Here is a 288,358-nt window from a genome sequence, read left to right as displayed (position 1 = left end):
ATGCTGAAAAAAAGGGCATATATACTTAACACCGTAAATTTGCAGTAGTGTTGAACAAACCTCCCATGTTTTGTGAAGAAACCAAACAAAATCCCTGTGTGTCATCCACTGATGGTAATCCTGCTTTCTTCTCAGTGGAATCCTAAATAATGCTTTAAAACAGTTAACTTACAAAGTGGTTGCAATAGATATACGGGGAAGACTACTTCTCTTTGCTCTCTATTGGCCTAATTATTGGTTTCAACAAGTAAAGGATAACTTTCCATTTTAATTCCCTCTAAGGGTATAAATCTCATTAATTCACACTTTTATTTCTCTTTTAACTTTACATATATTTCCTACCAACATCACTCCCAGTGACAATAGCCCAAGCCATCCCTGTCTGCTTACAGTTTCGTGTGGGTTAAAAGAGGGTCTGGGTAAGACTATGAATAGTTTCATGAGCTCATTCTCACTCCTAGGAAACTCAAATGTCATGGTTTGCTGAGGGCAGGTCAGTCATATAACTGTGGTATAAAAATGATAGCATATTTTAATGTGTAAATAAAGAATGCCATATGGATTTCTAGATGACTTGATTCATTTGCTTTAATGAAGAGCTAATCTATAAATATATATATATATTAATATATCTATTTAACTCTCTATTTTTTACAGTATCCTAAACTGTCCTAGATTTTGATTTGAGCAGTTTTTCTATAAATCCATCCCACCACCAACAAAAAGTCTCTCAATGTTCAGTTTCCCTTAGGCTTTGCAACTGGGAACATAATTCTCTTGAAGTATAACCACTGCATCCTATCCTAATGTCAACAGGAAGAAGAGCTTACTCTTAGAGAAATGGTAAATATAGTCCCTTGTTCGTAATACCCACTTCAAAACAGGGACCAGGAGGTCAAAACATTACAGCATGTTTGTTTAAATGTCTTCAGTTCCAATAGCTAAGCCACTTCTCTTCCCAAGAGTCCACAGTCCAAAATTTCAGGGAGCAAGGAAGAAAATGCGCTGAAAAACCCAGTCACCTCTTGCAATGAAAATCTTTCCCTAGACTAATGAAAAACCTATTTTAGAATGGGAAGTGTGAAAGTGAGAATCTGAGAAGAAAACTGAACCAGTTGCTCAAGTCCATCTGGAAGGTAAATTTTATTGGTCATATGTACACAACAAAAGTGAAGACAGAAAAATTCCATGCTGTGTACGAAAGAGGAGACTTTTGTGAGAATTAAAAGTCAATATTCAGGGAGTGACCTATGGTTGCAATTTGTAGCCTTCTTTTTACTTCCATTCAATCAGGAGAGAAGTGGCCTACCTACATCTGACAGGTACATTACGTGTAGAAATCTGGGCTTCAAAATAAATGATAAAGAGATAAAATAATTCTACAGAGCATAGCAGATATGGACTAAAAGGGGGTAGATAGAGAAATGTAGGGTTAGAATCAACAGTAACAAAATTATGAGGCAAAAAAAACAATAAGGATGGACTGTGCCTTGGGAACATGATATAAATAACGGGGAGGAACAAAACAGTAGTTGAAAGGTAGACTGGAGGTACATGCTTCACTGGTTCTTTAGGACAGAAAGAAATGCTTCTAAGGCTGCCTGAAGGGGAAAGAAGATGGGAAAATAGAATGACCCCTTGAAACAAAATAAACAAACACTGTAGAATACTAGGATTTAAGATGAGCAACTTTTACCTAGTCCTTGTGACTTGGGTAAGTTTAACACACGTGTGTCTCATTTTCCTCATTTATTAAATAAAGATGATACTAACGACTTTGACTAATCTCAAATGGCTTTTTTAATTGTTAACTGAATTATGTCTTACAATGCATGTTGGAAAAGACTAGCCAGTGTTGACTACTGAAGTCTATCCCTTTACCATGATGTATGTATGCGTGTTGCTAGGTTGTAGGTTATTTAACTTGTACTAGTTTACAACACGTTGATTGGTAAGCTGTGCTATAATAGTATGTTGTTGTTCTTGCATCTTAGAAAGCTTATTAATGTGAAATGCTCAAATGGAAAGGCTGAAACATTGATAAGTAGAGTGCTGGACAGTAATAAACGTATGAACTTCCTGATTTTAGACAACCAGATCAGACCATTTTTTTCAGGAATTTACAATTTGCATTGAGAAAATAACACTGTCCTATGGCATGGAATTCTGGAATGGACCAGTTGAACTGACAGTGCTTTCCTTCTAAGCAGGGGTCCGCAAGCAGCCAAATTTCAAGCCAAAATGTAGTGACCATGGAAGGGTGGGCATTGCCTGATTCCAATGCACGAGGGCTGACCTGGATGGCTGCAACACATCAGCTTGACTGAACTTTTGACAGATTTCTTCCTGGCAATAGGCCCCTGACCTCCCTTTTCTTGGAACACTTATTTTAGAAAACTTGCAATCATAAAATCCTTCTCTGCTCAATTGAGATGTAAATCTTCTGCAACCTAGGAATATCTTTTTCAAGAACCTGGGAGCCACTTCTATGAAATATAATCATCAATAAAGACGGGGCCCCTATCTCTTAGCCACCATGGAAGGGTAGAAGCCTAACAAGTGCCATTTAGCAAACACAGGTGACCTAATCACATGGACCAATCTCCCCACTAATGTCTTTCAGTACTTTTCCACTAGCTCATCCCAGCACTTAAAACCACTCTCACATTTTGTTTCAGCAGAGTTGAATTTAGTCTCTCTTCTGTACTGCAGTTGTTTTGAATAAAGTCTTCCTTGCTTATTTAACTCATCCAAGTGCAATTTTTCTTTTACGGAGCTGAGAGTTTGATTTATGCAACTTCACATGTTGAGGCCCTCCTTCCCTTGGTTAGTATTTTGATTCAATACTGCCAGCCTCTGACTCTTTATTATTTTCACCTCTCATCAGTGCTGCTCAGCCCTGGTTATACATTTGAATCTTCTGAGGAGTATCTAAGCATAATGATGACTGGGCCCAACCAGAGAGTCAAACTCAATTGATCCAAGGTGAGGCTGGGGTATTGTTCTTGTTAAAAATTGCCCCAGATTATAGTAATTGGTAAGACTGAGAAGTCCTTTACCAGGGGGTAAAACTTTTTCCTTTCACACAATGCTTCTCCAAACATGTAAAATAAAATCAATCAGATTCTCATCTACCAAATTAGAATTGCCTGCCATTTCTGCCTCCTGGGCTATTTCTAGGTTATCTTGATTGTAGATTGGGGGTTTTCTAAACTCTTTGATCACATATTTATCGACATCTTCTAGATGTTTCTCCTGTGAAGACAGAGGTCATTTCATTATGCCCAGATTTTACTAGTTTATTTATAAAAAAATCTTTAAATTCAGAAATGAGGATGGTGAAAGACTTATTTGAGCCCCCTTTTTTATTTGGCTCATTCTGTTTCTTCAAATCTCATCAGAAGTGTTATATTCTCTAGAACTGCTTACCTTTACCCTAATGCTCCTCATAAATGACAGAATGGTATCACCTGTGAGTTTGATGGAACTGCAGACTCAGAGCACACACCCACGTGTACTGAATCAGGATGATTCAGAGCCGTTAACAAGATACCCAGGTGATTCTGATCCACATTAACAGTTGTGACGTACTACTTAATTCCTAACGTAGCTTTCTGACCACGCCTGTGGGCTTCCAGCACAAACTGGGTTTGCTGCAACCTAGTTCTTATCAGAAGGAAAAGGAACCCTGGCTTACTTGTTTGCCCCTTTCACTGGAAGGTAAGTTATTTGACAGAAGATTTTGCTTGATTTTTGTATTACTAGTATCTAGCACATTCCCTGGTGTTTAGTAGGCATTCAATATATATGTTGAAGAAATGACTTCTTAGTTATTCTTAGTCTTCCTAGTTTTTTTCCTGTTTCCTTTTCTTTTTCAGTCCCATATTTTAGAATCATATACTATATTGTTACAGTATTAGGTGATGTTAGTGACATGGAATATGTATAAAATAGAGAAATGAAAAATAAGATTGTAATATCATCCCAACACAATATTTTTCTCAAAAACCACTCATGTGTTTACTTTATATGTTTGAGTAGTTGCCTTCATGATATAGATAAAATGTTGAATGTTATTTTTTTCATGTAACATTATGCAATAAACATTTCCATGCAGATACTTACTTTTCAAAACCACTACTTTTTTTAAAATTGAAGTATAGTTGATTTACAATATTGTATTTCAGGTACACAGCAAAGTGATTCAGTTATAGTATGTATATATTTTTCCAGATTATTTTCCATTGTAAGTTATTACAGCATATGGAATATTGTTCCCTGTGTTATACAGTAAATCCTTGTTGCTTATCTATTTTATATATAGGGTGTATCTGTTAATCCTAAACTCCTAATTTATCCCCTCCACTCCCTCTCCCCTTTGGTAACCGTGTTTGTTTTCTATGCCTGAGTCTGTTTCTGTTTTGCAAATAGACTCAGCTGTATCATTTTTTTTAGATTTCACATATAAGCAATATCATATGATATTTATCTTTGACTTATTTCACTTAGCATGATATCCTCTGGGTCCATCCATGTTCCTGCAAATGGCAACATTTCATTCATTTTTATGGCAGAGTAATATACTCAAAAGCATTTTTTTTTCTTTTTTTTTTTTTTTTTTGCGGTACGCGGGTCTCTCACTGTTGTGGCCTCTCCCGTTGCGGAGCACGGGCTCCGGACGCGCAGGCTCAGCGGCTATGGCTCACGGGCCCAGCCGCTCCGCGGCATGTGGGATCTTCCCGGACCGGGGCACGAACCCATGTCCCCTGCATCGGCAGGTGGACTCTCAACCACTGCGCCACCAGGGAAGCCCCTCAAAAGCATATTTTCAATGTCTACTTAATAATTTCAATGAGCATTGTAGGTTATTTACATTATGACCTCCGTCCATCTCTCTAGAGGTATCAGTCAATACATGCATGCCCTTTGCTCTAAACAGACTGGACTTACTGCTGCCTTTGCTTCTCTTACAGTCCTGATTTTTTTCTGAAACAATTACTTCCTCCTAATGCTTTCTCTAAATAACTCGGCCAATTAAAATCCCATCCCATTGTATATGACTAAATGCAAACTCCTCTATAACACTTGCTCTTGTAAATCTCAAAAGATGTCTCTCCATTCTCAAAATTCCTATCACTCCCTGTTTCTTTTTCCTATTATGGCATTTATCACACCCACCCTGGAATTGTCTTTTAGTTTATCAGTCCACCCACAAGCAAATTTAAGAACCCTGCCCAAGTATTATTGTAATTATATTACAATTATGTTAAAACATTATTGTTTTTATATTTATAATAATTAAAGAGACTTGCTCATAGGAGATACAAATTTTCAGCTTTACTGAAATATGCTTAATATAAAAACATTGCACATATTTAATGTATTTTGATGAGTTTTGACATATGCATATTCCTGTGATGCCATCATCAAAGTAATAAACACATCAATTACCTCCAAAAGGTTTCTTCCCTTGCTCTTTTTTTTTTTTTTAAGCTTTGGTGGTGACACCAAAGGCACAGGCAACAAAAATAAAAATAGATAAGTGGGACAATGTTAACCTAAAAACCTTATGCACAGCACAGGTGATAGTCAACAGAGTGAAAAGAGAACCTCTTTGCAAACCAGATATCTGATAAAGGGTTAATTTGAAAAATGTATAGGGAACTCCTGCAACTTAATAGCAAAAAACAAACAAAAAAACAGTTACAAAATGGGTAAAGGACTTGAATAGACATTTCTCCAAAGAAGACATTCAAATGGAGAACAGGTGTATTAAAAGTTGTTCAACATCACTAATTAACAGATAAATGCAAATCAAAACTTGAATCACCTGAAACCTGTTAGGATGGCCATTATCTAAAAAACAAAAAGATAGCAAGTGTTGGTGAGGATATGGAGAAATTGGAACGCTTGTTCACTTTTGGTGGGAATATAAAAAGTGTGCAGCCACTATGGAAAACAATATGGAGGTTCTTACAAAATTAAACATAAAACTGTCATATGATCCAGCAATTCCACTCTCAGGATACTCAGAAGCTTCTTTTTGATTCAGAGTCCTTTAATTTGCTCTTTTAAATGGAATGTTCTTCCTTCAGATACTTACATGGCTTCAGGTCTCCTTCAAATCGTGGCTTTTTAACCTTGCATCCTTTTAGCATCCCCCTTACTCTTTCTCCTTTCATTATCCTTTTTAAAGCTTTGACAGCACTATTATTTGAAATTTTATGATATGTGTTTGTTTATTGTCTTCTCCACTAGAATGTAATCACTTTGAGGGCAGGAACTGGAAGAGTTTTTGGCACATAGCTTATCAAGAAATATTTGTGGAATGAATGATAGAATGAATTCATATATATATTTTAAACTATGTTAATCTAGCTTTTTCTGACACACAGTACTATAATTTTAAGTTAGAATTTGTGCATGAATCATAATCTTGTTTCCAAGACTGGACATATAAAAAACTTTTAGTAAATTCTTCTTCCTCAATTTAATTTGACTGAATAAGCACAAAGCCACTATGATAATGAGAACCAGAGAGAAATCAAGGAGTTAAATTTCCATGAAATATCTAAGGGTCATAAGAGCTAAGGAAATAATCTCCTTCTCACTTTCTCACTTTCTCCAATATCTCCTTTGAGAATATGCACCATTTATTAAGGCAAAATACAGGGTAGATGTACCATCAAAGGGATTCATCATAATAAGACCAAGCTTTTGTTTTTTAAAAGATGAGCATCTGGGGCTTCCCTGGTGGCGCAGTGGTTGGGAGTCCACCTGCCGATTCAGGGGACACGGGTTCGTGCCCCAGTCCGGGAAGATCCCACATGCCACAGAGCGGCTGGGCCCGTGAGCCATGGCCGCTGAGCCTGCACGTCCGGAGCCTGTGCTCCACAACGGGAGAGGCCACAACGGTGAGAGGCCCGCGTACCGCTAAAAAAAAAAAGATGAGCATCTGGGAATAGAGCACCTGGAAAAATGTTAGAGATTTTCAGGCTGAGCTGTCTACTCTAAATACATTTCTATGGTTCATTATTTTCATAACTTTTTTTAGTTTACCATGTCAGAATATAAAACTTCAGTGCCCAAATCTGCAGAAGCTTCTGCTTTATAAAGGAACTACATATCCCCATCAGAATGCTTTTTGAAGTTTAAAAAAAAATAAGGTTAAACTGATTCATGTGAATTATAATAGCATGACAGAGCATCACTTATGTGTCTCTAGCAATATTTCTGTAATGTAACCTGAAAGGACTAAGATGGCTAATATGATTTGTATCAGAGATTTTAAGAAAGAAAAAGAATACACTGTTTGATAGATGTTTAGTGAAGTAAACTACTTTCAAGCGAATATGACACACACACACATATGCACACACACAGTAGGAACTTATTACAGTCTAAAGCACATATTTTTAGGGTTTCTAAAACATGGGTTTAAAATAAATAAATCATAAATAAATCTGTAGCTAGCTGTAATATGTGCATTATATGTCTAATTCTACTTAGTGTAAAACCACTGGAACATTTTGAAGGTAATTCTTGACTGCATTTTCCCAGCAGTTATAATAGATATCATGAAAGCGTAACTTTGTAGGTAACAGGTGAGGTCATCCCTAAGTCTAAATTTTGATGAACTGTGGCTTTTGGACTGAGATATAAAGGCAGTGTCTATGAGCTGAAACTCAAATAATCCATAGTTTTGTCTCATTTTAGGATCCAACAGTGAAGAAGTAATCAAATGCTAACTTGCGTACTCAATCACCCCAATTGTACCGGTGATTGTAGTCCATTATATGTACATACTGAAGTATAAAGAATAAAGAATTTTCTGTATTGAATTAACAGTTTAAAAATATACTAGGATTAATAGTCTCCTTGTTATGTCAATATACATGATTGATCTTAATTTCCGGAAATTTAGTTATTGTAACTCTCTCTTCCCACTATGGGATTCTAAGATTTTTAAAAGCAGGTTAAAAAATAAATGAGAGATTTTCTGATCCAGGAAGAGAAAAATGAAGACATAAAACTAAAAAAGACTCGAAAATTTGATATCCTCAGACATTAAAGTATAATAATAAATACTATAGCTTCAAGGTATAAATTCACATGACCCCCTGCAGAGGGCTATGAGAAAGAATTCTTTTGGCACTGTGTCTGTCTTTAGAACCTCACACCTCAAGACAAACACAGACATGAAATTAAATATGGAAAAGACATAGCAGCTGCAGAATAAAAATGTTAAATAATTACATAAATAAACAGACATCTGATACCTTCGGGTCAGAAGAGAAAAGAAAATTGAGGAAGAGTAGAAAATTAATAAAGTTTCATCATTTTTGACTTTTAAAAATAATTTTTCCACTCGTGATTAGATTTGTTTAGCTGAATAACCCCAAAATAATGAGTGATGAATAAAAAATCATACCCATGAGGAAAAGGAGCATGCTTTATTTAACAGAATTGTATAAATATGTGTAGATTTTAGACATAATTGACCAGGTTAATGCCTTGAGAATCTAATCACTGAATGATAGGAGGAAATATAAAAATGTTTATAAACTGTAACTTTATTTCCAAATGCATTCTCCATTCATTCCAGATACTATAGTACACAGAGTTTACAAAATTTTTATTTAAAATCGTCATGGAAGTTTTTTCCTGGCCTCCTCACTGAGGACTCCAAGAGGCAGACTTGTCATATATTTGATCTTAACTAATTGGGAGACATAGTTTCTTAAATAAAATTTAAAAAAAATACACATAGCCCTTAAGATCTTGTCATACTTCCGTTAGTTAACCAAATGTTTTCTGTCACCAATAGGCTCAGTGTTCACTGTTTATTAGCAAGCATGAGTTCTGGTGCCTTTTCAGTGGTATAATGGATGGTTGGTGAACATATGAATAAGCAGAGTATCATCAGATATTTCCAGAAGCTTATTGCCCTGTGCAGCTGTGACTGACACTCTCTACTTTCTTTTGTCAAGTGGCTACACGGAACCTAGGCTAAAAGATTTCCAGCACTATCAAAAGCATATTACAGTGGCTTCCATCTTAGAAGGTAAGTTCCCAATGAGGGAAGATTAAGTTGTCTATGTGTGTGGTTCTGGGGTTAGGCATCAGGAGACTCAAAGAGAACTCTAGGATTATCTTTTTTATCTTCTTTGTTATTTTCTATATTTTCCTGAATTTCTACATATTTGACTTCACTTAAAATCCAGTGATTTTGCTGGTTGTTGAGAGTTACAGAAATTAACTTAAAAATCTGTTTCATATACTGTGTATTTTTCTGGTAGAAACATATTCAAAATATTCAATGACATTTACTAAAAAGGAATATATTTTTGTACATTATTATTTATTGAAGTGTCTTAGGTTTTTGACAATGAAAAACTCTGGCCCATTGAATTGTGGATGTCTTTCTCTTTTTCTTCTTTTCATTATTATTATTATTATTAAACGTATAACACATTGGAAATGTCTGTCACGTCTAGCAGATAACAAAGTCAAAAAAAAAAAGGAAAGTGTTTCCAATCTGCTTCTGGCCTCTACCTGCAATTTCTATTCTGTTTCCATGGAAATGGAAATCAGATAAATAATAAAGTAAAAAGAAATTCTTTTATTTGTGAATTTTTTAAGCTTGTAATTTTTTTCAATAAAAGTATAGTGATTTTTTCAAGTTAAGAGATCAAATTTTTTTTTACTGTTTTTTTAAAAAATTTATTTATGTTTGGTTGTGTTGGGTCATTGTTTCTGTGTGAGGGCTTTCTCTAGTTGAGGCAAGCGGGGGCCACTCTTCATCGCGGTGCACGGGCCTCTCACTGTCACAGCCTCTCTTGTTGCGGAGCACAGGCTCCAGATGCGCAGGCTCAGTAGTTGTGGCTCACAGACCCAGTTGCTCCGCAGGATGTGGGATCTTTCCAGACCAGAGCTTGAATCCGTGTGTCCTGCATTGGCAGGCAGATTTTCAACCACTGCGCCACCAGGGAAGACCTTTTTTACTGTTGATCAATATTTTTATTGAAGTATAGTTGACTTACAATGTTGTGTTAATTCCTGCTGTAAAGTGATTCAGTTATACATATATACACATTCTTTTCTATATTTTCCATTATTATTATAGGATATTGAATATATTTCTCTTTGATGTACAGTAGGACCTTGTTGTTTATCCATTCTATATATAAAAGCATACATCTTCTAACCCCAACCTCCCACTGCCATCATCCCTCCCCCAACTCCCTCCACCTTGGCAACCACCAGTCTGTCCTCTATGTCCTGATTCTGCTTCTGTTTCATAGATAGGTTCATTTGTATCATTTTAGATTCCACATATAAGTGATATCATACGATATTTGTACTTCTCTGACTTAACTTCACTCCGTATGACAATCTCTAGGTCCATACATGCTGCTGCAAATGGCATTATTTCATTCTTCTTTATGACTGAGTAATATTCCATTGTATATATATATATACCACATCTTCTTTATCCATTCCTCTGTTGTTTCCATGTCTTGGCTATTGTGAATAGTGCTGCTATAAGGGTGCCTGCATCTTTTTGAATTATAGTTTTGTCTGAATATATGCCCAGGAGTGGTATTGCTGGATCATATGGTAATTCTATTTTTAGATTTCTGAGGAACCTCCATACTGTTTTCCACAGCGGCTGCACCAACTTACATTCCCACCAACAGTGTAGGAGTGTTCCCTTTTCTCCATACCCTCTCCAGCATTTGTTATTTATAGACTTTTTAAAAAATTGTATGATGGCCATTCTGACCAGCGTGGGGTGGTACTTCATTGTAGTTTTGATTTGTATTTCTCTAATAATTAACGACATTGAGCATCTTTTCATGTGGCTATTGGCCATCTGTATTTCTACTTTGGAGAAATGTCTATTTTGATCTTCTGCCCATTTTCAATTGGGTTGTTTGTTTTTTTGTGGTTGAGTTGTATGAGCTGCTTATATATTTTGGAAATTAAGCCCTTGTCAGTCTCATCGTTTGCATATTTTCTCCCATTCTGTAGGTTGTCTTTGTTTTGTTTATGGTTTCCTTTGCTGTGCAAAAGCTTGTAAATTTGGTTAGGTCCCATTTGTTTAGTTTTGTATTTATTTCTATTGCCTTGGAATACTGACCTAAGAAAACATTGGTACAATTTATGTCAGAGAATGTTTTGCTTATGAAGAGAAATCAAATATTTAGTAGTTATTTCTTGAAACTATTTTCATTCCAGAAACCAATTACTTAGGCAGGAATATATAACTTTTGTAAGAAAAAATAATTGCTGGCCTTGATGTGACTCAGTCTTTAATCTGTGTTAGTCTTATGATATCCAGAACAACCTGATAGACCAAACAGTACCCCACTGGGAACCAGTGGGGCCTTGACCCCCGGAAAAAGACATCACCTGCCTTGCTTTGGGTTGGTAGGAGGTGGAGTGATGCTTCTGGAACCAGTGGAGCTGTTGAGGAGGACAAGAGGAAGGACTGATCTCCAGTTCAATATGTGCCTGACGTATAACGTGGCACCTTAAGCATTGCAGTGATAATTTGGAAGCAGCTTGGTCTCTAGAGCTGCTCATGTTATCTCCTCCCATTATTTAGAGTCTGTCTGTCCTGTGCTGCTATGCTTTTATCACATCTAAGCTCCAAAAGAGGGATACTATATTAAGTTCATGCTCTTTTTTTTAACCATTATTACTGAGAATTAATTACTTCATTTCGTTTTCTTCATGTTATGCTATATCAAACATCTTCTATTCTTCCAAAATAATTTCTTTACTACTTTTGGCAAGTAGACAGAGATACTTTAAGATCGATTCTGGATTCTTTTGAACAGTACCATTGTCTCACAAAAACCTGTGATGGGAGTCACAGTCTGATATGGGACCATAGCTCTATACATAAGATGATGGCTGTAGTTATCCTTTTGTGTTCTCCCCTGAGGGAAAAACACCCACTCTTTACGTTTTTACAGAACAGAGCTATAGTGTATGTTTCATTACTTACATGGTTTATTTGAAGTATTCTCTAACCAGATATGTTTTATTGATTTTACATTTATTATGGTCTTATATTTATTATACTACACCCACCCCCCACCCCCCCATCCCCACACGTAGACACTGCTCTAAAGCATAAGAGAACCAGGAATACATCATGTAATAGGTATACACTCTGCCCTGGCTCCCATGGTCTGATCAACATTAAAGAAACTTATGTATTTTGCATTGCGAAACTCATGCCTAAGTTCAATTCATGCCTTTTGCAGTATGCTTTTATTTACACATGTTCTGAGACTTCCTGGAGCTTAGAGATCTCATGACTGCACAGAGAAATTCATGCGTGAGAATAGAGTGGTTTAGAGCATGAGACATGAACTTCTCAAAGTCAAATTCTAACCCTCTTCTTTGCTATAAAAAAAAAATGCAGAATTGCTATTAAATCTCTCTAAGCCTCAGTTTGCTAATCTGTTAAACAGAAATAATTATAGTTCTACTTGATGGGATCAATGTGAAGATTAAATATACCTGGCATATAATTAATGTGTTTTATAACATGTTTTATAAGTATATAAATTGGACAGATAACAAAGATGAGAAAGTAAGTGGAGTCACCATTTAAGTATTGTCCAACTGCAGTCACTGTAGAGAGTAAAAAAGGGGTGCTAAGATAATTAAAAATATGTAATTTTTAAAATATTTATATACTGATGGAAAAATGGTTATTTAGGTACACATAAGATACTTCAAAAATTATTTTCAAAATAAATTATTAAAAATAAAAATAATGTATAATCATATACATTAGACTATAAAATTTGTATTGATTTAGCAATAACAAATAGTGATTTTTGGCACATTTTCACATACTTTGATCAGCCTAGTCTTCTTGTTTCTGTCTGTAGCAGGGTCTCTGCAGCCAGTTCACTGCTCCGGCCTGAGCACCACTGGCCAATACAATGAGAACAACCCAAGACCAGAAGGAGTTCACTGTCCCTAGTAACTTGGGTCCTAGTGCACTTTCTTTCAGCACCAAGTACTGTGCATGGCATTCATAAAAGTTACTTGTAAAGGGACAGTAAGTTATACTGTAACTAGAAGGATTTGGGTAAGAGAGCCAATTATATTGCTAGTTGTCTTTCAAATTTAACTGCATGTGTCTCATACCTGCTAGCTGAGACCATGTGGAACTTCAAAGCAACTACTCCTTTGCCACTCTTAAGTATGTTACTTTATCAAGAAATGAACAATTTGGGCAAATGCTAAACCAGTCAAGACATTGGGAGAAGAATTTTAATTTGGTCTGCCCCAAGAGAGTCCTGTGGTCACCTGAAAAGTATGCCCCTGAAAATCCGTCAGTAGTTCTGTTTGAAATGTGGGGATTTATTTAGACATAAATTACTGCAGAATTAATAATATGGAAAGTTTTTTAAGTAAACTATTATCAAGTTAAAAATTCTCTGAAAGTCAAATTGAACCTAAATTTCTGGAGTGGGATAATAGGCAATCCATTCTAGTTTTTTTTTTTCCTTTAATTTATTACTTACAGGATTCCACACACGTTCTATAGGAAAACAATTGTAAAAATAAGTATAGACCGTTGAAATATATAATTTTTTCCAACAGAAAGAACGTTCTGGTATATTGATAATAACCTAAGAAGTGGCGTTGAGATGTTAAGTAGAATAATTAACTGAATCTAGGAAGACCCTAAGGGCATTTGACATAATTTTGCCCTTAAGAGTGCTGCTGTCCACAATCTTGTCCAAGTCTTTAGGACACACCTGCAAGAGCGTCTCTATGTTATATCCTATGTAATGGATTACTAAGTTTAGGATCTGAGCATTTCAACTCTGCTATATAACGCCAAGCCATTTTTTTCTTTTCTTTTTCCTTTTTTTTTTTTTCCGGTATGCGGGCCTCTCACTGCTGTGGCCTCTCCCGCTGCGGAGCACAGGCTCCGGACTTGCAGGCTGGCCATGGCTCAGTGGCCCAGCCGCTCCGCGGCATGTGGGATCCTCCCGGACCGGGGCATGAGCCCGTGTCCCCTGCATCGGCAGGCGGACTCCCAACCACTGTGCCACCAGGGAAGCCCCCAAGCCATTTTTAAAGTAATAGATAACCATTCATGAAAGTTTGGTTGCTTCATATCTAATTTATAGGTAATACTATCAGACCCTATTCTGGCAGGGTAAAAATATAAATCATTGAGGTTTTAATTTGTATTTCGTAATTACTAATGAGGCTGAACACATTTTTAACCTTACTGGCCACTCTTATTTCCATTAGATTGCTTGTTTTCTTTGTTTAGCTTTACAGGAATTCTTTATACTTTCTGAATGCCAATCCATTGTCAACAGTGTGGAAGTAACAAATCTCTTTTTCCAATGTATGTTCCAAATATGACTTGTCAAGTTCCAAGTGTGAGTTGTCTTTTCAATCCATTTAGAAAAGAAAGAATTATGAATAGTATTTATATTCTTATGTTCAATGTAGTAAAGTGTATTATTCTTTTTCTTTTATACTTTCTGCTTTGTATGTTTTGCTTAAATCCTTTCCTCAGCCTACTAACTAATCAAATAATTTTAAAGAACATAAAAGCCTGCTGTGTTCCAATTCCTCCCATTTTCTTTTTACATATTTCATTGATTTGTTTGACCAGCATAAATAATGTCCCATACTGAGAATAGAATGTTCTTTCTACATGCTTATGACATGAATATGTCACAAATTATCAGGGTTCTCAGGGGAAATTAGTGCTACTTGCTAACTATTATCAGAAAAGATTGCTTAAAATCATTTACTTAAAGTTAACCCAAATGTTTTTGTTATCTTTCAAAAAAAAGAAAAAAATAAATCCTTTCCTACCCTGAGGCCATCAAGGTAATTTTCAATATTTTTCTTCTAACCGTTTGTAAGTTTGGCTTTTACACCAAATCTTTTAAGTTTATGAAATTGATTGTTGTGTATGGTGTTAGGTAGAGATTTATATATATTTCCTCATGGAAAAAATCCACTTCCCTTTTACCTGAAACTATAATTCTGTCATATATCAGGCTACCAATGCTTTTACTTAAAAATAATATAATTCTGAATAAAGCACTTAAAGAGTTCATATTCATTTTTGATTGTACCTTTCAAGTCTCTTTCAAATCAATATTACTGGAATATATTTCACATCATACTAAGCAAAATCTTTGTCTTTTTCATTTAACATATCTTTTAAACATTTTCCCACATTTCTACCCAATCTTTCTAAACATTACTTTAATGAAGTCATAAGAGTCTTCTGTGGAGTGAATGTTTGTGACCCCTGTCAAATTTATATATTAAAGCCTTAACCTCCATTGTGGCTGTATTTGGAGATGGGGCCTCTAAGGAATTACTTAATGTTAAATGAGGTTATAAGGGATGGCTCTGATCTTGATCAGCCTAGTGTTTTCATGAGAAGTGGCACCAGAGAGGAGCTCGTTCTCTCTCTCTCTCTTCCCGCCCCTCTCTGTCTGCCACGTAAGGACGCAGTGAGAACACAACCAGTCACAAGCACAAAAGACAGTTCTCATCAGGAGCCAAATTGGCTGGCACCTTGATCTTGGACTACTCAGCCTCCAGAACTGTGGGAAACTAATTTCTGTTGTTTAAGCCTCACAGTCTGTGACATTTTGTTATGGCAGCCCAAGGAGACTAATCTACAATGTTTTAGGATTCTCTTAAGTGTTATTAAGTCCTTTGATACAATAGATAATGCTACATTGACTGTGCCAGAGTAAGGATACATTAAGATCTTTGAGTTTCTTTATATGATAAATTCCCAGGAATAGATTTAGTAAGTGAAAGGACCTAGCATATTTACAGCTTTTTAAAATATTTTGCCATACTGTTTTCTCAAATGATTATATCATTATAAATATATCAGTAGTATTAGAATATACCAATTGCACTTTAAATCGAGGCTTTGTTATAACTGTTTTAATATGATAATGAGATTAGTATGATAGTACTTATTGCTTTGATTTTCAATTTACAACCCGTATTCTTAATGTTCAGTTTCTCCTTTACATAGAGGCTAAGTCTCTGGCTGTTAGCAAAAGATCTCTCCTTCGATTCACAAAGCTAATTCTGTATATATACATTTTGTTCAGTCATAGGACATGTTTACAATTTGCTTACAAACAAATAATATACTCTAACAATAAGAAAATAAATTCAAAGAAAAATTTATCCCAAAACTCAAATGCCATTAAGTCAGGGGAAAAAAAAACCAGGATTTTTCCCTCCCTGCTTTATTTTAACACACACAAACACATGAAAATAAAATACTCATAGATATAATATAAAAATACTTAAAGGCCATATAAATACATATATACATACATATAAATTAACCATTAAACTAAAAATCTATAGAAAGCAATGGTTTCAGTGTGTTATTTTAGAAGACAAACTTGTACTAAACACCTTACATACAACCACACAATAACTGAAACTAAAAACCCGTTGGTTACTTTAATAGACATTTGGTCTCTTTTCATTATTTAAGAAAAGAGACATTGTGTGAAAAACAGCTTTTAAGCTTTCAATTTGTAGGTTTCAGAAATAGGCCAGCATGAATCGCAAAGAGCCAATTACTACAAAGCAGTGATATTCACATTTCTTTAATATTTCCGCTAACCTTATTTTTCCTGTGAGCAAAATAGCTACCGCTATTTGCTCAGAATTGGCGGCCACGATCTAACTGGCTGTCAAAGAGTCCCTGTGTCTCTCGCTAATTTCAAGCTCTATTGAACAGTGCTGCGGGGCAGGACCAGTGTGCAACATTAGTAGCAGTCCTGGCACTATTGGGGATAATCTTAAAGTAACTTGTGGATGTTGCTAATTAAGGTTCCTCCTCACCCCTTTTTCCTCTTTTGTTTAGTTTGCCTTTGTTTAATAAACTAGTTATCCATGGTACAATTCATTGCTACAAATACCTGGCCAGCAGGTATTATAAAAATACAAGTGGAGTGCTATTCCATAGCTAGAAAAAATAAACTAACAGAAATCATGCACCACTAAACTTGTCTAAGAGATAACAAATGTACTTTTCCAAGCTATTTTCACAATCTCCCTTAGAGGTCTCTCTTTCATGTACCCTCTCTTCCACTAAAGAAAGGCAATCTAAATGTAACTTTGCACTTCTTCACCTGAAATCCTTTCTAGTTTCCTGTAATTATCTGCTGTATGACCCCTACCTCCGCTGACACAGTATTTATTTTACCAGTGAACACCTAGGGACTCAGTTCAAATGAAAACATTTCAATCCCTTTTTTCTTCAACTTTTTTCAAGATGTGTATTTTTTAACTCATTTCTGAAATACATGTATACTCAGCCTATTATCAGGTTTTTGATCATTTCCTTTTAACTGTGACTTCCCCTTTTTTAGATTCTGTGAGTTCCTCTTCCCTCACTCTCTTGGTTTATTAAGATTTTCCTAGATTTCTTCCTTGTAGCTTTCTCTACTTGGCCTTCATTTGTTATCCTCCTAGTAATCTCATTCCCTCTTAATGGTTTTAAGTACCACCTGGATGATGATAACTAACACGTGTATACCCCTCCTATATTGTTCTCCTAAGAGCCTAAGCTGTATTTTTACTTGCTATTTAACCTCTCACCTAAATACTAACAGGCATCTCAAACTCAATATGTTTTAGAAATCTGTTTGGTAGTGTGTATTAAACCTGAACAAAGGTATGCTCTCTGACCCAGCATTCCACAACCTGGTCTAGACTCCACAGAAATATATGCAAATGGACACTGTAAGATATGTACAGGAATGTTCATAGTATCATTATTTACAATAGCCCTAACTGAAAAACCCAGACAACAGTAGAATAGGTATATTAATTAGAATAAATTATAAAGTGGAATACTGCATAACACTGTGAACAAGTGAAATGTTAGAAGTCTGGGTACTGTTTCTCTCTGAGGAGGAATACAGGTAGCTAGGAGAAGTTACAAGTAGCTTTCTGTGGGACTGACAGTGTTCAATGTTCTCTGTATTCATCTGTATTCTGGTTATATGTATGGCCCCTTGGGGAAAATTGAGCAAGCTGTATAATTATAAATTGTACACTTTTTAAAATTGAAGTGTAGTTTCAGATGTACAGCAAAGTGATTCAGTTATACATATATATATGAAATTCTTTTCAGATTCTTTTCCCTTATAGGTTATTACAAAATATTGACTATAGTTCCCTGTGCTATATATGGTAGGTCCTTGTCGTTTATCTGTTTTATACATAGTAGTGTGTATATGTTAATCCCAAACTCATAGTTTATCCCTCCCTCACCCCCTTTCCCCATTGGTAACCATAAGTTTGTTTTCTATGTCTGTGGGTCTGTTTCTGCTTTGTATATAGGTTCATTTGTGCCATTTTTTTAGATTCCACATATAAGCGATATCATATATTTGTCTTTCTCTGTCTGGCTTACTGCACTTAATATGCAGTAATGATAATAATCTCTAGTTCCATCCATTTTGCTGAAAATGGCATTATTTTGTTCTTTTCTATAGCTGAGTAATATTCCATTGTATATATATAGCACATCTATTTTATCCATTCATCTGTCGATGGACATTTAGGTTGCTTCCATGTCTTTTCTATTGTAGATAGTGCTGCAGTGAACATTGGGGTGCATGTATCTTTTTGAATTATGGTTTTCTCTGGATATAAGCCCAGGAGTGGGATGGCTGTATCGTATAGTAGCTCTATTGTGCACTCATCTATGTATGATTTATATTTCATAAATTATTTATTAACATCACTTTACAAATGATAAAATTCTCCCTCACACTATCACAAGAATAACTTTTAAAATATATCTAATTATGACATGGTCCTGCATAAAATTGTTCAACGTTTTCCTATTGACTTTATTATTTTTTTAATAAATTTATTTATTATTTTCGGCTGTGCTGGGTCTTTGTTGCTGCGCACGGGGTTTCTCTAGTTGCAGAGAGCAGGGACTACTCTTCCATGTGGTGCGTGGGCTTTTCATTGTGGTGGCTTCTTTTGTTGCGGAGCACAGGCTCTAGGCATGTGGGCTTCAGCAGTTGTGGTTCGCGAGCTCTAGAGCACAGGCTCAGTAGTTGTGGCGCATGGGCTTGGTTGCTCCGCGGCATGTGGGATCTTCCCAGATAGGGATCGAACCCGTGTCCCCTGCATTGGCAGGCAGATTCTTAACCACTGTGCCACCAGGGAAGTCCCCTTTCTATTGACTTTAGATTGAAAACCCAAATATCTGAGCATGGAATAAAAAATTGTTTATGATCTAGCTTCTGCCTAGATCTAGCCTTATCTTTAACCATGTTTTGACCATACCAAACCACTTTTCTTATGTCCCTTCATCTTTAAAATTTTTCTTAAATTATTGTTACTGATTCATTTTTAATGTTTTTATTTAAAAGCTCAAATATTACTTGATTCATGCGGCACTAAAACATTTTATCCTTTGCATTGCTATACTATTCTCTGTGTACCTCTTTTGTAGCACCTACTTAATTATTACTCCTTTTATAATAGGAATAATAAAAAATTGCATAGAAGCTGGGCAATGGAGGGGAAAGTCTTCATGTATTAATGATTATACATTAAAAATTAAGAAACATAACATTTTGCAAGATTTTGCAGACTACATTATTTATGACTTATTTTACAATTGAAAAAAAAGGAACAGTAAGCATTCCCAAGAAATTGGTATAGGTATGAATTTAAAGTTTTCTGAAACTGAATTTCCATCTATAAATTAAGGTTTTTATCTACGGCCTGAAGTTTAAGTTGAGTAACACAAAACAGAACAAAAGGTTCTGTAAAATGTACCCAAAAGACTATGAACAAGGGCATGGAACATATTGCTATGCATATATTTTGAAATATAACTGTGTATGTTGTAAAAAATTAATAAACAGAAACCACTTAAATTGAGTTGGGAGACCAGAAAGAGGAGCTCTTATGCCCTCTTTCTGCAAAGTAGCAGAGCCAACAAGAATGAGAAAGACTCTTCTTTCCTGGCAAGGCCTCAGCTAATGAAAAGGTGAGGAATTAAAAAAATATCTGTAGGGCTTCCCTGGTGGCGCAGTGGTTGAGAGTCCGCCTGCTGATGCAGGGGACGCGGGTTCGTGCCCCGGTCGGGAAGATCCCACATGCCTCGGAGCGGCTGGGCCCGTGAGCCATGGCCACTGAGCCTGCGCGTCCGGAGCCTGTGCTCTGCAACGGGAGAGGCCACAGCAGTGAGAGGCCCGCGTACCGAAAAAAAAAAAAAAAAAAAATCTGTAAATGTTAGCTACTATAATTTTTAGTAATATAAGTGAAGTTATTAGCTTGAGTATAAAATTTAATGAAACTTCTCAATTTACAACTCAACTAAAATGATTATTTAGCTCCTGATAATTGTCAGTATTCATACAGTAGCCTCTAGTCCTCTTGATTGACAGACTAACCTCTGTCTTTTCTCAGTTACTAAATTTTTTGTTTACAGTTTTACACGTTTCCAGAATTTTGCCTCGGAATATGGATGGCAGATGTATAATAAAGAAAGTGGCTGGTCTTTGTCCCTAGTTCCTAGTGGCAACTACTAAACCTTAGAATTTCCTGAGTGTTAGGAGAGTCTTTGTTCATGTGGGACCCTAGGGCCATACCTGAGTTTATGCTAATGAGGTAATTTACAACTGGCTCCTAAATCATCTCTGTTAATGAGATGACTCATGATCGGAACAGACTGCCCCAGAAAGACCAATGTGACTAGAGGATTGGGACTTTGAGCCATGTAATATCAGCCTGTCCTATGCGGATGGAGGGTTGCTGGATATTGAATTCAACCACATGGCCAAAATTCAATAAATCATGACTGCATAATAATAATACATAATAAAATCCCAATAAAATCTCTGGTCACCATAGATCAGGTGAGCTTCCTGGTAGGTGATATACATGGATATGAAAGTGACATGTTCTGAGGACATGGAAGCTTTTCACTTGGGACCCTCCCAGAGCTTTCTCTTTGGGTCTCTTCTTCTTTTGAATGGCTGTTATTTGTATTCTTGATAAAAAAGAAACAAAAAAAACCAAAATTGTAGTCATAAGCATAGTACTTTCCTGAGTTCTGTGAGTCATTCTAGCAAATTTTTGAACGTAGGATGTTAGAGGGAAACCCCAAATTTGTAACCTGTTGGTCAGAGCACAGGTGACCTAGGAACCTAGAGCTTGTGGCTGATGTCTGAAGTAATGGCAGTCTTGTTGAAAACTGTTCCATTAACCTGTGAAATGTGACCTAGTTCCAGGTAGTCGGGATCAGAATTGCATTTCACTGGTAAACCACAATGTGTGGCTGGGAGAAGTTTACGTAAATAAAAGATATGTATTTTTTCAGTGTGGAAAATTCAATACCACATACCTTGTCATTTAAAGGAGACATCTGCAACTGAACCCAACATTTTCCGTGAGCGATTATGAACTTTGCACTGCCAGTGCTTTGAATTTTTAAGGAAAGGAGCAAACATTTACTTTTATGTGAAATCTCATGTGTTTTAAAATGTTGTCGTGTAATTAAAAATATATTTTGAGCCAAAGAAATCAAAATTGGCTCGATATAGTGCTTCTACAAATATTGTATATCCTCAGTCCTAAAAACTTTGCAGACTATGAAGTTTAGGGTGGGGAGCGAAGAGTTAGAGGGAAGGAAGCAAGAAATAAAGGAGCAAAGAAAGGGAAGGAAAGTGTGCTCACTTGGAAGGAAAATGTCTGGCCCTTGAAAAGTTGATAAATTAATTTAAAAAAATATATCCTGCAAATTCCAGTTTTAGCTTTGACATATAAAGAACCTGGAAGTTATCATACTTGTTATTGCAGCAAGAAGCTGAACAAACTGAAAATCTACTTCTTCTGGATGTATCTGAGGACTTGGGGGAGAACTGTCACCTGGAAATCTTGAGAGACAGGTGAATACACAGAGTAACAGGCAAGATCTACCTTGCTAGATTGAAATTGCTGGAGCAATAAACTTACAGGAATACTTTAATAATTCTGATGAATTACTGGACACTGAGTGTGGATTAGCATGAGACTAAGACATTCCTGGGGCCACGTTACATAAACGCCCCACACTTGCATGTAACTTACTTCTAGGAAGCTCACTTCTTCTAGAACAAAGAAGTTCTAACCCTGGCAGGTGGAGATGAAAAGTAATCATTGTGAAGTATGCCCAGAACATTCTCCATAAAAGCCTACTCTCCAAGGGCAAAGACTTACCAGAGCTTTATCTCAGCTTAAAGAGGGCCATTTGTCCCACTCCAGCCTCCTCTACCCTTTCTGTCTCACCTAAGGGAATAAAAAGCTATATCACTGGAGCAAAACTTGTGAAGTTCACAGACCTATGGCACAGGACCACTAAAAGACTGAGATTAAATCATAAGATTATAGACAGTTTATCCTTCCCCAGTTCTTACCACCAAAACAACAGGGCTCTAGCGTAATAAAAATCGATACAACAGAAAGAGTGACAAGACTTAGACTCTATTTAAGGAGGAGACAAAACCAAGGTCACTACAGGAATTTGAAGCCTCTGTAACCTACAACTACAGAAAATAGACACAGCCCAATTCCTAACAAGATTAACATAAAACTTACTACCCAATGTGATTTGTCTGTCTTTCAATGAAATTTGCAAAGGATGCCAAAAAGCAAGAGGAAACAGTCTGAAGAGAAAAAGGAAACATCAGAACCAGACTCATATATGATACTTATACGGGAATTAACAGATAGGGAAATTAAAATAACTATGACAAATATGTTAAGGGATCTCATGCAAAAAAGTAGACAACATGCAAGAACAGATGGTTAATGTAAGCAAAGAGCTGTAAGCTCTAAGAAAGAATCAAAAGGAAATGCTAAATCAAAAACACTGTAATGGAAATAAAGAATTCCTTTGATGAACTCATCAGCAAACTGGCTATGCTTGAGAAAAGAATTAGTGAATTTGAAGATATGCCAATAGAAGCTTCCTGAACTGAAATGTAAAGAAAAAAAAATTATGAAGAAAACTGAGAACACCTAAGAACTGTGAGGCAATTTCAAAGGGTACATCTCACACATAATACCAATAAGAGAAGAATAAGTACCAATAAGTACCATAAGTACCAATAAGAGAGGAAAGAATGAAGCAGAAGAAATATTTGAAGTTAAAATGGCTGATAGATTTCCAGATTGATGAGAGACACCAAACCACACATCCAGGGGGCTCAGAGAACACCAAATAGGTTAAATACTTAACAAAGTAAACAAAAGTGACAGGTAGGCATGTCATATTCAAACTGCAGAAAGACAAAGACAAAGAGAATCTTGAAAGAAACCAGAGGGAGAAAAACACCATACCTATAGAGGAACAAAGATGAGAATTAATAGGGTCAGACATCACAATAGAAAAGAGAGTAAAGTGAAATATTTAAAGAAGTAAAAGAAAAAAAAACAAACATCAACCTGGAATTCTATATTCAGTGAAATCATCCTTAAGAGAGGTAGAAGTAAAGACTTTCTCAGGTAAACAAAATCTGAGGAATTAATTGAGCTGAGAACTGCCTGAAAGAACTGTTAAAATACAGTATTAAGGAGAAAGAAAATGATATAGGTCAGAAACTAGCATTTACATAAAGAACATAGGAAAAGAATAAGTGAAGTAAAATAAAATCTTTTACTTATTCTTTAATGATCTAAATGTAACTATTTAAGCTAATAATAGTAACAATATACTCATGTATTCAGTAACCATAATATCTAAGTGAAATAAATAATAGTGATACCTTAAGGGACAAGAAGTAGGAATTGGGGATGCTCTATTATAAATGCAGCCTACATGTAAAATGGTATAGTGTTATTTGAACATTGACTTGGATTAATTAAAAATATATATTAGAAACTGTAGAGCAACCACTAAAAGTTTTGAAAAGTATAACTGATATGCTAAGAGAGGAGATAACTGGAATATGAAATTCTCAATTAAAACCAGAAGAGACAAAGAGAAGGAAAAATATAAATACAACAGGCAGAAAACTGTTACAAACATGATAGATATTAATCCAACTATATAAAGGATCACTTAAAATATGAAAGATCTAAATACACTAATTCAAAGACAGAGATTGTCAGAATGGATAAAAAATAGAGCCAACTCTATGTTGTATACAAGAAAGCCATTTTAAATATAAAGACTCAGATTAAAAGGGGATATAAAAATATATATGATGCGAATACTTACCAGAAAAAGCTGGAGTTAGGTATATTAATTTCAGACAAAGCAGACTTCAGAAGAAAAGCAATTCAAGCATAAAGAAGAACATTATGTAATGAAAAAGAGTCAATTCTCCAAGAAGATCTAATAATTCAAACATGTATGAATCAAAACAGTGTCAAGATATGTGTGGCAAACACAGATACAACAGCAAAGGGAAATGGGCAACTCCACTATTACAGTTAGACACTTCAACACTACTCTTACAGTAATTGATAGTTTAATGAGGCAGAAAATCATTGAAGATATACTTAACCTGAATAATATATTCTCTGTATTTAATTACTTGTACATGTATTTCCACCATCATTTGTCCTATATCTACGTGAGTATTACATAAAAGTTTAAGTGGAGTGAAAGCTATTCTAGCCAGGCAAAAGACCTATTTTATTCTTGCTTTGATTACCAAAACAGTGGTTTGTAAAGGTGATTAGAGTTTGAAGAAGTGGTCATAATGATAATGCTGAAGATTATGTATCAAAAACAAAGCAGAGTACTGTCCAAAAATCTAGAGGTAATCAGTGCTGGATATTCTCAGTGACACTTAGATTTTATAGACGTACACTTAATGCTATTAAAACACCATTATTATTTAAATAAGAAAAATAAATTGTAATTTTTAAAAGCTATAATTTTTAACCCATTATTAACCCAATGAAACACCTGATTTTTAAAGCAATTTCTGGTTTTTGGAGTCTTAGAGAAATTATTAGTGTATTATATTGCACTGTATTTTTCAGAGTAAGTAATAGTAGCTGCGATATTTGATGGTTTCAGTGGTTTAACACAATAGAAATTTAATTATCATTTTTACCATATTCTAAGGCAGGTCAGACAACTGTCCTAGGCAGCCCTCCTCTAAATGCTAACCAGGGATCTATTGCTGCTAGATAGATGCATGAATTGGGATAGAGAAGAAATGGAAGATTGTGGGAGATGACAAGCAGTAAGCATCACTTGTGCCCACATTCCTATGATTAAAACTCAAATATGTTGTCTCTCTTAAATGCTCAAGTTTTGTGGACACATAGTGTTATCTCTGCCACATAAATATATCAGAAACTTATTCTAATAAATTGCAGTCTACAAAGGAGAAAGGTAATACAATGGAGAAAAGATAGGCTTCAAAACATGGTGCTGGAATAACTGGGCTTCCACATGCAAAATAATGAATACAGGCATAAACCTTACACCCTTCACAAAAATTAACTCAAGATGAATAAATAAAACACAGAGTACAAAAATTATATAGCTTCCAGAAGATAACATAGGAGATAATCTAGATGACCTTGGATTTGGTCATTACTTTTTAGATGGAATACCAAAGGCACAATCCATGAAAGAAAGAATTAATAAGCAGGACTTCAGTAAAATTAGAAATTTCTGTTCTGCATAAGACAATGTCAAGAGAATGAAAAAGACAAGCCACAGACTTGGAGAAAATACTGCAAAAGTTATCTTTGATAAAGGAGGTATCCAAAATATACAAAGAACTCTGAAAACTCAGCAAGATCACAAAAAACCCATTTAAAAAATGGGCCAAAGACCTTAACAGATTCCTCATCGAAGAAGATATAGATATCCCAAATAAGTATATATAAAAAATGTCGCAAGTCGTCTATATTAAGAAAATGCATATTATAATAAAGCAATGAAATACCACTGTATACCTTTAGAATGGCCAAAATCCATAACATTGACAGCACCAAATACTGACAAGGATATGGGGGCAACACGAATTCTCATATATTGCCGGTGGGAATGGAAGTGGTACAGCCGCTTTGAAAGACAGTTTGGTGGTATCCTAAAAAACTAAACATACTCTTACAACACGGTCCAGCAGTTTCACTCCTTGATATTTACTCAGAGGAGGTGAAACAGTATTATCAATACAAAAACCTGTACACAGATATTTGTAGCAGCTTTATTATTTTTTAACAGGTTTAAAAATGTTTATTGTGATAAAATATACATGACATAATATTCACCACGTTAACCATTTTCATATGTATAGCCACTGACATGAGGACATTCACACCAATGTGATGATCACTACCATCAATCTCCAGAACTTTTTTCTTCTTCCCAAACTGAAAATCTGTACCCACTGAACAAATAGCTCCCCATTCCTCCCCCCCGCCCCCCGTCTTATGGAAACCACCATTCCACTTTCTAAGCACGTAAGTCTGTGAGTTTGATTACTCTAGAAACGTCATATAAATGGAATCATACAGTGTATGTCTTTTCTGACTGGTTTATTTTACTTGGCATGATGTCCTCAAAGTTGTGTCAGAATTTCATTCCTTTTTAAGGCTAAATAATATTCCATTGTATGTGTACACAACATTTTGTTGATCCATTCATCTACTGATGGAAACTTGGGTTGCATCCATATTTGGCTTTTGTGAATAGCTTGTAGCAGCTTTATTCATGATTGACAAAACTTGGAAGTATCCAAGATGCCATTCAGTAGTAAATGGATAATAAACTGTGCTATATCCAGTCAATAGAACATTATCTGGCACTAAAAAGAAATGAATTATCAACCCATGAAAAGACATGGATGAAACTTACATGCATATAACTAAATGAGAGAAGTCAATCTAAAAAGGCTACATACTGTATGATTCCAACTATATGACATTCTGGAAAAGGCAAAACTGTGGAGATAGTAAAAAAAAAAAAAAAAAAAAAATCAGTGGTTGCCAGGGATTGGGGGAAGGGATGAATAGGCAGAGCACAGAGGATTTTTAAGCAGTGAAATACTCTGTATGCTTCTATAATGGTGGATACACATCTTTATGCATTTGTCCAAGCCCAAAGAATATATAACACAAAGAGTGAACCGTAATGTAAACTATGGCCTCTGGGTGATAATGATGTGTCAGTGCAGGTTCATCAGTTGTAACAAATGGACCACTCTGGTGGGGGATGTTGATAATGAGGAAGGCTATGCATATGATGGGGCAGGGGCTATACTATATAAGAAATCTCTGTACTTTCTCAATTTTGCTGTGTACTTAAAACTGCTCCAAAAAATAGTCCATTAGAAAAAAAATTTTTCAGTCTTTAAAGTAACATTGTTTTGTGAATAGAACCAGAATTTGTAATTCATATTAGTTCAAAGCTATCAAAAATTCCAGTCACTTACAAATCACCTAAGATTAGATTAAAAGATAGAAGCCATAATTTGAAGAAATTGTAGTTTAATCTTGTAAAACCACCTTAAAAATAACTGCCAAACTTAAATTTTATTACATAAATTTTGTGATGTGTTGCATGTTTACCAGCTTTCTATACAATGCAGTAGACTAGAATCAAAGATGGTAGTAACTTTTCCAATGTTCCCCCTAAAATTGATGTGTAAGCCATAGGAATTGGCCATTTTCAAACTTGTAACAATTTATCAGTGGTGTTATTTAATTTTTTTTCTGGCAGGATATATTTTTAAATTTTCTTTATTTTCTCTGCAGCACTAGTTTACAAGTATTTTTTAAAATAATCTTTGACTCCAAAACATTTATAAATTGATATGCACTGAGTTTGCAGTCAGAGATTAGGATGATGCTGTTTTATAAAATTTTAGAAAGTTTTTTATTTCTCTAGCTCATGTAATAGTTTCCTTCTTGAAAACTAAAATCTGTTTTCACAATCTGTTTATTTCCAAATTAAGTACTAGATTTCCTGCAATTTTTTTTCTTTTTCCAAATTATGATAGCCATTGAACAAGAAGACAATGTGCCATCTCACCACTTACTGTATATTCCCAGCATATTTACATATAATTCCCCAAATTATATTTAGGTATTGAAATAACATATTATTGAAGAAAAAAGTGGTGTCTTAATGTAACTGGTTTTAAATTTGTGCAAACTGATAGTTTTTTTGCCCAGCTTAAATGACTGACAAACCTCTTTAAAATGAGCTTTCCATTATAAAAAATGTGATCATTATTTGAGCACTGCAGCAGGGTAATAGATAATAATAAGGGGTCAGAATAAGCTTTCTTCAAAATAATTTGTATGTCTTAATGAGAATGACTAACTTACTAGCAATGATATTTAATATAATTTGGAGCATATAATCATCACATTTACATTTAATAAATATGTATAGTTTTACTGTTGAGCATACAATTTTTATATAAATATTTTAAAAATTATGTTAATGTCTGTGCTGAAGTTCATATTATAGAACTAATGCAAGAGAAAGGCCAAAAAACAAAGGAAAGAAAAAGAAGTTTTACAGAGATTAGAATTGGCATGCCCTTCAACTGTTGGAGTTTATTTTTCCTTTAGTTAAAAAGAATCATTTGAGTAAAATACATAAATATTAAAAAGGCAATTATGCTTTGTTACCAGGATGACAGAAACGAAACTCATGATAAAATAATGGAAATAATTTACAGCTCAGTGGGACAACCATAGAGAAAATAATCTAATGGAAAAGACACAGTTATTTAAAAAGAAAATAAGATCTCTTATCTAAGCCTATCTTTGAAAATAAGATCTCTTATCTAAGCCTATCTTTCATTTCAACGTAGTGAACCAGGTGATAGTAAAGAACCCCACATTTCAAATCTTTCAAAGATGTTTTCAGTAATTCATGGGTGATTATGAAGTAACATAACTACTTTAATGCAAAGAGATTCCCCTGAATAGACCAGCAATTCAATTCTACTTAGGAAGAAAATGCTTTTGCTTCCTCAGAAACCCTTTGATGTTCTCTAATAAGTGATGGGTCCATGCAAAATCCCTTAGACTGCAGGTAGGTCTGACCCAACTGTTAAAATTCCACAGCTATAGTTACAAGTGTGTGATATGAACAGCAAAACATAAAACCTCTCCAGCTGAGCCTCAGAAGTTAGAAAATACTTTCAGCCTACGTTAAAAAAAAAAAAAAAGTACATTTAAAATTAGCTTAATCTGCCATCTCTTCTGATGATAGCTGATAAATATTTTGAATAAGAATTTAGTAGTCTGGGAAATGTGATTCATTTGTAATTCAAGACCAGATGAATAAAACTAAAATCAAGAATAGAATTGCAAAAACAGGACTGGAACTAATAATAGGTCTGCTATAATGGACGCTTATCACTTTAGTCAATAATGCAAATCTACATTGAGCTGCAGTACTTCTGATAAGTTTTGTCCACATTTATATGACAAAGACTGGCATCCTCACATATCTTAAGTAGCCATAATAATGTAAGGCGAACCCATAATTTGCACCTTGGAGAATTTATCCAAATCTGAAAATGTGTTGGGGGAGAAGGACATGGATTGTGAAGGAGACCAGTGAGCATTCTTCTATTTATGAGATCATTGACTGTATTTTGATTGGAGATTACTGCTGCCCAATTTTCAAGACATTATTAACCCATAAAGAAGGAAGTTAGCCAGAGGACAAATAGAGTTGGGCTTCACAAGTATGAACAGTAGATGAGGGCTGGCACAAAGAGGAATGTTTATTTTAGTAATGATGCACATCAGGTTTTTTTTTTTTTTATTTATCTCTGGGGTCCTACAGAGAAAAAGAGCTGTAACAGAAGTAGGTGAAATAAAAGAACTTTGTCACTTTATGTCAGTTTAAGAAAATAAGAAAAAAATTCAGTTCTATTTTGTGGACTAGTAATGGACTACAGCATAATTCTTTGGGGTGGGGTTGGATGTAGGGAGGATATATTCTACTACTTGAGCTCAGTATCTATCTACATAAAATCCCAACATTATTAGAAACAATGGAAGTTCACCTGGATGGCCTGATTGTTTGAGAGTCTGGAGGTCAACCTCAGGAGTGACAGAGGCTATCATGATGGTGATGAAATGTCACCCAGAAGTGGCAGACAAGACATGGCTGTGATAGAAGAAAATGTAAATTGTGACCTTTGCAGAGGCCATGAAATACTCTGCTGCCCTACCTGAACCAGAATGGAAAGATGTAAATGGCTCAGGTTTCAGAGACTCAGAGAGTGGGGTATTTTGTTATGATGACTTTGCTCTATTGTCAGGCTGGTTTGGCCGGGAGTGAGAATAATGTGAGATAATTTAGACACTTTAAGAGTACTTCCCTTCTTGAATATTCTGGGGCTTTGTAAATTTTGGATAAGTTAGTTTAAATAGCCACTGACAAGTATAAATGCAAATCTTATCAGGAATAACCACTAATTTCATTGAGGAGCTGCAATGTACATTATCACATTTGATCTTCATGGCAACACTTGTCAGATAGGTATGAATGTCCCGGTCTCTCAGATGAAACTAAGAGAGGTTAGGTAGTTTGTCGAGGTAGGAGTATATCCACTAGACAAATCTATGGCTGATTCTGGTGTCTTTGTTCTGTTACACCATGGACCCACAGAGAAGCCTAGAAAAAAAATTCCATCACTGTTTTCAAAAATCAATATTTCCAATTCCACATGAATACATAGGTGGTACATAAAGAAAAAGACTCTTTCTGCTTAAGAAATAGTTGTATTTCCTTCTTTTTATGTTTTCTCGTCAAAAACTTGAAATGTGAGAAAAGCTAATAAAATCCTCGCTGACCTCAAGATCCTATAGGATTAGTTTGTGATATGACTTTCATGAACAAAGAACCAGTGAAAAAATACAAACAAATCAAGGAATGTGTAATGGTGTTGACAAGCATCGTGCCTGGTTTCCTACCCTTAGGAGACTGTCATCGCACTTCATTGTCAGTTTATGAACATCATTGCTAAGTGGAGAGCAGAGGTAATTCATTCAGTTCACTTAGGAAAACCTTGAACTTCAGGTCATCTAAACTAAATCTGTTTGAACCTCAAAAGTAATGAGAGAGCAAACATAAAATTATAGAAAATACTAATGCTATTTTCATATCAGGGAGTTCAGAATTACATTATGCAGGGAATATGATTAACTTCACTGAATTCCATCCTAAATATCATGTTAGAAGTGTAAGATTCCTCATTAACATAAACGGAACAAGAACACTGAGCTAAAGTATCTGCAACATTGCCGTCAACGGCCAATGGGAAAGAAAGAATCTTGCAAAGGAATGACAGGTGGTTAAAAAGTCAAAGGAAGTGATGAAAGCTATAATTAAAACCATAAACTGTAAGTAAAAGAGCATGTAAACTACAGAGCCATTTAGTCCATGGGTGAAAGAACTCAGAATAATTATATCAAGCTAAATAAAGAGCTCTTGCTTTCTTGCAAGCTCAAGCTAGAACAGATAAGGAAACTTCCAGACAGGAGCCAGGAAACCATTTTCTGTCGAGTCTGGCCTAATCACTGCCTGATTTCTAGTAACTTAAATTTCCTAAATTTCTCTTTCCAACGAGGCAAATCATGTCTCCTTTACAGATATCTGGGAAAAACCAGTGAAATAAAAAAGCTGAAAAAAATATTTCTAAGAAAGACAGTATAATACAACTACATTTCCACTACAGTCACAAGGCATGTTTGAAAACATCCAGAGTCTAAAGTAGAAAAAACTCATATTTGTGTTTTCTTCCTACTCTTGATCAGATGGCTGAATTTAAGGAAATCAGTTAACTTCCTAAGAACCTCAGTTTCCTCATACATAAAGTGCAAGTAATGATAAGATACGGTTGAGTAGCTCAAATGAGAAAACATATTAAAGTGCAATGTGGAAAATGTAACGATCTGTAGAAATAAGACGGATCATTTTAAAACTCGCTTCCAATGATATACAATAGGAATAGCAATGGTAGGAAGGTGACTATGAAACCTGTACATCCAAATTTGTCAGAAAACCAAGCAATGTTAGCTATGATAAGTGTTTCAGTATCTCACCATCTATTAACATAGGTTTAAACAGTTTTCCCACTTTATTCTAGTCGACCCTCCAGCTTAATATCATCACTAATTTCATAGAGTGAGAATCACATTTTAAAAAATTAATAATTCCTGCTTTATAACAGTCTAGTGCTATTGACTTTTTTGAAAAGATAAATGGAGGACTGTAAGGAAAGTGTTGCAGACTCTCAAAGTGGGGAGGCGGAGCACGAAAGTATTTTTTTTTAATAATAATGAAATTAATAGATTTGGAATTTCCTTCTTAAAATTTCATGTCTAGATATTATAATTTATAAAACACTCCAATTATTTCATAATTCATTTGCAAATTCTTCCAAATCATTTTCAAGATGTATGGTGGCTTTGACAATGACCTGAAAGTCACCAGTGTTACCTGCAGACATGTTTTGTTTGGCATGAATAGTGAATCTTTTCACAGAACAAAAAGTACATTTCCAGTGCCCATGAACTCCTGTGGGATTAAAATTAGGTCCTATTCACATTTAAGTCACTTGTCTGGATCCTGAAGGTATTTGAGTCTGTATCTATGGATGCAACTTGGAACCTAAAAGTGAACAGTCCTAAATCTCTCCTAACTAAAAAGACCCTGAGTTATAAAGCCCATTAAATCCACATAATATATTTTAAACAGATACTTTCCTAATTTTCTTAATCTTGAATGTGTCCCATCTTCTCTTTAATTCTCAGATTTATTTCCAGTCTTTGTAGTAGGCATCAGGATAATCTATTTTCCTTCCTGAATAATCAGAAGTCATTCTATGGAGTATAAGTCTGAGCATGACAAACTGAACCATCCCCACCCCACTCATCCAGAGCAGACTGCCACCACCAACATCTACTAAGTCTTAGGCTAATTTCAAAGTAACTCTATAGTAATGTTTTTAATTTTTTTTACATTTTGGAATAAGAATCATTCAAACCTTTTTTCTATGACCTTGGATTTATAGATTTTTAAGTCCATAGTTGTAGTACTGTTTTACTGCTAAAGCATTCTCTACATAGTTTTTATAGATTACTAAATAATGGGAATGAATTCCTTCTAAAAGTGAAGGTTAGAGCTGTTGAGATATTTTGCTTCTCAGAATAACGCTTCTTTTCTCACTACTGTGCAATCCTCAGACTAACTCAAATATTTAGGCCAGTTGGTAGTTTGTGCTTTTCCTGGCTTGGATTTACAAAAACCTTAGTTTTTAGAGATGCAGAGATCTGCTGGCTTAGACAAAGCATATCATAAAACATCAAAAGAGAGCTAGATTGTGTTTTCCTGACAAAGATCATCACAAAAAGAAAACGTGCGTACAGACGTACACACACACAAACATACACACGCTTTCCTCAATCTAGGCAGAAACAAGAAAAGTAACGGGAAATATTAGCACATAAGTGTTGGCAGGTCCAGTGTCCTGATTCATTGACAGATAACTCAGGATGCAGGGCAGGAATGAAAGATTTCCACGCCCAAAAGTGCCATGGGAGAATCAGGATTTCCGTATCCTTTAGGGTGGTAGACATAACGTAGAACTCCACTAGAACCAAAGGGACATGGAAACAGGAACAAGAAATCTCTCAGCAGCAAACTTTGTGGACAGAAGACCAAGCAGCAGATAGTGGCTCTCTTCCTGGATGCCAGATGCAGAAGGATAAATAGCACCTCCCACGAAACCTTGGCACTATAAGCTCCCTCACCCCCAAATATTTGACCCAGCCCTGGGAAAAAGGGGGTTGCCTTGGCTGAAAATGAATTTCCACTGAGTAGTTAATAGGGATTAAAATTTGAAATATATTTGGATATAGAAAATTGTTAAATGCTGTATACAACTGAGTTTTCACAGAGTTTCATATCTAGAATACGATTTATAAAAAAACAAAGTAAAAAATATTATTATATGTTGTTAATCATACTCTAGATATTAAATGCTCTGCAAAATGACTCAGGTGTGCACAGTGGGGTTAAATAGTTCCTTGTGCTTTCTAGTTACATCTATATCACTGACTTCCAATGCACCATAAAAGCAATTTCACATACTAAAATAATCCAGTATTGAGCAAGAATGTAATACCGTTTTCAATATCTTCATATGTGGATGGTAAGTACTTGAGGTTAGTAGTAGGCTATACATATCACTTAGGTTAATGAAGTTAGTATGATCCAAGACATGTAGATATTAAATGTAGAGTATAGTAATATTAGGCTTGAATATTTAACCAAGCACTAAATTTACCTCAGTGAGTTTCAGTCCAAAACTTCATTCTAACCTCTAGAGAATGCAACTCTTGCTATCATCGTTCGTATAGTTGGAACATTTGGGTCCACTTTTTGCAAATGAGGTGACTTGCTTCTTGACTTCCAAAACCTTTAAGCAATCTATTTCTTATAACATGAATCAAAGGTTTATTGGATATCTTCTGAACCACCTGGGTGAGTTAAGGGTAAAGGAATCTAAAATGTATGTATTCCTTTCATTTAAAATACATATGGGCTTATAAACCAATTGAAAATTACCTGGCATGAGCATAGAGGAACTTGGCAGAAAACATTTCTCTGAACCCAACACTTTGACGAAGTCCAAATGCAATAAAAAAAATTGCCCACATTTTTAGCCATGATTTGGCAAAATAGTCAAATAATAATTAAAGAAAAGAAAATACACTGAAATTAATCTGAAATAGCGATCTTTATTTTCAAATGAAATGCAGCTTATGAAAGGCTTATGTGTCTTTTTCTACAATAATGGATCTTAACCTTTTCAAGCAATAATCTTTTAGCATCTGATTATATCTGGGTCATATTCATGTGCCTCTGTGAATGAGTCATTGCTTCCTATTGCCATTCTATGTGCTGTACAACCTGAAAGTAGAGCTAGGTGCCCTTCTTCCTCTGCACACAGGCACATGCTCATATGCAGGTGTGTGCACACATACACATACACCCAAGTGCATACACACACACTATAAAAGAAAAACAGTCCCTCCCTCCAAAAAATAAACCCTACTCCATGTATTTGTGCTTTTGAATATTATGACTATATCTATATAATGTGCTTCTAATCTACTGACAGAAGCATCTAACACAAGTGTAAAATTTTCTTCCAGTGAAGTTTGCCAGATAAAATACAGTTTGCACAGCTAAATTTGAATTTAAGATAAACAAATAATTTCTAGTAGTAAAAGTATGCCTTGTGCAATATTTGGGACATGCTTATATGCAAAAAAAATTCATTCTTTATCTGAAATTCAAATTTAACTGAATGTTCTGTTTTTCTTTCTAAATGTGAAAACTCTACTCCCAACACCTCTTTATAAATGTATTTAGAAAAGCAAATACTTCAATGAATAAGTAGTTCTCAAGCTCCTACTATGTATTGCATTCTCTTCAGTACTATAAGAACACAAAATCTTCTCTCCTGGTCATCACATCCAGTCAGGGGACATAAAACTAACATGCGAAGAATGCAATATAGGTTAACTGCTAAATTATGTCAACCATCTATAAATGATCTGTTTATCGATGCAAAATTTAATGTGGCCTCCTGAATTTAAAGACGTTTTCATGATTGAGATGCACGTTGAAGGAAATGAAGGATTCTTCTATCTGGAAAAGGTATAAAGGTACATTCCAGAGAAGAGCAAGGTTGAAAGCTTAGAGGAGAGAATGAGTACAATATGTTTGAAACACATTGCAGGTGCTCAACATATATATTTCATCTATATATATATCAAAAATTCATTTCAGTCATTTGTAAAATGTGTTCCTTTACCTCAGAAACACAGAATCACAGACCTCCAAGCCTTGTAGTCTTTGACTCTCAGCAATACTTAGCCAGAATTGGATTTGAGATAAGCAAGAGCATGGAGTATGCTGATTCTCTTTTTATTCCCAGCTCTTAGCACAATGTCTGGGCACAGTGTTCAGTAAATGTTTACAAAACAAATTAGAAAAAATGAAGAGAAGGGAGGGTTAGAGGAAGGAAAGAAGGGAGGAAGGAAGGAAAAAGGGAAAGAGCAATTGTTCAAGGCAGGGAGTTTTGGATATTCTAAAATTGAATTGTTATTTTAATTGATATTTTTTTTTCCTCCTCCACCCAGCCCAGCCAGCACACACACTAACTTGTTCCCCTAAATGATAATTTTGTTTCAGGAATGAAAGATAGGAAGAGAATTTCAAAGATGCCAATGACACACAAGCAGGAATTCTGCTACCCTTTTCATTCATTTATTTTGGAGAATGTTACTTTAAATAGAAACAATATTTCAGGCATTTAGAAAATATCCAGTAAGATTCCAGGAAGGCAATTGTCTTAAAATCACTTTTCAGAAATCACTCTTCTACCAAAAACAAAAAGCAAAATTTAAGTAAATATGTTTAGAGAGTAGTTATTATGAAGTTTTTAGAAGTACAACTTCTAGACGTTCTAAAGATAAGGATCGTGGGGTAAATGAGTTCATGCAATATTCACTGAAGATTCTTGAAGGGCAGATGGATGTGTGTTTGCCTTCTGACAGAGAGCTTGTTGTGGTGTATTGATTTCAGCATCAAGTCTAAAGGTTACTGCTGCAGCTGACAAGATACAACAGCTCACTGTCAGGCAGTGGATTTGTCCATTAGGATGAAGGAGATTTGAATATTTGCCCTACTTTTCGGGTTTTCAATCTCAAAATCATTACTTTACCTTACACATATATATTAAAGATGAATATTGCTTTCCTTCTCTGTCCTCTTAATTTCCATCAGGTTATTAGTGGCTCTCTTCGGTACTGGTACTAGTTAGATAAAGCCAAGCAATAAAGCAAGATGACCCTTGCTACTGATCTACCATGTGGATATTTATTACATATAATAAGTAAGATGCAAAGACTCTGGAAATCTTGGCAGAATCAAAATGGTCCTGGTTATGGCATCTAAACACAGAGATTGACTGCTTTTGCTCAACCTTAAAAAATCTGAAAAAACCACTTACCAGACATTTTCACGAGGTGAGACTAAGGTAAAATATAAAATAGCACATGCCATGATATCTGAACCTAAAAATTCTGTGAAAAAAAATATCCTCCATGTTTTATTACCCAGACCAATGTCTACCAGTTTTACCACCTAGAGGCATGTTACACAGACAGAAGTATTATATAGACCTCTTTTCATTTTGGGTGATGATTTTATAGGATTTATATAAAATCACAAGGCTTAATTTTTAGTTAATCAATACAAACTATATAAATATTTTTTTTAAAATCCAAGTGTCACATCCTCAAGAAAGAAAATGAAACAGAGCATCATTCCAGTTTTTTTCTAAGCATGTGTACTGAAAAATTAAGTAATTTATAGATCAATAAATTTTATTTAAAAATGAGGTCATATCTATGTATTTCATTGAAAGACATTACATTTAATATTTCTTGAATTGTTAGGATAAAAAGGAATTGAAAAGAAACTGAAGTTTCAGATAAATGTTTCCTTGTTTAAAAAACAAAAAAGACTGTAATGCCTAAAATATTCCTTTTAGATTAAGAAGAAGAGATTGTGATAGACAATTTAGAGCTGGAGCTGTTATTTTCCCTCCAAGTTTAAATTTTATGTTATCAAAATGACTCCCCCCTACAAAAGATGAGAAATCAGCACTTACATGTTTTTTTTCTTTCCTTCCACCACTATCTGCTTTAAGATGGTCTATCTTTATTTTTGATTTATCAAGTTTATAACACTTGCATTCTTTTCTGTAGGAATAAAGCCTTCCGTTGATTAAGCTGAGTAAGGGATTGTTGATTGCTCTCAGTCCATTTTTCCATTACTATACTCTATTCCTGATTTCTAAATTTTGACTCATCATCTGGTTTGCTGAATTGGGACAGCAAGGTGCTTTCCAAGAGGAATATAAGGGATTTCCCTGTGCTCTTTTGTGCCTGATAATAACTGTCTACTGCCTTTATAAATATAAATTACCTTTGAACTTGAATTATAAATTGACTATAGTTTTGGATATTTCTCCTTGGAACTTTGTAGATATTGCTCTCTTTTCTTATGATACTAAATCTCACTTTGGAAAGTCTGAGGCAAACTTGATTTTTCATCTTTTATTAACTTGTTATCTTGCTGTGTGCATGAAAATTTCTTGTTATTTTTGAAATTCAGTAACTAAACTAGAACATGTCTCAGTGTATACCACTTTGTATCAATTTTTGTAGAGCCTGTATGACTTTTTATAATATCAAAATTAGTTTTTCATTTCATAGAAAGATTTTGACTACTGTCTCTGTGAACATATTTTGACTGTTCTATTTGTTGAACATTCAAGAGCAGCAACAGCACTCGTACTTATGACGCAATGTATTCTTTCTGTCCTTTCTATCTTCCTAATGCTTTACTGTCTTTATCTTTTTTATTTCCCTCTGCATTCAGAATAATCTCATGACTTTCTTCTGTGGCAGTTATTTGAGTTTCATCCTCAACTTTTCTGATCCTGTTTTTTCCAATTCTTTTATTTGTTCAATTAATGGTATTGATTTGTTCCTCAATATGTTTCCATAGCTCAAAAATCTATTCTCTATTTTCTTAATGTGCTTTTGAACCCTTACTCTACTGAACTAGGTCCTTGTGAAATTCTTCTAACGTAGGAGGTACTCTTAGGGAGTTTATAAACAAACATGATTCTTTCTCTTTTGCTGGATTTTCTCCCTCCCTCCCTCCCTCCCTTCCTCCCTTCCTCCCTCCCTCCCTCCCTTCCTTCCCTCCTTCCCTCTTTCTTTTCTCTCATAATATGTTTTCATATGGTTATGGATACAACTAGGGCTGGGAACCATTTTTGTTAGAGAACTTGAAATGCTTACTGGTTAGGTAGATTTTTTAAAAAACTATATAAAGATTTCACTTCATTAGTAGGTGACTGTGTCCTATTCCCAAGTGGTAGTGCAACCCTCAAGTTCTACATCACTTCTGATTTTACCACGGATCTATCGAAACCTTGAAGCCATGGTAGTATTTCCCACCCCTAATAGGCTCTTCAGATATTTTTGTATGTTAAAGGACTTCTGTATGTATTCGTATTCTCTCTCTCTCCCTCTCTTCCTCCTTTTCCTTCCCTTCTCTTCCCCCACCTTCCCTCTCCTTCTCTTTCTTTCTCTCCCTCTACCTCCCCACGTCCTCTTTCACACACCCCCTGCAGTCTATCTACATATTCATTCTCCCTAAACCATGGGGTATCATTGATAATTTATGGAATTTTTCTTTTTTTGATTCATCATGTTCCCCTCTATTATTTTGGATTTGGATGGCAGGGTTAGGCACTCCATAATGCCTTCCAGAATGGTATGAGATTTTCTTTGATGTGTGTGTGTGTGTGTGTGTGTGTGTGTGTGTGTGTGTGTGTGTGTCAATTTCACTGGATAATAGCTTCAGGACTTTGGTAGTCCAGTTTCACTCTGCCATATTTTATCAAATTATATTTGTTGTGTTTCCTAAATAGTATATAATTATTACATGAATAATTTTTGTCTTCAAAATCTATAAATTAACTTTAAAAAATCTATAAACCCAACAAAATTAAAATAATTTAATGCTTTAGATGATGTTTTATTCTGAAATTACATTGCTGTTCAGAGGTGAATATTATGCTCACTGCTTCATCAGAGGTCGTTTTTGGTGAATTGATACTGTCTAGGTCCAGGAGATGGCTCAATTCCCCCACTCTTTTTTTCTATTTAAACTAGGCCTTTCTTTGATGTGAACATGTGTATTATTTGTTCATTATTTTACAAGTTTGATGTCACAGCAGCTGTGAACACTAAACCCACTTGGCAGTATTTGATGTAATGTGGTCTAAGATATGAGTTAAGGGAATTATTTTAAAATTTCATTGAAATGGAAACACAACATTCCAAAAAGTAACTGAATAGACTTCTCAAGTACTACAGAAAGAATGGGTGCCAGCAATTTAGTGTAAGTCTTTGTATCTAGAGCTATGTAAGTGAAAGTACCAAGGCAGGTTGATCAGGAAACAGTTCATCTGAATTGGGGACACACAACAGTGCTCCGGCAACTTTATAGCTTTCATTTGCAAGTATGTGCTATCCAGGTCAAGTACTGATGGAAAAAAAGAAGAGAAAATTAGCTATAAATTGAAACTCAGCCCCACACAGGAGCTTAAGACTTGCATATCCTGAAACATATTCTAAGGCATTTCAATTTACAACTTGTACACTTCCCTTCTAAAGTCCTGGATCCTTAAAATTTGTTATCTTGGAGTTTTCATTTTCAGATCTGTATAATCAGCAACAACTTTGCTCTGTAAGGGGAAAGTAAAAATCCCATTGCACTAGTGCCATTTTTGGTGTAGTTCTTTAACTAACTAACTAACTGAATAAATAAATAAATAAGAACACACATCAAGGATGAAATTATGCTGTTGTGGAGCCTCTAATTTTTCCATGAATGAATTGTAAAGTAAGCACAGGGTGAGGGGAAAGTGCTATATGCTCTTTTTCCAGAGGAGTGTGTCTTAACAACAAATCAGAAGTCACCTTTAAATGCTGACTACAAAGAAACCTCCAGTTGCTTATTCTGTGGAGGCAATTTTTGCTTTCTTTTTGCTGAGCTGCCAAAAGGAGAGTATCTAAAAATAATTATTTCTGCCAGTTGAGTAATTAATGATGGCCTTACCAAATGACAGTTGTACTGAATGGCATTAGGCAAGATGAATTAGATTTTTATTAAATAGTATTTCAGTGTTTCAAGGACTCCATGAATGCCTCATGAAGAGTGTTCTTGCTAAATTAGGGGGAATTGTATTTTTACTTTTCGTGTCAACAACAAAGTTATGATAAATACAATTATTTTTCTATCAAAACCAACAAGTTAATATATATTACCTTACTTTGCTATTATTTAATTCAGGCCTAAAATTATTACCGAATGCAAATTAATGGTTGTTTATTCTTGCTGATAGACCTAAACCAGTTGTTCTTAAATGTTTTATGTCTTATTCTTCTAGGGATCCCTGTCCTTACCCTTTCCAACCCATTCCTTTGCTTCCATCACGCTTGCACTAACACTAAAGAATATGTGTTTTATTTCTCAGTAAAACTGATTGACCTGGCTCCCTGCTTCTACTACTCTTCCTTTTTCACTGCTGAACACACACAAAGAAGAATGAACCCTGGAATCAATGATGTCCTTAAAGGGACCTAAGAGACTGTAGTTAAGTAGATCCATTACATTAGCAAACTGCTGCTATTTTAGCAAACCATGTGCCAAGTTTTAGAAATCAGCATCTGCCGTTTTCTTTCTCTGATGCCATATAGCCTAAATCAAGAAGTGGGTCCCTAACAGTCTTAGAATAGTCCTCTCTTAATGCTGGAGTGCTTCAGGGCTCAGTCTTGTTCTCTTAGGGAACTCACTAAGTCCCATGTCTTTAAAATATCATCAGTATGCTGACAGCCTCAAATTGTATATCTACAGCCCAGAGCTCTGTCCAAACTCTGGTCTATTTATACACTCCACAGGCTATTTAACAGCTCTACCTGGATGTCTAATAGACCTTCAAAACCTTAAAATCTCTAAAAAAGGAGTCCTGACTTTCCTTGACAATTCTGTGCCACTTACTGATTTTCAAACCTCAGTTAGTGGCAAATGATAATAATAATGATCTTTTAAAAAATGAACTTCTGGGGCTTCCCTGGTGGCGCAGTGGTTGAGAGTCCACCTGCCGATGTAGGGGACACGGGTTCGTGCCCCGGTCTGGGAAGATCCCACATGCCGCGGAGCGGCTGGGCCGCTGAGCCTGCGCGTCCGGAGCCTGTGCTCCGCAATGGGAGAGGCCACGGCAGTGAGAGGCCCGCGTACCACAAAAAAAAAAAAAAAAAAAAAAAAACTTTTTAACGTCTTTTTTCTCTTATACCATACATTTAGTCTGTGAGGAAGGCCTGCCAGCTGTATCTTCCAAATGTATATTCAATCCAATCATTTTTCACCACATCTGTTAATACCACTCTGGTTTCAGCCACCATCGTATTTCATCTGGAATACTGGAATTATTTCATGGTGGATTTTTTTCTCTTTCAGCCTATGCCTTCCTTACCACGATCTATACTCAGTACAGTGGCCAGAATGAGCCACTGGAAATGTAAACCAGATAATGTCAGTCCTCTACTTAACTCTCTGTGATAGCCCAACACTTTACTCAGAATAAGTCATTAAAGTCCAAATTAACTGAGTCTCTTCTGTGACCATGTTTCTTATATCTCAGAATCTGACTCACCCTACATCAGTCACCCAGAATGTATACTTTCTTTTAGAATGAATGTTAGAAGAATGTTCCCATCTTACTCTGTTTCCTCTATCTGGAACACTCATCTCCCAAATATCCTCTACACTATTCCCTCCCTCATGTCCTTTACACCTTTTGTCGTCTTTTCCATGAAGCCTACCATGACCTCCCAATATAATACTGCATTCTCTTGCCATTTCCGCCCCCCAGCACCCCTCTTCTCTTTCTCTCTGCCTTACTTTTAAAAAATTTTTATCCACCTTCCAGCATACAACACATTTTACTTCTTATTTTTGGTATTTATTTTCTACATATCCTGCTAGAATGTAAGCTCCTTGAAAGCAATGAAATGCATCTGTTTTGGTTACTGAGCAGTGATAGTATTTTTCAGCTATCAGCATATTCTCTAGATAGGGCATTCTGACTAGTTTGATATTCTGCTTTCACCTGAAAGTAAGTTTGCCTCCAGGTACAGATTCATTTGACCCAATTTATAGAGCTCATTATCACATGGGAGCCCTTACTGGACTGAAATTGTCACAAGCCCCATTACTGCTAAATTTCCATCTGACACAATACATCTTAGTGTCATAAAAGAGTAGTGAGGAAGCTTGGCTATCTAATATTATTAATTATATCATTACATTTCTTAATGTTGGAACACCCTTTTGGTAATGGTGTAGCCTTCTAGTATGCAGTTTTATGTTATATTAATTTCTCATTTAGAATTTTACAGTGATATTCTTGTGCACAACCCATACACAAAAAGGTATGGTTTTATTTTAACTTTAATCACTGTATTTTTACTACCATAAGTGTGTTTCCTTTTTTGACAAATTGTTTTAAAAAATTAATGGTGACCTCAGGCTGCTGATACAAAGAGATAGATCATGAGATAAGTAGCAGCTAAACATCATATCTTATTCAAAACTACCCTAATGCACTTAAGAAAAAGGTTTTCTTGAAAACTTCGGATTTCAAAGCACAGTTCACAGTATTGCATAATGCTACTTGGCAGGTTGTGTTTCCACAGAATTGGAAAGTTCAGAAACTCTAAGGATGTAAAGTACTAACTTTGGCTTTTGAGTACTAACATTTATGCTCACTCTTTACTAGGAAATAGCCTTCATCTTTCAGGAAATAGAAGTCTGTAGAATTGTGTCATCATACTGTAGGAACTAAATAAGGAATTGTGTTTGAAATCAATCTGTGGCCCATCTTCACGGGCCCTAAATATATGAAAAATATATGAAAGTTCTAGCTTCTTTCCAGCTTACACAGTCATTGGTTGTCAGTCACAAGCATAACAAATCCCACCAGTAATAGTAGCTGGGTTAGGTTAGGTTAGGAGTAGTTAGGTTTTCTAAGTAACTCCAACCCTCCCAGAACTCTTGTCCTCTGCAACAACATACTGGTTGAGAACTAGTGCTATAGAATTTCGAGGAGAAAAATCATGAAAGTTGGCTGATGAAAGTGATTAGAAAAAATGTTGTCCAGTGAGGTATAAGATAGATATTAATCCTATTCTAGAAGAGGTAATATGTTCAGAAAGAGTGGATGGCACATTGTTGCCAAGCTGGTAATAAGTGGAGCCATAGAACTAATGTCAGGTTCTTTTGACTTACAGCCTAATACTCTCTATACTCTGCCATAAAATAAAACGTTGGACTCGATTTCTCAACTCTCCTTGTGCTAAAAAATCATGCTTTTCTTATTCTAGTCATGATAAATGCAGGAGGAAGTGGTTTGAAAGGATAGGTAAATACTGATAGCGGCAAAAACAGGAGGGATTGTCACATGTTCATATGATCCAAATTGGGTCAAAGAGGATTATTTGGAGCTCTGTATCTATCACACATATCATTCAATCATAATTCCTTTGCATCTACTGACAAACAACCAGATATAAATCTTATACTAATTTTGCTTTTTTCCCCCTAGAGATATTAAATCTAAAGGATAGAGACCTTCTAAGGAAGGAGAGTGAAATTACCATTAACAGTTCCTAAATGAAAACCCAATTGTTTATAGAAAGATTTTCAGTCAAGATTGGGCTACATACCACCCTTTCTATTTCAAGATTTTCATGTTTCACTGATACTTTTTTCTCCAGCTGACTGTCATAAACGTGCATTCCTAACTAATAGGAAGCTAAGCAAACAAACAAAAACATCAAGGTCAGGGTGAATCCATTGCCTCTGCTCCCCCAAAATGCTAATATTTTCCCATTGGTGCATTATAGAAAAAAATACACATCAATCTTTAAAGATCATATTTTACAGATTATATGGTTGAGGTCACCATATTATAGATAAATGAAATGATCAATGAGCTTAAACACCAGTTTTAGCTCTGGAATCCAGGTTTTCTGAATCCCAGGTGAATTGCTTTCTAGATGAAAATTGTGATTGCTTTCCTTAACAAATGAAGAGAAATATTTAATTCACACAATGATTAATTTGCCAAGTAATTACAGTATCCTCATTTATGAGAAAGCTTATTGACATTAGAGATATTATACCTTCTTTGTATTAATTAAGAAATCTACACAACTTAGTCAATTAACTTACAACTGAAGGGATACAAAAAAAGAGGACAACAACAAGGCCCTATTAATTTTTCCTCTTTCTTCTCTGGGAACAGCTCACTTAAGGAAAATATTTAAGTTCAGTTAAAAAGCAAAACAAAATAAAATCTTTCATAGCAGTAAGTTAAATAAGCATGTGCTTTCTTTGAACCCAAGCAGAATGTTTTATTCATTGTATCAGAGCTCTAAGTACATGCCAGTTGTGTTAGGGTAGAACTAGTCTATTTCATGGATATTAGCCAAAATCTGTGAAACTTCATACACACAGAGCTTTCTTTTTATTTCAAAGGTTGAGTTCAAATGAGGTTTTACTTGGATTAGAAATTTTCATATCTTGATTTCTGTCAATATTAAATAGACAATCTTTCTATTCCATATTTTAAATTCTTATGTGCTTTTAGCAACACCCCATGTGAAGAGAAAGTTAACATGTATCGCCACTGTATTTCTTTTTATTTTTGAATTCTATTTATTTTTTTATACAGCAAGTACTTACTAGTTATCTGTTTTATACATATCATTGTATATATGTCAATCCCAATCTCCCAACTCATCCCACCACCACCAGATAGCCCCAGCCCCTGCTTTCCCCCCTTAGTCTCCATACATTTGTTCTCTGCATTAGTTTTTATTTCTGCCTTGCAAACCAGTTCATCTGTACCATTTTTTTAGATTCCACATATATGCATTAATATATGATCTTTGTTTTTCTCTTTCTGACTTACTACACTCTGTATGACAATCTCTAGGTCCATCCACATCTCTACAAATGACCCAATTTCGTTCCTTTTTATGGCTGAGTAATATTCCATTGTATACATGTACCACATCTTCTTTATACATTCGCCTGTCAATGGGCGGGTAGGTTGCTTCCATGACCTGGCTATTGTAAACAGTGCTGCAATGAATATTGGGGTGCATGTGCCATTTTGAATTATGGTTTTCTCCGGGTATATGCCCAGTAGTGGAATTGCTAGGTTGTATGGTAGTTCTATTTGTAGTTTTTTAAGGAACCTCCATACTGTTCTCCATAGTGGCTGTATCAATTTACATTTCCACCAACAGTGCAAGAGGGTTCCCTTTTCACCACACCCTCTCCAGCATTTCTTGTTTGTAGATTTTCTGATGATTCCCATTCTGACTGATGTGAGGTGATAGCTCATGGTAGTTTTGGTTTGCATTTCTCTAATGATTAGTGATGTTGAGCATCCTTTCGTGTGTTTGTTGTCAATCTATATATCTTCTTTGAAGAAATGTCTGTTTAGGTCTCCTGCCCATTTTTGGATTGGCTTGTTTGTTATTTTGATATTGAGCTGCATGAGCCTGTGGCGGCAGAGGCGGGCATGATGTTGCAACAGCCTGAGGTGCGCTGTGTGTTCTCACAGTGAAATTGTCCCTGGATCACAGGTTCCTGGCAGTGGCAGGCTGCACATGCTCCCGGGATGGGAGGTGTGGATAGTGACCTGTGCTTGCACACAGGCTTCTTGGCTGCTGTACCAGCAGCCTTAGCTTTTCATACCCATCTCTGTTGTTTGCACTGATAGCCATGACTCGCTCTCGTCTCTGGAGCTTGTTTAGGTGGTACTCTTAATCCCCTCTCCTTGTGCACCCCGAAACAATGGTGTCTTGCCTCTTAAGCAGTTCCAGAGTTTTCCCCAGACACCCTCCCAGCTAGCTTTGGCGCACTGACCCCTTCAGGCTGTGTTCACGCAGCCAACCCCAGTCCTCTCCCTGGGATCTGACCACCAACCCCCAAGCCTCAGGTCCCAGTGCCCACCTGACCTGGCAGGTGAGCAGACAAGCCTCTCAGGCTGGTGAGTGCTGGTTGGCACCAGTCCTCTGAGGGAATCTCTCCACTTTGCCCTCTGCACCCCTGTTGCTGCACTCTCCTCTGCGGCTCCGAAGCTTCCCCCCACCATCCAGACCCCATCTCCACCAGTGAAGGGGCTTCCTAGTGTGTGGAAACTTTTCCTCCTTCACAGCTCCCTCCCAGAGGTACAGGTCCTGTCCCTATTGCTTTGTCTCTCTTTTTCCTTTTTGTTTTTGCCTTACCCAGGTACATTGGGAGTTTCTTGCTTTTGGGGAAGTCTGAGGTCTTCTTCCAGTGTTCGGTAGGTGTTCTGTAGGAATTGTTCCACGTGTAGATTTATTTTTGATGTATTTGTGGGGAAGAAGGTGATCTCCACATCTTACTCCTCTGCCATCTTGAAGGTCCCCCCCATAATGTCTTGAATACTGTAGTTTGTATTATAGTCTGAAGTCAGAGAGTCTGATTCCTCCAGCTCCATTTTTTTCCCTCAAGATTGCTTTGGCTATTCGGGGTCTTTTCTGTCTCCACACAAATTTTAAGATTTTTTGTTCTAGTTCTGTAAAATATGCATTTGGTAATTTGATAGAGATTGCATTGAATCTGTAGATTGGTTTGAGTAATATAGTCATTTTCACAATATTAATTCTTCCAATCCAAGAACATGGTATATCTCTCCATCTGTTTGTATCATCTTTAATTTCTTTCATCAGTGTCTTATAGTCTTCTGAGTACTGGTCTTTGACCTCCTTAGGTAGGTTTATTCCTAGGTATTTTATTCTTTTTGTTGCAATGCTGAATGGGATTGTTTCCATAATTTCTCTTTCTGATCATTCCTTGTTAGTGTATAGGAATGCAAGAGATTTCTGTGCATTAATTTTGTATCCTGCTACTTTGCCAAATTCATTGATTAGCTCTAGTAGTTTTCTGGTGACATCTTTAGGAGTCTCTATGTATAGTATCATATCTGCAAACAAGGACAGTTTTACTTCTTTTCCAGTTTGTATTCCTTTTATTTCTTTTTCTTCTCTGATTGCCATGGCTAGGACTTCCAAAACTGTTGGATTATAGTTGTGAGAGTGGACATCCTTGTCTTCTTCCTGATCTTTGAGGAAATGCTTTCATTTGTTCACCATTGAGAATGATGTTTGTTGTGGGTTTGTTGTATATGGCCTTTATTATGTTGAGGTATGTTCCCTCTATGTCCACTTTCTGGAGAGTTTTTATGATAAATGTGTATTGAATTTTGACAAAAGCTTCTTCTGCATCTATTGAGATTATCATGTGGTTTTTATCCTTCATTTTGTTAATATGGTGTATCACATTGATTGATTTGCATATATTGAAGAATCCTTGCATCTCTAGGATAAATCCCACTTGATCATGGTGTATGATCCCTTTAATGTGTTGTTGGATTCTGTTTCCCAGTATTTTGTTGAGGATTTTTGCATTTATATTCATGAATGATTTTGGTCTGTAATTTTCTTTCTTTTTGTAGTATCTTTGTCTGCTTTGGTATAAGGGTGGCCTCATAGAATGAGTTTGGGATTATTCCTTTGCAATTTTTTGGAAGAGTTTGAGAAGGATGGGTGTTAGCTCTTCTCAAAATGTTTTTAGAATTTACCTGTGAAGTCATCTGGTCCTGGACTTTCGTTTGTGGAAAGATTGTCAGTCACAACTCCAATATCTTTACTTGTGATTGGTCTCTTCATATTTTCTATTTCTTCCTGGTTCAGTCTTGGAAGGTTATACTTTTCTAAGAATTTGTCCATTTCTTCCAGGTTGTCCATTTTACTGACATAGAGTTGCTTGTAGTAGTCTCTTAATGATGCTATGTATTTCTGCAGTGTTCATTGTAACTTCTCCTTTTTCATTTCTAAGTTTATTGATTTGAGTCCTCTCCCTCTTTTCCTTGATGAGTCTGGCTGAAGTTTTATCAGTTTTGTTTATCTTCTCAAAGAACCAGCTTTTAGTTTTATTGATCTTTGCCATTGTTTTCTTGATTTCATTTAGTTCTGCTCTGATCTTTATGATTTCTTTCCTTCTACTAACTTTGGGTTTTCTTTGTTTTTCTTTCTCTAGTTCCTTTAGGTGTAAGGTTAGGTTGTTTAAGATGTTTCTTGTTTCTTGAGATAGGATTGTATTGCTATAAACTTCCCTCTTAGAACTGCTTTTGCTGCATCCCATAGGTTTTGTATCGTCATGTTTTCGTTGTCATTTGTCTCTAGGTATTTTTTGATTTCCTCTTTGATTTCTTCAGTGATCTCTTGGTTACTTAATAACATATTGTTTAGACTCCATGTGTTTGTGTTTCTTACGTTGTTTTCACCATAATTCATTTCTAATCTCATAGCATTGTGGTCAGAAAAGATGCTTGATATGATTTCAATTTTCTTAAATTTACTGAGGCTTGATTGTGACCCAAGATGTGATCTATCCTGGAGAATGTTCCATGTGCACTTGAGAAGAAAGTGTAGTCTGCTGTTTTTGGATGGATATAAATATCAATTAAATCTATCTGGTCCGTTGTGTCATTTAAAGCTTGTGTTTCCTTATTAATTTTCTGTCTGGATCATCTGTCCATTGGTGTAAGTGAGGTGTTATAGTTCCCCACTATTATTGTGTTACTGTCGATTTCATCTTTCAGAGCTGTTAGCAGTTGCCTTATGTATTGAGGTGCTCCTATGTTGGGTTCATATATATTTATAATTGTTATATCGTCTTCTTGGATTGATCACTTGATCATTATGTAGTGTCCTTCCTTGTCTCTTATAACATTCTTTATTTTATAGTCTATTTTATCTGATATGTGTGTTGCTACTCCATCTTTCTTTTGATTTCCATTTGCATGGAATATCTTTTTCCAGCCCCTCACTTTCAGTCTGTATGTGTCCCTAGATCTGAAGTGTGTCTCTTGTGGACAGCATATATATGGGTCTTTTTTTTTGTATCCATTCAGCAAGCCTGTGTCTTTTTGTTGGAGCATTTATTCCATTCACATTTAAGGTAATTATCAATATGTATGTACCTATTAACATTTTCTGAATTGTTTTGGGTTTGTTTTTGTAGGTCCTTTTCTTCTCTTGTGTTTCCCACTTAGAGAAGATCCTTTTGCATTTGTTGTAGAGTTGGTTTGGTGGTGCTGAATTCTGTTTGTTTTGCTTGACTGTAAAGCTTTTGATTTCTCTGGCTAATCTGAATGAGTTCCTTGCTGGTTAGAGTAATCTTGGTTGTAGGTTCTTCCCTTTCATCACTTTAAATATATCTTGCCACTCCCTTCTGGCTTTTAGAGTTCCTGTTGATAAATTAGCTGTTAACCTTATGGGAGTTCCCTTGTATATTATTTGTCATTTTTCCCTTGTTGCTTTTAATAATTTTTCTTTGTCTTTAATTTTTGTCAATTTGATTACTGTGTTTCTCCTTGGTTTCATCCTGCCTGGGACTCTCTGTGCTTCCTGGACTTGGGTGGCTATTTCCTTTCCCATGTTAGGGAAGTTTTCGACTATAATCTCTTCAAATATTTTCTCAGGTCCTTTCTCTCTCTCTTCTCCTTCTGGGACCCCTACAATGTGAATGTTGTTGAGTTTAATGTTGTCCCAGAGGTCTCTTAGGCTGTCTTCATTTCTTTTCATTCTTTTTTCTTTACTCTGTTCCACAGCAGTGAATTCCACCATTCTGTCTTCCAGGTCACTTATCCGCTCTTCTGCCTCAGTTATTCTCCTGTAGATTCCTTGTAGTGTATTTTTCATTTCAGTCACTGTACTGTTCATCTCTGATTGTTTGTTTTTTAATTCTTCTAGGTCCTTGTTAAACATTTCTTGCATCTTCTCAATCTTTGCCTCCTTTCTTTTTCCGGTGTCCTGGATCATCTTCACTATCATTATTCTGAATTGTTTTTCTGGAAGGTTGCCTATCTCCACTTCATTTAGTTGTTTTTCTGGGGTTTTCTCTTGTTCCTTCATCTGGTACATAGCCCTCTGCCTTTTCATCTTGCTATCTTTCTGTGAATGTGGTTTTTGTTCTACAGGCTGCAGGATTGTAGTTTTCTTGCTTCTGCTGTCTGCCCTCTGGTGGATGAGGCTCTCTAAGAGGCTTGTGCAAGCTTCCTGACGGGAGGGACTGGTGGTGGGTAGAGCTGGGTGTTGCTCTGTTGGGCAGAGTTCAGTCAAACTTTAATCCTCTTTTCTGCTGATGGGTGGCACTGAATTCCCTCCCTGTTCATTGTGTGGCCTGAGGTGACCCAGCACTGGAGCCTACAGGTCCTTTGGTGGGGCTAATGGTGGACTCTGGGAGGGTGCTTGCCATAGAGTACTTCCTAGAACTTCTGCTGCCAGTGTCCTTGTCCCTGCAGTGAGCCACAGCTCCCCCCCAACTCTGCACAAGATCCTCCAACCCCAGCAGGTAGGTCTGGTTCAGTCTCCTATGGGGTCACTGCTCCTTCCCCCGGGTCCTGATGTGCACACTACTTTGTGTGTGCCCTCCAAGAGTGGAGTTTCTATTTCCCCCAGACCTGTCGAAGTCCTGCAATCTAATGTCCCAGTAGCCTTCAAAGTCTGATTCTCTGGGGATTCCTCCTCTCGTTGCCAGACCCCCAGGTTTGGAAGCCTGATGTGGAGCTCAGAACCTTCGCTCCAGCGGTTGGACTTCTGTGGTATAATTATTCTCCAATTTGTAAATCACCCACCTAGCGGTTATGGGGTTTGATTTTATTGTGATTGCACCCCTCTTCCTGTCTCATTGTGGCTTCTCCTTTGTCCTTGGTTGTGGGGTAGTGTTTTTGGTGAGTTCCAGTGTCTGCCTGTCAGTGATTATTCAGCAGTTAGTTGTGATTCCAGTGCTCGCAAGAGGGCATGAGTGCACATCCTTCTACTCCACCATCTTGAACCAATCTCCTGACACTGTATTTCTAGGGTCCTTTTATCTATTAAAACTCAATGAAAATTTCTTTGGTTAAATAATTGGTAATCATATTTATGAGAAAATAGATGGAAAGATATATCTATATTTATAAATAGAAAAAATAGAGTTGCATGTATTTCATAGCACAGTATAGCAAATAGATAGCTTATTTAAAATGCACTAATTCAAAAATATGATTTTTAGGGAACTACGTCTCATATAGTTAAAGACTCAGCAAAATGTTAACTATTCTGATTGTGTGTTTGTATTCCTAACCAGCCAACTTTCCACACCCATTAATATCTAAAGAATTACACTAGACATATTTCACTTTCATTTTCCTCATTTCCTGTGATCACTATAATAGCAAGGGTTAAGGAGATCCAAAAATCATGGGGTCATGAAACGGCTTAGAAATTTCATTTTTGACCACTGCTCGATCTGATTGATAGTTTCAGATTTGTACTTCAGTTTCTTTCACCTTATAGCTAGTAGTGTGGCTGGTGTGCTTGGGTCTGTTTCCTTGATATGATTTAAACTTCAGGAGACCAGTGTGTCTATGTTGTATTTTTGCATACCCCCAATTTCTGGACAACTCCTGATAGATTTTTGGCAAGCAAAATAATGTGTGCATTGAACTAAATGGCTTTTAAATGAATTATAGAACTAATTATTTTCTAAATAGCAAATTTGTATAGAATAGTTTACTTTAGTTTTGTGTTTCTTTCCTGCAGAGTGGCAAAATACCCAGTAGCACACACAAACATTAGCAAGCAAAGTGTTGGTTGTTCTGGGCCTTTGGAACAAATAGGCCATTCTTTTATCTTTGAGAGTTTTTATTTCAGTAACACCAACTGCCATTTCATATGTGCCTTCAATGTACAGCATCTTTTTTCATATAGTGGACTAAGCTGGTAAGAATATGCCTCACCATTTCCTACCATTTGTAATACCAAATATAAATCTCAGATAAAATTATAAAAATATAAGCAGTTAACAGAAGTTTAAAAAAACACAAGAAGAAAGTGAAATCTCCAAGTAACAAAACAGAGGAGACATCAAGGTAGAGCAGAGGCCATCAATCAGGAACCGTGAATGAAGGGTGTCAAATGAAAATCTAGTAATTGGAATGAGGTCTTTAGTGTATGTGGGAACAAAAGGCAGAGCCTTGGACCAAATGAGAGTTAACATACTGTAATTGAGCTTCTGAACAAAATACAGCTACTTGAAAAACTGCCAGTAAATGAAACTATGTTTAGAAAATCTCCATCATTCTGCCTTCAGAAGCCATCAGGTGGGTTGCTGTCTACTCAGAGCCCATACTTACAGGGGATGGTGAGGGTGAGGATTAGAAATCATACAACTGTATCATGAGCTGAGGTCATTTCCAAATTCATAATCTTCACAAAATGCAGGAACCCAACCAAAAAGATAATATTAAGTTAAAATACTAATTAATATTAAATAATACTATTAAAAAAGAGATCACTATGGTCCATTGGAAGCAAACAATCCAAGATCAAAGGAATCTCTCTCTTTCCTTCTGATAGACAACACATAAAACCAGCTGTAAAAAGAAAAAAGCCCACAGTGAAAAATTCTGTGCCACTTGAGGAAGCACAGCTTGACTATTCAATTGTATGTTTCACCTTTTGAAAGTTAACCACTTATTTTGCTTCTCATAATCAGAACACTCCAAAGATTTTCCTAAATGGTAGACAAATTTGAATATCTACTTTGCTGAATGGAGTTAAAAAACAGAATTTATAAAGTATATCTCTGCTAAACCACAACTGCTAAATTTTGCTTTATAGTAACAAAGACATCATTAATTTAATTAATTATGTCTCACCTCAAAGACATGAGGTAACTGTAGTGATCTCTAGAACATTACTTTTACCTTTTATCAGAGACTTTAAACATTTTATAAGGATATTTACAATCAGCACATGACTGTATTTAAAACACTATAGTTTTTTAACCAAATAAAACATACTTTGAAATTGATCTTCTCTATTGAATTGATCACATTAAAAATATGTGTATTTATATTCACATATATTCACATGTAAGTGAATTTCACGTAGCATAGTATCCTCCAGTTTCATGCATGTTGTCTGGAATGACAAGACTTTCTTTTTTTAAAGCTGAATAATATTCCATTGAGTGTGTGTGTGTGTGATATGTGTGTGTGTATATATATATATATATATATATATGTGTGTTACATTTTCTTTACCGGTTCATCTATCAACAGACACTTAGGTTGTTTCCATACCTTGGTTATTCTGAATAGTGCTGCAATAATCATGGGGGTACAGATATCTCTTCAAGACAGTGGTTTTGTTTCCCTTGGATTTATACCCAGAAGTGGGATTTCTAGATCATATGGAAGTTCTATTTTTAGTTTCTCCAGGAACCTCCATACCGTTTTCCATAATGGCTGTACTAGTTTACGTTTCCACCAATAGTGCACAAAGTTTCACTTTTTTCAACATCTTCACCAGCATCTGTGTATCTCTTGTCTTTATGAGAATAGACTTCCTAACAGATATGAATTGATACCTCGCTGTGGTTTTGATTTGCATTTGCCTGATGACTAGAGATGTGGAGCACCTTTTTATGTACCTGTTGGATATTGGTATGTATTTTTTGGAAAAAAAAAAAAAGCTGTTTAAGCCCTTTGCTCATTTTTTAATTGGGTTATTTGGCATTTTTGCATTTAGGCTGTATAAGTTCCTGTATCTGTTATTTTTTCTAGCAGTGCTACCATTGTTTCTTGTATTTTTTTGGAGTCACTTTTTACAATTGACTTCAGAAAATGTATCACCTTACTTTAGAAAAATCCGTTATGTAATGATGGGTTAAATGACAAGATTTCCTGTTCAATGCCTTCCCATTTTATTGAGCTTAGGGTTTTTGCTTTTGCTCTTGTTGTTTGTTTGTTCACATCTGTATCTGCTTAGTCATTATTTGTGCCTAATTTAGAGTTGGTTATTTTGAGTAAGGCATGGCTCTGTGTATCACAAAAATAAATTATTTGCTATGATTTACATTAGGAATATACTCCAAATCCATCATAAATCTGCCTCAGTTTCATTTGTATGATTCCAGCCTTGTCAAGGGCAATAGCAAAGCAAGTCAACATCATGCATGTAATTGACTGACTGCTGTTAATTTGAAATATGTGGATTTGAGAACGGCCTTTATATATATATTCATTAAGATGCCATCCTTCACTCGCAATGATCAAGCTCTTGCCACATCACTAATAGGATATTTGCTTTGTGTTGTTTTTTAGTGGTCATGATGAATTTGGGCTGATCCATTCCACACACTTCTTTCTATTTTTTCCTGTGGCTAATGGGCCACATCCGGCGTGGCAGGCCTACAGATAGTATCCTCCGTCTTAATGGAAGATTTTTAAAAAAGGCAACAAAATGTATAATGTTGGCTTTATTTACTAGAGCCAAAGAAACATGAATTTGTTATGAAACTATTACCTAGTCAAAAAGTTAGGAATGCTCTAGATAACTTGTTAACCAAAACAAAGACTAAATTCACATAAACATTACTGGCATTCTGTGTATACTAACAGTATTACACAAAGTAACATGTAATTAACAATATCAAATTAAAATGCCACTAAAGTAAGGCCTAATGTAGAAAACATAGCAGTTTCACAACATGTGATGATATGTGTACTGGTTATGAAGCTACTGTCTCTCAGCTTTAACACTCTCATCTCTCACTCTGCTACCCTCTTTTTGTAAGCTGGGGCTTCAGTTTTCTTTCATCAAGAGAGACATATGAGGGAGAATGTATAGTAAGGAAACAAGAGACTTTCCCTTGTCCTTTTGCTCGTTGGCCCTCCCAGCACAGTAATGTCCCTTCACCCTTGCTTCATCGGGTGCGCCCAGAACCAGCTTCAGTCAACTCTCACAGCCAGGTAGAACCTGCCTCCAATCTGAGTCTAGAAGGCCACCCTCCTCTAAGATTCTGGATTCTAACCTCCCCTTTGTTTCTCCAACTGAATGGGTAATGTCCCCTTCCTGCAGTTATTACTACTTTGTTATTTCAATAATTCTTTTTTGTTTTTAATCTTCCAAACATATTTGTAACCAATCTTTTATAATACCAAATTCTGTCTGTTGAAATAGAAATAGTTTCTATTTTTTGATTCTTCTGGTAGACTGTTATAAGAGAAAGATAACTTTCCTGGAGATTAGCTAATTTTAATTGAAAAATGAGTAAAAGTCTTCAATGCATAGTCTACCTTTGAAATATCAATCCAACAATTAACTCTATGGACTATTTATACCAATTGCTTTCTTCTTTTGCTACAGGATTGAAAAAAAAAGACATATACAAAGTGTAAGAGTTTAAATGAATATGGTGGGTATAGTCTGGTTTTGGTTTTGACTCTTTTTTTGTGTTTGGTCTGGTCTGTGAACTTTGGGGAAATTATTCCTTCTCCCCAGCAAACATACACAGCAAGCCACTTGATTTTGGTTTGCCAATCACAAAACCACATTTCTCCTAACTTCAGAGGTAGACTAGTCAGATTTCCTTTCCCAAGAATGTTAATCATGAGTACAGACCCAGAGGTAATTTGGATTGAATCATCCAGTGTCAATGTCTAAGAGAGATGATGCATGTATTTCAGCTTTTATGGTTACTGTCCATAAGCTTGATCCTTTAGTTCTTCCTTCTGTCCTGGTAGCTACAAAGAATTTTTTCTGTTTGTTGAAGTAAATAGTGATTAATTCCTTAATGTATACAACAGTTCTGCTTATATGTTGCTTTTTAGATGTCTGCTTTTCCATGTGTATTTCTCAGCTATATTCTTTGATTAAGTAGACAATGATGTCTTTTTCTCCATTTTAAAATTATGGAATGAGAGAATCAGATCTGCTCTAACATTTTCAGGCATTGACATATTTTTATGAAATATTTTAAATATAAACTTTAGGAATATAATTGTCACTCTATAATTGTTTAAGGATAGTGTTTATTCTACTTAGGAAGTTCAAAATAATATTTTTGAAGCTTATTTAATAACAACAAAATATATGGAACCAAAATTAAAATGATGGCTTTAGTTCTCTTTCTTTATTGATACACAGGGCATTTATTGGTGTCTAACTTTATTTACACAGTCACTCAACAAATATTTACTGAGTTTGTACCATATGCTAGGCCCTGTAGGATGTGTTAGGGATGAAGAGTTTAACAGAATTCTATCATCAAGCAGCTTCCATTTTAGTGGGAAAACCACAGTAGTACTGTGCAGCATGATAAAATCTATTATAATGGAAGGCACTGGATGCTATAGAGATATATATGAATGGCACCTAATCAGCCTAGGAAGGAGGAAAAGTTTATAAGAAGATGCGATAAGAGAGTAAGAAAAAAAAAAAAAGAAAGGAAAATTAACCCAAAGAAAAAAAGCAATTCTGAAACTTTGCTTTTTTAGAACAAAGAATTTGTGAGGGGCTTCCCTGGTGGCACAGTGGTTGAGAGTCCGCCTGCCGATGCAGGGGACACGGGTTCGTGTCCCGGTCCGGGAAGATCCCACATGCTGCGGAGCGGCTGGGCCCGTGAGCCATGGCTGCTGAGCCTGTGCGTCTGGAGCCTGTGCTCCACAACAGGAGAGGCCACAACAGTGAGAGGCCCGCGTACCGCAAAAAAAAAAAAAAAAAAAAAAGAATTTGTGAGGGAAATATGTGAGATCAGGCAATAGGCAGGATCCATTGAGCCTTGTATGACAAGCTAAACTTCATTTTTTGCTTGATATTCTGTTGAAGAATGAAACTATGATTAAATTATGACTAAATTGATCAAAGTCCATTTAGATCTATTTTTTGCCCATTGTGGTACCAGGTAAATGACTTATAATACTTCTTCCTTTGATTAAAACGTATTCAACCATTCAATTTAGCAGTAATTTACACATTGTAAATGCAGTACTCAATAACCTTTGCCCTAAAATTTCACTAAGTTTGTGATCCTTTAATATAAATTTGTTCTGCAACCAATAGTAATTTTAGATGTATGGAAATCAACTGATAAATAACTGAGGGTACATATCATTAGAAATATGAATAATGATTTATATTTGAAATTGTTACAAGATGTGGTAAGTAATCACAACTCAGTTATGTATAATATGGGATATTTATTTCATTTTATTTTATTGTAGTAACTGCTACCAATGTTGTTTTATTGAGTCTCAAAAGCATTGAATAGCGAGAGACTTACCAATAATAATATCCCAGTTTAACCCAATAGTCATTCAAACACTTTTAGTTTAAAATTCAATCTTAATGTCTAAAGTTTGTAATGGATTTATTCCCATTACAAGGAATTAAATGTTCCTTCCACAGGGACCCATGCCCCTCTCACTAAGCATTCTGTGTCAGGGTAGAGACTATCCCCTAACCCAATGGATCATCCTAATCATCATTTACTATGTTTAGCCTTTATTGAGTGACTTTTAAGTGCCAGTTCTAAGCTAGCTCTCTCTCTGTCTCTCTCATCTCTATCGCTACATCTATATTTGTATTTCAATCTCTTATATATTTCCTTTGCTAGACAAGTGTTGACTTCACCCAGTGTTAGTTTTTAGCAATAAAGAGGGAAGTATCTTTGTTTTAATGGAGTAGGAGTGAGAGCTACTTGTTTATTTTTACCAAAATCCTGGAGAATTTTTTTTTCCTTAGTCTCTTATTGGCCCTAATAGTTTAAATTCTATCAAACTGGAAATCAATCACTGGTAAAGATGATGGATTTAAGCTACCATAACTGATGTAGGCTAATCATCGAAGGGCACATTAAAAGTGGGTATCTATCATAGTATCTACTATAAACAAATAACATTTTATTTAAATGAAGCACAAGTGCTCAGATTTATTTATTTTTATTTATTTGTATTTATTTGTATTTATTTATTTATATTGATTTATTTATATTGATTGATTGCCACGCCACACCGGCTGTGGGAGCTTAGTTCCCTGACCAGGGATTGAACCCAGGCCCACGGCAGTGAAAGCACTGAGTGCAAACCACTAGACTGCCAGGGAATTCCCTCAGGCACTCAGATTTAGAGTAAGCATAACTTTTGATTGTTTTGCATACATTCTTCATGAGTCCATGAATTACTCACTTAGGATGTATATATGGATGGATGGATGGCTGAATAGTTAGATAAGGATAGAAAAAGAGAGACATAGAGGATGGAAGAGAAGAGAGAAAATATGTTAGTCTAAAAATAAAAGGAATGGATGTTTCATGAATCTAGAATAACTTAGAACTTAAAAGTTTAGGCTCTAGCTTTGAGTCCTAGGGCAAGGTACTTACATACTAATAATAGAAGCTAATTCAAAGAGTTCTGGTGAGAATTGAATGAGATAATTCATTTAAAACCATAATCCATTATCTCACTACCCCGACTTAATCATGGTGTCTTATTTGTGATCTGCTTTCTCTACTCCCAGACACATATTGTGAAAATGAAGTTCCCTCTTGTTGTGCTAGTTCTCAGAGCACACTGCAGAAAAGGTACAAAATGTCATCAGTGATGTGGGGCAAATGTGATATTCCAATGTCCTTCTCAGTTCTTGGCTAAAATAGCTTCCCCAAATCTAATTTTTATTGTTGTTCACTATTGTCCTCTACCTGTCTCTTCTATGTTCGTCTTTGCTCCCTTCCTGTGTTTCTCTTCTTTCAGACTTCAGCAACTCTTTAGCTACTCAAGACCCCACTCATCCAGAGTACTGTAATGAAATCCAAAGTATGTAATGAAAGTGTCCTAATCTTATTCCATTACTTTATTCCTATTAGCTTTGTGGAGATAGACAGATAGATAGATAGACAGACAGACAGACCGACAAAGAATGTGTATGTGTTTGGGGGCGGAGAGGAACCAAAGAATGTGTATGTGTTTGGGGGCGGAGAGGTACCAAATGTTGGTTAAGGCACAACTGAAAGGGCACCTTCAAACATTGATAGAGTTAACTGAATCAAACTTTCAGATAGCTAGTTGCTCATATGCATAAAAACTTTATTCTTTATTAACTCAATTAACATTTAGAGAACACCAATGATATTCCAGGAAGTGTCCTAACCATGGTGAAACAGGTGGGAACATAAGTGACAAAACCTCTACCCTCAGCAACTGACATTGCATTGAGTGTGGACAAAAATAAACAACTGCAGTAAAAAAAAAAAAAAAAAAAAAAAAATCTTGAATAGCCTAGGTGGTAATAAGGGCTATAAGTATACCTCCCTCCATGGATAACTCTAGATATTTTCATGGTATAAACTCTTGAATTTTAAACAGTGGTAAGTTATTCTGAAATTGAGACTAGTTAAGTATTCACATAGGTGGATGATTTTTCAAACACCTCAATCTGTTTTGCCAGATATCATCAGGGAACAGGGGCTCTTATGAGGAAGAGTCTATTAATAATATGTAACCTGAATATAAAGGTGAAGCATATATTTTTCTGGTCTGTTACTTGTGAAAACTTAAATATAAAGTTAGGCATAAAAATCATCATAGAAGGGGTACAGTAAGCTTGGAGAATAGTGTTGGATATTTGGTAACAATGTTACACGTACTAATGAAGATCTGATTTTCTCTATTTCTAGTTGATGGGCCAAATTATGATCTCAAATGTAAGTTAGACATATTTTGTCTACTCAAAACTGAGGGAAATAATGACTGGGGGTGATTCCTACAAAAAAATTATCTAACATGAATGCCATATTAATTCTAAAAGAATTTATAACTTATGTTAGCAAGTATCTTACTTTGATACTACACTTCTCTTTCAGAGCTCAGGGTGTTAAAATTTAGCTATGATAGCAATAATAAATGACTCTTGTGAATAAAATGTGAAGCCCACATGGATTAAGTGACTAAAGCTTTGTTATCCAGACCTACACATTTATTTTACCTTTTCCTCCCCTCATTCGGAGGTGGTGATAAATAGATTTTTGTCTTTAACAAAGCCTATGAACAATTCAGAATCTAGAGTATTAGTGCCTTAAGATTAGGAGCCACTTTGGGACTCAAATTCTATATTTTATAGCTTAGGAAAGTGAGACATTTTAAAAGTTTACAGTTTATTTCTTATTACCTTAAAATAAATATATATAATATTTATTTATAATATTTTATTTAAATATTTATAATATTTAAATAAATATTTTAATATTTATTTATAAAGATATGGAAAAAATTCTCTTCTACCCATGTACAAATGCTTTCTATAATCTGACAGTTTGGAAAACAGCTTTATAAAATGATTTTTTACAATATGCTACTTTCTTTGATAACTTTATGTCATTCTCCAAATGTGTTTAGTCTTGCACTCATATTCTAAAGAAACTGTCACACAATGATATCCCATGTATAAATCTAAATAATGAACAATGATTCATATGAGCAACTTCATAAAACTTTCTTGTTAAACTTGCAGGATTTCTCTGCATAATCCTCCCAAATCAGTCCAGCAATGTTGTCAGCTAAGTTATTCTGCAATTAAGAAGAAAATATTTTTTAAGTACACTAATGAAATAATTGATAATACATAATAATAAACAGTGGAAATTGATAAGCATGCTCAATCTTCCACTCTTTAGTAAATATTATTTCCTCTGCTAATATTTGATCAGAAAGAGGTAACAAAGTTGATTGATTTAATTTGTAACTACTTATTTATTCTGCAACACTTGAAGTGATAGCATTTATCAACATGCTCACAAAACCAATAAATAAAAGAACTAGTGTAGTAAGACTCTAGAATATATCAACTTCTGTCTTTATATCAATCAGTCAGGATAAAAAAACTGACCAAGTTAAATAAACAGAATAAATTATCTTGATTGTCTCCACCGAGTCAATTGCCTTCACACTCTGATCCACTGAACTTAAAATTAGCAAGTGGAATACTGAAGAAACTCCCCAGGAAAACGTTGGTATAAAAACATCAAATTGTATACTTTAATTAGACTATAATTTTTCTTTGAGGGGGAATACTGTCATCTTTGCCAAAGAAGGAAACATTTTTATGCCAAAGTTAATATAACAATCCTGAAATTTGAACTTATCCATTTAGTGGAAAGCTTGCAGGCAGTGACAGACTCAAACATCTTGCTGCTTAACTTTGATATGTCTGTAATATTGGGGCAAAATTCTTATTATTTCTTTTATGAATTTGAAAAAGCACTTATTTATTTTTTATGTTTTGGAAGCTGAAATGTGTTCTTGAATGTGAGAAATCCCTTTTACTGCACCATATGCCATCTTGTCTTTTTGACACGCTGAGCCTGGAAATATCTCGAATGTGCAGACTTCTGATTTCCAAATTATATACTGCCAAGAAGGGAAGTGGGTATCTGAAACTCAGCCACAGACCTTGGCAAATTTCAAATTCAGAATAAAACTTTCATTTTAAAATTGTGCTCAAAAGTTGAAAGGGATTTTTTTATGTCTAATTTGCGTTCTTTTCCTATTGCAGGATTGAGTGAAAATTATTATAGCCTACTTTAAAAGGCTTTTTTTCCTCCTGGGCAGTTTTGATGGATTAAGAAACTGATGAAAGTTTCTATTCTTTTGCTTTTTTTTAAATGCATTTATTTATTTATTTTTGGCAGCGTCGGGTCTTTGTTGCTGCATGTGGGCTTTCTCTAGTTGCAGCGAGCGGGGGCTACTCTTCGTTGTGGTGTGCAGGCTTCTCACTGCGGTGGCTTCTCTTGTTGTGGAGCATGGGCTCTAGGCACGTGGGCTTCAGTAGTTGTGGCTCGTGGGCTCCAGAGCGCAGGCTCAGTAGTTGTGGCTCGTGGGCTTAGTTGCTCCGCGACATGTGAGATCTGCCAGGACCAGGGCTCAAACCCATGTCCCCTGCACTGGCAGGCAGATTCTTAACCACTGCACCACCAGGAAAGTCCCAATTCTTTTGCTTTTAAAATTGTTAATGTAAAGAGTGAAAAATTCCTGTTAACTGACTAGAAGTATTGTTGAAGAAAACAAATCTTTGGGGACTTTTAAACAGTGGCTATCACTAGATTCTCAAAAGTATCTGAGCAAATATCTAGTTCATAAAGCATGGCTTGTCCATCAGTAGCATCAAATATCTATGATACAGCATTTTGTAGCTCTAAACTCTTTTGTTTTGACTAAAAGAGTGCTCTAATCAAAACTTAAATAAAGTCACATCAAATATTTCTCTACTAGCAAATCTAGTTTTTGATCATCTTATAAATAATATTGTACCACAGAATCAGGGAGTTTATAATTGAATGGAAGCAATGAGATACCTAGACTGCAGATAGAAAAATACAAGTTTAGATAGTTTCATTCATTCAGGAGATAATTTATGTCATGTATTGTATACATTTTGACTTTAAAAAGTATTATAAAGCAAAAACAAAAGAAGCTTCAGATTCTAGGAATGACAGTTCATGATACTCTAAATCCCTTTTGCTAAAATAACTTAAAACATAGCTGAATTTACAGAAAAGAAAGAGAAATCTTCATGTGTCAAAAGGCAATGATAATTCATAGCTGCTTGGGGTGTGAGAGGGTGCTTGTCTCAGCAATTTGTGGATTGAAAAGATGTAATTCCCACAGGGAGACAAGAGTACAGCCTTTGTATACAGTAACATGGGAGCTGGAATTGAGACCTTTGACATAAAGCTACGCCCTGAAAGGAGTACAATTTCGGTAGAAAGGTAGAAAAGGCAGTGTCTGTCTTTAAGGACCCAAGTATTCATATGTCTCTGGCTAATTACCAGGGGTAATTAGCGTAGGGGCGTAGGGGGAGGTTTCCTTGAGAATTCATTTTATCTCCTAAACATCAGAGTTTAGAATTGATAATACCTAAGCTTAGGGAAATGCCTTAAGAAAAGGTTACCCCTCCTAATATATTTGGACCAGTAATATACCTGGACTTCTTGGCAAAAAACATAAAACCACTTTGGAAGCATATCCATACAAAATATCATGGATGAAATGAAATTAAATGTATCAATAATGAATGTAAATGGAGAATACACTTGCCAGTTGAAAGGAGACGATTCTGAGATGGATAGCAAAGCAATATCTGCAGATACTCTAAGTCACAAAAAAGGTGTAGGCAGAGTTTTAGGTAATAACAAGATACAGGTATATAGAGAGAAAGAGTTAGTATGCCTATAATAAAATCCTACAAAGTAAACTTTAAGTGAGAATGTAAATATTATTAGGGATAAAAATGGTTTCTCTCTAATAATAAAAAAAATTAACCAGATGATGTAGATATTCAGAATGTGTGTAGGCTGAAGAGCATAAATCTCAGAAATATATAAATATAATTCAGTCCGAACTAAAAACACTGCCAAGAGTTTTTTAAAGGTGAAATGCTTAATATGGATCAAGAGAATTTTGAAAAAATAAGGAAAAAACAAATTTGTACTACGAGATACCAAGGCACACAACAATTCTATAGTAAGACAGTGAGGTACTGACTTAGAATCAAAAGGGAAAAATAAGATCAAGAAAAAAGTTCCAGTATATACAAGTATTTAATCCACAGTAGCAATGACATTTCAAATCAGTGAGGAAAAGGCATTCCAATTTAAAATTGGCACTGAGATAATTTGGAAGTATATTGTTAAAATTGATCTTTTAATCACACCATTTTATTTAAAATACCACAAATATGGTATATGTGGTATATATATCATATATCTAAATGGGAGATAATCTAGATAACTATTAGAAAAAATAAAAATTCCCTTATTATTATCTTAAAAAGGAAAAGGTCTCCTAAGCATAAAAGCAAAATAGCAAAGCCATAGAAGCTTACATAAAAATTAAAATAGAAAAATTCTTAGTGATGTCATAAATAATATTTAGTTGTAAGAGACTATGAAATAGAAAACTATATAATACAAATGTAATCACTTAAATTTATAGTGTTCCTAAATACCAGCTAAAGAAAAACAATAGATAAAATGACATCTCTTTGTCATTATATTCACTTATAATAAATATATAATTATAATGTAAATAATATATAGTCATATAAATAAGACAAGGAGATAACCATTTTATCCAATGGTATTGGCAAATAATTAAAAATGAACTTTTTTCCTTGTTTGTAGGGTATGAAGATAGGTAATTTCAAATGGTCTCAGTGAAAGTGTATCCAGGAGTTGAATTTTGGGGACAATTTCATAAAAATTAAAATATCCCCATTAATTGACTCACCCATCTACCTAAATGATGACATGGAGGAGCATCATTAGTAAAAATGAAAAGGTGAAAGTGACCTAAACATCTATATCAGAACTTGTCAGTGCCCTCTAAATGGCACATATTCAAATTTGTAAATAAGGTACACGTGTCTTATTTAAGAATGCTTATTTACTTTATGGCAGAAATCGTTTTACAGTGTGTACATATATCAAATCATTGTGTTGTATACTTTAAATATCTTCCATTTTATTTGTCAATTATATCTCAACAAAACTGATAAAAATAAATAAATACATGAATCAAATAAAAAATAGAAAGAACTTTTATTTACACATGATAGGAACTAATTTTTAGCCAACTTAGATAAACAAAGGGGAATATTTCAAAGAAAACAAGCCAGGAGTCCATTGACAGAAGTGCAACATAGGCTCATCAAGCATAGGACCAAAAAAATGAAAAGATACTGAAAACAACTTACTTTTGAATTTCTATCTCCCTGATTTTCTATACATGCTGGATTGCAAATCAGTTTTTTTCTATTCCTTAGTCCATATAAAAGAATATAGTTTCTGGATATACTTGTTATAATTTTAAACACCTACATAGATTGAATTGCTATCCCAATTGCAAATTCCCAGAAGACAGAATTGGGTTGACCCAGTTTAGGCTAGATGTCTACTGCTGGTTCTTATAAAGATTCAGTGCTTTTAGGTTTGACTCCTGGAAACAGAAGGAGACATTCCAAAAAAGGGGGGATCATTATGATTTTTGCCTCAACCTCAAAAAATGCTTAAAAGAATGTGTGTGTGAGTACGTGTGTGCGTGTGCGTGTAAAACTGAAAAAGTTTATTCCTGAGCCAGTGCCTATGATAAATCAGGGGGCTTAAGGAGAAAAGTAAAATTTTGGAGTAGCCATTGAAAAATTGGAAAAAGAATCAAATATGTGAAAAGTTAGCTCAGTGACATTTATGGTCCAGTTTGAGAGAGCATTGAGAGAAGAGTTTACATGGCAGACATGCCATGTTTTACTGTTTTTACCAGCAAACCTGTTGTAGAAGTAAGGAATGCCAGTGAAGATGGTAGGGCTGATGCAAAGTGGAGGTTTGGCTGAATAATTGGCAAAGGCAAGTGAATGTGGAGTAAAAGGAATCTAAGATATAATGTATCAAAGAAACACAGTTCAGTAGGAAAAATAAATACGGCTCAGGTTATGCAACAAGTGAAAAAGGTAGGGTCAAGGGACTGGACATTTTAATGAGGTCAAAGTGCAAGTGTTGAGAGTATAGGGGATTGAAAATTCTGGAAGGACAAGAGGTGATAGAGTGTTGGCCACATAATGTAAGATTTCAAAGTGGAATTTTCCCATTGTTGTCAAGGTTCATAGTAGCCTTGGCAGACGTTACTGAAATGCACTGATTTAAAAATTCATAGGAATCAAGAAAGTCAGTGAAATTTGTTGCCAAGCTTCAGGTTTTTTGTTTTTTTGTTTTTGTCACTTTGGACATTAAGCTTGCTCACAATAGGACTTTGTATGTCTGTATTCTAAATGACTGTAAAGGTAACACTGATAGTAAAAGGTCTGATTCTGGAAACTCATTCTTTAGACTTCAACTCTCTGTAACCTTTCACTTACATCATTTGACCAGACTAATATAATCAAGCTGAACAACTGACAGCTGGACCACTGGATCAATAATTTTTCTAATAATTAAATAGCCTGAAAGTCTGAAACTGATGAAGTTTAGGAAGCCTGGTTGAGAGAGAAGAGATTTAGAATAGCATAAAGCATCCATTATTCAGGAACATCCCTAATAAACTTTATCAACTACTTTAAAATTTCTAAAAAAGACTTAGGCTCCATTTCTACCTATAAAATCTGAAATCTTTAGTACACATACCAATTCATACATATCATTTACTTTCACTGTGGTCAAACCAAGGACATTACTTTTAACTCTCATTTATAATCTTATATTACGCAAGTTAAAAATAGCTGTATGTTTAAAAAAATAAAAAATACTTAGTAAAGTCATAAAGTAAGCTCAGCTCTGTGCTTATCCATTAGTGCAAAGGGAACACGCTGAAGCTTTGCTGTAAGTGGTCCCCTGGCATCCATTCCGAGTTACTCTGTTGTACAGGAAAAAAGGAATAGTTTTTTCTGTGTTTCTAGTTATAACCCTTCTTAGGCAGCCTCAGAAGATCTACCAGATTCTCAAACAGCCAGTGTTTTAATGATAGCTGGTGTATTGGAATATTCTGGTAAACTTTTCAACCAGCGTTTGGATAACCTTCAAATCCCTGTGAAATAATCTTATGTTCTTTATATATACTGAAAAAAAAGTATACTACTAAACTGTAGCTTGTTGTAATGTAATTGCTTATCAACTTCCTTTTTACCCTAAGATAATGAAACCAGTCTGCCTGACTATGCCCTTTCCCCTTTATTTAACATGAGCCATCTTACTGCTGGTCATCTTGACAGAATATTCATTCTGCTTCTTTCTTCTCTCACAAGTGTCCCACTTTGCACCCTAAAATTATATGGGTACCCTAGTTATTCATATATATTTATTCTTACTTTCTTACCCTGTGAGAGACTATCTTCCCTTTATACACGCAATCTCTTCCTACGTACTTTTGCCTATGTTTTGGTTACACCAGCCAGGTATCGAAGCACTCAAAATAGCATCAACAACTGCCTTAAACTGTCAACTGTTTCTTTAAAAAAAAAAAAAAAATTCTGTAGATTGGCCCTCCACGCTTTTGCTTCATGTCACATTGGTTGAGGCATTGGGATAACTGGAAGGTCCAAAATAACTGTATTTACATGGTTGGCATTTGGTGCTGGCTTCTAGGTGGGAGCTCAGCCGGGGCTGCTGTTGGGGCCCTCAGTTTTCATCAGATTCAAAAGCAAGAGGAAAAGACTTTAGTTCTGTGAATGGAAGTCATATTGAGAAAGAGCTCGTGGGATGGGAGGGAGATGGTTGTGTTACTCTTTGGGGATATACTTTACCAAGACCTGCTTCATCAGGGTGGCAGACAGCATTCCAAGATCACCCTACAAATTCTGGCCCCCAGTGTCCATGCCCTTTATAATCTCCTCTCCTTGACTGTGGGTGGGACTTGTGAATAAGACGGCACTGTCACTTCCCTGATCAGGTTGTGTTATAAGGAAAAGCTAATATGATAGTTCCTCCTGTGATTATGTTGTGTTGTATAATCTGCCTGGAGATTCTTCTGCTGACTCGAAGAAGTAAGCTGCTGTGCTGGGAGAAGCCACACAGCTAGCACTTGTGGGCAGCAGCTAGTAGCTGAAAGTGACTCCAAGTTGAGACTCAGTGACAAAATAGGGACCTTAGTCCTACAAGAGAAAGAATTGAGTTCTGCCTACAACCTGGATTACCTTGGAAAAGTAACTGAGCCTCAGATGAGATTGTAACGTTGACCAGCACCTTGACTTCAGCCAGGTAGGACCTCGAGTACAGGACCCATGCCAACCCTTGACCATTGCAACTGTGAGATAGAATATTTGTGTTGTTTTTCTACTGCTAAATTTGTGGTTATTTGTTACACAACCATAGAAAATTTATACAAAAATGTCTTAGTCTGCTTGTGCTTCCATAGCAAAATATCGTAGACTAGGTGGCTTAAACAACAGAAATTTCTTTCTCACAGTTCTGGTGGCTGGAAGTCCAAGTGATTCAATCTGGCAGCACAATCGGTTTCTAGGTCTCTCTTCCTGGCTTGTAGATGACCACCATCTTGCTGTGTCCTGACATGGTAGGGAAAGAAATGTGCTCTCTGGTGTCTCTTCTTATAAGAGCAATATTCCCATCATGAGGCCCCTACCCTCATGACCTCATCTAAACCTAATTGTGTCCCAAAGATCTCATTTCCAAATATCACATTGGGAGTTAGGCCTTCAACATAGGAATTTTGGGGGACACAATTCAATCCACAGCGGTAGGGAAGAATAAATTGTTGATTTTCTTAATCTGCACATTCAGGCGTACATTGTCACATAACAACCTTTAGTCTTTTATAAATGTTCATCCTGAACTTCAGCGTTATCTTTTTCTAAGAGTCGTTACCATTTACTTCTGGCTCACCAGAGCGTATTTCCGTAATTCTAAGCACATTCCACTCCTCACTCATCTTCTTTCTCACTCTCTCATCTTTCACAATTACATTAAATCGTATCTTCAGCAAACTGTCCTGGCTTGATATACTTGCAATTTGACCTCCTTCCTCATCAAGGGGAGGTAGTTATTTTCAACAGCATACATTTAACAATGTTGGGAGATGGAATGACCTTTTTAAGTTCTTCACTGCCACTTTGAAATTGCTGTACAATATAGCCAATCTTTAGTAAAAACGCTTGCTCCTAAGAGATGATTACATTCTTACCCAAATAATTTTCTGTTCCATCCACATTAATATCTTAAATGTGGTTCTCACTTCTTTCTAAATCAATCAATGTCAAGTGTTCTATGTAATGATTGCATCTCTACAACACTTTCAATTAACAGTTTCTCTGTACACTCAACTCTAGATACCTCTACCCTTTTGGAAGTTCACTTTCATGGTCAGCCCCTAGATCTGCACACTTCTGAATTCATTCAGAATTCCCAATATACTTGCCTTTTATTTGATACCCATTCCATTTTCCACACAGCAAGGTACTGATGTTGTAGGAACATTGCTAAAGTATTGTCTAGGTCTATGTAGTCAAAATGGCTCACTCTAATTGCATCCCAGCCGGTGAGAAAGGGAAATTGAACAGGACCAGTCTACTTCTTGAATGAGCACCACATAGAAATTGAACTTATCCTGTTTTACCACATCTCATTGGCTGGACATGGCCTTACCAGATCTAGGGGAGTAAATTGTGTCTGTATATTCATCCAGCAAAAATGTTGGGATACTCGTACCAAGAGAGAAAGGATGTTGGGGGACATTTTTCGCCTGACACAGTTGGTAATCAAAGGAGTGTTCTTAGGTCTTCTGGGATCCTGGAACATTATTATCTGTTGAGATGCAATGTAATTCAGTAGGTAGTAAAGAAACTGAATTGGTAGCATTCGATATACATTATATTGTAAACCTAAAATCGAGACTCATGATTTAACAAATATATATGGAACTAATGGAGGAATGTGATAAGTTAATATGGTTTCAGTAATCTCAGGAGGTATAGCCATGATTGTGAGTGGATAGAGACATAAACTGCTGCTCTTTTCAGCCTGGGCAGGTGTCTGTAATTCTCCAGCTTGCTCTCATCAAAGGATAAAATTATTTAGAGTCAGATAGACCTAAATGCTAATAGTCATCACAGCTCTACCACGTGGTCAGTTATTTAGCTTCTTTACATTTATGTCCCCCATCTGTAAAATAGAGCTAATTGTCATTTCAAGGTTGTTAAGAAGATTCGAGGCAGCATGAAAAGTGCTGACACACACAAGACACTCAATAAGTAGTGAATATTATCATCAGTATTCTATGTGTCACCCTACTCTTTGAGCATAAATTGTTACAGTCTTTTCCACTGCTGTAGATACTTACTCTTTACTAAGACCTCCAAAAGTTCAGACAATCTCATTTTGACTAATACAAAATTATTTATGAAAACACTAGACTTTCTTCCTATATCATGCTCTGGCAAAGAACTGAACTCGCTTAAGTAGTAGAAATTGTGTCAAATTTGTTTTTCTTGATACCCTGATAGCTTTCTTCAGTTCATCTACTACCCAATGTCTCTCTCAAACCAATCCTTTGATTTTACTCCTCTGTCCATTTCGCATCCACAGTCCTGTCCATCACAGTAGACAACATTACCTCCTCCTTCAGAAAGGGCAATAACCAAGTCAAATATGATTTTCCACATAAATGTACACAATAACAACAAATAATTATATAATAACCTTCTCTCCTTTACAAGAGGAAATAACATAACTCCTCTGAGGAACATGAAGTATTCTGAGGTTTGATCTTATTTAAAGGTATATCCCATTGTGAGAGAAATAAGTAGCAGTACCCAATGCCTAAGTAAGTTTTTCCTCTTATTTAATAGAGCTTACCTTTAAGAAAAATCAACCTTTAAATTTTGGTGAAAATGTGTCCTTCTATGAAGAAACCCAGACATACCAAATACATGAAGGTTAGCTTCAATAAGCTTCTTATTCACAATAAGATCTTTTAAAATTAAAAGAAAATAAATAAATGAGTAACCATTATTACATAAAAATACAAGACAACAAGTATGACCCAGATTAAAAATAACCGACAAGTCAGCTTTCCTTTAACAATAAATTTTCTATGATTTAATTGCATAAAGTAACTATACCCAGAAGAAAGAGGCAAATTAATTTTTAAAGGCCATAATATTCTTTTGCAGCTTTATCTCACAGATACTAGAAAGCATATAAGATTGATGATGTCTGCTAAATATTCTATTAATCATAGAGAAATAAAAAATATACATTGTTATTTGTCAAATGAGATTAAATCTGAGCAGGTTTATTGGAGCTCTTTTTGAGAGAGAAGTTAAGATCTATGAAATCTGAAACACAACTTTAAAGATCTTTTCTGACTATGAGAAAGACCAGTGAAAATGGAAAACTTTGGCTAAACTTCATTAAGGTTTTAAACTGTAAAATACTAGCAAATACAGTAAGTTCAGCAAATTAAAGTCATCTGCATCTGAAGATTTATTTCTCTACCAAGTTTATTAACATGCAGTCCTTTGTGTGTACCGAAAAATAGCTGCATCTGATTTCTCTGGTGTAGAAACTGAATATCCATGAATATTCTCTCACCTGTTTTCAGATTTAAGCACATGTGTTTCAGAGAAGGAGGAGAAAGGAGGGAGAAACTGATCGGTTTCCTATATGAATAACTTCTGCTGAGTTAAATTATTATAAACAAATGATATTATTAACAAGTATTCTCTATCAATTCTACAAAAGTATGAATACACTAATTTACATGGAATGTTTTTACTGTGAATTCGGGTGCCACAATGTGAACAGAATAATTGAAATGATTAATCATTTTAAGAGCATACACATTTTTTTTTTACGGTATATTAATTAGACTTGAGATCAGAGTTTGAGATTTTTGTATCAAATGATGCAATTAGTGAAAGTATTATTTTGGTAAACATTTATATTCTGTATCATCATGAAATCTGTTAAAAGACATACAATCTCTTTATATCAAACCTCAAACCCATTCATACTTCTAGAATTGTGCAATGGACTGGAAGCCTTGTTTTGTCAGAGCCCAGCCACTCATCAGAAAATTGTTCTGGCTTTTCTATAAATATCTTACATTTGAATTTTCTCTTTTTTAAAGGTATCTTATCTATACAGATTAATTAGGGAAATAATATACAGTTGAATTAGAGCAAAATTTTGTCATCTAAAATCTTCAGAAAAAAAAAGAAAGCCTGATATGTTTATCAAATATCCCATTTTCTTCACTCAGAATTTTATTTGTAAAGCATTAAGGAAAGCTCCACAAATGCAGTGATCAATGTTCCATTAGGTGAATGGTGACTAATTTATCTCTGAAAGGAGGGATAGATGAGAGAGAAAGAAAAAATAGATATATAGGTAATTAAACAATCTGTCCAAACTAATTTTTCATACTTATAATCCTAAACTTTCCATTTCCTTCTGTATGTTGGTTAAGAGATAGTGGCAGTTATGAAATAAATTGCACCTAGACATTTTCCAGGCTTATGATTTCATTAAAAATGAATACACACACCCCTTATATGCAATATATGTACATAATAGATATACTATATATATATACACAAATGCATGTATATGCACATATACATATGTATATTTTTATAACCAGAAGTTTGGGTAACTGGGCCAAGTGCTTTCCATCTTACTGGACACATCTTTTATTTCAAATTGGGAAAAGTCTGAGAAGCAATCATACAGAAAATAGAGTTGAAGAAAGTCATGTACTAAAATTACAGTACAGCAGATGTAATGAACAAGAAACAAGCATGAAAACAAACATTGTAATATTGTTCCTGCTAGAAAAGTATCCACAGACTACATCTTAAGGCAGTAGAGAGCATAGGTCTCTTCCGTGCAAAAACTTTTCCACTTGGAAAATTTATTATTCTTGCAATTTTATACCAGATTAAGAGAAATGAGGCAGTCCAACATGGGTTAGTCAGTGCATACATATCATCAAAATCGTAAAAACAACTCAAAGCACAGTTTTTACAGAGTGACTGACATGTGACTCTGAACTGTACAAAATTTGCTTGGATGTATAAACTTGAAATAAGACCCTGTCTGGCATGTATAAGGAAGATGTCAGAATTTACAATAAAAAAACATACCAGAGGATTTTCACTGCAGAATACATGGCCAAATATGTCTCCAGCCTTGTCTTCAGGCCAAAGTTTTGATGCCAGAGAAATTCTGAGATGAAAGGAAAGTTTCGCCACTGTTTGGGTTGAATCTTTTTGGATTAATCTAATATGTGTGAACTAATTGTATTTAGAAATACAGTCATTTCTCTGATCTCACTTTGCAACTGATCTAGAAGATCCTCACTAATAAAAATTATGCTCCACTTATCTATGATCATCTACAAGCAGAGATTTTTAAGCATGACCCTACTATCTTTACAAAACTCTTTACCTTCTCACCATGTCTGATCTCTGGAATACTGCAGTGAGAACTACTCAGAGCAGGGACTGCTGAGGATAGGCAAGATAGAACTCTCACCAGAGTAATCAGCATGTAACAATTTTTGTATAGTCAGGATGGTTTAGGTCATGCTGAGGTAATGATTAACTCCAAAAACCAGTATGGCATAAAATAATAAAGGTTTATTTGTCCACACGTCCCTCCTAGCTTGCCTGGTACTCTTCAGGCTGATAACGTATCAGGCATCTAGAGCTTTGTTGGATACTGTGGTAGGGAAATGTATATGGTGAATTGCACACTGACTCTTAAAGACTTCTGTCTAGAAGTGAAATCTATCACTTACATTAACATTTATTGGCCAAAGCCTGTTACGTGATCATGCCTATCTTCAAGGGGAAGGAGAAGATGCAATCCTACCAGGTGCTGGAACAAAGAATGGGAATGTCTGTAAACTGTCCTAAAGTTATCACAGTTTAAAATGGAAAGTAACATCTTTTCTGTTCTCTTTTCTGTTTTAGTGAACTGAAAAGCAACTGAAATGTTACTTAAAAGTTGAGGAACAGTGGTTTTCCATGCTCTACTTTATTGAGCAGAGACCATAAGATCTCACCTAATTGTGAGAACATAAATTATCCTACTATTGATGATACATTTATGAAACGATGATGCTATTGATTCACTCCTGAAATAAAATTTAAAAATCTCTTAAAGATTGGCTTTTGAAAACTATGATTGTGGATTAAATGATTAACTAAATATTAGAAAACTATTTTTAAAAAATAAATGACTTTTCATCTTGAATATCATTTCATCTTAAGATCCTTTTATTTATATAAAAATTAGTTAAGGGCACAACCAGTGTTAAAATCGTTTTAAAACGGTAGTTTTTCTTCCAGTCAGACTACTGGTGTTCTTCTTGCCAAATCCAGTTGTTTAAGTCTTTATTCCATTGTCTGTAAATGACCCTTCTGACCATTATTTTTTTTAACTCTTCCTACTTTTAGCTTTCATTACCATGGTTACTTGTGTTTCTTCTTGTGCCTCTGGGTTGCTTCTTCCTAGGCTCCCGCATTAGTGCCTTATTTTTGGCTCTGTTTCTCAACATTGGCATCAACCGTGTACCACCCACTGTCCTCTTCCTTCTCACCTGTCTTACTATTGTTAGGCACCTCCTTGATGCTAATCTCATGGAGTCACCCAACATCTGATGATGGGTCCCAAACCTAGTTCTCTAGTTCTGAGGCATCTCCTAAACTTCAGATTCACATTGCCAATTTTTTTTTGCTGGATATCTTTCTATAAACAAAACTCAAGTATTTAACACTAAATGATTCAAAAGTTGGATTCATTTTTGCCTTCTACATTACAGATCTTCTTCTGATTTTTATATACAAAAATATTGATAGCTTTCTGCATCAGATATCTAGAAGCTTCCAAGTTATTATTGGCTCCTCTCTATCTCCCTACTCTCAAATATACACACATTTGTTCGCTAGGTTCTCTAAATACTTAAATTTGAAATACTCATTGATCCTCATCAATCCTGTTATCAGTTTTTCCCATTAGTCTCTTGGTTCCTGATCTAGATTAAGCTTTCATCACATCTAGCATCTTGGAAAGATCTCCTTGTCTTTACACACTGTCCCATCTATTACATCTTTCACACTGTGACAATGTTTATTTTCCTAAATATGAATCTGACCATTTCACTACCCTGCAGAACATGTTCAGAGGTTTCCCTTCCCAAATTCCTCAGAATGGCGCATGAGATCCTCCACAGTCAGACCATGTGCATGTTTACCACTGCATCTCTTTCCAACACCGTGAATCCATGACACTGGACAATTCCTTCTACCATGAAGCAGAGGTTTCCAAATCTTTACATGCATAATAATCACCAAGGAAGCTTGATGCAAGTGTAGTTTCTCTGTCACCATCTAGAGGTACTGTTTTAGATGTTTGGGGAGAAATCCAGGAATTAGTAGTTTCCACTGTATAAGTGATATAGTGCAGGTGATCTATGGATAGTAATTTGAAAAAGTTTGCATAACGTATTATGCTGTAACATTTTTGCCCTCGTTGGCTATTTCTGCCTGGCAATTATTTTCTTCCCTTTTGGTCTACGTGAGTTACTTACTCATCCTTCCAGAACCATCCCTGTGAACACTCACTTCTGACTTCAGCTTAATCAGCTGTTCTTTGCTCCTGTACATAGTTTTATTTTTAAATTCAGTACATTTTTAAGTCATTGTTTGTATCTCTGACTAACCAACTCTATTGACAATCCTTGATGGCAGACATCTCCATTTCAGTTCTAGTCTAAAGCATTTAATTGAACACATTCTACTTCTCTGTGGATATCATTTCTAAAGGGGAACATTAGGCACCAGAGAAAACCAATGTCATAAACACCAACAAGATGTTCTTTGTTACATTTAAATAAGTCATTTTATCAGATTGGCAGATGACACAGTTTATTCAACAGATGACAGAAGAGGATTCAAATTTATCTCAGCTGGCTGGAGCCACTGGAATAAAATTTGTATGGATAAATAACAAGGAACATATTTAGGTTAAAAATCAGTTGCTCAAAAACTAGATGTGGGAATTCTATCAAGTTAATAGTTCATGTGAAAAAGAACAAGCTTTTACCTGATGACAAATGCAGTATGACTCAAGAATGTTATTTGACTGGTAATAAAGCTAAAGCCATTTCAGCCTGCATTCATAAAATCTGGTCCCCCTATCACAGGTTAGAATGGTCTCTCTGTAAGCTGCACTAAAGGGTTCAAATATTAAGTGTTACGTTCGTTCCGTGCCACCAGATGGGGTATTAATAAACTAGGACTGGCCTAGAGCATGGGTAAGAGAACATGCAAACGGTCTGGGAATGATCACTTGAAACATTGTTGAAAGGACTGCTTGGAAAGAAGAGAAGAATAAGTGGAGAGTGGCATCTGTCCTCAAATGGGCGAAACAGTGTCATGGAGAAGAGATTCCAGATAACTGGAATCAGACTCATGTTCTGAGGAGGCAAAATTTAGTCCAGAATAAACAGTTTTCAGTTGGATTTGTACATTGGAATAAAGCATACCACGGAGTAACGAATTCCTTATTCCTGAAGATTTTCAGCACGCCTGTCATGGAAGGTTACCTCTCCTTACCTGGGTGAGCATTGCACTAGATGATCTGTAAGTTACCGTTCACCCTAAGTTTCCTGTTTTATGAATGCAAACATGTCTGCTGTCATTTGTTATATATTTTCCTAAAACTTTCAAAGTTCTTTCTCAAATTTAATGAGTATTGATTTCAAATAAAACACCCCATTATAAACTGTCCATGCATATGTAAAAAAGACTGCAGCTCTCAAGCTAAATGAACTCACACGGGCAGAGCTAATCTTATCCCAGCCTAATACAAACTCACAACACACACATTTCACACATTGTTCACATCTAGAAGTACTGCTGCCACTGCGATCTTCAGATGTGGGATTTTCCTCACTGTCTTTTCTCAGGTGTCCTTTTTTGGTTTGATACACAGTGAGATGCAGAGGATGCTGGGTACCAGGGACAGGATGCCTGTCTTTTCCCTCTCCCACTGACCTAGCCATGCTGGTGAATTAGGTCATTTCTCAGAGCAGACCTGTTTTCATTGGAGTCACCATCACTCAGTCATCTTCATTTTTTTTTAACTTTATTTTGCACCCCTGGCTGAATTTTGCCTAATAAAAATACATATTAGGTTAAAAAAATTCCTTGGATGATTAAGTTACAGTCATTATATTAATGGACAGAATTATTATCAGAATGGAAGATATATAATTTTGGAAAATAGGGCATTTTATGGAAGGGCAGGTGTGGGATGCCTGGTAACTTAAAAGAAAAGGAGGGTTCTTGGGATGGCTTGGGGGAACAATATCAATAAACAAGTAACAATCATTGTTAAAGGTCTTTTTGTTTTATGGAATACTTCGCAAATATTATGTTACTGAATCCTTACAGCAACCTATAAAGTGAGCATTAGTAAGCCTTTCTGCAGTTGGAGAAAGAGCACTTAAGTAACTTGCTTGAAATCACATCACTAACCCGTGGCAGAGCTAGACCCGAAATCAGAGTTTTTGATTCTAGATTATTCATTCATTTCATTTATTCAGCAGATATACGGTTATGTAATTTCCACAATAATTTTAGAAGCTTTGTTTGAAGGATAAGGAGACCAAGGCTCTGAGAGGCCAATGAACTTTCCTAGGGGCAAATAATTAAGAAATGTTAGAGGTGGAGTTTTACCCCCTGTATAATGATCTCAGAGTCTGTTCTCCCGTCACGCTTCAGTAGGTAGACAGTGGCACTCTAGATTTTGTCTATTACATTTAATTTACCTTTCTATCACTGTCTGAATTTGAAGATAATCCATAAAATAAGAGGGTAATCAAGATTCCTGGCACCACTTTGGAAAGTTGGAGTCATCTCCTTGGATTTGTTTCTTCTGCCATTCTTTATTGTTGGCTTAATCGTGTTCTGTCCCTTACTTTCCTAGGCTGGAGTGATTTTCTCTTTCTGTTCTAGCAGTTTTTCTGGTTGTGATGTAAAAACTTGGTAAAATATCGACATAACATGTAAAGTCAAGACTAATGGGAGAGTGATATATAGAACCTCCTGGCTAAAGGACCTGGTGTCAGCCAATGCTTAGTTTGCTTACTGTTCTGATCGCTCTTAGCCAGCTGGGAAACCCAGAGCAAATTTCTAATTTCCTAACCCGCTGACTCTCATCTGGATACTCAAGATTAATTAAAACTTCCCTGTAGCGGGGAGCGTCGTTTTTAAGGCTACACGAAACAATGCATGTAAAAGTGTTTCCTGTGGTGCCAGACACGTAGTGTGTATGCTCAATAAATGCAAAATACAGTAAAAATTTCCTAGGTGATTCCGTTAGACTGTTGTGTTACAGCCAATCATGCCTGAACATATCAAGGAAAAAAAAAAAGACATAAGAGAAATATTTTGAAAGTAATTTCTATTTCTTTTAGAAAAGGAAGTGCAAAAATTATGGTGACAAAAATCTCACAATGACATGATGTCAGATCTGGGCATTCAATTCAGAATCCTGAGCCTTTGTTTTGCTTCCAAAATGTAGACATCCAAGAGAAACACAGAAGAGACAGAAATGTAGCCCTGTAACCTAATAATGCACGGCTGAACCCTTCTGGTACTACTAATATAATTTCAGTTTCAGATGGCTTTAAAGCAAATTTCTCAAATGTACTTCAGTCTGGTTAGATACACAGCATGACAATAGCTATGTAGAAAAATCAGAGTTTATGGTTCATCAGAAGCCTGTTTTAGTTATATGCAGAATGTCTGCTGTACTCACTCATGGCTCTGCTTTAAAGACTTGGCTGTTAGACATTTATACATCCATTAATTAGCAGCTAGGCATGATTTAAAGGATAACATTCCTGGCGTTCAGTGTATATGAAGCAGTAAACAGTTTCTGTGGAAGCTTAAACGCTGTAGCAAATCAGAGACATTTGGTGACCCCCCAGCAGCCATTTGTTGCCAGAAAACTGCAATGCTACAATTATTGTGCTAGGGGAAAAAACATATTCAACTGATAGCACAACAAACAGAAGAATGCATTTGAATTTGCCTCTTGCGTGTTTAGAAATATGGCTCCTTTCTTGTTTTTTTTTCTTTAAATTGAATTTCATTTGAAGAAAAGTTCATATGTCATTACATACAATGTATTTAAACATATCATGGATTGAAAGGAGTTAACATTTCTAGAGATCAATGTATATTTATAACTGAGAAGTTAGGATTATGCAACTAACATGAAAAATTATGAAAATTATTTTTATTTGTCTTTTTAAAATTGAATTTAAATCCAAAAGAGGTTTTTCCTATTCCTATTTATAGGCTGTCAGTAAACATATGGATAGTATACTACACATGTACTTCTAAATATAGTATTTTTACAGGACATTATCAAAATATATTTTAGCTTGATATAATAAAAATAAGAGAAATTCTAATTACGGTTTGAAAAAAATCTATTAAAGTTTTATAAATTAGCAAATTGATTTGGACTAATACAGTATATGGATAAAGACCCTGAAAAACAAACTAATCGAAATTAGAGCAATAACATTTTTCGAATGCATTTTATAGACCACTGAATTTCCAAGTTCTTCTCTCATTAATTTTGCAATTTCTTGATCCATCTAAAAATATTCTGAATGACATATAATTGAATGTTTTAAAACAACAAGTAAATAGCAAGAATGAAAAAAATGATAACATGTAGTTGTCAATGCATGGAGAAAAGACTTTTATTACATATACATGTTTATGTCCTAGGCTTACTGGAAAAAAATTACATGGTTTAGTAAGCTGGTTTAGCTCTCAATAAGAAGAGAATTTCCACCCTTCTTTCTCCGTAATTGGATTTGGTATGCATCGTAAAAGAAACAGCGCCTTACACCAACCAAGCGGTGTTAGTAACCCACTTTATGGTAATACAAAAGGCTTCTCACACCACGTGTTGATCACCATAAGTGCTTGTCTAACCCACTTCTCTCTCTTCCTTCCCGAGGCCTTTTTCGCCAGGCCCATATGGTTGCGGATGAGGGTGGTGGCAGTAAAAACCTTTAACAGGAACCTGGGATCCCCATTTTCAGTGTTCCTGTTAGCTTTTTTCTAAAGCGCACCTTTAGAAAGTGTCATCAGAAATTTCCAAGTCTCAAAATTGCTTTATGCTAAAGGTGCATTTTGTTTGGAGAAGGAGGATGCTGCAGTCCGTGAAATCTATATCTTTCTTGAATGGCTGTTAGGGAAGAGACATTCCAATAGTTTGAAGCACTGCTTTAATACTTACAGAAAAGGCTGCGGACGCACGGAGGCATCTGCTGTCACTGTGACTAAAATGTTTACTTTAGCAAACACTGCTCTATTAAATTTCAAAGTGGTCCTCTTTGAATTTTAAATTGTAAAGGAAACCTGGCCTCCATTCTTGAAAGCTTTGGTTTAAACATAAAAAGGAGAAAGTAGCTTTGAAGTTTGAATGAGATGCATGAACTCTCCTTTTTTCAGAGTTTGAAGAACTTATAGGGCGAGCCTGTGTGCTATTTATTATTCTAACTTTATGACTTGAGTGATATTCTTCTTTCTTTCACCCTTGACCATTTCTCCTTTAAAAAAAAAATAGGGCTTGGATATTAATGTGAGACTTCATTTATTACTCTCCGATCAGGGAATGTACCTAACAAGATAATTTAATGCATTTTTCTAAACAAACCTATTTTATTGCTCTTTAATGGGCATCTAATTTTTTCAAATTATATCTAGATTCCAGAGGTTTTATTGGTGCTGTCCATCTTTTCTCTGGAGTTTACTGTGTTCATACATAGTAAAACTACAGAAAATGTGTATTTTTGGCACAGATGCACACCTTAATGAGTATTTATTAGGGCAGATGAGTGCTTGCATAATTGAACAATTCATGGACCAGAGATAATTGAACACTACAATAAGTTATGTCACCTATTTACAAATGGGACCTATTAACTCCCTACTTTGCTTACTGGAATGAACTTTTTAAACCAAATAATTACAAATGTACATTCGTAAAATAAGCCTTTTCAGGGTCAGTACCTTTATGTTTACTTTGATGAATAATAATCTTGCTAGTATTCAGTTTCTATTTTAAAATGAAATAAGCGTTTTATCATAAAATCTGTTAAAGCATTACTCTTAGCAAGTAAATACTTTAAATAAACTAATTGTAAGGATCGTATAATATTGAGTAAAACCTATTTAGCTCACTTCATATTTTCTTGCTAGAAATTCCACATAAAATTTTTAAAAAGTTAAAAAAATGCATGGCATTATCCTCATTATATAGTTTACATTTTTGTCTTAATTCAACAACAGCTCTCACCAGTAAGACCTTTTCAAACAATATATTCTTATCAACACAGAAAAAGAGATGGCTAATTTGTTTCTGAATGTGGCAAGAGAAGAGAGCCATTAGGAGTATGTTTTTTCTTCCTCCAAATATCTCTTTTATACTCCTTCCTTACTTGTCTTGCATATTTGGGTTAAGACACTAAGGATATTCATAAAAAGTATTGAAAATATATAAGAACCAGTAAGGCATCACAGTGCCTTCTTAAAACAGCCAATCAGAATGGGCATCTGGCAACTGGGACGATGCTGGCTGATAGCCTACACAGCCACCCACCCCAGACATACTGGTACTGGCCTAAATGCATCTCCAGTCTTGAGGGAAACAAGTGGACAGGAACAAGGGGCTCCGGGAACTGAGCAACCCTCTTTCCTAGTATTCCCCCAACTGCTATTTTGTGGAAGAAGGTCTACTAACGGTGACTTTGGGTCAGACAAATTCTAATAAATGCCACATTCCATTTTCCACTTTGGGAGATTTCACGTGCACATTAGAACTTTAGGCCGTGCAGTAAAGAAAAATCTCAAGGGCCCGTACCCATCAAAGATCCATGATTATTTGACCTGGTACCTGGCACTTAACTGTAATAATATCAAGAAGAAGTAATGCAACTGTAATTTTTATAGCCACGTCATCTCTGCATGAAAATATCTTTGCAATTTCATTTAACATAAGATTAATTAACATAATATTAACATAAGATTAATATTTCTAATCTTAAAGCTATGCAGTAATGAAGTAGAATATTTTGTCAGGTAGTGAGCTCCCTATCACTTGCTGGTATCCCAGCAACGATTGGTATTTGTCTAGCAGTCTGATGTGTTAAAAAGATCTCTGGATTACTTTGTTTTGTACTAATAACCCCCTAAAGAAAGTTAAAAAATCCATGATTTTTCAATGCCTTGTTTAAAATTTCGTGTTTCATACTCTTTACTTTGAATATTAATAAATTAATTTGTCAGATGAAGGAGCCATATCAAACACTTAAAATCATAATTATATGTAGATACAAATAACTATGTACCATCAATATATATTTAAGTCAATGTAAACTATTTTTGTTCAGTGCTAGTGATTGCAAATTAATTCAAATTATTTAACTTAAATTATGTATAAAATACATAAACTACAGATTACACATCTTTTGAGATAACTGACATGAATGAATACCAAACTGCTAGAAAGACTGTCTTGATTTAATGCCACATAGTTTTAAAATACTAACAGGTTTTTAAACGCTTTTGTTCTACCATGCTTTTTAAATGGCGTGTCAACTATAATGTTTAAAATAGTAAACACTTGTTTCATATAAATGGTAATCTTTATGTCAATTTTTACCAGATATTTAGGAAAGCCTTTAGATGTGAATCACATGTTGGCCTTCTCTGAGGATTCTCGACACGTGAATTAAGTTACCTAAAAGACATCTGCTTATGACCAGATGCCTCTCAATGTTATCAATATTGTTTTTTGGAATATTTAAGAACTATTGTAATAATGTCATGTGAATAATGAAGTGCCTTAAAAACCTCTGAACTTCAGAGAGAGAGAGAGAGAGAGAGACATTTGCAAAAAGGCACCTAAGGGCTTCTAATCTCTCTGATTATAATAAATATATGAACTCTTGAATGTACTGATGTTTGTGACATCAAATGAATAGTAAAGTTTAACATTCCTGAGCTACAATGTATTATAAAGTTTCCATAAAAAGATAGTATGTTTTTTAACTACACTAAGTATTTTTAAATCCCCAGATTTCATTGAAAATTTCCCAAACAAATATACTAACCATTAAGGTTCATTGGAACAAAGGGATCTATTTGAAAGACTAGAAGAAATTTTGAATTAATACTGTGGAATATCTATAGTGCCAAACTTTAAATTATTTTAGACTTTTAGATGTATGTTTGCCTTTGCTTAGGGCATGGATAATTTGTCTGATTTACTTGATTTAAATGAGACTAGATTACTACATAATGCTGTAACTCAATCATTATGCAGTCATCCAGGGTGAAAGTGAAATACTCAGAAACATTTTCACATATGTAACCTGTATAAACCATAAGGTTATGATTAAGAAATCTTAGGAATATGTATGACTATGGCAGAAGCAGTACGATCAGCCCCTTTATCTTCTTGCTAGAGACAAAAATCCTCAAGGATAGAAGATTGCCTGTTTATTATTTTAAGAGTCAAAAAAGTTAATATTTCTACTTTAAAGGTACTGAATTTTTAAAAAATGACTTACAAGGCATAAGTAAATGTAACGATATGCTACTTCACTCCAAACTCCCATCACCAAAAGTACCTAAATTAGGAGGATTTCACACTGGTTCTAGCGTGTTGTTTTGCCTTAAGAGCTGTCGGTATGTCATGTAGAGTCATTTTTCACTCATTCCATTTTTTTTTAATGGAATGAACATATCACAGGAATATTTCTATTCTCTGTAGATTCTGCAGTACAAATGAAGTCACCCAACTTCCACAAAATGTCACACCTCACATCACCCACTGCACAAGTTAAATGTAAATTTTCCATCTGGCCTTTAATAAGGACTTAAATTCAAGTCCTTAAAGACTTTTTCATGGGTTCTTATTGTAACTGTTTAACTTATATTCCCACAAACTTCTTTCAGTTTAGATACTGATCTATTTGCATAGATTGTTAGAGAACTTAGTAAAACATTTCTTACTAGATTTTTGGTAGTTCCTTTATGTTTTGCTATGTTTGTTTCATCCAAAGTCTCACATTAGTTTCCTTTCTTAGAGATGTTCAAAATCATAGTGACCTATTTTATTAAATGAACAAATACATGTTAAGCACTACAATATGAAAGTCAGTTTGTTAGCTGTTATGGAAAACAAGAGATAAATCAATCCTGGTCTTGGACTTTACAATCTAGGGGAAGCATGTATATGAATAATTCTTAATTCCTGTAAAAGGAGATAAAAATCTCCATGATGAAAGAATCCAGTGGGAAATGTAGAGATTATTTCCAATAGTAGAATTCTAGAGGAAAGTTAATGTTTCCACAGGTGACAAAAATATTCTATGGAGAGGGAATTCCCATTATTGGCAAGCAGTGTCAGTTTCACTGGGATTTCTGGGAGCTATGGCCTAGTAAAGTATCTGGTGCAGTGTCTTCAATCCAAAATCAAAACAACACATTTCTAAGAGTACTCCATTTATTTTGGAAAAACATTCTTCACTGAGTTTTCAATTTCTTTCTCTGTAAAGTACATCTTTTCTAATCTATATTCATGAGAAGTTCTATAACTCTTAGTAACAAATGGAATAATGTACAAAAAAGCACTTTGAAAATTACTATTCAAAGTAGCAGGCTTTTTTTGTCAAGCTCTTCATGTATATTTAAGATATTGTTATGGATTTTTGAGTGAAAATTCTTGAGAAATATAAAATGTAAATGTATTACTGATGCATCACTACACTTTATAAGAAGAACGCCCCTATTCTAAGGAGATGCTAGAAAATGGACCGACTGTGAAAGTCAGAGAAATGGTTACCCTCAGATTTCAGGCCCTAACTAGTTACAAAGAGGCAAGGGGTGACCTTTAGATTATTCTTTTTTTCTTCAGAAACCATTAAGTACTCCAAAAGAAAAAGTAAAAATAAAGAAAGACTTATAAGTCAAGCGTCATCTATTTCCTCCCCAGCCTATGTATGAGGTAAGGGATGAAGAGAAAAAATTTTGCCATTTGATACTAAAAAAATAGTCAACTTATTTTTAACAGCAAAATATGAAGCATGATTGAAAAGAACCTCAACATAAACAAATCAGAGTCCAAGGAGATTCATGCTTTCTGATGCTCAGATCATTCTTATGAACCATATGACTACACTCTTAGCTATATAAATAGAGTTCTCTCTCCTTGGGCTGCTTAACCGCTCTAAATCACAATGTTCCACCTTTTCAATGGAAAACAATTTAAATTTCTCTTGCATTTTCCTGTTAAAATCATAATTCTTCCTTAAAAATCATGGACTATTCTAATGAGTTACTGATAAATTACCACCTTAATAATTAAATAATTGGAATCCATATAAAGCAAAATATAAAATTATCTTTTATATTTTATTGGTAATCTCAGAAGAAGTAGTTTCCTACTATTAAAAAAATGCAGGCTGACAATAAATTGAAGCCTCTAAAAGATAATCACAATATAATAAAAATCACATTAAAAAGGAAAATGTGAAGACTGTAAACACACTCAGATTCACATCAGTCATGTTTGTGAACTCCTGAAAAATCTAAAGTCCTGAACGTAGCAAAGTGCAGCTGGCCAAAGAGAAAATCATTTGAGGTTTTCTCTTTATTCACTCAAAGATGATCACATGATATACTCCCATTTTCTGTAGAAACTACTTCATTAAGCAAACTATTTACATATTAACAAGTTTTCATCAGATATTAACTTTGAACATATTAGAGACCATTTAAATCTAAGGAATACAATAAAACATGAAATAATACAGTTATGGTGACATAATTAGTGACACTTTGTACAAAGCAATTTCACTTCACATTACATATTCCAGAGGAAACAGGTTTAGAAAGGAATTTAAAAGGGACACATTTTACCTGAAAACTATAAACTGATTGACTTTTTAGAAATTTCCTCACACTTCACAGAATGATATATTCTCATTTAGGCAACACTAAATGCACTGAGAAATTCAAATACTATTTTTATAATTTTCAAGAAAGAACAATAAAGGAAAGGTCAGCAATAATAATGCCTTGCAGTTTAGGTTAAAAGAGTTATATACTTGTCAATGTTCTTTCTATGTAATCCTGAAGGAGACAAATGTGGGCATATTCACTGAAAATAAGTGAGCAGTGGTAATTGCTCTTCCACTTTACACTATTGCAAAGTTCATTTGCGAGCTGTTTGACAAAAACATAGGACTTTCAAGTCAACTAGTGTAGGAAGAAATAAAGCCATATTTCTAATCCTTTAGGATACAAACATAGTAGACAGGACCCCTATTGCAATCTCAAAGAAATTTAACTTCATGTTAACAAAATCAAATTTGACCAAATTCATATACTTTGTGTAGCCTTACTTTTAAAAGGCTTTACCTTTAATAATAAAGGACCCCACCTCACTGCTGGAGCTTTGGTTCTGCCTTAAGTTAACACTTATTTCCTTTTTTATTCTTAACTTCATTTCTAACCTAGAGCATTAGCTTCATATTTTTCCTTCTGTGAGCTTTAAACTAATACTGTTAATTATAATAGCTGACTATGTCTATTAAGTTATCCAAACTAATCTAAAACATTTGAGATCCACCTGATCTTGTCTCCATAAAGGCAGAAAATGGGTCAATGCAAAAATTTCTTTGGAGACATACAAGCATTTTGTTCCTAATTTCACTGACACTGAGTTTCTATGCAGTAGGACTTTTCCTTTCCTCATAATTGTCTGGGGAGATGGGTATGACTCTTGTGCTTTATGTTACCACAGTAAAAGGAATTCTGGTTCACTGGTCTTTTTGCTCTGAGGTACCTGCAAAGCCAAGTCATTGTAGTATTACAAGGGTGAGCTTACTTCCAAACTAGACATTGTAAATATTTCAAACACAGTACTTGAATTTTCAGCTTATTTAATGGAAATGCAACATTATCATGATGCAAGGAGATTCATAATTAACAAAAATATAAGATATGTTTTAACATTCCAAGTTCATTTTCATTAGCATATGAAAATATATATTAGTCAACAGAATAGATACCAATTCAAGATCCTGCAGGACTTATTGTCCCCACTGATCGTGAATGAAAGGCATTAGAATGAGTGGCCACCTTGCGTCCACAAGGATGAGCAGCTTTGCTCTTCATTTCTGCATCTAGACTTAGGCTGTTTTATTTATTTTGTCTCCATTTTTATAACTCAGATGTCTCAATGGCTTCTTCACATTTGTAAATCAATAAAGTACCTCAAATAATACTGTACTTTTTTTTTTAATTTGATTCCTGATACCCTTCGTTGGTTGGCAGTTATATGTACTCTTCTTATTTGAAATGTTTATAATATAGATAAGGTACACAAGTAATAAAAGGCATAGACCCATATCAGTGATCCACTAGAAATATTTACCTTGGCATTTAAGTCAATGTTAATTTTGACATCTATTATCCCCAGCCCATAATAGCAACTTTCTTTTTCTCTGTGCTCCTAGATAGTGTATTTTCTACTCCATGGCCATTTAAAGTCTCTGCATAAGCACTTAAGTATCTTCTAGACTACACAGCTGATTTTAAGACCTTTGGTGACAAATGGTGCCAGTCCTGAGCCCACTTGCCCCCAATCTGTTTTCTCTTCCCCTGCTCCATTCTTCATGGAGCCTCTTCCGGGGCCTCTCCCAGGATCCCTTGTCAGTTGGCTCTGGCTTCGTTGAACAATGAAGACACTGGTGGGATTTGGGAGGGCAGTGGGAAGGGAAAAACAGTTATTCTCACCTTCCTCTGTGCTGGGCAGTGTATTCAACTGTGGCCTCTCTGTGGTTCAATCTTGTTTCTGATCGGTCCGTTGTGGTTCCAGCTTTGAAAGGATGACTTCTGTTCTCTAGCAGTACCATCTTTCATCCCTCCAATCTAAGGGTGCAGTAGCTTCCTGATATTGCTAATCTCTGGGTTATTTCATCCTCCCTTTATGACTTCCCCAAATCCATATCACCCTTGTAACTAATTCCCAGAATTAAGTGCCCTGTTACAAATGTTTTAAGTGTTGTTTTTTTTTTTCCTGGTTAGACTCTGATATACCAAACTTACAAATTATTACAGTCATATAAAATGGTATGGATGGCATTGTTTTGATCACATTTTACATATCAAAATATTAATATTTGGAAATATTAATCAAATTTCTTAAATCATAGTTGATAATAATTGGTAGAAATTGAATATGAATTCAGAAAGGTCAGCTGCCTTAGCCAGTGTTTATAAACACAGAGCCTGGGTTTTGTATGGTAATTTGTATATATATTAGATAAATAGCTAAACTTTTCCTTACTGGAGCAAAGCCTTGAATGATTGTAGTATACAGCTAAAAGGACCTAGTATTCCTTTACTTGTGAGAAGGCCTTCTGAGTGACAAAATGTAACATGTTTTTGAACGTGAGAGGGTGCTGTGCTGTGGATAGACTCTGAGGGCAAGGGTGAGAACAGGGAGACCTGCTAGGAAGATATGTAATAACCCAGGCAAAATCTCCTGGTGGCCTGGCTCAGGATAACGGTATTGGGGTGATGATTAAGTATGCAGATTCTGTATGTATTTTGAAAGCAGAGCCAACAGAATTTTTGGATGAATTAAATGTGATATTGGAGAGAAAGAACTATTGCCGTCAGCTGAGATGAAGAAGACTGTGGGAGAAACGTTATTTGTAGGGGGGCCATAAGTCGAGTTCTACATATTTTACGTTATATTTTTACCAAGTACATTATGCTATCATGAAAACTAGTTTCCAGGTGATGGAAATGTGGCTATCACGTAAACACTCACATGTATGATTGTAACCTAAGGAATTCAGAGAGAATTTAACCCAATTTAGTGAACCATCAGGAAAAATGATGTTATTTGAAAAAGTCAAATTCAGGAAAGCAGCAAAATGATCAAGGATGCATGGCAAGTCTTGGGTAATGTCACCGTGAAAGTTTTCAAAGGAAAAGGAAGTCCTGGGGTGTAGGGCTTCCCCAGCACTGGACACGCACAGCATCCCTCTTGCTTCACAGACGTGAAAGCTCAACCAAACCTATGGTTCAATGCAAATTAGAGATTTACATAGTTTATAATTAAGCATAACTTATTTTAGATGCTCAGCCTAACTTGTGTGTACATGTCTATTTTCTGCTCATTGGCTGTTAATCTAGAAAGCAGATTTTTGCCGTCTTCCTACCATTTGCCCCATTGTTGTTCTAAGCCAAGTTCTCAAATAGACAGGCAATCCCTTAAATACTGAGGTGAGTTTGCCAAGGGGTTTAGTGTAAAAATGAGTTCATATATAGTATATGACAGTCCATAAAAATGAAACCGGAGCAAAAAGAAAAAAATGGTGTATAAGGAATACATTGCACATGGCAATCATAAATCCAAGTTCAGGGCTTGTATTCCAGACACACAGAATTGCAGTTCTATGTATAATTGAAGCTGAAGTTTCATTATAGGTTCTTTCTCAAAGACTGCACTTTCTAAATTAACTATAGATTTCACGTTTGTTGTCAGTCCAAAGGAAACTCTTTTTACAAGTTGCCTCCTTTTACTTTGATGCTTATGAGTGTTTGTAATAGTAATATTTTAAAATTGGATTAGTATTTTGATATTTAAATGTAAACTCATACTTAGAAACAAATAGTATCAACATTTTAAAGCAAACTAGGTAAGTTTTTTCATTTGATGAATGATTGTATTTGGAATAAGGAACAGTTCATTCACTTGCTAATATAATGAAGGACTTGCTTTGCTTTTACAAGTTTGAGAACACAAAGTTATAAAATAAGCAGAATATATTTCTCTTTAATCATCTTTATCTACATTTCTAGAACAAATAACTGTCACAAAAGCTAGAAATTATTTCCAGCTGTTTTTCCAATGTGGGAAATGGAATTCATGTAGAGGGTGTTAATTTCCACTAGAAGACCAGATGATCGGTGGAAAATTTCCCTACATTGCTGTTTGGAGAAGAGAACCCAGGTGTACTTCATTTTATACATGGGCATTTAATTCCCTAAAGAAAACACCAAATAGGGACTTGTATCTGCAAGTTTATGACCATTCATATATCACTCATTGATTGACATATATAGCAATGATTTGATAGTTTACTATTCAGACACTATTCTAATATTGCTTATACCACAAAGGCAAATAAGTTAACAGTATCAACTCATAGTCTAGAAATAACAGAAAAAAATAATAAAAATAATTTTAAGAACTCAGTAAAAATTAATTACAAAAATAAACAAGTGGGACCTAAAGAAACTTAAAAGCTTTTGCACAGCAAAGGAAACCATAAACCAGATGAAAAGACAACCCTCAGAATGGGAGAAAATATTTCCAAATGAAGCAACTGACACAGGATTAATCTCCAAAATTTACAAGCAGCTCATGCAGCTCAATATCTAAAAAACAAACAACCCAATCTAAAAATGGGCAGAAGACCTAAATAGATATTTCTCCAAAGAAGATATACAGACTGTCAACAAACACATGAAAGAATGCTCATCATCATTAATCATTAGAGAAATGCAAATCAAAACTACAATGAGATATCATCTCACACCAGTCAGAATGGCCATCATCAAAAAATCTACAAAGAATAAATGCTGGAGAGGGTGTGGAGAAAAAGGAACCCTCTCGCAGTGTTGGTGGGAATGTAAATTGATACAGCCACTATGGAGAACAGTATGGAGGTTCCTTAAAAAACTACAAATAGAACTACCATACAACCCAGCAATCCCACTACTGGGCATATACCCTGAGAAAATCATACCTCAAAAAGAGCCATGTACCACAATGTTCACTGCAGCTCTATTTACAATAGCCAGGACATGGAAGCAACTGAAGTGTCCATCAACAGATGAATGGATAAAGAAGATGTGGCACATATATACAGTGGAATATTACTCAGCCATAATAGGAGGAAAACTGAGTTATTTGTAGTGAGGTGGATGGACATAGAGACTGTCATACAGAGTGAAGTAAGCCAGAAAGAGAAAAACAAATACCATATGCTAACACATACATATGGAATGGTCAGAACAACCTAGGGGGCAAGATGGGAATAAAGATGCAGACCTACTAGAGAATGGACTTGAGGATACAGGGAGGGGGAAGAGTAAGCTGGGACGAAGTGAGAGTGGCATGGACATATATCCACTACCAAATGTAAAATAGCTAGTGGGAAGCAGCCACATAGCACAGGGAGATCAGCTTGGTGCTCTGTGACCACCTAGAGGGGTGGGATAGGGAGGGTGGGAGGGAGATGCAAGAGGGAGGAGATATGGGGATATATGCATAGCTGATTCACTTTGTTATACAGCAGAAACTAACACACCATTGTAAAGCAATTATACTCCAATAAAGATGTTAAAAAAAATTAATTACACTAGTACTTGTAAAGATCATGGCAGTTTATGAAAGCCTAATAAGTATTATTCTTCTTCCATGAAATCAACATATAATAAACAATTAAAAATATATTTGCAGTTATCAAACAACGAAAGGGAACAATCAGATGCCATGAACCTCAAAAGATGGTGAAAAATGGATAAAAAAGGTAAAATTTAGAGATTATGTTATTGCTTCTAACTTACTCTCCATGCTTCCCTGCTTAAAATACGGTGGTTAAGAAGTACAGTTAGAATATAATATACGTGGTCCACAAGAGTTAGTTCAGATGAGAAGTCAAACAGTCTTTGAAGAAAGTCAAGCAACAGCTAAACAAAATACATGAGTACAAAGACAAAATCTGGGCAAAATTCTCTATATCATCCAAAGAAAATGAAATGACATAGGAAATATGCAAATGTACTGAAGAATTTTAAAATATATATATATATAATAACAATTCAATCTAGAAAAATGTAAGAAGGAATAGAAGTTGTGATTGAAACTCTGTACTACTGTTGGAATGTATTCCTACTCTCGTTCTCAAGGGAAGCTCTCTGGCCCTGTATATTTGAAACAGAAACAGAGGAACAGTAAACCAAGAGGAAATAATGAAATGGAAATTCTGATGCAGACATAAGTCCAGAGATAAACACAGTGAAAGCAGGTAATAGTTGTACAATTCAGATAATCCAACATCCGGATAGTTTATCTCCCTGAAGTAGAGAACTCAACAAATAGAATGAGAAATTATACGAAAAAAATGTCTGAAATGAAGGAAGACAGCATCTGTGGACGGGGTGGTGTGCCGTTTTCCAGGAAAAGCTTGATCTAGTACAGCTAACAATGAGGCATACCCAAATTATATTACTGAAAATCAGGATAAAGAAAGGATTTTAGTCATCCTGGAAGATAAATAAACACACTTACAAGAAGAAAAGAAATAAGGCTTATTTGAGACTTCCCTTCATAGCATTCAATACCAGAAGATAATAAATCCATGTCTACAAAGTTCTGAGAGAAATAAAAAGGGGCCCAAGACTTTCTGGACACTGCCCAGATACTACTCAATTATAAAAGCAAGAGAGAGATTTTATCAAATATGAAATTACTCAGGTAACACAATACCTGTGATTCTCCTGTGAAAAATAAATCCCCAAATGTCAGACCCAGGCAACAAATGAACCAAAATATAAAATCGGGGGCTTCCCTGGTGGCGCAGTGGTTGAGAGTCCGCCTGCCGATGCAGGGCACACGGGTTCATGCCCCGGTCCGGGAAGATCCCACATGCCGCGGAGCGGCTGGGCCCGTGAGCCATGGCCGCTGAGCCTGCGCGTCCGGAGCCTGTGCTCCGCAACGGGAGAGGCCACAACAGTGAGAGGGCCGCGTACAGCAAAAAAAAGAAAAAAAAGAAAAACAGTGAAATCGGCGATGAAGATGCTGACAAGGGGAATCAAAAGTAAGCATTCTTATGCTTACAGAACTGAAATAAATGCCTTAAACCAGAACAATGAAATATAGTAATATGATTTGTACAACTTCACGAGAAAAGGAGAAAGTGTGAAAATTACAATGTATTTCCATTGTATTATCCTGTGTCAAAAGTAGGAACAAAATTATGGAAAGACCAAGCACACGAACCACTAGATCAATCATACAGGGTTTACTCACCTATAGAATACTGAAGATAGTCAGCAAAATGGGAGTACACAAAGGAGAGATCAACATGTTCTAGAGTCAATGGAAAAACAAAAATCTACACCTCAAAATCTTCACAAGGTTTTGTCAATAGTAATTTCTGGTTAAGTGTGAGGCACTTCAGATGTTTTCCATCCCCCTCTTAGCGCTGCCCATGTACATAGTCTTAAATACCTAAGCCTCAAATAATATTAACTTAAGCTAGTTGATATGCACTAGGGACTATCTCTTTTGGGCCAAGTGTTCCACATCAATCTTAGAACTTACATAATATAAAATACAATAATAAGGTGAGATCCCATGTACACAGTATCAGCCCTGATGTAGGTACATTTCTTAACTCAGGGCTGTGGAGCAGGAATGAGGATCAGTTACCCAGATGTCTCAGGCAGCAGTGTTTATAGGTCTGTTAATAAGCTCTATCCTGCATCTAATCACCTCATCATTTACAGCCAGAGTAAATCGATGCTGTGAAAAACTGAACCATGTAGAATTTTTTTTAAAGAACGTGACTCAACCTTATAGTGTGTTTCATAAATCCTTAACCTTTGCCTGATCTTTTGCAAATAACATGGTGAAGAAACATCTATCTGAAGAACAACAATCCGTTTGATTGTCCTGTTTCTGTTTCTTTTGTTTAATTCAAATGAAGTTGAATGTTTACTAATAGAGTTTATGTACTATCACCCCATTTTAATAAAACAATCTATGGGTAGACTGTATGTGCAGTTTACCCATATTTAATCCGTATTTCTGCATGAAGTAGAGAGGATGTGGAATGGCATTACCTAATGTTAAGTGACTACTATTTCTGGGTGTTTTGGTTATGATGGCCAAATGCTACACCGTAAGTTAGAGAGTTTATTAGAGTGTGACTCAGATTCATATACTTTTACGTCTGTGTAATTGGTCATCATGCCTCCTTAAGGCTCTTCTTGGCTGTAACTTTTTCTCAGGCTTTTCTTATTTTTAACCGTATTGAGAGTTTTGGGAAGTACTTATCAGAAGTTTTGTAAACTGTCCCTCAGTTAGTATTTGGCAGACGTTTTATCTTCTGATTAGACTGGAGTTATGTGTTTTGGGAGGAAGACCACAGAAGGGAGGTGCCATTTCATCATATCACATTAAGCATTCTTACTGTCAGAATGACATCACTGTTGCTGTTGACCTTGATCACCTGGATGGGATAGTGTGGGTTAGGTTTCTCCACTGTAGAATGACTCTGTTCCCCTCTCCTCATTTTTCCATACTCTACTCTTTGGAAGCAATGAATTAGTTTTTAAACATTTTGTCCCTTTCATATATATGTGACAGAAAATAATTAGTAAAGTTTAATAATTAAGTATTTTGAAGATATTTGAAGAGATTTTTAAAAAATGATACATTTGCTGGAAAATAAACTATAATAATTAGCTAATTCTTATTGAGCATTTACTATTGGTAAACACTGTAAATGAATTATCTCATATAATCATCCATCTGACTATTAGAGAAGTTTTGTCCCCGTTTTATAGATATATAAGGAACTGACTCCAAAAGAGGCTTTTTGCTCAGGGCCACACAATAGTAAGTGGTATAGCTATTTTGCGAATCCAGGCTCCCATGTGATTCGAAGACATAATTTATATCACTACACAATAATGCCACCTAAGAGTTGATTAATATCCATGCCATAGTGTCTAGACATTAAGCTTTAGGGAAATATCAGAGGTTATGGGACCTCCTTTCAGCATTTTAAACCTAGTTAGTTACTATCTATTAAACATTTTTATTATTAGGATTTTGTTGCTAAATGAACTAACTTGGCTCCTTTGTCCTAACTGACTTTAATTCTGCTGGCATAAACTTCTTTTCAAGGTTATGTTAATGATATTTCTGAACTCCATAGAACAAATAACACCATGTAATATAATATCATCAATAAATGAGTCTACTATTTATTCTATCAGTAAAGCTGAGTATGAAGCATTATTTAGTCTCTTTTATGCCAAAATAAGTGAATAGTGCAGTTCTTTCCTCCCTGTTATTTGAATATACAAGTCAGCTTTTAGTAAAGAAAATGCATAAAAATAAAAAGAAAAGAAATTAACATTAATGCTGACATTTAAATAACTGATATGTCAGGGTAAAAGACTGAGTGAAAAATATCAGTAAAGGATATAATTACATTTCACAAATCCTCAACAGAGGTTTTGAGTTAATTTTTCTTTTTAGTAGCCAAAACCCCTAATAAGGTAAATAGAATGAAATATAAAGAAACACCTGATAAAATTGTTATAGCTGTCAATCATTTTTGGAAAAATCTGCCACGGATATCAACATGCATGAAACAACCAAATTTCTCTACAGTACCAATTTTCAGTAAACAAACATGTCTGTGATTTTAAAAAAACCCTCTCAATTTGTTTTACAAACACTACAAATACCCCAAGAACTACTGTGAAAATGTTCCTATTAAGCATCTTTTAAAATGAGATTAAAAATTAGACTTAGGAAGGCTACTTAATTTGACTGATGTCACACAGAAAATCTGACATTGAAATAGGACCCCAAATTCTCATTTATATTCTCCATGCAAGGTAATAATAAGTTCAGAGACAGACTGATATTTTTTTAAAAGCCTCACTTTTTGTAGTACCTAAATTCATATTGTAAGTTGGCAATGGTGGTTAGCATTTGAGTAGATAGAAGGCTTGTAGCCTTAGGTCTTCATTAATGTTATAGGTCAGTAGATTTAAAATTAAAAGTTGAGCTTAGATTTTCATTTATGTAACCAGTAAAAAGTTGTTTGTCAGTATAGAGAGTCAATAAGAACTAGAAATAAACCTTAACTTTCACTCATTTTTCATAAAGAACACATTTTTATTCCCTTAAGTCCAGGGCCTTTGCAGCCACTACAAAGATTACAGGCCACAGAATGCTGTAAATTACTAAAAAATGAACATTTCATCCTTGGTTGAATATTGTTATTGCCTCTGTATTTACATTGTGCAGCGTATATAGATATAAATTATCTATTTTTCCATTAAACAAAATCATAACTAGTGTGTAGAGATATGGAATTGGCCTCTTCTCTATTCTTACTCTCTTTATAAGATATGATGTCTTCATTCTAGCTTTGCTAGCTTTGGGTAACAGCAGGTTTTGTTTGTAAAATGAAACAGCACCACCTTGTATCCTGAAGTAAAGCTACAGCTTCTCTAAAATCTCAGAACTTTCAGATCTGTGTTTCAAATATAAGTACTGATGACTATATTATGAAGCAATGAAATTTAATCACAGGCCTGCTCTGTGCTAGGTTCTACTGTATTATTACTAAATCATTAAATTAATGCTACCATATTCACCCTCCCAAAATTACTTTTTCTCTTACTATCAAAATTTACTCTGATATAATCAAATGTAGAAAATGTTATACATTTGTGAGATATATATCAAATGGCAAATAGCCTACGATACCTCACAAAATGATGATTGGACTGAATGTAAGATCCCTTCTAACCTTGTTATTTTATGACTTCATCAGTCTTTATGTACATACAAAATAGGACACGGTTCCTAACCTATCCTGTAATGCTTTAGGTAGCTTTTAGTCTCACAAAAGTACATAGACAAATGCTCTGATGTGATACAAAAATATTGATATAAACTAATTTACCTAATTATAATCACTGGAATTTCCCCAGCACAAATCTATGGCATTTCTTTTTGCTGTTGTTGTTCTTACTGGTTTCTTTTTCAAAGTTTTATTTTTCAAAATATACAGTTTATATGCCCCTTTATTCCACTCTCCAGAAAAGATCTTTGGCATTTCTTTAGCATACTTTTAAATAGATTTGACTGAGCATAAAAATGATTCTAGACAAATATGGGCATGGATGTTGAAAGTCTTCACCAGGATCATAAAATGGTATTTAGTCAGTTCCTTGTACAGGTGGAAAATAAAAGTTCATAATTGTTTGTGACTTAGTAAAATTGTGATGTACATCACAATCCACATTAGTCTTTTAAAATATTCCTTTAAATTTGCATATATTATGAAACAAATCTTACTTAACAAGATTTTCTGCTGTCTACACCACTGCGTATTTCAAACAAATCTAATTCATAATTCATTGCAAATATGAAGAATATTTAATACATATTTGCACAACCTCTAAACTTTCTGAAAGCTGGTATATGAATTTGTGATTGCCAGAGTAATGTTTGCATTATGATTTCTAGCTCAATAGCTCCATAACCTCTTTAAATTGTTGGCCAGAAATACAGTAATGTTAAAGGTGGAATGAGATATCTTATTTTTCTCCTTGCCAACACAATATTACACTCACAGATGTACAGTTATCAAGGCTGACCTGTATTTGGGGTTTTAAGAGCCAATTCCATGCTGTAAAATCAAATTATATTATAGGAATATAATATATAATATAATATAGGAATATATATATAATATATATAATATAATATATAATAATATAATATAATATAATATATAATATAATGTAGGAATATATTATATTATATTATAGGAATACTTAAGGCCAGCCAGGTGCCTGGAATTTTACTTCCTATCCCTTTGATTGTTTCATAATCAAATCTTCTATAAGAAAGGTTCACTTGTCACATTCCTTTCTGCATTAGGAGGGTCTGTTTGCATTTCTCTTCTACTAGACTATAAACTATCAGAAGGCTTGCATTTTATCTGTCTTATTGTTTTCATACAAGTGCCTATACCAGTCAATCGTACATAAGAGGTGCATGATAAAAATATCTCTATAATTTCTTACATAACTGATAGAATGAAGGGTATATGGTATATAAAAGTTTACAAAGATGAAGTTCCAATGTGCACTCATACTCATGACTAGCAACAGTGATAATATGAAATACTTAATGAAAGGGGCAGGTAAGAATATCTTTCCTTATAGTTCCAAGTAGCCAACAGGTAAACTATTTGCATTTCATGCATTTATTATCTGTTTTATCAATTTTAAGGACGATATGAATGCGACTTAAATTTATCAGAATTTGAAAGAGTGGGGATTAGGTTATGGAAACCCACTTTCTGTAGCATATGGTGTAGTTGTAACCCATTCAGAGGTTACACACATTGTGTTTCAAACTCATGGGTATTTTCAAACTCTGTTGCTCTTGTTTTGATCTTCTGAGTTAGTTTAAGCTATAAGTTAATGCCTACTTTATCAAAAAGGAGTTCAATAACTATTTGTTAAATGAATCTTTTGTATCTAAAGTATATAATAAAATAAAATATACATGTATACAGGTATTTAAGCAAATATGGAGTTAAAGGTTATGTAATTACAATACCCTTGATATAAGAAAAATTTTGCAAGTGTTTTCTATTGCTTACATGTATGAAATTATTAGTAATACTGTGCAGATAAGTTATCCAGGATTTCAGCTGGACAGGAGTTTTTAAAATATGTCTGGAAACTGGGAAAACGTTTTAGGAGTAGTAAATGCCTTTTAGAATCCATGCGGCCTTCAAGTTCCCAGCATGTTCATTCTTCCATAATGCTAGACAACTGCTCAGTTCCCATCTGTTGTGAATCTTCTTTTGACCAGGTTTTGAGCTCTATTTCCTTGACATAATTGATAGAAATAATCAACCCCTAGATTATACAACTAATTCCAAATCTTCTGGAAGTTGAAAAATAAGATGGGGATAAAATATTAAATTAACAAATTCATTTAACCATTTCATTTCATTAAATATGAAACTAAAATTAGATAATATATTCAGTAATTATGATTTAAAGTTGAACATATGGTATATTCAGGAAATAATATTTTGAAATATTCCAAACTTATGATTTCTAGGAAATGAAGGAAAGAAAATTGGAGAATATTTAGGGGATGGGGTTGATTCAAAATTGAGGTTAAATCAAATGTGAATAACATTATCAAACTCTAAAGAGAATAGGGGATGGAATATGCTTGCTTTGACCTTTAAGTTATTAACTGTGAATTAAGCTGAATTACTTCAAATCAGGTGTTGGGGAAGAGAGAGAACAGGAGGAAGCAGAATTTAGTGACTAATTTCATCATAATTATTACTTGTAGTAAGGAACCAATAGATTATAACTAAAACAGGAGGATTAGGATGCCATGGAAAGGTAATGAGTATAAAGGCAACCACAAGAACAAAAGCGCCAAAATACTGAAAAAGAGACATCTGCTTATGTTAAAAACAGAAAAATAAATACACAGTGGAAGAATAAGTCAAACATTAAGGGGGGAAAAGTGGTTGCCCCTCAGAGGAGAGAGGAAATAGCACGGAGGGTCAAGCCCAGATCCTAGACTTCTTTAAATATGCCTTGTATGTAGATGTGACTTTGGAAATCTGTAAACATTTTACATTAACCTTTAGAATTACATTTTAAAATAAATTTTTGAAAATAAAAAAACAAATGAACCTAGATGTGTATTCAGTTGGTGATATAAAGAGAGGAAATATTAAGTGACATTAAAGCATAGTAATTTGACTATATATCCCAGAGGAATATATTTTAAGGACAAAAAGAGCTGCAGAAGAAAATCTTAAACATTTAAGCAAGGATATTTTTGTTTTAGTGTTCATATTTTATACTGATATATTTGTATGTGCGATGTGGGATAAAGCAAATGAATACTAATTTTTAATTTTAATTCTAACAGTCTAAGAGTTATTGAGAACTGAAATTCTCAGCACAAATATGAGAGAAACATATATACTGTGAAAGAGATTAAGTAAAAACCCTGGAGGCCCTGAATTTGAATGGAATGCATGCATATGAGCTCATGAGAAATTTTAATAAAAATATCTTTAAGAAAATATCTTTGAGAAAAAATAAATATGTTTCCTGTATGTTTCCAAGGAAAGAAAGCTTAGAAACAATAATCATTAGCAATGAATCTAAATTGGCCTTAAATATATATATATACCTTATAAATATAAATATATATTTCATATGTATACATGTAGATATATACATGCGCATGTATATATTTTTTCTCTCATTGGAAGGAACCAGGGCTTCTTGTAGAAAACACTGGGGCAAGAGACATTCAAGATGAAATGGACTATATTGCCATATCAGAGAGTACAGAATCTTTCCAAGATGTTGAGTGATGTGTCACATGACTCAGGAGGCATCTTAAAAAGGAATCCTCTTGGCCAAAATTTGGAAATGTTGAGTGTGAGTATTAACTGCAATAGACTGAAATATACAAAATGTGTTTAAAGCCATGAGTTCATAATAAGACTAAAAAACAAAACGAGGGCTTCCCTGGTGGCGCAGTGGTTGAGAGTCCTCCTGCCGATGCAGGGGACACAGGTTCGTGCCCCGGTGCTGGAAGATCCCACATGCTGCGGAGCGGCTGGGCCCAGGAGCCATGGCCGCTGAGCCTGCGCGTCCAGAGCCTGTGCTCCGCAACAGGACAAGCCACAACAGTGAGAGGCCTGCGTACCGCAAAAAAAAAAAAAAAAAGAAAAGAACTACCATACACCAGTTGCTTACAGTTAAAGGATGCTTTTCATTATTTTGAAGCTGATAAAAAAGGAAAGAATTAAGCATTTATCCCATCGTTCCCATAGTATCTATTCCCCTGAGTAACCAAATACTAGATGACTAGACAAAGGAATCTTCTATTTAGAGAAATATTCCATCTAGTAGACAAGTTAGTGATGATTTAATTAGAATGGCTTTTTTTTTTTGGTCTGAATTAGTGGATCTATTCAGTTATCATACACAACTGCTATTGCCATAAATACAGACATCCAGATATTAGGTGCATCCTGAGGGAAAAATAGAACACCACGTGTATAGTAGCCATGCCAAATAAAACAAAATAAATAACAACAAAAACACACACAAACACACAGATATGGAGCATAAATTTAACCAAACCTCTAAATCCTACTTCCTATTTATAGGAAATACAACGGACAGAAAAACATATTAAACAATGCCATTAAAATGTACTCAACAAAATCCAAAATGTGGAAAACCAGTAGGCAAAGAGCCAGATTGCTTCAATTACCAATTGTAACAAAACAAAATGGTGTAGAGATAGAAAGCGAGAGAACCTGCAGCATAAAAGAGACTTGATTATATCCTATTCAATAAGCAATCTACAAAAAGAAAAAATGTAAATTATATGAGACAAGTGAATATTTGAACACTGACTAGATACTTCACAATATTAAGGAATCATTATTCATGTATTTAGGTGTGTTAATGATTTTGTTTATTTTTGATTTTTATACTAGACTTTATTTTTTTAGAGAACTTTTAGGCTCTGGAAATTGCAGTGTTCCCATATACCCTGTGCTTCTCAGACACAGCCTACCCAACTATCAACATACCTTAACAGTGATACATTTTTTACAGTTGGTGTAAAAACATTGACCCATCATTATTATAAGTCTATAATTTACATTGGGATTCACTCTTGGTATTGTATATTCCATGGGTTTTGGCAAATGTAGAATGACATCTATGCACCATTAGAGTATTGTACAGAGCATGTGTATGGGAGGGGGTCTATTTCTGGGCTGTCTATTCTGTTTCATTGATCTCTTTGTCTGTTGTCTTTGCCAATACCACACTGTCTGTACACTGTCCTAAAAGTCCTCTGTGTTCTGCCTGTTTATCCCGCCACCTCCCAACCCCTGGCAACCACTGATATTCTTACTGTCTCCATAATTTTGCTTTTTCCACAATTTCAAATAGTTGGAATCATACAGTATGCAGCCTTTTCAGGTTGGCTTTTTTCACTTTGTAAAATGCATTTTAACTTTCTCCATGTCTTTTTATGACCTGATAACTCATTTCTTTTTAGTGCTGAATAGTAGTTCATCATCTGAAAGTAACACAGTTTATTTGTCCATTTACTTAGTGAAAGACATCTTGGTTGCTTCCAAGTTTTGGCAGCAATTATGAATAATTGCGTCTGTAAATAATTGTGAATAAAGCTGGCAATTATGAATAAAGCTGCTGCAAATAACTGTGTGCAGGTTTTTGCATGGACATAAGTTTTCAACTTATTTGAGTAAATACCAAAACACAGGATTGCTTGATCTTATGGTAAGAGTATGTTTAGTTTTATAAGAAACCGCCAAACTGTCTTCACACATGGCTGTACCATTGTGCATTCTCACCAGCAATGGATGAGAGTTCCTGTTCCTCCAAATCCTTGCCAACAATTGCTGTTATCAGTGTTTTGGATTTTTGCCATTCTAATAGGTATATAGTGGAATCTCTGTTTTGTTTTAATTTGCAATTTTCTCATGACGTGATATTGAGAAGCTTTTCATAAGCTTATTTGCTATCTGTTTAGCTTCCTCGGTGAGGTATCTGTTCGGGTTTTTTGGTTCACTTATTAATCGGATTATTTGTTGTTGTTTAAGTGTTCTTTTTATATTTGGATAGCAGCCCTTTATTATTTGTGTCTTTTGCAAATATTATGTTTCAGCATGTGGCTTATCTTCTCTGTTGACAGTGTCTTTCCTGAGCAGAAGTTTTAAATTTTAATGAAGTCTTGCTTATCAGTTATTTCATAGACCTGAACTTTGGTGTTGTGTCTGTTAAGTCATTGCCATGTCCAAGGTCATCTAGATTTTCTTCTACAAGTTTTATAGTTTTGTGTTTTACATTTAGGTCTAGTGTCCATTTTGAGTTAATTTTTATAAAGGGTGTCAGTTCTTTGTCTAGATTAATTTTTTTTTTGCATGTGCCATGCAGTTGTTTCAGTACCATTTGTTGACAAGACTATCTTTGCTCTATTGTATTGTCTTTGCTCCTTTGTCAAAGATCAGTTGAGCATGTGTATGGGAGGGGGTCTATTTCTGGGCTGTCTATTCTGTTTCATTGATCTCTTTGTCTATTGTCTTTGCCAATACCACACTGTCTTGATTACTGGAGCTTTATAGTATATATTAAAGTCAGATGATGCCAGTCCTCTGACTGTTCTGGTTTTGGTTTTTAAAAAGGAGTGCTGATACTATGTATTAGATTCTCTAACTTTGTTCTGGTTTTGTTTTTTTAAAAAAGAGTAATGATCGTAAGTATGGAGAAGGTATGGACAGACAAAAACACATATACATTGCTGGTTAGAATACAAAGTGTTAAAACAGTTTCTAAGAGCAATTTGGTAAACATCTAGTAAAGTTCATATCTTCTAAACCAGATTCCGAAGTGTTTATAGGTACAAAACTTGGCATACATGACATGATGTTTATTGTAACCCTATTACAGCAAAACAGTTGTAAATAAAACCAGTGCCTCTAGCAGGGGATAAATAAGGTATGAAAGAGTTATCCATCACAAAAATGAATTTTACCTAAATTTATTAATGTAGATAAATATTAAAAACAAAAGTGTATAAAAAGAAGTTGTGATAGGATTATTACATAATAAACATTAATACAAAATTTAAAGAATCATAAACAATACTACACTAATGAAGATACATAGTTAGTTAGTTTAGTTTTCTACTAAAATGTCTTTTAAAACATTGACAGCATGTCTCCCCTACTGTATCCCATCGTGGTGAGGCTGGGTGTCTATGTGTCTCTGATGAATATTGTTCTCCACATATCCTCCCTCTCTCAACTTCATATTTCTTTTATTCTTCTTCATCTTTGCCTCCTTCTTTAAAATGTACTCTTTTCCTATAACAAATCCTATGCATTTGAAGAAAAAGATCAAATTCAGTCTCCTCCATGAAACCTCTATTCATCTAAACTCATCTCTAATGTAACTGCTAAAATCTTAAAATCCATATTTTAGCACTTAGAATACATCCTATATCACAGTGTTTGTTTCCTGATTGTTTCATGAGATGTTTAAAGAAGAGACTTAGGAATGTTTATACAGTCAGTGAGCATTTTCTCTGAGAATATATAAATATGTAAAGACAACCTACCAGTAGCATCAAATTCACCAAGTGGTGACTACTGCTACTCAATCTGGGGTTTCTAGTGAGTGTGAAGTTCTAAGAACTAAACACTTTATGTCTCCAGTAAAATGTTGTTCTCTTCCTCTGTTTGAATTTTGTGTTATATGCCAAAGGAAAGATGACACGAAAAGTCAACCTTTGACTCACACGAGTGTTCAGATTTTTGGAATCTGAAAAAGGAATTTTAGGTAGAAGTTATATCTAAAAAGAAGTAGTTAAGGGCAAGAGGGATACCACATAAGAGGAGGTTAGATACTATTCTAATTTTCACAGAAGTTAAAAATGCATTTCAAAAACAATAAAATGGTAAACTTTGTGTATTAGGGCTAACTGTGTAAATTAAGAATAGAAATTAGTCAATGCTACCAGAGGGAATAAGAACACAAAGAAAATATTCTCCCAAGATATTTAATTTATTTGTTGATAGGAAATACTTCCGTTATGAAGTTTTATTTGATGAATCCCCAGAGTGCAAAAATATTGCCTATGTCTAAACTTTATTTTCACTTACAGTATTTATTAAAAATGGCACCTGAAATAACTATCTATTGTTTACATTTATCTCCTTTAATAGAATGAAAACTTTTATCTTAGTATCTTGTAAAATGTTTAAACATCTTGCACAAAATAGGTGTACAAATAAGAAGTATTGAATAAGTAAAGAAATCAAAATGAAAGAATGAATGAATAAAATACTTAGTAGCCTATTATGTTGAGAAAATCACACAGATACAGGGACTGTAAATTTAGTAAACAACTTGACTATATTTTTCAAAATATTCTCTTAAAAAGATAGACTTTAGGGTTTCCCTGGTGGCGCAGTGGTTGAGAGTCCGCCTGCCAATGCAGGGGACACGGGTTCGTGCCCCGGTCCGGGAAGATCCCACATGCCGCCGAGCGGCTGGGCCCGTGAGCCATGGCCCTTGAGCCTGCGCGTCCGGAGCCTGTGCTCCGCAACGGGAGAGGCCACAACAGTGAGAGGCCCGCGTACTGACAAAAAAAAAAAAAAAAAAAAAAAAAAAAAGAAAAAGATAGACTTTACTTTAAAAAAAAAATAGACTCAACATTTACTTTTATCTAGGAATCTTTTTAAAATGCAAATGTTAATTCAGGAAGTTTGAGTGGGGCCTGAGATTCTACTTTCTAATAAGTAACCCATTTCATCTTACAGCAAGATTTAAGAAACATATTTTCATGTTGGTTGCCTCTGCTATCATCATCCTCCCAACCCCTTTTATGATTCTGACCACTTGGAACTTAGTAGATCAAGCAATTCAGTGATTAAAACTCACACTTAAATGTCAGGCAGACTTAGTTAGGTTGGTGTCTCAGCTCTAAATATGGTGGAAAAGTTACTTCTTTAAGTTACTATATCTGAAATATACATACAATGAAAATGCCCACCTTTATAATATGTGTGAGGAATAAATAAGAAAAAAACCTGTATGGAAAATATTTAGACTCATGACTTGCTTATAATGATTAAAATAACATTAAAATTATAGTTATTAACTTAATAGTAGTAGGAATCATACTGATGGTAGAGATGGGAGCGGTGGTAGTGGTATTCATCAGTATAATGTAGGAAATACAAAATAAGCATATTTTGCCAAATCTGGGACACTTTATTGACCTCAGGATGCCTGCAAGTATCTTTTAACTTTCTATCCAGTGTCTCAGTCCAGCTCAGATAAAGTGTTTTATAACATTTTATATAAGGTTGGCAGCTCTCCCATACTCACAAATACATTTCAAAATTCAACTTTGATTTTCTCTCCCGCCATCACCAAAACACTTATGACTACTTAATAAAAAGCTAATGGAGGCATTTGCACTTTTACAGCACTTTCCCTTAAGAAAAGCTTCCAGAAACCAACTCTGGAGATTTGTAAAATTTAAAAATATGTTGGAAGTTGTTTCCTTCAGAATTCTTTAGTTAGCTTTGAAACAAAAAAGAGAAAAATGACAACTTTAAAGTTTCTCAACTCCTCAAGCTGGCTCCTAATCACTCACCCTCCAACCCTCCTTCAAGTCGTTATAAATGGAAGAAATTCATGGCAGATAAAATATATCATTTCCTACTGCCAAATATCAAGTTTATAGAGATATTTGCGTTGGGCATATGCATATGTGACTCAAAGATCAATCTGTGATAACCAAAACAAACATTTAGATTCCAAAAGAAAAATATAAGTGTTTTTAAAACAACCCAAATATATGGGCACTGTGTGCTTGTTTCACCAACTCTATCAATAGGCTGACTCTTACAGTGGGAGGAAAAATGCCTCATTATTAATGGCCAGGGCATTTGGTTGGGGATGAACCTTAAAACACCACTGGAAGTCTCTTAGTAGGCCAAGTAACATTTCTAATACCTGTTAAATAATTGACATCATTTTGCCAAACCATAACCAAATCTGTGACGATGGAGGAAATATTTTTTCTCGGCTGAACATTAAAATCCATAAAAATAGACTGAAATTAGAAGGAGACATATCATGAAGATCTTCAACCACTCCTGTAATTGATGGACATAGCTCTTTAGTTGGTAACATTTTCTCTCTTGGTCCCTTTTTTGCTTGTTAGAGAATAAACTGCAGAAACCCAATAAGGAAAGAGTAGGAAACATGAAAGGTAATATACTTCTAAATTACACAGGATGTACTCTATATTCTTCTGAGATATGAAGACAAATGTCATTAACAGGCTCTTACAGATTCTTAACCTTTAACTTGGCTTTCTAATGTCACACCTTCCAGATAGCTAGCGTTCCAAATTTCTGAACTTTATGTTTAGCAGAGGACTTGTTTAGTACCAGAGAGCTAACAGAAAATCTCAGAAAAGCTCCTTGCCACCAGGCTTCTTGTTATCTACAGAAAACTGTAAACAAACAAACAAAAAACAAAGTAAAGCCTCACAAGTACTTGCTTGGCCTTTTTTGACAGAGAAAACTAAGATTGATGTTGTAAGCTTGATAACATATGAAGGGTAAAGTATAAAGTCCAGAAAATTCCTCAGGATGTTTAACTAGAGTTCAGGATTTAAGTAGATGGCTTTAGCAGTCCTTATAAAAAATAAGGCAGAATGGTTTAGCGGACCAAAGTATGTGAATTGGAATCAGATGCCCGTGAAAGCCAACCTTGAACCTGCCACCTTGAAAAATCCTTTTAATCATCTTGTCCTTAGAGAATTGTCTCTTACCAGGTAGGGTGCACCACCTTACACAGATGCCAGGATGAAAATTTATAAGTTATATTAAGCAGAAGTCACGATGTCATTAAATAGATCCTGACTCTATTACACCATATCCTGGGCTGAGATGGAAAAATGAGAGCAATTAGACTCAACATATTTTTTTAGTATCTAATACACTCACTCCAACACATAAGTAGAATCAACCATCTACACCTTCGTACACAAAGCAAAAGCACATATTGCCATTTAGTCATCTTGCTAAAAATTGAAAATAAATGCCTTTGCAAATGTCAGTGTTCTCATTCAAAATGTTCTTTACTAAAATTGGAATCATTTTTCAGTGCTTTTGTTTTTCACATTTGTAGCATTATTTTGTAAATGGATAGCTCCAAGCAATTTATAAAGAGGTTACATTAATTTGCTCCAACAAATTTAAATGTTGTATATTATTTGGCTTTATATCATGCAACACATGTCATAGATGCATCATCATATGACATTTTTGAGATGTTGAAAGAAGGAAGTAAAGTTTATCTTAGTTGTTTATTCATTTAATCTGTTTATCCAACAAATAGTAATTATTTAAAACCTTTTTTTTCCAGGATCTATGACAAATGCTAGGTATACAAGTTAAAAAAAAAAATACACAGAGGCTATATTCTTAAGAAACTTAGACTTTAGTGGGAAAGAAAAAATATATATAAATAAATAATAGATTGACTTAATTGTATATGACATATGTATTCATTAAATTATAAATAAATACATATATAAAAAAACGATAAAAGCACAAAAGTAACTTGAAAAACCACCTATTTTAAATAAGTATGGTTTTGTAAATTTAAATAAGAGAATTGAGGTGTGAGTCCAAGGAAGTGGAATTTAAGCTGCAATCTGCACTTGGGTGAAAAATTAGGCAGGTCAAGGACATTCCAGAGAATTCATGGCATGTGTGAATGGCTGGAGTAGGAAGTCATTTGGTAAATTCAAGGAACTGGAAGAAGGACAACGTTATTGGCACAGTAAGTCAGGGAGAGAATGTCTGGAGATGAAGTTGGGAAATTATTCAAGCCTAGTTCCTACAGTCATAGTTAGTTCCTTGAAAGAAGTCAGTTGATTGATATTAAATTTTGTTTGATTACATGATTAAATGTCCAGCTCTAAAATATCATTTTAAAATTTATGAATAATGACATATTTGAGGCAAGAATAAATCAGGGAGGGCTTTCCTGGTGGCACAGTGGTTGAGAGTCCGCCTGCCGATGCAGGGGACACGGGTTCGTGCCACGGTCTGGGAGGATCCCACATGCCGCGGAGCGGCTGGGCCCGTGAACCATGGCCGCTGAGCCTGCACGTCCGGAGCCTGTGCTCCACAACGGGAGAGGCCACAACAGTGAGAGGCCTGCGTACAGAAAAAAAAAAAAAAGAAGAATAAATCAGGGAGACCAAATGGGAGTCTCTTACAGTAGTCCAGACAAAAATGACAGTGACTTGAGTTAGAGTGATACCAACAAAAATGAAAACAACTATACCAAGTCAAGAAATCCTGGGGCCATAAAATTGTCACAGGTATGTCATGGATTAGATGTAGAGAATGTGAAAGGAATGAGAGAGAATAGACTATGAAAGAAGTGACAAGAATGATTCAAAAATATCTCTTTTGAGTATCTGCATGATAGAGGTGCCATTTATTTAGATACGAAAAAGCAAAGCAGAAAAAAAATGAGAAGGTAAATCTGATAGAAAAGAGGAAAAGTTTGGTAACTTTTTGAACATAATTTTTTTATCATTGAGAAGCATTCTAGTGAAATATCAAATGGGTAGGCAGGCACATAAATTTGCATGTCATTAGCAGGTTTACGGCTGGAGATGAAAACGCGGGGTTATTTAAATCCATCAGTCATTAAGGACTGATGAGGAAGCAGTTTTCTTGCAGCAATTTGAGTAGAAACCAGATTACAGTCCATTTTACAGTGAAAGGAAAATAAATAAGTGAAAGTCATTCTAAACTGCTTTTTTAAGAAACTTACATGAGGAAAGAAAAAAGGGTTTATATGTTAGGAGATGTCAGCTTTGTCAAAGGGGAATTTTTGCTGGTTTTTGCCTTTATTTTTTTTTGTAATAACGGAGAATACCAGGGTATATTTGAATGCTGGAATGGTTCAATTGGAAAGGAAAATTGAAATCACAGGAGAAAAGTAAATATTGAAAGAAATATGTTTAAAAAGAGGGATCAAGATCTTGAGCAATTGTGGAAGGACTCATCTGTTGTGCAGGCAGGTAGGGGGCACATTGTATACAGGAGGGAAGGAATGGTGACCTTCCCGATTTCAGAGTATAGGTATGACAAATCTTCTGTTGCAGTTTTACACCAATTTGTTGATACCATGTCCTTTAAATTTTGAGACTAGGAGTCAGTATTGAGCCTGTGTTTAAGTAGGTATTTGCACACATACAAACAAGGCACAAAGTATGAAGTGGCCACTGAAGCCACATAATCTGAAGCATTCTACTTCCTCCCTTAAGAATCTGTATAATAACAAATCCGCACAAAACCTGCTATAGATAATAGGGGAAAATGAAAATGTGTAGCAAGAAAGGAAAGGAATATACACTTTATAATTAGTGTGCATAGTCTCTGTGCCCTCTCTTTGGAAGACTATGCTTCAAGAAAAACAATCTCAATTCTTTCACTGCTTTCTCCTAGGCTTTATGCTTCTCATTTCTTATTTTTGAAAAATAGATTGGTCTAGACAGAACTTAGTACAAATGAATGATCAAGGTAAAGGATATGGGCATTTGGAGTTAAAATCATGTCCAGTTCATCTCGTTCTTAGTATGATTTTTGACAAAATAAGTGTACATGGAGGTTGCAAATGAGCCAGTTTCAACAAGGGACACTAGAATAATGAGGATGCATAATTTCACTAGTGTGTGCTATAGAGTCTACAAAGTAGAATACATTTTGTATAAAGTCTAGAGCAAGAATATTTTGGGGAGTAGGTCTCAAAATTTAGGACAGATAAGAATCATATGAAGAACTTTCAAAAACATAGATCTGGGGCCATCCCCAGAGATTTGGAATCAATAAGTGTGAGGTTGGGTCCAGGGAATCTTCATTTAAGCAAGTTTTCCAAGCAATTGACTTGCAAAGTGACCATACTATCGCAATTTTAAAAACAGTGTCTTAAAGAGTATGGTCAGAACTGCTCTTTTACACAAAATCCAACATCTAGCAGTTAAACTAAGTGGAAAATACAGGATGGAGAAATGATCATACTTGGATGAATTTATAAATTATTTTGACCTAAGATAAGTGATAACTCTTTAGGGTAGAGAAGGTGGGGGAAAATAGTTTTTAGAATCTTGTAGATCTAGAATTTTATTCATTAGGGTGGACATTTGCAAATGTCACCCAGACAATAATTTATAAAACCAAACTTGAATGTTCATGCAATAAAACTTTTCACATTTTTCATTATAACCTCAAATTAATATGGCCAATAAATTTCAATTTTATCTTAAAATTAAATTTTAAAAGTATATTCTATAATTTTTTACAGTTAAAATTGCATCAGAGGGGCTTCCCTGGTGGCGCTGTGGTTGAGAGTCCGCCTGCCGATGCAGGGGACGCAGGTTCGTGCCCCGGTCTGGGAAGATCCCACATGCCGTGGAGCGGCTGGGCCCGTGAGCCATGGCCGCTGAGCCTGCGCGTCCGGAGCCTGTTCTCTGCAACGGGAGAGGCCACAACAGTGAGAGGCCCGCGTACCACAAAAAAAAAAAAAAAATTGCATCAGTGGTGAAAAACAAAGTTAGCAATAATTACAGTCAGGTAGCAAAGTACTGCCATATCGAAATAATCACTTGAATATTTAACATAGTGAAAAAAAAAGGGAAGACTACCAAATAATATAATTGGTCCTAACAGCTAAACATTTTCATACGCACAATACTACCTGACCAAGCTGATTGCAAATGCCTAAACAAAGCTGTTCAAAGAAACAAGACATCCTCACCTTGGTTGCAGAACGAAAAATAAATCAGGAAAAAAATCTATATATCCCTCCAAAAATACCAATGTCTAAATTAAGCTTACTACATAGCAAATACTAAAATTGGGTAGAGAGTTTCCTCCCACTTTATTCTTTTTCAAATTGTTTTTAGTTTCCTTGTTTCCACACCCCTGGATATATATATCAGAAAAAGCTTATCTGTGTCTACTAAAATCCATAATCCAATCTTGACAGAAATTGCAGTAAATCAATATCAGTTTGGGGAGAACTGAAGTCTTTACCTTGTTGAGTCTTTCAATCCATTAACTTGGTACATCTCTCAGAGTTTTCAGGTATCAGGACTTACTGTACTCACAGCAAAGCACAGCACATTATCAACTGGGTAAAACTGAACATGGTGTATTTCGTCAAATTGAAATCATTGTAACATTAGATAGAATTGTATTTTGTTCATTCTTACTTTACAAAATGATTATTTTATCTTCTGCTCAAAACCAGATGGAATAGTAGACAAATGAGTTGACCTATATTATGTTCATGTGTGAAATATTTTAAATATTATAGAATTTATCCTGAGAAAGATAACAGTTTCTGTTTATTGTCATCTCTGGATTAGGACAAACTAAAGAAATTGGCTTGTCTTTTGAGGGGCCCAGAGAGGCAGTGGGTGAAGGAAAGTGGGGTAGCACACAGTCAGCTCAAGAGTTGGACCATTTCATTCATGAAACTGCAGAGCTTCTTATTTGCCTTCAGCATTATTTGCTCCCTTTTCTCCCCAGCTACAAAGTATGTGTCTTGAGGGTGTGGACAGGGCAAAGTGAGAAACAGTGACCCAGAGTGATTCAAACCAGCCTGCAAACCTCTGCTCATTAGTTTTCCAGAATGAGCCAGGGTTCTGAAAGTTAATTTTCACACCCTGTTCCTCATTTTACCTTCAGACTGGATAGAGAAACTTCTCAATTTCGCTATGCATTAGATTCATCGGTGATACAATTTACAAACAGATTTGCCCACATCCATCCCCCACTTCCCTAGAACAACAGAATGAAAAGCTCTTGACCACATGTACACTTTCTAAAACTCCGCGGGTGATTCTGAGGCAAAGCCTAGGTGAAGAACACTGATGTGGAGACCTAGGTAGGAATGCCAGATATTAAAACCAACACATGCAGAGGGCTTAAGGAAAAGCCATTGTTACTTCCTACTGATCTCTGCCTTTTCTATTAGCTTAAGTTAGACTTTCATGGGAATTCATGTTTGTTACTGAAGGTTGAATTTATCTGGCCATGGGTAGAAACCAGTGGTCCCATGGCCTTGTGATTTAGAAAGTGGCAGGAGAGGTAAACATCGCTGAGAAGGGATAAAGGGGAATTTTGTTTTGGGAGGAAACTGTAAACCTTTCTGTGAGGTTAAGCTATACACCACATATAGCCAATTAGTGAGAACAACATCGATAGGGCGGCCTTGCAAAGATGGTCATGAGCCTCCCACACTAAACAAAACAACAAAATTCTGAAAATTTATAGCAAATTATGTAGAGTTACGGTGCAGTCAAATGCAGTCAATTAATGCTATCGTAAATCAAGATTACAACCTGCCATGTAAATAACAGTTGATAATAAACATAAATAACAGCACAAGTGATTCAATTTAGCAAATCACATAGGCTGCAGTACATGGTCAGTCTACTGAACTGTTGAAGAGAAAATGAGCCAATTTAGTACCGGCGAAAGATTGCTGGAATGCTAATTCAGTATTAAACAGACATCAAAAGAGCTGATGGAACTGAAGGCAAAGAGATTAAAGACAGGTAGCAGACAAACACAATAGATTTGACAAAAGAGTTTGAAATTAATAGCCAAGGGAACTTCGCTGACCACTAAAATTGTAGCTCCTCAGATAGTGTTTCTGAGACAGAATGAGGAGAGATAGCGGGTTATGCAAGCAGTGATGGGTCAGACTGCCTAGTTTCAAAGGCTGCCATCAAAACTGATGAGGCAAGTCACTTAACCACTCATATGTAAACATGGAAGGACATAAATTGTATCTAACTCACACAGTTGTAACAGCAATACAGGTTAGTGAAAGTAGCATGATATGCAGCACATAGTAAAAACTCAATAGACATCAACTATTTTAAAAAAAGTTAAACTCTCATGTCTTAGCTGCTATAGTTAAAACTGATAATTCATCATGTTATTCAAGATGTGCTTTTTTGCCCACAATTTTGCTTAAGGGAAGAAATCTATTTGCAGTTGTTTAAAAAAAAAAAAAAAGGCACTCTGAAAGTAGTGGAGCAGTGACGTTTACCTTCTGTATTACTAAGAGTCCAGGAATTTACCTTCTCCACTGGAACTAAAACACAGAGCACACAGACCAGAATGTGCAGTAGTTTCAGTTCCCTAGGACTGTTGTAGCCAAGTGCCACAAACTAGGTGGCTGAACAAAACAGAAATGTATTGTCTCATAGTTCATGAGGATAAAAGTCTGAAATCAAGGTGCTGACAGGGCCATGCTCCCTCTGAAATTCTGGGTAGAACCCTTCCTTGCTTCCTCCCCCTTACCCTGCAGCTCTGGCCACATCACACTGGCCTCCTTGGTGCTCCACAAACAAGCTGAGCTGATCCTTCTCCAGGGACATGAGCACTCTGCTCTCTTTGCCAGAAGCGTTCCTCCCTTATATTGCTTGCTGTTTACTCTGCATTTCTGTCAGATCTCTCCACAAATATCACTTTCTGGGAGACAGCTTCTCTTGAGCAGCCTGTATGAAAGAGATTCCAATAAACCTTCCATCTGGCCTGCTTTGTTGTTCTACGTATCATTAATACATTAAAAGTTTAACTATCTATTAATGTTCTGTTTAGTCCAGTAGAAAAGAAATATCACTGTAGGTTGTGTTTTTGTCACAGCTTTCTGTACATAGCACCAAGAACAGAATTTGCACAAATTAGGCACTCAAATCTCTGTCGAATGAATAAAAAAATTAAATATGATAATCCTTGCAACATACTTGGAAAGGTATCTCACATATTGTCAGTACTCAATATATGTAAATTATTATTTTACTATTATTATTGGTAGATACTGCTCCTTGAGAAAATTGATAATAATCATTATCATTATTGACTTATTGAGGATTTACTGTGTTTCGGAAAAGGTACTGTGTACTTTCTGTATGTTAGCTCACTGAATCAGCACTTCTATGAGGCAGGTATTGTTATTAGTAATATCACCATTTTACAAATGGGAAAAGAGAGGTATTCAGAAGTAAAATAACTTGTTCAAGCCCAATTATTTTATAGAGTCTGAATTCTAACCCAAGACATCTGGTTTCAGATCCCATCTTCTTCAACAACTATACTATATGATAGTCTTGGTATGTCTACTTTTTAAATTTTTACTGGAGTATAGTTGATTTAAAATGTTGTGTTAGTTTCAGGTGTACAGCAAAGTGAATCAGCTATACATAAACATATATCCACTCTTTTTTAGATTCTTTTCCCATATAGGCCATTACAGAATATTGAGTAGAGTTCCCTGTGCTATACAGTAGGTCCTTGTTAGTTATCTATTTTATATATAGTAGTGTGTGTATGTCAATCCCAATCTCCCAATTTATCCATCCTCTCCCTTACTCCTGGTAACCATAAGTTTGCTTTCTACATCTGTAACTCTATTTCTGTTTTGTAGATAAGTTCATTTGTACCCTTTTTTTAGATTCCACATATAAGCGATGTCATATGATATTCGTCTTTCTCTATCTGACTTATTTCACTCAGTATGGCAATCTCTAGGTCCATCCATGTTGCTGCAAATGGCATTATTTCGTTCTTCATTATGGTTGAGTAATATTCCATTGTATATATATATATACCACATCTTCTTTATCCATTCTTTTGTTGATGGACATTGTCTTGGTACTTCTTACCTTGGCAGATTACAGTAAGAATTTTGGAAAATAGTTGAAGGAAAACCAAGGGTAATTAATAAAACCTCAATATAAAATAATATGTATTAGTGTATAGGTTAAACTGCTGTAACTAAGAATGCCCGTAACTCAATGATGCCATAAGATAGGACTTTCTCCTGTGACACTTTGGCCAGGTGAGTTTCAGGGGGCAGATCTGTTCTCCGTGCCCATTCAGAACACAGGCTTGGTCCACCTAAATGCTCTACCCTTTCCTAGGATGTTATCTTTATCTGCATCTTTATGTCCAAAGTGGGTCACAGCCACGCCTCAGTTATAGCCCATAGGAAGGGGCACATCCAGATCACTCACCATCTACGAGCCCATGTGCAACATTCTCACGATGGAAAAAGGAGAGAAAGAGTTTTCAGGAACAACAAATCTAATGCCAAAAGGATCAAAAAATGCTAATGGAAATAGAGTTCAACTAATTATTATGCAAGACATATGCTTTGAGAAAACTTTTAATATAAGTGTAGAGTTCAGGTCAATTAAGGAGTCCTTTAGCAGTGTGGAAAACCTTTCACAACACCATGTTAAAAACTGGAAGGAAAGATGTATTCAAATTACTATTACTAGTGCAGAGATCTTCAGTCCAAGATTGTTGATCAAGGAGTGCTCCGGGTTCTTACAGGTACAGGAAGAAAATCAGCAGTTTACTAGGTATTAGGCAGTGGTACATTTCAAGTTGGAGAGAATAAGAAATTTGCACTTAGAAGTCTGGAGTAGTTCTTTTCAGTTTGATCTGTGCTCAGACATGATAGTAAATGGTCTTGTTTTTGCTTCACTATATGGTGGTCAACCTTATCTAATTATTCATGTTCTATAGAAGAATACCATAGCATAGGTGATTAGGAAGGCCAGTGCCCTAAAGGTTGTCAGAAGCTGTTTTTGTTTTTCTTTTCCTTAGTCCCTAACCGCTTATGGTTGCCAAATAAAACAGAAGGGTCCCAGTTAACTTTGAATTTCAGAAATATGTTGGATAATTTTTTTAGTATACGTATGTCCCAAATTTTTCATGGGTCAAATTTATACTAAAAAAATCACTTATTTCTTAATTGAAATTCAAAGTTAATTGGATGTCCTCTACTTATTTCCTAAATCTAATAACTCTTCCTCCCAACCCCCTTGTCAGTTTCACTTTAGGATTAAGGGACTGAGTTTAAGGCCCCTTCTACTCCCCAATCCCCTCCTGTGAAATTGGAATTTACACCAGGTTTGGGACTCACTTGTTAACCCATTCATTTAGCCCAGTTCTTCCCAGATCCTTTATCACTAGCTGGATGGTGTTTCCAATAGAGATACTTTGCTTTTTGGACATGAATAATTTTCATATATTTAGAAATGACTTCACTTTAGACCTAGCTCTGGGGACCACTTAATATCATCCCCACACCCCCAGCCCCACATAACCACGTACAACTGGAAAACCAGGGTGAGAAGACTGAGGTATGGTGGCATGGAGATCGAGCGATCTATCTATCTATCTATCTATAATGTATATATACACACAAAACTATCATATATATATTATATATATATTATATATTATATATATATATATATACACAAAATAGGTTACATTTCATTTTAGGCAATAGAGTACATTCATAGGAAGTTGGGGTAGATCTTTTAAAAATTTAATAAAATTTTAAATGCACAACGGTTTTGATTTCATTTGCAAATAGAACTGTTTTTAAAAGTAAAGAATATTACTATTTTTGGTAATAAATATCAGTCAAACCATTTGACTTTTTTATAATGGGTTTGATGAAAATAAATTTCATTTAAAGATAAAATAAAATCTAAAAACTGAAGTCTTTTATAATATTTTATGCTTTTCAAAGGCATAGTGGTTCTAAGTGTTTCAACTCAGGCTCTCAAGCTAGGGTCCATATGCCCCTAATATGGAAAGAGCAGCATTCTGACACATACTTTGTATTTTCCACCAATCATTAAGGACAGTCGAAAGATTTAACGGGATTAATGATTAATACTCTCACTAATCTGTACATAGCCATCCAATGGTTGTACTCTGAAAGGTGCTCTGGTTTCTGCGGTACCTTCTGTAGCTGGGAGAGAGCTGTGTCACTCAAGAGGAGTCTATTTCCTTGTGTGAGAGCAAATGGTCCTTAACTAGTGTTAGAAGACTCTGAATTCTGAAATTCCTCTATTCCCAAAGAAGCTCATTTGTTAAGGACATTCTGAAGGATTCATCATCCATGAAAGTTAGAAGGAAAGCACCCTATCCACTTAGTGTTCTTTGAATTGGGAACAAGTCATCCTCATCTACAACAGAGAATCCCCGCCAAATGTCACAGGACGCTTTGTGAGTGACAGAGGTCAGACAAGTTCTAATCCATGCCCCATGAGTAAGGTCAAAATAAAAACTTCTCAGAAACATTTGAAATTATGGAAAATTTTTCCTTCCTAAATAGCATTTCCCTTAAAACTTCTCAGGAGTGAGGTCCCCAACTGTGGAATATCTGTACAAACCACGTATGGGTTAGACACTCTGTATATGTAAAGCCAAAATCGTTATTCCCCTTTTACAGACCTTCTGAAATTTAACTGAAGGAATTGATTTTTAAATTTTTATTAGAGCAGCTGATTTCACATCTACAGCTACTATTTAAAAGTTATAGGGCTTCCCTGGTGGCGCAGTGGTTGAGAGTCCGCCTGCCGATGCAGGGGACACGGGTTCGTGCCCCGGTCCGCGAGGATCCCACATGTGGCAGAGCGGCTGGGCCCGTGAGCCATGGCCGCTGAGCCTGCGCGTCTGGAGCCTGTGCTCCACAACGGGAGAGGCCACAACAGTGAGAGGCCCGCGTACTGCAAAAAAAAAAAAAAAAGTTATATAAATTTTAAAAAGTCTGAAAATGAACAACAGCAATACTAATATATACAGTATTTATAAATATATATATGAAACAACAGTATAATATGTAGCATTAATATAATACATAGCTTAAGGTATACCAGGTCCTGTTCTAAGTTATTTAGATGTTATAAGTAAACAGTGAACTGCTTTGGGATTTTGATGCAATTATTATTAGTTTTATAATTAGAATAAGTACTTTTCAGAATGTTTAAAAGTACACTTAAACAACAGTATACGTTATTAAATCATCCCACTCAGAGATGTATGTATTTTGTACAATCATATTAAAATTGTGTGGTTGTGAAGTTAATTTTGCCATATTACTATCATTAATATACATCTAATATGTCCAGTTGTAACTAAATAGTAAATATTCTCATTATTTAGTACTTCTTAGATCTCTCTCTCACCATTCTTTTACCAGATATTCTGGTCTTTACCAGCTCACAGATGAACAACACAGATAAATTCTTTACTTTTTTGCTCCTTAAACTAGCCTCTATATATTCCCCATAATCTCACTTTCAATAAATTCTACAAAATAAAATCATCCTTCTACTCAGTATTATGACTATGTTAATAGTTTTCAGTATGATCAGTTTTGAACATTTTTATTGCAAATGTAGTCTATTTTCCACATTGCCAAGTATGACGTTATATGATTAAATTATTACTTGTTAACGCTTTTAAAATTATTTCTACATGTGCAGTATTTTATATGAATCATTTATCTATGAATTTAAAATAAAACAATTTCACTATTTCATTTGGCCAGGGGCATACCCTTTCTTTCCCCTTCATTAATCTTGTATTTAAATACTAACTCACTGTATTTCTTCTGTTTTCAGTTCGTATGTTCTAGATTGAGTTTCAGTCTGATATCTGTTAAAAGAATGTTTATGAAAAGTAAGATCCCTAAAGAGAATAACTTTAGAGAACTTGTCTACTGTTCTGGTAGATTCTGCATACTTTAAATACAATATTACTTTAAAAGCTGCAAAATAACATATGAGAATCCAATGACCATTTGAAAGAAAGGAAGCCACTTCTAGAAATTAATCTAAGGAAAAATTAACATAATATTACCCTTAGACTAAAGCAGGTTCATAATCAAAAGTATAGAAAATAAGATTTCAATCTGCAATAGTAAAACATTAAAGAATATGTCTATTGATTATGGAAAAATGGATTTCAGTGACCTAAAAGGCAAACAGAATATATCAAGTTTAACAACATTTTAATTTTCTTTGGAAATAAGTTAAAATACCTGATATGTTAGTAAAATAAAAATTCATGTCACAATTTGCATTTTGAGAATCATGGACAAAACAGTTTTTCAATTCATTCTAGTAGCTTCTCCTAGAGCTATAATTATAGATTTGTTATCAGTCTACTCTCTATTGGAATGCTGAGATTTTAATCCTGATTGGTATTGTAGGTACAGTTTCTGGATGCTAAAAGACAAAAATAGATAATATTATTTAAACTTCTATTCAGATTCATGAAATCCCAGAATAGCTTCTCAATTAGGTTTATAAAAGAATCAAGATCTTTAGGAAAGTAGCTTTTGTAGAAAATCGTTACTGAATACACCACCAGCTGTAATAGGCAGAACATGGTAATATAAGTCAATGAGACAATAAACAAAACAAATTTTCATCAAAGGCAGGAAAATTGATAACCTTAGTAGCATTTGGATCCCCAACACTGATCATTTTCTACCAGACATGAAATTTGCCCCAGAAATGTCATGGCTAATTCTCTCAATTTATCATCATAAACAGTAATTCCTGAGTGGAATTAACAGTGCTGAATTATAGATTGACAATAGATTTAATAAAAGTGTTTAATTTTACCACAAATCAAGAAACATCATTCATGCACACATGGAATGGAATTTACAATATAAAAAAGTCATCATAATGAATAACTGAAATGGAATTTACCATGTGACTCATTGATCCTGAGAATAAAACCTTTCAAATCTGGTAATGTTAAAAATGCTAATATTACATTTCAGTTCTACAGACATTCTCTAATAACGTCCTTAAGCATCATGTCAATAAAAAGATAATTTTAGAAGTGGAAAAATTGAAACAAAGATATTAGACCATCATGTTAAACTCAAGCTACTTAAAAACTCAAAAAACATTCATATTTCTATATTTTCAACACAACAGCTAACATAATTTTCTTCCAATAGTTTATATTTTTCCTTAAAATGTAAATGCTTAGGATATGTAAGGGAAGAAAATATGAAATTTATCAATGGAAAATATAGCTTATTTCTTCTTGTCGAATGATAACTCAATTTTCTGGAAATTTAGTTGGCCATGATCCAAAAAAACCGATTTCGCTGCTAAGATATTAGTTTCCAGCATTATCAAGCATATGTCCAAATTTGTGTCTACAATCAGTGAGGTGTCCTGCCATGTACTGCTGATCAGAAAACTTAAAATTATATTGATCTCTTCTCAAATAGGGGGTTAAAACATCTTTTTAATAAAAAAGCAAATGGGTGCATTGAGGTCATAAAATTCTGTGCAAACAATAATCTAAATCCTATTAACCTCCATGCTATCATGGTTAAGAACAGTTTTCAAACATCACATAATAAAATGATTACACTAAGGCAAATTTCTAAGTGGAAGAAGAGATGCTTTAAACACTGAGAGTTTACCAGAGCTGTAAGAAGGGAAGTGTTGAGTGGGTCAGTAGACATATTTACTGTTATAAAAATCTACATAAATGAGCCTAGACAGAGAAGGCATCTGTGAATTTGTTAAATTTGAAAACTCTGAGGAGAATAATAAATAGAGAGCAGGCAGCATGAAAAAAAAAAAAAGTCAGTGAAGTTTGGCAGTCTACTGTGCTAAAAGTAGTTGTATGTACAAAAATGGAACCGTATACAGCTGGCTTAAGTATAAAGAACCAAAACGTAGAGCCAAAAACTCTAGTGCATTAAGAGCCCTTATAGAATATTCAATAAAAATGTGTTTCTATTAATATTAAGGAATGTATTTTGGGCATATAGTTAAGAAAAAGAAAATAAAGGGTTTCAGAAAAATATGTTAGAATAGACAAAATGATTGATGTGAAACTTATATCAGTTTAATTTTAACCATACACTGGACCATATCTATTTGATCACTCTCCAATACCTACTTATCTAGTTATCTTTTAGAAGGTGTATTAGCGTTAGTTTAAAAGCAGATGCCACAGATAACAGAAATAACTATTTTCCTGTTCACCATAGAAGACATATCTCAGGACCATTATAGAGGCAGTTATGTTTCTAATATTTGTTTTAAACCTACACATTTATTAACATGTTTATTATTTTTAAATCATTTATTGTTTAATGTATATTGAAAGAAGGTTACAAACAGCATTGCAATGAGTTACAGTGTTTTACATCCCATCAGGTAGACAAGTCAATGTTGAATTATAAACATTTCAAAAGAGAACTATACTCCTTGCATCTGTAACTGTCAGAGACTCACTTTCTACCACATTGGTAGAAGTTGACTTAATCAGGGGTGGTTTATTTCCTACTTTGACACTATTATGAAGACAAGATGTTCATTAGGATCCACTTGGAGTAAGAAATTCTCTTACCTGATTTCTGTTCCACAGTGAATTTGAAACTAAATTCAGTCATGCACTCACCCACTCACTCACTAATTGAAAAATATTTATTGTCTACTGTAGTCCAAGCTTTTGCCAGGTGCCGGGGTACAGTGGTTACTAGACAATATAGGGCCCTGTAATCATCCGAGAATAACTAAAAATGAAATTATTTTTTATTATTTAAAATGACCAAATTTCATAAATCACTAAATTACAGACACACAATGAATCACAGATGTCTTCAAGAAAGGAATAAATTATTTATTGGAGTTTTAGAATTATTCCTCCTCTCTTGAAGGTTCATAATAATTTACAAGCCTAGAAGGTTACAACCCTGTTTGTTCCATTTATTACCTGTTCTCTTGCTCTTGGTCTTCCATCTTCTGACGTTGGTTAGCCCTTTGCTGATACCATGACCTGCGTTGATCATTGTCTCTGAGGGCCTCCATCCTCATTTCAAGAGGGACTGCCAACTCCCTCAATAACTGTCCCAGCACTACGTTGTCATTTCTAGAGTTTGCAACCCTTGTCTCATAGAGCCTATAATTTCTGTGTTTCCTCTTATTCTCTCCCACACTCTCTGTATACCTCCTGCACTATGAGGGATGCACAGGGATGCTTCCATTGCTGCCTTTCTCCCATCCCAAGGTGCTCCCTTCCCTGTATCCCTTCATTACCCTTACCCCATATAGTCTATCTGTTGTTATCTGTTCAGACTCATTCTTTCTCTATTTGTCAATTTTGTCTTTCTGACTTCTACCATGGAAAGAGAAGTTATTTAACCATCTCAGTACATTCCATTATTTCAAGGGAAAATATCACCATCCATGCCCTGCTGAAAGAAAAAAAAAGTGCTCTAGGAAACTGTTAAACATTTTTTGAAAGTACTCTTCTTTTACTTTTAAAAAGATCCTTTAGCTGGACAACTGTACTGTGAATCTTATCACAAGCTGTAAATATATTAACCCACTTAGCACAATGACATTTTGACCCTTGCATAATAGCTCACTTTTTTGTATGTGGCCCAAATATTATGTTAGTGCTCATACTAAGCTCTCTCATAAGACATAGTTGGAAACTTTGGCATCATTTCTTTAGAATTAACATTTCCAAAACCAAAGTTAACTGTAGAATTTCCAAAACACTCAAGGCTTCCTCTACCTCCTGACCTTTCTGTTTCTAGCGTCATCAACTCCAGTAGGCTAAAAACTTTGAGACCCGTCCCTTCAGCAATGCTCATCTGCCCCCAACTCTTAAAATCTTTGGGGTTTTTGGTTCTACCTACCCAACCATTCCTTCTTATTTATTATAAATGCAGCTTCTCTAGTAGATTTGTTCATTAACTTTGAGATTATTTTGCTCTGGCAGCATGCTTTCCCATCTCCATCAATTTAATCTTTGCAGTCAAATTATGAGACATTTTGCTTTGATAGGTCATTCTGATTCCAAAAAGCCTGGAATATCTCCGTAATGCCTAGAGAATAAAGCCCGTATTCCATTCTTACTCTTTTTTTCTTCTTGCTCATGTACCCTAATCCTCAGAGTATATCCTTTTCCCTGAATATACTTTTCTTATCTGTGCCTTCTAATAAAGTATAACTCTGCCCATAGAATGTTTTCCCAGTCTCCTCCATTGCCATGCCTCCCCTCTAATCTTTATGTCTAAATATTGCCCATTGTTCAATTTACAATGAGAAAAGCACTCTGTTTATGGTCCTATAAGCAAGATCCAAAGTTTTCCTCTATGTACATTATCAGCAACTCTCCATGACTGTCTTTCTCAGTTTCGTTTGTTTTGTTTTGCCTTGCTTTGCTTTGCTTTGCTTTGCTTTGCTTTGCTTTTTCCTCATGGCTTGAATCATGTGTATTGTAGAAAATATCTTTTTCTCCTGTAATTCACTTGAACCTTGAGAGCAATGCCTATGTTACCTATTTAATAGAAAATAAGTTTTGGAGTCAGAAAGCCCTAGCCTGTCCGCGGTCAAGGAACTCTGAGCGATTTGGGGGAAGGTATAGCCTAGAGCCCTAAAAGTCTAAGCACTCCCAACCTCAAGATGAGGATGTTGATTTAATTATCAGTAACAAAAAAATCAAACACAGTCAGTTGAGATGAGAATTGTACAATGTCTATCTGTCTTCCACGAGCACAAGCCGAGAAACTGAAGAGGTAGGATATTCTCATCCTGGGAGCCCTGAGGTCTCTGCATTGTTCTTGCTTTGTGCCTCATCCTGCCCTATCTCTGTGAGTAGATCACCCACATCTTGCTAATAGTAGGGTTGCTTTGAAGTCTTTTCCAGGTCATAGACTTTCACCAGCCATTTTTACCTGGAGCTGTTCATGAGCACCTCTCTGATTTGGTTCAGGAAAGACCATGTATCCAACTATCTGACTGTAGCATTTCTCACTTGGTCATTTCAATAAAGCTGCCCAAAATTGGAGCAAAAATAATCTGACACCATCCTTTATTGTTTAAAATATTGACAGTGACACCTAAGTGCTACACAAAATACTGTTTTCAGCAGTAGGCTCGAAGGACACACAAGGAGAAGAGGCTGAGTGATGGGTCCTTGTTCATGGTCTTTCTCCTCTGGCAGTTGCCACATGGTGGATATACTCAGCCTGTGGAAACAGCTACTAGCCTATCTACAGTGAGGTTCTGCCTTGTAGTAGACAGCCAAGAGAGAGGTTTTCCAAACCCTTCAAACCCTCTGCTGCACCACCCAGAAACACCAGCATAAATAATTTGTGTAGTGAGAAACAAAATTCATGAGCTTTTGGGAAATTATGACACCTAGAATGAATATCCTAGAGATAGTTCCTAGAATTGTTCATTAATATAACATTATGCATAGTTTTCATTGCCATGACTATGCATTGCAAGATCACACCCACACAAAGGTGTGAACACCAGGAGGCAGGGATCATCAGGGCCACCTTAGTGACTGTCCACCACAATGTTTGACCTAAAAGATGTAATTGGTTAGAGGTGGAGTTAAGCACAGAGCAACAGCGTAACTTGTGGGAGTTCGCTCCACAAGTGATTATCAAAGTAATGCCAGTAGTTCAACTCTATAAGGAGCACAGAAAAAGACAGAATAAGAGATTTCAAGAGTTACCTATAAATGAGGAGGAAAAAAATGGAACCAGTGAAAAATGCTGGGGGAAGAATGTCCAGAGGGTATAGAAAGAAACCTGGCAGAGACAAAAATGGCTTTGGAAGCAGACAGGCATGATTCCAGTCAGAGCCCCTCTCTTTTTCCCTAGCTGCAGTGTCATTTTTGAGCAAGTTATTTATCAGTTCTAAGATACTAGTCTTTTATAAGAATAGGGTAACTAAATTTGCTTGGAATTAATGTGGGGAAGATTAAATGATTAGATAGATAGATAGTCAGAGCTTGGCATAGTGAATATGCAAAAAATGATAGCTGTTAGAAACTGAAACCAGATACAGTATCATGAAGGCTATAATCGTTAAATATAAAGTAAGGTTAAAATGTAATAGTAGATCAGTGGGGCTTATTTATGAAAACTCTATTTCTAGCATCTCATCTAATCTGGGATGGAAAGGCATAGAACAGAATCGGGTAACTTTAGTCTTTCTAACCTCCTAGGCCCACAAACTGCTTTTACTAAAGAAACAACAACAAAAAGCAGGCCATAAACAGTTACTATATTTAAGCTAACGTTATTGCTGAATTAAGTATGTAGCAGAAGCTTAGACTATTCTTGCTTTACTACCACAAATGGCTAGAAGAGCTCCTGCCTGGGTAAATTCAAGTGCAGGAGTCCAGGGGTGGATACGTCAAGACAAGGTTAACTTGCTGCAGCACGCTCATATCTGTGTTCATGACTCACCCCAGAAGCTCAAGGTAGACAGAGAAGTGGTACCACAGTTAACATTTACCAGGCCATGGGTGTGTGAGCTCCTATGTGAGGCTTCAACTACATTAAATGATCCAGGCTTCCGCAATATTTGTAAGCAAATTTTTAAACTGAAGTACAGAGGGACTTTCGATACATCATACAGTGTATTTTTTAAACACACTTTATTTTAGTGATTTCTTATGGCACAAAATTTAGAAAAAAAATTTTAAAAGAAACTAAAACTAAAAACTTGCCCATAACCCAGAAATAATCCATTTAAATAATTTGGTTTATAGACAGCCTTCAAATCTTATTGATGTATACATACTTCCGTGTGTATGTACTCATGTATCAATACATATGCATGCTTAAAATATAAGTTTTAAACATGAATCATACTTTATATAATGCTTAAAACACTCTTTTATCCATTGCATAATATCTCATAGACATGAGATGTGCCAGTAATATTCTTGAAAACATGATTTTAATTATTACATAATTTTTATAAATCTACCAATTTTCTATTATTGGTAATTTAGACCCCAATTTATATCTTTTTTAACATCTTTATTGGAGTATAATTGCTTTACAATGGTGTGTTAGTTTCTGCTGTATAACAAAGTGAATCACTTATACGTATACATATGTCCCCATATCTCTCCCCTCTGCATCTCCCTCCCTCCCACCCTCCTTATGCCACCCCTCTAGGTGGTCACAAAGCACCGAGATGATCTCCCTGTGCTATGTGGCTGCTTCCCACTAGCTATCTATTTTATATTTGGTAGTGTATATATGTCCATGCCACTCTCTCACTTTGTCCCAGCTTACCCTTCCCACTCCCCGTATCCTCAAGTCCATTCTCTAGTAGGTCTGTGTCTTTATTCCTGTCTTGCCCCTCGATTCTTCATGACCATTTTGGGGTTTTTTTTAGATTCCATATATATGTATTAGCATACGGTATTTGTTTTTCTCTTTCTGACTTACTTCACTCTGTATGACAGACTCTAGGTCCATCCACCTCACGACAAATACCTCAATTTTGTTTCTTTTTATGGCTGAGCAATATTTCATTGTATATATGTGCCCCATCTTCTTTATCCATTCATCCGATGATGGACACTTAGGTTGCTTCCATGTCCTGACTATTGTAAATAAAGCTTCAATGAACATTGTGGTACATGACTCTTTTTGAGGTATGATTTTCTCAGGGTATATGCCCAGTAGTGGGATTGCTGGGTCATATGGTAGTTCTATTTGTAGTTTTTTAAGGAACCTCCATACTGTCCTCCATAGTAGCTGTATCAATTTACATTCCCACCAACAGTGTGAGAGGGTTCCCTTTTCTCCACACCCTCTCCAGCATTTACTGTTTGTAGATTTTTTGATGATGGCCATTCTGACTGGTGCGAGATGATACCTCATTGTAGTTTTGATTTGCAGTTCTCTAATGATTAATGATGTTGAGCATTCTTTCATGTGTTTGTTGGCAATCTGTATATCTTCTTTGGAGAAATGTCTATTTAGGTCTTCTGCACATTTTTGGATTGGGTAGTTTGTTTTTTCGATGTTGAACTGCATGAGCTGCTTGTAAATTTTGGAGATTAATCCTTTGTCAGTTGCTTCATTTGCAAATATATTCTCCCATTCTGAGGGGTTGTCTTTTCTTCTTGTTTAGGGTTTCCTTTGCTGTGCAAAAGCTTTTAAGTTTCATTAGGTCCCATTTGTTTATTTTGGGGTTTTTTTCCATTTCTCTAGGAGGTGGGTCAAAAAGGATCTTGCTGTGATTTATGTCATAGAGTGTTCCACCTATGTTTTCCTCTAAGAGTTTCATAGTGTCTGGCCTTACATTTAGTTCTTTAATCCATTTTGAGTTTATTTTTGTGTATGGTGTTAGGGAGTGTTCTAATTTCATTCTTTTACATGTAGCTGTCCAGTTTTCCCAGCACCACTTATTGAAGAGGCTGTCTTTTCTCCACTGTACATTCTTGTCTCCCTTATCAAAGGTAAAGTGACCATATGTGCGTGGGTTTATCTCTGGGCTTTCTATCCTGTTCCATTGATCTATCTTTCTGTTTTTGTGCCAGTACCATACTGTCTTGATTACTGTAGCTTTGTAGTATAGTCTGAGGTCAGGGAGGCTGATTCCTCCAGCTCCGTTTTTCTTTCTCAAGATTGCTTCGGCTATTCGGGGTCTTTTGTGTTTCCATATAAATTGTGAAATATTTTGTTCTAGTTCTGTGACAATTGCAGTCGTAGTTTGATAAGGATTGCATTGAATCTGTAGATTGCTTTGGGTAGTATAGTCATTTTCACAGTGTGGATTCTTCCAATCCAAGAACATGGTATATCTCTCTACCTGTTTCATCTTTTATTTCTTTCTTCAGTGTCTTATAATTTTGTGCACACAGGTCTTTTGTCTCCTTAGGTAGGTTTATTCCTAGATATTTCAGTCTTTTTGTTGCAATGGTAAATGGGAGTGTTTTCTTGATTTCACTTTCAGATTTTTCATCATTGGTGTATAGGAATGCCAGAGATTTCTGTGCATTAATTTTGTATCCTGCTACTTTACCAAATTCATTGATTAGCTCTAGTAGTTTTATGGTAGCATCTTTAGGATTCTCTATGTATAGTATCATGTCATCTGCAAACAGTGACAGTTTTACTTCTTCTTTTCTGATTTGGATTCCTTTTATTTCTTTTTCTTCTCTGATTGCTGTGCCTAAAACTTCCAAAACTATGTTGAATAATAGTGGTGAGAGTGGGCAACCTTGTCTTGTTACTGATCTTAGTGGAAACAGTTTCAGTTTTTCACCATTGAGGACGATGTTGGCTGTGGGTTTGTCATATATGGCCTTTATGATGTTGAGGTAAGTTCCCTCTATGCCTACTTTCTGGAGGGTTTTTATCATAAATGGGTGTTGAATTTTCCCAAATTACATCTTGTTTTTACACTAAAGTAGTATTGAGGACAGGTATCAAATACATGTTGCATACACACATACACACACGGAGTTGTGGTTATTACTGATATTTATGATAAATTCCTAAGAAAAATTGCCAGATCAAAGAACATTAATTTATTCATCTATCTATTATATCTATCTGTGTGTGTTTGATGACCAACACAAGATCCAAGTACAGATATATTTCTACTCAGATGCTAGTTATTTGTTTGTTTCAGGAAATGTGCTTTGGGGGTAGAAATTTGTATTTGTTTAAAATTTTATTTTTATTATTTCTTACTTATTGCTGTTAAAGGGCTTTATTTTCGTAGCCCTCTGGAATTCTGTCTGGCGTTTAGTCTGTAATCCCTCTTACTAAAAGACCCAGGCTGCGTTCCCATGCTAGTTAATGGCGAGCTCCATCCTGTGGCCACTCCTTAAGCAATTCAGTCCTCCACAGCCAGACCCAGCACAGCTCTAACATCTAATTAGTTTTGAAAGCCTATTGATTATTCCTTGCAAAACTCCCTCACATGTGCTGCCTCATTTCCAGAGCCAGTAGCTCCATACTAATTCTGTCCTTTTCAGCCCACCTCTAAACCACCATAATAATTTCCTAACTCTTTAACTCTCCAACACAGCCCCATAAAATAAATTGCAAAGATGAACACTGAATATCTCTCAACGTACTGCCCTCCAAATTCAGGTACACTCAGTAACCCTGAAATCACCTTGAGCTTTGTGATTTCTACAACTTCCTGAGATACTTCTTCAGGCTAGAATGCACTCCTCCTCACCTCTCTCCTTTCCCTCCTCCACCCCTTTCAGAAACCTACCTGCACTTTGAGCCCCAGATCAAACTTTCTTCCACCTCTCCCCAAACTGAAAGGGTTCTCTCCACTGCGAATTCCTTAATTCCTTAATAGTTACACTTATTATTGTTGGTTCTGCAATTTCCTTGGTCTTTCTATTTCCCTATTTCCTTTCTTGTAAAATGGATATAATGACAGCAGTGAACCTCTTGGAATTCAAGAGGTGACAGGGTCTGTGCTTAGAAATACTTAGAAGCATATCTGAACATTGTAAGTGCTCAATAAACTTCTTTGTTATTCTTATAAAGTAGATGATAATTATAATGATGTTGGCTCATGTTGTTAATTATATTTTCTGTTGGCCTGTATCACTTCTCCCCAAGTAGAAGATAATTTCCTGCATAATAGGGACTGTGTCATTCTGTTTCACTTCTAATAGAATGTCTTGCATAGAGTAGATGCCTAATTACTGCTTATTGATAGGTATATTACTTTAAGTACAAGTGGGCTGAGTAGTGGTACGGTGTCACAATTCCCTTTATAGGACCTGCAACCCTTCAGGAATATTGAGCAACTTAGGAAAAAAAATACCATTCTGTCTGAATGATTCTGAATAGATTTTTATTGCAAGAACACTTGTCAGCCTCACTATAAAATAATTTTGATTAACACATGTAAAATAGAAAAAAACCTTGTCTTAGTTCAGCCTGCTATAACAAATTACCATAGGCGGGGTGGCTTAATCAACAAATATCTGTTTCTCACAGCTCTGTAAATGAAGTCTGAGATCATGGTGTCAGAGTAGTCAGGTTCTGGTGAGAGCCCTCTTCCCCGTTGCAGAGGGCTGTCTTCTTGTATTTTCAAGTGGCAGAAAGAGAGCTAGCTAGCTCTCTGACCTCTTTTAATAAAAGCGCTACTCCCACTTATGAGGACTCCACCCTCATGACCTAATCACTTCTGAAAGGCCTCATCTCAAAATACCATCACAACAGGATTAGGGTTTAAACATAGGAATTTTGAGAGGAGACAAACATTCAATCCATTGCAAGGTTTTTTTTCTCCACAGTAACTCTTCACAATTTGCCTCAGGTTCAAGCTCTCCTAACACTGCAACAGGAAGTGGGGAGAAGATGATCAAAGGAGGCATGGGGAGTATGTGTAGCATTGGGTTACCCTTCTCTCTCATATATTCACCCTACAAAGTACACTTATCTTTGTGAGGGCTGGTAACAACTCATAACTCTCTGCCTTTAAGGCTGAAATAACCTTGTTTACTAGATCCTATAGCCCCAAAGGCATCCCTAGGACTCTCCCCAAAACCCTAGTTGTTGTGACCTTGTTAAATTAACATTTGTTTAGTAGACCTCCAGGGTGTGAATGGTGAGCCGTATAGTATAGTTCAACGAAAGATCAGATTGCAAGGGAAGGTAAAATAGAGACGTTTATTACTTGCAGGTCCTGAAGGAGGTACTTAGCACCTCCAGGGGCCATAAGGGGAGGACAAGGTAGGGTACAGGTAGAACAGGGAAGGACCTGTGGCACACGCCTTTATTAGGGTCCAACGGGGTGAAGTCCTCTGTAAACTTCAAGCAGGGAGGGTCTTTTCTAAGGTTTGCACTGGGGAAGCCTCTGGGCAGCTGAGGAGAGTGCTTTTCACAGGGTTGTGGGGGAAGTCACATCAGGAATTTACCTTACTTGTGACTCTGCAGACTGTGAACTAAGGCATGAGTTCCAAGCAGGAGGCTAGTGACAGTTCAAGGCCTCTGCAGCCTGTCTGGCTACACAGAATGGATGTCAAAGCAGCAATGTTATAGAGTCCCTTAGCTAAGCTCTCAGCATCGTAGTAAACAGCCATAATAAACCAACCACTTTGAACGTATCTTCTAATATTCCTGGTCTCAGTTACCTGACCAGCCTCTACTCTGTTTCTTAAACATTCAAGTCTTTTTTTCCAGGGTCCATTTGCCTTAGTTCATCTGTGTGGAGCACACATCTCACACACCTTCCCTTGGTTATTTATCACCATACAGTTCTTAGCTTAACTGGTATGTCCTTAGTGGGACCTTTCCAGACACCACTCTAAAATAGCTTCCACCATTCTTCTACTGCATATTTTATTTTGTACGTATCCTCTGCTTTAACTTTTTTTTTTTGTCTCAAAGGAGCAGGGACTTTGCTTCCCTTATGTATTAATACCTAGAAAAATACTTGACATACAGAAGGCACTCAAAATATTTTGAAAGACATACATAATTGAAAATAAATTATAGTTATATATTATTATTTAATGATGAAAATGAGGATATTAAAATGTCAAAAATATTTTCTGATTTTAAATAATTAAAATGTTGACCAATGTAAATTCTTTTTATGAAGGCAGTACACATTCTTAAAAAGTGTCTCCTAAATTTTTACTGATATTCTTTCCAATGGAAAAGTGGTTCTACTGAAATAATGTTAAAATAATATCCATTTTTAAATAACTGAAAATTGACTGTGGTAAATTCTTATAAAAGAGATACTATACAAAACTCAAAAAATGTCTCTTGAATTTTTACTGACATTCTTTCCAAGTGTTACATAGAAATTCATGCCAAAATTTGTAAAGTGTTTAACATTTCCAATGGATTTTTTCCTTTGTTTTATATATGCACCTGTTTTCAGCTCCTACATATGTAATCCCCCCTCCCAAAAAGCTCTGTGAAGAACTGGCATCTGCAAAAGTCTGGTGTTTTCAGAATTACATTTTTTCAAATGCAATGGGTCTAATATGTTCTAAAGAACAGATATAAAAAGATAAGAAAAAAAGAATAGCTTATAAAAATGTTTAATATCAGATCATATTCTCTTTTTTCCTAATATAAAAGAAAGACAGGATTTTTATTTTGCTACTTGTCTCTGTAAATACCACCATTTTATTAAAATTTTATCAGATGTCCTAATCATATTAACTAACCTTCCACTAATGTCCTCCGGGACCCTTCCATCAACTTGCCCCAGCATTTCAAAATCATTCTGCCTCTGTTTTAAGCAGAGTTGAGTTCATTCTCTCTACCGTATTTCAATCATTGGTCCTCAATCTCCACTAGCTATAACCAAGATACCCAATATCAGGATCTTCTTGGTCCCTTTGATCTAGGGATCTGTTGCAATTGTCTTATCTTTAGCATATAAAAATGTCTGTAGTAGCTAGAACACTCAGTACCCAACACTTAGCATGCATCTTTATAAAGCCATTTCCCTTGCGCTTGGCTATACCCCTTGAGGCACTGCCAGGGAGCAGGGCATATGTGCCTGTCTCTTTGTGGCCCATAAGCTTTTGTCCCCTTCCCAGGCTCTAGGAATGGGTCTCTGTCTCCTTTTCTTCAAAAACCTTCATCCACTCTCCTTTCACTCTGTGACACCAAAATTCTCTGTTTTTAGAGCAAGAGCTGATACAAATAGGATTACACCTCTTAAGAGTTAAAAAAATTATTCATTATAAATTATTTGATGTGACTGGATACTAAAGTTGCAATACAGATTATTCTTATGAATTATATTTTTATTATATTTTATATTTATATATTTATATTTATATAAATATATTTATATATTATATTTTAGACTGCCCAAAATAAAAATTAATATTTGGTTAACCTCATTGTCCTGTCACAAATGTTTACACAAAAGCCTATTTCATAGCATTTATGGATGTTATTTATATTTTCATATGTATATATATGTAAAAATGCACACATTCACACATACCGATATGAATATATATACACACATATATATCTTAAATCAATATATATTAAATTATATACATATTTATATTTCTCATGTAAGAGTATAGTTACAGTTATCTTTCACAGATTATTTAGACATTTGCTTCAAGTCCCTAGGTAATGAATTCTTCCAGGTGTTGCTATATTAAGAAAACTGCAGTATCTGTATATTTCTAGTGCCAAGTGTGGGAGAAAAGTTACACAGGTCTTACCTCTCCCTGAATACTGGCTCAATAAGGTTTGCTTCTCTCTGTTTTTATTGTTCACTCTGCTTTCATGACACATGGTGGGATGACTCAGAAAAATATTCTGATTACGGTGCACAGCAGTCTATCAATTTTAAATTGTGTTCCACGAATGTACATTGTAGAGGATCCCCTCTTAAAACTGAACCAAGTTAAACAGACAATTAAATAATTAATGTATGTGACAGTGCCTAGGTTAGAACCTCTTTTACATAGAGACTTTCAGTCCATCTTTACTTAATTTAGGAAATGTAAGGAGGGGAGATTATAGCAAGGATGGTTCTAGATCTTAAGCATTTTTCTACTCTAAGATGAGTTTTGTAACTAAGATTGAAATTCAGAGGGCTTGATGACTGTTCAAGTTCATACACTTGGGGTGAGAATCAGAGGCTGGGATACATCATGTCCAGCGTGGCAGGCGTTCCACATGCCACACTACTTCCCTAGACACTGGTGTTGTAACAGGATCATACCACAGGAATTTGTAGATCCTGATTTGCCATGAAATAGATCCAGAAAACGTTTTGGCCCTAAAATATAACAGAAAGATTGAATAAGCAATCCAAAACATTTCGCAAGTTAAAATCCTATAGAGGCAAATGTATGTTCTCTCACTTTCTCCCAGTGAAAACAGACAGGTGGTATCAGTAGACTAGAGAGCCGAGAACTTGGCTTATTTCTGATTTGTGAGCTCTCATTGCCAATCCCAATTCTGACAGTAGCTCATTAAAGATATTGGGCAAGCTATTGTTCTCTGTATGAGAACGTTCTCATTATACAAAGAGAATCCTGAACGCAAACCTGGCGAAGAGCAGCAGGGCAGCTGCAACTATTGGTGCTGATGACGTCTTCCTTCAGGAAACAGTCTCCTCAGACACAACAGTCTCCTTCTGTGTTTCTGTGGCTCTGTACCATTCTCATTTGGATTATCCTCATCTTACCCTCACCTCTGCACTCCCGAAAAAATCTGGTCACTTCTCTGAATGCCTGCTCACCCTTCCACTCTAAGCACTTCCAAAAGCTCTACACACAGCATTCTTCTCTTTTCTCTCTACCCTGAAGGCTTCTTTGGTGAAATCAATCCATCATATCCATTCAGGTCATTCCAAGTCTGTGTGTTTAGTACTTCAGGTATCTCTTTGTATGTGTTATGGGTTGAATTATGTCTCTCTCCAAATTTGTAGGTTGAAGTCCTAGCCTCTAGTGACTCAGGATGTGAATTTGGGAATAAGAGCGTTACAGACATAATTAGTTAAAATGGGGTCACACTGAAGTAAGTAGGATGGGCTACTAATTCAGTATGACTGTTGTCCCTATAAAAAGAAATTTGGGCACAGACAAGGGAGAATGCCATGTGAGGGTGAAGACAGAGATTAGGGTGATGATCCTGCAAGTCGAGGAATGCCATAGAGTGCCAGGACACCACTGGGAGTTAAGCAAGAGGCATGGGACAGATTCTCCCTCACAGCCCTCGGATGGAACCCACCCTACCGAGACATTGGTCTTGAAATTCCAGCTTCCAGAACTATGAGACAATTCATTTCTGTTGTTTAAGTCACTCAGTTTTCAGTACATCGTTATAGCAGCCTTAGGAAACTAATACGATATCTCAAACAGTAGTATGTGGTCAGCAAATGTGGTTTCCTTTTCTTCTTGGGTACATATCTAGATGAGGTTTCCAGCCACTCTCATAATTAAGTAACTGTTTTGGTCACTTAATTTCAGGCGTGGTCCATAAAAGTGTCCACATGTGATCTGCCTTGTTCTTTTTCCTTTCTTACTGGTTGGAATGGAGAACACCTCCAGGACAACAAAACCATATGTTGAAGATGCAGGAGCCACAAGATGAAAGAAGACTTAGTACTTAGATTGCTGTTCTCTGAAGAAGGGCAGCCTGATCAGAATGCCACTGTAGACTGTGACATAAGTAAGAAATAAGCTTTAATGTATTAAGTCACGGAAATTGAAGAGTTTCATTTAGGTTAGAATCTAGCATTTTTCCTTTTTTTCTAACACATTTTCCCTTGCATTTCTGCTTTTTTAAAAAATTTAATCTAAGTGACCAGAAAATATTTTAGATCAAGTATCCAACAGAAAATTCAATGTCTAAGCACTTACATGGTCATGTACTTCCCATATTTATTATCTCATTCAATTGGCTATTCTCCCTGAACTTGCTAACCACCCATCTTTGAAATTTTGGGATTATTTCCTCTATCTTCATTTTCCTTATCTTCACAAATCTCCTTCACATGCAAGACTCATGGATACTCCATCCCAAATATCTCTGGGTATTTGTATGCATTCTTTGATTTTACCACTAATGCTTAGATCAGTTCATTGTTTGGAAGTAATGCAGTTATGTCCTATATAGGCGTCCTATCTAAAAACTTACCCATTCTAATATTTATATGCCTCCAAGCCAGTAGCTTTCAAACTACTAGTTATCACCTAATTCTAGACCTTACAGTGAAATGAGTGGATCACAAACATCATTTAAAAATGAGATTAAATAGAGCAGAAGAAAATATACAAAGAATAAAATATCTTAGCACAAGTAAACACACATCTTTTATAAGTATGTATATATAATTCTATGAAATGGTTTTATGAGGTGAGTGTATATATATGTGTGTGTGTGTGTATATATATATATATATATATATATGGCACGTGGTGGGGTAAATATATTTCTTGCTGTGATTTTCAGTCAAATAAAAGTAAGTGTGGCCTTATATGCTATTGGCATACTAACATCTAAAAGGTACAGATATATTGTGTCAATTCTAGGCTAAAAAGAAATATAAGTGACTTCCTAGAGCACTTGCACTTAGAAGATGAACTCTGATATTTTCTACCATACACAGATTCTGTCCTTCAGTATAGCTGGATTGTTTGCTGTTTCCTTTATAAATCTTCATGTTTTCACTTCCAAACATTTACTAGACTCTTCTTTGGGATGAAATTCATCTGTATAACTGCATTTCTATAGCACCATCCAGCAAAGCTTATTTATTTCTATGGCATCATCCAGCAAAGCTTATTCAAAAGCCTGCATGTGACACTACCTTCATATAGTTTTCCCTGATATACTGAAACAAATGATGTTCCTTGTGTCTCTTAACATCATGAGAACATTTCAGATCCCTAGCCCAGCATTTCTCACGTTCTCTCTAGTATTCTGCCTTCTGTGTACTTGCACTGTCATGAATACTTTAATACAGGAGAAAGATCTTAGCCCAACATTAAAAAATGTCACTGAAGTGATTTCTCAGTTACAGTCTTATGCATGAATATCAACAAATAATATAGTTTGCTAAATATTTGTGTGTGGGTGGGTGAATATCTCTCAGGTTTATTAAATGTACACAATTACTGTGAAGTTGCCCTGATTCTGGATTCATTGAGAAATACAGATAATAAATATATTTATATAATAAAAAGGCAGAAAATAAAAAGCAATATTTCAATAGATATTATTTCACAAATTACAAAAAATTCTGCTAATACACAGATCTGACCTAAAGAATATAGGCAAATGGTGGACCAACTCAGGTTCTGAGTGACTGCTGCTTGAGAACCCCAGATACCCTAAGTGATGACAGAACCATCTTGAACGTCCTAGAAGACACCCAATAATGAACTCACTCCCTCGATGCTCCTACCTCTCCATAGGAGAGCATATGGCATATCTTTGAAATATTTCTTCCCCCGGTTTAGTGCCCTGGTAAATGCCTACCATATTACAAGAGATTCTATGAGTTTTTGGGGGCAATTGCACATATGAATAAGATTAGTGTCCTCAGAGAAAATTTGTAGAAAACAAATATAAACACACATAAAATAATTGAGTAAATAAATTTCAGGGACAGGTAATGAATGTAAACGTGAGTAATATATGGTAATGGATAGCCCCAGGTTTAAAAATTGGATAAGGACCTTATTTAAAATTAGACAAGTATGACCATCAGTGAAGAGTAAAATAGAGACGGTGAAGAGTAGACATGGACAGAGATCAAGTGCCTCAAAACAAGAAAACTGCTTTTACACCTCATTCAAACTTTGATGTACAGAGTTGCTCCCACATCTGAAAGGTGATGGCATTTCTGTTTGACTTTTCTGTTTGACTTCCATACTATGGAATGTCTAAGACCATATTAAATCTCCAGTGGTAAAATCAAAATCTAAAGCATCTCCTGACTTCATTTTTGAGAGCTGAATCAAAACTTTATGTCCTTGAAACATTAGAATTACTTTTGCTTTGGCAATACTTTTCTATGTTATAGTCATGGCTGACAAGAAATTCAGAGTCATTCTCTGTTACAGAAGCTAATTATTTTTGGCATACATTCTAAAATCAAGTGCAAATGGTGTTCCTCATTTCCAATTCGGGAAGTTAAGAGTCTTTGTGCTAATTGGATAGGTGAGTACTTAAACTAATAAAGGTAATGAAGTTTAAGATATTCACCTCAGAATCCAAAGAAAAATTATATTATTCGTGTCTCTTCAGTATTCAAGGGTCTGATGATATTAAGTCTCAACAGCATAAAGAGTGTGCTATAATGGCAGAAATTAGAATGGTTTAAAATATATCACTGTGAGTCAACCAAGAAAAATAAAGTTTTAGGCAAATCTAATGCAAATATATATTTTATATCCAGTGACCTGCATCTAATAGCTTAAAGAATAACAAAACATACTAAACCAATTTTTATAGAACATTAAAAAAATTAGATAAGGGAAAACAAAGATGTGAACTATAGTAATATTCAAAGTTAAAGGAATGACTAGTCTATATTATGATCAAGCAGAAAACATAGAACTATATATTAAATAACAGAGATAAAACCACCCACAATATTGTAATTTAAATGAAAATTAAGGTTTTCTGGGATTGATATCTGAGGTTTGGTCATTGAGGCAATAATTGACTGTTTCTAAGGCGCTACCTATTTTTTAAGATGTATATTAAATACTCTGAATGTTTTCACATTTCACTGAATGTTATACAAGCAGCTACTATTTATAAACATTTACAGATAAGCCAATTGTTGCATATGAAAATTACTATTATTATTTTTATCAGAAGAAAGATTTGTTCTATATGAAATTAACTCAGCAGTTTATTGCATTATAAAAACAACTAATATTTTTGAGGTTGTACCGTGTGCCAAGCTCCTTACAAGTATTCATATACTTAATTTTTATGGCAATCTTATGAAATAGATAACATGCTCTTATAAGATGCAGGCTGCAGGCTCTGATTTGGGGGATGATTCTATTATCATCAATCCCAAACACCCAAGGCTTTTCTGCCCACTCTTAGTTAATACATGATGCTTCTATCCCTTTAGCTGACAAGCACAAACTTGACTAAGACATTTGAATGTCTGGTACAAAATATGCTCAATGCAAATTTGGTTTAAACATTTTTATTTCTTTTGCCTTATTTTGAGCCTACTTTCACCTGAATGCTTACCAAAAAAGGGGCAAGTCTGACTTCTCTAATTGTGTGTTTGTTTGTTTAACCCATTTCTGCTTGAGACCAAGGGTAGACGTGAGAGCATGGTGAGAAGTGTAAGAAGCAAGATGAGTAGAGGTTAAGGTAGGGAAGATCTTACTTGAACTTGTTGCATTATAAGCTGACTTTACACTCTTGTGTGTGCCTGATGACTCTTGTGTGTTCTTTAGAGAATCATTTGCTGGAAACTTCATCCTACAGATCCTTTGACCTGGGAGTATGAATCCCTTGCCGTTGTAGCTCTTCCACTCTTCTAGGTGATGTTATTAAGTAGGACTTAATAGGAATCATGCTTGTCCTCTCCCACGCACACCCCATACCTGCTACACAGAAAAGATTTTACACACCCTCTGCCTTGAAAAAGGCTGAGTCTAGGATTACAAACCCCAGTCACTAAAACAGCCATCTCACTTGATCCCCAAAAGGCTGTTCTCTCCACTTTCAGAGCAGTAAGTTAGTCCATCGTTTATTCTCCAGATCTCTGTGGAAGTCAAGTGTTTGGCTTCTGTGTTTCACAACTTCAGGAAGCATGTTTCAGAAATCTGAGTGGTCCCTTTGCCCTGCTAACCTGAGCAAAAGAGGATGGAGCCCCTTCTTCTCCTTAGGAATTCATATCCCGAGACAGCTGTCTCCAAAAGTCCTTCCCAGATTTTCTCTACTCATCACTCATATCTATTTTTGTAACTTAGATCTTGTATAAATGGCCTACAAATAATGAAACCCATTTTTGTCATTTCCTTTGTACATTCTATATGTAAAGACTTTCCCATACACACTTTGCTGTCAGATATCTATTATATTTGTATTTTAGCCAGCATTGAAGTAGGAAGGTCCTGTCTAGCTTCCTGTTAACACTTATATATCAATATATGTTATCAAATTATAATTTATTACATGTTACACATATACAGATGATTGTATATATATATTATACATACTTTTTCAGAGTAATGTTTTCTTACTAATGATGGCATTAGTAATAAGTTAGGGTAAGAATCACTCTTAAAAGAGTGCAGTGTAGATTGTCTGGTTTCTAGCTTGCATCTGTTGCTTTCTTAGTAAACCAGTGCAGCATAACAACTTAGGTGAGGATCTTATTTGTTATATGGATGTTCCTGCTGGAGAACATATCTTAGTTTTTTGTTGAAGGTACATTTTTGCATATGTTTCAGTATTTGCTTTTGTGTGATTTTGAGAGCTTTGTTCCAGTGAGTTCATATCATCATTACCACATAAAAAGAATAATATGTGGTTCTATTTTTCTCAGTTAATAGATAGTAATTAATTATTTAATAATAATTTTTTTCTTTAAAATGTAATATTTCAAGAATTCATGGGCTTATATTGAGTGATAACTCTAGGTTTGTGAAGATCAGATGGGCAATTCCTGGCACAATCAATTAGTTAGGTTATCAACTCAGTTTAGTTTCACTAATCAATGTCATAGTCATAATCAGTAAATAGTTTTAAAGGTTTTTTTTTTTCATTCTTACACTTTAGTTACTTTATGCCCATATTGGACTACTAGTAAAAGCAGGAGGCCTAAAAACACCCTGATGTAGAAATGTGACAAGATAATGAAGAACATTGAAACTGATAATTATGGAAAACCACTTAGATTTTGATCAGATGTGTAAATTATATTCTTCTGATAAAATTTTTTGACACTACATTAAAACGTCCCTAATAAATGAAAACTAAAGAAAAGTGATAAAATGTTTTATAATATTTATTTCCAGTTTAGATTTTTATTAGTAGGAATCTAAATTCTCCTTTCACCAAAGTTGTATTTAGGCAAATACTTATAAACAGCAACAAGGAATCTTCTTGCCTAGGTCATTATTTAGAGTAGAAACATCTTAAGCTAAAACACAAGTGTTAAGTATTTTCAAAGTATGGTACATAAGAATTCTAAAATCTAATGTCTAACTCTATCACTTATGGTTTATTTAGATGAAAAAGAAACTTCTCATTTTAAGATTCAGATTGAGGTTTGTTTTTCTGCTTCAATCTCTGTGACAAGCCAAACTCCCATCTAATCCTGTTGACTTCAGTATTGGTTTCTGAACAGAAGTCAGGCAGAGCTAATGAGAAGAGTTTATCATTTTCATTTGTGATTATTACCTACTTAGTAGGAGGAATGGGTTGACCAGATATACTTTATTTCTTAGCCTAATATAATCAAATATCATCCCAAATCCAATACCTATTACTTTTGATAATTGATGTACACATCATGCCCTCAAGATTCTAAGATATAAATATAAAATTAGAGAAAAATATAGATTTATAATATTAAATATTCCAAAGTTAGATTTTAAGTAATAAAAATGTAAATGCATTAGTGATTAGAAACATAGTACCAAAATCAGTAAACAGATTTTTATAGAAATGGGCAGATATAATTTACGAGTAGAAAGTTGCCTCCACTTTGTATTTCAAGAACATAGTACATATAAAGAAAGAATTAAGTCATATAATTTTATCTCATCTTTCAAAATAAAATTCTATGATTAAATTCAGCTCGAAAAACAAATTGTGCTTTGCACTCCTGAGTTAAGAAAACTTTTCCATTAACTTCAGGTATATTGCAACAGAAGACTAAGGCATAAACATTATAACTACAAATGTAAAGTTTCACCTTATTTTCTTTTATGTTATAACTTAATAAAGAAGAGCAATGTATTTCAAAAGTGTTTCATTGTTTTGGAAATATTTACATTTGTTTTAGCTAATGTATATTAACTTAATGGACCTTTCATTTTATTTCCATTTGTGTATAAAACAATAGAAGAAAATGTTTTTTTAGAATATACTTTAGACGTAGATTGGAATAGTTTATATGTAATGTCTCATTTAAATAACATCGTAATTTCACATTTTGATCTATTTCTCTAGCCTTTTTGTGACAGAAGCCACATGGGTAGTTCAAAATATTAATAGAAGGTATCTCTATGTAATAAGTCTAATATCTGAAGAAACATTAAAGTCAAATCCCATGTGGGACAGAGAGAATAGTTTGTATTATACAAATCATAATTCCATCTTTAAATGATAAATAATATGGATTTAAAAAAAATCATTTAGTTATTCAGCTAAGAGTAAATACTAGTTTCTTGTTGTGGAATAGAAACATTCATCTATGAATTAATTAGAATAAACTTTAAAAATTTTCAGATTTTGTGCTTTTATTTTCCTGCCTTAAAGGATTAATCAAAATTTTCTGAATAAAAATATTTCATTAATTGATTTTGTTTTTCGCTTACTTATTAATCCTCTCCCTATGCCAGGCATTGTAGAGGCTTAGTATTTTCATTCAAGTGGCTTATAATGCAGAAGAAATAGATGTGTGAAACAACGAAATATTATCAGTCTCTAATAAAATGCAAAGCATATTTGAAAAACAGAATAAATATTATGAGAGTTTACCATAGTAGATTAAGACATGGGATGGAAGAAAATTTGGAAAGGAGAATTTGAATGGTGACTTCAAAGATTAGCAAGAATTTTCTCTGTTATCAAGAGATTGTAAGGAGGAGAAGGAAAAGAAGAGGGAGATGGACATAAACGATGGGCAAAAGGCCAACTGTAGGGGGAAATGTGCATGGGTTGGAGGTGAGGTTAACTTATGCTATGCTAAGGAATTCAGATTTTGGTAAAGTAGTAATAGAAACCCATCAACACATTTTGACTGAGAATAGTTACATAATTCAAATGGGATTGTATTTGACATGTGTGAAATCTGAACTGAAAAGCCAACAAAAGGGCAACTAGTAGTCCATAGAAGAATTTATGAACATCTGAACTAGGACTATGGTGGGGAGGCTAAAGTGGAGAGAAAGGTGAGAAGTTGTTTCGGGCAAGAGAAAGCTCATAGATAAGAAACATAACTGGTTTTGAATAACCAGCTATGAGCCATGTCTTTTAGCCTAGACAAATTATTAATTCAGTCTCTCTCTCTCTCTCTCTCTCTCTCTCTCTCTCTCTCTCTCTCTCTCTCTCTCTCTCATCTTTCTCATCTCTCTCATCTCTCTCATCTCTCTCATCTCTCTCATCTCTTAATGTACCATTAGGTTGTTGTAAGAATTAGTATCTTATCACCGTTTTGTAGGTTTTAGTGTTGAATTCTTACACATCTTTCATCAGATTTATACCTAGCTTCCATTATACAACAAAGTGAATCCGCTTTATGCTTGCATACATCCCCACATCCCCTCCCTCCTACGTTCCCCTCCCACCCCTCCAGGTGGTCACAAAGCACCAAGCTGATCTCCCTCTGCGACACAGTTGCTTCCCACTAGCTATCTGTTTTACATTTGGTAGTGTATATATGTCCATGCCACTCTCTCACTTCATCCCATTTTACCCTTCCCCCTCCCCGTGTCCTCAAGTCCATTCTCTACTTCTGCGTCTTTATTCCTGTCCTGCCCCTAGGTTCTTCAGAACCATTTTTTTGTTGTTTAAATTCCATATATATGTGTTAGCATATGGTATTTATTTTTCTCTTTCTGACTTACTTCACTCTGTATGACAGACTCTATCTAGGTCTATCCACTTCATTACAAATAGCTCAATTGCGTTTCTTTTTATGGTGGAGTAATATTCCATTGTATATATGTGCCACATCTTCTTTATCCATTCATCTGTCGATGGACACTTAGGTTGTTTCCATGTCCTGGCTATGGTAAATAAAGATGCAAAGAACATTGTGGTACATGACTCTTTTTGAATTATGGTTTTCTCAGGGTATATGCCCAGTAGTGGGATTGCTGGGTTGTATGGTAGTTCTATTTTTAGCTTTTTAAGGAACCTTCATACTGTTCTCCATAGTGGCTGTATCAGTTTACATTCCCACCAACAGTGCGAGAGGGTTCCCTTTTCTCCACACCCTCTCCAGCATTTATTGTCTCTAGATTGTTTGATGATGGCCATTCTGACTGGTGTGAGGTGATACCTCATTGTAGTTTTGATTTACATTTCTCTAATGATTAATGATGTTGAGCATCCTTTCATGTGTTTGATGGCAATCTGTATATCTTCTTTGGAGAAATGTCTGTTAAGGTCTTCCACCCATGTTTGGATTGGGTTGTTTGTTTTATTGATATTGAGCTTCATGAGCTGCTTGTATATTTTGGAGATTAATCCTTTGTCAGCTGCTTCATTTGCAAATATTTTCTCCCATTCTGAGGGTTTTCTTTTCGTCTTGTTTATGGTTTCCTTTGCTGTGCAAAAGCTTTTAAGTTTCATTAGGTGTTCATATCCCCCTTGCTTTGTATTTTACAGCTTCTCTCAGCAAGACATGGAGTCTGTTTCTCAATGCCTTCCATCTGGATTTGGCCCAGTGACCTGCTTTTCCTAATGCAACGTTAGTGAATAGAACTTAAGCAGAAGCTTGATAAATGCTTACACAGCAGGGCTTTCTCTTTTACCACCACTGATCAAGGTCCACATTATGGTCAGTTTTTGTGAGATAGTAAACTTAAATGCTTGTATAAACAGAAGGGTCCCTGAAGTAATTTTTACCTAATTCTTCCTCTTTGCAATTGGGTAATGCCAAAGGTCAGGCACAGACCTAAGTTTAACAAATAATCTTTCTCTAAGAATTATGCATTTGAACCAGGTGACTCAAGGGATAAAGAAATGGATATAATCCATTTTTTTTAAATGTTGCAGCCTAGGTGTCATACTTGAGCTCTCCTCTTAAGAGCTTCCTATGCTACCTGATCCCCGAGGTTGGTTCTTTAGTTCCTTGATAGTACAGTTAACAATTTTGTATCATTTTCCTGATTTGGGATTGCCATGCACTCCTGATCTCCTGTGAACATAAGGTATGTGCCTGAAAGACAGAGCCTGCTTCAGGACTTTTTAGGTCCTGTTCAGTACCTCCTTGGAAGTGAGAAGCCCCCAGCATAAACAGGCTGAAGTCACCTTTGTGAGCCCCAAAGTTGAGGAAGGAGTCACAGGGTGCTTGGGAGTAGCAAAGTACTTGCCCAGGTCAGGGCTAATGGAGGAGATACGGATTTATAAGGGAAACTGAATAGTTGACAAAAGAGAAGAAACAGATTTCAGGATCTGTAGAACTTAGAGACATGAAACGACCCAGCTAAATCAAAACTGACCAGGTTCATTCTCTGTCTTCTTCCGACTACCTTCCCTCTATATTTTGAAGGAGTGAAAAATCGCTAGCTGGTGGGAGTGGAAATGAACCAGGGGAAGGTAATGAGCAGAAGAGCGAAGCCCCAGGGAACTTCCCAGCCTGAAGCCGGTCTCAGCTGGTAGAGGATAGAAGAATTCATTCTAGGCCATTGAAGTTTTGATTACTTCATAGGATTGGGTATTTAAATGCCTGAATTGAGGCATGAGGATGTTTATTTAAAGTAAGTGCAGAACCTTCAGTTAACCACTGAGAAGCAAAGCATGAAATCTATCTTAGGTCTTATATGGGTATAAGTTGAATAATGTCTAAAAGAAGGACAGGGGATAAATGTGTTAAGATTATGCTACAAATCTTGCTTGTTCAGCACAACACACCATTCTGATTTCTTACATATAATGTTTTCCTCCAAAATGGAATAATTTTGTTTTTTTCCCATAAGAATGCTTAGCGATGTTATGTTTTCAATCATTTTGTTTAATAATAAAAACATTTGCGTTAGCCATTTATCTCTGAGTACAATAGAGAGAAAATGAAAGTAAGCCTATAAGCATCTCCAATAAATGGTAACATTATATGTGTATCACTTGCCTGTTTACAAGATCCATTCCCTGCACCCCCTTACCCTGCTCCATATCACAGGGGACTAACCCAGAAAACTAGGTGTCCCAGGTTCATTCACTGGTTAGATGCTGGCTAGAGCCAATGAGATGCTGCTGGAAGACTAAAGAGTGAGAAGGAGAGAGTAACCAGGTTTTTTCTCCCCCTCTTTACCTGACTGGTGCGGCAGTGTAAGGAGCAGTGGCCACATCTCCTCCTTGGCTCCAGCTTCTACTGGGCAGACTCCTCTCTGTGGTCCCAGTACCTACTGTCCCAGCCCCTTCCATGGTGCCAAACCCTGATAACATCAAATCTTCCATTTGAATTGCCTCACCATATTCTATTTGACTTTTTAAAGTTTCAATTTGTAAGTAGCTCCCCATACAAATACCTCTTCACCAAGCTACTTAGTGTGAATTTTGTTTCACTGACTGGAGTCAGACTCCTAACACCATTGTCAATATTCTGGGAACTTAATTTAGGAAATCTGTATCTGTTTTGTTTTAGTAATATATACAGTCGAAATAGTAGCTCATTCCCTGCTTTTTGCAGGTTTGGATAAAGGTGGCCCTGAACTCTAAAGCCAGATCTTCCCCCATAAATTCTGCAGATTCTGAAAGCCTACTTCTCTATTGGTTCTCACTATTATAAATTTCTAAATTATCTAATTCTTTTAAATCTAATCTTTGAAGAAAATTGAAGATATCTCTGATTCAGAACCTTCAGTGTGTGCTCCCTCTCTCTCCATATAGTTTTATATATACACATTTTATATATATATACATATGTATATATATATATTTCTGTCTCTCCATCTCTCTCTCTTTCTCTCTGTCTCATTAACTATGTACATAAAATAAATCTTACTACTTATCATTTATATATTTTCTCTATGTCCTAATTTATAGCATTGCCAGTATAGTTGTCAAATTCTAAAGAAAGTGTGATTGACCTCCATCTCAATGTGGTTTTGTCTAGTTGATATATTTGTAATGATTCTTGCTGTATATAATTCAATGTTATGGTGCTTGATGAGTCAAAAATCAGAACTGTTATATATTTTGATGAATTGTAGCTTCTGTCATTGCAAAAATGTCTCTTTGTTGCATTCAGGAACTTATCTTGAAAGTTAGAAATTTATTTTGGCTCAAGTATTGGCAAACTGGACTTATTTTATGTGCACTTGCATGATATACTTTTACTCAAACATTTATTTTAAATAATTTTGGGTCTGTCTTTAACTTCTTTATGTATAGCATTCAGATTAAGCTGCTTTTTCACTCTATCTTAGAATTTTTTCTCTTAGTAGGGAAATTAACATATTTACATTTATTATGACTACCAATAATATTGTGTATTGTTTCTACTATCAGATCTAATTATTTTTATCTTTTCAATGCTTTTGACTTGACTGATTTTTGCTAGATTAAATGTTTCTTTTTTTTTTTTGAGAGAACATATTCTATTCTCAGGAGATTTAAACATATCATAAAAGTTTAATATATACAAATCAAGATAAGAATAATTACTTAATTACATCTAGTATGGATGACACAGGGAAGAATATATTTTGAGAGACCAACTGTGAAAGGAAAATGTTATATAAATTTTCCACAAAGGTTTGTAAATAGTTTAGCAGTCTATTCTGTGAAGTTCTTGAAAAATTCTTAACTAGGTAAAGATATGAAGTAATTCTTTAGCAAATGAGTGGCATTCTGGGAAAATATTTGAGTTATGCTGTGGATAAAAGTGAACCAGTCTTCTTTTTTTTTTTTTAACATCTTTATCAGAGTACAGTTGCTCCACAATGCTGTTAGCTTCTGTTGTACAACAAAGTGAATCAGCTATATGCATGCATACATCCCTACATCCCCTCCCTTCTGCATTCCCCTCCCACCCCTCCAGGTGGTCACAAAGCACCAAGGTGATCTCCCTGTGTGATGCAGCTGCCTCCCACTAGCTATCTATTTTACATTTGGTAGTGTATATGTGTCCATGCCACTCTCTCACTTCATCCCAGCTTACCCTTCCCCCTCCTTGTGTCCTCAAGTCCATTCTCTACATCTGCGTCTTTATTCCTGTCCTGCCCCTAGATTCATTAGAACCTTTTTTTTTTTTTTAGATTCCATATATATGTGTTAGCATACAGTATTTGTTTTTCTCTTTCTGACTTACTACACTCTGTATGACAGACTCTAGGTCCACCCCCCTCACTACAAATTTTCTTTCTTTTTTTGTAAATTCTTATGGTTTAGAAATCTTATATACTCATACATCATTTAATCTTCTATAATTAAGCAAATTAAAAGTATACCTTTAGATCTAATTTCATAAACTCTTCCCTCCTCTACTACTCAACATTTTCATATACATTCAAGAGAGCAGAATGTAGTCACCTTAAATATTACTTTGTTTATGCTTAATAGCTTCACTTCATTTGAACAGGTGGCACAATCTAGAACTATAAGGAGGACAGAAAATTATTCTCTAGAGAAGATTCATTAACACAAAAGTTAAAAAATAACCTATGCACACAAAAGAAGCATCACCATTTTAACATTAGAAATACAAGAAACAACTAGACACACTTTGAAAGACATACAGATATTCAGTATAGTCATAAACATTGCTTTTGAAAGGAAGGAAACTATTCTACCAAATGACTTTTTAATCCAATAGAAGCTTAGTATAACAGATATATTGATCGGAAACTCAAAAGAAGTATTACATCCTGATAAATCTCCATATAGAGACTTTATTTTAAAAATATTTTTATTAAAAAAAAAACACAAGGGAGACAATATTATTTTCTGAAGGTGATGTGAAAGTGCCTTGTTTCCAGTAAGATCATAGGTAATTTCAAGGGAGGCAGACATGATACCACCATAACCAGCAAATTAAAAAATCTGGTTATATTCCCAGATGTCTATAATAGGTCATTAAATACACAGATACGCAAAATCCAAATACCCCAAAACAAATAACTTTGTTTTCTAAATTCCACAAGCTGCTATGCTTCCACATTCATTTAATTTCCTATGATGAGTGAATTTAGTAAATTACATTGAAATTTAGGTTAATTGAGCTCTTTTAGGCCAGGGGTACTCTGTCCTAAGACTTTTAAAACTCAGTACTTGGCACAATGTTTGCAGAGAAGTTTCAGTTTATTAACTGATAATTAAACCCTAATTTTTGAATATCAAATTTATAGATTTTATAATAGACATTTTAATATAGCCTTTTATATTTGAACTAAGTAAAAAAATACAACTGAAGATAAAAGAATTGGATCTACTTAGAAGCAGAAAACTGAAGCTAAGTTTAAATACTAAGAAAGAGAAACTTGAGTCACTTTGATCTTCCTTTTAAAAAAAATTTTATTGAAGTATAGTTGATATACAATATTATATGTTACAGGTATACAATATAGTGATTCACAATTTTAAATGTTATATTCCATTTATAGTTGTTATAAAATATTGACTATATTCCCCATGTTGCACAATATGTCCTTGTATCTTATTTTATACATAATAGTTTGTACCTCTTAATCCCCTACCCCTATGTTGCCCCTTCCCTCTTCTCTCTTCCCACTGGTAGCCATGCCTTTGTTCTGTATATCTGTGAGTCTGCTGCTTTTTTTTTGTATTCTCTAGTTTGTTGTATTTTTTAGATTCCACATATAAGTGATATCATATGGTATTTGTCTTTTCTCTGTCTTATTCCACTTAGCACAACACACCCCAAGTCTATCCATATTGCTGCAAATGGCAGAATTTCATTCTTTTTTATGGCTGAGTAGTGTTCCTTGTGTGTGTGTGTATCTCACATCTTCTTTATCCATTCATCTGTTGATGGCCACTTAGGTTGCTTCCATATCTTGGCCATTGTAAATAATCCTGCTATGAATATTGGGGTGCATGTATCTTTTCCAATTAGTGTTTTTGTGTATTTTGGATATATACCCAGGAGTGGAATTGCTGGATCACATGGTAGAACATTCTTTTTCTAACACCATATACAAAAATAAACTCAAAATGGATTAAAGACCTAAATGTAAGACTGGGAACCATAACACTCCTGGAGGAAAACATAAGCAGAACACTCTTTGACAGAAATCATAGTGATATTTTTTGGAATCTGTCTCCTAAAGCAAAGGAAATAAAAGCAAAAATAAACAAATGGGACCTAGTTAAACTTAACAACTTTTGCACAGCAAAGGAAACCATCAACAAAATGAAAAGACAACCTACTGAATGGGAGAAAATATTTGCAAATGATATGACCGATAAGGGGTTAATATCCAATATATATAAATAGCTCATACAATTCAACATCAAAAAAGCAAACAGGGCTTCCCTGGTGGCGCAGTGGTTGAAAGTCCACCTGCCGATGCAGGGGACACGGGTTCCTGCCCCGGTCCGGGAAGATCCCACATGCCGCGGAGTGGCTGGGCCCGTGAGCCATGGCCGCTGAGCCTGCATGTCCAGAACCGGTGCTCCGCAACGGGAGAGGCCACAACAGTGAGAGGCCCGCGTACCGCAAAAAAAAAAAAAAAAAAAAAAAAAAAAAAGCAAACAACCTGATTTAAAAATGGGCAGAAGAACTGAATAGACATTTTTCCAAGATGAAATGTAGTTGGCCAACAGGCACATGAAAAGATGTTCGACATCACTAATCATCAGGGAAATGCAAATCAAAACCACAATGAGATATCACTTCACACCTGTCAGAATGGCTATCGTCAAAAAGAACACATTGGCTAGGATGTGGAGAAAAGGGAATCCTCGTACACTGTTGGTGGGAATGTAAATTGGTGCAGTCACTGTGGAAAACAGAATAGAGGTTTCTCAAAAAACTAAAAATAGAATTACCATATGACCCAGCAATTTCACTTTGATATTCTGTGTAACTATTACTACATAAATTTATCCATTACAGTTGCACATTTACAAATTACAATGCTTTATGCTAGGCTGAGTTTCCTTTAATTTTAAGAATTATGGTGCCCCAACATACTAGACTCTGACTTCTCTTGTACTGTTTAAACCAGTTGAATTGTAATAATGCGTTTACACATCTGTCTTCCCCACTAGAACATAAGAGCAGGGACACATGTTCATGTTTGTATACATAATGCCTGTGATGGATTAAACACTAATGTATGTTGGCTAAATGAGGCATCCTCATTTCCAGTAAGGGAGAAACATTTCATTATAGAATAACTTAGTTGTAGAAGCAAATAAAAAGCAGGAACATAAGATCAGCACCCCCTTGCTTTTTCTTTTTACATTTTCCATTTTCCTCTTAATGTGATATTAGAATTCACATCTCATGGCCCTTAGCACAAGCCGGTGAGGAGGTGCTATGATTCTGCAAATTCTTACTTTAAAATTAGTATTAAAATAGATATTGATGAATATTATTAGGTTACTACTTTTACTTTATTTCTAATGAATAAAAAATATTTATATCTTGGCTATTTACTTGGGTATAAGAAAACAATATTTATGGGAGCTTTTAGTTAAAAAGGCTTTGCACCAAATTTAAACTTAAACATTTACCATCGAGTTTCTCCATCGCTCTTGAAAGCTCCAGTCTCTATTTAATTTAGATGTTACTCTTGTGACCTAATAAGGGTAAGGGGAAAAAAGACATTTAATGCAAGCTTCTCTATTTTTTCACCAGTGTGGTGTGTAGGGCCACTTTAAAACAACTCCCTAAAGTGCTTTAGCATCTTATGATCCTTACACAGTAATGAAGTTCAGTTGTGGTAATTGAACCTTCCCTAAAGTAAAACCAAAATCCTTGAGAAACAATATATTTAGATGCCGTGCAACCATAAGTGTGGCCGTTATTTAGGCTACATAGACATAGAAAGCAAATTCCAGACATTCCATAAGCTTCTGATTATACTGCTTAGCAAAACCAATGACAGGGACTATCTAGCACAGGTACACCTTAGAATGAGTGCCTAAAGATTTGCTTTCAATCAGGTTCTTTACTAAGTAAACTGGAGCAAGGTTTTCATGTAAGTTTTACTCAAAGCTTTTCAGCCACTGTCACTACATTTCTGTGACTTGCATATGAGTCCTAGGAACAGAAGTCATGGATAAATCAATCTGAAATCTATCAATTTAAAAATCAAATAGCCCCAGATGGAAAATCAACTTTAGTTTTTTAAATGGACAGTATTTTCACTCTAATTAGGATGACTGAAATGGGTTGCTCTTTACAGGACATTAATGCTATTTCAAGAAATTACTTATAGCTCAAGAGAGCAGTTGCTGCATTATACTTGATAATCCTAGGCTAATTGTGCACATAATTATTTATTTTGTAGAAAAATAAGGGAAGAATAGAGGTAGAAAAGAATAAATGAAAAGACCCAGTTCTAGATAATCTTATATATATTTTGCAAACATTATGTTACACAACTTTCAACAACCTTGCAAGGTAGGTCTTATAATTCACAATTTTAAGAGAAAATAAATTTTAGTCAAAGTGTTAATACTTACTTAATGTCATGCAAGTAATAAGTGACAAAACCTGGATTTGAACTTGAAGCTGTATGCTTCTAAAAGGCTTTTTTCCATAAATATTCCATTTACTATATACTGTGGAGCATAATTAAAAAATACAAAAATAACGCCTTCAAGATTTAGTTTTTAACAAAAAATTGGGATGTAGTAATTGTGCCCTAAGTATCCACCAAGTTGTGATTGCTCAGGGCAGAGTATTAACCTCTTGTAAAGGAAAATAGGGTTTCTCCAGATGTGGATTTTAACTGTGAGAACAACAAGAGTGCTGGGAAATGGAATTCTAGCCAGAGAGAAGACATGTAAGCAAGGACAATAAGCTGGAAACAGCAGAGTGCTAATGTGATGAAAGTAGCCAATAATGACCATGCAAAAGATAATGCTGAAAAGCATGTTGGAGTCAAAGGACAGAGAATAAGCTTGGACATCACTTTCAGTGGACCCCAACCTGGTCAGTTTTGAGCTATGAGAGGTCTAATTTAGCACATAGATCCCAGAGTAGCCCCTTCTGAATGCTTGCATTGCTTCCTTGCTCTGGGTGTAGGAATCAAGCTTTTGGACTCAAGCTTGATTCCTACTTTGCTTTCAGACCCCACCTCTGTTTTCTGATGTCCTGAAGTACCTGCATCTTTTCTTTGAAGGAAGAGCTGCGGCCTAGCATTATCGTGTATCTGTTGGCCTGAGCAAGACCATCCCTGAACAGGACAGCCAGCTGCCCACCAGCCTGCGGTGACATCATCCTGCCAGCCTGGAAGACCTAGCCCACCATGTCTCCTACACACCAGGTATGTCACAGCTAGTTCTTAGTCTTCCTACCTTTGAAGAATTAGGAAGATGTGTATGGAAGCAATTTGAAACTGTGAAGCACTATACAAAGGAAAAGAGCTGTAATCTTCCCCTGGACATAAATGAGAGGTAAGTGAGGCATCTTTGAGAATTTTCTCTTTAGACCCTTGAACTACATTTCGATGAAGAGGTTAGACTGAAACTTTTGAACTGTATTTTGAGCACCATATTCTTTAATCACTGATTTAATTATGTGTTGATTATTCTTATTCAAAGCTTTAAATAACAAAAGCTCAGTGATCTGAAGGACCTGTAGAAGAGAAGAGGTGTAGTATTGAACAAAACTTAATAATGTGTAAATAACTAGGAACTTCTAGGAAAAATACAATTATTTGGTTGTAAGGTATAAAAATAATCTGACTTTATCCCAAGACAGTAAGGGAAAATTTTTGATTATTACAGGTCAGATATGCTCATTTTAATAAAGAAATTTGAATATGGGACATGTACTTTATCCATTAATTGTACCTTGTGATGAAGTTAAAGATTCCGTTCTTTACTCCTGATTCTTTTAGAAGTTTTGTGAATTATCAAGAGGAAAATAGGTTCATCATCAGTGGAGTCTAGGGATTTAGATCTAATCCAAGAGTGATTTGATGCTCCGTATCCGGAAGAAAATAGTCCTAGATTATTTCCACCAAGAACTGCTTTCTACTACGTAAAACTTTACTCTGGTTTGCTCTAAATAGAAAGCATCCTGAGCACAATTTTATAAATGTGCAATGATCCTTTATAAAGAGGAAGTAAGCATGAATAGTTGTGAGTGATCATATTCTGGGGAGAAGCTATCCTGCAAATAATCATTTTTACTTTGTTATTGTGCACCTCATGCCCCTTAATTTGGTAGATTATAGACAGAGGTCATACAGGCAATGCATATCTGTTCACAAACTCCATTTAAAATTAAAAAGTTTATAACAATACAGATAGCAACGTATTCAGATTATTATACAACAGCTCTGAACAATTGACTTTTCATCCCAAACTATGTTAAATATTAGTGTATATTTCTTTAAAAGTTTATTTGTACATTTCTAAATATTACATTAAATTTTGCCATTCTATTTGTCATTTCACTGCATGTCCCTTCCATTTGAATAATTACTGATTCTAGAAAGTTGGAGTACTAGGCTTAAATTCATGCGATTCTACCCTTAAACATCTTACTTTGAACCCTCTTAGGAAAATATTGCATGTCTACTCTGTGTAATCTGTGACTACATACTTTTGTTTTTTATAATCACACTCTTTCGAAATTTCTACTTCTGTGTACAAAGTTATATAAATCTGTTAAATCTACAGCAGCTAGGACCCTTTAACAATGTATTCCAACCATTTTGTATCAATACCAGTTTAATGTTACAAATACAACTTGTGATAATAATTATATCCTAGGTGACGAACTTACCCTGTGCTAAGCACTAAGTACTTTATGTGAACTATTCATTTAATCTTTAAAACAACCTGTGAGGTAGGTACCATTTAATCACCATTTTTAGATGAGGAAACTGAGGCACAGAGTGGTTAAACAGTACAATTAATAAGGTAACTTGTTGAGCCAGGATTGGAATCCAGGTAGTTTAGCACTAGTTTGAACTCTCAACCACCACATAATGCTGTTCATGATTATATTTGTATGAAAATCAAGAAACTCTTTTAAAAATTTATTGTTGAAAATAAAGTGTAAATTGTTAAAATGCCCCCTTCCCATTTTTTTTCCATCCCCTGCCGATGCTAAGCTCTCATAATAATGGGCATACATGTTGCCTGCACAGAACTCTGGAGGCTAAATTCAGCCAAGCTTTCAAGCCTGGTTCCCCCACCTTTTGGCTGTGTGAATTAGGTAGATTATTTATACATCTCTAAGCCTCAATTTCCACATCTGTAAAGTGGGAATGCCAATCACTGAACATACTTCTCAGGGTGGCTGTGAGGAGTTCCTGAGATAAACTATTTGTCAGTGTGCCTGGCATGTTATTATCCATTATCGTAGGTTGAAAATTGTAGCCAGACTTTAGAAAACAGCAGGTGAATGTTAGATTTATGTGGCTGTGTTTAGTGATTTACCTAATAATGTTAGTTTACCCTAATTACCATAATGAAATAAATAATCGAGGACATTGTTAAGTTGAGAAAATGGAATACTCACCAATTTCTGTTAAAAATCAGTTTAAATCCCAGTATTTACCGTATGGATGCCTCCAACTTAACTCTAGTAAATATACTAGTCACTGTAGTTAGGAGCCGTCTGTAAACAGTGGCAAGGTCATCAAAACATGGACATGGTGGTGGTGGTGATTGCAGTGGTGACCAGAGCAGGACAACACTGTTTGATTAGTTCATCTCCTACATATTGCATAAGGACATTATAAAAGCAAATGCAATTATTATAAATGCATTTATAAATCTGAAGTGTTTAGTGAATAATGAATATAAACTTTATGCATAAATGTATCTTACACATAAAAATCATATCTATAAAGGGAATGCTTAAGCTTGCAAGTATTAAATGAAAGATAAAATTCTTACATAAATAATTCCTCTAACGAAACGCGGGTCTTTAAATATGATTTGGTTAGTTCTAATAGAGATTTTCCTCATTTTCAAAGTAAACCCGAGGGAAAAAAATCATCCTGCAATCTTGAATCTTCTTTTTCTTTTTCTTTTTGCTAATCATCTTGTGCTTTAATCATCAGAGATAGCCTCTGGAATCTGATAAAGTAGCCATTCATTCTTTTTCCCCAAGCTACCCAATTGTGATGATATCCTGGATTTTCTTCTATCAATTATATATTTTTGTTATCTATTCATAATACAACTTTCTTTTATACTTCCAATCCCTTTGGTAAATAGTAATTCCAGCCCTTTTCTGGACTTGCCTATAGGCTTCATTTTTTATTATTTTCCTTTTTAGTATCATACTCAACTTTGGCTCTATAGGAAAGCGGATTATCTTCAGAAAAAAATTCTATAGAAAGTTACTACATGACTAAATTAAGTTTAGTTAATCTAATTTAGGTTAAAAATATAGTGCTTATTCAGGTAACATTTGGTTAGAATCACGTATTTCCAAGTCTGCTTATCCTAGAATCAGAATCTTGACTTTTATATTGAGTAGACCCAAGCAAGATATTCCATCCATAGCAATACCTAGAAGGGTGTTCTAATTTGAGACTTTATGAAGACAATGAAAACATTCATTGAAAATGATTGAACTCACAATATACAACAAGAATTATTTATACTTTATAATTCAGTTAACTTGGGCATATTTATATTCAACAAAATATATATAGTCCATTAATGCTTCTTCACTAAGGGTGGAAACCCTAATCTGAGAAGGCTGTGTAACATAGCTGAAGTTCTTTATTACATAGATAAAGAACAGAAGCTTGGAAATAAAAAGGAATAGAGATTTGTCCTGTCTCTGTTAAGAATTATCATTGAGTTCCTTAGGTGTGTTATTTACCATCTCAAACTCTCAGTTTCCTAATTTATACGATGTGGATAAAAACAACCTGTTCATAGAAAGGCAGTGAGGAATTGATCAGATAATAAAAAAGATAGATATTAGTAGAGGGTCTGGATTAATCAGCATTCAAGACATTCCAAATGCTGTTACTTGGAATTTTGACTATGCAGGTACAAATTGCATTTGTCTATTTCCAGGTTTTTGTTGATCTTCTGACTCCTAATGATCTATGAATTGTATGCACGTAATCCTTTCCTCCTCCCTTTTTAATTTCTCTGGATTCCCAGTCTCTATCTGAAATTGCTGAAAGTCTAAGAGCTTTTCTTCTTTCTAAAATGCCCTGAAAAAAATGTCTCCCTCAGTTTTACTTATATATTCACTTTGGAGTCTCCAGTGTGAGGTCCCTGAGGTCCTGCCAACCCCCAGTCAGTCTCCATCAGAAACCCTGGGGCTGGGACTTGCCCTCGGCAGTTTCTCCTGGGTGGTGGTGATAGGAATGATCAGTGTTGCTTTCTATTGCTTGATTTTTGTTGTTTGTATTTTATTCCACATGAATATGAATTTTTAACAAAAATTCTGGCAGTAATCAACAATATGTCTTTACCATTTTGCAAACCAAAAGTGTCTTTAACAAGGCCAATAATAAAACTGCATTTTTATACTTATCAGTACCAAGTTTTCCCAACAGAGTGACCACTAAAATGTACTCATTTTGTTCTGCATTCTTTTCCCCAAAACTGTTTAATGGACTCTATTTAAACACAAACTGTTTTCTTTCTTTTTAAGTGTTAACTGTGACAAAAAACCTCATTCTGTGTTTTTAATGACATTTTAGCTACCATTCTAAAGTCAGGTTGAAAATGACCTCCATTAAATACTAAAGCAAAAAATGTATTGTCAAAAAAACAATGTCCCATCAAGTAAGAAAAGAGAAATGTAGACTTTATTGGTCATAGTATTAAGTTAAAATTCTGACTGAAACGTTTGAGGACTGAGAGAATACTTAAATCATTTAACTAAAAAACTGAAAGTATAATAACTTTGTAATGTATGTGATAAACCTACTGTTTAAAAATAAAATATAAAAAGAGAGGAAGTTTTAGACAATATTCAATAATTAAATTTTAGAATTTATGAATGAAACTTTTATTCTACAAGTCAGTAAAAATGTATATATCATATATTTCTAATAACCATGGTAATAACTGACATAAAATTTAAGCAAATAATTATTCATTCTATGGGATTTTTTGGAAAGTATATATTAAAATGTCTTTTACTTAAACATTGGTAAATATTTCTTACCAACCTTGGGCGTTCAAAGTGGAGAATACGAAAAAACTGAAGGGATTGAATCTTTATGCAGTTAATGTAAAAACTTTTCTTGAGAGAAAATGTAATTCAAAAATATTATATCAGCTTGTCTACCTTAGTAAACACAACACACTTTGGCCAAGGGGCATAATAATAATTATCAATTTTTGTTCTATGGCACTGGTTATTGTTATATTGAACTTACCGCTCACTAAATACTAGCTCCAGGAAATAGGCAGAGCTTACTTTACTGAAAAAGTCTCTAATAGCAAGTTTTTGTTTCCATTTACCTCTTTCTTATTGAACTAAAATGAAGAATGTTCAGCTCTATGACCTCCCGGGCTCTGTGACACTTCTGTCTTTTGCAAAAATTAATTAGTGAATCAAAGGCTGAATCAGCCTTCTTCCAAGTAATTTTCTCGCTCTTCAGAAAGTTAACTTCTCTGCTCTCATTATCAATGTCCTTTGCCTTGTCAGCAGCATTTAAAACATTATCCATTATTTCTGCATCACTAGCACAATGTTAGTGGGAGGGGGTGAGACCCCTTCTATGGAGCGGATCCCAATGGCAGGGTTAATCAGAGTGGCAGGATCAGGTGTGTCAAACAACTCACCAGGGAGATAATCAGGTATCTGGGTTGAGTTATCAGGTGCTGATGGTAACAAGGAGATGGAGAGCTGTCAGTAGAGCTATTAGGATACAGGATACCAGAACCAGGCTACGAAAACTGTCTCTATGATAAAATGAGTATCTGATAAAACTGTAAAGTTTAGGAAAAACAGAAGCTTGTTTGAAGATCAAGGTTACCATCAGAACCTGAGTTCAGGTTCACAGAATAGAACAAGGTAGGTAGAAGCTACTGGGAAAAGGTGTCTGACGTTCTTTTATTAAGTTTGCCTGTGCTGAGGATTCTCCTACATCTGAGTTCCCCTGACAGAATCATCTGCCTTACCCAGTCTCCTTGCCCTTCTAAGTGATACACACCTGTTTTGTGCCACATCACACTGTCTTGACTTCCAGTACAATATCTGTGACTAAATATACACTCTTCCTCTACAATTCACATTTTAAACTATTTTCTTTTATTGTAAGATGTTTCAAAAGATCAAAATGGATCTTTGGTGTCATTATTCCCAGAAAATTCTGGAAACTTAGTAGCAAGTGACAATTCTTAACTTTTAACTTTTGATAGAATTAACACAAAAAGATTAAAAGGTATAAAATATACAAAGTAATTTATTTATATTCTACTTATATTATATTTAATGAAGACATAAAAGTATAAATTTCCCTGAATATATAACAATAACAAAATCTGGACTGTGATTGCTTTAGCTAAACAGTGGTCTTTAACTCTACAATATTTTTAAGAAGAAAAAATATCCAAATATGAAAAAACATTGCTGTTTTAATTTGTGTTAGCATATATATGCTTTTTTATTTTGTCTTTCTTCCTGAACTTTAAATTAAAGTATGTGTGAAAAAGAGTGATATAGAGAAAAACAGAGATAATGAGAGAGAACTAATAAACCCTCGATTCCCTGATATAGCTGTTTTTCTTAAAGTAATCAAATGCTATGTTCTGTCTCTGATAACTTGGTTTCAGTTTTCCATCTGTCCTGACTCTTGCCATCTGCCCACTGTTGATTTTCCCTTCATTCTGCTATACTCTTTGAAGCTCATGGCAACCTAGTTCTGTGAATTATAGATAGGAAGTGATGGAGAACCAGAAGACACACAGAACCTTGTACCCAAGTATTGGAACCCTCAGAGAAGAAGGGGCCAATGCAGCATTAAGCCATAGGACAGTGACCTTGGTCTTCCAGACTAGACTATCTGAGAGATGGAGGGTAAGGCTATGATAAGAAGCCCATTGATTGCCTGGTATAGTGATATTCTCCTTGAGTAAGAGTGGGGTTGGATAAGAGGTTTATTTGGGGTAAATACAGGAGATTAGAGGAGAAATTAGAAAGCAGATATTTCAAGTGATAACTGGTTTGGGCCAGAAGGATAGAGATATGAATGCAGATGACAGAAAGATGATAGATACATAGATAGGTAGAGAGAGAGAGAGAGAGAGAGAGAGAGAGAGAGAGAGAGATAGGGATATGATAATCACGTGAATATTGAGAGGAGTAAGGCAAATCATATTTTTAAGTGGTTGAGTGTTATTAAATAAGGAAAATTTGAATCACTCTCTGCACTACCCTCCTCCAAAAACACACACACACACACACACACACACAAACACACACAACTTGGTGGGAGGTATATCAGAATCTGGGCAGGGAGAGAAAATATGAAATCTAAATACCCTCTTGAGGTGGTTCAAAAGGAGGTGTGCCCTTTTGTCTTCACCATTGAGAATGACTACTCTTAAGATTATTTGTATTTGCAAAACTCAGGATCTTGTCTGATGGAATACTGCATGTAAGAATAGTCAAACTGAACTTTTCCCTTAAAAATTAGGAAGACACACATCCGTTCTCTACAGCTGTGTCTCTATTCCTGCCTGCAAATAGCTTCATCTGTACCATTTTTCTAGATCCCACATATATGCGTTAATACACAATATTTGTTTTTCTCTTTCTGACTTACTTCACTTTGTATGACAGACTCTAGGTCCATCCACGTCTCTACAAATGACTCATTTTCATTCCTTTTTATGGCTGAGTAATATTCCATTGTATATACATACCACATCTTCTTTATCCATTCATCTGTCAGTGGACATTTAGGTGGCTTCCGTATCCTGGCTACTGTAAATAGTGCTGCAATGAACATTGGGGAAGGGGGGGTGGGATGAATTGGGAGATTGGGATTGACATATATACACTACCATGTGTAAAACAGATAGCTAGTGGGAACCTGATGTATAGCACTGGGAGCTCAGCTCAGTGCTCGGTGGAGACCTAGGTGGGTGAGGAGGGAGGTCCAAATGGGAGGGGATACATGTATACATATAGCTGATTCACTTCATTGTACAGCAGAAACTAACACAACATTGTAAAGCAGCTATACCCCAATTTAAAAAAATTAGGAAGACAATTCATGAAGAAATACTAAGTGAGAATATGGTAGGTATCATAAATAGACCAATCTCACCAGCGTTGTAAAACTATTCAGGATCTAGATTGCATTCAGAAATGAGGTTTCTGAAAAGGGCACAAAATTATATTTCAGCTTCATGGTTAATTCATTCTTTTTGTTAGACTATAGTTGCTTTCTAATGTTATGTCTATATTTAAAGTGACAAAATTGCACTTGGGAAAAATCATGGCTTATGCAATCTAAAAAAAATATTTGAAAACTTGCTCATAAAAATATTTGAAAATTCCAATTAAGATTGGGACAGAGATGTTCTGATTTCTAAGCTCCTTCCTAAAACCAGTTTTATAAAAGTGCTCCAAATGAGTCATACACAGAGTATAACTTTCATTGGCAATTGGCAATTTTCAGTGCTTCAAAATTTTCAAAAAGATGCCGTTTTTATATTCTAAATTTTGCACTTATGGAAAAATTAATATGATAATCCTTAATAATCTTATATTCACAAATTTCAATCCATGTGTGATTATCTCCAGTTGCACTCTAAAGCTGATACCTCTTCTGTTTTTTCCTAATGTCTTTTTACTCATTATTGGCAGATATTTGTGGAATGCATGTGTAGTAGATGTTGCTATTTGTCTTCCAAGTGCTAGTCTCTTTTTCTTTGGTAATACCTCCTGGCTGTGAGGTAGGATTATGACCACCTTGAGAAAAATGCAATGATGTCCAATCCTCATTGAAGCTATGGGACGTGTAAGAAACCAAGCTTCTGCCAATGGGTTGTGAAAACAAATGTTATATGCAACTTCTAGGAGCCATCTCGAAAAGGAGTGAGTGTATCTGATTCCTTTCACTCTTCTTCCTGTTAGTTGCAGTTACAGACATGTTGACTGGAACTGAAAAGCCACTTAAAATCCAAGTTTTGAGTACGATAAAGGAAAAGGTGGATAAAAATATCCACCTGATAATAGTGCAGATCATACCAGTGTTGGAATGCCAACGTGGGCCCCTATGTGAGAGGGAAATAAATTTTAATCTTGATTAAACCAGAGTTTCTTTCACCAGCAGTTACACCTAATCCTAAGTATGTGTTTTAGAATGTGTCCTATGATACAGATAGCTCTTTCTACTACTTCTGATTAAGAGGTAGAACATAAAATAAAGACAGTAGATAAACACTTAATGTTTGGTCACTGACTATATTATAGGAAAACCTGAACTTGTAAATGCTCTGCAGACTGCTGGGATATTGTATTTGATGACATTAGATACCTTTAAATCTTTTTTTACTCCCTTCCCCACTGAAAACTTTTCACTCGACTCTCACTGCCACTCTTTCCTATAGATGCTTCTCTACATTCTGCTTCCACTATTTCTAATTAAGTTATTTAATTCACATCGCATGTCAGTGATTTTCTTCCTTGTCTTTTTACTTTTATTCTATTTATTTCTAGTTTCCTTGAGCTACCTTTGTATTTCTTTGATTTTGTAGACATTGTTCCATTACAGTTAGAGGGAGTTGTTGTCTTTTTCATTTAACAAAAACACCAATCACATCTCAACACCTTCAGTCAGTTTTGTTGACTTGATTCCCAGGTCTTGACTGTGACACTCTGATTCTCTGTATCTCTGTACCTTTCTCTCTTAATTTATTTTGCTCCAAAATTGAACATGCTGAACATCTTAAAGAAAAATAATTTATATGTCTAAAATATTTTAAGAGGCTATCGAAGGCATTAGCGATATTTTTTTTAAAAAATCCCTATTCTGCTTTTTCAAATCCTGTTGATGCTACTTCTCAATTTCAAAGTAGAAAATCAAATGATGATTTTTAATCATTACCTAATATTGGCTGATATGTTCCATAAAACAATGTACTAATTCTGTACAACTGAATCACAGGCCAATGGGATGAAATGGTATAAGTAGAAGCACGCTGTTGCAGCAGAGTCTTGAAAATTTTTAAGTATTTGAGGTTGGTTTAGAAAAAAAAAGCAGAATTATAAAATAGTTCTATGGATATGTAACTAAGTGACATTTTAAAAAGAAAAATTAAAGCAATTTTTATTGTACTCTAAAGAAGAATGAGGATCTAGGAGAGAGAAGGACATCAGTAAAAAGAACAATTCTTTGAAATTCAACTTGTTCCATAGCCTATATGTGGGACAGGTCTGAAATAAAATGTGGCATTCTGGTAATGCCAGTGATAAACCCAAAATCAAAATAGGGGGAATACTGCTGCCAACCATGGTCTTAACACATGATGCTGTTTTCTTATTTCATGTATTTTTCCTGACAGTTCTTCTAAGTTATTTCTCATGAGAAAAATTGAGTTAAGTCATCCCTAGAAAAGTGAGTCATAGTATCTAAACACACAGGAGTATCATTCCATGGATGAATAAATGAGAGCAGTTCTATTTCAAACATGCCAGATGCTATACATTTTCTGGAAAGGATCAGGATTTCAAGTCCTTAGTGAGACTTCCCGCTAAGCTGAACATCTGTTCCTAATATATTGTGCACTTGCTAGTAAGCTTAAGAATGCTAAGGTGATTAGAACATCTTGATTGTGTTTTCCAATAGTACACAGACAAAAGAAGATGTCGAACTGGAGCACTGAGCAGGCAAGGAATCAACACTCAGCCACCATCCAAATATCGACCAACTTGTTCCCCCTCTCCTCTCATTTATCAGGTGTTAGAAATTTTCACAAAAATATAATTCACCTATTACTTCATGAAAAGCATGTGACGTCATCCCTGAAATGAATGAACAACTAATGATGAGGATATACAGAAGAATAACTTTCACATAGCAAAAAACATTTCTGCCCTTTTAAGTGTTTTAATTTTCTTGGCCATTTTGTCTGAATTGCTTCTTTATACCATTGAAATTATGAAGTAATGAAAATAATTAGTGTAACCTTATAGGGCATATGAAATTGATTGCTTTGTGAAATTGTTCTTCCATTTAAATATTCCTCTTCATCCATTAGTTTATATCTGGTCATTTACCAAATTCTTTCTGACTTTTTCCTTACCAATGACCTTGTATCTATAAATACTGCATTAAAAATTCATATATTCTATTGAGAAATCTCCAAAGAAATACTATAACAAACATGAAAAGCAATCAAGTCAATGTACATTATTTGCAAATCAAAAAAAGTAAGTTTTTAACCACTGAAACATAGCCCCCTTATTAAACTCTCTAAATTACCAGTAATACAGATTCAGAATAATAAGAATGCAATTCTTCCCTTAGGCCATACCTGATTAAGCAAATTTGATTCAATTAATTGAACCTGTAAATCTGTAAAAACCTGAATATCCTGAAAAATTTATAACATGGTTTCATTCTGTAAGGAAAAGATGGTTAAAATTATAGGTACAAGAGAGATAACAAGATCATTTTTTCCAAATACCATAATCATGCTTAGGTCATTATTGTTTGATTTTCCATACTATCTTTGAAAATGTGTTTCATATATTCATTTTGAGTTTAATTCAGACAAAGAGCATGTTATTTCACTAAAACAAAGGGCTGGAAATGAGTTTTCAAGATTTTTTAAAAAATGATGATCACATACTTAGGGGCCAAAATCAGTACAATGCACCACTGGGAAATACGTTTGCCAAAAATATGCTGTACTTTAGCTTCTCAGACTCAGAAAACAGAGAGGTCTTTGAATAGTTCTGACCATCTTAGATGTGTGAAACATTCCTCTAGCTTTTATATAATTGTAATATCCGATTGCTCAAGGGAAGAATTGATATGGTTGGCAAAATCCAGTCTTACATCTCAACATTCAGCATAGCTTAGTAGATTATTACAGCACGTAAATGATATGAAAACAAAAAGATATAGTAAGAAAACACTATGTTATGGGACATCTTATTTAAACTGATGATTCTCGTGAAGTAAGTTTATGAAAACAAAGCAGCTGCACCGAGTCATGTGAGTTGGTAAAATGTGTGTGTTTTGTATACGTTTCCCCAAATGGTCTAATTCAGAGAATGATATTTCAGTAATTAGCAGCAACCAAGAGGGGAAATCCAAAATGGATTACCACGTCTAGTGTAATATCTTAACGAGCGCATTTTGTAACAGGATTGGTATGTTCTATAACACAGAGTACAGTTGACAAGATACCTAATATATAATCCAGTCTATTTACTGTGTCTAGGATAAATAATATAATTTTGTTATTTTTCAAAGCTGACCTGGTCTTTTCCTATCATTCTTGTTACAATAATTATTATTTTTTTATTTTTTGCGGTACACAGGCCTCTCACTGTTGGGGCCTCTCCCGTTGCGGAGCACAGGCTCCGGACGCGCAGGCTCAGTGGCCATGGCTCACAGGCCCAGCCACTCCACGGCATGTGGGATCTTCCCAGACCAGGGCACGAACCCGTGTCCCCTGCATCGGCAGGCGGACTCTCAACCACTGCGCCACCAGGGAATCCCAATTATTCTTAATATAGTCTTAATATATCAATTATTAATAGTTTTACTTGAAATATAATAACTCCAAAACCTGAAAATTTTAAATAGATAGCAATAAGTGGAATTCTGCATATTTTTAGTTTAGCTTTACTTTTTATGGGGGGGTTTCTTTATTATACTATCTTCAAGGAATATTTATTTTTATATTGTATAAAAAAGGAAAGCTTGATTCACTTATTTTCTGGGCATATTTTTTTTTAGAATATAGATTTAACTTCAAAAAGAAGTAACATTCAGGCAATTGCTAGTACGGAGGTAATTGCAAGAGAATTTAGCTCCTATGAATGAATTCATGTTCCTTTTCCTGAATGATTCATACAAGAGAGTACAGAGAAAATTACAGATAATTTTGCTGACCTATGCCTATGTTGAGTATACATGAAGAATGGGAAAGGAGCCAGAATGTTGGAAACAAAGAAATGTCCCAATTTAAAAAAGTGTTTCACAAGAAATCACTGGGGTCAGATCTTATTTGTCTTTTAATGGGGTTATTAGATTATGAGAGGGCATTCACAGGCGTTTCTAGATGTTTTGGCATAACATTTTTCAAAGCCTTTCATAATAAATGTGAAAAAAATGGAGTATGGGAGTTAAAAGGAAATACTCTTAAGTAGCTTAATAATCGATTGAAAATCCTGGCCTATGAATGTGTAAAGGTCATTTTGGAGAGAAATCTTATCACTATCCTCTTCAAAATGTTTATCCAGGACTTGACTGAGACACCATTGGCGTCCTTATATATGTTCAGCTTGGCACAAAGCTGGAGAGCATAGCTGATACTCAGATAGCATAATTGTATGCAAAAAAATTATTTTTACAAGTTCAGTTGACGGTTCATATCTAATAAAAAGAACTTTAGTAAAGATAAAAATCAATTCCTATTTCGTTTCAAAATCCATTACAAAGCTAAAGGCAAGTGGAAGTATTGTTCTAACTTAGTGAGACAGTCACAGGGGAGATACAGAGCTTTGGATGAGAGAATTGTCTTTCATGTCATGAGAGAATGACTTCTCAGTCATTTTCTTAATTCTCTGAATTAAGAAGTTAAATAATCATACCTCTACCTCTGAAGTTAAATAATCATATGTTTATTATACCATATAAATTTGGGAATTGTTTGGAAAGCATTTATGAATAAAACTTTTTCTCTCTCTCTGAGCATCTGGGTGAATACAAGTTCCTTGTCCATGAAGAGATTACTCTTTGGTCTCTGACTCTCTCCAGAATGATCATGGTATAACTCAACTGAGGAAAAAAAAAAAAAAAAAGTTCTTCAAATTCTCCTGAAACTAGAAAACTTCCTCTATTGCGAGTAGTCAATTCATTTTAATGTTGGAAAAAGAATGTGTCTGCTTTTATAGGAACTGGTTCTATGTCAGCTATTACTATAGGAAATGTATTGTGCTCCTTTTACTCAAATAGAATAATCGCAACAATCGTTTTAATGCATATCAAATATAAAGGTATAATCATAATTTTGGTACTAGAAACCATTTTCAGGCATTTTAAAGTCTAATCTTTAATAAAACAAGTTTTTGTGTTGGCAGTAAGGTCAGTTGGGAATGGATTTATCACAAATGATATTTTTCAAATAAAATTGGTGTTTACCTTTGATGTAAAAAAATCAAAAGAATTATAACATGGCAAGCATATTGATCTTATTAGAACATTCCTCCCACTGAGGAGCTAAGTTTAAAGTTCTTAAATAACCCAGTTAGGGACTTTTAAGAGAGAAGGAGAAAAGAAAAATAAAACCTGGCCAAATGATGACTAATTAGAATGACAGGCATTCTTCTAACTCATGGGGCAGTCACAGTACCTAAGCAGTAAAAATAGTGTCTCATTAGTCCTTTAAACATTATTCCCAGGTTTCTGTGAAATTGATATTTAATCACTTTCCCAATGTATAGCAGGCCCTTATTACACTGGGAAGACATGGGGAGTGAAAAGTTTATAAAATTTCTGTCAATCTCTTTTCAATTTGAAGAATGATTCATTATAATGGGCCACCAGTGGCAGAGGGACGCTGAATGGGAGCCTGTAATTAACTTCACCTCCTGCTTTATTGATGGCATTTGCTAGGTACTGAGATTAGATGATGTATCTGGGGAGCTGTACCCTGTGGATCATGCTGTACAATACTCTAAACTACATCTAAATCATATCTACAGATGTGTTCCTCACAATTCTAGATACTGGCTTTATGAAACTTAGGGCTCTTTTAAAGTACTTGGAGACTAAGTTTGTTACTCAGAATAGCGCATATAGATAAAATTAGTGTCTAAATGAAGAAAACGTGTGTCTAACTTAGGGGGCAACTCTGTAAAGAACAAAAATTGACCTAAAGAGGACACAGCACAACAATTGCCTTTTTCAAACTGTCATTGCATTTGATTACTTTTCTTTTAGAAGTGTTCAATACTATTTTACTCTTATTAGATGCTTAAAATAAAATTATGGTTATGAGAGCTATTTCATTTTGTCATTAAAATTTAGTTTCATGTGCATATGTAAGAAAAGTTAATACAGCAACCTCCCCTTCCCCCTCCAAAAAAACAAAACAAAACAAAAACAAAGAATATTTTTCCACACTTAACCAAAGAAAATAGTAAAGGGTGAAAACCCTAAGCTCTTTCATTCCATGACAAGGCTTGTGATAGGTCTTTCCATAAGATGGTAGGATGGTCGTTTTTATTTTCTGTCCTAATAAGTTCTCTATATTTTATACTTTTGAAAGAGAAACATAATCTTGGCATATTTGCCATACCTCATATCGTTGAGTTTATCCATTTTTGGTTTCCTGTTCTCAAAGCCCCTCGGCATTTCCTGCGAAACTAGTACAGGGATTTGTCCTTCTCGAGCTCATGTTCTAACGTGGGTAAGGACATGAAAACCTCTGTACTGATAAAACAATGCAGTGAGTACTCTTCTAGCAGGTATTACAACTTCTTTAGTAAGTGTTAGAGCATTCAGAGCAACTCTTCATCTGAGGCTCAGAAAGGAGTAGTATCAACAAATATTTTAAAGTAACTCAAGAATCTTCAATTTGTTCTTTTACTATGGCCTGGCAGAATGTATTATTCTGGAAATCAGGAAACAGGTTCTGCTATACTTACACTAAGTGAAATTGGGTAAATAATGACACTAAAATTTAATTAAATGAAACATAGAAATAGATTTTTGCCTTGACTGAAAAATAGGAATTTATAAAAAGTCTTCCTGAATATTGCATTATTACTTAAAATCCCCTCCAAATACTTTTGAATTAGTGTTTTTATACAGTTCAAATTTTTAAATAAAATATATAATATTCATTATAACCATTCAACTTCCGTGACAGTATTATAGCATTATCAAAACCTTCTCTAATACTGTGCTATAGCTTTTACAAATCATGTGCTGAAAGCAAGACCTAAATTTCACAATGTGCATTCCACTTTTCTATTAAGTGAGAACCCTCTAAAGACCACAAAGGGGCCAAATTATCTAAAATATTAAAGGCTTATTATATTTCTACTAAATTATCAATTTTGTAAAACAATTAAACAGGGAAAGCCAATTAGCGTAAAAGTAGTCTTTAGAGTATAATCATTAGTTAGAAGCTCGTTTGATAAGGTTAGGTCCAAATCTAATAAGTTAAACCCCCAGCAGAACCATAAAGAGCCTTAGTGGCAGTTTTTAAGAGTCTCATTCTCTAAATAGAAACCACAAAAAATTAAGGAAATTGAAAAAAATGTTATTTTTGCCATAATCAACAAAATCTCTATAGAGCTATGTCAAGTAAGAATCAGGGTAGTTTCTTAATTACAATGACTAGAAATTTGTTTGTACTATGAATCAAAATTATTATTCTAGTTTCTTCCAATGGAGTACTAAGGACTACAGGTTAAAGAAATATAGGAAGAGGAGACAAACTATATAATAAAGCAAATGCTTCGTAACTTTGGGGAAAACAAAAGAACATTAGTAGAGTGAGAACGCACAAATCTGATTTACATGATTATCACTGTACTGTAACATTTTCAGCCTCTGTTAGCTCTGCCTTATTTATGTTAGGAAAATATTCTTTAAGTAAAAATGAAATAAAGTAGAAGTTAGGTGGTTTATATGAATATATTTGTTTACATAATTGTGAACTCATCTAAATATGGAAACAAAATTTCTCGATTACTAAACCTATTATTTTGCACAAAGAATTGGACCATTTTCAAGAAAAGAAGACGCAGCCTACTAAATGCTAACCTATTGACCCATTTGAATAAACAAAAGTCACCCACTCTAGAATACAGGGGTTTTAAAAAAAATATATATATATATACATATATATATATAGCTTAAAATAACATCACCTTGTTTTAATTTTTGCCCCAGCTACATACGTTTTACTTAACTATTACATGAATAGACATGAATGAAAAATGATCTATTACAGATCAGAAAAATAATGTTCTTGGTTCAACATTTCCTTCCACCCTTACAACTTCTGTCTTTTGAATTCTAAAGGAAATAGAGCATTGACATAATCTGATCATCTACCCATCACTACAACCACATTCAAAAAAGAACAGGTTGGTCCTTGGGGAACATTTGTTGATGACATCTCCTGCACAACCCTACATAAAAATGATCATCTTCAAGCAATTATATAAGCCTTATAAACAGTTATCTGCCTCTTCCTATTCCTTTTATTTCTATATTTCATGTGCACATATTTTATGATTCAATTTTAATTACTGCTATAATTTAGTCATATATTTTGACATCTTCATTTTTAAGTATCAATCTTTGTTATATTAAAGCATTTTGAGTGGCTGTTTTGTTCTTTCCTGGTAATAGTGTTCTGAAGCTACATCTTATTAATACAGTTGCATAAATAATCATGCAAGATCCCTCAGGTAATTAAAAAATAAAATAAAATGAGCATCTGTTTGTACAAATTCATAATGTGAGTGATAATATGCAGGTTAAAGGTTAACACAGAAAAAATGGACATGGTGCATGAACACAAAATAAATTATTACATCGCTATGTAATTTTATTTATTCCATTTAGTTAATTATGCTGTATATCAAACTAATAGTTAAATAGGCAAGCTGTACTTCAGTGTCCTATTCATACAACTATAAATTACTCTGTACATCTAGAATTGTGATTAGCCATAAATCTCTCAGCAAGGTATAATAACAAAATATAATTTGCCTCACTACTTGAAAACTTCACAAATGTACTTTTAAAGTATATTTCAAAAGAAATGACATTCACTCTAGCAGTCATAGCTTAATAAATTTAAATACCTCAATATGTAGGAAAAATATTTCTGTTACCTATGGCTGCATAATAGATTTCCTCAAAACTTAGTGACTAAAACAACCCTTATTTGCTCGCAATTCTGCAATTTGGGCAGCAGCAGCTCATCTGTGTTCCATATGGCATCAGCAGGGTGGCTTTCCTGGAGCTGAATAATCCACTTCTTAGATGGCCTCTCTCACATTTCTGGAAAGTTAGCACAGGCTGCCAACTGGGAACTCATCTGAGGCTGCTGTCCAGGGTCTTTGGTTATTCTTTATGTGGTTTCTCCAGTTGAGTAGGTTGACTTCCTCCCAGTATGGTAGAGGGGGCCTCAGGGTGGCCAGACTTCTTATTCAATACATGTCAGCAGGTATACCTCAGAGCACACAAGCATAACATGCTAGGCCTTCTTAAGGCTTTGATCTTCGACAGGCACACCTTCAATTCTTCTGCTTTCTCTTAGTTAAAGCAGGTCAGGAGCCAAATGAGATTCAGTGGGAGGGGACTGCACAGGTGTATGAGGCCCTAAAATGTATATTCAACCTCCACAAATAATCCCCTATACAATTTCCAGAAGTGCAAACCAATATGTTTCTAGTTGGTATCAATTTCATTTCAACTTAATGTAAATACATATATATGACCAGATTTTCCAAGAGTTTAATAACAAGGTAGCTAACCTTAAATATCTTTTATTAAAAATCAATGAAAAGTCCTAGGACAGAATTCTATATATTCCACCCATATTCCCCATCTAATTAATTTTTTAGCCCTCCTATCATGGTGTAGAATTAGCCCAGTTGGCAATAGAAGAAAGCTGATGTAGCCACTGAGGTCCCGTTACTTGAGGAGATGTAAGAATACCTATGTCCTCTTTATCAGATTACACAGCAATTCCATTTTTTTCACACTCTTTTCCTTCAGTATACAGTACTGTTGATGTTCATCAAAAGCAGTAATAATGTTGAGATAAGTTCTATCTTTAAAAGGTAATTCCTTAGAATTTTATGCAGTCAAAGATGATAAACTTAAGTATAAATACTTATTTAATGGTAAATTACTGGATGAGGTTAAAATGTTCCACCAGTTTTCAAGATTTTGAAACTTGGACAATCAAGATATCTGTCCGTTGCTAGTCCAAACAACGCAGGTTGTACTGAGGCAAAGTTGATGGCATAACTGGACACTGCCTTGAGTGGAAGGTGTTGTAAAACGTAGGGAACATGTAAAATATGTGAATGCAGAAGAAGTTGGGAGAGGTGAGTGAGAGGAGAAGTGAGAATTAGTACACAAGAGAAGAGCTGCAAAGAAATTCATAACGTCTAACATTTATTGTGCATATATTATATATCAAGCACGTCATTTATATCATTTACCAAATTAGAGTAAGCCTGCAACCCACCACCAATTATAATACTTACAGAGCGAAAAAAAGAGAAAGAGATGAGAGGAGGCAATAACTGGCCAAGTGGAAGAGAAGGAGCGAAGTCTGAGCAAATACCTGTAAGAGGGGTCATTATTCACAGCTTAAGCCTCAGTGTTCCCTGGGTAGTTACTAGTGCACAGGCTAGAATGGATTAGAAAGAATCATTGGCAAAATTAGAGAAACTCATGGAAGATGGGAACGAATTTGTGGGAGTGGGTGAAGAACTTGGATTCAGACACAATGAGTTTGGGTTAACATGGTAGTTAGTGCAAATATATGGTAAAGAAAGTGGTATAGAAATTAAGAACCAAAATTAGACAAGAGTTAATAATTAGAGAGACATAAGCATAACATCTCAAAGACAAAATCACCTCACAAAGGAAGAAAGTAGAAGTAAAAGATCAAAGTTACAAGGGGTCAGGATTGAGGAGAACATAATTTGCAAGGGGAGGAGAAGGAAAAGGAATGAGTGGAAAAGAGAGATTGTAAAAATAAGAAAAGAACAAACGTATAGAGTCATAGACAAAAAAAAATACAGAAACGTGGCCAGCACTATGAAGCACAATTAGGACTGAGGAAGGATGGCGTTGCCTGTTTAATTTTTATTCTGGAATAATAGCTTCCTTGTGATTCATTTGGATGTGTTTTTCTAATACATCTTTATGGCAACAGCTCAGTTTCATAATATATTAATCTACTGTATTTCTCAGGGAGTATTTCTCTAATGTATTTCTCTAATGGCAGTACTGTCCAATATACTGTAGATATTTTAGCAAATTTAGTTTTAGTTTAATTATAGAATTAAAACACTTCCTGACAGTAATATACTGACTTCACATAAAATAATCTATATTTTCTTACACAGTATAAATAATAACCTGAATAATAGCATTATACACTTAACAAAAATAAACAATTAAGAATGTTCTATCATTTTCCCTTAAAAATCACATCTTCATTATCTTGATCCTTGATATTTATGAGGACAAATTACCCCATAGTGTAGCCAGAAGAAGAGAACTTTCATTGAGAGACTATTTGCATTTAAGAACACAATTATTGTTTTGGTATTGCCCTATACTATTTAAAAATACATGAAAATATAGTTTAAATAAATACTTTGATTTTTGTAGCCTTTTAGAGAATCTAGGACAGTGACCACTTTATTGAGCATATACTGTATACCAGTCACGGTTCTAAATTCTCTACATATATTACCTTACTTTAATCCCCACAAAATTCTATTGAGGCAGATACTATTGTTATCTGCATTTTATAGAGAAGGAACATAAGGCTCAGAAAAGTGATGATTTGCTCAAGGTTTCAGTACAAGAAAGTGGTAGAATCATGTTCAAATTCAGACTGCCTGTTGAGTTGTATTCTTTACCATCCCAGATGATAAAATATCAGATGACAAGGTGAGCTGGCCTTTTAATTGTCCTGCCAGAAATCTTTAGGGGAAAGGATAGCCCTGAGTTGTCATGTGGTGTGTAGTTATAAAAATACCTTGTTAGAGCCACTAGGGAATTGACTTGATATACATCAGACAGGGCTCTTTGGTACTCACAGAACCATTAAGGAATTCATCCTAAAGATCTAGAAACCAAAGAATTCTTCAGAGCAGCTGCCCTCCAGGGAAACTAATGAGAAAATGAACTTTCTCTGCCCTTCCGCAATCCCTCACTTGGTAGTTCAGAACCCGGCAACCCTGTGAATGACCTAAGCCTTCATTCTATTTCAACATTGAATTTAAGTACTTCTGATAAAGCTAAAGAATTCACAAAGGACCACAGAATAAATCAATAAAATAACTTCTTAAAAACATTTATGGAAAACAGTGAGTTCCATCTTTGCCCTTTATGACCACAACTAATCTCTACAAATCTCCCGTGTACAATGACTTCACCTAACCCCTAGTCCTCGAATTCATCCTTATCACTGTCTTACTTCTTGATCCTGTGACTTTCTGTGGTATGGCCTCAAACAGGCAAGAGAGAGATGTAATAAATATGAATAAATTAAATGAATAAATGCATAATATCTAACAACACTAAATGATTTATGTATCTGTATTTTCAAATGGAAACTCATTTCTTTTAGCTTTTAATCAAATTAGTGTGCTTATTTATTGGAAATATATTTAGAAAGTTTAAAACCTTATAAACCTACTCTATAATTTGACTCTCCAATTGCTAAAACAAATTAATTTTGACACATATTTTTGAACTTAGAAACACACACATACACACTCAACACACACATTCAAGTGCTTATTTAACCGAATGCATAGACTTAAAGTATTTAAATGACTGGACAGTTTACTATCATCTTCATTTGCTGTACTTTTCAAGCAAATTAAAGTACATTTAAGATAGATTATTTGATCAACTTGATGAACATTTTTGTCTGCCTATAATTTAATTATTGTAAGTAATTATGTATGAACATCTTTGGACATACATATTTGCACATTTCTCTTATCCTTTGATTTTTTACACACATTATTAAATTGTTCTTTTAAATGGACATAGTTTACATTTCCACTAAGATTGTTTTCAAGGAAGCAGAGACTCACACCTTAACAAGGAATGGACGTTAATAATCTTTTTAAATGTTTTAATAGTTCCTTGTTCATTTCAGTGAGATTTTAAAAGTCATGGGAAGTAAAGAAATGAAACAATTGGCATCTCAAAACTAGAAGTCAGAAGAATTCGTTACACTAATTTGAAGTGCTTTTATAATCCTTATTCATTTTTATTAAAAAATGTCAAATTAAGAAATGCTGTTATTCGATAGAAAATGTATTTTCTATCAGAGTTTTGTTAAAGGACATAAGCCTAGTAGTTTTGCAATTTAAAAGAACACAGAATTTTCCTGTATTTGTATTTTTTAAAAAAAGTTCATCGGGCTTTTATAAATATTTTTAATGTACGTAAAATCAAAGCATCAAATCCTTGACAATAAAAGGGAAAATTGCATTCTAAATGTACATCTTTACTCATAAGCAAGTGCTGTAGCCCAAGTCTGTAAAAGTGAAATCAAGACGATGAAGTTATCCCGCCGCTTTGGTGCTGGTACAGCAGTGCCTAGGGTAGGATCCTGTTAACTGAAGGCAAACACAAACATGCTCCAACTTCAGCAAAGGACATAACGGCAACTTCTCCCCTGAGTGTAGCTATTATTGTTCTAAAGCAAACACTAATGGAAAGCTCCAAGGAAAGAACTGCCAAGCTGAAAAAAGAAAAGAGGCAAAAACAAAATAAGAGACAGGGCATTTCTTTATGATGCCTCAGACAGACTTCAATCATTCCTTCCTTCTGACTACCCTTAGGAAGGAGCCCAAAACAGCTGCTACCTCGAACAAATCTGAAAAACCTTCATGGCAGAAACCAGTGCTTCCCTAGTGCCTATCCATTTTCTCGTAAAAAGCTCGCTCCTATTTCTGAAGAATATATTATTATATTATGTGTGCTTATGTATATTTTCGTATGTATGGTATAAATATACATATGCACAAGTAACATATATATATAAGCACATAAAATATATATATTAAAGTGCATATATATGTATACAAAATATATGAGTACATATCTAAATATAAAATGCTTATATGTGTATACATAGTATTATATATATATTTATATGTACGTATTTTTCCAACTTTATTGAGGAATAACAAATATAATTGACAAATATAATTGTATATATTAAAGTCTACAATATGATGATTTGATATACATACATTGTGGAATGATTACCAAGATCAAGATAACTAATACATCCATCACCTCACATAGTTAATTCTTTTTCTTTTCTTTTTTGTTTTTTGTAGTGAGAATGCTTAAGATATGCCCTAAGTATATTTCAAGTATATAATACCATATTATTAACTGTAGTCATGATAGTGGACATTAGATGCTCAGAAATTATTCATTTTATAACCAAAAGTGTGTACTATTTGGACCCTCCCCCCAGGCCCTGGCAGCCACCATTCTATTATCTGTTTCTATGAAATCATTTGTTTTACTTACATTCTACATATAAGTGATACCATATAGTATTTGTCTTTCTCTGTCTGGCTTATTTCACTTAGTATAATGCCTTTCAGGTTTATGCATGTTGTTGCAAATAACAGGATTCCCTTCTTTTTTATGACTAATATTCCTGTGTATGTGTGTGTATACATGTGTGTATCAGTTTCTTTATCCATCCATCAAAGGACATTTAAGTCATTTCCCTATCTTGGCAATTGTGAATAATACTGCAGTGAGCATGGAGATGCAGATATCTCCTCAAGATACTGATTTCATTTCCCTTAGATATATACCCAGGAATTGGATTGCTAGATTATATGGTAGTTCAATTTTTAATTTTTTTGAGGGACCAGCATACTGTTTTATATACTGGCTACATCAATTTATATTCCCATCAATTGTGTATAAGTTTTCCCTTTATTTTACATCCTCACCAGCATGTGTTAACTATTGTCTTTTTGAAAATAGCCATCATAACAGATGTAAGGTTATATATATATCTTATTGCAGTTTCGATTTGTGTTTCTCTAATGATTAGTGATGTTGAACACCCTTCTAGGTACCTATTGGCCATTTGTTAGGCTTTCTTTGGAAAAATGTCTGTTCAGTTCCTTTGCTTATTTTTAAATTGGATTTATTTGCTTTTCTACTCTTGGGTTGCCGATGGCATGATTTTATATATAGAAAACTCTGTAAATTCCACCCAAAAAAATTGTTAGAACTAATAAATGAATTCATTCAAGTTGCAGGATGCAAAATTAACACATAAAAATTAGTTTCATTTCTAGGCACTGTCAACAAACTATTTGAAGGGGAAATTAAGAGAACAGTTCCATTTATAATAGCATCAGAAACAATATAATAATAATAATACTAATACTTAATAAAATACTTAAGAATAAATTTAACCAAAGAGATGAAAGACTGAAACTATAAGACATTGATAGAAGACATTAAAAACACAAATCACTGGAAAGATATCTCATGCTCATGGATCAGAAAAATTAATATTGTTAAATGTGAGCTCTACCGAAAGCAATGTACAGACTCAGTGTAATTCTTATGAAAATTTAATGGCATTTTTACAGAAATAGAAAATAAATCCTAAAATTTGTATATGCAGGTACAACTCTCAACCACTACAGTAAAGCAAATATAGCAATAAAGTGAGTCACAATTTTTTTAAGTTTCCCAATGCATATAAAAGTTTTGTTTACACTAGCCTATAGTCCTCCAAGTGTTTAATAGCATTGTGACTAAAACATACTTAATTTAAAAATACTTTATTGCTAAAAAATGCTATCACAGGAACTTTCAGTGAGTTGTAGTATTTTTGCTGGTGGAGGGTCTTGCCTCAGTGTTGATGGCTGCTGAAGGCTGAGGTGGCCGTGGCCATTTCTTAGAATAAGATGACAATGAAGTTTGCCACAGTGAATGCCTCTTCCTTTCAGGAACAATTTCTCTGTGGCTTGCCATGCTGTTTGATAGAATTTTACCCCCACTAGAACTTCTTTCAAAATTGGAGGCAGTCCTCTCAGACCCTGCTGCTGCCTTATCAACTAAGTTTATGTAATATTCTAAATCATTTGTTGTCATTTCAAGAATCATCACAGTATCTTCATCAGGAGCAATTTCATCTCAAGAAATCACTTTTTTTGCTCATCCATAAGAAGCAAATCCCCATCCATTCAAGTTTTATCTGAGATTGCAGCAATTCAGACAAATCTTCAGGCTCTACTTCTAAGTCTAGTTCTCTTGCTATTCCTACCACATTTTCAGTTACTTCCTCCACTGAAGTCTTGAACCCCTCAAAGTCATCCATGAGAGTTGGAATCAACTTCTTCTGAATTCCTGTTAATATTCATATTTTGACCTGTTCCCACGAATCAGGAACATTCTTACTGGCATCTAGAATGGTGAATCCTTCCCAGAAAGTTTGCCATTGACGTTGCCTGGATCTATCAGAGGAATTACTATCTATGGCAGCTATAGCCTTACAAAATGTATTTCTTAAATAATAAGACTTGAAAGTTGAAATTACTCCTTGATCCATCTGTTGAAGTATGAATGTTGTGTTAGCAGGCAGGAAAACAAAGATTAATCTCATTGTACACTTTTATCAGAGTTCTTGGGTGACCAAGTGCATTGTCAATAAGCAGTGTTATTTTAAAAGAAATCTTTTTTTTTCTGAGCAGTAGGTCTCAACGATGGGATTAAAATATTCAGTAAACCAGGTTATATACAGATGTACTGTCAGCCAGGCTTTCTTGTTCCATCATAGAGCACAGGCAGAGTAGATTTAGCATAATTCTTATGGGCCCTAGGATTTTCGCAATGGCAAATGAGCATGGGCTTCAATTTAAAATCACTTAAAGTAGCTGCAATAGTGCCTGAAAAGAGAGTCAGACTGTTTTTTGAAGCTTTGAAGCCATTCATTGATTTCTTCTCTCTAGCTATAAAAGTCCTAGATGGCATCTTCCCATACAAGGCTGTTTTGTCTACTTTAAAAATCTGTTGTTTAGTGTAGACACCTTCATGAGTTATCTTAGCTAGACACTCTGGATAACTTGCTGCAGGCTCTACAACAGCACTTGCTTCTTCACCTTGCGCTTTTATGTTATGGAGACAGCTTCTTTCCTTAAACTTCATGAATGAGTCTCTGCGAGCTTCAAACTTTTCTTCTGCAGCTTTTTCACCTCCCTCAGCCTTCATAGAATTGAAGAGAGTTAGGACCTGGCTCTGGATTGGACTTTGGTTTAAGAGAATGTTGTGGCTGATTTGATCTTCTACCCAAACTAAAACTCTCCATAACAGCAATAAGGCCATTTTGCTTTCTTATCATACGTGTGTTCCCAGAAGTAGCACTTTTAATTTCCTTCAAGAACCTTTCTTTTGTATTCACAACTTGACTGTTTGGTGCAAGAGGCCTAGCTTTCAGCCTGTCTTGGCTTTTGACATGCCTTCATCACTAAGCTTAATCATGTCTAGCTTCTGATTTAAAGTGAAAGATATATGACTCCTACTTTCACTTGAATACTTAAATGCTGTTATAGGGTTATTGGTGGGCCTAATTTCAATATTGTTGTGTCTCAGAAAATATGGAGGCCCTGAGGAGAGGGAGAGAGTTGGGGGAGTGGCCAGTGAGTGGAGCAGTCAGAACACACACAAAATTTATCAATTAAGTTTGTAGTCTTATATGGGCATAGTTCATGGTGCCCCAAAACAAAGACAACAGTAACATCAAAGATCGCTGATCACAGATCACCATAACAAATACAATAATAATGAGAAAGTTTTAAATATTGCAGGCATTACTAAAATGTGATACAGAGACAGGAAGTGAGCAAATGCTTTTGGAAAAATGGCACCAATAGACTTGATCAACACACGGTTGCTACAAAACTTCAACTTGTAAAATATGCAATATCTGTGAAGCACCATAAAGCAAGATATGGCTATATATTTTTATTTAAAAACTGACACTTTAAATTCTGGAGGGAGAGAAGAGGAAATGAATGTTGCTTTTGTCTCATAGTATTCAGAGAGTCACCATCTGATATAGCTCACAGACACTTGGCCCATCTCTCAAAGAGTTGCAAATTGCTTCTGTGAGATTAAAAACAAAACCAAACAAAAAAAATGTGAAATTGCACATCTCATAAATTTTATTTTTGACTATATTACATAAATATACACTAAATACAATTACATTATAATTGCATATATAAAGATATTAAACTTCAGTATTTGAAAGAAGTACTACATCTTACCACAGATTCATTTATCTAGTAACCTTACACTCTTTCAAACCATTCTTGAATTTAACTATGTATTTTTACTGGCATGCAAACATCTTTCACAAATAAAAAAGCAAGTCTTCAACTTGGCCATCCAGACTCTTCTGGTTCTGCTCTGAAAAAGCAAGAAGTTAAGGCATATTTCTGCCTATTTATTGCTAGACAGAGTATTAGGTGTCTAGCTAGCCTTATTTCTATTAGAATTGGTGTTCATTTTAGGAAGCTGAAAAACAGAATAATACACAACCTGAATTAATGAAAAACACTAGTGGATGAAGAGGAAAGCTTTTCTATGTGGTCCGGTGTTGCTCTTTACATATTAGCATCTTTAGCAATTTCTTACCTAGATAACTAAAGAAATATATAATTTTTTATTAAAATTTTAATACATCTTAAGATAGCTTCAGTACAGTTATTACTGATAACAAATATTTAACCAGGGTTCCGAAAATTGGAAGCGCATAAACTAGTAAATTTCATTTCCTGCCATTCTTGTCAACCTAATCACATTATTGCTACCCAGTATCCTTGATCTAGGTCAATCAGTATATTACCAAGGGATATCAGAGCTGCAGTGGTCAGTAAGTGGACAGCAAACAGGAAGTAAGCAGAATGTCTGTAATGTAGACCTATATATACCATAGGTATACATTGTCTATTAAATAAGAGGAATTCTGATAATAACACAAATTTGATCAAAATTTTACCTCTTACATATAACGTTTATTCTAAAATGACTGGGCAGATTAGAGTTGGAACTTGCCAACGAATGCATTCATTCTAAATTAGTGACCTGGGGGATTGGGCATGAATGCTGAACACAGTATGAGCAATTATTACTCTGTAGTAATTGTTTCCATAATACATTATACTCATTTCACCACTCAAAACACCAAAGGAAACCTGTATACATAAATAATAACAAAACACAAGCATGGTTAATACTGTTTCCCTATTAACTTTATGTTGCATAATACTTATATAATGCTGTGAAAATTCTCACTTACAATGAAGGGTAATGATTACAGTAATACTTTATTCAATGCTTTAATTTGTCCCATGAATCATCCAGGCCAATGTAATTGCATTGTTAATATGACACCTGTTGAATAAACAGGTCATACACAAATGGAATGGGTCCTTCTTAACTGGGCCATGTTAAGCATGTCTATGGAAGGATCTTCCAGATAGTTTTACCTGGATGTATCTTTTTTTTCCAAAATAGTTTTTTTTTAAACATCTTTATTGGAGTAGAATTGCTTTACAATGGTGTGTTAGTTTCTGCTGTATAACAAAGTGAATCAGTTATACATATGTTCCCATATCTCTTCCCTCTTGCATCTCCCTCCCTCCCACCCTCCCTATCCCACCCCTCTAGGTGGTCACAAAGCACCTAGCTGATCTCCCTGTGCTATGCGTCTGCTTCCCACTAGCTATCTATGTATCTTATTACCAGCTCTCTGAGAGAAAATACAATGAGTTTTGTAAATTTATACATTACACTAAAAATGTAGGGCTGATTATCCTACAAAACTAAAAGGGGATTGAGGAAGGTTCGCTGGCTTTAAACAGGCTATCTTGAGTCCTATAAAATATTTATTCCTGTCACATTTTATAGTTTTATAGTAAAATATGAGATATAATACCTAAATAATAAGATGTGGGTTATATTTAGTTATATAACAAGTTAATGAAAGATTTCATGTAAATCAGTGGCTATATAGAAAGGTTTTTGAAAGATCACTGGTGATTGTAATAATTATGGGATATATTTCAACAAGCATGGAGTGAGACAATGTTGATTTGCACTATAGAGAAAGAGAAAGCAATTATGAATAATAATATAAAAGTCTTTTTTTAGAATATCTAAAAGGGATTTATTATCTTTAAAATGCAATGAGAAGACAGAGTAGAATATGCCTTATCTGAATTCCTGTCAAAAATTTTGAAAATTTTCAAAAACAAATCTACAGCAAGGGGATAAGATAAATGACACGTCTATAGACTCTGGGAAGAAATCAAAGCATAGATTTCTCCAAAAGGCAGGGAATAAGCATAAACACCTTATCTCTCCCTTGGCTTTAAATGCCTAATCCTTGCAAGTTACAAAAATTCTCAGAAGTACGATGATAATCCTCGGAATAGAACTAAAGGCGACTGCAGACTTAGAAGCACTCCAGGCAAACTACAAACAAAAATAAGGAAATGTGGGAGAAAAGTAGAGCACTTACATTTTATACAATAATATGCAGCCATTAAAAATGAAGATGTTGAAGACCTCATGACAATTTAGGAAGTATTTCTGCTATACTGTTTTGTTAAAAATATCACAATATAAAATCAGCTATCAGAGGATAACTGGAACCGAAGAAGTAGTGGAAGGGGATACAGAAATGTGTTTACAATGAATGACTTTGGGTATGGGAGAACAGGGGAAATTTTTTTCTCTACTAGTAAGCTTTTTCTATATTTAGAAATTTCTTTAATAAGTATATATTTTATAACTAATATTTCTCAATGTGGCTTCTAAAAATGTAAGTGTCTTCTTGGATATATTACAGTCATGGAAAGAGAAAGAAAATCAGTAATGATGTCAGAAGAACATGTTAGAATTTGAATAGAGTGAAGATTGAATGAGGTGAAGAACTTGTTAGAGATATTTTGATCCCAACCTGGAAAATAATCATCTCATTAATATGTTCTAGTACTAACTATAGTTATTATGCTGAAAGATTCAACATTTAACACAAGTCATACTTTTCTGGAAATCCTAGTCTTACAGTGGAATTGGGGGGAAAAGGAAAAAAAAATAGTAGAGCAGGAAGATGGGAATCAGAATTTAAGGGGTTATGGGACTGGAGGGGTAGGGAGCACAGTAGTAAATAAATTTGTCACATAGGCCTCAATGAGAGGGTGAGATTTGAGCAAAGCTCTGAGAAAGGTGAATGGGTCAGTCAAGTGGAATTATGGCCGAATCTATTTTAAATAAATTGGCATTTGTGTTCCTTTGAAGGCTCCCGGAATTCTAGTAACACTAATGCAAACAGCCGCTTGATTCTTTGCGACGTTTACACAAATGATCCCACGGCACACATAATAAAATTTTCTATTCTGGGTTGCTGGCAGAAATTATTATTCTATTAGGATTTCATTCTATATTATTATGTTATTAGCACTTTGGGAGTTAGCAAGAGAAACTACTCAATGATAACAGCCTCATTAATGCCTCTAGTGAAACATTTAAAAAGTTCTTTATTGATCTTGGTTCCAAATACATCAAAATGCTGTATTACAGTTTTGTTGAACTATTCAACCTACTGGCATTTTCAGGTGAATAAGCTCATTCCCAGTTCAAATGTCCTTGTTCTTGAGCTCCAGGTAGAATGAAGAAATAGCAAAACTGGCCTACCTCTTGAAGATATAAGATCTTTTATTCAAGCTTCTTACTCATTTTTTTTATGTATTTCTATTTTCTATATTATGAATCTGCTACTGTTCATCTTTTGTCTTTAAAACGTTTAAAATATATACACAGACATACAAAGTGAGGAAACCTCAAGAATAAAAACTTCAATGAATATAAAGTTTATTGTATAAAAGCCCTAGATCCTAATTCACTACCATATGACTAGTTCAAACAAGTAAATAAATGACTTTTTGAATTGGCTCTCAGGTTTTGATCTAGAGATCTTGAATGAGTTTTATGCTAGTGCCAGTGAAGCCCTATTTAACTCACAGTTTCTGTCATGAAATATGTATATATTTTCTCCATGTGATTGAAATGACGTCATGCTAATTTGTCAACAATGACTTCATGTTAATTATTGGGCCATATGATATTCAAGTTCACCTGGTTCTCATTCAAATACATCTTAACTGCAGTAAATGCCAATTTACTGAGGCTTGCACTTGATGTGTCACTATCGAGGGCCATAAGAAGCATATAATATTCTAGCTATTTCTCAGAAAATGCCTGAAATCACTAACATAAAGTCAGTAGAATGGATGATTATTTAAATGCCTTATTTCTAGTTATATAATTTTCTGACTTCATGAAAAGTAAGACAATCAAGAGCAAGTGGACTGAAAGTAGACATGAAATGATTTACAATGATGTGCACAAAGGAAGAATATACATTATGTAAGTAGGGCAGTCACAGGGCCCACTGTCTTACTATACTGAGGCAAACTGATATTTAATAAAATATTTTGAATCATTTATTATTCAGCCAACTGGTTAAAAATTCATTCATACTGAAATCATCTGAATTGTGCTTTATTTTTATTCTAACATAAATGTAAACTCATACTTCTATATAGTCTCTTCTGTCACTATGATTTAAGAGCAAAGAGTTTGAATGGGATAAAGTCTTAATGTTTCATATATATAAACAAAAACGTGTTATAGAAACATCACGACTAGGGCTTCCCTGGTTGCGCAGTGGTTGAGAGGCCGCCTGCTGATGCAGGGGACACGGGTTCGTGCCCTGGTCCGGGAAGATCCCACGTGCCGTGGAGCGGCTGGGTCCGTGAGCCATGGCCGCTGAGCCTGCACGTCCGGACCCTGGGCTCCGCAACGGGAGAGGCAACAACAGTGAGAGGCCCGCGTACCACAAAAAAAAACCAAAAACAAACCAAAAAAACCCATCACAACTAGTTATTTCAAAAACCGAAAAGTATCATACGGTTTACTATGAACCTGTGAGTGAGGTCATTCCCTAATTCCTACTCCAATATGAAATAACCTATCTGAGTAAAGTTAAAGTAACTTATATTAGATTTGGCAGAAAGGTAGAGAACTTAAATCTCTAGCATTTGTGATTCCGAACTGTATTACTATTGAAATTAGGAAGGCATATAAAAACCCCAAATTAAAAAAAAAAAACAAAAAACAAAACTGTCTTCTCATTACCCATGCAGTTAGCTCTGCCATGTGTTGAACAGATTTTTATGCTTTTTACCTAAAAATCTTTTTGTCAGCTGTTATAATTTGAAGGTTGTTTCATTGACCTGTCTAAAACTTTTTTTTTTTTTTTTTGCCGTACGTGGGACTCTCACTGTTGTGGGCTCTCCCGTTGCGGAGCACAGGCTCTGGACGCGCAGGCTCAGCGGCCATGGCTCACGGGCCAAGCAGCTCCGCGGCATGTGGGATCTTCCCGGACCGGGGCACGAACCCGTGTCCCCTGCATCAGTAGGCATACTCTCAACCACTGCGCCACCAGGGAAGCCCTGTCTAAAATTTTTGAGATGAAAATAGACTCATATTTTTTTAAAGCTAATCTACTTAGCCAGGATTCGGTATTTTTTTATGCCAACATTTACCTTGACAAAAGTAAATAAGCCTATATATTACTATTATGAATTATATTGAAAAAGTCTATAACAAGCTAATCGTTTTTCTTTTTTTTACATCTGCTCTTTATGCTTCTAAAACATGAACGAAATTCAATTAAAATTTTACTTTGAGAGGCAGATCTGTGAACTAGAAAAAAGAGTGTTTGTGAACTCAGAATACGCTCCCTTTAATTGATTACACTCAGGCTCATAAAATACATACAGCAGATGAACTGTGCATATTTCATTGTATTGCTATAAAAGGGATTCATGGGAGGTGCTAGATTATTATTAGTGTCCAAATAATGTCGTAGCAAAAAAAAAATTGGAGATAGATTTAAAAGTACATATATCCCCGAAGTCTATTATAAAACAGTAAAAACTTTCACTAACAACAGAAAGTTTAAATTTTAACCACATGCTTAAAGCTCACATGTGATCTTCAGTTTTTGTGCCAACTCTTCCATTTCTAAAAAAGCTCTTTAATTTTCTCTTCTATATGAAAATAAAGTGTTCTGATATATAACTAGAGTGGAATAAAGTATACACGTTTGCAATGCTGGGTTTTTTCTTCCCACTATCGAGATGATTTTTTCTCGTGAAATTACAAAGCCTAGTGCTTTACTGTCCTCTATTGTCATGATCTCAGTATAACACTTCTGTGCATGATAGAGTCTAACATCATTTGAGATTTTTCAATGAGGAAATAATATATAGTCTAAAGTTTTAAAGATGCCACAGAAGAGGAATCTGATGTCTCTCACATTATACAAAGAAAACTAAGCAATTCATTTGAAATAATATGACATAGATGATTACCAGACAACAGACATATATTTATGTCAGGAAAAAAAGAATCTCACCTTCTAAAAATTTCCTTAGTTTTCATGAATCAATTAGATATTGCCTCTTGTCCCAGAGCATATGTTTCTAGAAAACAAACTAAACATGGCCTGGCAGAAATTCTCAATCTGTTGTAGTTTGCCAAATGTGATGTTAATAGTCTGTGATGGTGAAGAGAGATTATGTGAAGTAATCACTATATACCTCACTGAAAATACATACAGGCCAGAGTTAATTTATTTACAGTCCAGAGATCAAGTTCCTCTCTCCTCTCTGTAGAGACATTAACAATTTAAATACCAACTTTACTAAAATTTATTCAGATAACACAATTCAGTTTTATGCTTGATGAAATACCAAAGTGTACTACATTACTAGCAATCTGTTTCAATGATATAGTAACAGTTTCCTTAAACTTCATTTGCATAGATAGCGACAATATAAATAGCAAAGAGATGCTTTCTAGGGCATACAAGTAAAGGATGGAAGCGAAAGGGAGGAATTGTTGTCTTAAAAATGTCATTAAGGATGAGCTAATCATCTTGGTCTTGCTGTAAAAGCTCAGTCATCGTCTTTGCTGACAAACTAAGCCTTGACAGATCACACCACGGACTCTACAGGCAGCCTTTGCCTCCCAGCTATTGTCTACATTGGCGCTGTTCAAGCGAAATATAATGTGAGCAACGTAAATCATTTTTTAAGCAAAAACAAAATAAGTAAACAATTTTAATCATATATATTTATTTGACCCAGTGAACCCCAAATATTATCATTTGAACACATCATCAATATGAAAAGCATTAAGGAGGTAATTTACATTTTTAAAACTCTGTTTTGAAATCCAGCGTGTAGTTTACATTTATCCACGTCTCAAGTCAAATCAGCCACATTTCAAGTCCTCAGTAGCCACATGGTGTCAGTAGCTTCTGTATTGACATATGGATCTAGAACTTCTGAATTCAGTGAAAGATTTCTGAAATGCCTAGAGTGCAGTGGTTTTCTCCTTCCAATGACCCTTACCTTGTAGAGTCCAAGTGGGGAATCACACCTTGTACATAGAGGAAGACAACATAAGAACAGCTTATGCCCCCAGACAGTGCAGGACATGCCACCCAGATGATGCAGGATAATCTACTCAACAAATATTTGAACACCTGTCATGTCATTCTGCATCAGTTAACAAAATTAAGTAGAAATTATAAGCATGGACTGTGGTTGCAGTCTGCCTAGACTTGAATCTCAGCTCCACACCTTATAAGCTCTAGGGTCTGGAGTAATGGAGTTAACCTCACTGTGTTTCAGTTTCTTTTCTAGAAAATGGATAGGATAAGTATACCAGAAGGCAGATTAAGAGTGAACTTGAAGAAGAAAAAGAAAGGAAGGAAGGAAGGAAAAGAGGGAGAGAGGCGGAGAGAGAAGGGGAAAGAAAACCTCTCATCCTGGATCTCAAATTCCTAAGTTTGGTGAAGATGATAAAATAAATAAGCAAAATACTCTAGGGATAAATTCTAGGGATAAAAATTTTAAAAGGAAAAGGGATAGATAGTTTTAGAGGGCTAGGGCATGTTTTCAAATTTTAAAAGATTGGCCAGAGAGTCTTAGAGAGATGGTGACACTTGAAAGTGAGCCATATGTTTAAATACGGGGTAAGAGGTTTCCACATGAAGGGAATAGCAAATAAGCAATTCCAAAGTCAGGTTCCTGCCTAGCGTTATCAAGAAACAGTCAAGAGACCTATGAGGGCTTCCCTGGTGGTGCAGTGGTTGAGAATCTGCCTGCCGATGCAGGGGACATGGGTTCATGCCCTGGTCTGGGAAGATCCCACATGCCATGGAGCAGCTGGGCCTGTGAGCCAAGGCCGCTGAGCCTGTGCGTCTGGAGCCTGTGGTCTGCAACGGGAGAGGCCACAACAGTGAGAGGCCCGCATACCACAAAAAAAAAAAAAAAAAGAGAGACCTATGAGACACAGACAGAATGAGTGTCTGTGTCTCTAGAAGTGTCTCTAGAAGAGCAATAGAAGATGTGGGCAGAGAGGAATTGGGTGACCAGAACATGGAGGGTCATGTATACAACTAGTAAGCCTTTAGCTTTTAAGACACAAAGTAGAAAGTCAATGCAATACAATCCTTACAATCCTATGGTGCATTGTAGCTGACTGGTATACTCAGAATAGTCTATACAAAACACATGAAGAAGTGTGAAAATTAGAAATGTGTTCAGTAACTAGGTAAGACATCATGATGTCTTTTTCCGGGGAGGTGGTATTGATAGTCGCATTCTAGGTGTAGTTTGAAAGTGGAGCCAGCAGAACTTGTTGAGAGATGAAATATAGGGTTTGAGAGAAAGAGAAGGATCAAGGATAACATTAAGATTTGCTTAGGTAATTGGAAAAATGAAGTTGCCACAGTTTAGGTGGGAAAGATGGAGGGAAGAGCAGGTTTAGAAGTGAAAAGAAGGAGTTCTGTTTTGGACTTGTTAATTTGAAGATATCTTTTTAAATGTATTGAGAACTAGAGGCCTGTAAGGTAAGGAAAAAGGGGGAAAAAGCATTTGGCCTCCTACAAGCCAAAATCCTAGGCCATAATCCTAGAAAGAGATGTGTCAAAGGATGCACTGATTCCAGTCTCTTCTTCTATTCCTCATCTCAAATAGGTCCTCTGTGCAAGCCAGCAGGCCAGAGTGAAACTTCCTATTAAGGTGCTCCCTAAAATGTGTCAGGTCAGGGCAGAGTGAGATCTTCAGTAAGCCTACAGGAACAGATTGCTAGGCTGTTTCGTGTTGGCATTCTAGTCAATGTTTGTATCTTTACCAGAATTTGGAATAAGACTTGCAGTTATTGTAACATACCAGCTGGTATTGAGATCGTGAAAGAGAAGATGCATAGCTCCTACCTACCTCTAACTGCCAGAGGCTACCAATATTTACCCAAAGTACCCAACAGTTGCTCAACAGCCAAATTGGCTTGGGTCCATTCAACACAATCAGATGAGAAGGAAATCTTGAAGGTGCTAGGCAAATCACTAACATTTTAGAAGCACAGACAACATTTCAAGAAAATCTTTTGTAACAACTTCCTTTGGCGATAATCTCATGAGCATGAAGCCTAATTGTGCTTAGATGAGAGAAAAGATCAACTGATAACTAGAATGGAATATATTTAAAAATCACTGAATAATTTCCAATCACATGTTTTCTCTGGGCTAGAACTCAACTGAGGTTAGATAGAGCCAGAAATTTTACCACAGTCTCATAAGATGTTCCACCTAGAGAGACAGAGTGTTTGATGTAAACTCTTTAAGAACACACATGTGGAAAGGCCATGATCCTAGAAAGAGATGTGTCAGGGGACGCACTGATTCCAGTCTGTTCTTCTATTCCTCATCTCAAATAGGTCCTCTGTGCAAGCCAGCAACCATGTTTCAGTTCACAATCCACTCTTGCATGTGACCAGTTCATGCTATCTTCTCTCTTCAACCATCAACACTTGCTCCTACCCTACTCACTGACAAAATGGATGCAATTGGAAGAGAACTTCCACATGACCCACATCACACATAAAATCTACCTGCCTCTGTGAAAATATTCCCTGTCTTTCTTCCTGTTCCTCTGGTTGAAGTCTCAGTGATCCTAGCCAAAGTTATGTCCCCTACTTGTGCACAAGAATTCATCCCATTTTACAACTTAATTCTGTCATTCTAGCAATTTACTCCTCTTTGTTCAAAATCATATTTTTTTTCATTCTATTGGATTCTTCACATCCACTCTTATCTCTCTAATTCTAAAAGCGAGCTTCTCTTGATTCTGGTATTTAACTCAACAGTCAAACCCCAGTCTTCATTTATTTGACCCTTTAGCTACGTTAAATACAATTGTTTACTTTCTCTTTCTTGGAGTAAATCTTTCACCTGGCTTGTAGGAAGCCAAATTCTGATGGCAGGGTCAGCCAAAATCCTCTAATCAGATTGGCCAGAAAAAGTCTCCATTTAGTGGGGGTTCCTTACTGTGAGAATGTTAAACTTGCTAGTGGGGAACTGGTAAAATCTTTCTAGCCATACTGTGTCTTTTCACACCACTTATCTCATCAATGAAAAAAAGATTTTAAAATCACTAATGACAATTAATAACACCTGCACATGTACATTTCAAGAATGATATTGAAGTACTTAAGCACCCCGAAGTATAGATTCCTGATTCAGATAGTGCAAACGCTAACCAAGCACCCCTTGGTTATAGTTAAGGTTAACTAAGATACAGAAACTCACACCGATATAACATTCAGTTTATGTGGAGCAAATGCTCCTCACTTTTCTAAATCAGGGCCAGATAACATTGCATCACACTTGAACCAGTACCCTTAATCCATGCCATTTGCATATATGTAAATAATCTGTCAGTTTTTTCCTGGTCAATATGTATGTGAAATCATAAATTTGAGGACTAGTTACATTTGATTCTAATAATGCACTTTTAATAAATTCATAGCTCTTTGGTTCTGTAGACAATCTAAATGTACTTTGAAAATTGAATACCTTTTTATTTAGTATTCACCAAGGTGAACACAGTCTTCAGTATGAAAATTATTATGTTTTTTAGAATAGCATAAATGTGAGATCTATAAGCTCTGTAGTATTAGTGTTAATATAGATTAAAACAGCACTAGATGAGCCAAAGAAAATTTATCTCTTTGGTATCTTAGTGGGGCACAGTTTACACCAAATACATAATTAAAAAGAAATTATAATTACATTATTTTCTTTTCTTATAATTCCATTATGCAAAATCTGTCTTAGTATTCCTTTGACAAAAATCTCTGAAAATAGAATCAGGAGAATCTCATCTCTCTGGCTTGAGTTATTTTTAATTAATGCATATTACATTTCTCCTCTAATAATTAGTGATAAAACAAATTTCATTTAAATGCACTTTAGACAGCAGTGGAAAATTCTCAACACAAAGGTTGCCTGCATTCCTTAGCTCAGGGCCACATGTTTGTATTACTCCAACATTTTGTTTCCATCATCACATCTCCTACTACTGATTCCAATCTCCTGTTTCCCTCCTATAAGAACCCTTGTGCTTATACTGGGCTCACATGGATAATCCAGCATAATCCCTCCATTTTAAGATTCTTAATCATATCTGTGAAGTCCTTCTTTTTCTGCATAAGGTAACATTCACAGTTTCTAAGGATTGGGACATGAACATCATTGGAGAGCTATTATTCAGCCTCCATAATATCTAGCTGCTTAGTAAAGCCTCTGTTGGAATGTCATGTCAAATATAAAATGGCCATAACTGAGCATCTGAGATTCTCCCACAAACCAGCCCCTCTGTTAATGGCAACTCCATTCTTAAAATTGCTTTAGTCAAAATGTTTGGTATCATTTTTGATTCGTCTGTTTCTCTAAAGATCCCAAATCCAATCATTCAATAACCAAATCCTGCTGATTCTGTGTTCAGAATTATGTCCCTTTTCACCACCTCCAATGTTACTAACCGCGACTGCTCCACCCTTCTCTCCTATCTATATCATAGCAGCAGTTACACTTCTGGTACCTTGAAACCTATTCTCAGCACAATAGGCAGAATGAACATATTAAAACTGTTCATGCAAATCATGTTGCTTTTCTACTCAAAACTCCGGAATGTGTTCCCACCTCATTTTTAATGAAAGGCAAAGTTCTTTCTATCCATATGCCCTGGTCCCCCACCTGGTCCCTCTCTAACCGCATGTCCAGCTTCTTTCCACCTGGCTCACTCTGATCTAATCACACTGCTTTTACACTTCTTGAACTTGCCAAGAATGATTCTTCCTTGCATCTCTGCACTAGGTCTTCTCCCTGTGGGAATGCTCTCCTTGCTAATATCTTCATGACCTTCTCCCTTACTTCCTTCAGGGTTTGGCACAAATGTCATTTCTCAGTAAGACCTTCCCCGGCCTTCTTATTTGAAATGTGAACCTGTCTCACATCTAACACTCTCACTTTACTTTTTCTCTGTTATTACCATCCATTTACTAGATATTTCACTTATGTTATTTATGCCCTGCTTCTCCACAGGAATATAAGATCCATGAGAGCAGAAAGTTTTGCATATATGGCCCAATACTCTATGCTCACTGCTGACACATGCTTGAATCATAAGTGCTGTGTCAATATTTTTGAATTAACAAAAAGTGTAGAGTTGTTATTCAAAACTTTTTTCTATGTGTCATCTTTAATCACTGGGTTTAGATACCTATTCATTGTAATCTGTTGAATCTTTTAGAAAGACTACATATAGAGGAGTGACACAATATTCCTTGTTTGGGCCAGCAGCACCTGGTAATCCCTTTCATGCTTGTGTTTCTAAAAGTCTTGAAGAATTTCTATCCTATACCAAGTGCCATTGGATGCCATATATGGATATTTCTCCAACAGTGAAATTATAGCCTGTGAAAATACTATATATAAGATTGTTTTTTGATATAAAGGTCTACTTTTTTCGTGATACTAAATTTATTCTAATTCAAAAATAAAACCAAATAACATAAAATAAAGCACTAGAATTACTGGTATAACTATTATTTCAGGGGTTGTACTAGGATGAAGTGATTAGAACAGTTATTGGTTTTCCCTTTCACCTAAGGCTCTAACATGGCTTGGTGCTAATTCTGTCTTTATTTAAAATTTAGATAATTTTTATCATGCAATTTTGCATTATGTTTTATTTATTAAATATTTTATTAAATATTATTTATCTTGGTTACTGAGCTTTTTTGATAATCCCTTAAATTGTGTTCCTGAGACAGGTACCTCATTTCCCTCACTGTCAACCCAGCCCTGTATCATACAAGTTCTACTGCAAGAGAATAGATAAATATTAAAAAATAATTCCCACATGCCCTTGCTTACTTGGCATATTCCACCCAGCAAAACTAGAACTATCTGTCTTACTGACCAAGATGTTTTTTGCCTTCACCACAAAATTTGGACTCATACTTAACACAGACATGGAGGGTAGACCCTTGAGATCATTGGCTAGTGTTTCAGAATTAAAAATCATAATAATCCTTACAGAAATCTATTTCAAGCCTGGCTTTAATTAATGAAAAAATATGTATACAGAACAACCCTTAAGATCGCATATGGAAATTAAGAATCCCACTAGACACCCAAGAGAGTAAACTGAAAGCTATTAGAATTACTAAGAGAGTTCGGTATAGTGGCCATGTGAAAAAATACAGAAAGCTTTTCTTCAGACTAGTACAAAGCAATTGGGTAATATAACAGGAAAATTGAATACAACAAAACTGAGCTATTTAATATATGAATTGAAAAAAATGAAGCATAATTACATACTTGAACTGGAAAAGAGAATTTTACAAATGTAAATTCTTACATTAATTCACAGTTTTAGGCTAATGACAAATAAGGACCAATGGTGCTTTTAAAACTTGAAGGAATTTGACTTCCATAGCATTGATATAAAGCCACAACACAAATGCAGAGATACACACAGCTCCTCAGCAAAGAATGTGGGAATTATTTGATCTAGGCATTTAAAGAAATTTCTGTCCAATCTTTAGCTGACCACTAAACAATTCAATCATAAATTTCAGTGGTCACATATGACAAAGAATACAGACTGTATATAATTAATCCAGGAAAATCAGTAAACTAACAGCAACAACAAAGGCAACAACAGAAAACGCGGGGGAGGAGGGGATCTGATTTCTAGAATTGCCTTTCTTTCTTTCTTTCCTTCTTTCCTTCATCCTTTCTTTCTTTCTTTCTCTCTTTCTCTCTTTCACTTTTTTCCTTCTTTCCTTCATTCTTTCTTTCTTATAGCCTTATTGAGGTATAATTGATATACAAGACACTGAACATATTTATTGTATATGATTTTATGAGTTTGGGTATGGGCATGCCCCCATGAAACCATTACCAAAATCAAGATAATACATATATCCATCAACTCCAAAAATTTCCTTCAAAAATCTCCTCATAAACCTTTGTTTTTGTTTCATTTTGTGGTAAGAACACTTAAGAGACTGACTCTCTTAACAAAAATTTTAAGTGAACAGTACAGTATTGTTAATTATAAGCACAATATTGTACAGCGGATCTTTAAAAATTATTCGTCCTGCCTAAATGAAACTTTATACTCATTGAACAACTCCCAATTTCTCCCTCCCTCCAACCCCTGGAAACCACCATTCTACTCTCTGCTTCTCTGAATTTGACGATTTTAGATTCCTCATGTAAGTGGAATCATGCAGCATTTGTCCTTCTGTGACTGGCTTATTTCACTCAGCATAATGTCCTCTAGTTTCAGTTGTCACACAGGGCAGGATTTCCTTCTTTTTTAATAAGATTTTATTGTGTGTATATACTACATTTTCTTTATCCATTCATCCATAGATGAACATTTAGAGTTTTTTCCATAGCTTGGCTACTGTGAATAATACTATATTATTTAAAGTATCTAGTTTACAAAAAATTTATGAGATATTCAAATAAATAGGAAAGTATGAAGCCTAGACAGAAAAAGAAGTCAACAAAAAAAGTCCCTGAGGCAGCCCACATGTTGAAATTGCTAGACAGAGACTTTACTCAACTATTACAAATACATTCAAAGAGTTAAAGAAACTCGTATATGCAGAAGGGAAAGAAATGTATAATGATGTCAGTCATTGAATTTAGGGCCAACCCTAACTTATTGTAACCTCATCTTAACTAATTACATATACAAAAACTCTTTTTCCAAATCAGCTCACATTCTGATGTTCTAGATGGACACAAATTTTGGAGGGACCATACTCAAACTAGGACATAGGTCAAATAAGTTTTCCCAGTCTTAGTAACATAAAGAAAACATAATAAAGGAAAGTTATCAGAGCCTTAAAGACTTGTGGGACACTATCAAATGTACAAGATCTAGTGGGAGTCTGTTAGGGAAAAGAGAGAGAGAAAGGGACAGAAAGACTTTCTGAAGAAATAATGTTCAATAACTTTCCAAATTTAATGGAAAACATTTTCATATCCAAGAAGCTCAATGACTTCCAACTAGTATAAACTTAGCACAAATATCTAGACACATCACAGGACAACTGTTGAAAGCCAAACTAAAAAGAGAATCTCAGAAGCAGCAAGAAGAAAGTTACTGATCAAGTACAAGGGATCCTCAAAGAGGTTAAAAGCTTACTTCCCATTAGAAACCATGGAGTCCAGCAGGCAATGGGACAACATATTCAAAGTGCTAAAAGAAAATGATTGTCAACCAAGAAATCTATATCCAGCAAAACTACCCTTCAAAAATGAAGGAGAAATTAAGATTATACCAAGATAAACAAAAACAGAAAATTCATTGTTAGCAGGCCTGCCTTATAAGAAATACTTCAGGGAATCCTTCTGGCTGAAATAAAAGGACACTAGACAATATCATTTGTGAAGAAATAAAGAGCACCAGTCTACATAGGTAAATATAGAAGGTATATATGTATATTTTTGTTGGTAATTCTTTTTTTCCTACATGATTTAAGATAACTGCATATAACAATAATTATAAAACTATGTTGATGAGATTATAGTATAAAAGAATATAGTTTTTGTGATAATGTTAGTACAAAGAAGGGAGAACAGCAGGGATATATTGGAGAAAGTCTTTGAATACTATTGAAATTTAGCTGATATTAGTCTGAAATATATTATTATAAGTAAAGATGTTGATTTTAATCTGCAGGAAAACCACTAAGAAAATAACTCACAAAATATAGTAACAGAAACACCAAGGGAATAAAAATGACATACTACAAAATATCTATTTAATACACAATAAGTAAAGGAGGGATAGAAGAACAGAAGAGACAAGATTTACAGAAAACAGGAGAAAAAAATCACAGACATCAACCTACCTTATCAGTAATTGCATTAAATAAAAATGAACTGAACACTTCAATAGTAACAATGGATCAAATGGATAAAAGATCATGATCCAACTATATGCTGTCTACAAGAGACACATCCTAGATACAAAGACACAAATAAGTTAAAAGTAAAAAGACGAAAAAAGATATTGTGCTAAGAATAAGGAAAAGAGAGCCAGAATAGTTATACTAATATAGATGTTAAGGTAAAAATTGTTAGTAGGGACAAAGTACATTTAAAAATGATAAATGGACAAATTAGTCAGGGTGACATAACACATAAACATGTGTACACCTAAAAAAGCCCAAAAATGCACAAAGAAAAAATGGCAGAATCTAATAGACAAGTAGACAATTTTACAGTAAGAGTTAGAGAACTCAGTGTACCACTTTCAATAATGGATAGAACAATTGGGGAGAAGATCAGCAAGGAAGTAGAAGACTTGAACAAACCTACAAACTGATTGGCTCTAATATACATCTATAGAAGACTCCATCCCACCACAGCATAATACACATTCTTCTCAAGTGCACATGAAACATTCTGTAGGATAGACTATATCTTAGTCTTTAAAGGCAAGCTTCAATTAATTTAAAGATTGAAATCATACAAGATATATTTTGCAACCACAATGGAATTAAATTAAAAATCACTAACAGAAGTAAATTTGGGAAATATACAAATATGTGGAGATTAAACAACACACTCCTAAATAACAATTCTGTTCAAAAAAATACAATGAAAAATAGAAAGTACTTTGCAATGAATGAAAATGAAACTACAGCATACCAAAGTTATGGGATGCAGCAAACTCAGTGCTTAGAGGGAAACTTATAGCTATAAAAGTCTATAATCAAAAAGAAGGAAAATAAAAAAATCAATAAATACCTTAAGAACCTTAAGAAACAAGAAAAAGAAGAGCAAAGAAATCTTAAAGAAAGCAGAAGAAAAAAATAATAAAAACCAGAGTTTCTGAAATCAAGACTAGAAAAACAATAGGAAAATCAATGAAACTGAGAGTTGCTTCTTTTTTCTTCTAATAAAAGAGTTTCAAGATACAGAAGCAAAAATTTGCAAATAGAACTACAAGGAGAAAGTCATGAATCCACAAATCCAGTCAAAGTAAGTGAAAGAAAGAGGATAATAAGCACAAGAGAAGACACCAAAGAAACTGAAAACTAACAAACTGTTAAATTCAACAAAGCCAAAAGTTCATTCTCTGAGATGATCAACAAAATGGATAAACACGGAGCTAGACTGATGAAGAAAAAAAGAGAGAGAACACAATTTGTCAATGAAAGACTAACTACAAATTCTACAAACTTTAAAAGAATAAAAAATAAGTTATGAACAATTGTAGGCCAAATTATTCAACACTTTAGCTGAAATAGAAAAATCCCTTGAAAGACAATAAACACATGGCAAATAAGCACATGTAAATGATCTCCACCCCATTAGTCATCAGGAAATGCAAATGAAAAAACAAAATACTACTACGCACATATTAGCATGTCTAAAATTAAAGACTGATAATACAGTGGGTTGGCAAAAATGTGAAACCATTGAAAATCTCTGCTGATGGGGTGTTTGGAGGTTTCCTAAACATTGTACAAACGCTTAACATATTACTTACTCATTTCACTCCTAGATCTTTAATCAAGGGAAATGAAATCACACAATTACTGAAAATGGAAACTAACCTATGATGATAAATAGCACATCAGCAGTTGCCTGGCAGGGGCAGAGGGAAGGATAGAGTGCAAAGCAGCACAATGAAGTTTGGGGGAAGTGATGGAAATATCCTGTACATCAATCATGGTGGTGGTTTCACGGTATATGCATCCATAAAAATTGTATCTAATTTTTCTCTTTAAATGGATGCAGTATTTGTCTCTAAATTTGATAAGAAGAAAACATAAAAGAAACAGACAAAAATTACATATAGTATTTCTTGAACACTAAACACAGTTAAAATATTTAGCCTTCATTCTAAGAATCTTTTAGAAACCCCTTTATGGGCCAAGGCTTTATTTATTTTTTGTTAGGTTGGTCATGTGACTCTGCAGAGACTAGAGGTATATTAACAGATCATTTTTCTAAGCACAGGGTCAGAAAAATGATTGCTCCTTTCTAAAAACTCATTTTGTATACATATAAATATTTCAACAAGGGAAAGGTACATAAAACTTTTGCAAAATGCCTAGAAAAGCAATCTTTCAAATAAGCTAAGCCCATAAAGTAAAACAGAAACAAATTTGGGTAATAGATCAATAAGTTTAATGTATCTTGGAGCCTCAAACTACCACTTTATTTTTAAAATCTCCGCAGTGGAATTAACAAGGAAATGGAACCTCTTTTCCCCATGCGCCCTCTGAAATTGTTCAAGAATTATCCAGTTTAATTAGACTCTCCTCTATAGTTAACAAGGTGTTAAGGGCCTAGTATGTTAAAGTAAGCATTTTCCTGTGTTCTTTTATTTTTATAAACAAATATCTTTCAGCCAGATTTTTCTCTATCCATTAGATTTCTAATTACTATTATAAAGGCAGTTTAGAAAAATAATCTGGTGACTTAGGCCACAGTCACCAGATAAGTCAGTGGAATAGACTCAAGCTTATTAATACAGGTTTCTTATCCACACGACCCAACTACAGGTCACATGTGCCACTAAGAATGACTTCCTATTCGATGTCAATCATCACAATAACAAGTAAACTGGGACAAGTAATATGGGGAATGTTACAAGGAAAACCAGAAGTGAAACCCAAAGTTGTGTTTTAATTTAACTTTTAATAAATACTCCATGTCATTTAATATACATTTGTTTTTAAAAATTTGTTAAGTGGCATCTGCAGTAGAGATACTTTGCTATTATAAACATTTCAGTGGAGCTGATGCATTTGCTTATAGTATTTATATTTTTAGCATGCTACTTCTGAAAGAAAATAAATGATAAACCACTGTTGAGTATTATAATCTTCCATTAAACTGTTTTCCCTGAATTTATAACCAGCCTGGTACCACTAGAGGGCAGGCTTTACATTGTAATGAAACATTCATTTTCTCATCCGTTATATTCGTACACATCTAAAATGTTTTAAAATTACTGTTTTAAGAGTAGAAATCTGCCACAGTGTAACTAACTTATTTTTCTCTGAGAGGTAAATTAAACTAAAATCATGTTTTACAAATAGTCCTTAATTTAGCTACTCAAGTGCAGTCATGTTAAAAATTTTTGACAGGACAGTTTTTTTAGAATCAGTGTTAGATGAATCATATGAGATACTACATCTTCATAAAAGTATGTTCAATACCAAATAAATACTGTTTTTTAATGGTTCACAAATAAGTTAGTGATTGAATTAATATTTGTGCTCCCTTGGTCCTATCACCTGGATAGGGCAAAAGGAATTCAGCATGAAATTTTAGCAGCTGGCTGTAAGGCAAAATCTCTGTACATGGTACAGAGTTCCTCGGTCAACAGAAACCTTTGAAAATGATCATTCATTCACAGGTCACATCATAAAATGTGTGTGTTATATATGGCATGACATTCCTATTTCACTGTGAAAATCTTATAGTGAGAATTGACAGTCAAAATAATCTTTGCACAAGTATGTGTATATGCCAACCTATATTAACATATATCCTCCAGTTCCTTCTCAGTTTATTTGGTGTGCTCTGCCACTCAGGAGAAACGGATCCCTAGACGATCACATTGGATATAATATACTTGATAATTGGGAACAGTTATTGAGCACTTAACATTTTAAAATACATAACGTGCTCAAAGGCACACAGTTTGTGACTGGTTGGATACCTGCAGCTGATACCTGCCACCTTTCAAAAAAGACTTATTTTTTCATATAAACATCCAAGGTCCAAGTAACTACTAACAAAGAAACACAAGGTATTTGAATCACTAGAGTGTAGTCTGAAGAGGGATGACCTCAGACTAAGGAGTGGCCCAGCTATAATCAAGGTACAATTTGAATTTATAATCCCCTTGGTAATTTGAGAGACGTAGATATGGCTACCTAAAGCTAAGCACCTTTTAATTTTTAAATGGAATTATGCTACATGAGCTAGATAAATTAAGTAGATACCAATTCAAGATTGTCACTTTATTTTGTGTAAATAATTATATTTTCCTTTAACTAAGCTTTAGTGTGTGGTAGACTAATTGCATTGATGGTCCCAGTTCATGACTTCCCTGAATCCATGTCTGTGGCAATTTGACTGTGCTTGTGCTGTGTGAACATGACAAGGCTGGCCTTTGTGAATGCAGGTTTGTGGTAGACTCATAGGATGAGACACTTGGAAGAAAGCCAGCAACAAGCCCCCAAAGCAGAGCTGGCTGACCCTCAATCCAGTGTGGAACCCTAAGGGGGATTAACTGTGCCCAGCGGGTAGGCAGAATAATGATCCCCAAGGATATCCGTGTTGTAATTCCTAGCACCTGCAAATATATAAGTGATACCTAAATGACCCAAAAGATGTCTCAGATGTGATTAGGTTAAGAATCTTAACATGAGGAGATTATCATGGATTATCTGGGTAGGTCTAACGGAATCTCAAGGGTTCTTAGAGGAGATAGGCAGGAAGGCCAGCGAAGGAGATCAGAGAGAAGGAGAGATGGATGATACTACACTGCTGCTCTGAAGGTATAAGAAGAGACCATAGACCCAAGAATGCAGAGGGCATCTAGAAACTGGAGAAGGAAGGAAACAGATGCTCCCCACAGAGCTTCCAGGAGGAAGACAGCTCGGCGGACACCTTCATCTTAGTCCTGTTAGACCCATTTCAGACTTCTGACCACCAAAACTGTAAAATAACAAATATGTGTTGTTTCAAGCCACTAAATTTGTGGTAATGTGTTACAGCAGCAGTAAGGAACTAGTATACCAGCCTTAAGCATAGCCTATAGATTCATGAGTTAATTTGATTTGAATTCTAAGTTCGGGGGGGTTTATTACCTCATTGATAACAGATATGCTCTTTGAAGTAGAGATTTTGTTTTCTACGTATAAAAATATCGCAACTGGGCTTCCCTGGTGGCGCAGTGGTTGAGAGTCCGCCTGCCGATGCAGGGGGCACGGGTTCGTGCCCCAGTCCGGGAGGATCCCTATGCCGCGGAGCGGCTGGGCCCGTGAGCCATGGCCGCTGAGCCTGAGCGTCCGGAGCCTGTGCTCCGCAACGGGAGAGGCCGCAACCATGAGAGGCCCGCGTACCGTAAAAAAAAAAAAAAATATATATATATATATATATATATATATGTATATATATCTCACAACTATTTTAAAAGGTGAGGTATAAGTCTGGAACCAAATATAAAATGTTTGCAGAACAGGCAAATGAGGGAGAAAAGGAGAAAGAGGAGGAGCAAGAGAGTAAGCTGTATTACCAGCATTTTTCTCTGTCAAATACCTTTGAAAATGGATGCAGTACCTCGATTACTTCATTTAAAAAACATACAGAGTAAATAATCTTAATGTTTCATTACAAAAGAAAAGCCTAAAATGCAGATAGTATGTAAGTTCTCCAGCTAAAAATGAGAGATCTTAGAACTGGGTATGAGTCCTATTAATAATGAAGTTTATTACTCTCGAAATCATAGTTCTAAGAAAAATTTAATAATATGACTTTAATATCATAAAACTAAGACTTTTTACAGTCAATGTACAGTGTTACAGTAAATCTGTGACCTAAGACATTTATATGAAATTCTGTGCTTCAGCAGAATGTGTTTTCAGATGAATGCTTACCTCTATCAGAAATAATGTAATTATCATGCAACAGCAGAAACAGAAAAATGTTGTATCCACTATGCTTTGAATGCCTATGTAAATAGTACTGAGTATTAGAAAAAATGTAATGTTATAACAAAAAATTCTGATTTTAATAACTTCTCTAAGGACTTTAGGGCTAATGGTTTCTTTCAAGTCTTTCCTAAAGCCCTTTTCATCAGGAAACACTAATTCCAAGTATGAAAAGAGAAATACTAAAGTATATAGTAGAGCACCACTAGAGAAAATTTTACCTAGTTTTTACTGTTGAGTATATATGGCCTACCAATTAGAATGATTACATTTCATAAATGGGCATTGCAAAACCAACTAATTGCATTTCCTTTACCTTTTCACAAAGCACTTCCCTCTTTTAGAAATGTCTCTTCTAAAGAAGCAGTTAGCTCTAAATTGGTATTTAATCATAAAGCAGTGTTACTAAGAGGAAAAAATTAAAATAAACAGATGAAATTAATTTCCATAGAATATTTTATTTAACACAGTACATATAAAAATTAGTTCAAAAAGTAACCAACAAAAATGTATTAGTTATTTTCATTATTTTTATACTAAGTCTTTACAATCTAATGTGTATTTTACATTTATTTTGTATCTCAATTCAGACAAGCCACATTTAATTGCTCAGTAACCAGATGTTGCCAGTAGCTACCATACTGGACATCCCAGCTCTAAAGAGAAGTAGTGAAAAGGAAAAGAAATTTTGACATTACTTTGTAAATAAGGGAATTGAAAAAGAATTGGGGAATATCCTAATTGCTTTTAGGGATGTATCCCAGTTCCACTGAATTAAAAATCTGCATTTGTCAGACCTGAAAATGGTCATTTTAAAATGGTCTCTAGATGTTCCTGTTCTTCAATACACTTGGGTTTGGGAACTACTGACATTGCGTTAAAGTGACTGTAGATTGTGACTCGTTAACAGAGTAGCAAAGAATCTAGAGTCATAGAGGATTTGGGTCATGGAGACCTTGATTTAAAATCAGATTCGTTGAATTATTGCCAGTGAAACATGACCAAGTTACTTTACCTTTCTTTCCAAGGCTTGTTCTTGAAGAGGCTAAGAATCTGTACCTCATATAATTATTAATGGGATTAAATAAAACAATGTCTGTGTATAAAGAGACTTGCAAAGTACCAAATAATTATGGGTTTTACTAATTATAATATGGTGCCAATAAGTCCAAATTGCAGAGTTTCATCCTTAAATGGGCCATTGTTCTATAACCCTTCCATGACCCCAAATGTTATTTCTGACTCTAGTTATGTCTCCTGAAATACTGTGCCTGTATTAGTCTACTTGGGTTACCATAAAAAAAATACCACAGACTTGGTGGCTTCAAAAACATAAATTATTTTTTCCACAGTTCTGGGGGCTACTAGTCCAAGATCAAGGTTCCATCAGGGTTGGTTTCTGGTGAGACATTTCCTGGCTTGTAGAGAGCTCCCTTCTCACTGTGTCTTTATAAGGCCCCCCTTTTCTGTGCAAGGGCAGAGACAGCGTTCTCTGGTGTCTCATGCTCTTTGTAAGAACACCAGTCATAATGGATTAGAGCTCCACCCTTATGATATCATTTTACCTTAATTACCCTTTTAAGGCCCCATCTCCAAATATAGTCATATAGGGGTTAGGGCTTCAACATATGAATTAGAGGGAATACAGTTTACTCCATAACAGTGCCACTGATTAGTATCACTATGTACTTATTGCCGAAACACACATCTGCAAGTTTCTGGCCCTGAAAAGTTGTCTGCTTGAACATTGCAACTTCCTCCCTGCACCATCTCTAAGCAAATCAAGAACAGAATCTAAATGCTATACCTCTGGTCTACATCCATGTGCCTTGGAGATCACTTTAGCCTCCAGACTTCACGAAAATATTGGCCATAAGCTTCCACAGTTGCTCAGCAAAGCATGCCAACTCACAAATAAATGAAATTTCGGGTCAAACTCTTTCTATCCATGAGATTAGATTGAAAACAAATACATAAAACTGATTCACGAGGAGGATAGCTTTTCATTGATAACAGCTATATTTTACTGTGAAGTTAGTTATTTGGGTTTTCTAATCTTTTGAAAGAACTGAGTGCCTCATTAAATCTAGACTGAGTATTGTACGATCATCACAGAGAAATGTGTTTTAGCCAATTGTTTACATAATATAGGATTGCTAACTTGATGAAATGGTCAAATTATAGCCCAATGAGAAAAGCATTTTGAACTTGTCTCTAATCTCCTATTCCAACCTTCCATTCCACATATAGAACTTATAATTTTTTTGCCCTTCTTTTTTTCTCATCAACTTTTTGTGTACCTAGGCTTATCCTTCTTGCTCTCTTTCCCTACTATAACTTATATTCTCCATCATGTTATAATGTTTCCTCTTAACCCGACAGCAGGCACCCTCAACCTCTTGTATTTATTACTTGCCAAATGTCAGTGATGGCTTCCTTCTCTAGCCCAAGCATAAGAATCCATTGTTTTCAAATAAGCAATGACGCAAATATACCAGGTCAAAATGTGATCTAGAAACTAACCAAAATGGTATTCTTCTTACCTATGTTCTATACTAAAGACAAGATTACAATACTTTAGATACTACCACACTAGTTTTAAATCTTTTATAAAATTTAGTCTTTTCTTCATAGGCTAAAAGCCTAACTAAAATCCACTTATATTTTTAAAGCAAATGCCAGCTGTTTTGTCTTTAATTAGATGTCATTTCAAGGGAAGGAGTTGTTCTTGCCCCTTTTATAATCCTTGGCAGAGATGTGATTGACAGTAATGGTATATAGTCATGATTGTTTTAATGTAGTTTGGCCAGATTTAATGCACAGCTCTCTCTAAACAAGAGAGAACTTATAACATTCAATTTCAAAGATCGATTTTAAAGAGATTTTTCTCAGACTGGTAAACATTACAAATTCCTCTTATCCTGTGATGTGAAATGTATCGGTTTGAGGGGGATATAAAACTTGGTTGAGCTTCTTTTAAAAATTATATTTAATACAATAAAATATTCTATTGTCATAATTATCCCAAAACAGTAGAAGAAACATTTAAATGTTATCTTATATTTTAAGGATGTTTGTGACATTTAATGGTTTCCTAGATAATCCTGTCTTTTTTGTCTGACCCGAGGATTCTCAAATATAGGTACCAGTGGACAGCTGTGCTTGGGTTCATCCTCAGCCTGCCCTAAACCAGGCTTGCCCCCAGGGCTAAACTAAACAAGAATAACTCGGACTTTCAACTTTTAGTGGTAGTTGTTTATTTTCCCCAAATTTAACACTGCCTATGACCACTTCTGCCTATTCATTGATAAAATATCTGATATAGTTTTTTAAAAAGGATAAAAAGCAGTTAAGTTTTTAGTTTCATGGTACTCAATGATGCAATTAGCATAATGCTATATCAGCTATGTTACTATGTTATTTTTAGATTTTCTTTTCCTTTTTTGTAAGTGAAATTAGCCATTTTGGATACACATGAATAAATTCACTTATTATGTCAGTTTGATCATATATCTTTTGTAATTGTTTACTAATCACTCACTGAAAACATGAATATTGTAAATAAATGAGATCTCTGTCTCCCATAAGCTACATGGATAGGCAAGTCATTCTTTAAAGATAATGCATGAACTTTTACTTGAAGAAGTTTTCAAGATGTAAAAAAGTTAAATTTTGTTATTCTTGGTAATATTCTGAAATATATCAGAAATTTAACAGAAATTCACCAGAAGAACTACATCAGAAGTGTAACAGGAAAACAATCTGGCACACCAAAATATTTTTATTCACAACATAAATTTGTTCATAGCATTACATATATTCAGGTGCCTGATATTTTGGAAGAGATGGAGTGCTCTAGTTTTCACCAAGTACAGAGAATTCTTATTGCTGTTGCTGTTGTTTTTGCCCTTTTTAATCTTGAGATAAGACTAGTAACTTGAGAAAGTGGTCAAGCTATAGGTCAATGAAAAAGGCACGGGAGAGAGAACACAGAAAAAAAAAAGTCTATGATTAAGCTGTACTAGTTTAAAAATAATTGAATTTGCTTGACTATAATCATTATTTTTCATTAATTGAAGCAACATGAATGCAATGAATGAATGCAATGAATTATTTCAAATAATACCCTAAGGGGCTTGGAACAGTACACAGACAAGCCTATCTGTCTTTAATGAAACTCTGAGTTAAAGATGTCTGTACCCACAAATCATAAATGATAGATGTTTCAGGATAAATTAGAAAAGATCATTGGTTATAACTGTCAAGTCTTCTTTTAAAAATCAACTATTGTTAGTTTCTATTACTAAGGGCAGACTAGACAAACTGATACCTGATTACATTGATTAACTATAATTGCTCAGAGTATTATTCTGTATAAATTTCATGATTATTTCATCAATACAAAATACATTTTTCTTTTTTTATTAGCAATTTTTATGGTGATGATTAGAGGTCTCTTTCTCAAAAGGGATCTTGATAAAAATAAATGAAATTGACTCACTTAGAATTGATTCATCTTCCCAGTGCATCAGTACTTTCAAACAAGTGTCTAAAAGACTTAAAGGGATTTTTTTAAAATGAAAAAATTATTTGTATCAAAAAATCAGTGCATATATAAAAGAATATATTCCTTTTAAGGGATATAAAGGGAAACACAGAGCTAGCTATAAAGTCCTATAGTCCTATGATGCATATCAACTGATGTACAGATTGCAAAACTGATATATGTTTCCTTTTAAGGCTCTCTCTCTAGGCTTTTTTGGGAAGATGAAGGGAACACTGGGAAATTTATTATTCCAATGTGGTATTTATACGTCCCTTAAATATCATATGCCTTGTATACATTTAACCAATAAATGTCACTTAATATAAAAATAAGAATATAAATCGGATGAATCCTTTCTCCTTTAACATTTGTTCATCATTCAATAACTATTTATTGACCCTTTACTTTGCGGTAGGCACTGTTCTTGAAAAAAGTCTGTGGAAAGGAGAATAAACATAAAATTGCTTGCATTTTGTTTTATCTTTTCTCCTATATTAACTCAGTCCTTAGGCTGTGGTTCAAAAGAAGTAAAGATCATCCCAACAAAATCAATTTTTTGGCCTCATGCTTCTGATATGATAATGGCAGCCAGCTAAATCTGAATTTAGCTACATATCCTCCAAAAGAATATGTATCACACAAGTAAATACCTTTCCAACCCACCCCTATGGCGGCATTACTAGGTGTCAGAGAATGCTAACAAGTTATATGTGAGGAGGATATCAGCTAAAGCACAGACAAGACCGTGTGGAAAAGACAGAGGCCAGAGGTGCCTAATGGTTGATGGAACACAGAGAGAAAAATCAAACAAAAAAATGGGAAGTCTCTGACTCTGAATGGAGAAATACTTGGAAGTCTGAGACCTGGTGTGTCAGTGCACTGGAAATCAAAAAGAAGGCGTGCAGAGTACACAGGATCAGGGAGACAGTCTTAACCTGAAAAGAAAGATTTTTGTTGTTGTTTTTTTGTTTTGTTTTTAGTTAGCTTTACCAACCAATGCAATACTTTTTTGCTAGCTCCTGTTCCAGGTATGTTGTGAGTTAAACTATTGCTGTAATATTTATAGAGAAGAAAATATTCATTGATGTGCGTTAAGAATTGTGAATCACCACACCCTTTCCAGCATTTATTGTTTCTAGATTTTTTGATGATGGCCATTCTGACTGGTGTGAGGTGATACCTCATTGTAGTTCTGATTTGCATTTCTCTAATGTTCAGTGATGTTGAGCAGCTTTTCACTTGCCTCTTGGCCACCTGTATGTCTTCTTTGGAGAAATGTCTATTTAGGTCTTCCGCCAATTTTTTAATTGGATTGTTTGTTTTTTTGATATTGAGCTCCATGAGCTGTTTGTATATTTTGGAGATTAATCGTTTGTTTGTTGTATCATTTGCAAATATTTTCTCCCATTCTGAGTGTTGTCTTTTCGTCTTGTTTATGGTTTCCTTGGCACTGTTGGTGGGAATGTAAATTGATACAACCACTATGAAAAACAGCATGGAGTTTCCTTAACAAACTAAAAAGAGAACTACCATATGACCCAGCAATCCCACTACTGGGCATATACCCTGAGAAAACCATAATTCAAAAAGAGTCGTGTACCACAATGTTCATGGCAGCACTATTTACAATAGCCAGGACATGGAAGCAATCTAAGTGTTCATCGACAGACGAATGGATAAAGAAGATGTGGCACATATATACGATAGAATATTACTCAGCCATAAAAAGAAATGAAATTGAGTTATTGGTAGTGAGGTGGATGGACCTAGAGTCTGTCATACAGAGTGAAGTAAGTCAGAAAGAGAAAAACAAATACCACATGCTAACACATATATATGGAATCAAAAAAAAAAAAAATGGTACTGTGAACCTAGTGGCAGGGCAGGATTAAAGACCTAGACGTAGAGAATGGACTTGAGGACACGGGGTGGGAGGGGGAAGCTGGGGCGAAGTGAGTGAGAGTAGCAGTGAAATATATACACTGCCCAATGTAAAATAGCTAGTGGGAAGCAGCAGTATAGCACAGGGAGATCAGCTCGGTGCTTTGCGATGACCTAGACAGGTAGGGTAGGGAGGGTGGGATCTATTAAAATCGTTAGCTGAGTTACTTTAAGAGTCACTGCTGGAAGTTTTTAATGATCAAGTAGTTTGTACCATATTAGAAATGACCCTTTGACATTTCTCATCCAAAAAGCCTTATGGCTTTCTCTCTTTGATTAATAACTGTGGAAAAATTATGTTTGCTAAGACGCAAAGCACTTTAATATACCTGGATTATTTAAATTGCATTCTCTGTGAACATAGGCTAATATACTAATTTTTTCAACTTTGCACGTGGGAATACATGTCATACATACATTAAGAAAACAGTTTCTTTAAAAATTGAATGAATTTCCAATTCTCTACCTGAATTCACCTGCAAATATTTTGCATATTTTAAAGACCTTCTCTTATAGGTTTCCAGCATCCATCTTTGACCGTAGCAAAACTAAATAAAAAATGTCTGTCCTTTCTTCTGTTGAGCATCATGTCGCTCTATTTGAGGCATGACGAGCAACATCACCCACCTTCTTGCTTTCAGTTGGAGGCCTTCCACTCTGTGCTTCTGTAAAATTTATTAGGACTGGTGCAAAGCTGATAGCTGCTGGCAAGACGACTGATGAAAGCATATTTCTTCAGCTTAAAATTTACCTTCAGTGAGAAATCTATATTCTCACCTGTTTATTTTTAAAGATTATCAATGAAAAGAATTGCTATAAATTTACATTCCAGACCAGAGGATCTAAAAATGATAGTAACATCAATGTGAACTTTAGCAAATTCAGTTTTGTTAGGGCAGCAGAGTTCTTTTCTTTAGGTTCCTTTTGGTAGAAATACGAGCTTATCTTTTTGTGTAAATGAGATTCTCTTCAGACCTAAAGATTCAAGTGCGATTTTTTGGATGTAAAAGAAAAATGGTCTGGGTTTCCTTTGCAACTTGAAAATCGCACTTGAAGTTAAATCTAAATAGCAATATGACATTCAAGCAACAGAATAGCAGGTGGCTCCTGACAAGCATAATTTGCTTTTACGGTTCTGTAATTAATACCGGGAACAAGAGGGCAGCAGAGAAAAATGTACCTGTTACAAAAAGCCATTTGTAAAATGTGGGGGTTTTTAAACCCTGATTTCTGATGGAGCAACAAAAAAGAATTACCTATTTCTATAACGTTAAGTTTTCTAATTTTGAGAAAATTTTATGGATCATATTATTCACTGCATATAATGTCTTGGTAGGAAAAATATCCCTGAAAAGTAAGCATTAATGATAAATGCAGATATGCTTCTGGGCCAATGTGTACTTTAAAACTAGCACAGTTTACATTTGGATTGCCAATGCCCTGAACAAAAGACCACTAGAAACATACATGTAATTGAACAAATTTGTATTGATTGACTTTTTGCAATGATGGAGAAAGTGCACTGTGGGAACTGTGAGGTGTCTCAGTAAGAGGGTGTTAGGAGGACATGTTATAGGATTGAGGCTTGTGTAAGGTGATTTGGGAGAGGGTTCAAGTAGTAGTGGGGCTTTGCTCTGGAATGAATGCTGTCAGAAAGCAGGGGTGATCATTCTCTTCTGAAGTGGAGAAGAATAGAGAGCGGCTTATACTGTGATTGGTAAAGAGGCAGAAGTGACTCATATTAGCCAGGACGGGGAGATCTTTAGTCCTTTCTATGGCTTGGATGGTGTTTGGGTTTTATTGTGTGTGTTCACGTGCAACTGCACATTGATCATGTGTTTACCTTGATCCATCATGGTAATATGGTGGCCTTCTTTGTGAAATTGTTAATGTTAAATAAGAAAACATCACAGCCCAGCTGTGAGTACCAGGCAGGGTCCCTTCTGGCAAGGTCTGCTTCTTTCTTTCTCAGAAAAAATTGATTCATTGCAAAGACTCTTTAATTCTCCAAGTGATGTGTTTGAGCAATTAAAAATATTGTCACTGTCATCACTTAACAACTTCCAATTATCTGGTATCCTTTTCAGACTCTTTTGAAAGAATTTTCTTTGCATGATTTACAGAGTGTAAAGATTTACAAACATTAGTTATGAATTTTACTAATAAAGAAGTATTTACGTGCTATAAAATATTAACAGCTTTATGTGTGATCAACATACAATAGATTGCACATATTAAATGTACCATTGTATACATTTTGACATATATATATATATATATATATATACACACACACACACACACCTGGAAGATAATCTCCACAAATAATATAATATATCCTTCATCTCTATAAGTATAATCACATTTTAAAAATATTTCCTTAAAAGAAGTATCTAGATAATAAATATTACCATATTAATTTTATTTCTTCTATTTCTACGATTTTCCGGGTTTAATTCCTCCCCAGGAAAATAGACTGGAAGGAATAGAGCCCCAAATATGAAATTCACTGGAGAGCAAAGTCAGCTATATGAGCTGATAGTAGAAATTCACCCAGCCAGCCAGAATATGGTGTTCCTCTTAAGTAAGAGGAACACCATATTTTTCTTAAGAAAAATTACAATTTATCTCCTTAGTTGCAAGTGTCAGAAATTGTCTTTGGCTGATTTAATAAGCAGCATAGGATTTTGGCTAGTTCTCAGAATCACCTGGGATGCTGAAAAACCAGGATCGGAAATTGGTGGGGGCCAGGGAGACTGAACAATGGCCAAGTCCACTGAAAAAGACTGTACCAAAGAAAGGGCACCTGGCAAGGACATGATGCCACTGCTCCTGAAGACTGTCTGGTGCTGAGCATGTCTGGTCCCCCACTGGCATTGCCTCCAGACACTTCAAGCCCCACTGGAAAATCTGAAACTGCTGGACCTGGGGATTCACTGTTGCCACTGACTTAGCCATCACCCACCACCACCTTGCTTCTCTCCATCAAAGTTCAGGGCAGGTGCATCGGAGTAGCCAAGCCTAGGTTGGGTGGTTATGCTCTGGCTTCAAAGGGGCATTGGGAAAAGTGAGCATTCACCGTTTACAGCCTTGAGTGTGGGTAGCAAGGTCGGCTTTCCACCAAGACATAAAGTGATTTCTCTTACAATAGAAATGGAAAATGGGGAGCAGATCATAGACAGCAGATACTAAATGGCAATTTTCCACTAAAGTTTCAAATGTGGTCATTTACAGATTAATTGAAACAGCTATTTTTCAAAGGGAAAGCCAGCAGCAGTCTGTGATTTCTTGGCAAATCATCACCATTCAGGGATGGTCTAAGGAGAGTAAGCCAGGATTTCAATCTCTGTAAAAGGATGAAGCAAAAACCCAGTAAACGTGCATTTTACAAATCTGGTGGTTACAATCAAAGTAGTTGCTGAATAGAATGTTTGCCTCCTGATATTCAGCAGTCTCCTCAGGTAACTAGAAAAATAGACCACAGTCTATAGGACCTGTGGGTCATCCAGTTCCCTGTGCCCGCTCAATAGAGTCTCAATATCTCTTTGTCTCCCGTCCTTTGGCACAGTGATATGTTCCCTACCCATCCACCCCCCACTCTCAGCTCATGAGGACTTTTGTAGCCCATGTGTCCGAAGGCAATATATGTGCAACATCAGACTTCATTTCTCCACTGCTTCAGAGCCCTATTATCACAAGTGGGAAAAGTCTGCCTCTCAGAAATAATGGCACATGGACCTGTACTAAGGCTTTATATCTGCCTTCAAGATGAGAGAGAGGCTTAGTTATTAAATGTCCCACTCCACTGTGCCCAAATGTACTATTTTGTTTTTCTTTCTGGATTGTCCAGTGAATTTGAGCGAGGCTGAATCTGCAGGTAAGGTAAACAGTGGGTCCAGCCATGAGAACTGGAGAGGACAAGGTAGGTTTAAGAGTACGATGAAAACGGCAAAGCTTGCCGTGTTACAAAGGAGTCACCAGCAACTGAAACCAGCAACCTCCACTGGGTCTATTGAGAGATGCCACAATTGAGGTCCCCCAGATCACCACCCCAACCTTGTGAGTGACTATTTCCTTTTTCTATGAGGAGCAGGAGAAAGAATAGTCCCCTTCTATTCAAAGAGAAGTTGGAATGTGACTTGAAGAAAAGCAATCATAGATACTGGGATTTTCTTCAAGAGGGAAGGACAAGAATTGTATTCCCTATTGGGATGTCCGCTTAGGCAGCACTGTTGCTAAGTTCTCTGTGCCACACGTAGCACAGAAGAAAAGAGAACTGGAATCAGGTGACCTGGTGGGAAACGGCCAGACAGAAAGAGTGTCAGGACCACTCTCTTAAATTCCAGCTCCCAGAGTGTATGGGATGTGGGTCCATCATGTCTATGTGGAGGACAGAAGAAATGAAGTGCCAAGACTACACTGCAGGGCAAACAAGGAGACGTATATATCATGGGAGGTGTTGTGATGCCCCTACTTGGAGTTCAGTGGGGAGAGGTAGCCAGGCTCCTCAGGGCTCCTAGGAGATTTGCATGGGAACAAACCCCTCATCAGTGGAGCACATTGGAGCCATCTCCATCTCATGGCCGAACCAAATGAACTACAACAGCAGTTAAAGGCAACTAAGACGAGATGCTTTTAATTTTCTCTATCAACAAAACACCAGAGAAGCTGGTAATATAATATAGAGGTAATATAATCTGAGGTAATATAATCTGAGGATGTGGACAGGGAGCCTGCAGGCAGTTTATAGAAAGCTGTTTTCTAAGAGCAGAATTGAAGCTTTTAAAGGGTATAAAGAAAGAGGTAACATCTAAGGGGCTAGAGTTGAGACCACTTGGGTGGGTCACATCAGTTACTTCCAGGAGGGCCTTTAGAAACAGTGAGTTTCTTTAGAAGCTCTAATTATCCTCTCTTGTTTTCCTCTAGAAGACCTGTCAGTTAGAGATTCTCTACTCTTTTTTGAAATTTTCTTTCAACTTAAACTTTTTTTGTGTGTCATAAACCTCTTTGCAGATATGATACTTGGGTTAAAGTTTTTGTTTAGATAAAGATTCCTTTACCCAAATACATTTTTGGATACAATTGAGGGGTAGTTCACAGGTCCCATAAGGATCATTATAGGATATTTATGAATTCTCAGACCCCCGCTCAAGTCTGTCCCTGGTGGGAAGAAATAGGAAGATGATTGACCTTTTTTTTTTCTTCTTTTTTTATATCAGGATCTGCACAAAAGCACTGCCTGTGTCTAGAACACTTTGGCCAACTGTCCATACCTAACTACCTCTTACTAATTTCTTAGGATTTTCCTCAGCGTCCCTTCCATCAAAAGCCTTCCAATATCTCTACCTCCAGGGTGAATTAGATGCCCTTCTCACGTGCTCCCAGAGCAATCTGGGGAGATGTTTATTAGAGTATTTTAATAGTGTAATTCTAGGTTCCCTAGACTATAAGCATCAGGGGGTCAGGGTCCTGTCTGTTTTATAACTGTAAATTCTGGAGCCAGCATGAGACACAGTAAATAAGTAAACAATACAAACTTGTGGAACGAGTGACTGAAGAGCCAAGTAAAGACATCTGTCATCCAGTATAATTTAACTTGCATTTTTAAGTATGTAACAGTCCTTTCCTCTGTTAGTAAATTACAGTGTTCTATTTATTAGCGAACACTTCTCAGAGTCTCTCCTCTTTTGACACTGATTCCTTCATTCCCCGGTGGTCTGGGGAGCTCAGATCCAGATTTGGGATGCTCACATTCTCCCAGATTTATTGCTGCTGCTGCGTTCTGCTTTAGCAGTTCTATGCCCCTCTTGCCTTGATTCTAGTGGTCTGCACTCTCACTATTATCTGCCTGTGTAAGTACCACCTGTGTTGCCATGGAGCCCCTATATCCTGCATCTTTCTTCTTCTGTGGCCCATCCATACGTCGTCTTCTCACACAAATGGAGATTTCATACCATCTGATCTACATCCTCTAAACTAACCTCACTTCTGGGAAAGGATGAAGATATATGGTACTGCAGCTGTATTCTCATTGCCTTCCCAACACCCTTTCCCTCTTTATATCACCAGGCATATTATGATTATTCTTTGAGAAGTTATCTCTCTCCTATTATCAGAAGTGTATTTTCCTTTGCACTGAGATTCTCCTTTTTCCTGACTTTAAGAGCAGACCTTTACTGATTTAAGCCAGTTTTGCTCATCTCATTCCCTTTGGCCCAGATGGTCACCTGACCTAGTCTGGACCGATGCATTAAAAGGAACCCCATGCTTTTTGGGGGAGCTCCTGGAAAAGATTCTCTATTTTCCTTGGGATGTTGTAATGTGTTGTAGAAAGCCTAGAATTGCTGTAGTCATGTTGCAACTTCATTCAAAAAAACTAGAACTTTGGGGGGCTACCAAAGAGGGGGCCTAAAAAGCTAACTTGGTTTGGTTTCCTTAGAAATAAGACCTATTTTTTCACCCAGGTTTGAAATATATCCCTTATTATTTAATCCTGTTTGAGGTTTTTATTATTTTTGTATTGCTTTTGTCTTTTATCATCAAAAGAAACCAAAATGAAAGACTAGGATCAATCTGCCATCTGGAGCTTTTATATCTCAGGTAAATAATAAGACTTTAGAGTTCAGATTTTAGAGGAAAAGACACCAAGGAGAAAAAATCAAAAAGTAATAGACAATCAGAGGAGGGAAACGAGAAAAGTTGTGGTAAAAATAGGCTTCAGTAAATCTGCACTCTATCTGAATGAAACATTAAGATCAAGAATAGTTCATTAGGGCTTCCCTGGTAGCTCAGTGGTTGAGAATCTGCCTGCCAATGCAGGGGACACGGGTTCGAGCCCTGGTCTGGGAAGATCCCACATGCCGCGGAGCAACTAGGCCCGTGAGCCACAACTACTGAGCCTGCAAGTCTGGAGCCAGTGCTCAGCAACAAGAGAGGCCGCGACAGTGAGAGGCCTGCGCACCACGATGAAGAGTGGCCCCCACTCGCCGCAACTAAAGAAAGCCCTCACACAGAAACGAAGACCGTACACAGCCAAAAATAAATAAATAAATTTATAAAAAAAAGAATAGTTCATTACTTTGATCTATAGTGTAGAAAAGCTTAATATATGAGAAATTGGAGAAATGAATCAAGTCTTATGATTGTATGAAATGGAATAATAACTGCTACCATATTGGTATGGTTTTGTTAACTTGTGCATTCATTAGGATCCTAGTTTAATTTTTCTTTTTTAAACATCTTTATTGGAGTATAATTGCTTCACAATGGGGTGTTGGTTTCTGCTTTATAACAAAGTGAATCAGCTATACATATATCCCCATATCTCCTCCCTCTTGCGTGTCCCTCCCCCCCTCCCTATCCCACCCCTCTAGGTGGTCACAAAGCATGGAGCTGACCTCCCTGTGCTATGCAGCTGCTTCCCACTAGCTATCTATTTTACATCTGGTAGTGTATATATGTCCATGCCACTCTCTCACTTCGCTCCAGCTTACCCTTCCCCCCCACCCCGTGTCCTCAAGTCCATTCTCTACATCTGCATCTTTATTCCTGCCCTGCCCCTAGGTTCTTCAGAGCCTTTTTTTTTTTTTTTTTTTTTAGGTTCCAAATATCTGTGTTAGCATACGGTATTTGTTTTTCTCTTTCTGACTTACTTCACTCTGTATGACAGACTCTAGGTCCATCCACCTCACTACCAATAACTCAATTTCATTTCTTTTTGTGGCTGAGTAATATCCCATTGTATATATGTGCCACATCTTCTTTATCCATTCGTCTGTTGCTGAACACTTAGGTTGCTTCCATGTCCTGGCTATTGTAAATAGAGCTGCTATGAACATTGTCGTACATGACTCTTTTGTTTTTTGCAGTACACGGGCCTCTCACTATTGTGGCCTCTCCCGTTGCGGAGCACAGGCTCCGGCCGTGCAGGCTCAGCGGCCATGGCTCACGGGCCCAGCCCCTTCACGGCATGTGGGATCCTCCCGGACCGGGGCACGAACCTGCGTCCCCTGCATCGGCAGGCAGACTCTCAACCACTGCGCCACCAGGGAAGCCCACATGACTCTTTTTGAATTATGGTTTTCTCAGGGTATATGCCCAGTAGTGAGATTGCTAGTTTAAGTAATAGGTGCTAAGAAGTTTAACACAAGAAGAGGATTAATTTAATGGTTACTGGAGTATCAAGAAAATTCTAAAACAGATATGCAGCTGGGCCTCAGGAACAAACGAGAATCAGGAATCTACCAGGATTATGCTCTATTATCTTTACATCTCTCCGTATGTCTGCTCCCTTCCTCTCTTTCTGTCTGCAGAATAGTATCCTTTGCCACTTTCTCCTTTTTTCCTAATTCTGTGCCCTTGGGAAGGTGATTCTAGTTGACTCAGCTCAGTCCTGAGGCTCAATCTGAACAATTTACTGATGACATGGAGTGGATCTGTTTCCAAACCAAACCTGGGTCTTCTTGCCCTTGCTCAGTTAATTCAATCTACTGACATCAGGTATTGGTGAAGGAAAGTGTAGCATTTATTGCAGGGTGCCAAGCAAGGAGTCCAGGTAGCTAGAGTTCAAAAGGCTTGAGCTCCCTGAAGGCTTTCAGGGAAAGGTTTTTAAAGGTACAGTGAGGGAGGGAGATTGTGGAGTGTGTGAGCAGGCCATGGACATTCTTCTGATTGGTTGGTGGTAAGGTAATCGGAGTCACCATCATCAACCTTCTGGTTTTAATTGGTCTGAGGTCTACATGCTTGTGGGCAGCATACAGTTAACTTTTTCCACCCAGTGGGGATTTTAGTATCTTCAAAATAGCTCAAAGGATACAGCTAAGAATATTAACTGTAGTCCTCGAGGAAGAACTGAATTTCCTTGACTTAATTTAATGGCTTGAGTATTATTATTTTGTTTTGTTTGACTGCTTTCCTTTCTCATTTCTATGATTACATTTATTCTTTGGAACTTGGGGAACGCCTAGGAAGCTAAAGTTTTTCTACAGACAAGAGGCAGGTGAAGGATATGGCAGAAGTGCAGGTGGGGGATTGGTATCTGTTCCAGGAAGGCTCCATAGGGTCCTGCTTGGTTATAGAATCGTGGTCTATGAATATACACTAGATATTTAAGGAGTTGGTGTCATGGCACTTTCCTGAAAAGGGGGGAAGTGAATCGAACCCACTACAATTGGGTAAGAACAGTCTTTGATGGGAACCATGGACTGTAGTACTATATACATTGTTAGGGGATTGTTTTTCTGTCTCTTTCTATACTGTGATATCTAATTGTTGGATCTCATTTCTGCTCCCAAAACGCAACTTTCCCCTCTTGTTGCTCTTGACATAGAAGTAAAGACACACAAAGATTTTTATTTTGTCTGTGTTTTTCTCTGGTTTAATGCTAGAATGTAAGCTCAGAGTCAGCACTCTGAGATGGCATGTAAACCTCTATGGTAGCTTACAGACGACCACCACAGAGGACACAAACTCCTTATTCCTAGATACGCCAGATATTAATATATCTCATTTTTATATAACCCATTTCCCAAAAGCTTAACACTGTGTTTCACACGATAGCATTCTCTTGTTAAATAAGTGATATCTTGTTAAGTGTGTATCACGTATGACAACAAGGCTATAAAAAAGATGATTTTCTTCATTTTCAATTGGCTTTTCCTCTTAATCCCAAACTCAATTTCTTGTTAAATTCTCCCACTTCTGACTACGTGTTTGAAACATCTAGTGAACAGTCCACATAAGAGCCTAAGCGGGAGATTTCTCCCTCCCCTCCTTTTACAAGGTGAAGTCCTAAATTAGTTGAGCTGATTTGACTCTTTTATACCACTTTGCCGTTCATTCTACTGCTCAAAAATGAAACAATTTTCTGCCCACCTCAATCTTCACAAACTGTTATTTTCAAGCCTCAGCAATTCATACTGGCCAAATCATAAACACCAGAAAAGAGGAGTTTAAAATAGAAGTGCTGACAAGCCCTTAGCTACAGTACATTGAATGATGCTGCCATAATGCACTATATTAGGTGTCCTCCTTAGAGCTTACTGCCAGTGGTGAGTCTATAAATTCCTGAATTAAACCTCAGCTGCTCACAGCATATACTTTAAAATTTTTCACTTCATTCTCTCCTTAGAGAAATCTAAGCTGCAGCAGCTGATATACATAGGCAAATAAAAGTAGGATAAATTAACTACTTATATCAGGTCTGAAATATATTTCTGTCACGTTGCTACTATATAAAATAGTGTGTCCACACCATAAAATGGTGTGTCCAAAATGGTGTGTGCTACTACATAAAATGGTGTGTCCAATGGTGTGTCCACTACATAAAACGGTGCTACTACATGAAATGGTGTGTCCAACTTAACAACTATGTCTTTGGGCACTTCATATTCAAGAGTTGTGCCATTTTTAATAAATAAAGGAAGAACAGTGAGAGGACTGCTGAGCAATGTCCTGTGAAACTAGATGCTTTATAAATTTTTAATAGTATCTGTTTTTTAAAAAATATTTTTAATATATTCTGATTTTCCCCACTGTTTAAGAAGTGAAATAATGAGGCCAGTGTTTCCACTTTGTATTCAAATTGGTAGCAATTTTCTCCTATAAATGTAACAGAATCAATTTCGTTTAGAATCCATACAAGTCATTACTAGGACAGTTATTTTGGAGAATGTGACTTTCATTTAGTTGCTCTTGACATGTTAATAGGTAATCTTTGTTTAATCAAATGAAGACAGTTCACATTATTGCTTAAGGATTCTGCATGTGATGATTGGAGAATGTAAGCAGCATGATGAATGTTCTTCCTGGACTACTTAAGCAAGATTTATTGAGTTTTCAATTTTCATATGTTTTATAACTTCAACTAGAATTTCATCTGGAAACTCATCTACTGTGGACTTCAGAAAAATCAAGAATGAACTGCATGGAAAATCTTCATTAACATATTCCTATAAATTTCTCAGAGACACATAATTTTTTTCACCTTCATTTGTGGTCTTAAGCAAGTAGTCAAAAACCAAAACGAACGTTCATGCTGAACACATCAAGATGCATAGATAAAAGCATAATGCTTGAATATTTAGGAAAAATGATTTAATGATTTTATGATCAAAAGGTTTTAGGAAAATAAAAACAAAAATCCCTTGCTCAAGTCATGCCAGCTTTTTCCACATCAGTAAAATGGATTATTTTACTTGTTTACTTTCAAGTATAATAGGCTTTCAAATAAAAGTCTTTCAAATGAAAACACACAAATAAAAACTAAATATGAAATTGGAATGGAACTAATTGAGTAAAAATTCACCAAACAGATAATAATTTTGTTTCTTTAAATTGACTTTGTCATGTGGCACTTAGATTGTAAAATAATAGTTATTAAGTATGCTCTGGTAATTTTTTTTAAAATGACGGTAATATTTGTGTAGGAGCAGATGTCCAAATGAGTAAGCATTATTCAGGGGCTACATTCTCAGTCAGGATATGTCAATGAGATCTAAAGTTAGTTCACAAACATTAAATCTGCAGGACCTTGAAGCCAAAATACCAACATCAAGGGTGTCTTCGGGAGAATAAACACATTTGATTTAATGGGAAAGTTATAAGACAGTATTAGATGTAGAGTAATTGAGGGACCATCCATGTGTAGGAGAGTTAGTTCAGTTGCTTGAAATTTTGCAAATTTCATTTTGCAATTTAAGTTTCTGTCTTCCAGGTTGGAGTAAATATGATTAAGCTAGATCCCAAATAGAGAGGTAAGATTGAAAACATTATCACCCAAACCAATATTTGTCATTTCACTTTGTCAATGAAGCTTAAGATATATAGCACAGTGTTAATCTATGTATCACCTATTTATCTTTTTATATATTTTTCATTAGGACAGTGGATGTACTGTGAGTTTTGCCACCAAGGTTTTTGACTAATAAACCTTTACTGATTTAGCTATAGCCTCAGTTACAGGAAATCTCTGGAATTTTACCTTTGTGAATTTCCTCCTGTAGCTAGGGAATACTCAGCCTCCTTAGAAAGGCTGAATTCTGCAGACATCCTGCCCCTGCTTGGATTTCCTTGATGCAAAAGGAGCAGGGCTTGGTAAAAGGATACACTTTCATCTATCTCTACTATCCTTTTAATGGACTGTTTTGAGGATCCTATTATCTTCTCTCTATAAATGTGGAAGTACTAGTGATAGCTCCAAAATGAAAGCAAAATATCCTGTACCGGGTTTCCCTGGTGGCGCAGTGGTTGAGAGTCCGCCTGCCGATGCAGGGGACACGGGTTCGTGCCCCGGTCCGGGAAGATCCCACATGCCGCGGAGCGGCTGGGTCTGTGAGTCATGGCCGCTGAGCCTGCGCGGCCGGAGCCTGTGCTCCGCAACGGGAGGGGCCACAACAGTGAGAGGCCTGCGTACCGCGAAAAACAAAAACAAACAGACAAACAAAAATATATCCTGTACCTAGACATTCCTTATACACAGGCTCAGGACTCTTCAGTTTTCTTTTCATATTTTCTTATCCAACCATCTATTTCTCTAGTCCAGAGGTCAAAAAACTTTTTCTGTAAAGGGTCAAACAGCAAATATTAAAGATTTTCTGAGCCATATGGCCTCTGTCACAACTACTCAACTCTGCCATTGCAGCATGACAAGAGCCATTAACAATACTTAAAGGAATGGGGGTAGCTGTGTTCCAATAAAATTATATTTACAAAAACAGGAGACAGACTGTTGCCATTGACTGATCCCTGTTCTAGTGCATAGCTTTCACCATCATTTCTTCAAATATTTATCTGTATTCTTCTTCCTCACCTCCGGGCCCACACTTCAATCCCCATAAACATTACACCTGGGTGCTAGATATTACAGTGTACTCCATATATGTTATCCCACTTGATTCTAATCCTGATCTTGAGTTAGTGTTTATTTTGTGGAGACCCTAAGCAGCTTGAACAACCCTGTAGCTAGAAATTTATTTGAACACAGGTATATGTAACCCCAAATCTCATGCTTTTGTCGCCTCACTAAGTGGCCTCTTGTGTACAGAATGAAGTTCACATTCCTTCACCTGGCCCTCTCTTCATTTCACAACTTTGTTCAGGACTCGAGCCCTTAGGTTTAATCTGCAGTGACATCTTGGTTGGTCTACAGAAATAATGCATTCAACCAAAAGTAGTTTCAAAATAATTAATTCAAATGTAGCAGTACAAAAACACAACTCCGAAACTCTTCACAGAATATGGTCTGTTGGACAGAAAAAGAGAATGGTGGTTAAAGAAGAAAACCAGGGTCAAGGTATGTCCAGGTTTTCCCATGAGAGCTGCTTCTCTCAACTCCTCCCCGACACCCGCCCCCCTCAGTAAAGCTTCCCAGAGCAAGTCAAGCAGCAGAAAGCATCACCAGGGGAACATCCTCCAACACTTCTTTCTGAGTTTTACCAACTAAAAGCACATCAATGCAAAGGTGTCATGTGCTGGGATGACGTGTATACTGATTCAGCTCTGCACAGCTACTACAGGCCTTTGTTGTATAACGTTCTCACTGCTGTGTGGCCACACACCGACGCCATACATTCCACTGCTTCCTGCCCACTCCTGCTCCTCTTGAGTCCGTGAGAACTCAGGCTCCAACCTTGATGCTTTTAATCCCTCTTCACGCTACTCTTTCTACTTTTTATTACAAAATCACCTTACCTTTTACCAGTCTGAGGAGGACTCACTTTAGAATTTCTGAAGGAGGGCAAAAAATTGTGTCCGAGGCCTCTCAGTGGACAGTGGGAAAGTTTGCACACTTTCGTGTATCAGTGATATCCAGCTGGTTTCCTTTGCCCCAGCATATTTTACTGTGTCTCCCACATAGCTGGATGAGGGAGAAGCCACACATGACCCTTGCCATTCCCCAAGTGTGAGCTGCCTTGCAGGCTTCTATGCTTCTTTGCTCATCCTGGATGCCTTCCAGCATCTGCCCCACTCACCATCTCTAAGTATGGAAATCCTCTACTCTTATTAGAATGTAGTTCCATGAGGGTCTGTAACTCTCATGTTCACTCCTCTATCCGCAGTGCCAAAACCAGTGCCTGGCGTATATCTTGTGTGTGATTATAATTCAATAAAAATGTATGAAAAGGATTGCAAATAAATAAGGACAATAATTATAAATATTAAGTAGTAACTATGTTCCAGGCCTCTTTCTAAGCATCTTACATATGTCATTTAACCCTCTTAATGATTATACAAGGTAGGTATTATCATCTTATATTATAAAGAAAGAAATCTAAAGACGTTAACTTGCAAATAGCAGCTATAAGGTAGCGACAGGATTTGAAGGCCTACAGTTCACACCAGGCCAATATCTGCATTAAGATATTTCTGATTCCTTATACATAACTCATCACTTCTACGGCTTTCTTTTCAAGGTGGGTCTTCCCTCAACAAACAATCTCTTCTTTAGTAAAATGTTTTTTCGGGATTCCTGGTTTCAAATACAAGAAGCGCTACCCTGGTTAATATTAGGTGAAAAGAAGTTATTAGCAAGATGGCATTATTTCACAGAATCAACACAAAGGCTAAAAATAAAGACTTGGAAAACTGGAAAGAACTTAAGTTGTCTAGGGAGCAGGAACTGCAGCTAAAATTTATCCAAAAGGAGTAGCGCATGGGCCGCCATGCTGCCCCTGCTGACGTTTGCACCATGGCTGGTACCGGACATGAATACACCACTTCCCAGCTGCCGCAGCACCAGATGCCACTCCTGCTGTTCTCACTAGAGTTAATTCTAAGCTCTTCTTTGCATCACTTGTCCCACATTTAGAACTCTAGAGGGGAGTATCAAGCATTTTAGCTTATGCCCATGCCTTGGCTCCCAGAAGCTGGGGAAGTTGGTCAGGGGCCTACTTGCCAGCTGTCCTGGAAGTTCCCTCTAATAGGCAGGGTGTCTAGAAGCACAGTAGTAAACCTAACAAATGACCACAATAGGGGCATGTCCTCCACTAATGTCAGTCTCCCTGAGATGAAGTACCAGAGATTTCCAAGCCTATATCCTATGAAGCCCTCTTTTTCATCATACTGACTCTGAAGCATTCAGCCTACTTCTTTTTCCATTTTACAGTTATTAGCTTTCTTTGCCATTTTGGGATATACCTCTCCTCCACAGATTGACTTTGGAGAAGAGCCTAAACATTCCCAGCTACCAAATCATCCCCATCTTTTTGGCTTTAGTATTTTGAAGATCCTCAATCTGAAGAAATGAAGAATCACAAAAATAAGGAAGTAGGGAATTTACAGTGGATCAGAAAGTCTTATAAAATTCTTGTTGATCTAATTTCCAGTCTAGAGTACCTGATTTCCTCACCAGGCCACATCCAGAAGCCTCATTACAGGATGCAGGAAGACAATCAGCTGCCTTGTACTTTAACTGAGAAAATATTCCCATTTTTAAATGTGAACTGAGCATCAGCCCTTGCCAGTAGCAATTTCTCAGTCTTTTCTTAGGTCTTGACTCCTTTCCTGTTACCTTACCTTCTTAAATAGAGAATATTCTGTCCACTGAATTTATTCCTACACTGCAGGATACTTTGCACTGAATATTAAGATACTGCACTCATGTCCCTTTGCAGCCTCTCTGTTAGCCCCCGGAGTCCATGACCCACTCCCTCTGCCCACCCCCCATTGAAAAGAAAGTCCTGTGATCTGGGTCCCCTCTGCTTCAGTCCTTCTTCCATTGGTCTACTACAGTCTCCATCACACTGTTGGGAAGATGGTTGGCTTTAAACTCTACAAGTCATACTTTTCTCCTGTTCATATTTTTTGTCTTTTTAGGTCCTTTACGTTTTAGTTGTCACACACTGTTAGCCTTCAGTGGATATTGGCATTTTTATATCTAGGATTTCCAATCTTCCTGTATTAATGGCTGTGTAAGCCAATCAGAAGACTAGCTGCTCTGTTTCCCCCTTAGAAGAGTTTCTAGACAGTGTCTTCTTGTTTCAGAGATCCTCATTTCCTATACCCCTATCATCCAGTTTCCATTTCCTGTTAAAATTATTTTAGTTCACAGTCAATTTGCAAGGCTGAAATAATTAGCACACCTTGAGGGAAATAGCCATCCTTAGTTCAGCCACTAGCTCAAACACCCAGGGTTCTCTGAAACGGCTCTCATTTAGATGTTTCATTTACCTACAATGACCCATGCTTCAATTCTGTTAAGTTTTTTGGTTGTTATTTCATATAGCCAAAATAAAATGGCATAAATATCCATATACATAATTTTCACCAATGGGAAAAAGGGTCAGTTTAAGAAAACCTTCTCTATCACCTACAATTTACTGTTCCCCATTCTATGCACTCAGTAAATATTTAATTTGAATTGAAGCAGCATGACACTTCCAGTTTATTCCAGTTTATTTACAAGTCAGACTTAGAAAATGGTTCTTGCCAATCTTAGGCACTGCTGGTCTAAAAATATTCAGAGAATAATGATTGGCTCTGGTGATTGAGAAAGACTTTTCTACTTCCTAGATATGTAGTTTCACTGTACATTTTATTTAGAGGAATGGATACATACAAGTCACCTTTCTTTTAACCTACAATTTAATTATGTTAACTTTACTCTCTTTAATTAGAAATTGTATTCTGTTTGTACAACTGAATGAATGCTTTAAGAAAGTTATCCTCAGCAGTCTAGCTTACCACGGCATGACAGATATGACCATCCACATCTCACCCCCAAACTTAAATCATCCTCTAGGATAAAATATATTTAGACGTGCTTTTCTGTTATTATTTTCATCCTGGTAATTCTTTATTATGCTCTGAGTGTAAGCAGATACAGAGCCACCTTGAAGCTTAACCAACAAAACAACGATACCTTTAACTGGAATCAATAGAGAAAAATAGGTCGCCCATGTTGTTTTATAATTACACTATGGATTTTCTTTCCAATAAATTACCAACACATCTAGCATAAATGTAAATTCTCCAGGGAGGACTTCACTTATGATCAGTGATGACATTAACATATAGCTCAGCTGAGATATATTATGTTAAAACAGGAACCCAGTTCCAAAAATGTTACAAATCTAATCAATAACTTGCTGAAAGAAAATTTATTAGAGAGGATCTATAGTAATTCATACAGAAATAAAGGAAGCAAATATTAAACAAGGCAGCTAAAATTAATGTTTGATTTCTTCTCTGTGAAAGCATTAAACTCTATACCATTGTCTAAACACTTTTGTTTTTCAAATTAAGTCAACTCAACAATACTGAGATTAAGCACTTATCTGGTGTGCATAAATTGCATGTACAAGAATCAGAAGAATTCAGTCCACAAAGTTAGAATTAGGCAGACTTCCTGTTGTCCCTACTCAGAGCACTCCATGATCACTCCCGCAAGGAGGAAAACAACATGAATAATTATGACACTTTCTAGGCTCAATACTCTTTTCTCTCTGAATACTCAGTACACAGTTCTCAGTAAGTTTCACATATCTATACTTTTAGAAACTCAACCTTTGGGAGAACATAAGGCATAAAACTATATACAGAAATCTAAGAAAATGCAATCATTATTTATCGCTCCCCTATCAGCCAATTAAAGGAAGAGTATAGAAATTGAGAACATTCATGCATATTTTTCCCAGCCAAATTCATACATTCTGAAAGACTTTAATGCCATTTGTATGGAATATGAATCCAAAGTGAGTAAACTGTTTTGCAGAGTGTATTTTATTGACACGTAAATAAAATATATCAAACCTTTATTTTTCTAGCAGTATATTAATTACAAGATTTCAAATGTCTATTTAACACTCTGTATTTATTCTTTTCATGATTGCAGCTATTAATAATGACTCCAAGACCCAGAGAATTCCATTTATGAATCAAAGAAAAGTCAAGCTATTGTTATACATTTAGAGTTATGGTTTTCATCACATTCTAATTCTTTGGAAATGTATAATTTTATACAGCTGTGATACAGAGACTCTCTCTTGACCAGAATATTGGATTTTTATAAACTCCACTCCCTTAACTTTGCAGACAGCAGTGCATTTGCTTTTATGACATTCTGCTTAATTTAGCCATAGAAAGTGTTGAATCTCTGGTCTCAGTTTTGTGTCTCACAGATTTATGCTACACTTGCCTCATTGATGAGAAAAATGAAACAAATGAAATGCAGGCCCCATAGCAGCAGGAGCTTGGGGTACTCATTTTCATTTGAGAGCTGGTAATTAGGCTATATCCGTCCAAGGACATAGCTGAAGGTAAGATGATTTCACCACAGACAAAACTATTCTGGAGCAATTTCATTTATAATTATGAGTCCTGATAGAATATGCTTGTACCTAATCTATAGTGGAATGTAATCTGGGAAATAAGGGAACCAAGATATTAAAATCACATTTTTAAGTTAGACGTTAGAAATAATTCCTGTCTGAAAATGTGTTTTATAAATATGAATGAGTTATTTGCAAAAAGACAAAAATCTGTAAGAGGAAAAGCTATATTTCCTAAGATCTTGGCTGGGAGAGAGGGACGCTATATGCTGGTACACATGTAGCTGTAGATATGGATACAGAAGTAGATGTGGCAGAGATAGAGATGGGGACAGAGGCGGAAATAGAGACCAAGATGGAGGAAGAGCAACCTTTTTTTTTTTTTTTTTTTTTTACTGAAGTCTAGTTGATTTACAATGTTGTGTTCATTTCTGCTGTGCAGCCAAGTGATTCAGTTACATTCAGACACATACATGTACATTCTTTTTCATATTCTTTTCCATTATGGTCTATCATAGGATATTGAATATAGTTCCCTGTGCTATACAGTAGGAACTTGTTTAACCATTCTGTATATAACAGTTTATATCTGCTAATCTCAAACTCCCAGTCTATCTCTCCCCTACCCCCCCACCCCCTTGGCAACCACAAGTCTGTTCTCTGTCTATGAGTCTGTTTTTGTTTCATAGATAAGTTCATTTGTGTTATATTTTAGATTCCACATATAAGTGGTATCATATGGTATTTGTCTTTTTCTTAGAGTAAGTTTTATTCAAAGATTTCTGAATACTTACACATACTCTGGCCTAAATTCTCCTGGTTAGCTGTGAAATGAAGATATCTTAAGTACTTTGGAAGTGTCATTAAATTCATCAAGTCACCGAAGTGGTAAATTTAAATGTCATAACTTAATTGATTGTTTCAAAAACAATCAACTTATTCCATGTAAGAAGCTTATATACTTAAGCAAAATTGGCTCAGTCCATTTACCACTGGATCAGCTTATACTGTAACACACTGATCTTGATCTAAATTATATATATATTTACTGTTTTAGATGCTGAATAGGACTAATAGCCTAGCATCTTTAGATGTTGTCCTAGATTAATGACTCTTTCGTCTTTCCATGTTCATATAACTCCAATAAAACCAAATAAGTAGAAATGACTCTAATCTGACACACAGAAGAGCTTTTAATTAAGTTCAGAATCAGAGTATGATTGGAATTTGGTTCTGAATCCTCTAAGGGACTTTCCACTCAAGACACTAAACATATATTGGATCTGTTTCTTAAGAAATCAATTTGCAGTTTCACTTATTAAATGGGCTTATTCAATGAATGCAATCAAAAGTGCCTCACATTCACTTATTTTAGATTCTTGTGTTTTTTAAATACAATGTGATCATATTTATAAGAGGAATACCCTATTGATCGGTTTGCATGTCAGTGCCAGTTAAAATTTGAAATATCAATGAAACTCATTTGTGAGAGCTTCAAGATGTATCAGTATGCTTGAATCAATGTGATTCAGCTGTGTTCAAACAACTTAAAAGAGCTGTCCAAAGGAGTTACATTTCTAAAAGAAATATTTGTGGCATGATTTGGAAAAGGTTATTGCAACATTTCCCAAATTCTTGAGATTCAGAGAAATACCATTCCTCTGAGATGCTCAATGAAAGAAAAAGGTTCAATGTGCAAACATATTCTGCAAACTCTCTGAGCTTATTTCCCTTCTTGAAGAATCAAAACATAGATTAGAATATTAAAAGCTGTGAGAAATCCCTGTTCAAGAGAAAGCTGTTTATAATTGTTAACTTTTGTTTAACTCAGCATTTCTTAAATGCTTATTTGACAATGAAACCAAGGAAATACTTTCAATGTAAAATATCTTAACATTCAACAAAACTATTTATCTGCAGAGCACACTTTGAAAATGCTGACTTATTGAAATGTTTTGTTTTTACTACACACAAGATTAGAGTTACTTAATCTTAACTCTTTAATGCTTAAATCAAAGATCAAAGTTCACATTTTGTAATCTCAGATACCAGTCTGTAACCTGGGGTCCGTGGGCTGTATGGATTCAGTAAACTCTTGAAAATTTATATGTAAAAATGTGGATATATATACAATATGTGGATATACATGTGAATATATAAAAATGTGGATATATATACAATATATCCACATTTTTCTAGAGAGACAGAAAATAACCTTCATCAGATTATTGAGTCCATGATCTAAACGTTAAGTAACTTTAATCTAGTAATGCTAAAAATCTCTTTCAAAAGTGAGAATTTTTAAAATGCACTATTTTAAATGCTTATGAGAGGGAACAGTGGTGTACATAGTTAAGTCTGTTCCTTGAGTAGGTGATATTATGAACAGAGAGTAAATTTTCCATCAGTCTCATTCATGTATTGTAGAAAATAGCAGGAACTGCACCTTCTTGCCAGTTTATGGTATCACCTCAGCTTATGCTTCAAAAGAACCATGGCATCTACCCTGAATCACTCTTGTTTTCCTGCTGTGACTAACTCTCTTACACCCCGTTACACAAGGAAATGTGCTTTCTATGTCTCTCGCTGCAATGTTCAAGGAAGAGCCTCCTTCCAGAATTGAGCTGAGGAGGACTACTCCTGCCACTTTATAAAATGGATGAGGCTTGTCCAGGAAGAGGTCAATGAGAAAAGGTAGTTTTTTATTGTCGGAAGAAATACAAACATTGCCAATGTTGTACCTGTTCTCATGGAAGTTAATGAAAATATTAAATGTGTGAAGAAAATAATTATCTAAAATTGAAAACTAGGATCTCTATAGGGTTCCCCATCCCACATTCTGGTTTAAAGAAATCCTATTCAAAGGACAGAGATAAAGATCCATGGCATTTCTTGTTTTCTTCTTTTACAACTTGATAGCAAAAGCTAGGGATTGTTGTCACGGCTTAGTTTTCCTTGGTTAGATTGTGAAAGGAGAAGACATCGCCTTTGACTTTATAGTTTTGGCATGAAGCTCTCATTCTTCTATAGAAAGACATCAAGGGCAAGCTGCTTGTCAAAAGCAAAATGATGTTTAAGAGATGTATTTAATTATTTGATACTTATTTTTCAATTTTAAATGTTCTTTTCTCTTGGCCAAAAAGCAGCCAAGTGCCTTTTGGGGTATAAGGGTTAGGTGGTCCTGGTTGAATTGGAATAAACTACCTCTCTTCTGAAAACAAGAGGACATACTTTTGAAATTTGACAAACATACCAATAGGGAAGGTGATTAACTTGTTAACATGACTACTAAGCAAATTTTAGGTGCTTGCCTAAAATAGGGAAATAGAAATAGGAAAAAAATCCGTCTTATCTAGGCCCCCCAAAAGTAGTGAGCCTAGTATAATAATAAATAATAAATATATACATAGTGAAATAATGTGTTTTCTTAAATAACATGATTTAAGTTTCCCAAGGAATTAAGATCATATCACAACACGACTTACAAATACACACAAACATACATATACACACAAACAACAGTTACAGTTTTTAGTTTGTCCAATTACAGTATTTTAACCACAGCAATCCAAATACAGTGACTTTCCAAAATGTTCAGTAACTACTCATTCATGGCCTAATGCCAAATTGCAGTCAGCACTTAAAGATTTGTGCTGAGAATGTAGTGTGCAGTAAATGAAACTCTAATTCTTATGTATTTTGGCAATTCCCTCTTAGAGTTACTCAGACATCTTAGACATTCGAAGTATGTCAAAGAAGACACAGCTCTACTATTTGCCATGCAATATCAGTAGAATAGAGTCTGGGACTGATGAGCTTAATGATAATCTAGATCTATCAGGCTTTAGGAGTTAAGTGTATACAGTCTACATTATCAAAGAACTCCAGTGAATCTAGAAATTCTGAGTCTGCATTTTAAGGTATGGTAGGTAAGCCTAGCAAAGTTTATGTAGGCTAATAATACTCTCCATACCACAAGCCTTGTCTGTCCCCACTCAGATTTCAAATGTTAAAGGGACTGGGGACCTGCCAGATAGTGAGAGGAAATATGGATAGTTTTATTAGTAGCTGCTAATGTAATTTTACCAAATTCACATGTATTTTTTCTTTCTCAACATATAAGATACCTTCTACATCAAATATTTAAAACCTATGGAGTGTGGCTATTTTTAAACATGAAGTGACTTAAAATTTTAATACTTCAGTTCTCCTTTGGGTAAGACTCATAAGTAGATGGAGATATTAGGCACGTATAGGAGCTGTAGGTTTTGAAGAGGTTGGTGAATTCACTCTTTACTCTCTTCCTAATGTTTGAAATCCAATCATTAGAAACTTAGTCTTTATGTTTTGATTTAATACGCTTATTAGTCTCTCTCTCTGACTCATTGTAAACAAGTTTAATAATCTATTTTCTCCTGTGGTAGTATTTGAAAATGACTGTCCCAGGTGTTTGAAAAGGAAATACCAAAAAGAAAACAAAATATAACAGACCAGGAAAGGAGGATCAAATTGGATACAAATTTTGCCCAATTCAGAGCTATGTCTAAGCCTAAAAGAAATGCTGCCATCAGCAGCTTGCTGTCTCTAGCCTACAACAAGCTACAAGCAGAACAAAGCTAACAGTGATACAACTACATAGAAAATAGGAAATGCATACATATATACATGTGTACAAATACCTACATACACATACGTTTATACCTATGTACACATAGATTATTAGGGCAATATGAGAATGGGTGTTTATACACACACGTAACATCTAAATAAAGGGAAGTGTTTCCTCTCAAAATACAATTACCTCCACATTTATATTATGCTAGTCCCTAGGTCTATAAAATCATGTCATATTTTCAACTCTTATTCTAATAAATAAAGTAAAATTCCTGTTTATTTTTGCTTTGTATTCATAAAAAATAGGATCACTAATTCTGAGATTCCATCGAATAACATTATTCCAATCTATATCAAAGTAAGATGATGTATTTTATGCAGGGGTACCACGTCAGAATCATAAAATGTTTAGGGTAGGAGAGACCATAATGATTCCTCCTTCATAGATGAGCAAAGATCTAGAGACATGAGTAGCTTGTCTAAATCATGCAGCCAGGCTAAACTAGGGAGTATTTCCAGCCTTCCCAGGATATTCCAGTGGCAGAATTTCAGTGAGTACAGAAAACTAGTATGAAAAAGATTCCTGGGCAAAGTATGGGATCCTCCCAGTGTACTAGGGTTAAACCAGGCTTGCTCTTAATACTTGAACCTGCTGGAAAGTGAATCAAACTTATCAAACCTTTCTCTCTCCATGCCCAGAAAGACAATCAACGCTATCCCCTTTTTGCAACTTTCTCTCCACTGTTAGGATGCTCAGAGCCACTTGAGACCCTGTTGCAACCAACCCTGTCTCGCCAGGTCCTTAGGAAGAGAGAGAACATAATAACTATTTTAAATAATTAAATATCTGTTAGGTGCAAACTGAATCAGATCCAACTCAGTATCAATTTAACGGCGTGAACTAGGACCACGGATAGAATTTCAGGCAGTTGAATTTTAGATCAGCATCAAGAACTAAGAGGAGTAGAGGATAATGATTTACACATATTACCTCCTGTTCTGCATACAACCACAGGACACACATATCGTATTTCCAATTCATTTCTGTGTAAACTTTCTATTAAGTGACTGAGATAAGCTTTCAAGCTACCTCCGAAGCACTTAAATCTCAGTAGTGTTCACTCTATCAATGATGCTCATGAGTTTTATTAATATTTCAAGAGATGAATATGACCATATATATGAATTTTATAATGAAATAATGTGCTATGACATAAAATAATCTAGTAAATTTACTACATTTATTTAATCATATATTGCAAGTTATTTAAATAGCATAAATGCATAGGTAGAAGATAACCAGTGAAGCTGTCAATATGTTGGGAATACGTGTTTTTCTGCCTTAGTAATACGAGTATGAATAATTCATCTTTGAACTTCAATATTTACATCTTAAAGTCTATTAATTGGAAAATTTTAAATCAAAATTCATATATTCACTACAAATTGGAAAGTGCACTAAATAATCCAAAACTAAGTTGATAAAGACAAAGTGAAAATTACAGCATCCCATAATTTAAAAGCAGGAAGAACAGCAGCTGTAGTTCACCCTGCTTGAGACACACAATTAATGCAACAATGGCAAGGCACACTTTCCCCTCAGATTCTGGGAGTTCTGAATCTTTTCTGTGTACATAAAGCAATGGAAGTTTTACAGTGTTGACTTACAGTCAGACTGCATGATAAAGATTTATAGTTTTCAAGAGATGCAAGCACTAAAGAGAATAAATGTGTATAAAATTTAGTAAGCCTTAGTATCTTGCCTTTACATCACTAGCATGTTGCTTTTAGACACAAGGAAGTAGATGTTCAACCTAATTTCTAAGGAGTTAATAATTAGAAGGAGAATTCAGAGGGGAATTGAGGAATCTATCACACAGGAGGAAGGAAGAGCATCAGTGTCAGTTGATGAGAAAAAAATGAATATGAGTGAGAAAAATCATGGAGAAAAAGAAGTCAGAGAATTGTTAATTTCCAGGAAAGACAAATTGTTCACATGCCTACTCCCAGCTACTTAACAGAAATCATTCTCTTCGTTATGCTAACTACACTATTATAATAATACTTTAACAAAAACAAACATGGAAATGAAGTAAACATTAGTTGGAAGCTGAGCCTTCCTGCATACAGCTAGCTTCACCTTGGGGTAATCTGGGGAGAAGTTTGGAAGGAAGTTGTGGAATTCTAAAAAACCAAGGGCAGAAGGTAAGACATTTTAATGGAGGTTGAAAGAATTGACTCAGACCTTCAAATTCAAAAGAACCTTTGGGTACCATAGACATGCCATTTCTCCTGCTAAATGGTCACATCAAGGTAGGTGTTAAAACATAGATCTGCATAGCTAGGTTGCCTTGCTCATTCTATCCACCAGCTGTAAAAAAAAATTCCAAGACCGAGAATGATTGAGGCTCATTCTCCTGATTCTTATATAAACTGGGTTAAGACTAAAGGAATTGTGATAGCTTCCTGTTAAATTGTCTTCCTCCTAACCAATAGAGTTGGGTTCATCCAAAGTGAGGAATGTCAGGACAACAGGGAATCTACAAAGAAAGTGCAGATTTCTCTAAGAAAAAGTGTTTAAATTGTTACTGAAAGTCAATGCTGCTCCATCACAGCATAGATTGAATAGTATAGTGCCATAACTAAATAAGAGACATAGTGAAAAAATTAAGTAGCTCTCTGCATTTCTCTAAAATAACTGTTCCACATGTGGTTTAATTATTTTATTCAAGGTTTGACAAGTTCCAAGAATATCAGACACAACCACTAAAAAGTTCCTATACAGACATGTTTTAGAGAAAACACACACACACACACACACACACACACACACACACACACACACACACATACACAAAAAAATGATTTTTGGTAACTCATATCACTGTGCCACTATTTCTTTTTATTAATATGTATAATTAGAATTCAGTACAAACGATGGATATAATCGGTCTTAAATCATATTGAGTCTAAATTGCTCTATTTAGACCCGAAACCCCTATGACCTAGAGATTTAGAATAATGGAGTAAAATAAATTGGAGAGTAATACAGGGCATGTGCAATGTTTGATCTGCTATCTCATATCCATGTCAAATTAGGTAAACTCTTTAAAATCTCCAATCAGCTAAAAAAATGGGACTGGTAGTATCTCTTACAGAGATGTGAATATTCAACTGCATTAAACTAACAAAAGCATTTTATATAGAATTAATGACAGCATAGATTGAGTTAAGCATTTGTTGGTATTATGGGCTATTGATTAATAATAGCAGAGAACATACTTCTTTTTTTTCCTGTTGTAACATTTTGCAATGAACACCAGGTCTCCATGATTTGAAGTACATCAGACAACTGACAACAGTCAAGAGATTTACGTGCTGAAATACTCTCAAAAATAGGTGGCTATTTTTTTTTCAGTTATCTGGATTATATAAGAAAAAATGGGAATCCTGTTTGTTTTGTTCTCCCTTGAATATTTGGATAACTATGATCATACATACTTGTCTTTAAGGCCTATTTAATTACATACATTTAATTATTCTGTGAGATACAAGAACTTATCCTTTGCCTTTCACCTAAGAAAGAGGGTTGGAACGAGCAGTCATGCTGGGTATGTTTAGGAGTCAAAATTTGTAGCCTTTTAAAATAGTCAGTAATGTTCAGAAATAATTGTTTCGTCTTTCACATCTTCCCTGAAGGTCATCAGACTATTTCAGCAAGATGGTAGGTTTCACTCTCAATACTACCAATCATGGCAATATTTGCCTACCTAAGTATTGTTTGGTATAACTTAAATACGGTCCAAGACATTGTATGACACTGGAATTTCAAAATGAAAGTTTCCACTGAGTACTTACATAGAAATGTTCACTAAATATCTATGATTTGTTACCAAGGGGTACTGAATTTATAGAAAGATGGAAGTGTAATTCCAGGCCAAGGACAAACCTAAACACTGTCTATTCTGGATATCTCATTTATGTCACTTTTAAACAGTTCCTTGATCATCACAGTTAAAATATAAAAATTCCTGACATTTTCGAGGCACTATTAATTGGATTTTCTATCTTACCCAACCCAAATCCTTTTTAACTGATAAAACTTCTTAGAAATGCAAGTCTTCCTGCAACTTAATACCTACTACACCCAATATTACTTTAAATGATAATTGTTGAAATTATCAATGTTATCAAAAATAAAACAAAACTTGATTCAGCATATTAACCTCTAGCAAAGACATATAAACCATATAATTGTTTTTAAAGAAAAATTAAATTTCTGCTATCATGATACTATTAAATATGTTCAGCAGCCCAATGAATGTTAAGAGACTCAAGGAATAGGTGGTGGTGGGTTGGTGTGAAAGTAGAAAATAGCTCCACCACATAGTAAAACTATGTTTTTAAGGTATCAAAAATCGTTCCTTGACCTTCAACAGAAAACACAAAAAGATACAGGTATTAATGGAAAAAAACTACTAAATAAAAAGTGAGGGTAAATGCCTCCATAGACAATAAATACATATACATAAGAGGATATAGCAATCAGGGATGGTGTGGTAGCTAGACTAAATATTCATAAAGGTCAAAACCCAAAATTTATCCAAGTAACTTTTTAAGAAACTTGAGGTAAAAGAGAATTTTGATGAAATATCTAGGAGTATGGAAGCAATTACTTTGTTTCTGTTTAAGGGGCACTTTAAGAAAAGCCTATTTATAAGCCTGGTATCATTTGTATTTGGTATAATTTGTTTTAAAGTAGAAACAGCAGTTTCTAAGATGTCAAAGAGCATTTTCTCCATACATTAAGAAATGCATTTCTTAAATGCATTTAACAAATTGAACTTTTTTTGTTCAAGTAGTATTTTGCCACAAAGTTAATACAATGGAAAATAAATGTCATGCTCTATTCAAAGGTTCTTCTACTTCTGATTGAGAAGAACTAATTAAATGAGATTTCCTTCTATATGCACAATAATCTTGGTGTTTTTAACTTAACCAGATGTAGGGTTATTCCTCATTTGCCTCTTCTGCCAGGTCAAACATCTTTTTTTTTATAAGTTTACTCGAATAAGCCATATTCATAGAAAAGAATTCAGTTAAAACAACAAAAAAAATACTTTCCATAGTAAGTTTTAGTATTCTGAGATTTATTAGTATATTCTGAAGTTAGGTTGGGGGAGAGGGGAATCGTAGGGATATTAGCATAATGGCTAGGGAACAAATAGCAAATTCCCGACTGAGCATTCTCATGAATTCATTTACAAGAAAGTTATGAGTTTCTGTTAGCAAATACAGTGAGCAGTTTTCCATCTAGAAGACACTTTGGAAGTGACCTAGTTTAACCCATTATTTTCCATATGAGGAAACTGAGGCTTGAAGAAGCAATGTGATTTGCCCAGACTTGCTGACCTGCAGAACAGGAACTTGAACTTGAGCTTGATTCTCAGACTGGTGCTTCCGGAATGACACAGTTGACATGGCTTTGTGGAAGCCCGGACACAAATTGTTCTCTCATCCTTGTAACTTTGGAGTTAGCCATAGTTAGAATACTTTCTTCTTTTCCTTCATCTTCATTTCCCTTTGTATCTCCATTTAGTTAAATTTGTTAGAAAGGTCTTTTTAAAAAGAAAGTTTCTTCAGATCTTTATAAAAAGGGGCATGATATACACACAGATAAAACAATAAAATGCTTATAAAATCCTACTATGTGTTTACAATTTAAGAAGATGTTATAGCAAGGATACAATGTCTTTCAAACATTTTATATAAGGTCATGTAAGATTAATTTAGTGTAGCAAAGCCTAGATTGTTTTTCTTAATCAATAAGTGGTCATTATTTACAAGATACCTATAAACAGTCACACATTTTTTTAACCTTCTCTTCACACTTATGCACTAGATTGGAATGTATTGAATGTTTACTACCTAATGAAAACATAAATTTAGTCTTAATCACATCTATTACATTTCCACATTGAAGGAAATATTGCAGATTTTAAATTTACAAGTCTACATCTAATATGCCAGATTAGGCTAAAAATACTCATGCTTTTTCAGATACTATAAAGTTGTACCTATCACTAGTTAGGTGGCAAAAAGAGAAAGGGAACGAATAAGATAAAACAGAGCCCTACATTTTAAAATCAGGTCTATTTGCTAGTAATATAAATAATGGGTTTAGGACATAAGGACACTATAACAGAGGATAAACTTCCTGAAATGATGAGCTCAGGGGATGATATACCACCAGCTAACAACAAAACAAAGTAATGTTTGAATCTGAGTGTTGATACAGCATTGGGAAAAACCTTAACACTGAGGGCTCGGGGTGTCATAGGGAAACAGAGCAATCACAGCTGGAGGCAATTCTCTTGCCATCCATTCCACCTATATATTCTAGCTATATATATTCTAGGCTATAGGCAAAGGACAACTTGACAAATTTAGAAAGAAGCAATAAAATCTACTGAAGCAGGTAAATTGTTGGCTAAAAGACACTGGACACTGCCTAAAATGAGGCTATAAAAAGGAAATGCTTCCTAAATCACCTTGCAGTAGACTTTGAAATAAACATATTTTGCAGAGTTCCCCTGCATTGTCTACCTGTATAGTTTTCAGCACACCATCCTTTAGATCCTCACGCTAGTATTCGGTCTTCCTAGCTACATGGTTTGTTGTTGTTGTTTTGTTTTGTTTGTGGGGGGTTTTGCCTCCATACATAAATTTATTTCTAAGAAGTTATTTCTATTGTTTTAGAACATTGACTTTCAGAGAATGGACTATTAAAAGGAATTCTGTGTATTGAGTCACATTAAGTCAAATTTTGGTTGCTCTCTTTCTAAAGAAGAATAAAAATACAGTGCTCTGATAACATTATTATTAAAATTTAATTGTCTGATTAGTTGAGACAAATATACTGCTGTATTAGCTAGGTGCTGCAAAGACAAACTCCAAAATCTCAGTGGCTTAACCCAATAGTATTTATTTCTTCCTGACCTGATCATTCCATATGATCCTTCAGGGACCCAGGTTTCCATCTTGTGTCTCTGCCTTTTTCTAAGGCCTTGAAATCCTCTGTTCAGCTAATAGATGAGGAAAGAGACCATGAGAAATGCATTCACACATTTCTATGAGGAATGTATACAAACATACTCATTTCTTAACCATTTCTAGACAGTCTGAAAATAACACACACCAGTACCCCTCACCTTCCATTGGCTGGAACTAATTACAAGTCCCCACTTAGAGGTAAGGGTGTGGTAGTAGGTGCTGGGAAATAGCAGACCACTTCCTAGAGCAAAATTATTTAATGGAAGGGGAGCACAAATAGTAGATAGCTAATAATTACTGTCATACCTGACAGTCAATTTTATAAGGAAAAGTTATTTAATGTTTATTAAATATACGTTCCACAGTCTTCTCTAAATTCATATCTGGATCAACTATGAGGTTTCACCACTGACCCAAGGATGCAAAAGCTAGGCCACTGTTAAAGCAGCAGCTTTCCTAGAGCCAATCTATTCTCTTCACAGATCACAATACTTTTCATTTTACGTGTCCTCTGAATGCTTTACAAATTCCACCTTTCTGTCCTTTATAAATTTCATTTTTCTTTAAATTTGGGCTTCTCTTTGTAGCATTCTCTAACCTATCTAGTTCACATTTACTCATCCTTCCTCTCTTTAATGTTATCTTACCCTTAACCCTTTTACTTGCAACACCATGTATTGGTCTCCACAATTATATTGCTAATAACTGGTCAGTACAAATTATTTCTTATATCTCCGTAATATCCATTCAAATTTCTGGTGACGTGGATGGTACCCAGAAATGGTAAAAAAATGATACATCAGTATGCTTGACCAATGCCTGAATGAATGAATTGCATAAATGAATATGAAGAAAGGGTAATAGTGTAAAAGTTAAGAAACAATCTACAGAATAGTTTCTAAGAAGTGTATTAATTTTAATAAAGAGAAAAAAACACAGAGGCACATAGAGTGAACTTAGAAAACATAGATCTGATTTAAAAATTTTTTTTTCATCTTGAGGGCTGTCTGGTTTTATTAATATTACATGTGTATATGAATGTGCATTTAAACCAAAGAATACATACAAGCTGGCAATATGTGTTGTTGTTTAAGAGAAGGTCTTGAGATCTGGGACTTCATAGAAAGACACCTTCACATTCAGCAGTTAGTCACAAGTGAATGACACAGTAAATTCACATTGCTAAGAATAATGTGATTAGCTTCTTTAATAGAAAGTTCGAATTCTAACTGAAAGTTATAGTATTTAACATTTAATCCATATATCTATCTTACTATTGTATGTATCCACACAACTTTTTCTGCACAATTTTTCTCAACTTACTGAAAACCTATTTAACAGGCATTTAATAAATATCTCAAAATTTTATAATATCTCCATATTCTGTACAAAGAAGTTGAGAGCCAGAAGTGTGTGGAGGCTTTTTTAAATTTTACAGCTGTTAGGTGTAGGAAGACAATTCTTCATGGATCTCTTAGGTTTCTGCAGTCAGCGAAAAACTGCTGTCTGTTCAGTCCCCGACCAAGAAAAAACAAGCTGAGCCCCTGATTGCACTCTAGTTGCAGGAGAAAGGGTGCACCTCACTTAGGAATTCTACTTGGGCCTTTATATCAGCCAGCTGGAAAACCAGCATCTTTGAGTTGGTCTGAGTGGAAAGCTGTTCAGCAAACTGTGGTATTCGTTCTACCACGGAGGCCTCCCAACGCTAATGCTCCCTTTGAGTTACAAGTCTCTGTGATTGATGACTGTGCTGTTTGGTGTCTCTGGCAAAGAGAGGAAATCTCCATCCAGAAGTGCCCCTCTGGGTACTGGCCTTGTCACTACCCACACACAGTGACCAGCACGGCGCTCCAGAAAAACAGCCCTTAGCTTGCTACTGGGTTCTGATCAAAACTGAGTGTCTAACCCCTGTAACCTTTGTGACTCTCCTGCTTCATGTCCGCATTTTTGGGGTGACTCAACTCAGACTCAGTTATTAGCAATATGGGAAAGACCCAACCAGATCTATTTGTTAAATTGAATAATGTATTCAAGAATGCAGCTGTCCTGGCCCCACTGGCCCTCAGCTGCATATGAAAAGTGTCAACTTCATAGCTATATTTTTTTGGAGGGGGGCAGACTTTATTCCCTACTCCACCCTCTGAAGGACAGCCACTGCCTTAGCAGTGGCTTCAATTCAGAGAGGTTCCCCTAAATGCCTGGGCCTGATTTACTGATGATTATCTGTGCTGAAATCTGAAGGTGGGCTGCCTGGGCTGCCTGGGCTGGGCCCACCCCATGAAAAAGGACACGGTCACTCTGCTCAATGAACAAAACCCAATGCTGTTCTCAAAGCTCTGGCCAATACTACCAAAGACAAACTTTGTTATATATTTTTTTCTGGCTCTTGGGCTATTGCCAATGGCCAAGTTATCTTTTTCTCCCACTTGAAAACTACTGAAAGACTGAAGACAACCTCTAATGAGCTGGAAAATATAGAAACAAATTGCTGTTTCTGATTGAACCATCTAGACCATTCATGTTAGATGCCCACAACAAGGACCCATTTTCTGATGGGACTAATTAGAATCAAGCTCCTGAAAAGTCGACACCACCCAGATTTCCACCATTACTGCCTGTATCCATCAGTGCACTAGAAATGGCAACACATCCACCATCATAGCCTGCACACAAGGTAAAGGACTCCATGTTTCTAAGCAGAGTCTATTATTGTATGTCAGACGTACGACTCCGGCCAAAAGTTTATCCATTTGTCTGATGATGAGAGAGGCTGCCTATGTATGGAGCATCGCTCCTACCCACTGCAGGAAGATTTCCGACATTGGACCTTTGACCACCCCACCCCAAACCCAGGGAGATCAAGTGGTACCCCAGCCACTGTTGACATTTTTTTCAAGTTACAGAGCTCCTACTCCAATGGGAACAATTGACTCTGGCCGTACCATCATGGTCTTTAAAGCTATCTGTGTCATGCTTTCAGCTTTTACAACCTTTTGCAGACTCACAAACATGTCCTTTTATTGTAAACTTCACTCAACAGTGGGATGATAATCAAGGAATTCAATGGACCTTCCATGCTGCCTAACATCACAGGGATCTGATATTATTGAGCGTGTTCCTCAAAGTAGACACAGTATAGTTCTGACTCTGCCTTCCTTATCACTTCTTGGTCCACAGTCCTTAGTAAGGTAGTTGATCGTTAAATGTGATTATTCACAGAAAGAGATTATCTTGTCTTGAATGCCAGCTGACTAGTTATCAAGACAAAAGGGATGGGGAGTTATACAGATCTATTTTGAAAATCTGGGATTCTCCCTTGACTATTTCTGAGTATAATGCCTATTTCTTTCTCCTAAGAGCAACTCTAAGAAAGCCTAGTTTGGACCTAGTTGGGTCTAGGATCCTGGGGGCAAAGTTATGGTAATTCCTATAAGTTGACCTCATTCTGATGCTTGATGTCCTATTGAGTGTAGCCTTAAGTAAATGCTATAGAAGATAAATTTAGCGGACATTGTCACAACTCCTGCCAGAAAGATGAGTCAGAGTAGCCAACAGAGTAGTATATGTGTGGAAAAACTTGCCAAAAGCCAGGATAGTGTAAAAATAGAGTCATTATTACTGGGAGATAATTCTCTTGCATTTTTGCCTATCTTGTAAGCAAAGCACTGAATAATCTTTTTTCCAAATTACCTTTTCTAGGACATTTGTATAGCTAAGTCTTTGAAGATACAGTGTCTCCCTCTAAAGCAAAATGCAGGTTGTCTCACAGCCATGGAAGATAAGATAGTGTCCACCTGGAGCAGAGAGCAGACATGTTTATTGCCCTTTATGAAAGATGGGTTCCTTAAACTCAGAGAAATGTAACCAACTGTGTGTGTAGGTGTCATCTTGCCCTCGTCATGTCACTTTCTGGGGATCAAGCCTTGGGGAACTAGTCCAAATATGTTTACACAGTCAGCCCTTCATATCCATGGGTTCCACAGCTGAGGATTCAACCAACCATGAATCAAAAATATTTGGAAAAAAAAAATTCCAGAAAGTTCAAAAAAGCAAAACTTGAATTTGCCACTCACCAGCAACTATTTACATAACATTTATGTTATATTAAGTTATATAATTAATCTAGAGATTATTTGAAGTATATAGGAGAATGTTCATAGGTTATATGTAAATATGCTATCTTATATAAGTGACTTGAGCATTCACAGATTTTGGTATCTGCAGGGGTCCTGGGACCAATTCCCCAAGGATACGTAGGTATGACTATACTCTGGCTAATGCTATTACTGTAAGTAATAAACTGTCCTTTGTCTTTGACTTCTACCAGTATCCATGAAGCTTGGACAGGCAAAATTGTTAGCATGCAAGTAAGGTAAAATCTCAGACTCCTCAGAGTTCTTGACACTAACTGGCAAACACAGGAATCCAGCTAGTTCCTCTGACTCCTAAGCCATGCTCATTCCACCAGAACATTTTGCCTTTTGATCAATTTTTAAGTGGAATTTTATGATGACTTGAGGGTTTGCATATTCTGAGTTAATTTCTAAATCTCTTACTTTATATATGGCGTTAATCAAATTGTTATACTTTGCTGGCTTTACTTCTGTATTTACATATGAAATTTCCGTAGTGTCCTAAAAATAAGTACTAAATACAACAGTACCAGTGATGTTGCCAGAGCAACCACAAAAGAGCCATTTTTTGTTCTACCAGAATGATGACAAATGCATCCTCCAATGACCCCTGGACAGGGTAAATATAAAGATTCAAGTTAAACTAAGGCTGAATATATGCATACCCTATATTCCAATAATTCCATCCCCCGATATACTAAACACAAATGAGTAATGAGTACAATTGACACATGAGGTGACACAAACAAGACTGTTCTTAGCAGCTTTATGCATAATAATAAAAATCTGGCAACTTTACTAAAGACAGAAGTATCATAATTAAGTAGACGTTAGTATATTCATACAGTGTCATAACATACAGAATAAAGGAGAACAAAAAGGAACAAAATGAACTATTGCTACATGAAACAAATTGGGTGAAACTGAACACAGTTATGTTAAATGAAAGATATCAAACAGAAAATAAATACTATGTGATTCCATGTATATATGCAGCTCAAATACAGAAAAGAAAACAAACAATCCATGTCATAAATTAAGAATAATGGTTATACTTGTGGGACAAGGTTAATGGCTAAGAAAAAGAACAAGGAGGAATCTGGGGTTTCAGTGATTTCTACCTCTTGATCTGCATGGTGGTTACACAGCTGTATTCTCTTTGCAAAAAATTCATTGTGCTGTATACTTCATGTATGTTCAAGTATAGGTACTCAGATAATCTATGCTATAATAAACTAGGTATCTTACTGTATAGGTATCTTATGCTATATGTATCTTATGAGATAATAAAAATTATACCAAAATTAAAAGTAAAATTTTATAAGCAAATTATACCAAAATTAAAAGTAAAATTTTATAAGCAGGCTGATACATTTGTACTATTATATAAGTGTACATATGTAACAAAGTTCCTTTGTTCTTCTAAGAGAAATTGTAGGATTGCTGGCAATTTGAATTGTAAAGTATAAACTCCTGAGGAAAACATATATAATTTTCAAAACACAGACTTAATGATCCCAATGTATAATATTTGATAATTAAGCAAGTGAAAATGTTAATTAAAAGAGGATAAATGTGATTATTATAAAATATTGTTATATATAGGTTATATATATTATCTCTGTGGCCTTTTTGATGCCACATAATGTTCTCTTCTAAAAGAATAAATCTATCTTTTATTCAACCAAATAAGAAGATTTAAAAATATACTTACTCAGCTGATTCTTAAGCCATGCTGTGAGTTCTTAAAATATTTTATAACTATTATTTCTGTCACTTAATGAACCATTTTAGGATAAAGCTGAATTTGAAATAGTGTATTTCCATCAGTAATACCATTACTGGTTCAAAATGTTTAGTTACTACTTCATACATAATTGATAAGATACCAATGTTATTTAATATCCTGATATTTAAATTCTCTTTAATGTCACCTGGACATATCTTTTCCTCTGGATTACTCACCACATCCTTCCTAACTTGTAGCTCACATTTTAGCTAAATTCAACACTTCGCTGTTCCCCACACCAACCCGATTTTCCTTTCATTCATTTTTTTAAATTGGAGCATAGTTGATTTACAGTGTTGTATTAGTTTCAGGTGTACAGCAAAGTAGCAAAGTAAATCAGTTATACATATAAATATATCCATTCTTTTTAGTTTCTTTTCCCATATAGGTTATTACAGAATATTGAGTAGATTTCCCGGTGCTATACAGTAAGTCCTTATAAGTTATCTATTTTGTATATAGTAGTGTGTATATATTAATCCCAGTCTTGTAATTTATCCGTCCCCCCTTTCCTCTTTGATAACCATAAGTTTGTTTTCTATATCTGTACCTGTATTTCTGTTTTGTAAATAAGTTCATTTGTACCATTTTTTTTTTACATTCCACATGTAAGTGATATGATATTTGTCTTGCTCTGTCTCACTTAGTATGGTAATCTCTAGGGTCATCCATGTTGCTGCAAATGGCATTATTTCACTCTTTTTCATGGCTGAGTAATATTCCATTGTGCATATGTACCACATCTTCTTTATCCATTCCTCTGTTGATGGACTTTTAGGTTGCTTCCATGTCCTGGCTATTGTAAATAGTGCTGCAGTGAGCATTGGGGTGCATGTGTCTTTTCAAATTACATTTTTCTCCAGATATATGCCAGGAATAGGATTGCTGGATCATATGGTAGCTCTATTTTTAGTTTTTTAAGGAACCTCCATACTGTTCTCCATAGTAGCTGTACCAATTTCCACTCCCACCAACAGTGTAGGAGGGTTCCCTTTTCTCCACACCCTCTCCAGCATTTATTGTTTATAGATTTTTTGATGATGGCCATTCTGACCAGTGTGAGGTGCTACCTCATTGTAATTTTGGTTTGCATTTATCTAATAATTAGTGAAGCTGAGCATCTTTTCATCTGCTTTTTGGCCACCTGTATGTCTTCTTTGGAGAAATGTCTACTTAGATCTTCCACCCATTTTTTTATTGGGTTTTTTTTTTTTTTTTTTGGATATTGAGCTGCATGAGCTCTTTGTATATTTTGGAGATTAATCCCTTGTCACTTGCTTCATTTGCAAATATTTTCTCCTGTTCTGAGTGTTGCCCTTTTGTTTTTTATGGTTTTCTTTGCTTAAAAAGCAAGAACTTTCAAGTTTAATTAGGTTCCATTTGTTTATTTTTGTTTTTACTTGCATTACTCTAGGAGATGAATCAAAGAAGATCTTGCTGTGATTTATGTCAAAGAGTGTTCTGCCTGTGTTTTCCTCTAAGAGTTTTATAGTATCCAGCCTTACATTTAGATCTTTAACCCATTTTGAGTTTACTTTTGTGTATGGTGTTAGGGAGTGCTCTAATTTCATCCTTGACAAGTAGCTGTCCAGTTTTCCCAGCACCACTTATTGAAGAGACTGTCTTTTCTCCATTGTATATTCTTGCCTCCTTTGTCATAGATTTAGGTGACCATAGGTGCATGGGTTATCTCTGGACTTTCTATCCTGTTCCATTGATCTATATTTCTGTTTTTTGTGCTGGTACCATACTCTTTTGATGACTGTAGCTTTGTAGTATAGTCTGAAGTCAGGGAGCCTGATTCCTCCAGCTTTGTTTTTCTTTCTCAAGATTGCTTTGGTTTTTCGGGATCTTTTGTGTTTCCATACAAACTGTAAATTTTTTTGTTCTAATTCAGTGAAAAATGCCATTGGTAATCTGATAAGGATTGCATTGAATCTGTAGATTGCTTTGGGTAGTATACTCATTTTGACAATATTGATTCTTCCAACCAAGAATGTGGTATATCTCTCCATCTGTTTGTGTCATCTTTGATTTCTTTCATCAGCATCCTATAGTTTTCTGACTACAGGCTTTTGCCTCCTTAGGTTTATTCCCAGGTATTTTATTCTTTTTGATGTGATGGAAAATGGGATTGTTGTTCTTATTTTATTTCTGCTCGTTCCCTTGAATGGAAAAACTCTTGCATCCCTGTCTGTTGAAATCATACCCATTTTTTAAAACTCAAGTGAAACACCCTTTCTTCTATGAAGTCTTCTTTGACTTTTGGGCAATACCTTTTCTTCCTATGATACTTCATAATACTTCATAAATACTCCATAAATCGTGCCACAGCTGTGTAACTAGCTATTACTGGGATCTTCCAGGTCATCCCACATGTCAAGTCTCACCAAGCAGAGGAAAATCAGGATGTCTCTTCAGAGCCATGGTTTATTTTAGGGAAACCTCTGACCAAAAAGGAATGATCTGCTTATTGCCACATTTAGGATCCTTACTCACCAAGATTTCACTTCTGAATGCTGAGTAGTACCCATGGCAAATCCAGCCTTTCAAATGAAAACAGATTCCTCCTATGTTGTCTATTTTCTCCCCTCATTTCCAATTGGTTACACTAGCAGCATGAATTCAAGGGGTCCTCTGGTTCTTCATGAAGTCTAAAGGCTTTCTAGTAAGGCTCCTCAATAATTCAGTTGTGTATTTACTTGCCCCTTCTAGACTTGGTGTACAAACTGCTTCATAAGTTTTCCTAGCATGGCTTCTTGAACAAAATTGTCAACTTTTAATACATACATTGAAATACATTTCCCTTTACTGATATATATTCCAAATTATGCTTTACATATATGCAAATACCTAAAATTTCTGTGAGTTCCTAAATTTATTTCACCATGGTTTCCTCTGTGCCCACACCTAATTCAAGTGAGTTCTATCTTTTGGTCCCATGCTGACCATTATGTTAACCATGACCATATTGCTATCTTCCACAAATTACTAATTACTCTTTTAGAGATGTGTCTTCCATATTTCTGGTGACGCACTGAAGATTGTGGAGGAAACACAACTTACAGTACTCAGGATCCTTCATCATTTTCATCTACCCACCATGCCTCTTCCCCCAAACCCCAGTCCTGCCATGCAACCGTCTCTACCAAGGTCATCACCCTAAGAAATGCAGCCCAATCTCTTAGGATGGCATCTTCACTTTCAGTGAGCATCCCTTCCAGGTCACCTGTGCTTAGCATCTCTCTAAGGACTTCAGTGACTAGCACTGTTCTGCATCTTCTTATATTGATGCTACTGTTCTGTTAAAAGCAGAGACACAGGGTCAGATTGCCTGGGTTTAAATCCCAATTTTGAGCTGTGTGACCAGAACAAATTAATTAATTTCTCTGTTTTTCAGTCCCCCATCTGTGAAAGAGAAATAATAAAAATAGGTATTTAAATGGAGGTTGTAAGAATTAGGATAATTATTGTATATGAAGCAATTAGAACAGTGCCTAGCTAATAGCAAGGGCTAGGTAAGTGCCAGCTATTATTGCTATTAGTAACATTCTTGTATCATTCCTTGATAGCTAACACTGTGATCTGCTAAAGGTCCATTACACTCACCTCCACTACCTTTATAAAAGTTCTCAGAGCCCTGTTCACAGTAGACCACAGTAGAGGTTATATGTATGTATATATACATACACACATATATATTTATATATACACATGTATAACATATATATTAAAAACATATGCAATATATGTTATTATATGTGTATATGTATTTACATTTGAAACAAATAATATGTGTTATATATATGTGTGTGTATATATATATACAGTTTTTTTGTTGTTGTTCAAATGTATCAGAAACTTCAGCTTGGAACCCAGATTACTAACACAGCACATCAGAAACTGTCAAAATTGATGGCTATAGTGAAATAAGATGGTGAGAACATTTTGGCAATCAGAATCCCTTTTTGGAAAAAGAAATGAGCTTTGAGAAAATAAATATTTGAGTACCTAGAAAATGAGATCCTAATGCTGTTTACGGGGAGGTTTCTTAAACATAGAGGAATGTTCCATGTATGAACAGAAGAGGGTTTCCTCAGAACTAATTGAGGCATGAGAGAGGAGATATTTAGGGGGTGTTGACATAGGGGCAGTATGCTTGCATTCAGAAGTTTGAGTCTTTCCTTCTACCTGCACTTTCAATGTTTATAAAACTCACTCCCTACATGCCCCAGCACACACAGAGCTTTGTGCAAACTGATTCCATCCTCCCCACCAAAACTGAAGAGTCTGGGCTTCCTGTGCAGACTGACAAAAGTGGATGAACAAGAGAGCCCTAGAAGAGGAGTGCATAAGCTGCCAGGAACTCAGGGAAATTATGGAGAGGCTCTGGATTTTGAACAATCAAAAACAGTTAGCACATTCATATAAACAGATCTGAATTTCCAAGAAGAGGATACCTAGCTGATATTGGCCTGTAAGAAAGTTAATGAAAAGAGTTAATGTCCCTTTTCTCAATGAATAGTGATATCTAATCCTGGAACGGTGAATATCTATGAAATTTCTCCCCATCAACCCTTTTCTTAGCACTGTTCATGGTGGGCTTAGTGGGCATAACCACATTAGCACAGGGTCACCTGTTCTCTGAGTTCTGGCCTAGTGTTGGACACCAACTGAACCTTACCCTTGAGAGTCTTTCCCCAAGGTTTTTAGAACTGAATTTGTGAGAGTTTCTATTCTTGGCTAAAATTGTAAACTACTGAACTCAAGAAATCTCAGTGAGGTATTAATATATTCTGGCAACAGAGCAAGATGCTCCACACTGAAATAGAATGAAATCAGTGTATTGAAAGAAGCAGGGAAAAGGGACAGGAAAGTTATCTGGGCATGAAGGCCCCTAACGCCAGTCATGCCTGGTTGAGCATTCTCCATGCTTTTCTTAAACGCTGATGCTCAATACTTCCTTGATCCCTAAGTTACACAGGTGTTCCAGAAGAGGGTCAAAACTAGATCAATTTGAATTTCTATTTCTTGCTTACAAAATATCACAAACTCAAGAAGTCTCTACTAAGTAATATTTTTACTATATTGTATATAGACATATTTAAAATACTTAAAGAAAGCTGGAGTAGCAATTCTCATATCACACAAAATAGAATTTAAAATAAAGACTATTACAAGAGACAAAGGACACTACATAATGATCAAGGGATCAAACCAAGAAGAAAATATACAATTGTAAATATTTATACACCCAACATACAAGCACCTCAATACATAAGGCAAATGCTAACAGCCATAAAAGGGGAAATCGACAGTAACACAATCATAGTAGGGGACTTTAACACCCCACTTTCACCAATGGACAGATCAAAATGAAAATAAACACAAGCTTTAAATGATACATTAAACAAGATGGACTTAATTGACATTTATAGGACATTCCATCCAAAAACAACAGAATACACGTTCCTCTCAAGTGCTCATGGAACATTCTCCAGGATAGATGATACCTTGTGTAACAAATCAAGCCTTCATAAATTTAAGAAAATTGAAATCGTATCAAGTATCTTTTCTGACCACAACGCTATGAAACTAGATATCAATTACAGGAAAAAAAATCTGTAAAAAATACAAACACATAGAGGCTAAACAATACACTACTTAATAACCAAGAGATCACTAAAGAAATCAAAGAGAAATCAAAAAATACCTAGAAACAAATGACAATAAAAACACGATGACCCAAAACCTATGGGATGCAGCAAAAGCAGTTCGAAGAGGGAAGTTTATAGCAATACAATGCTATCTCAAGAAACAAGAAACATCTCAAACAACCTAACCTTACACCTAAAGCAATTAGAGAAAGAAGAACAAAAAAGCAATTTTAATTTTTTAATTTTAATTTTTTATCTATTTATTTATTTTTATTTTTGGCTGCATTGGGTTGTTGTTCCTGTGCACGGACTTTCTCTAGTTGCAGTGAGGGGGACTCCTCTTCATTGTGGTTCTTGGGCTTCTCATTGCAGTGGCTTCTCTTGCTGTGGAACACAGGCTCTAGGCTCGTGGGCTCAGTAGTTGTGGTGCATGGACTTATGATTTCTTTCCTTCTGCTAAAAACAAAAAGTGTTAGGAAAGAAATCATAAAGATCAGATCAGAAAAAAATGAAAAAGAAATGAAGGAAACAATAGCAAAGATCAATAAAACTATAAGCTGGTTCTTTGAGAAGGTAAACAAAATTGATAAACCATTAGCCAGACTCATCAAGGAAAAAAAAAGGGAGAAGACTCAAATCAACAGAATTAGATATGAAAAAGAATAACAACTGACACTGCAGAAATACAAAGAATCATGAGGGATTACTACAAGCAACTATATGCCAATAAAAGGGACAACCTAGAAGAAATGTACACATTCTTAGAAAAGCACAACTTTCCGAGACTGAACCAGAAAGAAATAGAAAATATAAACAGACCAATCACAAGCACTGATATTGAAACTGTGATTAAAAATCTTTCCATAAACAAAAGCCCAGGACCAGATGGCTTCACAGGCGAATTCTATCAAACATTTAGAGACGAGCTAACACCTATCCTTCTCAAACTCTTCCAAGATATAGCAGAGGGAGGAACACTCCCAAACTCATTCTACGAGGCCACCATCACCATGATACCAAAACCAGACAAGGATGTCACAAAGAAAGAAAACTACAGGCCAATATCACTGATGAACATAGATGCAAAAATCCTCAACAAAATACTAGCATACAGAATCCAACAGCACATAAAAAGGATCATACACCATGATCAAGTGGGGTTTATTCCAGGAATGCAAGGATTCTTCGATATATGCAAATCAATCAATGTGATAAACCATATTACAAATTGAAGGATAAAAACTATATGATCATCTCAATAGATGCCGAAAAAACTTTTGACAAAACTCAACACCCATTTATGATAAAAACCCTGCAGAAAGTAGGCATAGAGGGAACTTACCTCAACATAATAAAGGTGGTATATGACAAACCCACAGTCAACATCGTTCTCAATGGTGAAAAAATGAAACCATTTCCTCGAAGATCAGGAACAGGACAAAGTTGTCCTCTCTCACCACTATTATTCAACATAGTTTTGCAAGTTTTAGTCACAGCAATCAGAGAAGAAAATGAAATAAAAGGAATATAAATTGGAAAGGAAGTAAAACTGTCACCGTTTGCAGATGGCATACTATACATAGAGAATCCTAAAGATGCCACCAGAAAACTACTAGAACTAATCAATGAATTTGGTAAAGTAGCAGAATACAAAATTAATGCACAGAAATCTCTTGTGTTCCTATACACTAATGATGAAAAATCTGAAAGAGAAATTAAGGAAACACTCCCATTTACCATTGCAACAGAAAGAATAAAATACCTAGGAATAAACTTACCTAGGGAGACAAAAGACCTGTATGCAGAAAACTATAAGACACTGATGCAAGAAATTAAAGGTTATACAAATAGATGGAGAGATATACCCTGTTCCTGGACTGGAAGAATCAACATTGTGAAAATGACATTACTACCCAAAGCAATCTACAGATTCAGTGCAATCCCTATCAAATTACCAATGGCATTTTTCAGAGAACTAGAACAAAAATTTCACAATCTATATGGAAACACAAAAAACCCCGAAGAACCAAAGCAATCTTGAGAAAGAAAAATGGAGCTGGAAGACTCAGACTCCCACACTTCAGATTCTACTACAAAGATACAGTAATCAAGACAGTATGGTACTGGCACAAAAACAGAAATATAGATCAATGGAACAGGATAGAAAGCCCAGAGATAAACCCATGCACATATGGTCACCTTATTTTTGATAAAGGAGGCAAGAATATATACAATGGAGAAAAGATAGCCTCTTCAATAAGTGGTGCTGGGAAAACTGGACAGCTATATGTAAAAGAATGAAATTAGAACACTCCCTAACACCACACACAAAAATAAACTCAAAATGGATTAAAGACCTAAATGTAAGGCCAGACACTATCAAACTCTTAGAGGAAAACATAGGTAAAACACTCCATGACATAAATCACAGCAAGATCCTTTCTGACCCACCTCCTAGAGTAATGGAATTAAAAACAAAAATAAAGAAATAGGACGTAATGAAACTTAAAAGCTTTTGCGCATCAAAGAAAACCATAAACAAGATGAAAAGACAACCCCCAAAATGGGAGAAAATATTTGCAAATGAAGCAACTGACAAAGGGTTTATCTCCAAAATTGCAAATAGCTCATGCAGTTCAATATCAAAAAAAAACCCAATCCAAAAATGGGCATAAGACCTAAATAGACATTTCTCCAAAGAAGATATACAGATTGCCAACAAACACATGAAAGTTTGCTCAACATCACTAATCATTAGAGAAATGCAAATCAAAACTGCAATGAGATATCACCTCACACCAGTCAGAATGGCCATCATCAAAAAATCTAGAAACAATAAATGATGGAGAGGGTGTGGAGAAAAGGGAACCCTCTTGCACTGTTGGTGGGAATGTAAATTGATACAGCCACTATGGAGAACAGTATGGAGGTTCATTAATAAACTAAGAATAGAACTACCATACAACCCAGCAATCCCACTACTGGGCATATACCCTGAGAAAACCATAATTCAAAGTCATGTACCACAATGTTCATTGAAGCTCTATTTACAAAAGTCAGGACATGGAAGCAACCTAAGTGTCCATTGACAGATGAATGGATAAAGAAGATGTGGCACATATATACAATGGAATATTATTCAGCCATAAAAAGAAATGAAATTGAGTTATTTGTAGTGAGGTGGATGGACCTAGAGACTGTCATACAGAAAGAAGTAAGTCAAAAAGAGAAAAATAAATAACATATGCTAACACATATGTATGGAATCTAAAAAAAGTTTATGAAGAACCTAGGGACAGGACAGGAATAAAGACACATTCGTAGAGAATGGACTTGAGGACACAGGGAGGGGGAAGGGTAAGCTGGGACGAAGTGAAAGAGTGGCATGGGCATATATACACTGCCAAATGTAAAATAGATAGCTAGTGGGAAACAGCCACATCGCACAGGGAGATCAGCTCCATGCTTTTTGACTGCATCGAGGGGTGAGATAGGGCGGGTGGGAAAGAGACGCAAGAGGGAAGAGATATGGGGATATATGTATATGTATAGCTGATTCACTTTGTTATAAAGCAGAAACTAACACACGATTGTAAAGCAGTTATACTCCAATAAAGATGTTAAAAAAATAAATCACAGGAGCTACTTAATTATTTCCAAAATCACTGTCATTCCAAACAATGTGTCTCTGGATAATAAGTGAATATTTTAGAATAAGAACTGTGACCTGTAAATCTATAGAATAGTAAGAATAGCAAAGAATTAAGAGAAATTTTATATCTACAATCAGTGTTGTTGAAGAATGGATTGTTAAGAATATTATTTAAGCCCATGATTCTGTAACATAGTTCTAATGTTCAAAAGAAAGTGATTTAGTCTACTGTGACTTGCTTTTATAACCTGAAGAGAATTATTTCAGTGTTATGAAGATACAGATGTACTAAAATAAAATGGGAAATAGATAATGGCCTCATTGTCATTGATTGAATTATTAACTCCATTTTTATTACTAGTGTCAACTTTTTGTGGAATCACTCTGATGAAATCAGCCATGATAATGTAATTTAATTCATCATCTTATTTAGGGTCAATCATGGCAGCCTTAGAATCAATCAAAATAATGTAAAAAACAAAATTAAATGTGAAAATGAGTTCATTACAAGAGTAGACAGCATCCTGAATTTGCAGTAGTTGAGATTAAATGTACTAACTTATCTGAGAAGGGATTATGTTTATGTATATTACTTCTTTTCACTATTCTATCTTGATGCCTTAGAAACATCTTGTGAAGCAAAATCCGTAAGATATTGTAAATCAGAAAAGGCCTGTTTACTAGTTATAATTAAGTAGCTCTCCCTGGAGAAGATACCATCTTTTACATTTCTTGTAAAATGGGAGGATATTTCTTCATATTACATGTGAGAAAAATTTGTATACAAAGCTCGATGAAGCATATTTGCCGAAGCTAATCCCTTGTCAAACTTCTGTGATTCCTAATCTGTCCACAGTGAGGCAGCACTCTCCAGGAAAATGAAAATCTCACGGTACTGCAGGCAGTACAAGTGACAACAGATTGCTCTATAAGATGTTCATCTTGGTTTGCCAGGTGTAACAAACAGCTAGGTATAACTAACTTATGTTTAAATGGCCAAAGCGACATCTTGTCCTCATAATTGGCCTTTCAAATTTATAACAGGACCCAAGATACATTTCTAATTGTAAATGTGTTTTGTCTTTCTCCCCAACTGAAGAATTTTTTAAAATATAAAGCTTTAAACATTTTGCACCTGACTTAAAGAATGCTTGTCACTTTTGATGAATAAATAAATTTGGACAGTAATTTTCAAAAATTGTAGAAAATCCTAAATCAGTATTATTACCAAAAATTGGGAGAAAAAAGATGCTTTGAAATTCTTGGTGTTTAAAACCTTTTTAAACTATATGTAGTTTTTCTACAGTGTGTATTTGTGTAACTAGTTCTTTTTTGGATGAAAAAGATTTATAAAAATATCACCCATTATAAAGGAATTAGCTAAACTTTAGCATGTCATTGAACCTACTGTTTTCAAAAGCTCATTGCTGTGTCCTTAAGATATAAGTCACAAAACCAAAGTTCAGGAAGGAATTTTTAGAGAAAAGTTTATTCCATATAATAATAAATATTTAATAATAATAAAATATATAGTGAGATTTTGAATGTAATTAACCACAATTATATAAGTATAATTATCTCTATTAGAGGAAGAGAACAAAAGAGGGAGAGAGAGGGCTATAGGGAGGGAGAGAGAGGGCACTTACTGTGTCAAGCACTATTCTCCACAGTGGCTGCACCAATTTACATCCTCAGCAACAGTGTATGGGAGTTCCCTTTTCTCCACATTCTCACCAACACTGTTATCTTAGGTTCCTCAAAAAATTAAAAATAGAACTATCAGATGGTCCAGCAATCCCACGTCTGAGTATATATGCAAAGGAATTGAAATCAGGATCTTGAAGAGATTTATCTGCACCCCCATGTTTATTGCAGCATTTTCACAATAGCCAAGACATGGTAGCAACCTAAATGTCCATAAAAGGATGACGGATAAAGAAAATGTGGTATAGACACACAAAGGAATATTATTCAACCTTAAAAAACAAGAAAATCCTGCTGTTTGCAACAACATGGGTGAACCTGGAAGACGTTATGCAAAGTGAAATAAGCCAGACACAGAAGGACAAATACTATATGCTACCACTTATAGGAGAAATCTAAAATAGATGTCAAACTCATGGAAGCAGAGTGCAATGCTGGTTCTTAAGGGCTGAGGGGATGGAGAAATGGAATGTATTAGTCAGAGTTTCAGTTACACAGGATCAATAGATGAAGAAATACAGCATAGTGCCTATAGTAAACAATACTGTATTATATACTTGAAAATTTGCTGAGGGAATCTTATGTTGTGTTCTTATCACAAAAAAAGAATAATATATAAATATGTATACAATATAATAAAGGAAGGAAGGAAGAGAAAGAAAGAAAGAAAGAGGGTGGGTGGAAACTTTTGGAGATAATGGATTAGTTTATGGCATAGATTTGGTGATGGTTTCACATGTGTATACTTACCCCCAAACTCAATAAGTTGTATCCATTAAATATGTTACAGTTTATGTCAATTATACCTCAGTAAAGTATTTTTTTAAAGGTCAAGTGTTCAAAACTCCTTATATGTTACTCATTTTGAGAATTTTCTGAGTAACTGGTACTCTTCAATCCACTTCCGAGGTTACATATTTTAATAGTAGCTCTCCACTCTTTTCTGACCTTTTATTGTTGTCTTCTATTTCATCTAACTATACCTAAAGCCTCTGTGTGTGATACTCATGTAAACTGCCATTTCTGGTCCATCTCAATCCCAGAACTCAACCTGAATGAGTTCCTATTCTCCTACCACCTATTTCTTCTTCCACAGCTGACCTGCCCCAGTTCCTATACATCTGCCTTTCTGGCCAGTCCCAGCAAAACACAAGCTCCATTATATTTCCCATGCATTTTAATGTGTATAACATTTCTTAATAAGTAATCCCCAAGTCCATGTTGAAAGTTTTTTCTGAAGCCAAATCACCCCTGATACCAAAGACAAGATAGTATGAATAAAAAATGTACTGACAGATCTCAGTCACAAGGATAAAAAGTACTTCAGCGTTCAAAATCCCTGAACCAAAGGACTTGACTCTTTTTCATAAACAAGAATTAAAACTAAATAGTGTGAATTCCCTCCATACCTAAGGCAAAAGTAACCGAGTTACCTGTGACTGTACTCACCTGCCCCTGCTTACCTCTCATCTTGGAAATAGAGATGACTCTTCTGAGAAAATACATGTTTCTCCTTGCACTAAGGTTTCTTCCGCTTCATTTCTTTAGAAGCCCTTCTTCATCCATTATTTCATTTTGCATCTATATTTTCAATCTTATCCTCACTTCTGCACTTGCCTTTCAGTCTGTAAACAAACTCAATTATCTCACTCCCATAAAAACTACTCACAGCACCGCATTGTAGCTCTCTCTCCCTAAACATGCAAAACAATAGTTCATAATTTATTTCTCATACTTTTTTCTCTTAATTTTTAATTGAGAAAAATTATTCACATAAGATTACATATTTAATTGTATAAGATTACACATATAAAAATTTTAATTGTATATGTATGCATATATATACATATAATAGGTTTGTATAATAATAAATAGGAAGCATGCCTATATACATAGTGTATAAGAAATATAACAATATCACTCACTTTTAAGTCCCCCTATGTTGCTTCCCTACCTAATTTTATAGGAAGCCACTTTCTTGAATTTCAGGATAATCATCTCCTTTATATAGCTTTACCAAAAATGTACATTTTCCCTAAAAGCATTTATTTTTATGCTAGACCTATTTATAAACAGAGTCATATGTGTTTATTTCTGTATTACTTGCATGTTCTCTCAGTATAAAATTTTAAAACTGAGCCATGTGGATAGATTTTTTGTAATTCATTCCATTTCACTCCTCTATAGTATTCCATTGTTTGGTGTCTTAAAATCTTGCTTTTGTTCACACTACTACTGGTAAAGTTTTAAGTTGTTTCTGGTTTTCTGCTACTACAACTAATATCATGATGGATATCCTTGTATATGTCTTAGATGCTCTATTCTCCAGAATTTGCACATAAAAAGTGAAATTTCAAGGTCATCAGATACATACATTAAATTTTACTAGGTAATGTGAGGACGTTTTTCACAGTGGCTAGATCAATTTACACTCCCGATAGCAGGGTAATATAATTCCTGTTGTTTCACGTCATTGCTAACATTTAGTATTGTCAGGCTTTTTTACATTTTTGCAGTTCTTTTAGGTGTGAAGTATTTCAATGTCGTTTTAACTTGCGTTTCTCTAAGTGTAAACATGGTTGAATATCTTTTCATATTTTATTGGCCATTCATGTTTCCTTTCTTTTTAAATATCTGCTCATGACTTTTGCTCATTATTCTATTAAATTATTAGTTTTAAAAATTAGGAGTTTTCTATAAGACATTTCATTTAGTTATTTGCATTACAAATGCCAGTTCCCAGATTGTCTTATCTTATTACATTTTTATAATGTATTTTAATCAAAAGAAGGTTTAGCTCTTAATATTATCAAATGTTTCAATATTTTTCTTTGTTTTCACTCTTTGAATACTAAGAGATACATTTTATTTTTTCTGCAAAGATAACCAAATGTTCTAGTACAATTATGCAACGGTGAATTTCCCCCCAGATCAGCAAAGTTGATTTGTGTCATATCGTATGCTTCTGGCTCTCTATTCTGTTCTATTCTGTTTTATTAAAACCTAATTCCATACCCCTGTGCCAATAACTTTGCCAAATTTTGTTAATTATTATTAATTTATAAATCTTAATAAGTGGTTGAGCATAACTCCCTCCCTCTCCTAAGTAAGTGATTTTTTTCAGGAGTATTGACAATTTGGGGCTTTTGATCTTCGTCATAAATTTGAGAACAGCTTGACAAGATCCCCTAAAACCATGTTGATATTTTATTGAAAATGCAGTGAATCTAAAGATCAATTTGGTATCAAATGGCATTTTTATGATACTGAGCCATTTTATCCACGAGCATTGCATATCTCTCCATTTATTTAGGTATTTTAAAATTCTTTCACTGTCTGTTTTTCAACATAAAAGTTCCTACACACCTTTGTTAAATTTATTCCTTCTGTTATTCTTCGTTAGATTTAAACCTATATGTCACTGTTTTTGGTAAAGTAACAAACATTCTGTTTGTTGCTCTAGTATAGAAATGCAACTGATAATTACAATCTTATATTAAGTAATTCTAAATCTTTATATTAATTCTATTAATTTCTCATTTCTTATCACTAATGACAATTTTGACTTTACCCATTCTTTTCCTTTTATCAATTATTATTTTCTTGCATTGTTGAGGACTAATCATTCAATTTTGAATAAACTTTTAATAAGCATCCTTTTAGTATTCCATGATTGCTAAAAGTATTATTATTTTGTAGACTGCTTCTATCAAGATAAGAGTTACCCTAAATTTCTATATGAATCAGGGAAGTCTAAGTATAATACAACAAACACCACAAACACCAGTATCTTAACTTAAAAGTTGTGCTCAGGGGCTTCCCTGGTGGCGCAGTGGTTGGGAGTCCGCCTGCCGATTCAGGGTACGTGGGTTCGTGCCCCGGTCCGGGAGAATCCCACGTGCCGCAGAGCGGCTGGGCCCGTGAGCCATGGCCGCTGAGCCTGCGGGTCCGGAGCCTGTGCTCCGCGGTGGGAGAGGCCACAGCAGTGAGAGGCCCGCGTACCGCAAAAAAAAAAAAAAAAAGAAAAAAAGTTGTGCTCAAATCACAGATTAAAATCTGGTTGGCATAAGTGGATCCCATTCATGTATCCCTTCGATGATCCGGGATCCCTTAATCGAACGATCCTCCACTCCCTAGGTTTTGTATGTTCTTTGCTGCATTCTTTATATTTGGCTGACAGACACCAAGTGAGAGATAGGGAGACTGTGGGATCACATGGGAGGCTCTGGAGGGCCAGGCCTGGAAGTGGCATTCCTGGCTTCCATTTTTCAGGGTGCCACACAGTTATGTGGACCCTTTTAAAAGTAAGGGGCTTTCTCTTTAAGGAACCATCTCTCAATGTTGCTTAGCAGCTGCCTACAATGTAAATGTACAAAACTTTTAAACTTAACCATTTGTAACAACTGTAGAGAAGTATACATTCTCACTGGCATCCTGTCCATAGAGGGGTGGGATATACTGGAAAGAATAATAATTTAAGAGTCCAGAAAACGGTGTACTTACTCTATTTCTCAGGGCCTCAAGGAATAATAATTTGGGATTAAATAATCTCTAAGTAAATATATCTATTTCTTCCAGTCCCTTCTTAGATGAGCATTTATTTTTTCCACAATGAGGAGTTCTCCATCATGGATTTATATTAGGGTCTTCCAGAATCGGAGGTAAAGATAAGCTATTGCTCAAAGCAATCACTCAAAATACAGGTGACCCTTGAACAACACAGGTTTGAACTGCAGAGGTCCACTTATACACAGATTTTCTTCACTAAGTATGTGCTACAGAACTTTACGATCTGTGATTGGCTGGCTCCACAGAGGCAGGAACCGCTGATATGGTGGGCCAACTGTAAAGTTATACTGGGATTTTTTTTACCGTGTGGAGGGTTGGCATCTCTAATCCCCACAGTGTTCAAGGGTCTTACAGTTCAAGACAACTGTAGTGTCTTTCAGTATTATTGGGCAAGAATGAACACCTCTTTCTTATAGTCTATTTTGACTTTAGACCCTTATGGAAATCATACTTTATGAAATGATGTCACAATGATTAACTATGCTAATTTTGAAGACTGGGTTTTCCAACATGCCTTTTGAAAGAGTAATCATTTTTCTCCTAGCACCATAGAAATAATGATAAACTCTAAATATAATCACATATTATTTTAACATCTTAATTAAATTAAAAGCCTCCACGTCCACAGACAGTCAATAAGTACTTAACTAATTAAGCACTTCACTGTGTGCTAAGCATTAAAGTGCTTGCTATGTATTTGACAAAATAAAGCATCACCATCTGACATGATGGCATAACCTTTCCTAAAACATAATTGAATGTTTTATTAGAGGATTTTTCAGACATGATTCTGGTAAGAAAGAGATAGAACAATCGAACTGGATAATTTGATAAGAGTTGAATAAAAGGACTATTTACAAGGTATGTAAGGATTCAGGTAAACCAAAAAGAGATAGTGCACAACCCCTGAGGCTAGTAACATTGATGATCTCACCAACCCTAAACCTGAAGGGACAAGTTATGGTGATTGAAACATGGACCAGATGACAGAATGAAGAGGTCACCTAAAGGAACTCTGGTCTTTGTAGAAAGACATAGCCATTTCACAATAATGTGGCAAGGTGGGTGCCAAGGTAATCAGTTCTGTAATTGATTTTTTGGAAAAATACACCTTCTCAAATTCAAATCTCTGCAGTTAAACTTTAAACATATCGAAAATTGACAAGGTTGGGAAGTCATTGTAGGTTTCAGTGTTATTTTTTGAAAAGCTAATTTCACATTGAAAATAAAATTTCATGGCTTAGTTTAAGCCCTGACCGCACTCCCTTCTCACTTTCTCATCTCTTGATGGTGTCCCTCATTGGCCAAGCCCTAGAGGGGGCTAGAAGGCAAGTGAGCCAGTTGATAACTGTCTATTTAGTCAAAATGAAGAATGGTAAAAAGTGGATCTAGAAGGCAAACAGGATATATCTAGCCTAGAAGAGCAGCTCTCATAATGGTATATCAAGCAGCTCTGGAGTAGATACCTAGGTTTGAACCTGAGCTCTTCTAGTCACTGGTTCCATGACCTTGGAGAAATGTCTTGACCTCCCTGTGTCTTAGTTACCCTATTCATAAGAGCAAGTTAATGGCATGAATTATCTTATGAGGCCATATAAGGAACAAATGAAGGAACACATATAAACCACTTAGGACACACCTATCACATAGGAGCCATTTAAGAAGGGTTGGCTATTTTTATTGCTGTTTGACATCACTACTACAGCTCTCTGGTTTGCTTATCTGAGGTATTTAATTGAGTATATTTCCTTATACAGTGGATTTTGTTTTTTTAAGGAGCACTCATAGATTCCATATTCCTTAACCACTTGGTGTTTGAAAATATCTGCTTTGTCTTTATCCTTGAATTACTTTGAGGTTGGGTTAATATTCCTTGCTAATATCTCCTATGGTTTGGAACTATGCGTGTATTACTACTTTGTCTTCTAGCATTGAATGTTGCTGTGTGAAAGTCTAAAGCGAAGTTGGTTGTCCCCAATCTAAGTAGAGGGGAACTCTTTTACTACCTAAAAGTTTTCAGGTTTCTTTCCTATCTTGATATTCATTAATTTAGCCAGAATATTAATTAAAGCTGAGCATTTTGAATATTTTCCTGAAACACGATGGCTATTTTTTCTTATGTGGATTGAGGTCTGTCTTCATACTAGGAAGGTTTTTGGCTAAGAAAGTTAAGTACCTCTAAAAAATGTCCTAAAATATCCTGCATGATCTGATCACTGCTTATCTTTCCAAAATCGTTTTATGTCACTCTATTCCCTCTGTTACTAGTTCAGCCAAAATGATCTCTTCCTTCTGCAAATAATCAGGGTCTTTGTATGGAAGCTCACTTTCCATGTCCCATTTCCTGGTTACCTCCTTCTTTTCTTTCTGGTTAAGTGACATTGCTCAAAGAGCTATTCATTGATCTCACAAACTTCAGGTTATTTCACTGCTAATTCTTTCTCACAGCATCCTGTCCTTGGCATTTACAGCATATATTTCAGTTATAACTATTTAGTTGCATGAGATTATTTGTTTAATTTATATCTCTGAAGAATGTAAAATTAGTGATGACAGGGACCATATCTGTTATATTCATGCAGAATCCCCAGCATCCTACTATCTCACAAAGAATGTTTGTTAAATGGATGGTTAGATATATACATGGATGGACGAATCCAAGAATTTGGTGAATACATTTTAAAAAATCTGTCTAATTTTAACATCTGGAATCTCAATTTTAACACTCTTATTGCCCTTTTACACTTATTTTTACTTGCTTACTTAGAAATGATTAATTTCTTCACACCTCACTTATCATACCTTCTTGTGTACTGTGATTTTTTTTAAGTCAGAGCATCCCACCCCCTGTACTATAGACAAAATGCGCTATTGAGCTGAGCCCTCTTCTGTTCACTTCTGCCCAGCTTTTCACCCCATGTCTGTTTCCAGCTCATGCACATTCTTTTGGGCTCATTCCACTCCTGAATACCTCAGGATGTGAACTGACACCAGCCTGCTTGGTCAGCTCTCTAACTAAGACTAAGCTTCTCAACTTCCTCACCTTAAATAATAATTTAGAAACTTGCAGGTAAAAAATTGTTATCTTCCTGTTCCAGTCTTTTCTTTCATTTGCATAGGTCTATGACCTCTATTTTCCTTCAGTTTGGACCGTAAATTACTGTCCCTTTCATAGTTTCTGACTTAATGAAAAAAGAAGGGCTATCTGTATAATAAGACAGCCTAACCATTTAAATGCTTGGGTGATTATATCTACACTTTGGACTCATATCTACCATATTTCTGGGTCTGAGATGAAGGTAAACCCACAGCTGTCAGGTGCAGAGAAATCATGCCAGATCACTTATATCTTTCTTGCGTATTAAAAAGTTGATTTTTGAAAACTAGGACAATTTTCATGAAAATGTCAGTTTTTGGATAATGTTTTAATAACACTAATAAAATAAGACATTATGTAAAATTAAACGAAAAAATATGCTTCTTAGAAGAATGCAAATGACAATATAGTTTTCTCTACTAGTTCTGTCTATAAACCACATGCATGCTGATTTAATAATAATTTCATTTGTGCTCTTAGATGTTACTCAAATCACAGCATTTCATTACTTTTCGTTTAAATTAAAATGGCAAATGATCATGCATCTCCCTAATTACCTTCTAACTTAGTTATCATGCAGATATCATGACTCTGTGGCTTCTCTCTGATTGTCTCACATGTCTTACAAACTGAAAAACAGGACTCGTGATATGTATGAAATGATAATCCAAGTTAGCAAATGGCTTTCTGAAACTCACTGTGGCATTATAGAGTAATAGCAAGTATGGGTACTATAGTCCAAAATAGCTGGGTCTATATCTTGACTGCACGTTTACTAGCTACCTGACCTTGGGCAAGCAACAGCTTGTATTGTTTCCTGGAATATAGCAATGACAATAATACTGAAGTGTGAAGAGTGAGTTTGCTGTGAAGATTACTTGAGATTAAATGAAAGTGTTATTCATGTAGGAAGTTCACAATAAGGGATTCCCATTACTTCCATTGAATATGATTTCTTCCATTGAATATGAATATTATCCCAGTCTACCATATGAAAAATTAAAGTATGTACATTTTATTAATTCAATTTCATTTTACTCTTTTTTAGGACAATAGTGATTCTGCTTTTTTAAAAATAAGAAAAAAATAACTCACCTGAGCTTATTTTTAATATTATTCTTTCTTCTATAAAAAAAAATAAAGTGTAATAAGAGGGATTGGTAAAAAAGGGGAAGGACATGGAGATATCATAGTTTCCCTAAGTACTGGACCCATGACATCCTCAAAGTATATTTCATCAACATGACTGACAATTTTTTAGAATTATAGAGAAGACAGCAGAACTTAAAATGGTTTATTCTTGGTCTTGATCATTTTCATTTGCTTTGAGAACCTCTTAATACTTAGTGTCTAATATATAAAATGTGGAGAAAAATGTTATATATAAGATTTCATTAATACATAAAGTCTTATGAAAATAAGACCTTAATTTTGATAATTCCAAGTCCATAATCTTCTATCATCAAACCTATGATGATTCTGAAGCTACAAATCAAACTAACAGTAGAAATCAAACTAAGCCATAATTTTTTTTAATGTGAACATTAACCTTTTAAAAATAATATTGAAACCTACAGTGACCTCCTAATCGACAATTTTGAGATGTTTAAAGTATCACAGCAGGTAGTTGAATTTTAGAAGGCATATTTTTCTGAAAATTCAATTACAAAAATGTGTATTCCATCAAAATCCATCATCAGGGAGAACCTATGTCATAGAACATGTATGAGAAAGAAAGGAAAAGTGAAAGCTAGAGCTAGAGATACCAAGAAAGCAAGCAAATCTGGGACTGCATTCATGTCAGGGAGAGGGAGCATTGCAATACCTACAGCTGCCAGTATGCAGCAGTACTTCCAACCTTTATGGATCGGAGCGTATCAGCCCAGGCAGTCCATCACAGGTTTTATTGCTGAGTCATCTTTCCTCCGGAATGTGATGGATCAAAGACACTGAGCAGGAGTAAAGAAAAAACAAAACTATGGCAACTTCCCAGCATAAGTAGCAATATACTTTGTCCTTGATAATGACCCTCCAAAGTAGGTCAACATCCAGCCTAAGAAACCATAATCAAACATTGGTGTGTTTTCATATTTAGTAATATATAGTGGAACCAGCCCAGAATTTAGAGTCAGATAATGTGGGTTTAACTTCCTGCTACAATTTATGAGCCCTTTAAAAAAATCTGCCCATACATACTCGAGAAAGTTACTTAACCTTTATTAAACTAATTGTTCCTTAATTGTAAAATGAAAAGAATCTTCATGCAGTTCATGTGAGAATCTAACTGAGATCACGCCCCACAGGAAATGTACACTTCTTCTTTAATGAAGCACATTTAGGCAGCACAAACTGAGGTATCCATAAATGGTTATTCACCATTAACAAATGGCTAACTTGGGGTTATTACTTTGGGCCTTATATTATTTGTAAAATATTTAAAATATACTTCATGGGGCCTAGGTTATAGGAGAAAGAACTATTTCAAAATCAAAGTTTGCTGTCACTATTGATTCAAATGTTATCCCAGGGACACCAAGATCAATGAAGTGACCCCAAATTACATGTTAGCTAATTTATTGTTTTACAATTACAAATCTGACCTTGTTCAATTGTGGCTAAAAAGAAGATTTAAAGAGATTGTAGAGTTTTATCACTTAAATTTCTGGGGAAAAAAATTAGTCCACAGTTGTGCCTTGCCAGTGATCAACAAAAACACTATATGCTACTCTTCTTGTGATGAAGTGATGCTTTACAGAAGATATTGGAAACAAATTTAAAAGTTAGATACAATTGTTCCTGGTGCCGTAAGGAAATACAGATCTCTTCAAAATCTCTCTTTAAAAAGCCCTGTTAAAAATAAATCAGATCTGTTTAAAAAGTTCTTTAAAATTTACATTGTCACCTGTATGCTCCTTCTCTAGAAATAACCACTGTTCTGCACTTGATATATACCATTTCAGAATGAGTTTTTACATTTTGATTGCATATATAAGTATATATGAGCAATATCATTTTTTTTTTTTTTTTTTTTTGCGGTACGTGAGCCTGTCACTGTTGTGGCCTCTCCCGTTGCGGAGCACAGGCTTCGGATGCGCAGGCTCAGCGGCCATGGCTGACGGGCCCAGCCGCTCCGCGGCATGTGGGATCTTCCCCGACCGGGGCACGAAGCCGCGTCCCCTGCATCGGCAGGCGGACCCTCAACCACTGTGCCACCACGGAAGCCCTATGAACAATATCATTTATTGCTGAATAAAAGGTACAAAAATTGGTGAATTATATTGTTTATATAAACAAACAAAAATTAGATTTTTGCCACCCAAGGTTTTACAGTTTTATATAAATCATTTCTAGATAATAAATTTTTTGCTATTATGAATTTTGCCTTTTAAAAAACTTCATATTCTAACAACTTATTACCAATTTAAGAAATAGAATTGATTTTTAAGTATGGATCTTTCCTCCATCAAACTTTTTGAGTTTTTTATTAGGTAGTAAAGTGTGACAGTGTATCCTCCTCAATTATTTATCTAAGGTTTGGGTTTTATTCAGTCATATATTTTATTTCTCTTGATTTATTTCACTCACTACCTCCAGTACATTGCTGAAAAATGTGTTATTAACAGGAATTCCTGCCATATTACAAAATTAAATCAATTGTTTCCAATATCAATTGCTTCCATTCAGTTGAAAGAGCTATAGAAATAGAAATAGAGAATGCGGGTGGGGTGGCTGATTTACTTTGACCAGGATCTTAAGCCTCACATCCTAGTTAACAAAAAGTTTTGCTTTTTATTTCATCAATCACAAGTGAGCTTTGAATAGTTCAACTGCTTTTGGCAACTATCAAATCATTGCAGTCAAATTGATATGATTTTTTCCCTGTAGTGTTGAGATTTATATTAATGGATTTTCTATGGCTTGCAAGTAAATCTAGTCATGTATCTTTTTCTTTTTTTGAGCTACTTCTGAATTCCTTTTGTCAATGTGCTTACAGGATTTTATATTTATATCAGAGTGATGTTTGTATAATTTTCCTTTCACAGTTTGATCTCTTTCTTTTTGTTTCAAAATTGTATTACATCCAGTAAATGAGTTTGTGAATCTTCTACTTTATTGCCTAGAGAGCTTATAAAAGTTAGGACTCATATCTCTCTTGATATCAGCTTGCCTATAAAAACTGTGTTTGGAATTTGGGGTAGGAAAAATTTTAACTTGGGAATGCCTTTGCCATTTTTAGATTTCTTTTTAAAACAGGTTTTTTAAATTATATTTTCAAGGAAATTAATCTTCTCATCTAATCTTTCAAGCTTAATGATGCAAAGCTGTTTTTGTAGTCACTTGTAATTTTTAGTTTTATTTCTCATATAGTTTTGTGTTTTTAAATTCTCTTTATTACTTCTTTGTGATTTCTTTTTTCTCTTAATTAATATTGAATTTAATTTGTTTATTTTATTAGTCTTTTAAGGAATCAGATATTGGATATGATAATCTTGTCTATTTGATGCTCTTGTCTTTTTGATATTTTTTTTTCTGTTATATTAATTTCTACTATTATCTTATTTTATTTATGCCTTCTTCTTTAAGTTCATCCAAGATTTGTTTTTCTAACTTCTTGAGTTGATGCTTTTTTAAGAAATCCGAACACAAAGGAGAAAATGTGACATCAACTACCTTCATTATGAAACCAAAAGAAACCTCCCACGGTTAGCAAATGCACAACAAAGCAGTTTTTCCTCGTGTCATTGCCAATGCACAGAAACTCATTTGGAGTTTTTTAGCTCATGAGGTTAAATGTAGTGTGCATTTTCTCACTTGGAGTTTTGTGACCTGTGATATTAAATGTACTGGGTAGTTCGTTAAGCAAGTTTTCATCATAGTTTAGAAACTTAATAAACAGTTCTTAAACCATTTTTTATTTTCATTAATGCAGAAAATATAGCTCTGTATTTTTTCAAAATGGCAGGCTTCATTAGTTATTTTAGTTATTGTGTATACCTATACATGTTAAAAATTCTTCAGGGTATGATTTTTCCAAGGTAATTGAAGAAGTTTCATTTGAATAAAAAGTCAAGTATATTTGGAAAGCATTATTTAACCCAATAGTCAAGTTTCCAAATATTGTATATAAGTTTTTAAACCCCAAGGGAGCAAAAACAATCTATGGAAAAACAAACAATGGTCTATGGAAAAACAAATAAATTTCAAAAACTCCATATGCTTCAGAGAATCACAATACCTAATAGCATATCAAAGACTTTGAGAATTCCTAATGTAGATTAAATGAAATTGTAAAATAAAACTCTTGTTCAACTTTGTTTAACCCAATGTTTTCCAAAAATATTTGAATATAAAACAACTTTCCTGAGAAAACATCTCAGAAAACAGTTTGCTGAAACACAGATGCTGCATGGAAATCCTGAGCTAAATCTCTGTTTTGTTCTCACTGTTTTCTGTGATCTTTAAGGTGACCAAATAAATAACATCCTCCATTCCCACTGGATGTTTTATAAATTGAGAAATAGGACGAATGGGTATGCTAACTGAACCCTGGAATTAATAAGGCATATCGACCAAATTACAGTAGTGCTGGAATAAGGCAGGCCTCTCTCCATATCAAGAGAACTGGCCCTAGGACAAAATAAAGGCCACAGCTTTCTGTGAGCAGGTGGACTTCAAAGAATTTAGAAGACTGAAGTTGAACCAAACCCTCCCAGTTATTCTTTTAAAATATACCATCCAGATAAATCACCCCAACTTTCCAGAGGAGGAGGATTGAGTAAATGGGAGGAGAAAGACCATGTGTTATACAAACTGGGCTATCTCAAACAAGGAAGGAAATATCAGAACTGGAGGAGAAAGCCTTCTTAATATTCCCCAGCTTCTAGTTGTCTTCACCTATGGGCTAATCCTTACTCTTAAATCATTCTTTGTGTACTCAGGCCCCTTAGGAGAGGGAACCCATGTTACATCATCCATGGGGTCACTGCTTCCTTGAGGACCTTCCTGTCTCCACATTTGCCTTTTTATCTATTGACCTCCAAACTTCAGAAATGACTAAGGATAGCACATTAAATCCAAGGCCATGATTTAGTCAGAAATGAAAAATATTTTCTTATTGTACTTTCTATCCCAAGTAATGTCCGACTATATTCACTAATATCTCAGAGCCCCTTCCATTAGATTAAATGACAATTAATACTCCAATAACAAAATGCATAAAGATATTCATCTCCTCTCAAACAGCATTGTGAGCATGGCACACTAGTCACAAGATTTTATTTGAGACACTTTTTGTTGTGGTGTTAGGCTAAATAATGACCCCAAAGATAACCACATCCTAATTTCTGGACCTATAAACCTGTTAGTTACATGGCAAAGGGACTTTGTAGATCTTATTAAATTAAGAGTCTTGAGATGGGGAGATAATCCTGGATTATGCAGGTGGACCCGATGTAATCACAAGAGTCCTTATGAGAGGGAATCAGGAGGTTCCAAGTAGAAAGCAGATGTGATGATGGAAGCAGAGACTGGACTGATGCAGAGTCTGAAGATGAAGAAAGGGTCCATGAGCCAAAACATGCAGGATACTAATATACATTCAATCCAGTGTATTCACACCACCTCCTGTGAACTATTGGTTCATGATTGTCACTCTGCATTGCAGGTTGCTCTAGTTATAGAACCCCTAAAATGCCTTATGAATAAAAGCATTTTTAGTGTGTACACCACAAAAATGTCTGTGATTGTCTGTTAGGGAATTGTTTAAGCCTGAGATGTATGCCTCCTAGGTCTAGCTTTCTCCTTACCTTACTGCTTCAGCAGCAAAGTCACCCTGAGCAGATTTCTGGATGGAAGCTACTACTGCTGATTCTGAAATCTGTGTCTTTATGGACCATGAGAGCCAAAGAGCCTTCTGTGTGCTCTGTAGGTCATGGTATTTAATTCTGTGTTGAATTTTTAAAATTTCTCAGTCGTGTTCCCTCAGGAAGCAGACAATACCTGCACCACCACACTATTCCCTTGACTTCAAAATTGGTCTCTCCAAAGTTTGTCTCTCCAAAGTTTTCTTCCTGGACTTGAATGCAGGACAAAATTGAGACACCTAATGTTAAAAAGTCAGGGTAAGCTTAGCACTATGCCAACAAAATGGACAACCTGGAAGAAATGGACAAATTCTTAGAAAGGTATAGCCTTCCAAGACTGAACCAGGAAGAAAGAGAAAATATGAACAGACCAAGCACAAGTAATGAAATTCAAACTGTGGTTAAAAATCTTCCAGCAAACAAAAGTCCAGGAACAAATGGCTTCACAGGTGAATTCTATCAAACATTTAGAGAAGAGCTCACACCCATCCTTCTAAACTCTTCAAAAAATCGGCAGAGGACGGAACACTCCTAAACTCATTCTATGACGCCACCATCACCCTTATACCAAAACCAGACAAAGATGTCACAAAGAAAGAATACTACAGGCCAATATAACTGATGAACATAGATGCAAAAATCCTCAACAAAATACAAAAAAACAGAATCCAAAAGCATACTAAAAGGATCATACACCATGATCAAGTGGGATTTATCCCAGGGATGTGAGGATCCTTCAATATATGCAAATCAATCGATGTGATACACCATATTAACAAATTGAAGAATAAAAACTCTATGATCATCTCAATAGATGCAGAAAAAGCTTTTGACAAAATTCAACACCTATTTATGATAAAAACTCTACAGAAAGTGGGCACAGAGGGAACCTACCTCAACATAATAAAGGCCATATACGACAAACCCACAGCCAACATTATTCTCAATGGTGAAAAACTGAAAGCATTTCCTCTAAGATAAGGAAGAAGACAAGGATGTCCACTCTCACCACTATTATTCAACATAGTTTTGGAAGTCCTACCCATGTCCATCAGAGAAGAAAAAGAAATAAAAGGAATACAAGTTGGAATAGAAGAAGTAAAACTGTCACTGTTTGCAGATGACATGATACTGTATATAGAGAATCCTAAAGATGCCACCAGAAAATTACTAGAGCTAATCAGTGAATTCGGTAAAGTTGCAGGATCCAAAATTAATGCACAGAATCTCTTGCATTCCTATACATTAATGATGAAAATTCTGAAAGAGAAATTAAGGAAGCACTCCCATTTACCATTGCAACAAAAAGAATAAAATACCTAGGAATAAACCTACCTAGGGAGACAAAAGACCTGTATGCAGAAAACTATAAGACACTGATGAAAGAAATTAAAGATGATACAAACAGATGGAGAGATATACCATGCTCTTGGATTGGAAGATTCAATATTGTGAAAATGACTATACTACCCAAAGCAATCTACAGATTCAGTGCAATCCCTATCAAATTACCAATGGCATTTTTTTTTTACAGAACTAGAACAAAAAATCTTAAAATTTGAATGGAGACACAAAAGACCCCGAATACCCAAAACAATCTTGAGGGAAAAAAATGGAGCTGGAGGAATCAGAATCCCTGACTTCAGTCTATACTACAAAGCTACAGTAATCATGACAATATGGTACTGGCACAAAAACAGAAAGATAGATCAATGGAACAGTATAAAAAGCCGAGAGATAAACTCATGTACCTATGGTCAATTAAAATATGATAAAGGAGGCAAGGATATACAATGGAAAAAAGACAGTCTCTTCAATAAGTGGTGCTGGGAAAACTGGGCAGCTACATGTAGGAGAATGAAAGTAGAACACTCCCTCACACCATAAAAAAAAAATAAACTCAAAATGGATTAGAGACCTAAATGTAAGTCCAGACACTATAAAACTCTTAGAGGAAAACATAGGAAAAGCACTCTTTGACATAAATCACAGCAAGATCTCTTTTGATCCACCTCCTAGAGTAATGGAAATAAAAACAAAAATTAAAAATGGGACCTAATGAAACTTAAAAGCTTTTGCAAAGCAAACAAGATGAAAATACAACCCTCAGAATGGGAGAAAATATTTGCAAACAAATCAACAGACAAAGGATTAATCTCCAAAATATATAAACAGCTCATGCTGCTCAATATTAAAAAAAAAAAAAGAATCCAAAAATGGGCAGAAGACCTAAAAAGACATTTCTCCAAAGAAGACATACAGATGGTCAAGAAGCACATAAAAAGCTGCTCAACATCACTAATTATTAGAGAAATGCAAATCAAAACTACAATGAGGTATCAACTCACACCAGTTAGAATGGGCATCATCAGAAGATCTACAAACAACAAATGCTGGAGAGGATGTGGAGAAAAAGGAACCCACTTGCACTGTTGGTGGGAATGTAAATTGATACTGCCACTATGGAGAACAGTATGGAGGTTCCTTAAAAAACTAAAAATAGAACTACCATATGACCCAGCAATACTACTGGGCATATACCTAGAGAAAACCATAATTGAAAAAGACACATGCACCCCAATGTTCATTGCAGCACTCTTTACAATAGCCAGGTCATGGAAGCAACCTAAATGCCCATCAACAGATGAATGGATAAAGAAGATGTGGTACATATATACAATGGAATACTACTCAGCCATAGAAAGGAACGAAATTAGGTCATTTGTAGAGATGTGGATGAATCTAGAGACTGTCATACAGAGTGAAGTAAGTCAGAAAGAGAAAAACAAATATTGTATATTAACTCATATATGTGGAACCTAGAAAAATGGTACAGATGAACCGTTTTGCAGGGCAGAAATTGAGACACAGATGTAGAGAGCAAATGTAAGAACCTGCTGTATAAAAAAATAATAAAATTCAAAAAGAAAATGTAGTACAAAACACTCAGTTGTGTGGCCTATGTCTGCCACTATGCTATTCATCTTTGAGGTATCTGATAATTTTTTTGATTAGTCATTCTGAGACAAAGTCCAAATAAATTCCTTTTTGCTTATGATAGTGGTGTTTCCAAAATGAAGCCCCAAACCAGTAGCTTTCAGTCCACTATGTGTCAAGTGTGGAGCTGGCTGTAAATTTGAAACCATAAGTGTCTTCTAAAAGACTAAATAATACATGGGTGAGAATTTGTAAGTCTTCAACTAAGTTGTATTCCCCTGAGGAACTGCTTATTTGCAGCAACTGAGTTTTAAAATAAAAATGACTGGAGTTTGAGGCCCAATCCCATCAGTTATTTGCTGTGTGTTATTTGACAAGTTATCTAACCTCCCTGTCCCTTAGTTTCCCAAATGCAAAAAGGTAATAATACCTGTTTTAGAGAGTTGTTGTGAGGACACCATGTTATAATGCAGAGTCTAAACCCAACAAGGTCCTCATAAATAACATTTGTTTCCTTTCTCTGACATTATTAACCTTCGAGTACATTTAAACACATAGCTGCACACGCCTACTGCCCACTGCTCATAATCTGAGTTCACGCTCTATGCTACAAAGAGCAGTTAGTTCATTTACAGTGTCCTAAAGACCACAGGCAAAAAGGGTGAAGCGAAGAGATCTGATCTTGTGGTTTTATAACCTCTTATATTGTGCAAGCCATAAATATCTTTACTACCTGCTCTACTAACCACCAAAGTCCCTATCTCACTAATTACCAAATGGATTGAATCTTTTTCTAGAATAGGGATGTTACAGAGAGTTTGGCTCAATCAACCTTTAAGTGAAACCCACAGGAAAAGAGCAAATAGTACCAAGAGCATGATAATTCCTCTTTGTTCAGAAAACCTCCTTCAGGGCCTCAGAGCACATATTTCAAAGAATCAAAAGCAGTTTGTATTCAAGAACGCACTGAAGGTGACCTAGTTAAAACAAATGTGAGCATCTCAAACTAGTATAAAGATCATAAAGATAATCATTATAAAGATACTATATAATGAGTAACTTCAAAGGAATATATACTATAATATATAAGAATTTTACCTATATTCCTATATCTTTACCATCTGATTTTCTCTTGGAACTCATTTTTTTCCCACTTATGTGGTTAAATGAAAGAACCAATTATTTTTTAAAGTTAGCTTCTATTTGTGCATTTTCACTTATTTTTTCTCATTCTCTGTTCTTATGCCCAGTAGTTTGTCCTTTCTTTACTTCATATTAAATTTTGCCACAAGTCCTATATTTAAAATTCACATCACCACTCTATATTTGGTGGTCTCCAAACATCCAAGATTTTATCTCTTGCAATTTGTCTCTAGTTCTATGCAGTAAAGAGCAGGATTTTGGCCTCAGGCACAATCAGGGCTTGTGCTCTCAACCTATGGAGTTGTCAACTTCCTCATCCTTAAATTGGGGGTCCCAGTTGTGAGATTTAACAAGATAATCCATGCAAAGTTCTTATCACTGTCTCTGGCACATGGTCAGTGTTCAATATGTTAGTCTGTTTTACTTTGTTAAAAAGTATAATTATAAAGTTTAAATGTAATTATAATGAGCTATATTTTATGATTATCAAAATAGTTAAATATGAATATGATCAAAATATTATCAAAATATCATTGCTAGGAGAGAGTATATAACGATGATTAGGTAGAGACTTTGGTACCAAACTTCCAGGGCTGAATCCCCAATCTACTCTTTGACTAGCTGGGAGACCTTGTATAAGTTAGTCAACCTCTCTGTATATCTGTATATCTGTTGCCTGGTTTGTAAAAAAAGAGTATTTATAGTAAACAATTATAGTTTTATTGTGAGAATTCAACTTAGGAAAGTATTTGGCACATAATCATTTCAAATGATTCCTTTCTATTTTTAATTAATTTTTTTTTTTTTTACAGTTGGTCCCTGTTGGTTATCTATTTTAAATACAGCAGTGTGTACATGTCAATGCAGTTCCAATATCCTACATTTGTGCTCTCCTCTTCTCACAATTGCTGGTTTTGATATCATATTTGTGTGTGGATGATTTCCTACCTTTACTGTATATTTGCCTTTACCAATGAGCTTTTCCATTCTTAATTTTCCTGTTTCTAGTTGTTGCTATTTCTCTTAGAGAAGCTCCTTAAGCATTTGTTGCAAAGCTGGTTTGGTGGTGCTGAATTCTCTTAGTTTTTGCTTGTCTGTAAAGCTTTTGATTTTTCTATCAAATCTGAATGAGGGCCTTGCTGGATAGAGTATTCTTGGTTGCAGGTTCTTCCCTTTCATGATTCCTTTCATGGAAAGAATGATGTAAATATTTATTATTATAAAGTTGAAGACAATCTTTATTTATATTTTCTAATTTAGAATTATGTACAGAATTCAGCAAGTACCACATTACTAAACATGAACACTGTAATAATATATTTTATGGAATTTCAACATGATCTCAGAGTTCAGAAGATTTTACATTATAAATGGTATCAATATTTGAAAGCTCTCATTAAAATAATACTTGTAACATCTGCGACGTATGCTTTAAATTGCTCTCTCTTCTTAAGAGAGTGCTGTATAAAAGTGAGGGGAAAATGTTCCAAGATTTACTCTATACTTCTACAAAACATTTTCTCTATTTAGAAATAAAATGGCAATTCCACTCCATAATGTACTCTATTTAATATTCATTTTATGTGTATAACGAAGCTAAAAGTACTTTCATGATATGTCACTGGTATTTAGTATTTTAAATTTAGGATCAGACGAAAGCTCTAGATGGATGAGGGGAAACAATATGATTACTAACTTGTTAATAATTCCAACCATGCCAACACACACACACACACACACATACACACACACACACACATAATGTATTCTCTTTTTGTATTTGTAGTTGAATTGAGAGAGATTAAGAAGTATAGAATAATATTGTCCAATAGAAATTATATGTGAGCCACAATTGCAAATCATATCTTTTAAAATTTTTCTAGTAAACACATTAAATAGGCAAGAAGAAACTTGTGAAATCATTTTAAGCTTCTGTTGTAAACACAATCAATGCAAAATAGTATTTCAACATTTAATCAAATTAATCAAAACACTAAGGCTTTCCAACAGAGTCCCAGGCAGTGTTTTATAATTGAGATCCATATATCCATTTGCCTTTCAGTGTCACTGCTGGTATTTCATAAGTCCCAATATCTCAAACTCTAGTATTAAGTGCTTTCATTATTTGCAAATCTGTAATGTAACTTGCAGACCAGGGGATCAACTACAACTAGTTCTGCTGTCAAAAGTGTAGAGAAAACAAGACTTTTCATGTAGTTCATTGTGACTTTTGAAATAGGGCAACTTAGGGTTTCTTTATCTTGAAAAGTTTGCTAACCTCTCCAGAAAATCAAAATTTGCTTGATAACTGCTTCTCTTGTGCCCTAAGATACTCCTTCCATGATATTTTATTTCCTTTTATACTGATGCTTCTGCCTGGAATCTTTCTTAGTTAGCTGATCTTGAGAGGGTAGAAACTTCAAACACTGCATTTAACTCATACTCTTAAAGCGAGGACAGAGCCAGACCTATGGAATTTTCAGACCATTCTTCTAGCACTCACAATTCACCTACAAAGCAAAATGCATAACAAGCCTTTAAGCCTACACTCTGGACGTTAGACAGGAAGATAACTGTCTCTTCCACATCGACATAATCTTGGGAAAACTCATTACCCTATTAAAATCACACTTAAATGTTTATAACTCAACAAATATTCATTCTCTGGACATATTTCTCCCAGGCACCTTGATACTAGGGTGGCCAATCATTTCAGTTTCCTAGGGACAGGTGGTAACTCTTGACATGTACATCCTTGATGGTATCATCTCTAACCCAATTCCTAAGTCTTTAGAGGTTACTAAATCCATGTAATCACATGTTGTGGAAGCAACCCTAGATTTTTCTGTTCTACTTGTATTTATTCTTTCATTTAGTCAAGTCATATTTATTGACTATCAACTAGTGATTTATCCATTATAAAAACTGATAAAAATCTCTGTTTTATGGATTTCATATTTAATTGTGAAAAGACAGAAAATGAATAGAAAAATTAAATAACATATAAGGCCTCATAAATAGTGATATAAGAACAAAACAAAGCACAGAAGAGGGGGATGGTGTTGGGGAGAGCAATATGTAGGTATAGAAACTTCCTATAGTGCCTGCAGTATCAAGGTATCCACTCTTTTCCATTAAATTTGTCTGATTAATGGGAAGCTAACCCTCTTGCTAGATTCAAGAGGACGCTTATTTGTTTTAGTCATCGTAATCCAAAACTTCTTGCCAATGCCAATGGATCCAAAGCTAAATGCAATTAACTCATAAAATTCCCCTGGCAACTATGATGCATCCAGCTTTGGGCACAGTGCCCAATCAGTCTGAAGGATTTGCATTCCAATATTCTGTGAGAAGTATTCTTCCATTGTTACTAGACTGCAGTATAAAAACATATTTTCCAGCTGCTACGAGCAACCATCTGGTCAATCAAAGAAATAAAACACTCACAAAAAACTAAGAAAACACAACACACTACAAAAATAGGTAAGGAATTAAGCCAGAGAGTAATTCATATCACAAATGGATGCCACTACATTTTTTAACATTCTGTTAAGTGACATAAATTATAGCTTTATTGTCAAAGCCAGTTGTCTTTTGGATTTCTGTTACAAGTTACATAAGTGGTACAGACTCTACCCCATAAATAACTATTCATGTACATTTTCTTCTACTTGGAATGTATTTCCTTCATTCTTTACTTGGGTGGCTACCAGAGCCAGCACATTGGACATTCTTTTCCTCAAACCATGTCAGCTTATGTTAGCTGCTTCTCTCTTCTGTTCCTACAGTACCACAATACAGAACTAATCACATTGAAACTGTGTTTATGTCAATTTTATTACAACTAAATTGGAGGAAAGTGATTAAATTGTGATTAAGAAGCCTCCTATCTTTAATATTCTTTTTTTTTTTTTTTTTTTTTGGCGGTACGCGGGCCTCTCACTGTTGTGGCCTCTCCCATTGCGGAGCACAGGCTCCGGACGCGCAGGCTCAGCGGCCATGGCTCACGGGCCCAGCCGCTCCGCGGCATGTGGGATCTTCCTGGACTGGGGCACGAACCCGCGTCCCCTGCATCGGCAGGCGGACTCTCAACCACTGCGCCACCAGGGGAGCCCCTATCTTTAATATTCTGATTCAGTATAAGTCATATTTTAAACTCTAAAAATTGATAGGTTATACTTCCACCATAGTCCCAGCCTATAAATTTTAACTATGTTATTGTGCACCAAGGAAAGATAAAATTTAATCTTGCGTCACAGTTGCCACTTGTCTATTTTGACAACCAAATATAAAACCTGATTTTTCTACTGAATGTGACAGTTTTCTGTTTACTGTGAACACAGATTTGAAAATATTTTCTTGTGACAGATTTGAAAAGTAAGTTAAGACATTTTTATTTCTCTTTTGGGAAATAAGTAGGTAATTTTCAAGTTTTTAATAATGTGTATTTAAATATAGAGGTTTTTCTTCCCCAAAAAGGTAAAGTTTTAAGTCCACTTAAAAATATTCCCCACAGGGTTTCCCTGGTGGCGCAGTGGTTGAGAGTCCGCCTGCCGTTGCAGGGAACACGGGTTCATGCCCCGGTCCGGGAGGATCCCGCATGCCGCGGAGCGGCTGGGCCCGTGAGCCATGGCTGCTGAGCCTGAGCGTCCGGAGCCGGTGCTCCGCAGCGGGAGAGGCCCGCGTACCGCAAAAAAAAAAAAAAAAAAATTCCCTACAGAGATCAGCTCGGTGCTTTGTGACTACCTAGAGGGGTGGGATAGAGAGGGTGGGAGGGAGATGCAAGAGGGAGGAGATATGGGGATATATGTATATGTATAGCTGATTCACTTTGTTATAAAGCAGAAACTAACACACCATTGTAAAGCAATTATACTCCAATAATGATGTTTAAAAAAATGATTTCTTTTAAGTCACATACATTCATAAACATAATTGATTGCACATTACAATTTTTATAACTGTGAGGGATACCCAAAAATATGTTTTCCCCTTTTTATATGATTTTGACACACCGTGACTCATATCTGAAACAAATTTTTTTCTTTTCCCATCAAGAGTTCATCTCTGAAATTCAGCTGGGTTCTCAAGTTCACATTGAAACTAGCATAAAAGTCAATCTGAAAATAAGAAACACATGCAAATGAATTTCTTCCTGGAACATAGCCTATAAAAAAATAGATTCTACAGTCTCATAGCAATAAAAATTAAAATGAGGAAAAAGGCCAGGTAATTTGTGAAGGAAGCAATAAAATAATAATTCAGAGTGGAGAGAAGGAAAATACAATTCAGTTCTCATACCATTCTAGAATAATTTCAGCTGGAACTTCAAGATCTGCTTCTCCCCTTACAGGAACATAGCTGCAGAAAGGTTGTGATTCCTTTGCTGTATGTATTTTGCTCTGCTTACCTCAAGGCAGCTGCACTTCAACCACAGCCCACCTTCTGCATTTAGAAAGACAAATGAGACTTCCACAGAGAGGAAAGGAGATTAGAATCCCCCAAAGAATGTCAGGAACGTCATTCTTATGCCTGAGAAGTGAATTGAAAGCACTTAACCCATTGAAATGATTTAGGTAACTATGAGGGTAGACACTATTTATAATTATATTTCATATTTATGTGCATTTCTCAATTTTTATGTCTAAATGATGACTGGCAGTAATAATGGGAAAATAAAATCGGAGGCATGGAATGATTCATTTCTCTAGGAAAGCAGCTTTAAATTTAATTCATGAATCTATATATTTCATTACATAATTAATATATTTAGACTTATTAAAAGTAATTGCAGGGCTTCCCTGGTGGCACAGTGGTTGAGAGTCCGCCTGCCGATGCAGGGGACACGGGTTCGTGCCCCGGTCCGGGAAGATCCCACATGCCGCGGAGTGGCTGGGCCTGTGAGCCATGGCCGCTGAGCCTGCGCGTCCGGAGCCTGTGCTCCGCAACGGGAGAGGCCACAGCAGTGAGAGGCCTGCGTACCGCACAAAAAAAAAAGAAAAAGAAATTCCAGTGTGACGTGGTTAGTGAGCATATAGAACAGAAAATGTCTTAACAAAAAATTAATCTCTCACCCCAATCTTCCTAATCCCAATTACAATCTGCTGAATCAATTTCTTTTAAACATTTCTTTTTCTGTTTTCTAGTAGCTCAAGGCTGTATTTCCTGATTTATGCATTTCAGTAATATCTAATTACTCCCTCACAAGAGTTGACAGTGAGAGATTTGTCTTACTTAAAAAATCTAGGTAATTATCTCTACCTTTACAGTTGTTCCATGGTTATAGCCAGGGATGTGCTGGTAAAATTTTAACAGTGCGTTCACTGAGGAGAAAAAAAAAAAGGCCCGATTTGTAGCCTTTGCTGACTTCTATGGTGGGAATATTTCGTGAATATTCCCCCCATGGCTAATTTCAAGTTACCAGAGAACTGACTTGAAAAAGTCCTGAAAATTTAGCCATTAGCTCTAGCAATCCAATGCAGGCCAGCTCTAGCACATCACTAAGACAATATCTATTTACACTGTAGGTTACCATTTTAACATTCAATAACACCTTTCTATTTACTGATGAAAGCTCTTGACTCAGCCCTTTCATCCTCCCTTTCACCTTGAACCTTATCCAATGATCAATTTCTTTAAAGATAATATGTATATATAAATAGGAAATCACAATGAAGTCTTGTTTCATCTTGATTCTTAAAGTTGAAAACCCATGAACATCAGTATATAAGGAAAACCATGTGGCTACTGATTATTATAAAACCAGATGGTGTGCTAGTACCCCAGTATCATAACACTGAGATACTCTGAGGAGCATATTCTTAGCATCAAGATCACTGCAACTCCCATTTGTAACATTCCACCAATTGCTTAAAATGATGAAACACCTTACATTGCTCCATATGTAGAACTTTGTTTTCTTTAATTAGATCTTTTACTTTTGGTTTTGTGTTGGATTTTATTTTTCTCAGAGTTTTAATTATTTTATTTATATGCCATGTGTCTATGGGTAAAAGTTTAGCATGTGTTTATCATATTTTCATATTTATCTACCTTTATAATCAGACTGTTTTGTAACTTCTCTTTTTATTCCAAAAGTCTCCCCCTCAGGACACTCTTTCCTCCTGTTCTCATCCCATGACTTTCTCTCTTTTGTATCACATCTGTTACCACCACATCCAACTCTCCATCTACATTATACTGCAACTGAGCATCTGGCAGTGGATGAAGACTTACAAGTATGCTAACTGTTCACCCTCCAGAGTCATGACCACAAATTTTAAATGAACCTCAGAGATCAGAAGGCCTACCACATTGTCCTAAACCCACCCACCCCCTCTATCCACACCACTGTTTCTTCTTATGTCTTCTCAAATGTTGATACCTCTTCTATGGGAGCAACAGGATATAAATCAAAAATCAAAGCCCAAACATTACAAAATATAAAATCTTAATAGGAAATGAGATTAAATGAAAATAACATACTCCTCCCCTGGATATAGTATAAAAATCCTAAAAAAAAAAAAAAAATTAGTAAACTAAGTCACCAGTAAATACAAAAAATAATATATCATAAATAAATAGGATTTAGTTTAGAGAGTCAAGGGCATTTAATATTTAAAAATCAATGCAACTCAACATAGAGAAAGAACAGAGAGAATACTGGGAAAATATCTCAGTGAATGCAAAGAAGCCATTTGATAATAAACTATGAAATAAAAAACTCTTAATCAGATAAAAAGTGTCTAGAAACAAAATGTTAAAAAGCAGAAGTCAGCTAACATCTTGATAGGTGATGAAACGGTGAAATACTGAACAATTTCCCCTGAAATGAAGAATGAGATAAAGATGATCTGTATCACCCCTTCTGTTCAATATTCTTCTAAGGATCACTTTGAGCATAATAAGACAAGGGATGGAAAGGTATAAGGATTGTAAAGAAAGAAAAAAAACACTAAAATTAGTTATAAAAGTCATAATTTTGTACAGAGAAATACAAAAAAAATGTACAGAAGAATATAATTGTAGATTTAGCAAGGTCACTCTGTATATGTTTAATATAAAAATTAAAATATAGCTCAATAGAAATTAGAAAATAAAAATTTAAAATGTATCCTTTTCATTAGTATCAAGTAATATCAAATACCCTATAGAAAAAAAAATAAATGGAAAATATTAGAGAAATTAAATAAATGGAGGGATGTACCATAGTTATAAATCAAAGTCTCAGAATATGATAATTCTTTCCAAAGTGGCCTATAGATTAAAGAAATATCAGTAAAAATTCCTGTAGTTTTGTGTGTATGTGTGTGTGGATGTCTGCAAATTTAAAGGCTTATTCAAAAGGTTAAGAATAACCAAGGCAGGGGGCTTCCCTGCTGGCACAGTGGTTGAGAGTCCGCCTGCCGATGCAGGGGACACGGGTTCGTGCCCCGGTCTGGGAAGATCCCACATGCCACGGAGCGGCTGGGCCCGTGAGCCATGGCTGCTGAGCCTGCGCATCTGGAGCCTGTGCTCCACAACGGGAGAGGCCACAACAGTGAGAAAAAGAATAACCAAGGCAATTTTGAAAAAAAAGTTTAAAGGACATAAACAGTATAGAATAGGCTCAATAGGTAAATACTCTAATTGCACATGATAGAGTCTAGAAAGACACTAACGTGTTTGAACACTTGATTTATTATGAAAGTGGCACTAGACAACAATAGGAGAATAAACACTTATAAATAAATAAATAGCTTTGGGTCATTTACATACCCATATAATCTCTCAAACCATACAGAAAATCAATTCTATATGAGAATATAAAGAGTAAAACAATAAAGCTTCTAAAAGAAAACATAATATTTTCAAGACTTGGGGTAGGCAAAATTTCTTAAGTATTATACACAAAAAAGCACTAACCATAAAGACAAAGATTGATAAATTGGGTTATTCTTCAAAATAAACTACTAAAGAATGAACAGGTAACTCAGAATGATACAAGCCGTTTGCAATACACATAACCTACAAAGAAGTTATATATGAGTTATATAAGTAACACATAAATCAATAAAGAGAAGACAGGTAACACACTAAAAAATGGGCATCAGACTTGAACTGACAATTTACAGTAGACAGTTTCTAAATGGCCAGTAACTGTATGACAAGGGGCCCAATCTTATCAGTAATTAGGAAATGCTAATTAAAACTGCAAGAATTCTCCATTTCATACCCCATTAAGTTTTTCCACAAAATGAAGCTTAAAAGGAAAGTTAGGTTGTTACTGAAAATTAAATATCTTCCACAATTTAGTTTGGGGATTCATTTTAGGTACATGATAATATTTCTTTAATATGTTAGTGTCCTCCCTTTTCTCTTTTCTTTTTTTAAAACTCCCATTGGAAAAAGTATTCTCGTTTAGATAGGTCCTCTCTGACTTTCCCTATATCCCCAGATGTTTTATGTTCAACTCTTATGTTCTTTATTCTATGAATTTTATTCAGTTTATTTTTGGATCTCATAATTTTATGGCTGAAGTATCTTCTTAATTCTTTGTGCATTGCTTTTTATTTATTTAATTTCTTTTACTTTCCCCTCTATTATCTCAATTCTCTCTTTTTCTTGCAAGGTCAGATTGTCTGTGGGTTTATCTTGGTCTTTCTTTCAGAATCCCTGTTTTCCTCAAATCATAGGCTCCCGGGAAAGTAGACCATGGAACAGAATTTAGCGGGCAAAATATGTATTAAGGGGTGCCTTTGGGATCAACACCAGCAGAAGAGAGGGGAAGAAAGCAGGATTGAGCAGAGGAAGAAGTTGATCTGCAGTTCAGCCTTAAAAGACTGCCTCAAGAACAGCTCTGGAATTGAATGAGCATTTAGAATATCCCCAGATGGGTGGAGATGGTCAGACATACATATACTATCACATCTGGCAGTTACAGAATGTGGAATACTCCAGGAAAGGATGTGACCTTGGGTGAGACTCTGCAGCTGGGACAATCACTGAAGAGGCTGGCAGCTAAATTCCATGTGTCCACAACCGTCGAGGCCCAGGTCCTTCCTTGAAGGAGGAGTATCTGGGAAGTTCTTCAGTGTCCTCCACATCTCCTGTGTCTAGTGATCCTTTTTTTTTACTCTTATATTTAAAAACCAAGTCATTTATTCTACAACAAGGGTCATCAAACTACAACCCAAAGCCAAATCTGGCCTGGCACATTGTCTTTTTTTTTTTTTTTTTTTTTTTTTTTTTTTTTTTTTGAGGTACATGGGCCTCTCACTGTTGTGGCCTCTCCCGTTGCGGAGCACAGGCTCCGGATGCACAGGCTCAGAGGCTATGGCTCACGGGCCCAGCCGCTCCGCAGCAAGTGGGATCCTCCCGGACCAGGGCACGAACCCGTGTCCCCTGCATCAGCAGGCGGACTCTCAACCACTGCACCACCAGGGAAGCCCGCATTGTCTTTTTTTTTTAATAAAGATATATTCAAACAAAACCACACCCATTTATTTTTGCATTGCCTATGGCTTCTTTTTTGCCATAAACAGAGTTGAATAATTGCAATAAAGACCTCATGGCCTACAAAGGCAAAAATATTTACTATCTGACTCTTTATAGAAAAAGTTTGCTGAACCCTGATCTAAAAATCTACTACTCTTCTTCTGTGGTTATACAAATAGGGCTAATGTCCTTTAGACATCTTCCCTAAATTTATAATAATATCAGCAACTAATTTAATTGAGCACTTATTGAGAACTTTGTAGAACTTCAAATGTATTATTACTCTTATAAGCCCCACTGAACTTCAGGCATTCTGGCCTCAGAATCTAGGCCCTTAGCTACTAGAAGGTCTGTCTATATCAGCAGAATTAATTAAAGTGTAACTTCATATTGCTGAGCAGAAGTGTCCAAGAGGCTTTGAGTTCTCACATACCAAAATTTAGAAGCAAAATCATGTTTTCTAGAATTACTTTTTGTGGAGATATGCCCTGGGTTTTTAGGTCTTAGAATAAATGCCTGGCTGCCTTTAGGTCTTGGAATAAATACCTGTGTATGGAAATGATGAGCATTGTTGGGTTGGAAAGCAGCCAAATTTGTCCTGTACCCCTCTGCTTTTGGTTCCTCTTTTTATCCCAGATTACTCTGAATCCAGTTTCTAGCTTCTGGGATCCAATAGAGCATCCTCATACTTTCTTCCTCCACACCATTTCAGTACTTGTCACACATTTCCATCAGCCTTCTCCTTCCAAAAAAGCACTCTCCTGTGATAAACTTCCTACACTGTACTGTTCTATCTTTTGGCTCCTTTTCAATGTGGTACAATAGGCCTAGGAAGTAAATGCTTGTGCTTAATCGGACATTTTTATTTGAAAGACAATACAATGTTTTCATTTTTTGATAAAGCATAGTTGATTTACAACATTATATTAGTTTCACGTATTCAACATAGTGATTAAATATCTTTATACATTATACTCAATTTAAAGTTATTAAGAAATATTGGCTATATTCCCTGTACTGTACAATATATATCCTTGTATCTTATTTTATGTACAGTAGTTTGTACCTCTTAATCCCCTCTCCTAACATATCCTTCCCCCCCATACCTCTTCCCACTGGTAACTACTAGTTTGTTCTCTATATCTGTGAGTCTGTTTCAGTTTGTTATATTTATTCATTTCTTTTATTTTTTAGACTCCACATATAAGTGATGACATACCGTATTTGTCTTTCTCTGTCTGACTTATTTCACTAAGCATAATACTCTCCAGGTTGATCCATGTTATCACAAATGACAAAATGTCATGCTTTATTAAAAAATTTTATTTACTTATTTATTTTTAACATCTTTGAGTACAAGTGCTTTACCATTGTGTTAGTTTCTGCTTTATAACAAAGTGAATCAGACATACATATACATATATCCCCATATCTCTTACCTCTTGCGTCTCCCTCCCTCCCAGCCTCCCTATCACACCCGTCTAGATGGTCACAAAGCACCAAGCGGATCTCCCTGTGCTATGCGGCTGCTTCCCACTAGCTATCTATTTTACATTTGGTAGTGTATATATGTCCATGCCACTCTCTCACTTCGTCCCAGGTTACCGTTGCCCCTCCCCGTGTCCTCAAGTCCATTCTCTAGTAGGTCTGCATCTTTATTCCCATCCAGCCCCGAGGTTCTTCATGACCATTCTTTTTTTTTTTTATTATTTTAGATTCCATATATACGTGTTAGCATACGGTATTTGTTTTTCTCTTTCTGACTTACTTCACTCTGTATGACAGACTCTAGGTCCATCCACCTCACTACAAATAACTCAATTTCACTTCTTTTTATGGCTGAGTAATATTCCATTGTACATATGTGCCACATCTTCTTTATCCACTCATCTGTCGATGGACACTTAGGTTGCTTCCATGTCCTGGCTATTGTAAATAGAGCTGCAATGAACATTTTGGTACATGACTCTTTTTGAATTATGGTTTTCCCAGGGTATATGCCCAGTAGTGGGATTGGGGAGTCGTGTGCTAATTCTATTTTTAGTTTTTTAAGGAACCTGCATACTGTTCTCCATAGTGGCTGTATCAATTTACATTCCCACCAACAGTGCAGGAGGGTTCCCTTTTCTCCACACCCTCTCTAGCATTTATTGTTTCTAGGTTTTTTGATGATGGCCTTTCTGACCAGTGTGAGATGATATCTCATTTTAGTTTTGATTTGCATTTTTCTAATGATTAATGATGTTGAGCATTCTTTCACATGTTTGTTGGCAATCTGTATATCTTCTTTGGAGAAATGTCTATTTAGGTCTTCTGCCCATTTTTGGATTGGGTTGTTTGTTTTTCTGCTGTTGAGCTACATGAGCAGCTTGTAAGTTTCAGAGATTAATCCTTTGTCAGTTGCTTCATTTGAAAATATTTTCTCCCATTCTGAGGGTTGTCTTTTGGTCTTGTTTATGGTTGCCTTTGCTGTGCAAAAGCATTGAAGTTTCATTAGGTCCCATTCGTTTATTTTTGTTTTTATTTCCATTTCTCTAGGAGGTAGGTCAAAAAGGATCTTGCTGTGATGTATGTCATAGAGGGTTCTGCCTATGTTTTCCTCTAAGAGTTTGATAGTTTCTGGCCTTACATTTAGGTCTTTAATCCATTTTGAGCTTATTTTTGTGTATGGTGTTAGGGAGTGTTCTAATTTCATACTTTTACATGTAGCTGTCCAGTTTTCCAAGTACCACTGATTGAAGAGGCTGTCTTTTCTCCAATGTATATTCTTGCCTCCTTTATCAAGGTAAGGTTACCATATGTGTGTGGGTTTCTCACTGGGCTTTCTATCGTGTTCCATTGATCTATCTGTCTATGTGCCAGTACCATACCGTCTTGATTACTGTAACTTTGTAGTATAGTCTGAAGTCAGGGAGCCTGATTCCTCCAGCTCCATTTTTTGTTCTCAAGATTGCTTTGGCTATTCAGAGTCTTTTGTGTTTCCACACAAATTGTGAAATTTTTTGTTCCAGTTCTGTGAAAAAATGCCAGTGGTAGTTTGATAGGAATTGTATTGAATCTGTAGATTGCTTTGGGTAGTAGAGTCATTTTCACAATGTTGATTCTTCCAACCCAAGAACATGGTATATCTCTCCATCTATTTGTATCATCTTTAATTTCTTTCATCAGTGTGTTATAATTTTCTGCATACAGGTCTTTTGACTCCTTAGGTAGGTTTATTCCTAGGTATTTTAATCTTTTTGTTGCAATGGTAAATGGGAGTGTTTTCTCAATTTCTCTTTCGGATTTTTCATCATTAGTGTATAGGAATGCCAGAGATTTCTGTACATTAATTTTGTATCCTGCTACTTTACCAAATTCATTGATTAGCTCTAGTAGTTTTCTGGTAGCATCTTTAGGATTCTCTATGTATAGTATCATGTCATTTGCAAACAGTGACAGCTTTACTTCTTTTCCAATTTGGATTCCTTTTATTTCTTTTTCTTCTCTGATTTCTGTGGCTAAAACTTCCAAAACTATGTTGAATAATAGTGGTGAGAGTGGGCAACCTTGTCTTGTTCCTGATCTTAGTAGAAATGGTTTCAGTTTTTCACCATTGAGAATGATGTTGCCTATGGGTTTGTCATATATGGCCTTTATTCTCTTGAGGAAAGTTCCCTCTATGCCTAATTTCTGCAGGGTTTTAATCCTAAATAGGTGTTGAATTTTATCGAAAGCTTTCTCTGCATCTGTTGAGATGATCATATGGTTTTTCTCCTTCA

Source organism: Delphinus delphis, chromosome 14 (assembly GCF_949987515.2).
Source record: "Delphinus delphis chromosome 14, mDelDel1.2, whole genome shotgun sequence".
Lineage (NCBI taxonomy): Eukaryota > Metazoa > Chordata > Mammalia > Artiodactyla > Delphinidae > Delphinus > Delphinus delphis.
Note: the sequence above shows the minus strand (reverse complement) of the source record.